Consider the following 288,358-nt stretch of genomic DNA (forward strand, 5'->3'; position numbering starts at 1 on the left):
TTACTGAGTCCTAGTGATGCCTACAACCGGTCTTCCTACAGTCCTGCAGTGGTAGAAACAAATGAACTAGAAATCATGGTGTTTACCTTGGAGCAACCTGCAATCTAGTTGCATAGGAAAGAACCCATTTGACACAACGAGAGTAACAAAAACAACGAATGCAATTGACATTGGAATGGGCTGGAGCTTTGGGAGAAGGAATCCTTAGGGGAAGATGAAAGCTAAGAAAGGCTTGGAGACCATCAATGGAGAGGAAGGGAAAGGGCAGTATCTGGATGGAGAGCTCTGGGCAATATTTAGGAAAACTCAAGAGCGCCTGCCCATGAACAGATGGACAGACAAGCGTGTGCTCCCTCCTGAACTCACAGGCTTACTGGCTCACCTCACAGCAGGGCTCCCCTTCCAGGCTTTGCAGGTGATATGGTTCCTTGTTCAGACAGCCGTGTTAGGTATGATGTCCCTGAGAGAGTACACATTAACATGACAAAATTTGAGGAATGAACATAAGATGGCTATGCAATATCAAAGTCATGGCTCACTTGGGTGCTTCTCTGACAGAAGAGATAGAGTGTGGCACCAGTAGTCCCTGTTGGGTTCTGTGTCTACAGAACAGAGCTTTGGGGCTACCCTCCCTCACGGAGCAGGCTTTCTGCAAATGCTCAGGTAGGGCTGGATATATTCGTAGAATCTTCCAGACCCATCCAACCCAGAAGGTGGTGGTCCCCGAAGAGTGGTGGTGTACATGAGAAGCTGGGGGAACGTGTTACAAGGCAGACCCCGGGGCCAGCCTCAGAGACTCTCATTCACCTGCTCTGGAAACACTGCTAAGGACTTGGCCTCTGCTGTGAGCCAAGAGGAGGAAAGAAACCCCTCTCACTCTAGAACTACCTTTTTCTGCCTCAACCACCTTTTTTCCTGTCTTTTAAAAATTTCCAAAATTCTCTGCATCTGTAGTTTTCATAAGTACTTTGTCATGCAACCCGGTTAGCTCAAGCCAGAGACAATCAGAAAAAGCTCTATCAGTGTCTGTCAACTCAGCCACTTCCCTCCGTACCGTGGCCCCTCATTCCTGCAGCTGGGTGGGAGCCAGCACAGCCCCAGGCACAGGCAGTGCCGGCATGTGTTCCCGGAGCTCCACACAGGAATGTCCCACTCTAGAGGGGAAGATAAAATTCAGTGCTCTGCATGCACTGGGTATGTGTGCCAGGAAAGCCCTGAAACTTTTGCTCACAGGGCTCAAAATGAAAGCAGCTGTTGATTCTGAGAGTGGCAGGTTTGACGACATTTGGAGTCCCCCTATGTGAGAACAGAGAGACCCCTGGCGCTTCCTCCCTGCTATCTGAGGAAGGGGGAGGAGGCTGGGGGTGGGGAGGCCCAGCCTCTCAGGGTTGCGTCTCTCCGGGGCTTCCCAAGGAGGCAGCGCCGGCCCTCCCAGTCTTGCCACTGTCGCCATGCGCGTGTGCCGGGCCAGCCGGAGCCAGGCCCGATCCTGGCCACTGTGCCCACCACCGAAGGCAGGCCCCAGGCCGGGTCTGTCTCCTTGCCTGTCGAGGGGACCCTGGTGTCCGGCTCCTTTGATATCTAAAAACCAGACCCTGCGCCGCCCGAGCCCGGCGCAGATCCACGCCCTGGCCTCTCAGCGCGGGGGCCTGGGGGCGGGTGCGGTTCGGGGACAAGGGACCGCAAGTGGGGGCGGGCGGCAGCGTGTGAGCAGCTCAGATGGGAGATCACGCGCGATAACCTGGGCCCTGGATGGCAGCGCTCGACAGGAAACCTCGAGCGAGGAGCCAGCTGGGGGCCGGCGGGGCGGGGCTGCTGCTCCCGTAACCGCATGAGATCCGCGGCTGGCGGCAACACGGGGCTGGGAGCCCACCTTGGCTGCACGGTGAGGAAGGGCCGGAGGTTCCTTTCCAGGCCCAGCCTCCTCTCTGTCTTGCGGAGGGCGTCCTTCACGGGTGCGGTTTGTGACTTTGGGACGGCGATCCCAGCCGCCTGGACTTCGGGCGTAGTGGGAGAGCTGCCCAGCCCGCAGTGCACCCGGCGTAGCTTTGACCCGGCAGGGACCCGACCCCGAGCTGGACGCGGGGAGGCCAGGGCGGAGAGGCGGCGTGAGCGCGTCTCAGCAGACTCAAGCTCGTCTCCTTAAAATCCCAGCGAAATGTTCATCTATAGCGTATCGGTGACGGTTTTAAAATCCAAGTGGCATTTCCTCTCCCAGCCTCCGAAAAACTCGGTGCAGTGGGCAGCGGCTTGGCGGGGCGTCCCCCTGTGCCTTGCGTCCAGGCGGGCGGCCCGCAGCGGGAGGAACCCAGGCGCGGGCACCGAGGGGCGGAGGCCTGGCCCCGGCTCGGGGAGCTCCGGGCGGAGGCGGCTTGGGCTAGCGGATGGATGCACGGGTTTCTTCTTCTGGGAAAGCTGCGGGGGCCACAGGGGCTCTGAGGAGGCGCCCTCAACAGCCTGGGGCCGGCAGGACGGCTCCCAGAGCGAGGGCGACCAGCAAGCAAGGCAGGTGCGGCCCTCCTGACTTCCCCCTCCGCCCCTGTCCTCCCTTGCGTTGCCCAGGCAGCCTGAGCTCCCGAGGCCCAGAGGGTCTCCAGCTTACAGTTGCAGTGGGAGTGATTCGGTGGATCGGAAAACCGCTTTCATCTCACTCGGCTGCTGGTGAAAGCATCTCGTCCTTACAGCACTGGATAATAGTAACAATAGTGATCATGCTATTTACCGGCAGTAGTTGGTTTTCTGTGTTCATATATAAATGTAACCATATTCACCAAATACCATTATCGTGAAAGTTCTGTATAGCTGAGGTCCTTCCAAACCCCGGCAAGTCATCACCAGAAATGTACTGAGCCAGGGCTGGGTGCACAGCGCTTCGCTAAATGGGCCAGCCCCTGTCCCTCCACTTTCTGCCCTGCCAGAATCTTGCCGCACACACCTCCTCTGATGTAAGGGTTCATGTTATTTGTTTTTGTTTTGGTTGTTTAGTATTATAAATATTATACACTATCATAGTTAGAGTTTCAAACACCACAAAAAGGTGTAAGGTGGAAAATAAGTGAAATTCACCCAGCCTCCCCCTCCCGTGGCTCCTCTGCAGAAGTAACCGCGGATGACATTTTTGTGTGTGCGGCCCTCCAGATATACATATATTTTTAACCTGTTTTTTCTTGTAAAATAATATAACATGAAATTTACCATTTTCATTTTTAAGTGTAATTCAGTGACATGAAGTGCATTAACATTATTGTACAATCATCAGCACTATCCATGTCCAGAACATTTTCACCATCCCAAAGAGAAACTCCATCTAGATATATTTTTATGTATATATACGTATATATGCAGCTTACATAGTGTTTTTTTCATACACAAATATCTAGAGCTTCCTTTTTTTTTTTTTTTTTTTTTGAGGCAGGGTCTAACTCTGTTGCCCAGGATGGACGGCAGTGCCATGATCACAGCTCACAGCAGCCTCCGCCTCTTGGGTTCGGGTGATCCTCCGACCTAAGCCTCCGGAGGAGCTGGGGCTACAGGTGTGTGCCACCACACCCAGCTAATTTTGTTATTGTTATTATTTGCAGAGATGGGTCTTGCTATGTCTAGAACTCCTGAGCTCAAGCTATCCTCCAGCTTCAGCCTCCCAAAGTGCTAGGATTACAGGCATGAGCCACTGCACCTGGCCACCTTTTTTAAAACCTAATTATCTTGAAGATATTTCATGGTAGCACATGTAGAATTATCTATTGTGTCTTTTTAATGGTTATATATGAATACACAAAATTTATCAGGTTCCTAGTTGAAGGACATTTACATTATTTTCTCTGTATACTGTGAGAATTTATCCTCAGAAAAAATTAAATTCTCAGAGAAATGGCAAAATACTGCCTGGAATTTTGACATAAGGGGTTTGCTCGAAAGTAGATTGTTTTGAAATGGTGCTAATTTTCAAGAGCTAAACTTGATGGCAGTGTGCTGTGTGAGAAAGAACAAAGGCCCAGCACGACCTGGCCTCTCGTCCAGGCTCTGACACATGAGATGTGTGACTGCGGGAGAGTCACTGCACCTCCCTGACCTTCAGTCTCTTTATCTGCGAAGTGGAGCAAATAAGATCTGCCCAGCTTACCTCACTCAATTGTTGTTAGGATCAAATGAAATAAAAAATATAAAAGGGTTTTTTGTAAACTGAAAGTGTGGAGCAAATGTTTGGTGTGACCATGATTGTTATAGCATCAGTCCCTGGAGTCAGCCAGAGAAAGCTACATGTCCAAGCTGGCAACAAGAGGTAAGAATACGTGTCTTTCTCTCTGTGTATCTATAATATATACACACACACACACACACACACACATATTGCTCTCTATGTATGTATGTACACATGCATACATATGTTTGTATTGTTCTATTTATGTATGTGTACATACACGTATGTACGCAAGTGTGTGTGTGTATCTTACACTCCATGTGCCTGGCATATAGCAAGTGTTGTCTGCTAACCTGAGAGATTTGTCCACTGGCCTTGGGGGGCTATTGGTGGAATGAGTGGAGGGAACTGAAACATGCAACCTGCTCACCAAAGGAGGTCACTTGCCTGACATTGTTTACTCCCAGAGCATGACTGCAGGCATCGACCCTCCTTCATGTTTCCTTAGCACCCTGTGCCCCTCTCTCGTGGGATGATTTGTTTCCTTGCCCATCTCTCTGCTTGGCTGGGAGGCTACATCTGTGTCTGTCACCTCCACCCTCACTGCCCAGCACAGTGCGTGACATTTTCTCCTAGTAAGGATGGCCACCACATGACCTCTCGTGAGGCGTCACTCCTTGGCTTGTAGGTGGCCGTCTCTCCCTGTGTCTTTACATCATCTTCATGGCATCTCCCCTCTGTACATGTCTGTGTCCTAATCTCATCTTTTTTTTTTTTTTTGATAGAGTCTTGCTCCCTCGCCCAGGCTGGAGTGCAGTGGCACAATCTTGGCTCACTGCAGCCTCCGCCTCCCAGGTTCACGGGATTCTCCTGCCTCAGCCTCCTGAGGCAGCCTCCTGAAGCCTCATGGTGTACCACCATGCCCAGCTAATTTTTGGTATTTTTAGTAGAGATGGTTTTTGTTTTGTTTTGTTTTGTTTCGTTTTGTTTTGTTTGAGATGGAGTTTTGCTCTTGTTGCCCAGGCTGGAGTGCAATGGTGTGATCTTGGCTCACTGCAACCTCTGCCTCCCAGGTTCAAGCAATTCTCCTGCCTCAGCCTTCCGAGTAGCTGGGTTTACAAGTGCCTACCACCACACCTGGCTAATTTTTTTGTATTTTCGGTAGAGACGGGGTTTTGCCATGTTGGCCAGGCTGATCTCAAACTCCTGGCCTCAGGTGATCCACCCGCCTCCACGTCCCAAAGTGCTGGGAATACAGGCGTGAGCCACCGCACCTGGCCGAGATGGGGTTTTACCATGTTGGTCAGGCTGGTCTCAAACTCCTGACCTCAGGTGATCCGCCCACCTCAGCCTCCCAAAGTGCTGGGATTACAGGCATGAGCTGCCTCACCCGAACTAATCTTGTCTTTTTTTTTTTTTTTTTTTTTTTTTTTTTTGAGAAGGAGTCTCACTCTGTCACCCAGGCTGGAATGCAGTGGCGCGATCTCGGCTCACTGCAGGCTCCGCCCCCCGGGGTTCACGCCATTCTCCTGCCTCAGCCTCCGGCGTAGCTGGGACTACAGGCGCCCGCCACCTCGCACGGCTAATTTTTTGTATTTTTAGTAGAGACGGGGTTTCACCGTGTTAGCCAGGATGGTCTCGATCTCCTGACCTCGTGATCTGCCTGCCTAGGCCTCCCAAAGTGCTGGGATTACAGGCGTGAGCCATCGCACCCAGCCTCTTGTCTTCTTATAAGGACACAAGTCATATTGGATCAGGGCCCCCCACTAATGACCTCATTTTAACTTAGTGACCTCTTTCAAGAACTTTTCTTCAAGTACAGTCACATTCTGTGGTGTTGGGAGTTAGGATTTCAACATAAGAATTTCAGGGGACAAAATTCAGCCCGTAACAGAAACTGAGGCTTAGTGATTATTAGTGTTAATGGATGAGGAAGGAGCAAAAGAGTGAATGGGTTTCACCCCTTCAGGACAAACAACCACTTTCTGGGTGGTTTATGGGGCAAGAGTAGGAAGAGCTTGGTTTTGGGGGCCAGGGGAAGAAGAGATGACGATGACTCCATTTGGCTGGATGCAGACAGGTAATGGAGGCTGGCAGTATAGCCTGGATTTTAGGGCTGATTTGAAGCCTGTCCTGGGGCTTGCCAAGGCATCTCCAGTTAGCCCAGGGGCCCAAGGCAACTGTGAACCTTGCCTTGTTCCAGTTGGCTTTAATTTTTTCTTTGAAATGTTATTACCATATTTTAAATAAAAAGATAATGTGTCCTTGTCAAAAGAGAAAACCCTGCAGCTGTTCCCCATCTCATTCAGAGTAAAAGCCACTGGCCAAGGAAGTTCCACCTAACACCCCCACCTGCCTGTCGCCCTCTTTCCTGGTCTCCTAGAACTTCCCCTCATTCATGCTACCCTGGCCACACCCCTGCTTGCAGTTCAGAGACACTGGGCACAGGTCCACCACACAGCCTTTCCACCTCTGCTCCTCTGCCCAGAGTGCCCTTCCCCTACAGATGTGCACAGCTGAAGCCGCCTCTGACCACCTGTGAAAAACGGGAGACATCTCTTTGTCACTTCATACTTGCATTTCCTTGGCTAGCACTGACACTGTCTTTTTTTTTTTTTTTTTTTTTTTTTTTTTTTTTGAGACAGATGCTCGCTCTGTCACCCAGGCAGGATTGCAGTGGCTCGATCTCAGCTCACTGCAACCTCTGCCTCCTGGGTTCAAGCGATTCTCCTCCCTCAGCCTCCCAAGTAGCTGGGACTACAGGCACATGCCACCAAACCTGACTAATTTTTGTATTTTTAGTAGAGATGGGGTTTTACCATATTGGCTAGACTGGTCTCGAGCTCCTGACCTAGTGATCTGCCTGCCTCGGCCTCCCAAAGTGCTGTGATTGGCATGAGCCACTGCACCCGGTGTGTCTTTTTATATGTTTGTAAGTAATCTGTTTTTCTCTCTCTGAGAATTGCCTATTTATATCTTTTGCTGATTTATCTCTTGGACTATTAGTCTTAGCTTTCATTTTTCAAAGTATTATTATTTATTCACTTTTTTTTTTTTTTTTTTGAGACAGGGTCTCACTCTGTCACCCAGGCTGGAGTGCAGTGACGCAGTCAGGGCTCACTGCGGTTTCGACCTCCTGGGCTCAAGTGATCCTCGCACCTCAGCCTCCTGAGTAGCTGGGACTAAGGCATGCATCATCATGCCCAGCTAATTTTTTTATTTTTTGTAGAGGCAGGGTCTTGCCATGTTGCCCAGGCTGGTCTCTAACTCCTGGGCTCAAGCAGTCCTGCTAGCTCGGCCTCTCCAAGTGTTGGGATTACAGGCCTGAGCCACTGCACCTGGCCCATTTTTCAAGCTATTATTGATGGAATTCCAAACCTGTAAAAAGCTTTAGGAATGAAGCTATTCATCTCAGAATTATTTACAATGGTGAAAAATTGGAAACAAATGACCACCAATGGGGAATGGTTATGTAGATAGTGGAAAGCTTATTAGGCAACCATTAAAAAGGATATTTATTAATGGTAAAATGACAAAGTAACATGAAATACGAATATATGAAATAACATGAAGTCTTAGATTATAACATAATACTAAATGAAAAAAACAATTTTTCAGGAAATTTTTTTTTTTTTTTTTTTTTGAGACAGAGTCTCGCTCTGTCACCCAGGCTGGCATGCAATGACGCAATCTTGGTTCACTGCAGCCTCTGCATCCCAAGTTCAAGTGATTCTCCTGCCTCAGCCTCCCAAGTAGCTGGGATTACAGGCACCTGCCACCATGCCCGGCTAATTTTCATACTTTTAGTAGAGATAGGGTTTCACCATGTTGGCCAGGCTGGTCTCAAACTCCTGACCTCAGGCGATCTGCCCACCTTGGCCTCCCAAAGTACTGGGATTACAGGAGTGAGCCACTGCACCTGCCCGTGAAAAGTTTTTATGTAAAATGATTACAGTTTATAAATAACAAAGACTTTGGATGGCCATCTGCCATCATATTAATAATGGCTCTGTTTGAAAGTGATATTATGGGCAATTTTGATTATTTCCTACTTTTCTGCACTTTTATGTTAAGTTGATTTACTTGAAAATAAAAAGAAAAATGATCACAAAGCCTGGGCTCGGTGGCTCACACCTGTAATCCCAGCACTTTGGGAAGCTGAGGCGGGTGGATCACCTGAGGTCAGGAGTTTGAGACCAGCCTGGCCAACATGGTGAAACCCCGTCTCTATTAAAAATACAAAAAATTAGCCAGGTGTGGTGGCAGGTGCCTGTAATCATAGCTGCCTCGGAGGCTGAGGCAGGAGAATCGCTTGAACCTGGGAGGTGGAGGTTGCAGTGAGCCCAGATCACGCCACTGCACTCCAGCCTGGGCAACAAAGTGAGACTCTGTCTCAAAAAAAAAAAAAAAAAAAAAAAGAAAAGAAAAGAAAAATGATCACAAAATATCACTGAAAACATAACAACTTTAATGGAAATAAAAATACAAGAAGGGAAACATTTGCTCATAAAGCTCTGCCCCTAAGAAACCACACAGCCCTGTTCTTCCCTCTTCCCTTGGAACCCTTATCTATGGGAATACATAATTTGTAGGTAGTTTTGAACAAATGATCCAATTTTACAATGAAACATGAATATTTGAAATCTGACACTGAGGAGAGAATTAGGGAGGTTGTGGTAATTTTTTTTAAAATTATTTATTTATTTATTTTTTTAGACAGAGTCTCACTCTATGGCCCAGGCTGGAGTGCAGTGGTGCAATCTCAACTCACTGCAACCTCCACCTCCCAGGTTCAAGCAATTCTTCTGCCTCAGCGTCTTGAGTAGCTGGTATTACAGGCACCCGCCACCATGCCTAGCTATTTTTTTTTGTATTTTTAGTAGAGACATGGTCTCACCATGTTGGCCAGGCTGGTAGCAAATTAAAGAGAGTAGTAAAACATTATATGGTGCCAGTAAATTAGCTGGAGCTGTTCCGCAGTTCAGGGTGATTGAGGTATCTCCAGTGGGTCACTGCTATGAGCACTGGGCAGTGTGAGTCCTGGCCTCACATTTGGTGTCAGGCCAGCTGTATCTGTCAACCCCCCAGGCCTCTCAGCCCTCAGTGAAAGAAAGCTAATTGTAGAGTCAAGAATACGACCTGCTATAATGGTTCGATCCTGGGAGAAGGGACTCCACAGCCTGGTGAGGACCCCTCTCACCATCTCTGAGGATCAGCAAGTCTTTGAAGGGCAGTACCAAGTGGTGGTTAAGACCTGGACTGTGGATCCAGCGTGCCTGGGTTCAACCCTGGCTCTAAACGTTAGGCATGTTATTAACCTCTCTAAGCCTCAGTTTCCCTAGCTGTGAAATCAGAGTCACTGTGAAGACTGAATGAGAAAACTCACACATGTGGTTCCTGGCCCAGAACAAATCTTCAACCAGTGGTTATAACTATTACTCTGTGTGTCTAGCCTATATCTTTTCTGCTGCAGTGGAAGTTAGTTATTCAATGAAAGGGAGCAACCCGCTGAGGGGGGTGGTCTGGGTGCCTCGATGCTGTGGTCAATGGGTTGGCATCACACCCAGCACCCTGCCCAACACAGACACCGCCCCCACCCCCCCCCCACCCATAGCTGCTACCACTGCCTTCCTAAGAACAGTGACTTCCTGTTTTCTAAGTTCTTACCCTGCAATGTCATCACCAGTTGTGCCTGAGCCTGGGGGTGGAGCTGGGCAGCAGCAGGACTCAGGGCTCAAAGTTGGGGACTCAAAGGAAGGAAGGTTGGGGAGTAGAAAGCTGGCCACTCCTACCTGGATCATGAGCTACTGTGATTCATATTGATTCCATCAGTGCCTACAAACTGAGCACTTACCAGGTACCAAGCCCTTCCCATCTGAGTGTCACACACCCTGGGAGGTCGCTGTGATTACTCAGTGATCACACAGTAGCAACACCAGGACTTGGATTGCAGTTGTCTCCTTCGTAGGATTTATTCTTACCTGCCATGCTTCCTATCCAAGTGGAAACAAGCTGGACAGGGGTGAGTTTTGAAAGGCTTCCCTATAGAAATTGGAGGATCTATGTGATTTGTGCTTCTGAAGGCAGAACCAGGTTCAAAGTTTTTTTTTAAACTCTGAAAATTAGAGCTCTCCACCAGTGATTGCTGGGTGCTGAGCTTCCTGTCACCGGAGATATTCAAGCAGAGGCCAGAAATGCCTACCAAAGAAGAAACTCCTGGAAGAGGTGGGAAGCTCTCTATATGAGAGGAACCCCAGAGGCACTGGGATAAGGTAGATTGAGAAGGGATTTTGCATCAGATGCACTCAGAAAATCTCTGGCCATGTGACCTATTGGAGCTGCAATGTCATTATCTGCAAAATAGAATTGGTAATAATTCTGCCTGTATTGTGCAAGGTTGTTCTGAGGATTAAGCCAGATCATGCAAGTGCAAAGAGCTCTCTAAACTGTATGCTTCATGCATATGTTACATCATTATCATTTTGTGAAGTGAGGCGTTCTCAGAAAGTCTACACACTGCTGAGCTCCTACTGTGTGCCAGGCACTTTGTACATACCCATTATCTCTTTTTTTTTTTTTTTTTTTTTGAGACAGAGTCCCACTCTGTTGCCCAGGCTGGAGTGCAGTGGCACGATCTCCGCTCACTGCAAGCTCCGCCTCCTGGGTTCACGCCATTCTCCTGCCTCAGCCTCCTGAGTAGCTGGGACTACAGGTGCCTGCCACCATGCCCGGCTAATTTTTTTTTTGTATTTTTTAGTAGAGACGGGGTTTCACCATGTTAGCCAGGATGGTCTCGATCTCCTGACCTCATGATCCGCCTGCCTCGGCCTCCCAAAGTGCTGGGATTATAGGCGTGAGCCACTGCGCCTGGCCCCCATTATCTGTTTTTATCTTCACACACCCCTGAAGAGTGGGTATCCCCATCCTGAGCTGGGAAACCTGGCCAGGTTCTGTCCCCAACCCTGGCATGATGGGGTGGGAGGTCGGAGGGCCGTCCCCTGCTGCCACTGCTTGTACCTGCAGAGCCTCTCAGCATGTGCCACTGTGCAGGGCACCCCACAAACTTTACCTCATTGCTCTGCACCCATGAAGTCGGTCTTGTCAAAGCCCTTCTGCACATAAGAGAATTGAAGCTCAGAGAGGTTAAGAAAGCTGTTCCAAAACAAGCCAATAATGGGGCAGATTCCACATTTGAGTCTTAGAGTCTTTCTGACTTGAAGACTTATGTTCTTTGCTCTTCTCTAAGCCTGTGATGTGCTGGTGAGGAGGGGAAAGGTGCAAATGAAACTATAAGGCACTATCTGTGCTTGCCAGAGCCAGCGGTTGGGGGAGGACTTGAAGTGAAATGTTTACAAGCCATTGTGACTAAGTGTCAAAAGTGGGCAAAATGGCAAGGGCTGTGAATTCAGAGGTAGGTGGAAACTCTGGATCCTGTGCCCACAGGTCAGGTGTGTCGAAGCCATAAAGCTAAGAGAAATACTCGGAGTCAGGAGACCCAGGAATTCCCTTCCAGCTTTGCCACTAACCTGCAGGTGTCCTTGGTGAAGTTGCTTCATTCCTCTGATCTCAGCTTATCCACCTGTGAATTGGCCCAAAAATAGCCCCCTGTTTGTCTCCTGGCACTCATAAGAATCAAACTCCATCAGACACAGGAAGTCACTTTAAAAGTAGAAATTAGGGTTCAAATGAGAGGAATCCTTATTAGTTGGATGTGAGGGAGTCCCGCAGATGCCCAGCTCCGAAACAGGATTTGCTGGAGAAGGAGGTTGGCCGGAGGGGAAGAGGGCACCAGCGTGTATTTGCAGCCTCAGGGTATGGCAGGACCAGGTTGATTAAGGCCTGATCCCTGTTAGCAGAAGTTCACAGTCTGGCTCAGAGACAGACAGACAAACAACGCAATTCAAGTAAATCTTACCCAGAGAAACCAGATTCTGTAAGGATAGGTGCGTCTCCCCCAGGTGCACTCTGGGGCTCCAGAATCTTCCTGTTAATGGTCAGTACCATGAGACTTCCTGAACTCAGGGCTTTTTTTTTAATGAAGATGACAAAAGGCTATAAAGGGATGGCGAGGCTCACTGTCACTAATTAGACTCACAACACTTAGATACAATGACCCATGAGCCTAGATACTCTGTGATCATCTTTGGCTGCCCCCAGCCTCCTCTGAGCATCTCACATGGCCTATTCCTGGGATCTTGCTACAGGGCAGGAAGGTTCCAGCTTATTGCTCATGGGCTTAAAGTAGAAATAATGGCAGTAACAATAGGTGGCATAATGGAACACATACTCTTATGGGGTCCTTCACCCCATAAGAATTATTTTATTTTATCCTCACCCCATAAGAAGTATCATATTTGGCCAGGCACGGTGGCTCATGCCTGTAATCCCAGCACTTTGGGAGGCCGAGGCGGGCAGATAACTTGAGGTCAGGAGTTTGAGATCAGCCTGGCCAACATGGCAAAACCCCATCTCTACTAAAATTACAAAAATTAGCAGGGCGTGGTGGTGTGTGTGCACCTGTAATCCCAGCCACTCGGGAGGCTGAGGCAGGAGAATCAGTTGAACCTGGGAGGCAGAGGTTGCAGTGAGCTGAGGTCATGCCATTGCACTCCAGCCTGGGCAACAGAGTGAGACTCCATTTAAAAAAAAAGAAGTATCGTATTTAACCCTCACCACCATCTAATGAGACAGGTAGTGTTGTTATCCCCATTTTACAGATGAGAAAACGAAGGCTTAGAGAAGTTCCATAATACACAGTTCAGAAGTACAGTGTATAAGAAGGACCAAAGCTTTAATTTTGTTGCATCTGTTTGACAGAAATTTACATTTGTTGTAGGGTATGGCTGCGTCTCTACAGAAGGCAGGGCTTCCCTCTCACATGCTGTGGCCCCTGTAATGATGCAGGTCTGAATCTCAATCCATTCATGGCCATGCAATGAAGTCCCCATGCCCAGGTTCCACTCCAGGCCACATAAGTCAGAGCCTCAGGGGAGAGGGCGGTGGATTGAGAGTCTGTGTGAGAATGCTCTATTAGTCTCTGGGGCTCCTTTCAAATGCTGAGGTTCTCCTGGGTGCTGTAAATCTTGGGTAGGGATCAGGAACATGAAATAAAACAGCTTCTCCACTTGTACAGAAAAGTAGCTACCATGTAATACCCTGAAACCTCCTAGGAAGCAGCTGCTGGTCCCTTTGGGATGGAATTGGTAGAAATATGAAGAAGCCACAGGAACGCACACAGGGAAGAAGCCAGGACCAAGAAGACAGCGGCAATGCAGTGCCTTTGAGCTGGCATCCTGCAAGACTGTCTGCTGTCCAGGGAAGCCCCCGCACCTTGTGTGTGGCCTCAAGAGCTAAGCCTTAAGCCCCATGAGGGTGGTGACTCAGAAGACTCGACCCAAATATCAGACATCATTGTTTTTTGATTCTCATCACAACCCTTAAGGTAGATATGATTACCCTCCATTTAATAGATGAGGTAACTGAGGCCCAGAGAGGGAAGTGACTTGGCCAAGACCACACAGTTAGTAAGTGGCAGAGGAAGTACTCGAACCCACCTACACGCAATCCAGAGTTCATTCCATTTCAATAGTTCTCGGCACAGAGCAGATGCCCAATGAATATTTAATTAATTGCGTAACTGAATCAGGTCCTGCATCCCTGCATGGAGCTTTCTGGGCCATGACTGTCTTCCTCAGGCCCATCTCTCCCAGCACAGGCATAGTGGGACCCAGGAGAGGAGGGTCCTACACGGGGAATTATGTTGGGGTTAATATCCTCTCCTCCCAACCACACTCAGCACACTTGTCATCAGTCATAAAACTATGCAGAAAGAAAGGAAGAAGGAAGGAAGGAAGGAAGGAAGGAAGGAAGGAAGGAAGGAAGGAAGGAAGGAAGAAAGGAAACTTGTTCATATTATTTATCTCAGGGAGGTGCCCAATCCCTCTGCCCCTTTGTGTTGTGCTGAGTCTGCACAACACAAAGAAATATTTCTTATTCGCGCTAAATTTACTGTCCAGTAATTTTTCTATTCTCATTTTTTGTGACAAGCAGCTGAGTGATTTTCTCCTGGCTTTTCTTCTGAGTCTCAACCAGTCCCATAAATCGCCATGGTTATCTCCTCTGCAGTCCTCACAGCAAAAAGTCGCCCCAGCTTTGGTGGCCTTCATGGGGGCTGGCTTGTCACCCAGAGGCCTTTAGATCCTCCCTAGGTCAGTGAGGACTTCCAGCAATACCTTGGGGCCAGAGGGCAGGCACACCTGGGGCTGGGCCCAGCATTTTCCTCATCGCTGAAGCTCAGCCCTGAAAAATTCCATGATATCGAGTGATTGTCTACCCTGTGCCCTGCACTCTGATGCCAGGGCTGGAGGAAGAGGCAATAATGAAGATGCGGCCATTGGTCTCAGGTGCTGACAGCCTAGATGGAGGGACAGCTGAGTCCTGAGGAGTTGGGTTTGTAGAGCGCTTTGGGGGATATGGGCTCTTGAACTGATATCCTCTCACTTTTTCCTCAGGGGCTCAGGTGGTGGGACAGTCTCATTTCAACAGATGTTGAGTGGAGGGGTAGAACACAGGCCTAGAAGAAGATCTAGCTCAACAGGCAAGGAAGTAGAAAAATATGGGTGTGTTCGAGGAAGAATGGGGTGTAAAAGACAAGAGCAGAGGGATAGGGTGGCACAAAGCTGTGGTCTTTTCAGGCCTGGACTGGTTATGGCAGAGCCCTAACATGGCTGGACAAAGAGCTTGGACTCTCGTCCGAGTGGCTGGATCATCAATGGTCTCTGGGCAGGGTCTGTGGGAAGTTTGCAGAGATCAGCTGCCTGGGGGTAAGAGGGGTCCTGAATCAGGGTTGGAGTCAAAAGCCTGGGGACAAGAGGGATTCAGGGTGGTGCGGGGGTGGGGACCCTGGCGGCTGCCTGTGAATCATCTGCTTCCATAGTTCGTCGGGGAGGCCAAAACTTTGCTGGTATGGAGGGGTAGGTAGGGCTGGCCCAGGGGCAGGAAGGGGGCGAGAACTGCTAGGGATCAGTCCTGGGCTGCCTGTCACCGTGTGCTCTGAACCCGAATGCCTCAGTGTCCGAGTGTGGGTGGCAGGAGGATCTGACGATGAGTACATTTAAGGCAGTGTCTGAAGAAATGTTAGTTTTCACCCTGTTCAACAGAAGAGGCAGCTGACAGAGCATACATAACCTGCCCCAAATCACACAGCCAGAAAGAATGACAGCACTGCCACATATGGCCTCCACTCCCTCTGTCCTCATCTGGGTCCAAAGGCCACCAGAGGGCGCCCAGGCCTTGGGAGACAGACACTAGCAGGGCTGGCCTGGGACCTCTGCTCTAGTTACCAGGCAGGGGTGGAGTGAGATGGATACCACACCCTGTTTTACAGATTGAGTTGCCGCACATTTACCTAGTAGGAAGTATGGTCAGACTAAAATCCGAGTCTCCTCGTTCACAGTGCAGTGATGTTCCAAATAAAAACACTGGCCGGGCGCGGTGGCTCACGCTTGTAATCCCAGCACTTTGGGAGGCCGAGGCGGGCGGATCACGAGGTCAGGAGATCGAGACCACGGTGAAACCCCGTCTCTACTAAAAAATACAAAAAATTAGCCGGGCGTGGTGGCGGGCGCCTGTAGTCCCAGCTACTCGGAGAGGCTGAGGCAGGAGAATGGCGTGAACCCGGGAGGCGGAGCTTGCAGTGAGCCGAGATTGAGCCACTGCACTCCAGCCTGGGCGACAGAGCGATACTCCGTCTCAAAAAAAAAAAAAAAAAAAAAAAAAAAACACTAATTTTTTTTTTTTTTTGAGACGGAGCCTCACTCTGTGTGCCAGGCTGAAGTGCAGTGGTGTGATCTCGGCTCACTACAACCTCTGCCTCCCAGGTTCCAGCGATTCTCCTGCCTCCGCCTCCAGAGTGGCTGTGATTACAAGTGCCTGCCACCACGCCCAGCTAATTTTCGTATTTTTAGTAGAGACGGGGTTTCACCGCGTTGGCCAGGCTGGACTTGAACTCCTGATCTCAAGTGATCCACCCATATCGGCCTTCCAAAGTGCTGGGATTACAGGCGTGAGCCACCGCCCCCAGCCCAAAAATGCAAACTTTTATTTAACCAGAGTATTTAGTGTATCTGCATTCTTCAGCCCATTGTACTCCAATGGCAGTGCCAACTAAACGTGCATTAACTACAGCTTGACAAAGGTTAATATGTCACTAGGAGTTAGGGGCCTCTGGGAAATTTGCAGTGGGAGAAGCTAACACAGAAGGGACCTTTGAGCTGCATTTTGTAGGATGCATCAAATGTTACCAAATAGTAGGGTTTCAGGGAGAGAAATGGAGGGAACATGAAGAGGGAACAGTGCATGCAAGGCACAGGGCAAATAGTCTGGAAGAGCAAGGCGTGTCCTGGGAATGGGGTGTGTGTAGTGGGAGGAGGCAAGACAGAAAAGGCTGAGGCCATGGAGCTGGGACTGGGGAACAGGAAGATGCTGGGCCTAGGTGGGGAGGGGCACCAAAGGTACCTCTGTCTGTTGCCCATGAAACCCTTCAGGGCACAGGGAAGGGAAGCCGAGCACCAGATCCCACTGTCCTGGGCGGGAGAGTGCTTGGCACTGAGGAGGCAGGGAGTAGGGGGACAGTTAACCCAGATTCTCCCTGTCCTGGTTAACTGTTAGATATTGAAATGATCTCATTTGACCATCATTTGACCTATTGTCTCCCTGTGGGTAGGCCTCAGAGCCACACACCTCAGGCCAGGAGTACCATTCACCCAGACGTGAACATCTTCCTGAGGCTTCCAGAGTTCTTGGTTCACACAGGGGCTAACATGGCTGGGCTTCTGCTGCAGTGGTAGGAGCTCTGTGCACAGAGAACAGCCTCATCTGCTCGCCTTGTTTCCACCTCCCCTCCCATTGCCCCAGGTTCTTTGGCCCCATAGCAGCCACATCTGCCATTGGTGCCAATAGGTTTTCCAGGAGCTGGTTGAGGTGGGAGGGAGGGAGAGGGTTGTGATCAGACTGAGGCATGGGGATTGGATATAGTCTCCATGTCATGATTTCTTTGGTCACAGTCAGTCCTAGTGCCACCCTGGGGTGATGGGGATGTGTTCTGGTCACCTTGGGCCTGGCTGACCAGCTTTATCTCTTGGCACAGAGGCACAGAGCTTCGGCCTGCTGGATCCCAAACTCTGCTACCTGCTGGATGGAATCCTCTTCATCTATGGTGTCATTCTCACTGCCCTGTTCCTGAGAGTGAAGGTGGGTACCACTGGGCTTTGGGAGGAGGGCACGGGGTCCCCCACTTGATGGATGTTCAGAGGGGCCTTGGTCTTGGAAAGTCTCAAGCTTGGGTGGTGCCTGGGGCTTGGTATCCAGGAGCAAAGCAGGGACCAGCCAAGTGTGTGCCTTGAGTGGGCTGAGGAGGAGGTGGCAGTGTCTGGCTGAGATGGACAGGGTGGGAGGGAGAGCCTGGTGCTAGGCGCCTCCATGACAAGCCGTACAAATGTGTGCACATCAGTGTCCCAGGGAAGGCGATGCTGCTGGTGACAAAGGGGCTTATATTCAGGGAGAGGTCCTTCTTTCCAAGGGTGAATGAATGCCATGTTAGCCTTTCTCTTGAAAAGGCCCTTTCCTCATCTGTAATTGGGAAAGCAGACCAGAGCATGGGTTTTTCACTTGGTGCCTTGCAGACCCTGGATATCTTCGTGGGGCTGGTCATGGTGTGGGCAGAGAGTGGAAGAATTTAGGAGTAAAGGGGAGGATCCAGTCCCAGTCATCACTTCGGTGCTCCTCAACCCATTTCTTGTTTGAATGTTGGACTTTGGCATAATATTTTATTTGAAAAACCAAATCTTACTGAGTTTCTTGTTTTAAGTTTGAAAATGCTGCCCTAGATGATTTCTAAGGTTGTTTCCAATGCTCTAGATCTGTAAGACATTGCAGTTTCTCCCGCCTGAAGCGGCATGAAGTGAAGCAAGAGTGAGGCTGTGTCAGCTTCCAACAGATGCTCAGGACACTAAGCGAACGCGAGGCTTCCTGGGCACCGGCGCAGCCGGGCGATGGCTGAGGGCCGAGCGAGTGATGCACCTACAGCACCCGGCTCAGGGGGTCAAGATAGGAGGCGGGATCTTGATCAGCCGCCATCCACCCTTTGGATTGTCCTCAGAGTCCCCGGAGGAAGGGATCCTAGAGAATACTCATGTCCCCGGGGGCGCAGACCAAGAACCTTACACCTCTGCGCACGCGCGAGGGCGCTAGCCTGGGAAGAATAAACTCCAGCGTGTCCTGGGCCAGCGTGATGGATGCACGTGTCACAGGCGGGAGGAAAAAGGACAGTTGAGCTCAGAAAAGGGGCTGCCACTCCCCGGCCCCTGCAAGGGCTCAGCCCCAGGAGGCAGGGCAGCATTGTTAGTAGCCAAGGAGCAGAGTAGGGCTGTCCCTCGGGTCGCCGCGCGCCCTGGCACCCCGGCACCGCTGCGCGCCCTCGCGGAGCAGTAACGCGCTTTGCTCTCTGTGTTGCAGTTCAGCAGGAGCGCAGACGCCCCCGCGTACCAGCAGGGCCAGAACCAGCTCTATAACGTAAGTCAGCCTCGTCGTAGACCCTCCGGAAAGGAAGGGCAGTCCCCTCCTCGGACCTAGGGAATACGCCCGCCAGAGTCTCGGGTTTAGGTTTGGTCCCTAGCTGTCACCTCTGCGACCCGGCTGCAACTCGTTTAACCTCAGTTTTCTAACCCGTAAAACAGGTGTAGTAATTGTACGTGTCTCAAAGGGCGTCATAAAGATTACATGCTTTAATGGCTTGATGCATGGAACGAGCTTAGTCTAGTGCCTGCCGCTAGTGAGCACCCAAGCCGTCAGCAATTTGCAAAGGCTAGATTGGGGTGGAGAAGGAATGTATTAGAATCTTCCCAGCGGAGGGGAAAGCGATTTCACACTGCCTGTGCAATGGAATTGACTACCACCTCTGAGCCCCCGCTTCTCTATTTGCTCATGAGAATGTTGTTCCTTATCCCGTTGGACTGATCAGCATATAGTACTTGGTGAACTTTGGGGATCCCATCCGCCGTCATGTTAATGTGTGTTCTCTGAGATGTCCTCTGGGATGGTGGTCTCCACATGGACCAGTTACCACCCCCTCCCCAGCCCCTGCCCCTCTTTTTGTGAGCCACCCCAGAGAGGGAAACCACACTCCCCAGTCCAGCTGGCTCCATCCTTCTGAGTTTCCTCTGTCCTGTGTCTGACACTTTCTTATCTGTTATAGGAGCTCAATCTAGGACGAAGAGAGGAGTATGATGTTTTGGACAAGAGACGTGGCCGGGACCCTGAGATGGGGGGAAAGCCGGTAGGTGTTCCTCTATCTTCCTGTGTGTTCCTGCATGTGTGGTGGGGCTCAGCCCAGGCTGTGGGGGAGGGCTCCTCAGCTCACTCTGCAACCAGACTCGACCCTCACATGTGTGGGCCCAGGACAAGAGAAGAGATGGAGACTCACTTGCTGCTGCACCCTCTTCCTTCCTCCTTGGCTCCATTCTGCATCTCAAGGGGCCTCATCCCCGGACGTGGCACCCCACTGCTCATGTCTGAGCTCTACCCACTTCCCCTCAAACTGCTCCTTGGCCATCCTGAGACGCACACACGGTGGCACCATCTGCCCCAAGAGGACAGACCTGGTGAAGAGGTCCATACAGGAAGGGCCCAAGACCCCTGGATAACCCACATATGGTCAGGGTATGGTCCCTGGGGGGCTTTGACCTCTTGGCTTTGTAGACACTATACCCTGTGGGTAGGGGAGCAGCTAGATGACACCACAGTAGGGTAGCGTCCTCTTTGTTTTTTCTGCTTCATTCTGATTTCCTTCTTTCCTTCCTTCCTTCCTATGTCTTCCTTTCTATTTATTTTATATTGACAAATTATAGTTCTACATATTTATGGGGTACGAAGTATTGTTATGATTTTTGAATATAATATGAAATGATTAAATTAAGCTAATTAACATTTATCACTTCAAATATTAACTTTTTTTGTGATGAGAACATTAGCAACTTGCTCTTAGATATATTAAAATATATAGTACTCACGTATTAGCTATATTCAGCATGTTGTGCTGTTGATCTAAAAATAAATTACTCTTCCTATCTAATTGAGGCTTTGTACCCTGTGACTATTATCTCCCCATTCCCCCCATTCCCCAGCCTCTGGTAAACATCATGCTACTTATCCATGCTTCAGTGAGTTAAACTGTTTTAGATTCCACATATAGGTGAGAACATGGAGTGTTTGTCTTTCTGTGCCTGGCTGATTTCACTTAGCATAATGGTCTCTAGTTCCATCCACGTTAGAGTGAGTAACAGAATTTCTTCCTTTTTAAAAGCTGAATAGTATTCTATTGTGTATATGTTCCACAGTGTCTTTATCTGTTCATTCTTTGATGGATGCTTAGGTTGATTCCATAATTGGTTATTGGTTTCTTTTTTTTTCTTTTCTTTTCTTTTTATTTTTTTGAGATGGCGTTTAGCTTTTGTTGCCCAGGCTGGTGTGCAATGGCACAGTCTCGGCTCACCACAACCTCTGCCTCTCGGGTTCAAGCAATTCTCCTGCCTCAGCCTCCCGAGTAGCTGGGATTACAGGCATGCGCCACCACGCTTGGCTAATTTTGTAGTTTTTTAGTAGAGACGGGGTTTCTCCATGTTGGTCAGGCTGGTCTCGAACTTTCGACCTCAAGTGATCTGCCCGCCTCAGCCAACCAAAATGCTGGGATTCCAGGCATGAGCCACCACACCCAGACTTGGTTATTGTTAATAGGGCTACAATCTGGAATCACAGGTGTGAGCCCCTGCGCCTGGCCGTGGTTATCGTTAATAGTGCTACAATCAACATGGGAGTATAGACATTTCTTCAACAAACAGACTTCAAATCTTTTGGGTAAATACCCAGAAGTAGGATTGCTGGGTCATAGGGTAGTTCTATTTTTAGTTTTTTTGTGGAGCCTCAATACTCTTTTCCATAATGGTTGTATTAATTTACATTCCCACCAAGAGTGTTCAAGGGTTTCCTTTTCTCTCCATCCTCGCCAACTATTGTTGTCTTTTGTCTTTTTGGTAATGCCCACCCTAACAAGTGTGAGGTGATCTCATTGTGGTTTTACTTTTTATCTCCCTAATGGTTAGTGATGTTAAGCATTTTTTCGTGTATCTCTTAGCCATTTATATGTCTTCTTTTGAGAAATGTCTATTCACCTATGATTTATTATGGCAGTTTTACAGTTTCAGGCCTTATGTTTAAGTCTTTAATCCATTTTGAGTTGATTTTTTTATATGGTGTGAGATGAGGTCCAATTTCATTATTTTGCATGTGGATATCCAGGTTTTCCAACACCATTTATTGAAGAGACCATTCATTTCCCATTGTATATTCTTGGCACCTTTTGCTAATTGCTCGGCTGGGACCTATGTTACTATATTGAATAGAAGTAGTGAGTGTGGGCATCTTTGTCTTGTTTCAGATCTTAGAAGAAAGGGAGGAAAGGCTTCAGCTTTTCCCTGCTGAGTGTGGTGTTAGCTGTGGATTGGTCGTATGTGGCCTTTATTGTGTGGAGGCACATTCCTTCTATACCTAATTTGTTGAGAGTTTTTAGCATGAAAGGATGTTAAATTTTGTCAATTGCTTTTCCTGCATCAATGAGATGATCAGGATTTTTGTTCTTCATTCTGTTAATGTGGTGTATCATGTTTATTGATTTCGTTTGTTGAACCATCCTTGCATCCCAGGGATTAATCCCACTTGATCACAGTGAATGATACTTTTAATGTGTTGTTAAATTTGGCTTGTTAGGGTCCTCTTAAGCGCAGGGCTCAGGACAAAGGCCAGGGCTGTCCTGGTGTAAGGGCAGTGCTGCCAGATGCTGCCAGTGGTCACGCCTGTCCATCCAGCCCCTGTCCAGGCTGATCCCTGTGCTGGTTGTGTTCTTGCTACAGTGAATGGGCAGTAGAGAGGCTGTTGATTTCATTGACCACTCCTCACCCCCACCATCCAAGTTTATCTTGCCTCCTCTCCTCTTGTCAGGACTAGGAGGGTGTGGTGAGGGCACCTTTCAGTAGGCACTCACTACCAGTGTCTGGCCCTGCTCCAAATGATGGTATGTGACACCTTTTGTCTTCAGCCAAAAGTCCCACTTGTCAGCTTGTGATGTGTGTGGGGGTCTGTCTGCAAAGGGACAATCTGCAGGCGTCCTGATGGCCTGCCCTGGGCAATGCTGGGGTTGGGTGGGCCCCTCTGGAAGAGCGAAGTGTGTATCCAACGGCAGGTAACCAAGTATGAGCCATGTAGTGCCGTGAAGGCCCCAACAGTGGCCTAGGCAAGGCCTAGGGTAGCACAGGGAGGAGAAAGGCAGAGGGCAGAGCCCCAGGGAACTGCAGTCAGGGGGCAGGATGGGGTTTGCTGTACTTTCATGGCTTGGGTTTGTGTTTCTCTCCTTCTAACGTCTTCCCTTTTTCTTTCCTAGCAGAGAAGGAAGAACCCTCAGGAAGGCCTGTACAATGTGAGTAGAGGAGACCTCACATTTGACCTTGGAAAGTTGGAGGAAGGGCTGGAGGAGGGCTCCGGAGGAAGGCAGTTGCTCCTCACTCTGTGGTCTTTGTCTGTCCAGAACTTCCCTTCTTGGATTGAGTAATGTCTCACCTGCTTGTGGCCTGCAGCAGCACCTGCTTCTAGAAAGTCTCCTTAGCTGAAAAGTGCCGAGTAATCTCCCTTCCCTCTCTCCCTGACCCCTGCTGCGGGAGTTCCCAGGTTGATCAGCCTGGGGTGTAGGGGTACACAGCAAGGTCAAGCTAGGCAAGGACAAGGTGGCTGGCCCCTTCGAGGGGCTCCTGTCCTGGGTGCTGAAGTCTTCTGAGTGTCCGCCCTTATAGGAAGGTCAACCTCACCCTCCTGGGTGTGACCCTGAACCCTGATTGTCTATCTGGGTTGCCGTGCAGGAGACCCTTGCAGGTGGCAGCCTCCTGTGAAGGAGATGCCTCCCCACCCCTCCTGCGGGGAGGGAGGGTTGATCTACAGCCCATTTGGCTGTGTAAAGAGACAACTTGCTCAGATAAATGATTCTGGGGCTCCAGGTGAGCCCTTGTTTTGCCCAGTCTCCGTGTCTTTGTCTAGAACTCCACCTCCTATCTTTTTGAGCCTAACTTGAGCTCCTCAGCTCAGTGCAAAGAGCTGGCAGCTCGGAGGAGACTCCAAAGGGCTGAGGATGAGGGGGGTGGGCTGGAGCTGGTTGTGGGCAGAGAAGTTTGTGTGCATAAGGTTTGGAGCCTTGATTGTGGGAGCCCTCCCTCCATGCCACTGCTGCCAATTTGGGGATCAAGAAGTTTCCTCTTGTAGGGGAGCCTGCTGCTTTCTGCATTGGTTGGTAAAAATCAGTGTTCCATGCCCTCTTCTGCAGGCACTGCAGAAAGATAAGATGGCGGAGGCCTACAGTGAGATTGGGATGAAAGGCGAGGTGAGTGTTGCTGTTTCTTAATTCCCGAGGGAGTTAGTTCCTCTTGGTCCTCCAGACACGCCTGCTGCAGGCCTCCTTTCCCATCCACTCCTCATCCCAGCTGCAAACGCCCATGTGCTGGCCATCAGAGGTGAAGGTGAACCTGGCTGTCACCCAGTTGGGCAGAACATAAGAAACTAAGGAAGGGCTGATGCTCTTTCAGTACTGAAAACCAAATCTAGATTCTGTGACAGCCTAAGCTTCGCAAAAGCAGGTCCGTTTTAATAACAGGAAGCATCGAGTGCTTAATATGTGCTGCCGTGTTCAGTGCTCAGGACCACAGGTCCCAGGGCAACATGAAAACGTGGGACCCCCTTGTTCATCAACAATTAAGAATTTCAAAATGGTGAGAGTGAAGCATTGACCCCTTCCAAGCAGGGGTTCTCTGTAGTTTTATTTAAATCCCACAACAACCCAACGAGAAACATGTGCCCTGTGAGGCACAAGGAGGTTAAGTGACTTACCCAAGGTCTTCTAGCTGGTAAACGGGCGCGTGATTGAACTGACTATGCCAGAGCTCGTAACTGCTCAAAACAGCTGGTTATCAGTGAGCAGAAATGACTAGCCAAGAACTTTAAGAGCTGAAGGGAAGCCTATTTATCCAAGCAGTGGGCAACATAGGTCCTGTGGGCCCTAGACCTTAGGAATCTGATGTCTATGAGGATCTGAGTGGGGTGGAGCAAACCCAAGCCCCATTATGGCCAGGCCTCACCTTACTCTGCAGAGATGAAGGTCTGACCAGGGGCCTGAGGATCCTTCTCTCCCAGGGGCAGGGGTGCTGCTGGGAGACAGTTACCTCTGACTTCCTGGGTACCTTGGGAGGGGCCCTTGAGCAGAAATGCCACTACTGACTGCCTGACTTTCTAATCCTTTTCTCATTTCACTCCCAAAGAACCAGCGCCGGAGGGGCAAGGGGCACGATGGCCTTTACCAGGTAGGAGCTGCCAGTGTCCCTTCTGCGGAAGGGGCACCACCTGACAAGGGGCAAGATGAAGGCCCCCACATTTCGCCTGCTGGTGGCACCAGCTCTTGCCAACAGCTGGGCAGGGCAAGCCCAGGGCACCCATTTAGGCCAGCGGCAACGCCACTGCCAGTAAGTCCCTAGAGCACAGCTGGGACTCGGCCATTCAAGCGAATTACTTGGCTCCAACCATGCCTTGCTTGGCCATGGCAGACAGAGCAGCAGCTGTCCGGAGGGTACACGGCCTCCCCGCAGATGCAGATGGAGGCAAAGGACCACACAAGTGATTATCCTGCCTCTTTGGGTTCTTGTAGAACCCTCACTCTGCGTCATTTCCTTAGGCCTAGTAAGATGAGAGGTTGGCTGGGAAGACTGAAGGAAAAAAAGCTAAGAAAAATGGCAGCTTCAAAAATAAAATGTTATGTAGTTAGGTGCCTGGTTTTTGCAAATCAGTGCAGGCAATTATGCAAACTAAGCATGGTCAACCTACTTCTCTAAAATATGATCCCCAGCAGGTTGTCATTTCTCTCCTTCTGGCTCCCATGGGCTGTTCATAGCTTGTTCTTCTGACTCTAGTGTCAGGATGCCCAGCTTGCCTGAGTTGAGTGATATCAAAAGGGCCCCAGAAACTTACCTGTGTGTGGCTGCTGTTGATCCGTCTCCTTCCTGGCCCCCGGACCGGGGGACAGGCATTCCAGCAGGTTTGGGGCCAGCCTTGTGGGCCTGTTCCTGACCAAGAAAATACTAGAATCACCGGGCCTGGGAAGGGAAGGAGGCTCAAAGAGGGCTGAGGCCAAGGAGCCCCTCTTCTCCCTGTGACAAGTCCAGGCTTCCTTTGGGCCCAGGTGTCAGGGACAGCAGATTCTCTGGAGCAGGCCTGGGCCCTCCCCCCGATTCCTGCCCAATATGGGAGGTGGGAGACTCCTTTCTCTTAGGTCCAACAGGAAGTTGGCGGGGCCCAAGCACTGTAAGGCACAGCATTTGAGGAGCTGAGAAGAGGGGTGAGAATTTAGCTGGAAAGGAGGTGCTGCAAGGCCATTCCCGGCAGGGCACAGAACCCATCTACTAACGAAGCTGTTGCAGCCAAGGCTCCCACCCGTGGGGTCAGGGGGATTTTTCCTGGGCCTCTGGAGGCGGGGTGGGTGGTCCCGGGGCTGTGCTGCAGAGACACCTGTTGGCCTCTGGGTTGGCTCCTGCCCACACAGGCTACTGACCCACTCTTGTTTTCTGATTTGCTTTCACCAGGGTCTCAGTACAGCCACCAAGGACACCTACGATGCCCTTCACATGCAGGCCCTGCCCCCTCGCTAACAGCCAGGGGATTTCACCACTCAAAGGCCAGACCTGCAGACACCCAGATTATGAGACACAGGATGAAGCATTTATAACCCGGTTCACTCATCTTGTCAGCCACTGAAATATTCCCCTTTATGTACAGGATGCTTTGGTCATATTTAGCTCCAAACCATCACACACAGACTGTTGTCCCTGCACTCTTTAAGGGAGTGTACCCCCAGGGCTTACGACCCTGGCCTTGGGCCCTCTGGTTTGCCGGTGGTGCAGGTAGACCTGTCTCCTGGTGGTTCCTCGTTCTCCCTGGGAGGTGGGCACGCTGCCTCTCACAGCTGAGTTGTTGACTCTGTTTTGTAAAGTCCCCAGAGAAAGCGCAGATGCTAGCACATGCCCTAATGTCTGTATCATTCTGTCAGTGTCTGAGTGGCTTCACTCCTGCTGTAAATTTGGCTTCTGTTGTCACCTTCACCTCCTTTCAAGGTAACTGTACTGGGCCATGTTGCGCCTCCCTGGTGAGAGGGCCGGGCAGAGGCGCAGACGGAAAGGAGCCTAGGCCGGGTGCACCCAGGGAGCTGCAGGGGCATGGGAAGGTGGGCGGGCAGGGGAGGGTCAGCCAGGGCCTGCGGGGGCAGCGGGAGCCTCCCTGCCTCAGGCCTCTGTGCTGCACCATTGAACTGTACCACGTGCTACGGGGTCCAGAAGATGAACAGACTGACCTTCATGAGCTGTGCACAAAGTGGCATAAAAAACAGTGTGGTTACACAGTGTGAATAAAGTGCCGGGGAGCAAGAGGAGGCCCTTGATTCACCTCATGCTTTCAGCGAATGACAAAATCATCTTTGTGAAGGTCTCGCAGGAAGACCCAACACATGGGACCTATAACTGCCCAGCGGACAGTGGCAGGACAGGAAAAACCCCAGTCAATGTACTAGGACACAGCTATGTCGTTACAGGGCACAAGCCATGGATGGAAAATGCTCTCTGCTCTGCTTTTTTTCTACTGTTTTAATTTATATCGGCATGCTAAAGCCTTCCTATTTTGCATAATAAATGCTTCAGTGAAAATGCAGCTTTACTCTAAGCTTTATTTCAGCAGTCAAGCTTGTAATGGCAATTTAGTCATCAGTAAATCAGCAGGTTGCCCTTGGGGGAGGAGGGGAGCAAAACTGCTGATTCTCAGGAGAGAACAGGACAGTTCCTGGGAAGGAGCACATGAGCGCAGGTGCATCCTGCGGCTCGGAATGCGGCCATATGGGTGGCGTCGCACAGGGCAAGTGGGCCAGGCATCCCGGCTGGGTGGCTGTGCCTTAGACAGAGAGAGTGGGGCTCAGTGCAATACAGTGTGTCAGGATGGGCCCAGTCTTATGCCAGAAACAGAGAGGGTTTTGGGAAAGGAGCCCTGCAGCACGGCACCAGCTTGTCGGGTGCAGGAAAACAAGCGCGAAAGGCTGGCCTGGCACTCAGGCATCGGAATAGGCAGCGTGTGAGCAGAAGGTGTCCGGAAGTTATGCACAGCAGCTGATGCCACAGTGCAAAATGTCTCAGTGCATAGGGTTTGAGGGAGGGATGGAGGACAAGTCTTTTAGATGTTTCCCTCACAAAAGGTGGCCCTGTCCCTAGTAGTATTTCCTCTAACTGCAGCGGCTGTATACAAGGCCCCAATTCAACAAGCCCACCAACTAATATTGTGTAAAGACTGAAATCTGTATCTTTTTCAAAAAAGAAATCCAAGACCACGACTGTTAAAAGCCCCTGAAAATTTGGGATTTCCAACAGGAGCCAAGCACATCATTGCTAGGCATATTTAACAATTCACAGGCAACTCATAAGGACAAGGCATTTGATTTGTAACTCAGCCTCAGGGGAATTCTGCTACTCACTGGCTTTTAAAACTGAAGTCTGGTTCATCTATTAGTGAAAGAGAGTGACTCTCACACCGAGGGCTTGTGCTAGACCAAGTTTCAAGGTCAGCTGACATATATACAGGCTGTGTGACCTGGATGGCTGGTTTGAAAAAAGTGAGTTGATCCAATTCTGTCAAGAATATGTCTTAGTCTGGGCATGGTGGCTCATGCCTGTAATCCCAGCACTTTGTGAGGCTAAGACAGGAGAATCCTTTGAGCCCAGGAGTTTGAGACCAGCCAGGGCAACACAGGAGGACCCCATCTCTACAAAAAAATACAGCTGGGCATGGTGGCATGTGCCTGTGTTCCTTGCTACTCGGGATGCTGAAGCTAGAGGATCGTTTGAGCACAGGAGGTTAAGGAAGGCTGCAGTGAGCCGAAATCCAGCCTGGGTAACAGAGGGAGCCCCTATCTCAATATATATATATATATATATAATTTTTTTTATAACATATGTCTAAAGAGGCAAAGAGAAAAGCTGGCAGTGGACAGTGAGCTATGGTGCTAGAGCTAACCTCGGGTGGGGGCCGTATCAGGCTACATGCAAGGTAACCACACAGACAGCAAGCTGGGGGAGAACTGAGATGTGCTCACAGAAGCAGGGCTGAGAAATCAGTTTCTGAGAGAGCAAAGCCCTGAATCCGAGGGGAGAGTGGCTAGCCCTGGAACTGCCAGGGTTCCTGCCTTTCCTGAGGTCTGGCAATGCCTTCTCCACAGCACAACTGCACTCCCTCCATCCTAAGACACTGTTGGTTATTGATGCATCAACTTATTTCAAGGGCAAAAACACTAAATATCCATTGTAAGATGTAGATCTGTTTTATGGGTTATAATGTGAAGATGTGCTTATAATCAAGGAAATACGGAATTTTACTTGTATTGAGGAAACACATTATATATATAAAGAGGGAAGCTTTCAATATTTTTCAAACGTTTTTTCAAATGTCACTAAACTCAGAGATAAGATATGAATATTTCTGATCGCTTTTCTTCTTAGAGTATAATTCGAGGTCATTCTTGGAATAAGATCCAAGGTTACTAGTTTAAAAGGTTCCTATAAACAGAGAAATACTCAAAACTGCAAAGTCTGGCTTGGCAGAGAAAAAATGGCAGATGACCTACTTAGGCTAAGAGGACAACTTGCGGGGTGATTTAAAGCCTTGTCATTTGGCCAACTGTTTAGCCACAGGCCTCAAACTGTCCATGAATAACTTGTGATGTGTTTTGGTTGCTTGGTGCTGGACATTTCAGTTGTTGATCAACAACTACTTTTGTGAACCCATGCCTGAGTCCTAACGCTGGATTCCCTGTTAACTTCAACCTGGGTCTTTGGAGAGATGTAAGTCCCTCCAAAAACAAAAGAGTAAGGGCAGATATTATTCACATCCTGCCATAGATAATTCAGCTTTGTATACAAACCTGGAAATGGGTTAGAATTTAACAACTTTTTCACAAAGGACTACAGGGTAACAGAATCTCATCAGTTGTTTATCCTCATTCCTTAGGATATGACAAACAAGTTTTGCTTGCTAAGTCTGTGAGCACGACACTATCTCAAAAACAGGATTTCTGTTAAAAACTGGACATTATTTTAAGAAATTAACTCTACAAACTGAAACATAAGCCATATATCTTTTTTTTTTTTTTTTTTTTTTGAGACGGAGTCTTGCTCTGTCGCCCAGGCTGGAGTGCAGTGGCACGATCTCGGCTCACTGCAAGCTCTGCCTCCCGGGTTCACGCCATTCTCCTGCCTCAGCCTCCCACATAGCTGGGACTACAGGCGCCCGCCACCACGCCCGGCTAATTTTTTTTGTATTTTTTTAGTAGAGACGGGGTTTCACCATGTTAGCCAGGATGGTCTCGATCTCCTGACCTTGTGATCCGCCCGCCTCGGCCTCCCAAAGTGCTGGGATTACAGGCTTGAGCCACCGCACCCGGCCAACATAAGCCATATATCTAAGGAATGGAATGGAAAAATATAAATTCTATGATAAAGGAGCAGGGAGAAAAGGACCCATTCTTTGTCTTCCCATTTTGATCCCTTTCCAGGGGAGCGAGCACATCTTGCGACAACGGCTTCTCCACATCATCTAATTCAAGAATGCCCGTCAGATGGCCAGCACGCGATAGACAACTTCCCCAGGTTCTTCACTAAGCTGAAGCCTTCTCTCTGTGGGGAATTCATTTTAAAATTCAAACTTTCTTTTTCATGAAATGAATGAATTGTAGTAAGACACTAAATGCTAAGTAGTATCTATAAGTCTGAAGAAGCTAAGTTGTGCAACCTCGAACAGGAGCAGGACCAGATGCCAAGTTCAGGGTTACCTTCCTTCGGAGGACCTCCCACCCGGCCCCCACCCAATAAATGTTCAGGACTTGGCAAGAAATGCTAGACGGGTAGTGCAGTTTAAACAATAAATTTGGAAAAAGTTGAGTTCGGTCCCAGTTCTGCAGTCAAATACACAGTGAGATGGAGCTTTGAAGAGCTCCTTTGCAGGATCAATCACGGGCCTGCATGTCTGATCACACAAAGTACTTGGGCCTGAAGGAGACTACTGCTACTCAGGGTCCCACGAAACCACACTGAGGGTCTGGGAGGGAGAAATGCAGTGGCCATAGCTCCCCATGGAGTGCAGGAGGAAGGGTGGAGTGGGGCAGGAACCAGGGTGCTTATGGTGGTTCTGGGGTTCCTGAGAGCACTTGGAAGAAGTAATTTGGAAGCTGAATTATGCAAAGAGTCTGAGAATGTGTATGTGAAGCATCCAGAATACCAACACAATAATTTCAAAGAAACTCCAACAATGTGAAAACACTTGGAAAATGGTTTAATGATGTTTTACAACAGAAATGAACTGTACAGTTACAGTAAGTTTAATATATATATAAAAAATTACAGCAGACAAATGCATCTACACAAAATCTACCATTTCATTCTGATTCACTGTCACCTACACAATCTTTCCCAAGCCTACAGCCCCTGCAGGCAGCCCTAGGAGGGGGAATCATCTAAAGGGCACTTTGAGAGAGACAGCACCGCTCATATTCCCCGCCACCTCCTCAGGCCTCAGGAGGCATCAGCTAATTCCCCAAAATGTAAAGTTGCCTGTGTTTCAGGTTTTCAAAACCAAGAAAACGTGTCTCCCAGGGGCACAGATAACAAGGTCCAGCACGCAAGTTATCAGCTGATTCTTAGAAAATATTCCTATCAGAGGGGAAATATTTGGCTAACAGGCACTCTGGGGCAGTAAGGCTACACAATAGCCACCCAGAGTGAAGAGTTATCTAAGAGAAATGTAGAAGGACTCCCAATAAACCACCTCAGAATTGTCACTGCCTCATTAAAGCTGCTGGACAATTTTGGAAAGAATCATTTACACCACATCTTAAGTTTCCACAAAGAAGAACTCAAACTCACATTTTAAAGTACATAAAACAAAAAGTTCTAGGAGGCCAAGGGGCCAATTCCCCTTGTGCCCCTCCTTTGACAACAGTGGACAAACACCCCTGAATTAATAATTAAGATAAAAAAGGAAGAAAAAAAGTGAGTTAAGATATTGAAAGAGAGAAAGAAAACATCTTTAGAAAAACACGATCACCGTCTCTTTAAAAGAAAACAAAATCCCATTTGGGAACAGTAATGAGGAATATGCAGTCTAAATTGACACCTGGTGGGAGATTATTATTGAATATTATGTACACTCAGAACTTTTTTCATTTTCTTTTTTATTATGAACACCTAGGCAGTGAAAACTGTTATGTTAATACATACATAGACACACCCAAAACATACAAAAATACTATTATTTCAAACTACTAAGAATAGGACAGTTCAATTATTTTCATGCTATGACTTTAAGAGCATTACACTGAAACAAGAAGTTAAACGACATTTTTTTTAATATCCCAGAAATATACCAAAATATACATCTAAGCTTTGGAATTACTGAGGTTAGACTAATGCAAGTGCTGGGTAATCGTACTTAATACACGAGTCTAAGGTTCTGCAGGAAAGAAATTATCTTTGGTATCTGCATCAGGCTAATATTATTAACATTTGGATTTTGCTTTGGGATAGAGCTTGTATGACCCAAGAACCAAGTACCCCCCTCCCCCAATCAACTGAGATTAAAAAGATCCATGTAAAAAGTTCCTTCATTTGCAATCCCCCCACCCCCCAAGTTAAAAAGTCACAGGCATCTACCTAGCACAAAAGGTTGTGAAGTACAATGCATAGTTGCACAGTGGTGCTGCAAAAAGGAAATGAAACTACAATAAAGAGAAATGAAAAGCTTGATAATCTTTCTGCATGTTTTCTCACAAACAGGACAGCCACTTCCAAGCAGTTCCAGCACAGGAAAAGAGAAAAAAGGCTCAGAAGGGCACTGTGGCGTGCATTCGCCCAGCCCCAGAGGTTAAAGCACCCAGCAGAGCAGCCAATCGTGCGCCAGTGTCTTCAACGTCCCCCACTCTGTGGAGTCCTCGGGCCAGTCCAGCAGCAGCTCCCATCCTCCCTAAGCCCTGTGCTAAGTCCCCATAGTGACCCTGGTTGCTGTAGGGTGGATGATGGTGGTGATGGGGTTTTTTGACTTTTGTTTTGGAAAATCTGAAATGCCAATTTGTTTCAGGGCATGCTCACAAGTTTGTGAGGGCCAAGGCTAGGGGCATGCACCTGTGCTGGACCCTGGAAGGTGGAAAACAGCTTGCCTGCCCTTTCTGATCCGGTCAGAGAGTCCCCCCACCCCACCTTCCCTGGCCTCACTCTTCTAAGTGCCAGGACACCACAGACTGGACTGATGCTGAAGACTTCCCTTTTCTTTGGTTCTTTTGTTTGTTTTGAGTTTATACAATCATTAAGAAATCTTTGGTTTTGGCTGGAAATTTAAAAAACAAAACAAAACAAAACAAAACAAAACAAAGAAACCACCCTCCCCTGGCTTATAGCAGCAGTATCATGACCTGGCTAAGCTTTTTGTCAGCATTAGGGGTGGGAATTGAAGGTTGGGAACTACATTCAAAGAAAAGGTGAAAGGGCTGGGGATGCAGCTTCTAGAGAGCCCATTGGATATAAGATTGTCAAATAATAATAATATTAATAATAATAATAAACTTAAATATTTGGATATTTTTGGTCATGTCAAAGGAAAAAAAGTGAAATGTGTATGCAGCAGTCAGCTTAAAGGAGCCTTTGGTGTCTTCCCTTCTACCCAAAGTCCTGAAAAGAAACAGAACCCTGAGGCCTCAGAGGAGAAGGGGTCAGCCTCCATCCCACCAAGGAAGAGGCAAGTACGGAAGTCATGTGTGGCCAGCTGTCAGAAACACAGGGTGGATTAGGGGTGTGGATAGCTGGCCAGCCCCTAAAGGCAGGGTGGCAGGGAAAGTAGATGTTAAGAGACCTGTGAAGACCCCTTGCAACAAAAAAGAATAGAAGATTGCAATTTGCCCTCAGTTTGCAGTAGCTTTTAAGCAGCGACATTCAGAGGCTTTAGGGGGTCCCACCCTAGGCTACAGGTCCCATGATGCTATATGCCAGAGTTTAACATGACTGAGGAGGGAGGGCAGACTTGGCAACTCTGTAGGGTTTTGAGAAAGTTAAAGCAAGTCACTCGGTCACGAGTTAGAAATGAGGTATACAACAGCTCCTGGTGTAGAACAGCCCACACTTACTCACCTAGCCTTCACTACTACCACAGATGAGGGGATGGAAGTACAGACTAATGCGGGAGGAGAGCGTTTCCTGCGGAGTGAGACCTCCTGTGGACTGAGCAATGCACACGTGCCCATGCACGCAGAGGTAAGAAGCTGGAAGTCTTTCTTTCCCCGACCTGACCTTAGGGAAGATACATTTATGTTGTCAAAAGCCAATGTTATAATATGATTGCAAAATCTTAGGCTCCCTGCACCAACCTGTTCCACGTTCTCCAACTGTTTGCAGTTTTAAAACTATTCAGGCTGGCACTAGTCCACTCTACTCTTACAAAGTGTGTGCCTTCTGCAGACTCACGCAGGAATGGAACCAAGGACATGGCATCCCCGACTGCCTACAACTATAGCCTTTTGTAGCAGACACTGTCATTTTAGCTTCTGAAAGTGCATTTCATTTCTTCCTATACTTTTAGACCATGAGACTCATTAAGGCTGGGTGGGAGCACAAAGTCTTTTCTCTACTTGGCTCTGTCCTTTTTCATTTGAAAGAGATCCCAATCTTAAGAAACTCAAGTGTTTGGATGTCTCATTTTATACACAGAGCTGTATCCAGCTGTCTGCCTGCAGACTTTGGGATATAATGTTTGAGAACTCAATGCCACTGCCAATTTATGAAAGAGGCCTTAAGCTGCTCTTGTGAGGCTGTGGCTAACTTATACAATGATGAACAAGTACACAAAGAAAACATGGGAAAACTTTGCAGCAGTCCTCAATGTTTTTTTACAGTAAATTAGTTTTGGGGTCTTAACTTTTTGACAGTGTCCTGGGTTTAAACCAGAAGGTGGCCCTGGGTGGTGGAGCCCTGTGCAGGGCAGGCAGATACAGGGACACAGAAACAATCATAAATCACATCTTCCTTACCAGGTCCAAGGGACCTTTGTTTCTGTGCTCAAAGTGGTGTTCCATTACACACACCTTGTTTTCCCAGAACTTCTGTTTCAAGTGCTCTAATCTTCAACATCCCTATTACCTACTTATAAACCTATCTAGCACTTTGAAAAGTCATACAATATTAATACCACCTTTACATAATATCAGAACAATAAGATTATTAGTAAAGCTTTCATGAAGTTCTGCAACCTGATCATTTTTGATGCAATATTCAGAGAGCAATATATTTCTTTACCCTCTCTCCCTTTCTGTGTCCTATCAATAGCACACCGAAACAATGAACTACTTGACTCCCTAGAGCCCATATATAAAAACATTTGGAACAAAACATTTATAGGAGAGTAAGGGAAGATCTTTTGGTTTTCCACGTAATCCTGTTCTTGAAAATTCTTATCTTTTACAGGAGACAGATGGAGATACCACATCTAAATACTGTCTGAACTCAAATAGGCTGTGTTGGTTCTATTTAAAAGTATTAGATGAAGGGAAATAACGAAAAAAATTCTACCCCTATCTTTTGCCCTCCCCAAATTTCTCAGCAATTCCAAGAACATCACTGCTACACTGAGCAACTATCCATCTTTAAAGAGCCAGCAGAGCAAAACAAAATAAATCTCTTTTCCAAAGCCAGGATAACCAAGAAGACTTCCTTCAAAAAGCAGGGGACTGGGAAAAGGGGAAAAGGGAAGGAAAGAGATAAAGTAAAGCTTTTCCAAATTTTGGCTTTTTGCTCCTATTCCCTCTGCCTGTTTTGAAAACTTAAGGATAAGCAATGACATTAGCAGTGTCTTTGGTATCTAAACCAAATCCCACTTAAGTTCTGTGAGATCATTTATTTAAAAAAATAGCCTTTCTGGAGATACAGTCTATATCCGAACTCAAGGAGCCAAGAAAGTTTGTCCCAGAGTATGGGCAGAAAGGGCTTGTAATTTTTCCTAAGCCAGCATCATTTCTCATTCATGTTCCCACCAAGAATAATTCTCTCCTCGATCCCACCAACCAATCCTTAAGGGTCACACTTTATATCACAGGGGTGAGGTGGGCAGGTTAGCTTGCAACTTCTTGGTTTGCTTTTTATCCTGTTTGTGTTTTTGGTCTAGAAAGAACTAGCCTTGGTATGAGAAAAGTAAGTAAGGTTTTAAAATGTTGTGTTATTAGCACAACATTCAGTAACTTGACAGAGGGCAACACAAAGAACCTGTTTCACTTTAAATTTCCTAGATTTAAGATACATCAATCACTCATCTCTTGGCTCCAAATTAATTGGTGCATGTCTATTTCTGCCTCTATTTCTCAACTGCACATCCAGGCATTCACACATTCATCCTTTGCCTATGCTTTTGCTATGTACAGAGGTAATGAATCATTAGGAGAGGTTGGCAGGGTCTGGGGGGCATGGGCAACCATAGGAAGGGATGTAAATGTACCCTCAGGGTCCCTGAACCTACTGGACACCCCATATGTTACCTGCATGCCACCACACACTGCTGCAGATCAGACCACAGAGAGGCCAAAGCCAATCACAGGGAAAATCAAGTTTCCTTTGGCAAGACAGACAGAAGAAAAAACAAACACACACACGAGCAACATTTTCCTTCTAACATAATCAACATCTCCTCTTCCCCCACCCAACCCTCCCTAACCCTATAAATTGTAACCTATAAACAGGATCCCAAATACATACAGCATCAATCTTGTTTATCGATCATAATAAACATTAGTTCAACTAAATGCTACAGCTAGAATTATTTCCACTATTTATAAAATTTTTTCTTTTATTTATTTGGTTTTTAGTTTAAAACCAGTTTTGCAACAACGCTAAGCTATTCTGAGGTATTTTATGAAGGTGCCAGAAGCTAGCTGTTACCCAAATTAAGGTACCACCATTCAACGAGAAAAAGAAGGGAAGGAAAGGAGATCCAGATGACATAATCAACATAAAATTCACTCACATTTACTGCTTTTAGCTAAAGCCAAGAGTAGAAGGGCCAAAACAAGGAACTACTTAATGAATAAGGTCAGAAGAAGAAAACTACAAAAAAAATTTTTTTTTAAAAGCTGCAGTTCACAAACCATATAGAAAACTGGGTAGAAACTGGACGCTCTGAGAAAAAGTATATTCCCTGCCCTCCCAGTGGAATCCTTTCAAATACCTTACTGGAAATCTCAGGGGTGTCCTATTTATATTTAATCTCTTTGGATTAAGAAATGGATGATTGGCCTTTATGATGAAAACAATTTATTTATCCTATTCCTGTCCAAGTTTACATTTGTATTGTGTACACCATCCATGCAAACCTATATAATAGCTGATCTCAGTTATTCTTCTTACAGAAATAGCAAAGAAGATTTTTCCCTTCTCAAAAGCCAAGTTTGTAAACGCTGAGAAAGATTTACCATTTTATAAAGTGTCATCCTCAAAATGTTGTAAAACTGAAAATGACATCAAATAGCCAGGACTATGAACAGCATCACACATTAAATGCTTTCCACACACGCATAAAAGCAAACTCATATCAGTTATGAGCAAATTAACCCATCAATTCTTGTCCATTTTGGAAAATTTTAAATTTTGGGTCTTTAGTATTTTTCTCCCATTAGTATCAGTCATCTTTTAATGTTTTCAACTCTAATAAACAAACTTTAAGTTCATCAAGTTTAGATGCTGATTTAATGAGAAAGTATTTGGCCAAGTTCTCCAAATGAATTGTTGGGGCCCTTCCTCATACTGCAGACTGGTCTTCGGAAGGCCCCCCAAGAGCCAGGCCAGAGCCACCTGTCAGCGTGAATTCCCTGCCTCCTCCTTGCTACCACACCCTACACTCAGTGATAGGGTGAGTCAGTGATACTACTGACTTCTCCCTGGCAGGGCTTCTCCTTTCTTGGGAAGAAACAACAGCAAGAGGCTTTTCAAAACTCTGTCTTCCTATCTCAATGACCTTATCTTTTTTCTTGGTCAAGAACGTTTCGTGAGGATGACCTGGTTTGGGAACAGCTTTAGACTAAGAACAGAGAGTTCTATAAGCCAAGCGTTTATTCTACACTAACTACAATGTATAATATCAGGATTTATCACTTTAAAAATTGACAGGAGGATGGGCGCAGTGGCTCACGCCTGTAATCCCAGCACTTTGGGAGGCTGAGGCGGGCGGATCTCCTGAGGTCAGGAGTTCAAAAAGCCTGGCCAACATGGAGAAACCCTGTCCCTACTAAAAATACAAAAATTAGCCAGGTGCAGTGGTGGGCGCCTGTAATCCCAGCTACTTGGGAGGCTGAGGCAGGAGAATTGCTTGAACCCGGGAGGCAGAGGTTGCAGTGAGCCGAGATCGTGCCACTGCACTCCAGCCTAGGCAACAGAGCAAGACCAGAAAAAAAAAAAAAAAAAAAAAGACATGAATTCCCTATATTTGCCAATGTATCTGACTTTTCCAGCAAGTTAAAAAGAAAATTTTTTAATGTTAAAGATTAGGCTGAATTTAAATATTGTGTCAAGCAAATATCTGTGCTTCTGGATAATACAGACAAGGTTTCCCTTATCTTTCCAAATAAATGAGGGATAATGGAAGAAAATAATATTAAAAAGGTATAGTTGTGCTTTTTTCCCCCAACAATGAATGAGAGATGTACAACAAATTGGCAAGATGATCTCACTAAAAATCTTTAATCTTCCCTTTTTTAAACAAAAAGATTTATTTCTTACAGTGCTAGCATTAAGTATAAATAGGTATGATTCTACACAAAATGAAAGTTGGATTCCTTTGGTTCCATTTCTTGGGTAACAAGTTGAATAAATTGGGATAGTATTCATCTTTCTGATAACAAATAAAAGGACATGTGAATTATATCAGTTAATGGATATACACAATTCTTAATTCTAAAATGCTGCCTATAGAACTTCAGAAACACTTAAACTAATACAACACTCAGCTTATTTTTTCTTAGAACAACATAGTAATATTGTTCCTGTGAGAAGCCCTTTTTTAGGTCTTTCTGCTCTGTTATTCAGATGTATACAGGGTATAAATAAAGTTTATGACCAAATTGCACCACTTGTGATAAGCAGGATTCACACAATTACATTCACCACTCCTTAGGGAGGACCCATTACCATGGGCATATATAGTATTCACTATAAATGCATTTAGAGTAGTCTTTGGCTTAGTATGTGCTAACCAAATTCAGAAATATAAAATAAAATTTGCATAAACATTAAGGGGAAAAAAGAATAATGCAATGAATTGTGATGACCTATCTGGCCTTTCTTCTTTGAAATGCAGAAACTCCACCAAACACCTCTTTTTGGTCAAATGGTCCCTGGCCCCCTTTAGTTTCTAGGCTCTCCCATATCAGGTGGCTAAAAGTTAAGTTTGAGTACCTTAGCTTAGAAGATAGTTCATTCAATTCAAAATGCATTTCTTGAGATGATAAAAAAATATATGTGTAAAGTAAAAAATGACTAAGGTGTTCATGAAGCAATGTGATAAGTAGAATATCTAAGGATGATGGATAGGGAGTTGATTTTAAACTAAACAACCACCAAAAAGCTATATTAGTGTTTTGTGTGTACATGTGTAAATGTACCTTTCATTTCACAACTTATTTTTAAATAAGTAAAAAAAGAGAAAAAATTTTATTTTTATCTAAAGATTTATCTTTTCCTAAAGATTATTTCTTCTTTTAAACAGATTTTCTATGCTGGTCTACCCTCATCAAGTGCTTCACATAAAATCCCCTTATCCCAAATTGAGTAGAAAATATAGACAGGGCAGGGAATAAAAGACCATTGTATTGACATTTAAAGCTTAGTATCTTTCCTAATATTAAAGTCTGTTGGTGAGTTTTGTTTGGGAAAGGGATCATTTTCTAAACCGTATGTGGGGGAAAAAAAAACACCCAAACAGCCTTTCCTTGCCCTTTGTCTTACCTCACTGAGCTTGAGTCCCTGGGGACTCCACACTTCCTTTGGTAGCAATTTTGAGAAATTAATGCTATAACTTCTAATCCAGTATAGTGGGTATCAGCATTTCCCTCCCTGAATCCTTCCTTCTAAGTTTCACCACTCCCAAGGGAGGGACTCATTATTATGGGCAGCTACAGCATTACTGATAGCCCTAAAATCATTTGCACAGACTAAAGGTAGAGATGTCAAGTCAGGATAGAAGATTAAATTTAACTACAACAGAGAAAAAGTGAATGGAGAGGAGAGAAATTAGTAATTGACATTGTCATTCTATTTACACACCAACCTAATAAACTAGTTAAACATCAAGTTAATGTCTGCCCAGAGGATATTACAATTTACCAACATAAAAGATTAAAAACAAGCAGCAACTTTTATATAAAATTAATAAAGACAAATGAAAAAGAAATTGTCAGTAGCATCTATCTCCTCGATGTGTCTGAACTGCACGTTATCAACTAGTCCATTAGTACAGCAGCTTGCTAAAAATTGACTTTGGTTCAAGCTTAGTTAAAAAACAAAACAAAACATAAAAAAACACACCACACAAAAAGGGTGAATGGACATTTGTTAGTTTCCCTGCTTGCAGTTCACTGATTTTGGAAGGATTTCAGGGAAGGTGAAGGGTAAGAGGAGGAAATTTAGGGGTGGTAATTAAATATCTATGAAATAAAACAAGATAGAAATTAACTAAAAGAAAAATTTAAAAGGGGACTAAAATGTTTCCGACCTTTTAACAGACTGTCTCCCACTTGAATCACACACAAATATACACATTGTGTCTGTATTTACTGCCTCTCCGGACAATGGTAAAGAGAGACAAGTACACAGAATCCAAGCTCCCTTGTGGACACAAACAAAAGCAATCAGAATACAAATCACCTGTAAGTTCTCTCTATATCCCCAGCTCGAAAGGGAGAAAAAGTGCAGTCTTGGGACCACCAGAGATTTAAGCAAGCACCCACAGCCACCAAATGGGAACCTTTAACTCCAATAAGAAGGGGAACTTAGATGAGCTGCACTGCAGTGATCCAGTCTTTTGGAAAACTTTTTGGTACAAATGGCATAATAACGGTACACTGACAAAAAGGGGAATTTAATCTCCAAGTTACCCTTATTCCTCTTCATCCACTTTCACAAGCTCTTCCTTTTCAATGGGCTCATTTATATAGTCTAGAAACACTCTGAAAATAATTACAGAGCTAATTACTTTCTACATTGAATAAAGAGATGTGTATTGCCATTTAGACCTACCTAGCAGGAGCATCACGAACAAACCAAGGAGACACTTAAGGTGTGTGCAAAGTTCCTGCTCAAAGTCCTTCTTCAAAGGTTCTACAGATCCCAGCCTGGCTAATAGGTGCCTCCTTTAGTCAGAAAACCAAGAAGAATCTCAGGGTTAGAGGAATTTATAAACCATCCAGTGGAAAGGAAGTTTGTGGCTCTCTAGAGGAAAAGGTGGTAACCTTATACTCTTCTCATCACACCTCTTTTGTATATATTATCAATGGAAAATAGTCTAGTAGAATTCCTTTAGAAAATAAAAGAAGGGAAAAGTTTCCCAATTTCAATAAGTCAGTTTTTTTCTTTGCCAAGTTAGTTTAAGTTTGGAAGAAAAACTTCCACAAAATGGAACAAACAAACACACCAACAGTAGGAGCATTTTTCAGGAGATAAGAAATCAGGAGAACCACCAAGTCAGGTGTCTGCAGTAGTCTTTGCTCTTGGGAACCAAATCCTGCCCTGCAACATGTACAGCTGTTCCCATTGAAAGTAGCAGAAAGCAGCACTGTTGCACCACGGGATCTGGGCCTCAGGGTCATTCAATGATTTGGGGGTGAGTGAGAGCTACAGTTCAGCAGGAATTCCTTCCTACACAAAAGTGCTCCAAAGGCACCACCTGATGTGGGGAGGGGAAGGGGCGTGTGTGGAATGGGAGTGTTTGCACACACTGCCTTCAGCTTCTGCACCAAGCCTCTTGCATAAGTGGCAAAAGAAAATAATTTTCTAGCACCTCTGTAAGAGTCATCAAGGATAAGGAAACCAGCACAACATTCCCCGCAGTTAAGAACAGAAGTCTCCCCTTACCCCAAAACCCTCCCTCCCCACAGTGTGGGAGCTCACTGAAATAGGATCCAGGAGCAAGAGATAATAAACATGTCCAAACTATATATATATATATGCATATATATATATATATAAACAATAACAACAACAACAATAATACAGTAATACAGGCCTGCCTAAATTGTACCAGTTAAGAAAGGAACCCCCAACACAATTGATACGATTATAAACACCTTGTTACGACTTAATGGCCTGTACAACAGACCCGTAAAAATGATTTTTTTTTTTTTAAGAAAAAAAGAAATTTAGACAAACAAGAAATCCCCTTCCTATATTGGAATTGGTAACCCACCTTAACTTGTCATCATGGCTGCTGGAAATGATAAGTAGTCCGTTCACTTATTTTTGTTTGTTTTTGATTTTTTTTGTTTGTTTTTTTTTTTTTTTTAATTTTTGGTTAGAAAGTTCTCCAATCCATGAAGCAATCCTGAAAAGACAGTGTTTTATTACAAAATTAGGCAAATGTCCCGTCTCCATCCTTTCTTTCTTTTTCTGGTGTGTGTGTGTGTGTGTGTGTGTTTTTCTCCCTTCTCTCCTTTGCCCTCACAACATGGCGAGAGGAAGCCAATCACATTTTTCAGTTTATTAACCTGGCTGGCAGTCCAATCACACTGCAGAGTGAAAAAGGCTTCTGGCAGCCCAGCTCCGCCCAGCTCATTGTGCCTTGGAGGCGGTGGTGGTGGTGGATGCAGCCCCGCTGGCAGAGGCCACTGTGAAGAGAGAGTTCTGGATGGACTCAGCAGAGGTGGAGGTGGCGTGAAGGCTGGCTACAGGTGCAGAGTTCCCTGCAGAGGCTGCGGCGGCAGAGACCAAGCTAACAGGGTTGCTGGTGAGCAGAGAGAGGTTCTGAGGGTTCAGGAACAGAGGGGCAGTCACGATGTTGGGCGCTCCTCCCGCATTGGCAAATACCAGGTTCCCAGTTGCATCAAGTGATGTTATTGGAAGAGAGCCACCAGAAGCAAGAGCTACAGACAAAAACCCCCCAAAACAGGCAGGAATGAGAACATTAACATCATCCTGGAGAAGCCAAATAACACATCAAAAGTCTATCATTTTCCTACAACTCACCAGGAAAAAGTATAACCCTTCACTGAATTTTTTTCCTCAAACACAGTGTTATATTGATATCAATTGTAGTTTATTTATAATTTTGAAGAGCCTAAAAGACTGAAATGTCTAATTTAATGAGCACGAGCAGGGGTAGAAGACCGTTAATAACTGTCTAATGAATTAGAGTCATGTTCCTGTCTTGAAATCACCAGTTTATTTCATTTACTTAGACATATTTGATAAATCCAATAATTTTGTCTTTAATGAAGACTGTTGATTTTAAACTACCTCTGTTCAAAGGACAGACTAGCTAAAGTGATTAAAAGTATTAACAATAGGAGGTGAGTGGTGGGCATTAGAGCCTGAGGCCTGCTTCCTGTTAGATCAGTGGTGGCATTAGATTCTCATAGAGCACGATCTGAGGTGGAAACAGTGTCATCCAGAAACCACCCCACTGCACTGTGGCTGTGGAAAAACTGTCTTCCAGAAAACCAGTCCCTGGTGCCACTGCTTTATATTATGATACACAAGATGAAAACCATCTTGCAAAACAGCTTTAGTTCTAAAATAAATTATGTATCACCAAATAAAGTAAAAGGTATAATTAATTTCTCACTTCCTGAGGCTAAACATTTGATGTCTATGACTTATGCAAAGGAGAATGATGAATCTATTGTAGCAGGAAATCAGACATAATGATGCAGGTGGGTGATCTAAGGCTAGGATGTGCTTTAATGGGTGAGAAATTTTCTATGATGCTGTTGCTTCCCCAAAGAAGGCATCATCAACATTTTATTTAAAATAATTGGGACTCTCATTTAGTATCTCAACCTGTTGTCTGGCAACATTCCTAAATCTCCCTAGCCATATAACCTCACTCCTACATGTAGATTTGAGGGATTTTCTAATGGCATTACACATTTGGTTGATTTCTTACATAAAATATAGCTGAAGGGAATGCCTCTGACTTTGGCCTTGCTCATACAAATAGTACAGAACAGTGAGACTTAGTGCAGCTTGAAGTTTTTCTGAGATTCCAAACTTAGTATCTTTTCAGAGTGTCAATCATGCCCTAGGGAAGACATTTTGCCTTTGTAGTATCACCACAGCACAGAAACATTCAATAAAGCAGAAGAAAAAGTGATTTATCACAAATTCTATTGCAAAAAAAAATTATTATATAACAAAAGCTTTAGAGCTAACCAATTCAGGCATGATTTAGTCAATCAGAAAGTCAATATAATGTAAGGTAATCTAGGCCATGGTTTGGTTTTGTCTGTAATTAACATTCTCTAGTACACTGTTAGAGACATTACCTGTGAAATATTAATCTTAATTTAGGTTGGCTAACAGCTATTTTTGGCCCTGAGAATTCTCATTTATGCACAAAACACTTTTTTTTTTTTTTTTTTTTTTTTTTTTTTTTTTTTTTTTTTTTTTTTAGAAACAGGGTCTCACTGTGTTGCCTACGCTGGGGTGCAATGGCTATTCACAGGCATGATCATAGCACATTGCAGTCTTGAACTCATGGCCTCAAGTGATCCTCCTGCCTCAGCCTTTTATCAAAACTATTTTAAGAAAAAAATTCTAATTAATTAGTGATGTCTCTCAAATTGTCTCCCTCAATCACATAACAGTAAACATTTTTAGACAGAAAGCTTAGGTACTAAATAAGTGGAACCCTTCATTATATGGAATGAATATTGCCCTGGGTAACATGCTAAAAGGCAAAAGGAACCCACCTGAGCTTGGAAAAGAGACATTATAATCCAAGAGAATATATGTTCTACACTAATGGCGATACAAAAAGAGCAGAACCTAATGAGAATTAAAAGCACTCCTCAGGTCCACCTGATGTGTTCCAATGTTTGTTCATTATAGGACTTTCCCATGCACAGCTTTCTCAGGAGTGGGGCTGGGGACTGGAGAGTCTTACTTGGTCAAGTTTGCCTTGAGATGGGTTTTAGATTAATACTTGGGATAAACTCACCAGGGGAAAAAAATCTGGCTTCAAGTCTATTCACATAAGATCAATATTAGCATAAAAGTTCTGGTTTCTTACCATATACCAAACTAAGTATATTTCCTGCTTTTACTCACATACTAACACCTATACTTTTCTTACACAGCTTTTTTACGAAGACATTTTCTTAGTTCTCAAGAACAAGTTAGTCAGCATTTGACTATCTTTCCTATCACTTTTACCTCTAGCAAAGCAGACTTCCTCTCTCTCTCTCTCTCTCAAGCACACACAGACACACACAGACACACACACACACACACACACACACACACACACACACACACACACGCATGCCACCAAAGTAAGAAAAAGGCTTCTACTGACCTTGAATAGTTGCCAGTGTACTGTTGCTCATTAGAGCTGGGCTGAGAGCACCGCTCAGGGTCCCTGGATTCAGACTGAGTAAGGCACCTCTGCAAGTCCAAAAGAGGAGTCACTTTATTACCATGCAGACGCAGGTCTCATTTTGACAACACACCAAAAGGAACTTACAAAACAAAAATCCAGCTGGGGAAATAGGTGGAAATATTTATTTTTCTTTATTCTTCTATGGTTTGTGCTTCTCAGTTACTGCTTTCCTGGATGCTTACTCATACAAACGAGGTTATGATCAGCACAAAATGTAAAACTTTTACAGTCATTTTGACCTTTCTTTGAAAGACTTTTTTCTTTTTTTCCAAAATGAAAGAAACATTCTAGAGAAAAAGATATATTTACAAGATAATTCTTATAATGTGTGACAATAACAGTATAAAATTGAGACTCCTATTACATCTCTCATCTATGCTTGAGAATTAGGAAGTAGGCAGTTGAGAGAGTTTAATGGGGAAAATAAGAGTCAAGAATTCTAGGCTTTCTTCCTGGCCCCGTCACTAAGGTAATTAGTGACCTGGTATTTTGGGTCTGCATCTGGAAACAAAGGTATGACTACTGCCCTTCCCAGGGTGTTAAGAAACTTAAACTCAAATATAATCAAAGTCCTTGTATGATCACAAAACAGTCCACTTCAAAGAGATTACTGCTTTAAAGACATTTTTTTTCCCCATCTAAGTCAGTGATGTAAAGTCTCCCCTATGAGTAATTCCAGGGATGACCTCCACCTCAGATGTGAATGAGATGAGAAAGCGCCTTACCCAGCCGCAAACTGTGAGGGTGCCATCAGGCTTGGGTTTAGTCCTGCAGCAGCTGCCATGGCAGCAAGACTGGCATTTGCTGGCAACTGTGCAGCTCCTTGAAGGGCAGCAGCTGCTGCTGTTTGCAAACCTGACGCTGTCACCATCACCTGGCTGGTCCCAAGAGGGGAGGACAAAGGAGTGGAGGTGGTCTGTGTTGTGCTGGTCTCACTGGCACTGGATGCCTCGGAGGTGGAGGCTGAGGCAGAAGGGGACGGACTCAGAGAGGGGGACGTGACTGCTGAGGAAGCTGGAGGCGCTGTGGAAATCACGGTTGCTGTGTTGTTGGAGGTGGTGTCTGAAGTGCCTGAAGAGAAACAGATTAGAAGATGACCTTTTGTAAATGGTTTTGGAAGAATGGTGGCTTTACTCAGCCAAACTCTATAATCAATGGAATAATTAACCTACCACGTAGTAAAGTTGTCCTTTAATAACCTAGTTTAGTGCTTTTATGGAAATTAACTACAAAACCAAACATTTTAGAATCACAGCTAGGAACCCTACTTTAAGAGACATGAGCAATGAAAGAAATGAGAAATTTTTCATTGCCTATTTTCTATTCAAGAAACAAAATAATCATAGAAGCTCTAATTATGGAATACAACTGCTTTGGGGAAGAAAAAGAAAGCAAAAGAAGAAAAACTTCTGTAAAGCTCTTTTCATTCAGAAATCTCCTTAGGGGTCTCCTCAGAAAAATCAACACAAGGAGAAGAAAAACAGAAAGTTATATACTTTTCTAAGAATTCAGTATCAACAACAACATGGTATAAAAATGACTACATGCCTTCTCTACATTCAAACAACTATTCTGTAATAAAAATTAGCTCTCAAAGTCCACTGTGGTAAAAAAAAAAAACAACATACAATGATACTATGAATCTCATAAAAGTTAGCATAAAAATTAAGATCTAAGAAATTATTATTTGTAGGCCGGGTGTGGTGGCTCACACCTGTAATCTCAGCACTTTGGGAGGCTGAGGTGGGCGGATCACGAGGTCAAGAGATTGAGACCATCCTGGCCAACATGGTGAAACCCCGTCTCTACTAAAAATACGAAAATTAGCTGGGCGTGGTGGCACACGCCTGTAGTTCCAGCTACTTGGGAGGCTAAGGCAGGAGAATCGCTTGAACCTGGGAGGCAGAGGTTGCAGTGAGCCGAGATTGCGCCACTGCACTCCAACCTGGAGATAGAGCAAGACTCCGTCTCAAGAAAAAAAACAAAAAAGAAATTATTTGTGAGGTCTTAGAAAAAAGTGCCTGAATATGCTTTTGGTTTAAGGAGAATGAACATTTGGATATAAACGACTAACTGACATGAAATATATCATTACTAAACACTAAAACACATTCACTGGGATTATTTAATGTTTGATATCAGCGTTGTCTAACAGAAATACAAGACATATGTAATTAAAAAATTTCTAGTAGCCCCACTGAAAATGGTAAGACAAGGCCAGGTGTGGTGGCTCATGCCTGTGATCCCAGCACTTTGGGAGGCCAAGGTGAGTGGATCATTTGAGGTCAGGAGTTCGAAACCAGCCTGGCCAATGTGGTGAAACCCCGTCTCTATTAAAAATAACAAAAACTAGCCAGGCATGGTGGTGGGCGCCTGTAATCCCAGCTACTCAGGAGGCTGAGGCAGGAGAACTGCTTGAGCCCAAGAGGTGCAGGTTGCAGTGAGCGGAGATCACGCCATTACACTCCAGCCTGGGTGACGAAGTAAGACTCCGTTAAAAAAAAGTAATAATAATAATAACATTTTTTGGTGATGAAATCTTTTACCAAGCTTCAGAACATGCTCTTCTTTCATAACAATCTTGTTACAAATTCAGGCAATTTTGTCCTTCCAAAATCTGTTTTAAAACCTTCTGGTCTGTACTAAGAACACCTAGAATTGAACTCTCTTCTCACTTCCACTCTTCAGTTTTTATCACATGTCACAGGGTTGGGAGAGACTCAGACATCATCTGTTTCAGCACTGACTACTTTCTCCACCTCCTATAAAGCTGTGTGAAAGTGGCCGCCAAATGAATGAGGTAAACATAATGTTCTTATTGTTAAATAAAAAGGAAGGCTTTCTTCCTCTGTCTACCCTTCTGAAAAATATAAATGATTTATTTTTATTGCCACTGCCCCTAAATATCATTACATCTTCATAGATACTATGAATTCTATTTTCGTTCATTACTTCTTTGGTTCTAAATCTCTCAGAACGATCAACCACTGAACACTGGATGCTGTGTAGGGTCCTGTGTTAGGCAGATTCATATACCCTTTTTCACTTTAATCTTCTCTTAAGACATGCCCCCTGTCGTATAGTAAGGTGAACATCTTTTATTTCTCTTCCATGCTAAGCAATTTCAATGTACTTTCAATCTTTTTTTGACCAATTTCTCACCTTATCTAACCCGATTTTACCTACGGGTACTACTTCCCTTTCAAAGTTCTGAAATTGAAATTGCCTATTCTTGTAAGTCCTAATATCTTGAGCTCAAAAGACTTAAAATAGTTATTTCTTTACTCTCCGGCCACCTTCAAAGCATTCACCAACTGTTTTCTTAAATCCCTTAAGTTTACAAAAAAAATCCCAGTCAAATTTTATCAGTGAATTTAACCTAGGCCAGGAGATGATGACTCCAGAAGCATTCAAAATTGTTCTAGGTGTCTCCAATATAAATGTTATATAAATATGCATTACGGTATAACAACTTAAAATTATCTTTAAATTAATTAACGCGGTCAGTGAGTCATGTTTTAATCAACATACGTTATTTCATGACTGTAAATTCTTGGCAACTTGGCAATTTAATTACTTGGATAACTTTCACTAGTGAACTTATTGTTGCTGAGCCTCAATGTCCTCAACAGCAAAATAAGATGCCACCACCCACCTCACAGGGGCAGTCGGAAGCTATAGTCAAGGTGTGTATATAGTACCTGGCACTTCCCTGTGCTTCCCGCCCTGTCTTGTTTTTTCTCAAACAGCTTTTATTGAGGTACAACTTATAAACTGGATATCCATATGCAGAAAGAGGAATTTAGATCTTTACCTTACACTGTGCATAAAAATTAACTAAAACAGATCAAAGGCCTAAATATAAGAGCTGAAACTATAAAGTTTCTAGTAAATAAAGTAGGACAAAATCTTTGTGACCTTGAGTTAAACAAAGAGTTCATAGACATAGCACCAAGAGAACAATCCATAAAAGAAAAAAAAAATCGGTGAATTCAACTTCATCAAAGGTAAAATCTTTTGCGCTTCAAAAGCCACAGACTGAGAGAAAACATTTGCAGATCACATATCCAATAAAGGAATTGGAATTGTGTCAGAATGTATAAACAACTCTTACAACTCAATAGTAAGAATATAAACAACTCAGATTTTTAAGTGGACAAATGTTAGTTTACATTTTACCAAGGAAGATATAGGAGTGACTAGTAAGCACATCAAAATTCATCCAGCTTTAAAATTTGATGACTTTTAATCAACTTAATTATACAACCATCATCACAATCCAGATTATGACATTTCCACTCCCAAAAAAGATCCCTTGTGCCTGTTTGTAATCATGTCACACTCCTACCTAGTTACCTGCTTTTTGTCTCCATAGATTTTTGTGGACATTTCACACAAATGGAATCATACAATATGTAGTCTCTTGCATCTGGCTTCTTTTACTTAGCATTCTGTTTTCAAGGTTCATCCACATTGTAGCACAAATCAATACCTCATTAATTTTTATAGCTGAATAATATTCCACTGTGTAGATATAACACATTTTGTTTATTCATTCACCAGTTAATGAGCACTGGTTTGTTTCCAGTTTTTGGATATTATAAATAAGGCTGCTATATGAACACTCATATTAAAGTTTTTGTGTAGAAATGTCTTCATTTCTCTTGGGGAAATTGCTGGGTAGGACGGTAAATTTATGTTTAAAAGAACTGCTAAGGTGTTTTCCGAAGTTGTATCATTCTACATTCCTACAAGCAATGCATGAAAGTTCCAGTTTCTCCACATCCTTCCCAACATTTATCATCTTGGGTCTTTTTGATTATAGCCATTCTAGTGAGTACAAACTAGTATCTCACTATAGTTTTAATCTGCATTTCCCTAATGAGTAATGCTAATGTCACACATCTCTCCATGTGCTTACTAGTCACTCCTATTATCTTCCTTGGTAAAATGTAAATTAACATTTGTCCACTTAAAAATCTGAGTTGTTTATATTCTTACTATTGAGTTGTAAGAATTGTTTATACATTCTAGACACAATTTCTTTATTGGATATGTGATCTGCAAATGTTTTCTCTCAGTCTGTGGCTTTTGAAGCGCAAAAGATTTTACTTTTGACAAAGCTGAATTTACTGATTTTTTTTCTTTTATGGATTATTCTCTTGGTGCTGTGTCTATGAACTCTTTGCTTAACCCAAGGTCACAAAGATTTTGTCCTACTTTATTTACTAGAAACTTTATAGTTTCAGCTCTTATATTTAGGCCTTTGATCCATTTCAGTTAATTTTTATGCACGGTGTAAGGTAAGGATCTAAATTCCTCTACTCCTCTTTCTGCATATGGATATCCAGTTGTCCTAGAACCATTTGTTGAAGGCTATCCTTTCCCTATTGAATTGCCTTGGCACCTCTGTCAAAAATCAATAAGCATAAATTTAAAGTTTTGCTTCTGGACTCTTAATTTTGTTCCATTTAATCTATTATATCTATATGTACACCAGTAATACACTGCTTTGATTATTGTTGCTTTACAGTAAACTTTGAAATCAGGACATGAAAATGCTCTGATTTCATTCTTTTTCAAAATTGTTTTGGCTATTCTTGGTCCCTTCCAAGAGTTTATCGATTTCTTTAAAACAAAACAAAGAAAAAACCTGTTGGAATTTTTACTATGATTTTGTTGAATCTATAGATCAAGCTGCAAGACTGAGCATGGTGGCTCATGCCTGTAATCCCAGCACTTTGGGAGGCCAAGGTGGGTGTATGGCTTGAGCCCGGGAGTTCGAGACCAGCCTGGGCAATATGGCAAAACCTCGTCTCTACAAAAAATACAAAAATAAGCTGGGCGGGTGGCATGTGGCTATAGTCCTAGCTACTGGGGAGGCTGAAGCGGGAGGATTGCTTGAGCCTGGGAAGTTGAGGCTGCGATGAACTGTGATTGCGCCACTGTGATAGGGCAATACCCTGTCTCGAGAACAAATAATAATAAAAAACATATATATATATAAAAATAAATAAAATAAAAAAATATATTTATGCTATAATGTGGATAAACCTTGAAATCAGAGAGAGATATGCACACATATCTCAAGCTGGAGAAAAACTGTCATGTTAAGAATGCTTAGTCTTCCAAAACATGAATATGGAATATGAAATCTCTTTATTTAGACTTCTTTTAACTTCTTTCAGCAAATTGTAGTTTTCATTGTTCAAGTCTTACACTTCTTTTGTTAAGTTTATTCCTAAGTATTTTATTCTTTTGATACCGTTACATACAAGTTATTTCCTAAATTTCATTTTTGAACTGTCCATTGATAGTATATACAAATGTAATTGATTTTTTTATATACCAATCTTGTATTCTGCAACAATACTGAATTTATTGATTAGTCCTAGATATCTTTCTTTTTTTGGTGAATTCCTTGGTATTTTTATACATATAGAATAATGCAAATAGAAGCAGTTTAACTTCTTCCGTTCCAAATTGTCTTTCGTTTTTTTTCTCCCCCTTACTAGAGGCTGTAACCTCCAGGACCATGTTAATCAGAAGTCCACAAGAGCAAACAAACACTCTTACCTAATTCTCAATCTTAGTGAGGAAAGTATTCAGTCTTTTGCCATTAAGTATTCTATTTGCTGGAGAGTTTTAGTAAGTGCTCTTTATCAGGTGAGACAGTTCCTTTGTATTTCAGCTTCCATCATGAATGGGTTTTGGATTTTTACAAATATCTTTTCTGTATCCACTGAGATGATTATGTGGTTTTTGTCCTTTCTTCTACTATTATAATGTGTTACATTAATTGATGTTCAGTTATTGTACTAACCATACATTCCTGGGAGATAAATCCTCCTTGGCCATGATGTATATAATTGTTTGATTTTTTTAGTATGTTGCTGGATTTGACTTGCTAAGATTCTTTTGAGAGTTTTGGTTTATATTTTCCTGAGGAATATCAGTTTGTAATTTTTTTTCTTGTGATATTTATCTAAGCTTGGGTATCTGGGTATAACTGGCCTGATAGGAAAACAGAAGAGGAATGTTATTTCTTCTCTGATGCATGTTTTAATTTTCAAATACATGGGGACTTCCCAAATTTCTTTCTATTGTTAATTTCTAGGTTATCTCAGTTGTCATCAGACAACACACTTTGTATGATTTTAATCCTTTTTAATTTACTGAAACTTGTTTTATGGCTAAAAGTATCCTGGGAGATGGATGTTCCATGTGTACATAAAAAGGATGTGTTTTCTGCTGTTGCTAGACGAAGTGTTCTGCAGATAGCAGTTAGAATAAGTTGGTTGATAGTGCTCAAATCTTGTATATCCTTCACGGCTTTTTTTTCTTCCCCCCAAACAGGGTCTTGCTCTGTTCTCAGGCTGGAGTGCAGTGGTACAATCTCAGCTTACTGCAGCCTCAACTTCCCAGGCTCAAGTGACCCTCCCACCTCAGCTTCCCGAGTAGCTAGGACTATAGGCATGTGCCACCACGCCTGGCTAATTTTGTTCATTTTTTTTTTTTTTGTAGAGACAAGGTCTTACTATGTTGCCCAGGCAGGTTTTGAACTCCTGGACTCAAGCGATCCTTCCACCTTGGCCTACCAAAGTGCTGGGATTATAGGCATAAGCCACTGCACATGGCCTGAATTTTTTTTTTTTTTTAACGTGGCTCAAATAAATGTCTGCAACTGTTATTGTTGAATTGTCTATTTCTTCTTTGAACTTTATTCCTTTTTGTTTCCTGTATCTTGGGCCTTTGTTGTTAGGTGGCTATATAATTATAGTTGCTATATCTTCCTGAGGAATCAACAATTTTGTCATTATGAAAAATGTTTTGGAAAATGAATTGGGGGCAGGGCATGTTTGGTTGAGATTATTAAGGGCTGTGGAATTTTTACAAGTTTTTGAGACACAATGGAACACTCGTCTTTCTGGAGGAGTACGGCAATGATCACTCTTGCATCTATTTTAGAATGTTTACCAAGGACCTATTATGTGTCAAACGTACCTATGGAAAAATAAGATGACCACATCAGTCAAACATGATTTTTCTTAGAAGATAGTATTGAGGATATGGTTTTTCCCTTCATTTCTAAAATCCTATTCCAAATAATAGTAAAGAGATACAAAAGGGAAAAAGAGCTCTGGTGACAGATATCAGAGGTTTTGAGATTTAGACAGATTTACAGAAATGAGAAAAAGGTTCGCTGGATGGTGGAGAAATCAACCATAATCCAGAAGGGCAGAGGAGAAGACTATGATAGAGGAGGAAATTATTCACTCTGATGGAGGCTTACAGAGAGTCCCAGCTCAGAGTTATTTGTCAGATACTGAGGTAGATGGAAATAGGGTCAGAGAACAGGGTGATTCAAGGACTATTCACATAATAGCTCTCACAGTGGGCCTTTCCCTCCTTCTACGAGACCTCTCAAATGAACAGAACCAAAATCACCTACTCTTCAAAGAAAATAAAATCTGACTATGGAACGTTAAGGATTCCAGTGTAGGCACTTGCATGCATGAGTAAAGATACCCCTCATTTTGGAAAAGTATGACAGAAAGCCTCGTTTGCCTGCCTGCTTCCTGTTCATAGGCTGAAATAAAGTTTGGCAGTTCTTTATTCACATTCACAGCTCACCGCGAGCCCTTCCATTCAGGGGAGGGGACTCTTGAGTAACAGAAGCTACACAATGTCAGGAAAAACCCTTACAGGCTACTGATAATAAGTAATGTAATCTTGCATTCATCACTATGAATAAATAATCAAAAATCACCAGACAATGAAAAAAGCCAACAGCACATTACAAATGACACAAAATGAATAAACAGAGTGAATGCCAAAAAATCCCAACTTAAAAAAAAAAAGATAAATTATCAGAGTCCAAGAAAGACATTAATTCACATTGAAAATGCTTGCTGAAGGCCAATGAGGGCAAGTTTTAAAAGGCCTCTTCTTTGAAACCTTGTAGTGAAATTTTAGAACAGTATAAGATTTTAAAAAACCCTTAAGGTTTACAGAGAGAAAAAACAAGGAAAAAGAGATTGAAATCAGACTTTTCACTAGCAACACTAGATGCTAAAACACAACAAAATTCAAAGGAAAAATACTTTTGTAACTGGACAAACTCCAAAAAAAACTGTGAAGGCAAAATAAATACTTCTCAGTTATACATGTATTTAGAAGTTCTACCTCCCATGTAACCTTTCTAAATAAAATTACTTGAGAACGTGCTCCAGACAAAAACGAATCAAAGAGGATGACAGGGGATCTGAGAAACATTGGATCTAACTCAGGAAAACAAGGAAAACAATTTAAAATAAGCAATCATAGAAATCCCAAGAAGAAAGTCTTCAGGAAGAAAGCAGATTGCATTAGATAAGTTGTATGATTAAGACATTGGCTGTCTTTAATAAATAACATGATAAAGAAACATGCTACTTTTCTCAACAGAGAAAAAAAGAAGGCAGTATAAAAATATCAGAGGAAAAGAGGCTGTACAAAAAAGTTACAGTCCAAAGAGGAAAAACAAATTAAAAGTGGGCATGGTTTTGAGCAACGGCTGATAAAAGAGTAAGAAAAGAAAATCCACTTGACACTGACTCTTCTTCTCTTTCAAGGAGCAACAACACAAATTTAGCAGCTTAAATCATCACAATTTATCATCTCATAGTTTTTGTGGGTCAGGTGTCCAGGCAGAGCCTGAGTACTCTGCTTAGAGTATCACAAGGCTGCAATCAAATACTGTACTGTACAAATACTACTGAAACTGTACATACATGTACATATAAAAAAGATTTAAAGAGAAAATAAAAATGGTACTTGTGATTGTTTTTCCTGTTTGAATTTCCTAATGATGTTTTTAATAATTAAAAAAAAATTCACTCCAGGAAAAATTATCAACATGTCAGAAAAAAATTACAATTAGATCCAAATAAATAGGCTGAGTAAGAGTTCAAGAAAATGTGACTGGTAAGAAGTATCAAAAACTGATGCAAATTTTTAGCTAGTTTTGAGTATTAAAATCTAAAATTACTTTGATTTTCCCCATATTTTAAGAAAACTGCAAAGCTATTTGTTCTTAATGTGTAAACTATTAAAAAAAATTTCTGTAAAAGACAGGTATTTTTAGACCTAAAGCAACATAATTTGTTGGGAAGGTAAGATTCAGTTCATAATTTACCAGGTGACTGGCAGTCAATTTGGACAACAAGGTCCTCAGAGATGGTTCTTCATGTTCTTGGTGCCCGACACAATGCCAATCAATCACTAACAGTTTGCTTATTAAGTGGAAGTGCTCAGTATTACATATATTCTTAACCAAGGTTCTTAAATATATTCTTGAACCAAGGTTATCAAAACTGGAACCTGTAGGTATCCACAAATAGCCTTGGGGTGGGAGGTTGATGAGAGTTGTCATTTATAAACCTCCTTAAATTTTACTAAAAATTGTGTATATGTCTATTTTGTGTGAGGAAAAGTCTGTAGCTTTCAAATTCTTAAAAATGTCCAACATCCAGAAGAGGTCAAGAAGTACTGTTTAACATAAGCAAAAATTAATGGATGATTGGATGCAGAAAAAAAATAAACAAAAATGTTCTAATAATGTAGAAATTTAATATAATATAAAGCCATTTATTCAATTTTTACATCATGGGTAGGTCATAGCGCCAAGGAGGCATTGTAAATTTAAAACATGAGTGAGAAAAATAAAAGTCCCCACCTCTAGGTTAAATCAAGTTTCATTATGAAATATCATTAATCTACCCAATGATTTACTAGCAAATAACCAACCTGGTGAATAATTACAGCATGTCTTATGCACTATGTATCACTAAAAAACATCTGATGACAGTGCTAAGTGATTTTAAATTTATCTGGAAAATTTGCTATTTAAAAGAGGCCAAAGGAAAAAAAAAAAAACCATTCATTTTACAGTGAGTATGTCACGCACTGAGCTAGGCATCAAGAGTTCAAAAAGAATAATCAGATCTTTTGAGAAGTGCAGTCTATTGGGAAAGACAGGTATGTAAAAATAAAATCATTTATAATACAGGTACGTGGAAATGAATAGTCTCCTGGGAAAGCTAAAGAATATTTCCAAGAAAATTGATATACAAGCTGGTATAGTTTTATCAGTAACAGATCAAGAACTGCAGGCTAAGATGGACATTTCCATTGTAGGGATGTTTACAAAGGTATGGATGGAGCCCTCCTGTGTGTTGAGGGTGGGGTAGGCAAAAGACTAGTGGGAGATCAGGTTCAGACAGGAAATAACCTTCATGAACTGACAAACTTGGATGTTTTTCTGAATGCAAAAAGCCACAGCTATTGAAGGCTTTTAAGGAAAGGAGTTACTTTAAAGAAAATTGATGTTTATGAGCAACAGCTATCTTTAGTTGGAGCCTTAATTCACAATTTAATGGCAGATTCTTATAATAACCTATCACGGGCCTCCCATGTGCTCAGCAGGTGCATGGCCTGGCAGCTGCTTACCTGTAACTGAAAGATTCGTCACAGCAGCACTGGTCAGAGGGAGGACAGGGCTGACTGTGAGGGTAGTTGCTGCACTGCTAGTCACAAGGCTTGGTGTGGTCGCCACCTTGAGGTCAGAAATGAAAACATGGACAAAGCACTTAAAATCAAAACTTAAAGAGGAAATGATTTTACAGTCATTCTTTGATCTTGGAATTGAGACACCTGACATCCTATGTGGGAAAGCTGCTATTGGAAGATGGTTGTTCACTGATATCACAGATAGCTTTGCCTGGGTTTTAAAAATAAATAATAAAAAGTTCCTAAATTTCAATAGCATTGAGACAGATATACTCTAAGTCGGTAAGAAACATTATACTAATTATCAACTTTACCTAAATAAGAAAACTATTTGACAGGATCAGGGAATCTGGGGTACATGTATTACTTTTACTTTTGACTCTGTGGGGGGGCAGTATTGCCTTAGGTTTGATTTTAATAAAATAAAATTATGAAAATAACGTGAAGCAAACTTTTAAAAAACTGATTAGTTTTGAAATAACAAAGAATTCTAGTTTTGCAAGAAACATTGTCTTTCTTCTAGTACAAATCTAAAACATAAACACCACCTTTACAAAACAAAACTGTTGTTTAATAATTATCTTTTTCATAACTATCTCATAACTTTATGACTACAGACCCACCATTTAACAACTACAACCTTCACATAAACTAACATGTGCTTTTAATGCTGACCTTAGTTTAAAAAGCCTGCCAATATGGAATGACATTCAAATAAAATAAAACCAAATTTAAAAAGAACAGAAATGCAAACTCAACAATATTCCCATCTTTTGAATCCTGACAACGTAGAAATCAAATTTATAATCATCCTAAAAACCAAGGGAGTCACACGACCACGGTATGTCTCTTCAGTCTAGGAATATGCAAACAGCCGAAGTTACTCAATGAGGCTTCACAGGAAAGAATCATATGTTGTTTCAAAGTAAAAGACCTGAGATGATTGTTTTAATACAAGTTCAGAACTGAAGGTTATCTGGTAATTTATTGTCACTTAATCATGTAAGTGTAAGTTTAATAAATTGGGCTTTAGGACTCAACATGGATAAAAAGTAACTAAAGATTTTCTGAGATAACTGGAATCAGCAGCAAATCTACTCCCATGGTTACAGAGTAATCTAATGAACTATACCAGAGAAGAGTATGATGGAAATGCAATGAAAGAATTAAAATTGTTCACTTTAAAAAATAAGATAGGTGGGCTGTGCATGGTGGCTCACACCTGTAATCCCAGCACTTTGGGAGGCTGAGGCAGGTGGATCACCTGAGGTCAGGAGTTCAAGACCAGCGTGGAGAACATGATGAAACCCTGGTCTCAACTAAAAATACAAAAAAATTAGCTGGGTCTGGTGGCAGGCGCCTGTAATCCCAGCTACTTCGGGAGGCTGAGGCAGGGGAATCGCTTGAACCCAGGAGGCAGAGGTTGCAGTGAGCTGAGATTGTGCCATTGCACTCCAGCCTGGGCAACAAGAGTGAAACTCTGTCTCAAAAAAAAAAAAAAAAAAAAAAGACTGGGAATGGTGGCTCACACCTGTAATCCCAGCACTTTGGGAGGCCAAGGCAGGTGGATCACTTGAGGTCAGGAGTTCAAGACCAGCCTGGCCAACATGGTGAAACCCTGCTTCTACCAAGAGTACAAAATATTAGCCAGGAATGGTGGTACGCGTCTGTAATCCCAGCTACTCGGAGGCCAAGGCACAAGAATCGCTTGAACCCAGGAGGCAGAGGTTGCAGTAAGCCGAGATCGCACCAATGCACTCCAGCCTGGGTGATGGAGTGAGACTGTCTCAAAAAAATAAAATAAACAGAAAGATAAATAAAAAATAAGAAAGACCAATAAGTTCTTGGGTTAATAACAACACAAGATTTCACCCTCCATGCAGGGGCACCTCAAGACTAGTGACCTCAGCAGAGAGAGAGAGCACAAGAGACAGGGAAAGAGAGAATGAGAATTTCATCACCTTGATAATGTCTAAAATACAAATTAACATGCATTTATTTGATGTATTTATTCATTAAATTACTATTATGAAATAAACTGATTTAACAGGTCATTTGTAAAACTGCAAAAATTAGCCCTTGAGCTTGCACCCCCTATTTTTTATTCTTACCAGTGAAGTTGGGCTTGGGAAAATTGCTTTGATAGGTGAGCTGCTGGTCCCACCACTGCTTGGTGGGTTGATTCTTTTTTCTTTCTGGCGGCGGTTACAAAACCAAACACGAATCACCTCTTTTTCCATATTGAGCTGATCAGCAATCATAGTGATCTCTTCCGAGGTAGGCTTTTGATTCTGCAGGGTGAAAAAAGGTAATTTCAAAAGCTATCCTTTGCAATAACTTTTTGAACTACTGGCATAATCACGTTAGGTTAGAAAATGAAGCTGGGATACATATGACCATCCACATTAGGCCACTTTCAACAAAGAGATTGTGTAGACAGAAGTTCTAATGAACATACACCTACTAAACTTACTCATATTAACTTAGAATAAGTTATCCTTGAATATCTATAGTTTTTCATTTTTAAGATCTATTAATTGTGAATGAAATTAACAAAATACCAGTACAATCACATGTATTAATAGGAATTTAACCTTTCTCCATGCTTCATGCTATCTAATTTGGACCTCACTGTAAGAAAGGCAGGTATTTCACAGACGAAGGACCTTCAGCTTAAAGAAATCACATGATTTGCCCAATCACACAGTAAGTGGCAGAGCTGACAAAAATTCCTAATTCAGAGTCCTCCCAATGTGCTCAAGTCTTTTCTGAATTAGAGATGTCAAAATTTTCTTAAAAGCTTTGTTATGATATTACCTGGTACAAAAAAATAATTGCCCAATATCTCTTGCATTAACTTAAGCTCCATAGCCTAACACTCAAGGTCTCTAGTGTTCCAGTCCCAAACTATTATTCTAGGAATACAGACACTACAATTTAACCAACCAATCTACTAGAGTGTCTCCTGATACACCCTATGGTTTCCCTCACTCCAGTGTTTCTCCCCCACTCTGAGGGGGAAACGCTCATGCGTTTCCTCTGCTTAAAGTACTTTCCCCCCACCTTTTCTAGTCTGTGGAATTAATTCCTATGTATCCGATGGTAGCTGCCACCTCTCATACTGAGTGCTCGCATGGATGTGATTCTGGTCTCTCCTGAACCCTGCAGAACTCTGGTTCTGTCTCCTATGTTAGTAACTTACTTACTTCACCTATTTATAATCATCCATAAGGGCAGAGGCTGACATGTCATCTTTTACCACCTACAGTTTCTACTAAGTACTAATGTTAAGTACTACACAGACAATCCCATGTACAGAAAAGTAAAATCCTCACTGACCTCCAAGAAACTCTTCTCTAAGGCCACACGGATGTTGGTCTCTATGCTGGTGCGTTTCTTCCTCCTACGGCTCAAGCCCTCAATTCCTGGAGAATTCAGGGCACTTGGGCTGGAGAGGGACGAATCAGATGAGAGGTTCTCTGTAAGAATGAAGAAAATACAGAAATAAAATTAGCTGAGCACAGTGATTCATGCACATAATATGCATATTAACAACAAAACTGACAAAATAAGCTACCTGCAAGTATGAAAAGGTTTTCACGTAACCTACATTACAATATTGCTTATTGGCCGGACATGGTGGTTCACACCTGTAATCCCAGCACTTTGGGAGGCTGAGGCGGGAGGATCACTTGAGGTCAGGAGTTCAAGACCAGCCTGGCTAACATGGTAAAACCCCATCTCTACCAAAAATACAAAAATTAGCTGGGCACAGTGGCGTGCACCTGTGGTCCCAGTTACTTGGGAGGCTGAGGCAGGAGAATCACTTGAACCCGGGAGGTGGAGGTTGCAGTGAGCTGAGACGGTGCCACTGCACTTCAGCCTGGGCAACAGAGTGAGACCATGTCTCCCCCTACTCGCCCCCCACCCCCACAACATATATATATATATATTTACTACCATGGATATTTCTGCTGCCCTTATTGGCATTCTTTGTGCTAGGATGGTTGACAATATTACCACTACTTTTGGATTTCTGTTTCTGAGAAAGAAGAGGTTTACTATTCCTATCCTTAAACTCAATTCTATGTCTCCAGTTCTGTTTGTTTATAAGTTCTGGGGATAAAAGGAAGAAAGTTTCTTAGAAATTACTGAACGTTTAATATTTATCTTGTAAATGGCCTCTCATTTTATTGGTATAATCTAGGGTAAAAAGAAAATAAACAAATGAAATATTTATAAATTCTCTGAAGTTAAATCACAGGGTTCTATAATTTCACAGTTTAATAACCTTGGGCACGTCATACACATCTGAGTTTGTTTCTGCTACACATAAAATAAGATGGAAAGAGTAAACCAGTGGTTCTTATCTGTGGACTCGGGAAACAGATGCCTAGGCCTCACCCGTAGCTACTGAATAAAACTGTCCAAGGATGCGAGTTTCAGGTTTGTCTTTTCCAAAGGCCTAACTTTTGTTCATATCTACAATAAGAACCATAGTTTAAGGGATCTACACGACTCCTACAGCTTTCATAGTCTATAAAGGAACTCTCAGCACAAAAAAACGTAAGACAAAGCTAGAAGTCCAACTTTTCTGAATGAAATGTGTGGTCATTTAAATAACAAAAGCAGAACTATTGCAAGAACAAGTTCTATGATAATTCATCAAGGAAGAAACAATAAGCTTCTACTTCAGGCTTAACTAAATACAAAAGCCTTACTTATCCTATTCCTTCAACTGTGTGTGTGTGTGTGTTCCTAATCCTGGCTCAAATACAAGAAGTATTTCAGACTAAAAATTACTGCTAATTATTTATACTGTAATTACTAGAATATTTAAATGAATCAGCTTTCTGATTTATATCACCCTAATTTATAATAATCCTCCCAGGATTAATAAGCTTCAAGGTTCTGTAACAACAAAAATAGAGTAAGAAATATAAACCCCAATTTATATAACAATCCCCCTGTAAAATTTCAATGAATGACAAAGAAATATCTTTTACAGTCACTTACCTGCATCATTTAGCCACTTCTCTAAAAGTGGCTTCAACTTGCACATGTTCTTAAAGCTGAGGTTCAAGGCTTCAAAGCGAGAGATGGTAGTTTGGCTGAAGTCATTTCCATATAGTTTCCCCATAGCGAGCCCAACATCACCCTACACACAATACAGGGCAGGAGGAGAGGAGAGGAAAGACAGAGTCATCTCACCAGTGCTTAAAGCCTTCACTCTGGGGTGTTGCTCCAATAACTGCTTTAGACAAAGAGTCAATAATTATTCCACTTACGGGGTCCCACATAAACTCCATCCCTAAGCCAGTCACAGTGTTACTGTGAGGACTCTTTTAGGCCTAATCGTTACAACGTTCAATACTGTCCCACATACTTTCCCATTTTGAATCTCTTCTTGCCACCTTATGTAATCATGGAGATACCAAAATTTCAACTAGGTATCAAAAATAGTGCTAATATTCTAACAAGCCCCTTAATTGATACAACCAAAGTGATTTAAGCAATCTTTAAAAATGTATTTATCTGGTCTGGGAACAGTGGCTCACACCTTTAATCCCAGCATTTTGGGAGGCCTAGGCCTACATGGGTGGATTGCTTGAGCCTAGGATTTCCAGACCAGCCTGGAGAACATGGCAAAACATCTACAAAAAATACAAATATTAGCCAGGCGTGGTGGCGTGTGCCTGTAGTCCTAGCCATTTGGGAGGTTGAGCTGGAAGGATCGCTTGAGCCCAGGAGGTCAAGGCTGTAGCAAGCCGTGATCATGGCACCGCACTCCAGTCTGGATGACAGAGCGAGACCCTGTCTCAAAAAAAGAAAAAAATTTAAAAAAGAAAAAGAAAAAGAAATTTATCTGTATCACCTACAGATATTATGTATAACTCTCTAGATAACCCAAGATATTTCTGAACTAATCAAACTTCCCAAAAATCACTTTAAAAATTAGAAATCATCTCTTCTTTTCCCTATCAAGTATTTCTGGACGCAGTGAAAAAAAAAATCTATTTTCATTCCTAGTTTGGATTTCAAAGTTAGTTACAAAAAACAGGTATTCTAAAAGACTACTTTTGTAACCATCATAGAAATAGAAATTCACAGTAGAGAGGTTTGACCCATTTAGTCAAACCTTCATGGGCACTGGAAACTTGGTAACCTTACAGCAATAGAACAATGATGCCCTGAATATATTACAAAAGATGTCTTTCTCTATAAGCCTATAACCTTTGAAATGTATACAGAGCTTTTCTTCTTGCTGAATCTCTCTTGATCAAGTGGGAAAAAAAGCGTAAGATAGTTGCTTTATATACAGGAAACAGAGGCTCACGGAGTTTAAATGATTCACCCACTCATTTCAATTAGTTTAGTAACAGGGCAGAAAGGCAACATCATTTCTGGTCCAAAGTACTATACAACTAATCCTACTATGAGACAGCCAACTCTCAACTATCCTGGCAACACTTATTTTGAACTGGGATTATCCCAGTCCTTTGATTCCCCCCCACCCCTAATCCATCTTTTGAATACTACATTTTTTATTAGCGCATTGAATACTACATTTTTTATTAGGTGGTAGTTGGGTTAAAAAAGTAACATATTTTTAAAACCCCATTTTCTTTTCGGTGAACAACTTCTGATAAAAAGTTTAACAGATGAGAAATATTGAAATGTAAGACAAAATGAGGCACACAGAATACCTGAACTTCAAGTGATTGATATCCTCTGCCTTCCCATATAGCCACCAGCCACATGTGGCTATTTAAATTAATTAAAACCCAATAAATTAAAAATTCAGTTCCCCAGCATCACTAGCCCTTCCAAGTGCTCAATAGCCATAAGTAGACAGTGGCTATTGTATTGGACACTCCATGTCCAATGTACAGAACACCCCATCATCACAGAAAGTTTTAGTGACAGTTCTGAATATACTGAAGTAGAGAGTTTATTAATTTCCTTCCAATTACCATAAAAGTGAAAGAACCAGAATTAGTGGTGAGCAGGGCATAAATGCTATCCATTATACTGTATACAAATATGTCTAAAGATATAGATGATTATGTTTGTCTATACCTGTATCTCTATATATTTATTAAAATGTTACTTCAGGCAGGGCACGTGGCTCACACCTGTAATCCCAGCACTTTGGGAGGCCGAGGCAGGTGGATCACCTGAGGTCAGGAGTTCAAGACCAGCCTGACAAACATGGCGAAACCCCATCTCCACTAAAAAATACAAAAATTAGCCAGGTGTGGTGGCAGGTGCCTGTAATCCCAGCTACTCAGAAGGCTGAGGCACGAGAACTGCTTGAAACCTGGGAGGCAGAGGTTGCAGTGAGCCGAGATCATGCCACTGCACTCCAGCCTGGGTGATAAAGTGAGACTCTGTCTCAAAAATAAAATAAAATAAAATAAAATAAAATAAAATAAAATGTTACTTCACTCAATCAAATATTCACTAAGTGCCTACTACATGTCAAGCATTGAACTTAACGCATTGTGTATCACATATATTCATGTCATGGTCACCTTGTTTAGATTACAGCTGGTGCCAACTAAACCTTGCAATTCTTTGAGTATAAGAACTTATGTAGCAGTTAGATGGCAATAAGTGTTTTCTGGCATAGTAACTGCACAATAAGCTACAAATTTTCACAAACTTCTATCTTATGATAAAAGTATATAAAAGTAACAATTTAACAAGTAAAAAATAAGTCAACAGCCTTGGAAACATAAGGCCCCATCTCTACCAAACACAAAAAAATTAGCTGTGTGTGGTGCATGTGCCTGTAGTCCCAGCTACTTGGAAGGCTGAGGTGGGAGGATCACTTGACCCCAGAAGTTTGAGGCTGCAGTGAGCTAAAATTGTGCCATTGCACTCCAGCCAGAGCCAAGAGAGTGAGACCCTCTCTCTAAAAAAAAAAAAAAAAAAGTAAATAAAATATATATTAAAAAATCATGACAGTAATTATAAGAAATGTGATACCTTAAGGTGGTGGCTGGAAATAAAGCTATGCCATTCACTGACTAGAACCATGATAATAAATAATAAACTCACTTTATCATTTATTAATATGTTTTATTTCACATTTAAATTGCTTAACTGAATAAAAAGCAACAGGCTCCTCAGTTAACATACTAACTTTCATTAATTTGGTACAGGCTTGGTTTAATGCTCTTTCGTGATAACCCAACTCACAACCATCTTGGGTTATCACTCACAAAAGTAAATGTTTTAAGTAGTCGATTCATATATAATCTTAACTATATTATATCCCTTTGATATTTTTAAAAAGAACATAACAAAAAAGGAACAAAACTGGGATTGGGAAATAATGAATGTACCACATGTGATAAATGTATTATGCTATGACATGCTTTCTAATTATGGAAAGACAGCCATGGTAATCCTTTAATAAGCAATTATGTAATTAGAAAATAACTTTAAAACATCTAATAATGTGTATATTTACACAGAGAATAGAGCTTTTTTTGTTTCAGCAAATAACTTTAATGGCTAAAACTTTCTCTTTGTGTGTGTATATAAATAAATTGGCCACAGAGCAACCTTTGAATAACTAAAATTGAAGTATCTGACTTAAAAACAGAGGTTGATAGACTGATTTTCCATTCTGCAGCAGTAGTATGTACTTTAACCCACATAGTCCAAGTTTGTGAACCATTGCCACTGCTGTCTCAAAGTCATTTCGAAAAATAAGGAATGGTCATGCCAAAAAATAGAATAAAACCACAAAACAAAATACCAGACCATAGGGAAGCTCCTTTACCTGGAGAGATGTGCGGAGGGAGAGAAAAACGTAACACTGGCAATATGTTGGGTCAAACGCAGAAAGGCAAACCACTATTTGAGTAAAAGTTAAAGATTTTTAAAAGCCTTAACATCTTTGGCATATCACTTAGGCAACAATCTCTCAGGGAATCCCAGAGTATGCTGTGCTAATAGTTTAAAACTTGAGGCACTGCTAAATATGCTAACCTTATACTTATTTCGGCTTTGTAACTTACTCATATCAATCTAGTTTTACGTTTAGCTTTCTTTCTTTTTTTTTTTTTTTTTTTGAGACAGAATCCTGCTCTGTCACCCCCCAAGCTGGAGTGCAGTGGTGTGATCTTGGCTCACTGCAACCTCCACCTCCCAGGTTGAAGCAACTGTCCCTGCCTCAGCCTCCCGATTAGCTGGGATTACAGGTGCCCGCCACCACATCGGCTAATTTTTGTATTTTTTAGTAGAGATGGCGTTTCGCCATGTTGGCCAGGCTGGTCTTGAACTCTTGACCTCAGGTGATCCATCTGCCTCGGCCTCCCAAAGTGCTGGGATTACAGGTGTGAGCCACTGTGCCCGGCCTAGCTTTCTTTTTAAAACAAGTCAGATCATTTAAGATGCTTTGGAAGTATTAAAATGTTTCTGGATAATTTGCTTCTTCATAAGTCAAACTCCTCACAAATGTAACTGTATTTCTGCTAAAATCATGCCTATTTAAAAAATCATTTTATATTCCCAAACACAATTGATTTCTTTGAGCAAAAATGAATTCCCAAAGAAATATAAGCCTGGGCTGGGCCTGGTTGCTCACACCTGTAATCTCAGCACTTTGGGAAGCTGACGTGGGTGGATTTGGTTGAGCCCAGGAGTTCGAGACCAGCCTGGGCAACATGACAAGACCTCGTCTCTACAAAAATTAGCCGGGTGTGGTGGTGTGCCTGAGTCCCAGCTACTCAGGAGACGGAAGCGGGAGAATCCCTTGACCCCTGGAGGTCAAGGCTGCAGTGAGCCATGATCACGCCACTGTACTCCAGCCTGGGTGACAGACCGAGGCCCTGTCTCAAAACAAACAAACAAACAAACAAACAAACAAACAAAAACAAAAACAAACAAAAAAAGAGATATATATAAAGATATATATAAATGTGTTCTTAAAAACACCTATGGTACATTCAGGGATGCTATCCTTGGATTTTGACCTACCAGGCCAGGTGGAGCATTACTGTACTTTCAACACAAAATAATTTGAGTAATATTTTAGTGGCTTAAAAACTTTAAATTATATTCCCTGGAAGAAAATATCAGATTTTTCCTGATTCCATAAAAGCACCCAATCTAATCCATACTTCAGGTTTTTTTTTTACCTAATGATCTTATACCATTTTACATAAATTTCATTCAGTTTAATTCCTTGCCTGCTTTAAAAGTATTATTTGCAGGCTGGGCGCAGTGGCTCACACCTGTAATCCCAGCACTTTGGAAGGCCAAGGTGGGAGGGTTGATTGAGGCCAAGAGTTCAAGACCAACCTGGCCAACACAGCGAGACTCTGTCTCTAAAAAAATATATTATTTACGACAGGTTAATCAAAGAGTAAGTCAGTGGTAGTGCTTAAAACAAACAAAAATGCTATGTATCCAGACAACTGTTTAAACCATTAAATATATTCACTCTTCTTTAAAAGTCCTCAGCTGACAAATTCCAGAAAATTAATTTGGATTTTGGTTAATTTGGGGTTTTCTTCTTCTATAGATTCTTGCTTGATTAACTGGTTTTAGCATAGGCTTAGAGAGTATGTGTGCCTGTGCCTGCATGCCTGTCTCCATCACCCTCTCTCTTCCAGAAAGTTATTTTTATTTTTCATTTTTATTAATTTTTATTTTTTAGAGACAGTGTCTTGCTCTGTCACCCAGGCTGGAGTGCAATGGAGCAATCATGGCTCACTGCAGCCTCGACCTCCCGGGCTCAAACAATCCTCCCACCTCAGCCTCCTGATAGCTTGGACTACAAGCATGTGCCACCACACCCAGTTAAATTTTTTATTTATTTACTTTTTGGAGAGACAGGGTCCCACCAGAGACCAGGCTGGTCTCCATCTCCTGGGCTCAAGCAATCCTCCCACCTCAGTCTCCCAAAGTGCTGGGATTACAGATGAGAGCTACTGCACCCACTACAAAAAACTGTTTTTAAATAAGCCTTCTAAACTTTTCCCCTTTTAGCTAATAGAATACACCCTGTAACCTTTACTCTCTCAATCTTACATATGAAGTACTAAGGTCTACCACCAGATATTCTTCAAATAACAAAATCCTCCGTACAGTCAAAATATCCTCCAACACAATCTTTTAAACTCTTCACAATTTACTGATATAATTATGATTTCAGAGGCCTGTGTTCTGAAAGAAATCATAAAGCTTCTAGACTAACATTAAACCATACATTAAAAATGCAGGAAAAGGCTAACAAAAAGGTGCAGTTTAAAACCAAAAAACAACATGGATGAGGAACATATTGTATCTTAGAAGCCTCTTTGGACATGTAAAGCAAATACAGTTGTCCCTCAGTATGCACAGGGGATTGGTTTTGGGACCTCCCTTGGATACCAAAATCCACTGATGCTCAAGTTCTCAAAATTATAAAATGCATATTTGTATATAACATATGTGTATCCTCCCATATACTTTAAATCATCTCTACGTTACTTACAATACTTAATATAATGTAAATGCTATGTAAATTGTTGTATTGTTTAAGAAATAATGGCAAGAAAAAAAGTCTATACATGTTCAGTACAGACATGACCATACTTTTTCGTCCCCCGTCCCAAATATTTTGGACTAGTTGAACCCACAGATGTGGAATCCATGAATACAGAGAGCCAACTGTATTTGGACGCAGCCAAGGAGGGCAATCAATGTAAGGCCAATTCACCCTACCTGAGTGAATCCAAGTTTGATTCGTCTTTGTTTGAAGGTCTTGGCAAACTGCTCAAGCTCCTCAAGGTCACTGGGCTCCTCCAAGCTGGGAGTATCAATTCGCTTTGGTGTTGACTGGCTCTGTGGAAGTGTCTGAATTGGGGTTGCTGCTATTGTGCGTGTTGGGGTTGCTGGCTGTTGGAGAAAGAGTAAAACAATGAGGAAAAACATGTGAAGAGATATTTAGGTTTACTCCAAGTAAACAACTGAAGGAAAGAGCCACATTTATGGATAACAATGAAGACCATGTAACACTACAGAAGGTACAACATAATGTTCAGTGAGCAAAGCAGACAGTGAAATTATGTATACTGTAATTACAATTAATTACGTAATCTATAAAAAAACATGAATACACAAAAATGAAATGAATACACAAAAATGAAATCTATTATAACTGGGTTTTCAAATGGTCTGAATACATATATCTTATGTCTTTTAATAAATTACTCTTTATTTCAAAAAATCTATTTCATAAGTCTAGCCCTTCAACTGTCAAAACAGTAGACAGCATATAGGTCTTGTTTATCACTATTATATCTCCAACCTGTGACACCGTATTATAAAAATAGTATTCAAGATCATAATTCAAAATCATTAAGGGGGAAAAGTAAATCTCCTGTAGTTTAAATAGCTTATAACAGGTTTCGCTTTTGTATATCTGTTCCAGTTTTTTCTCCAAGGATCTATATCTTAAACCTTCACTGTAATTATGGTAAACACAATTTTACCCTCTGCTTTTCTCATTTAATGTTGTTTTAACTTTTTTCTATGGTATTTCAGTCTTCATAATTATCCTTTTTAAAAACTAAGGCTGGCCGGGCGCGGTGGCTCACGCCTGTAATCCCAGCACTTTGGGAGGCCGAGGTGGGCGGATCACAAGGTCAGGAGATCGAGACCATCCTGGCTAACACGGTGAAACCCCATCTCTACTAAAGATACAAAAAATTAGCCGGGCGCGGTGGCAGGCGCCTGTAGTCCCAGCTACGCAGGAGGCTGAGGCAGGAGAATGGCGTGAACCCTGGGGGGCGGAGCCTGCAGTGAGCCGCGATCGCGCCACTGCACTCCAGCCTGGGTGAAAGAGCGAGACTCCGTCTCAAAAAAAAAAAATAAAAAAAATAAAAATAAAAATAAAAATAAAAAAAAATAAAAACTAAGGCAATATTCTCATAATTTACGCACCTATGTGCGTAACCAGTTCTTAATTGCTAGACAGTTTTTATGTTTTCACTAACATAGGTAACAACACAATGAAAAACTTTATGCATATTAGTTATTTTTTCCACCTATGTGCGTAATTAGTTCTTTTGAGATAAATTCTCAAGGGCTTTTCTGGTAACTAGATAAACAATTTCATGGCTTTTGATACATATCATAACTTTGGTTCCCTCTATGCAACACTCTTCCACGTGACTTATGTTAGCAGTTTTAAAAAATGTTTTGCTAATTCAAGAAGTAAATGGTAGTTCCCTGCTGCTTTAATTTGTATTTCTCTTACTACTCAATGTCAAAATTTTCCCATGTGTCAATTATTATCTGTATTTCTTTGGATGTGAATTGGATTTATGTCCTTAACCAATTTATATATTAATGATATTTATTCTCATCCTTATCCTTAGAGAGATCCTCAAATTTTATAGAGGAAGCTTTGTCGTATTGATGTAAATGCTTTTTCCAATTTGCTTTCTTCTTTTTATTTTTCAGTGTACATAAATCTTTAAATTGTCATTTGGGTGAGCTTTTACTTTTCCTTTCTAATATATCCTGTTACTTCAAATCTGAGAAAGCTTCACTTATTTCTAACATTGATAAAATTCCTTTTAATCTGCTAGCTTCTTCTTTGTTGAATATTTGATTATTTAAATCCATGTATAGTTTATTTTGGGACATGAGGGTATAGTCTCTTTTTAAAAATAAAATACTCAACTTTCTTATCACACAAACTTAAGGTTATTCTGTTCTATTCACAAGCCCTGAGTGGAACACACCTCACTAGTGGGAGGCACTGCCTGACTGCATCTTAGTTGCTCAGTTGACCCCTCCTGTGAACAGTAGCCCAGGTGAGCGATTATAAACCAGAATTACAGATAAAGTCTGCGGCTGTGAATTTTTCTTCTTCAAATTTAGATGAGTTATATAACCCTGACCTTTACCTTATGAGTCAAGGCTTCCTCCAAAGGAACTAACTGTCTCAGAAAACTACAGAATAAGCATTACACCGGCGACAACTGGAGTTAAGTTCCTCTCTTATTATCCTGTTTCAATGACAACAACAAAGTTCATTTCTATGTCATGCTGACACTGCGTAATTTTCAATCTGACCATTTTGGAGGATCCAAACGAGCAACAACCATAGCAGACCCCTGTGTGGCTGTACACTTCTCACAGCGAAACTGGTTGACAGTTAGAGGTGAGTCTTAACTATCACATTGTTACTTCATCTCCGGGCTTGAAGTAGCCCTATTCTCAAATAATAAAGGACTAAAAATCGCTTGGGTACCTTTAGATGGAGTGGTTACAGATAAGTTACCCCAACTCCAGAAACCTCAGGCTGGACTGGGCCAGATCTAGAAATGGCAGAGTAGAATTCAGTGAGCAGGAGTCAGGATGAAGCCACAACGGCCCTGCCACCATATGCAGGGAATGCAGGCCAGGAAGAAGTCTCTGGTACAGGCTTTTTTCAAAATCCCAACCTCACTCTTGCATTCAGCGTATTCACAAATTCACCATTTAAAAGGGCACATGTAACTGCTAATTGTAGTAGCAGTTACTACAGATAGTAGTAGATACAGAACATTCTCATCACTCCCAAAAGTTCCCTTGTTCCCTTTGCAGTTAATCCCCATCATTAGCCCCCTGTCCCTGGCAACCACTAATATGTTTTATGTACCTTAGTTTTGTCTTTTCTAAAATGCCATGTGCATTGAATCATACTGTATGCAGTCTTTTATGTCTTCTTTCATGTAGTATAATGCTTTTGAGATTCACAGGAGATGCATGTATCAGAAGCATGTTTCTTTTTATTGCAAAGTAGTATTCCATCATATGGATATGCTAAAGCTTATGGTACCTAGTCACCAGCTGATGTATATTTAGGTTGTTTCCAGTTTGAGGTGAATAACGCTGCTATAAACATTCACATACAAGTCTTTGTGTGGACGTATGCTTTCATTTCTAGGGATAGAACTGCTGGGTCACAAGGTACATGCACATTTAATTTTATAAGAAAACTGCCAGCCTGGTGCAGTGGCTCACGCCTGTCATCTCAACACTTCGGGAGGCCAAGACAGGCAGATTGCTTGGGCCCAGGGGTTCAAGACCAGCCTAGGCAACATGGCGAAACCCCATCTCTACAAAAAAATAGCTGGGCATGGTGGTGCACGCCTGTAGTCCCAGCTACTCAGGAGGCTGATGTGGGAGGATCACTTGAGCTTGGGAGGTCAGGCTGCTAGAGTGGGCTGTGATTGTGCCACTGCACTCCAGCCTGGGTGACAGAGCAAGACCTTGCCTCCCCCTCACCCCCGAAAAAAGAAACTGCCAAAACAATTTCCAAAGTGTGTAGACCATTTTGCAACACCACTAAGCAATGTATGAGAACTCTAGTTGCTTTACCTTCTTGCCAACGCCTTTTAAATTTTGCTTATTCTAGTGGCTGTGTAGTGATATTTCATTTAAATTTTCCTGATGACTAACGGTTTTTGAGCATCTTTTCATATGCCTGCTGGACATTTACATATCTTCTTTGGTGAAGTATCTCCCATTTTTTTGCTGCCCATTCCCTTAAATCAGATTGTCTTATTATCAACTTGAATGAGTTCTTTAGACATTCTGAACACAAATCTTTTATCAGATATGTTTCATAAAAATATTTTCTCCCCATCTGTGGTTTTCTTTTCATTCACTTGAGAGAAGCTTTTAATTTTTATGAAATTAAATTTATCTGTTATTTTATGGTGCTTTTTGTGTCCTATTTAAGAAATCCTTGCCTAACCCAAGGACACAAATATTTTTTTCCAAGCTTTTTTCTCTAAGTTTAGGTCTATGACCCATCAAACACATCTTTGTACATGGTGTGAAATAATAGTCAAGGTTTTTTTTTTCCCTATTGTTTCAGCAGCATTTTTTGAAATGACTTTTTTTTCCCCACTGAAATCCTTTGGCACCTTTGGCAAATCAGTTGGCCATATACATGTGGATCTACTGGACCTTCTATTCTGTTCCACTGATCTCCATTTCTATCCATATGCCAGTATTACACTGTCTTCATTAACTGGAGTTTTATAATTATTCTTGACATCAGGTAGTCCTTCAATTTTCTTCTCAAAATCGTTTGGTTATTCTGTGTCTTCTACAGTTCTATATAAATGTTAGAAACAGTATGCAAATTTCTACAAAAAAGCCTGCTAGGTATTGGTTGAGACTGTGTTGAACCTAGAGGTCAATTTGGGAAAAACTGACATTTTAACATTTAACTTAGGTCTTCTGATTCATGAACACATTACTTCTTTCTATTTTATAGGTCTTTAATTTTACGCAGCAATGTTCTATAGTTTTCAACTATAGAACTATTTGTATAGGCCTTAAAAATATTTTGTTGTTTATCCCTAAGTACTGTAAATTTCTTTTTCTTAATTTCAATTTCCAAATGCTCACTGCTAGTGTATAGAAATGTAAATGATTTTTATATATTGACTTTGTATCATACTTGCTAAGCTCACTTATTCCAGTAGCTTTTTTTGGTAGATTCCTTAAGATTTTCTACATAGACAATCATGTCATCTAGCAACTAAGATAGTTTTACTTCTTCCTTTCTAATCTATATGTCATTTATTAATATTTCATTTTATTGTCTTATTGCATTACTGGCACCTTCAGTATAATGTGGAATAAAAGTGGCAACTGGTCAGTCACTTTGCCTTGTTTCTGATCTTGGGAAAGTATTCAGTTTTTCATTAAGTATGATGTTGGTTTTTTCTTTTCTATTTTTTTTTAATACATGCTCTTTACTAGGTTAAGAAAGTTACCTTCTATATCTAGTTTGCAAGAGTTCTTATCATAAATGGATGCTGAATTCTGTGAAATCTGGTAATGTGTTAGTATTAAGTGATAACTTTCATACTGCAGACAAAGAAAGTCAGAGCTGGAAGGAGATTCAGGATCAGCCAGTTCAGTCACCTAATTTATAGATGAGAAGACTGAGGTCCAGAGAGATAAAATGACATGTTCAAAGCAACAGCTAGATAAGAAGTGGAATTAGGTCTATAATTTAAATCTCTATATGTCTAAGATTTTTTTATATAATTATAGTGTTTATATGGTCTAGTAGAAATGAGCTAAAGCACCATAAAAGCATTGAGAAAAAAGAAAATATAGAGATCAAAATTTCTTTGCAGTTTCTGAGAAAGGGTAAAGGGTAACAGTGGATTTTTAACTGAGGCTAACTAGGTTTCCAGTTTAAGTGGTAATATCTACTGCCAAGTATGGTGAGGGGAGATGTCACATAGCTAGAACTCATTACTCATTTACTGCTAACGCAGTTAATCTTTATGAACATATAAGAAACAGGAACTCTGAAGATTTTCAAAGACTATATTGATTTGGTAGCATTGCTTTATTGAGCTGATAAGCTTAGCTTTGATTTTCTGGTCAGTTTTTGAAGACCGAATTATTTTTATTAGATTTAAAAAAAAATTAAATAAAGTCCAAAAGTCTCCCCAAACAATATGATAAGAGAAAGCGGCCCCCATAGAAGAAAACTGACCTGGGAGGTGAGGGTGATGCTTGGCTGCGACTGTAGGAGGTTGGCTTGGCTTTGCTGAGGTAGTTGCGTTAGAAGATTTTGCGCTTGCAGGAGACCTGTAGGAGAAAAACATGTTATCCAGAAACATTAAAGATTTCTTCGAACACATGGCAAAAGAAAGAAAGAATTAGAAAATGAGCTGAAAATTTCCAGTTGATCTCTGGTAGTCTTACTGGTATCAAAACTCTTATTTCTCTTATTTGCCTTACATTCAATCTTGTTTTACAACTTGGAAGAGAAGATATAGAACATTAAATTAAAACTGATATGTCTTTGGCACAATCTGAATAAGCTCTGTGATAGGTCAATCCTTTATTTTAGGAAAGAGTGGGATGAAAGTTAAAAAACTATTCTAAATAGAAACAGCTGGAAATTCCCAAAAGAGCTCAACTTCTTAACCTAGAATCCATTAGAAACTGCCAGCATATGCTGGACCAGAGGAAAAGAAGCATTTTCAAGTTCTCTTTATCAAACATTTGCCTGTTGGTGATAATAAGGTTGAAATGTAAAATATTCTATTAATATCTGCATGAACACTGAACTGTCTTAGTTTCAAATAATTGATATTGTAATGCCACCAATGCTTCATGATGACAAACTGACATTCAAAGTAGAAATACAAACTCTTTGTTTGTAGAAGATGCTCAATTACTTGAATATATGGCTTTTTATTTTCAGAACCTGATAGACAGGACCAACCCAGAATGTCTGTATTTAAGGATTTAATCTATAGTAAAGAGTTTCAGATAAAATGCTGTTGCTAAAATACTAAATACAAGATTACGTTTGCTGTGATAAGAGCAATGGTAGAAAGTATTCAACAAAGCACACCAAACAAAAGGGATTTTACCATTTTCTTTCGAACATGTGATAAGATTATCTGAGGCAATAGCTTCCTAATTATGATTTCCTTAGGTTACTAAATTTGGATATATTAAATGTTGGAATATGTAGGACAACAGCCAGAACACTTAAGCCTGCCAGAGATTAGCCATAGAATTTATCATTTATTTATAAGTAACTAAGCACTGCTATCAAAAGATAGTAATATTTATTTCTAAGATACTATTCTAAGATAAATATTAGTATCAAAAGATACTAATATTTATTACTAAGATTTAAGCTATCAAAAGATACTAATATTTATTTCATAATGTAGGTCACAAATAAGATAAATATATTAAATATATTTGAATTTTTCTAAAGAACCCTGACTTGCTGATCTGGGGCAAGTGAAATACATATTGAAGCAAATATGATTAAATAAAATTCAGCACATATTACTACAAACATTTCTCAAAAGGCAGGTTTATGGAAGTTTAAATGACCATCCTGCTTCCCCAAGTGTCTCTCTATAGTTCAATCTCCATATAATAGTTAGGGTGATCTTTATAATCTTATTATTTCCCAATTAAAACGCTGTCATGGCCTTATATTAGAATTAGAACAAAGTCTATGCAGCCCTAGGTATCTGGCGCTGTCTAGCTCTCATATCTCAACTTCTACCACTTCCTTTGACTCACTGAACTCCAGTTACTTTGGCTTTTCTTTTCCTGGATCAGGTCAAGCTGTTCCCATCTCAGGTGTTTTACATTCCTTTGCCTACAAGACTCCTGTCTTCAGATTCTAGGTGTGGTAACCTCTCTCTTATCCTTCCTCACCAGTTCCCAATTCAAATATTGCTTCTCCAGAGAGACTTTTCCAGACCATAGGCCCATTCTTCTTTAGGTTAACCATTACCAGATTACTATGATCCGCTACCTGACTAGTACGTACTGGTATCTAAACCATTTGTTTACATGTTTCTCTTAATGAGGGCAGGGCCTGCATCTTGTTCAAAATACATCCCTAACTATTAGAGCACTATATGACACAGCAGGCACTCAACTAATTTTTGAGTGAATTAATTAAAATATCAAACTTTACTGGTTTGAAAAATACTGAAGGGTAGTCTAGAGGAAAAAAACTGTATTTTATGTTAACGATTAAAACTAATTAAATAAAATTGTTTTGCAAAGACTAAAGACTAAAGAATATTCAAAAACAATAATAAAAAATGAAAGAGAGGGCCAGGCACGGTGGCTCATGTGTGTAATCCCAGCACTTTGGGAGGCCGAGGCAGGCAGATCACTTGAGGTCAGGAGTTCAAGACCAGCCTGGCCAACATGGTAAAACCCCATCTCTACTAAAAATACAAAAAGTAACTGGGTGTGGTGGCACACAGCTATAATCCCACCTACTCGGGAGGCGAGGCAAGAGAATCGCTTGAACCCAGGAGGCAGAGGTTGTGGTGAGACAAGACTGCGCCACTGTACTCTAGGCTGGGTGAAAAAACAAGACTCCGTCTCAAAAAAAAAAAAAACAAAAGAGAAGAGAGCACAAAGGTCAGAAATGCGGTTCCGTTATTAAACATAGGCTATTTCAACCCAGGAGTTTCTTTAAAGTTTAACAATGAAAGTTAGTTTAATCTGTAAGAGACAAAAGCAGGTAAGTAAACAAATTCAAACCTTAGGTTTTACCCCCAAACAAGGTCAGCTGAAAAGGCTGAAAGGGCCCGTAGAGGTTTAGAACTTTTTAAAAAACCAATGCTTGGCCAGGTGCCATGGCTCACGCCTGTAATCCCAGCACTTTGGGAGGCCGAGGCATGTGGATCACGAGGTCAGGAAGTTGAGACCATCCTGGCTAACATGGTGAAAACCCGTCTCTAGTAAAAACACAAAAAAATTAGCCAGGCGTGGTGGCATGCGCCTGTAGTCCCAGCTACTCGGGAGGCTGAAGCAAGAGAATCCTTCTAACCTGGGAGACGGAGGTTGCAGTGAGCCGAGATCACGCCACTGCACTCCAGCCTGGGCGACAGAGCAAGACTCCATCTCAAAAACAACAACAAAAAAACGCTTGCCACCTTCCCTTACCTAAACAATGAAAACCCAAACAAAACTCAAATGAACAGTTTTCTAACCAAGAACATTTCTTTGATTATTTTTATAATTAGTGCTGAGAGTAAATAGGGCAGAATAAGATAACCAATAAATTATGACTCAAGTTCAGTAATCTGTCAGTAAGAATTTTCCCATGAAAAATAATTCTGAGGAAAAGGCTTAAATTTCCCTTGCTAGAAATTAAATTCTGGACAATTACAGTTATATAATCATAGCAATATTACCAAAAATATGAATTACATCTCAAAAGTTTTAGATTAACCAATGAAAAACAAGAGAAAACAGAATTCCAGAAATCAATATTGAAGGCTAATCTCATGCTGGAAACATTGTTAAAATTCCAAAAGATAAAATCTTTGTCCTCCATCATGAAGTTAAGAGATTAGCTCTTTGGATTTTCAGCTTCTCTGATGCTATTAATTACAATGAATTCAATTCCTAGAAATGTTTATAGATGTATTTCCACTATGCTGATCCTCTACATTGTTGAATAATCTTAGAAAATGGAATCTAGGTCACATATGACTAACGAATGATTGCAACTCAGCAGCAGCGGTACAAGGTGATTCTAGGGAAACTATATAAAGGAACAACCTTTTCATTCTCTGAGTTATCTATCGTTTGTTGACTGAGGATGATACTGATATCATGATAATGTCATAATGATAACAGCAGCAAAGATTTAGAGAGGTTACTACATATGAGGCACCTTTCTAAAAAGTGCCTTACATGTGTTTAACTTGTTGACTCCCTACAACTCTTAGAGGTGAACACTGAAAGTATCCTAATATCACAGTTGAGGAAACAGGTGCCCATAAAGTTAACTTTCCCAAGGACACACAGGTAAGTGGCAGAGCCAAGATTTACAAAGAGACAGTTTGGCTTTAGAGTCTATGCTCTTTGCTACTACATTATAATGACCTTCCTGATGTTAGGGTAGTAAAACTTTTTTTGCAATTCACCCATGTAAATGAAGGGGAAGATAAAAAGGGAAATACGTGAAACTCAGAAAGGTTAGGTGAGTTGTCCAGGGTCACTGGTTCCAAGGCCAATCAGTATTACATTATCTGTGCTATTTTCCCAATCTTATAAAAGTCTGGAAGTTGGAGTGTTTAAAAACATACACATACTTTTGCAAATACCAAAAAACCAGAATGAACAGTAATTCATTATTCCTACTATCTTGATTTGAGACAAATAAAATTGAAATAAAATGAGGTCCCAGATTTGAAAAGGGAAAGACAATGCCCTTGGCTTTGCTGAAAGTGAATGAAGGCAATCTCATTCTATCTTAAGGCTTTGGCAATTAACAAACCTAATAAACACACTTCGCATTGACCTTTCTAAGTCTTTCTGATCTAGGTCACCTTCTCCTTCCCTCTTGGAATTTTCTTCCACTGCGATTACCACTCTCCACTAGTTTTTGACTTCTGAAAATGCAGTATCTTTTGAATCTACTTAATCCTTTATACCTAAAAGGTTGGTTTCACCAAGGTTCTTCTAATACTACATGTATATTTTCTCTGACCCTATCAACCCTTGTAGTTTTCTAAAAACCCAGGCATTATACCTAGATACCTCTTTCCTATCATTAATCAAATATAACTGGCCACCAGGTCCTGTCCATCTACCTCCTTACTTACCAATCTTCCCTACCCAAGTTTCAACGTGAACTTTATTAAATAAAAACTTGGAAATGCCACTTTTCTGATTAAATCTGTGGTTTAGCAGAGTTGACAGAAGACTTTCTTATTGGAAGATACTGGGCCATTCACATTAGACTCCTCAAAGTGAGTCCGGATACAGTGGTTCATGCCTATAATCCCAGCACTTTGGGAGGCTGATGCAAGACGATCGCTTGAACCCAGGAGTTCAAGAACAGCCTGTGCTACCACAGCAAGACATGTCTCTACAAAAAACTTTTTTTTTTTTTTTTTTTTCAATTAGCCAGGTGAGGTAGTACACACTGTAGTCCCAGCTGCTTTAAAGGCTAAGGTGGGAGGATTGCTTGATCCCAAGAGGCTGGGACTGCAGTGAGCCATGATTGTGCCACTGCACTCCAGCCTGGGTGACAGAGCAAGACTCGGTCTCAAAAAAAAAAAAAAAGAATAGTCAAAATTAGCTGGGTGTGGTGGCGCGTGCCTGTAATCCCAGCTACTTGGGAGGCTGAGGCAGGAGAATCGCTTGAACCTGGGAGGCAGAGGTTGCGGTGAGCCAAGATCGTGCCATTTAACTCCATCTCAAAAACAAACAAACAAACAAACAAACAAAACAACAAAACAAATAGAGCAAGAACGAGGAGCCTGTGAATCCATTTCCTATTTATTCCATCTCAAAAAAAAAAAAAAAAAAAAAGGCCAGATGCGGTGGCTAACACCTGTAATCCCAGCACTCTGGGAGGCTGAGGTGGGCGGATCACCTGAGGTCAGGAGTTTCAGACCAGCCTGGCCAACATGGTGAAACCTCATCTCTACTAAAAACCAAAAATTAGCCCGGCATAGTGGCGGGCACCTATAATCCCAGCTACTGAGGAGGCCGAGACAGGAGAATCACTTGAACCTGGGAGGTGGAGGTTGCAGTGAGCTGAAATTGTGCTGCTGCACTCCAGCCTGGGCAACAAGAGTGAAACTATGTCTCAAAAATAAATAAATAAAATAAAATAAAATAAAATAAAATAAAATAAAATAAAATAAAAATAAATTAGCTGGGCATGGTGGCGCATGCCTGTAATCCCAGCTACTTGGGAGGCTGAGGCAGGAGAATTGCTTGAACCTGGGAGGCGAAGGTTGCGGTGGGCCGAGATCACGCCATAGCACTCCAGCCTGGGCAACAAGAGTGAAACTCCATCTCTTAAAATCCCAAAAAACAAAAAACAAAAAAACTCAAAAAATAACAGATGCTGGCGAGCTTGTGGAGAAAAGGGAACACTTACACACTGCTGGTGGGAATGTAAATTAGTTAAGCCATTGTGAAAAGCAGTTTGGCGATTTCTCAAAGAACTTAGAATTGCCATTTGATACAGCAATCCCATTATTGGGTATATACCCAAAGGAATATAAATTTTTCTGCCATAAAGACACATACCTGTGTGTATGTTAATTGCAGCACTATTCACAACAGCAAAGACATGGAATCAACCTAAATATCCATCAACACTAGACTGGATTAAAAAAAATGTGGTGCATATACACAACGGAATACTATACAGCCATAAAACTTTCAGTACATATGCACACAAAGAAGGGAACAACAGCCACCAGGGCCTACTTGAGGGTAGAGGGTGGGAGGAAGATGAGAATTGAAAAAACTACCTATCAGGTATTATGCCTATTACCTGGGTGATAAAATTATCTGTACACCAAATCCCTATGACATGTAGTTTATCTACATAACAAACCTGAGTGTAATCCTGAACCTAAAAGTTTAAAAATAATAATAAAAATAATTGGGAGGTTGGGGTTAGTTAGGGCTCAGGAAACTTTTCTAATTCCTCAAGTGATTTTTTTTTTTTTTTTTTTAATTTTTAGACAGAGTCTCGCTCTGTCGCCCAGGCCGGAGTGCAGTGGTTCGATCTTGGCTCACTACAAGCTCTGCCTCCCTAGTTCACACCATTCTCTTGCCTCAGCCTCCTGAGTAGCTGGGACTACAGGTGCCTGCCACCACGCCTGGCTATTTTTTTTCTATTTTTAGTAGAGACGGGGTTTCACTGTGTTAGCTAGGATGGTCTCGATCTCCTGACCTCGTGATCTGCCTGCCTCGGCCTCCTAAAGTGCTGGGATTACAGGCATGAGCCACCACGCCCGGCCACCAATGACTCTTAAATAAATCAAATCTTAGGAAGCACTAAGCTATAGGATTTAAGGTCAAACTCCTGGAAACTTAATCTAAGGTTCTTTAATGATCTGGTCTCTGCTAATCTTTCTGGGTTCAAATTTCACTATTACCTGCATATGCAAACTTATTCTACAGTTGTAAGGCACTACTTACAGTTCTCAAACACAGCTTATTGATTTTTCTTCCATGTTTCTAAGGTTTGCAAATGCTGTTCGTTTTCCAAGACTGACATCCTCTCTTTTGTAAGCCTATGAATGCATTTTCCCAAATTCACTGTGAAGACTTATCTGAGCACAAAGTTACAGGGCTCTCTTTGCTTGGTTCCCATAGCATTGTGTGCATATCAAATCTAACACAATTTAGGTCTGCTTCCCTGCCACTAAATTGTGAGCTCTCTGCAAGTAAACACTGAATTACTCATCTTTGAGTCTTGAACATATGCTAGAATAATTACTTCATGACAAAAGATTTTGGAATGAATGATCAAGAAGAAAAAAGGCAAAAAAACCCGCTCAGAAATAATAAAGAATTGTTAGTGATGCACTAATGTTCCTTGGGTTGAAGCCTTGATACTCTGACATTCTCCACCCTGATCACATTAACTGACCTTACAGACGAGTGGTTGTTTGATATATTAATTATATAACATTTACCACTCAAAGGACTCAAAGATGTTTTTTATAACTCACGAAATTTGTAGTTCCTATTATAACAGTCTTTCCTCCTTAAATTAAAAAAACAATGGTTAGAAGCACATACTTTCAACACTCAGTCTATATTCTTTGAATACACTGCCATGAAAAACAATCAAAACACTAGCAGCAACTTATCCAATTTATGTTTGGCATGTTGAATAATTTCATTTAGACTTTTGGCCAAACTCTTGGTTCTTCCTTAGTGATTAAGTAGATGAATGGCAGTTCAGGGCAACCTTCAATAATGTGGTATTTATGACAAAAAAACAAAACAAAACATTTTTTTAAACAAAAGTTTATAATCAAATAAAATTTAATAAAAACATTGTTCTAATAGTTTCAGGGCCAAAATGATAGTAGTTCATGCATGTGTAACATTCAGCGAACAGCCTTGGTATACCACTAATAAGCTCTAAGGAGGAGCTCACCCTGCTGGCCCTGGGGCGTCTGTGAGATGATAAACTGCGCTGGCTGCAAATTGGTGGTTGGATGCACCAACACAAACTGTTGCAGGTTGAGATTCTGCTGTTGAAGCTGTTGCAGTTGTTGAAGATCCTGAAAAATTGGAATTAAAACATGGATTGGAGATTCTCAAATAAAAGTTCGCTTAATTATAAGGCTTCCAGCTGATGACTTCTGTCACATCCAAATAAAGAAGAGTAAATACTTGGCATGCTTTAATATTCCAAACAGGGTATGCTCTGTGTGTGCTTGACAAAGCATGTGAAGCAACCTGGAGCCTCTGCAACTGACTATTTTTGTGGACTGACATATATTGCTATGATAAGCCTAATTTTCAATGGTTCTTTAAAATTCCCTCAGAACAAATATACTTCTGTTTTTTATCATGTAAAGATCAATATGGGTTTTAAAAATCAAGTGAGAAGAGTTCTTAAATATTTGATTGATTTTTCTCTTAAATAAAAATTGATCGTGTTACGTCTGAATTTCCATCAATAAAGGGCCTATAATGACTTATGACATTTGACAATAGCTTATCTAACTCAACTGAAAAATCAGTATTCAATTTTTTTGCCCTTTTCCACATGTTCTAAAGTATTCAATTTTTTAAAACCAAAAATAGCTATCCATATAAAAATTTGATCCCTAACAACAGCATCTTACATTGGCCTACTGTTTTATAATTTTCAAAGTGTTTTCATGTACGTTATCTTATTTAGACTAATGTTAATATAGGGTCTCACAGCTTAGGCACTAAAAACATCTATTTGGTGATGAGAAAGTGGCCAAAATCAAAACATTATCTTAAAAAGACTGTATAAAGACTAGTCTGATATCTATCTCTACTCTTATAGTTAATTACCTCTTTTTAAATGGTTAGTCAAACTCCTGCTACAAGTTAAGTCCATTTCTGAGTCTTTTCTGAGAGGGATAAAGACAGCCGTCTAACAATTAGATTCATAATAACTCTTCATATATTTTACTGATATAACTACTTATACCTTTTTCCTCTTCTTGAGATTAAAGATTTTATTTATTTTCCTCCTTGGTACTATTGTGTATGCTTCTTAGACAATTTTTTTCTGTTTGTTTTTTAGTGGCGCGATCTCGGCTCACTGCAAGCTCCGCCTCCTGGGTTCACGCCATTCTCCTGCCTCAGCCTCCCGAGTAGCTGGGACTACAGGCACCTGCCCGGTGCCTGTATTTTTAGTAGAGACGGGGTTTCACCGTGTTAGCCAGGATGGTCTCGATCTCCTGACCTAGTGATCCGCCCGCCTCGGCCTCCCAAAGTGCTGGGATTACAGGCGTGAGCCACCGTGCCTGGCGCTTCTTAAATAAATTTTTATTATCTCTAGATACTTTGCCCTAAAATGTGAAAATTGAAACCAAACAACATTCTAATGCAATAATGTTCTGCATAATATTAATCACTCCATAGCAGAGATGACTCACTGTCTGTCTCACACATGGGTGGCAACATTCACCGCAGAGCACATGAAAAAAAATCCATGTCTGCTGTAATTAGCTAATTAAAATAAATACAGTAATCCCCTGCTTCAAAAATATGCCAGCTAATTATTCAAGAATTGTCACTTAATATAAAGTCAGTTATTCAAATAATCAGCTATATGTTTATAATATCAACTACAATAAGCAAACAAACATTTCTAATTCAGTGGTAAGGAAGGGTACCGCTTACCTCACTGATCTAGAGCTCCTCAGGCAGTTAAGGCCCCACGCTAACAATCAAAAAGCTAATTTAACATTAAATAAAACCTGCCACTTTATTCCTCACTTGCTGCCCCAGCTATTGGAGTTCCTCACTCACCTGTGCGATCTGTATGGGCTGAGACAGGGGGATCTGCGTCATGGGTGTGGCAGCAGAGGCGGAGATGGTGGCCCCAGCAGCACTGTGCTGCTGGCTGGCGGAGTGCTGCTGCACTGCAGCAGCCAGCAGCTGTGCCTGTGCCTGTGCCTGCTGGAGTAGTAACTGTTGCTGGGCAGGCGTCAAAGTAAGCTAAACGAAACCAGAACACATAATGGGAAAGTGTTGAAGGAGAAAGTCTCCTAATGCAAGCCAACTGCTTTAAAATAGGTAACTCAAATGATATCAGTCCCTAGCTACCCAACTTCATTTGCTTAGCAGACAGCTAAAATGTTCATCAGTGATCAAACTACCATTACTAGCAGAACATTTAAATTAAAATGGTGGTCCCCGCTCTGGACTTAATCATTCAAGCTTGTCCAGGGCCCTAGGGTTTGGGCAAAAAAGTAATTAACTAGTAAGCAAGAAGAAAGGAAGAATCACCACTGACAAGATATGAGAAGAAATTTACACCCAACCAAACAGCAAGTGATTAGTCAGATGAATGAGGAACAAGGATGCTGGATATAACCAAGGAAAGAACTGATAAGGCCCAGCTGCTTCCCATTAGCATGAATCCCTGCCATATTCCATCATTTCCATTAAGTCCAAAGATATGACTAAAGAATATGAGCTCCATTTGTTTCTTTTCCAAGTCTCCCTACAGGCCCCTCCCTAACACAATCTTTTCTGTTATTGAAAGCATTGAGTCTCTGCAACTTTACATCTCCTTTCCAACACATTATCTCTATGAAACAGGTGGTGATAACCATTCTCTTTACATGCAAATGAACCCTAATGTCCAGGTTTAATAGAAGCTCCAGCCACAGGAACTTAGAATCCCAACTCCCTCTTACTATTGCAGACACTAGTCACCAAAAACAAGACCCAAATAGTAAAGTAGGAAATGTATTTAGAGCATATTTAAAGTTGTTTTCATAATGCAACTTATTTCAAACACACTTAAATCAAAGCAGTAAATGTGTTCTACTTTTCTTTTGGTGACAAGTTCTGATTGATCAAACAAGATGGAACCATAATTTTCTGAAGTATATGTACAGTCACTTAGTGCCACAACCTTCTCTAAAAGAATCAGACACAATTTGTGCATTAGAAACAGAAGGTTCAAAACCAAACCATTAAAAAACTCAATACCCTTCAAGGGATATGTGTGTATATAAAGTATATTTTTAATTTTTATATAATATATATACATACATATATCTCTACTGATGGGATTTTGTAAACAATTTTGCAACAGTTCTTAAAACAGTTGTCCACCGACAAAACACACTTAACTGGGAAAAAAAGAAAGAAAGAAAGAAAAAAAAACCTCAGGAAATTCTTGGGAGTTAATGTGATGTGAATTGAATAATAACTATTTCTTACCATTGCCCTAAACCAATCCCCACAAAGATAATTTAATACACAAATTTTCAACAATTGGAAAAATATTTCGAATGGTGCCTTAGAGAAAAGACAGCTGAAAACTTAAAAGCTTAATATAGCCACACAGTCCAATTTATTAACAATAAAAAATAAATGACAGACCTTCTCAGCCTTTTGGCTAAGATCAAGTATAAAAATAAACAATATTTGTTGAATGATACATGCCAAGCACTGTTCTATAAGCTTTACATGTATTATCTCCAATCTTTACAACAGTAATGTGAGATAAGTATTATTAGTATCTCCATTTAACAGAAGGAAAACAGGTAGAGGGAAATGAAGTAATTAGGCCATACGGTAAGCTGCAGAGCTAGGATATGAAGCCACATGCTTTATTTTAGACCATTACACAGTAACTTAAAGAAAAATGTTTTTCTTTTGCAGGTACTAATCCATTCTTTAACTTCTACACTGCAGTGATGTCTTAATGCCAAATGGACAACTGCCATTTTCAGTGTAATGATCTCAACTATACGATAAGTACTCCATTGCATGATGAAGCAACACCTGAAACGGGGTTTAATAAAGTTTTTAATTTATCCAGAGCATCTACAATTCTAATAAAAGATATCCTGAAAACTTACGACAAAGATAATTCCTTTTTCAGAGCAACTTACTACCTACAGTGTAGGAAGTTCCTTAAAGACACAATAGTGCCAGGCATAGCCATGTTACTGCCAGCTATGGTAAACAATTCTAATCAGCTATTGGCCAATGGCAGTTCTGACACAGAAAAAGTTTATTGTAATTCTCTCAGTGAACACTTACCCCAGTTATCTGTCCTCCAGCTAGCATAAGCTGGGTCTGGGGAATGGCTGCCTGCACTGAAGGCTGCTGGGAAGGCTGGCTTGGCTGCTGTGAATCCCCCGATTCTTCATTAGATTTAGACTGAGGTGGGGTGGGGTAGGAAATAAAAGATTGCAAATAGTTGATTAAAAGAAATGTACTTAAAACCCCATCTTTTAGGAATCATTTAAAACATGGGCTTATTCAGTCATGAGTTCTGGTTTACCTCCTTTCTTTTCTTTGTATTTTCCTAGTTTCACATACTAAGTTTTTAAACTTTTTAATTCCAATGCCAGCAAAGCTGCTATTATAATTTTTAAAAATAAATAGTCATCCCCCACAAATTTACAGATTTTTTTCATAGCCCCTAATTCCTCAACTCTAGAAATAGGGGGTAAAGGGAAGAATAGATTTTCAATTCACCTCTACATTAGACCTTCCAAACCAATATTTTAACATACACCTGGTGGTCAGTCTGAAACTTCTCCATATACCATCTCAGAGAATGATCACTGGATCCACAGAACTTTCCACCTAATATTTTACAGAACGGTAAATCTAGCAACTCCCATCAACTAACACACAAGCTCAGAGAGAAAATGCTGCAGTCAAGAGAGAGGGGCACGAAGAGAAAATTTTATGGTAATTAAAACTGGTTATGCAAAGCATTAAAATTCTGCATAGATTTGCATATTTCTCACCACCTGTTTTGGGGACTGCAGCAAGGCTAATTAACATAAATGCTCTGATTAATTCTGCCAGTCATTGAGAGATAATTATAGTGCAGGACTGTAAACATTCTGCACTGGAGATACAGCCTGTTTGCCAACATCTCTCTAAGGGATGAAAGTTTACCATGGCAACCAAGGCAATTTTCCGCCTCCTCTCCCTCAGAAAGTAAGGTCACATTATCTCTTTTTCTTTTCTCTCCTTGTTCCTACGTGTTACTAGGTCCATATTCAACTGGGTTTCATGAAATGCTCAACCCAAGGTCTTTAGTCATTAGCAACACTGAAATCAATCTTCCATAATACTGTCTTTCCCTCTTGACTGCTAGTTACCTAAACACTATAATGAAAGGAACCAGCAGGTTGACAGAAATATTAAGAGAGCAATGTCTAACACTTGAACTTTGCATGTTTTGCCATATGGTTCAAAGAAGGAAAGTGGCCAGATTTAAGTTTTAACATTTTGATTGTCTATCCACCAATATCTACGAACAGGTTTAATTACAATTATTAGAAGCCTAACATTTTAGGATGGAGAGGAACTCTGGCAATCTTATAAATGTCCCCACTTAAACACAGATGAGAAAAACTGAACTCAAGGAGCTTATGTGACTTGCCAAAGGTCACACAGCTAGTCAGTGGCAGAACGAGAATGCAAACCTAAGACCCTTGTGTCTCAGTCCAGTGCCCTTTCCTCTGCCCTATAAGGTCTCCCTAAGACATCAAAAATGATGAATAACAAGCCTTTTGGAAACAAACTGGCATTTAAGAGAATTTTCAGGCTGTGTGTTTAGGTATGTGTTATAGCAGTATAACTTAGAAACATTTTTACTGAACTTACACATAAAACTTTGAAAGTAGACTTTTCCTGTCCATCTTTGGTTCATGCACAGTAGCAGAATATAAAATTGATTTTCATTAATGGTAATAATTATCATTATTTGAATCTTCACGAGATTCACTAATTTTAAAAAGGTAATACTCCTAAGCATTTCCTATTATAAAACATATGTTCACTATAGAAAAATATAAGAAAAAATAACCAGAAGATTGACCCATAATCCCAGGTCCCAGCTTACCTGTACATTTAAAGACTGAGCAGCAGCCTGTAAACTTGTTCCAGCGAGTTGGACCTATAAGTAAGCAGGGGAAGTTCTAGCTTAATACTGTTGACATTCATCACAAGGGGTTGTCATCACTAAATAAAGTCTACTATGTGTCACCGAGCTAGAACTGAGAAGACAAAGAAGTTTGTCTTATGGAGTTAAAACTTTATGAACAAGCTCAGTCCCTTCTCAACCCACCCTATCCCATCCCTACTGGTCCCACAGAAAAATGCTGCTAATCTTTTTTTGAAGATGTTTTCCCACACTAAATGAACATTATCAGCCATGCCGCACTTGTACTGAATGCTCCTTATATAACATTCTGTTTGTATTCACAGAATGCTTAGATTCTAAAAATTTAATTAACCTTCCACATTGTGTTAAGGAACATACAAGCTATCTATATACATTATTTATTATTAGAAACAATCAGAACCATCTACTTATTTTAATTTCAAATGTTCCATGTATACACCAGAGTAGAAATATATTTACACACCCACACCGCCAAGTCCTTAAAACATTTATAATCATAACTTAAAACTCTTAGCTGAAATAAGAAATCTATCCTATAAACCACACATAAAAGTCTGTCAAAACATTTAATACATTTCATACATTCAGAAAGTTCAAATCATGGTTATGTGAAAATAAGGATACACATGGAATTAAGACCATCATTTGGCAACTATGATAATAACTATGATTTAGGCAGAGTCATCAATGGATAACTAATGGGTGAGAAATCTGAGGAGTAACAGGATATTTACATATTCTCAACTATGTCTCCAATGATACTTGATACTTACAAAGGGTAAAATAGTATCTTTTCAGTGGAGAAAGCTGGCAGACAAATAATCAAGTGAACACAAACAAGAGTCAGCAGGAAGGAGACACAGGCCTTCTGCTATGATGCGCTGAGAGGAATACAGCATTGCTTATGCTGCATCCCTAACAAAAGTGTAGAATCTGAATCTAATCATGATGAAAATCAGACAAACCCAAACAGAAACACTACAAAATAACTGGTGTACACTGTTCAAAACTGTCAATGTCCTGAAACAAAGAAAGACTGAGGAGGGAGAAAGAGAATATAAACTAGGCTAGAATAAATGGAAAACTAAACTAGAATGGCGGCAGTGGGAATAAAAAGTAGGAAACAGGAAAGTCTCTGCAATGCACTACATAAGGATCTTGACTGGATTTAGATTAAAAAAAGAGAGTCATGCATTATTCCTGGGTTCAAATCTGGGCAACTGGAAAATGGTAGTACCACTAACAGGGACAGAGAAGATAATGAGTTCCATTTGTATATACCACATAGCATCAGGATGTCCTGAGATTAAATATAAATGTTGGTATGGAGCTCAGTGAAGAGTTAAGAGCTAAAATGAATTGACTACTATGTCCTTTATTTGAAACTGCTGGTCCTGTTAGTAGATGAGAGCCCTCAAACACACAAAAAAAAACCAAAATCTGAAGACATATGTAGAACACATTTAAAATACAGTGTAATCACGAGAGGCCTATCTGAACAGATAATATGTTTAAGGCCTAAAGGCTAAGAAGTCAAAGAGCCCAAGGAAAGAGCTTTAGGTACAAAGATTTGAAGAAGATAAAAATTTTATGTGATTTTTACTTATTATGTTTCAGGGTAAAAGTCTGTTGAGTTTCAGGGTAAAAGTCTGTTGAGTTTCAGGGTAAAAGTCTGTCTGTTGAGGAACGGGATATTTATACAGTCTTGAAAGTACTGCCTCACAGAGTATTACCTACCAGGAGGCAAAAAGACATATTTACAGTGGACAAATCTTATAAACACTACCTTAATAAAATAATCAAACTTAATATCACAATAATGGGACAAAGCAATATGATATGGCTTCTGAATACACCGAGAGGGATTCAGCATCACTTCTGTTGTATTCCTTTCAAAAATGCATAACTTGAATTCAGCCATTGAGGGAACAATCATACTCAAGTTAAAGGGGCATTCTATAAAACAGCTGGCCTCTGTTCTTCAAAAATGCCAATATCATGAAAGACAAAGACATGCTGAGGAATTGTTCTGGATTGAAGAAGACTTAACAGACATGAGAGCTAAATGCAAAGTATGGACTGGATTGTGGGCAGGAAGTATATAAATATGGGCCAATATTGGAAAATGATATCATATCAATGTTAAATTTCTGGAATTTGAAATTTGCACTGTAGTTTTATAAGAGAATGCTGTTTTTAGGAAAAACATGCTGAAGTATTTAGAAGTAAATGGTTATAATGTCTGCAACTTTCAAAGGAATTAGCAAAAAACAATTTTTTTTGGCTCGGTGCCATGGTATACGCCTATAATCAGTTACATGGAAGGCACGAAGATCACTTGAGCTCAGGAGTTGAAGATCAACCTGGGAAACATAATAAGACCTCATCTCGAAAAAAAATTTGTATGTGTACATACATACACATACAAATGTATGGTATGTGTAAAATGTATTTTGTATGTGTACATACATACATATACACATACGGTATAAAGCAAATATGGTAAAAATAGTAACAACTGGTGATTCTAGGTGAAGGGCTTTCAGATGAACACTGTTCTATTGTTGTAACTCTTACAGATTTGAAAGTTTTTTTTAAACAGGAAGTTAAAAATAAAAAGAAGAGAGGATTCCTTTACCAACTCCATTTAGCTAGTTTCTAACACCCCTCAAGGCTCAGCTCAAAAATCACCCTGAGAGAAATGTCTTAGATTGTACAGGGTAAGCTAATCATTTCTTCCTCAGTAGTCTCATACTTGACAATTTACTCATCTATGACTTTATTCAGCAATTACTGAACACCTGTTGTATTATGGGGTTCTTTGGTAAATGCTGGGATACAGGTAAACAACAAAAGGTTTCCATTTTCATGGAACTTATAGTTAATGGGGCAACAGAGCTAAAGCCATCTATTTTGTGTATGTATATTATAATTATGGTAAGGAAAGGTTCAAGGTGCTAATTCTGTCAATAAGGGGGTTGGAAATAGAAGGCAAGTGTCACACTGTTAATTATGTAGCTAATCAGATGCAAGGACTTATGTCTTGATGGGAGATTCAATGGTGTCGCAATTTCAAATAAAATTCTTTGGTTTGCACTCCTTTGGTCTGGGTGGTATTGAAGGGTCTATGATTTTGGTAATCAGTGGCTAGATCTAGAGGTCTTGGAGCTGGTACAGGGAGACTTGCAATCATCTTGGAATTTGGACCCAGAGGGGAGAAAACTGCACATCATCTGTGCACCCTCAGGGATTTTTTAATACATTTGGACCATCACATATTTACGCCAGATAAAGATGCTTACTAGGTGCCAAATAATTGACTAAATTCTGTCAAAAATACTATTCCTCTTAGGAACCCAGAAAAATTACTGGAGGCTTGAGTATGTTCTTAGAAAAAAAATCAACATGAAAACATTTTTTTCTTCTAGGATATATTTAAAATATATTTTAAAATTCATTTTAGATGTTAATTCATCTTAATATTTTATCTGGAAGTTAATGTCAAAGTTTTTCCATTTCAAAGATATAAACGACGCTATGTGCCTGAGCAAAAGTGTTCCATTAGGCCTCACTGTAACAGATGATAACTGCTGCCTACATGATATCCATTTGAGTCTGTGAACAAATAAATGGGATTTAGAACAGCTTCCAGGATTTTACCTGTTTTCAAAAGAATTTCTTTTATTGCTTAGGTGGTCTGATGACATATTTTGATGAAAAGACTTTAGTAAGATGTATATAATCAGTGCTCAGTAACTCAATATATTAATATGTAATCTGGGAGGTCTTATGTCCATATGGGTTTTTCACTGAATCACTACCACCACCATCATTAGGCACCATCACTAGCACCATTACTATCAACACATATAGACCACCAAAATATTGCTCTAATATATAAATGTGAACATAAGAGGTTGAGACACTCCGATAATCTAGCTCCCAACTATTTTCACTGTTTTCCATTTTCAACCAGCTTCCATATCCCAAAACTATTGAGTAGCCAGTGTTTGTTTCTTTAATTCCCATTCCCTCTACATTATAGCTAAAACATGAATGAACAGAATTCATGGTCTGTTTTAGACCCAGGGAAAAAAATGTTGTGACATAGGGTAATAAAGTTGAGGCAGAGTCTTTTGAACCTCAAACTAGGGGGCGGGGATCACAGTCAAGCAAAAGCCTCTGAGTAGTTGCCCAAATCAACTGTCATGGTCTGGAACTGTTTTAGAGAAATGAGCGTGGAGCTCAGAGCCTTATATAGCAGGTCTCAGGCAATGGTAGCTACATCTTTTTGGATGATTTTGATACTTTGCTACCATCAGGTAGCCACCACAGATACCCACTTATAGAAACAATAACCCAGTTGTTACACACATTCCATTCACAACAAGGAATTCTTTTGTTTCCCACACACCTGTGGGGTCAATGACTATACATTCAACTAAACCATAGGATTTCATACTAACCAAATACAATGACACAATTACATATAATTAGCACTAGGCTTTAAATAAGTTAAAAGGTCCCACATTCTGAAATAACTCTCAGGCCCCAGTACTTTACGCCTCTATCTTTCACTCTCACTGATGGTTGAGCAGAACATTCCCACCTGATGGAGATGTCCAAGGAAAGCCTGCGCCTGGGCTGTTGAGATTGCTCCTCCTACAGGCACAGGCTGCTTCTGAAAGTCCAGACCATTGGTTTGTGTGCCTAGAAAGCAAGCAAAATAATTACAACTATTAAAAGAAGTAAATGAAATAAAGCACTAGATTTCAGTTACCAACATTCATCAGGCACCTATTTTGCATAAGTACTTTTCTAAGTACCTCCAAGGAGAAGGGATTCAAAAGAAAGGAAACAGTAAAATGGTTTATCTTCTAAAAGCAGGACTGCATGACAAGTACACAAACACTGATAAAGCTTAAGAAACAGAAACAAAAATATAAATAATAAATTACAATCATAAGATGGTATGTGAAAATTCAGATGTGAATGCAGCAACTGGAGCAGCTAGCATAGGAACAGAGTTCAAAGACACCCTGAGGCTCTCTTCTATTTTTCAGCTTACTTGATATGTGGTTTAGACAGAAGAAATTCACTGGTGACTTTGCCAAGAGCAAGAAAGACTTATTATTAACTCTGAACACTTTAATGAATAGCAATCTGATGGCAAAAAGCAACCTTTTCCATGATAAGCATAAAGAAAACAATAGCTGTACTAATTCCTTTAATCCTAAACAATAGATTGCTGCATGTATCTCATTAGCAAGGGCCCTGCTGTAATTATATTTTTCAAAATGTTACGCGAGGCTGGGTGTAATGGCTTATGCCTGTAAACCCAGCACTTTGGGAGGCCAAGGTGGGTAGATGGCTTGAGCTCATGAGTTCGAGATCAGCCTGGGCAGCATGGTGAAACCCCGTCTCTATAAATAATCAGCCAGGTGTGTGGTGGTGTGCGCCTGAAGTCCCGGCTACTCTGCAGGCTGAGGGAGAATGGCTTGAGCCCAGGAGGTGGAGGTTGCAGTGAGCCGAGATCATGCCACTGCACTCCAGCCTGGGTAATAGAGCTAAAACTTGTCTCCATAAAAAAAAAAAAAAAAGAAAAGAAAAATGTTATGCGAGTGCTTTTTAACCACTTCTGCTGTGAACTGATATTAGAATAGGGCTAATTTATGGAAAGACATGCCACCCTAACACCCAGAAATATTTTCTAAGGGATTATAATACATTGTTTCCAAATTACTATATCCAGTTATTATTTTAAAAAGCCAGAACATCATGTACTGAATAAAATATAACAGACCACAGGAATCTGTAAGAATTGTCTAGACCACAGATACGGTTCTACACTTCCATTTCCTACCACTCAAACACCCCATTCTTCCCATCCTTACACCTACGTGTGCACACATATCCAAAGCAGACCAGTCAGAAGAGCACAAAGTCAGAACCTTACAGCAGTGTTTGTAAGACAGTGCTAACGTCTGCCAATATACACATCCTAATTTCTGGCGGATGTATTACTTAAGTAAGAATGAATAATTAGGTATAGCACATGAACCAGAGCCCTATTTGTTTCCTTGAGATAATTATAAAAGATATGTATAAATATTTCACTTCCTAAAAATCATAAAATCGCTTCTTATATTTTTCCTAAAGTCTTCCACAAATAGAAAACTATAGAACTACTTAGACATATACAGTTAGTAAAATTAAGAGTGCATGCTTATGTCAAGTAATTGAAAACCTGCATGAAAATAAAATGTAATTAGAATCACCTCCTTTATTTTTTCTTACTTTTTTCCACAACGACATTCTAGTCAAGTAAGTAGAGTCACTTCCATAAGCCACATGTAGAAGTTTCACTATTTTAAAGTCGTGTATTTTGTCATTAGTTGTTATCTCTATCCCTATGCAGGATATCAGTCCCTTTGTGGAGATTTTAAGATAGTACAGCATATTATTTTGTCAATCATACCTCAATAAAACTGGAGGAAAAAGAGACTGTTCACCATCACAGAAACATGCTCAAGATATATTAAATAAATCAACAAGGCTAAAAGAATATGAGATTTTGAAAAACCGAGACAAGCACTTAAAAGATTAACACATTACTAATAGGAGGTCTTCCAGAACCAAATATTCCACTCTCATGGAGTTTGTGAAAATCTATATACTGGTTTCACTTTCAAGTTGCCATAAAAATGCTATCAAAGCTGCTTATAAGTCACAAAGCACTGAATAACACAGAGACATTGATGATGGTCTACTGGTAATAGTATTTAAGTGCCCTGGTTCTGCCTCTGGGGGGAGGAGGAGCTGAAGGCATGGTCTCTGTATTGTAAAATGTTCTTACATTTTTAATATATTATGATATTTTGACATCATAAAAACCTTTCCGGCTGGGGAGAGACTGCCCTTCCCAGGTTTAGTCAATTCTTGGAGACAGCAAAGGGCCCAGCCAGGAGCATGTCTTTGATACATAAACTAACCAATCTAGAGCCATACTTCCTCAATCAGACTCTACAGGCAATATTCTGCCTTCATCCTAGGGCCAGGTACTGGGCAACTAGAGATGACCCCTAGGTGGTCCCAAAGCCCTCTAAAATTATTCAAATTAGCCAATCCTAAACTGTTTACTCTGTCCTGACTTTCCCACAGAAACCCCAACAAAAGTAGTGGCCTAGAGCCAGTGGGTGGCTTTCCCCTCTAATTCCAGCTACTCAGAGGCTGAGGCAGGAAGGATCCTTTGAGCCCAGGAGTTCGAGGCTGCAACCAGCTACGATCATGCCACTGCAAAAAGGTGATAGCCTAACTATTCCCCTTTAGAAACCCCAGTAAAGGTAGTGGCCTAAACCTTCCACTCACTCCTATATTCTGCCTCCTCACCACTCTGGTGTCTTCCCCATGTGACCCTGCATGGTGTGCTGTGCCTCCTGTCTCTAGGACCTGCGAGTATAATAAACTTTGTTTTCCTGAGCTTTTCTTATGTCACCTATTGTGGCCACACTGGACTAACCACCTCATAACAGAATACAAAACAGTATTCAAAGGTAGTAAGGTAAAACAGAATACTCTTGGATAACTACTCAGATAAATAGAGGAATGTAAGGTGCTAAGGCAGGTTAACCTCTTTTACTGTGGCAACTGAGGCTCCACTGGGAGGTGAGAAGTAGAAGAAAGTAGTTATTACATGAAAATCATTCTTGTAAAACATAAAGACCTAAATTGGACTAAAAGGAAAGGAGAGAGAAACAGATATACACACATACCCCAACTGGAAGTTAAGTATGAGCTAGAAATGTGGAGGTAGGTACACTGGGGACCGAAACCAAATAGCACTTGGCCTTGTGTGCCTGGGAGAAAAGGAGCACCCTACATTAGGAGACATAATAGGAGCACCTACATTAGGAGACATGAAGACATAGAGAAACAGAAGGAGCAGTTAGAAAAGTAGAAAAAAAACCCTTCAAGATTAGTGTGTTTAGAGAAATCCTGAACAGATCAATAACGAGTAATTAAACAAAATCAGTAATAAAAAACTTAACCAAAAAATCCCTGGACCAGATAGATTCACAGCCAAATTTTACCAGCCGTACAAGGAAGAGCTCGTACCAATTCTACTGAAACTATCCCCCAAAAATCAAGCAGGAGAAGCTCCTCCCTAACTTCTTCTATGAAAGCAGCATCATCTTGATACCTAAATCTGGCAATGATACAACAAAAAAAGAAAACTACAGGCCAACATCCCTGATGAACATAGATGCGAAAATTCTCAACAAAATATTAGTTATCCAAATCCAGCAGCACATCAAAAAGTCAATTCCCCATGATCAAGTGGGCTTTATTTCTGGGATGCAAGGGTGGTTCAACATATACAAATCAGTACGTGATTAACTACACAAACAGAATTAAAACAAAAACCATATGATCATCACAACAGAACCAGAAAAAAGCATTCAATAAAATCTAACATCCCTTTATAATAAAAACTCCTAATAAACTAGGCATTGAAGGAACACACCTCAAAATAATAAGAGCCATCTATGATAAATTCATAGCCAATATCATACGGAACAGTCAAAAGTTGAAAGCATTTCCCCTAAGAACAAGGCAAAGATGTCCACTCTCACCACTGCTATTCAACATAGTACTGAAAGTCCTTGCCACAGCAATCAGGCAAGAGAAACAAACAGCATCTAAATAGGAAAAGTGCAAGTAAAATTATCTAAAGATTCTGCTCAAAGACTCCTAGACCTGATAAATCACTTCAGTGGACTCAGGATACGAAATCAATGTACAAAAATCAGTAGCATTCCAGGTCGGGCATGGTGGCTCATGCTTGTAATCCCAGCACTTTGGGAGGCCGAGGCGGGCGGATCACGAGGTCAGGAGATCGAGACCACGGTGAAACCCCGTCTCTACTAAAAATACAAAAAAAAAATTAGCCGGGCGTGGTGGCGGGTGCCTGTAGTCCCAGCTACTCAGAGAGGCTGAGGCAGGAGAATGGCGTGAACCTGGGAGGCGGAGCTTGCAGTGAGCCGAGATTGCACCACTGCACTCCAGCCTGGGCGACAGAACGAGACTCCGTCTCAAAAAAAAAAAAAAAATCAGTAGCATTCCTATACATCAATAACGTTCAAGTTGAAAACCAAATCAAGAATACAATCCCATTTACAGTAGCCACAAAATAAAATAAAATAAAATAAAAAACAGCTAGGAATACATCTAACCAAGGTGGTGAAAGATATCTATGAGAACTACAAAACACTGTTAAAAGAAATCACAGACGACACAAACAAATAGAAAATAATTCCATGCACAAGGGTTGGAAAAATCAATACCTTTAAAATGTCTATACTGCCTAAAGCAATCTACAGATTCAACACTAGTCTTATCAAATTGCCAACATCAGTTTTTTTTACATAATTAGAAAAAAACTATTCTAAAATTCATATAGAACCAAAAAGAGCCTGAATAGCCAAGGCAATCCTAAGCAAAAAAGAATAAAGCCAGAAGCATCACATAACCTGACTTCAAGCTATACCACAAGGCTACTGTAATGAAACAGCATGGTACTGGTACAAAAATAGATATACAGACCAATATAACAGAGTAGAGACCTCTAAAATAAAGCCCCACACCCACACCCAACTGATCTTTGACACAGTCAACAAAATAAACAATGGGGAATAGGCACCCTACAACGGTGCTGGGAAAACTGGCTGACCATATGCAGAAGAATGAAACTGGACCCCTATGTCTCACTATATACAAAAATTAACTCAAGATGGATTAAATACTTCCATGTAAGACCTCAAACTGTAAAAACCCTAGAAGAAAACCTAGGAGATACTCTTGTAAACATTGGCCTAAGCAAAGAATTTATGACTAAGTACTCAAAAGCAAATGCAACAAAAATAAAAACAGACAATTGGGATTTAATTAAACTAAAGAGACAGGACTGAGGAGATAGGTACACTGAGGGCCAAAACCAACTATCAAAAGAAACTATCAACAGAATAAACAACCTACAGAATAGGAGAAAATATTAGCAAACTGTGCATCCAAAAAAGGACTAATATCCAAAATCTATAAGGAACTTAAATCAACAAGAAAAAAAACTTCATTAAAAAGCAGGCAAAGACAGACACGTCTCGAAGACATACAAGCAGTCAACAAACATGAAAAAATGCTCAACATCACTAATCATCAGAAATGCAAATCAAAATAACAATGAGATACCATCTCACACTAGGCAGACTATTATTAAAAAGTAAAAAAAAAAAACCAAAAACCAAAAACCAAAAAACAAAAAAACCCCACAAATGTTGGCAAAGCTGAAAAAAAACCACGTACACACTGTTGGTAGGAATGCAAATTAGTTCAGTCCCTGTGGAAAGCAGTTTGGCAATTTCTCAATGAACTAAAAACAGAATTACCATTCGACCTAGCAATCCCATTACTGGATATATACCCAAAGAAAAATAAATTGTTCTACCCAAAAGACACCTGCATTTGCATGTTTATCACAGCACTATTCACAACAGCAGAGACATGGAATCAACCTAGGTGCCCAAAACAGTGGATTAGATAAGGAAAATATGGTACATATGCGCCGTGGAATACTATGCAGCCATAAACAGAACAAAATCCATGCAGTAATACGGATGCAGCTGGAGGCCATTTTCCTAAGTGAATTAACACAAGAACAGAAAATCAAATACCACATATTCTCTCATTTAAGTGGGAGTTAAACACATAAGACACAAAGATGGAAACAGACACTAGGGATTCCAAAAGGGGGACGGGAAGGAGAAGGCAAGGGCTGAAAAACTACCTACAGGTACTAGGTTTGCTACTTGAGTGACAGAATCATTAGAATCCCAAACCTCAGCATCAGGCGATATACCCATGTAACAAACCTGTGCGTTTACCCCCTGCATCTAAAACTATGCATTTACCCCCTACATCTAAAACAAACATAGTTTTTTTAAAAAAAGACTAGTGTGCTTCAGGAGCCAGGGACGAGAAAGCTACATGGATGGAGTGGTTTAATACCATTAAATGGTACAGAGAAGATAAGGATAAGAGCACTGAGAAATAAATAAATCCAAAGAAAATAGAGGGAAAGGTAAAAATAAAGGTAAGACCAATAATGAATACCATTAAAAAAAACTTCCACATAATAGAAACACCAACTTGGTTCTTTCAAAAGAATCTTGTCACTTTGTAGCTTATAAACCTCTGGTAAGATGGAACAAGAAAATAAGAGAGAAGGAGCAAACAAACAATTTAAGTGTAACAAAAAAGGCATATCAAAAACTGCTGCAGGTCAGGTGCAGTAGCTCAAGCCTGTATCCCAGCACTCTAGAGAGGCTGAAGCAGAAGAATTACTTGAGGCCAGGAGTTCAAGACCAGCCTGAGCAGCACAGTCAGAACCTGTCTCAAAAAAAAAAAAAAAAAAGCTGCAGATAATAAAAAGATTAAGAATATATTGTGAAGCACTGTCAATACAATTAAAACTTAAAAATGAATAACTCTATAGAAAATATAACTTATCAAGACTGACTCAAGAAGAAATAGAAAATCCGCAGAGTCCCACAGCATTTAAGGAAATTGGATTAGTAGGTAAGTAAAAATCTTCCCAAGACGAGAATAAAAAGCCTTGTTGATTTTACCCAAGTGCTTCCAAAAATTCAAGGAACAAATAATTCCAATCCTCCACAAACGTTTCCAGAGAACAACAAAACCAGAAACACTTCTAACTCATTTTATGAGACCAGCATAACCTTGATACCATAACCTGATAAAGTGTGAAAAATATAAATACAAGCCAGTTCCATTCATAAACATACATGAAAAAATACTAAACAATAATAGCAAACCTAATCTACTAATATAAAATATTATGGCTAAGGTAGATCTAGGGAGTCTGAGGCAGGAGAATCACTTGAACCTGGGAAGCAGAGGTTGCAGTGAGCCGAGATCGCACCATTGCACTCCTGCCTGGGCAACAAGAGCGAAACTCCTTCTCAAAAAAAAAAAAGAAAAGAAAAGAAAAAAAGATCAATTAGACCAGATGCAGTGGCTCATGCCTGTAATCCCAGCACTCTGGAAGGTCGAGACAGGAAGATCGCGAGGTCAAGAGATCAAGACCATCCTGGCCAACATGGTTGAAACCCCATCTCTACTAAAAATACAAAAATTAGCTGGGTGTAGTGATGCGCGCTTGTAGTCCCAGCTATTCAGGAGGCTGAGGCAGGGGGATTGCTTGAACCCAGGAAGCGGAGGTTGCAATGAGCCGAGATAGCACCATTGCACTCCAGCCTGAAGACAGAGTGAGACTCCATCTCAAAAAAAGAAAAAACAAAATCAATTAATAAGATTCACCAAGTTCAAGAAAGGGCAGGGGGGAATCACATAGAAATCTCAAAAGATGCATAAAACTCTTAGACAAATTCAGTATCCACTTATGGTAAAAATTCTTGGCATAAGGACTGGGTGTGCTGGCTCACGCCTGTAATCCTAGCATTTTGGGAGGCTGAGGCAGGTGGATTATTTGAGCTCTGGAGTTTGAGACGAGCCTGGGCAACATGATGAAACCCCAACTCTACCAAAAATACCAAAATCAGCCAGGCGTGGTGGTGCACACCTGTAGTCCCAGCAACTTGGACTGAGGGGGGAAGGACTGCTTGAACCCAGAAGGTTGAGGCCGCAGTGAGCCCACGTGACACCACTACACTCCTGCCTGGGGAACAAAGTGAGACCCTGTCTCAAAAAGAAGCGGGGGGTGGGGGGGGTGAGGCGTTGTGGGGGGAGGATCTTGGCATAGGAATACAAGTTTCTCTAACTTGATAAAGAATAAGCATTAAAATAAATAAATAAACATCATAGTTTATGGTGAAAAATTAAAAGCATTTCCTTTTAAGATTAAGAAGATAAGGGGGCCAGTTACTGTTACAGTAGGTAGACAGGCATGAGCAGGGCAGAGGGCTCTTCCCTTGCCCACTAGGACTGTCGGGTGATGGTCTGGCAGTTTTCATATTGCCTCTCTAAGTGATAAATTGGCAGCCGGCTTCAGGGAGAGGCCATTTCCTAATGGTCCACACCTGTTGCGCTGAAGTGTTAATTGAAGGCAGGCACCAGGGAGAAGTAATTTCTTGAGCATGTGCATTAAGAGACAAAATGGTGGAGTATGACCTTCTGGGGGCACACCACCAGAAAAGGGAAGAAAGCCTCAGATGGGCATGCCTAAAACTTCCTGAACACACTGCGCATGCTCACCTTCCAAGGGTAAGGTGGGCACTATACATGTGCGCAGCCCACCTCAGGGGAAGAATCATGGGAAAGGGGCCAGCCTATAAAGTCCCAGGATCAAGGTTAAACACTGCACTTGACCTTGATGCCTGCTTGGGACTCTTCTAAGTGTACTTTCCTTTCTTTCCTGTTCTAAAGCCTTTGTAAGTAAACTTCCACTCATGCTCTGAAACTTGCCTTGGTCTCTTCTGCTGCCTTATGCCCCTCAGTCGAATTCTTTCCTCTGAGGAGGCAAGAATTGAAGTTGCTGCAGACCCGTATATATTTGCCGCCAGTGACTCAAATATCTTCTACCGGTAACACATTTGATGCTGTGAAACTTGGATATTTGCCACTGGTAACACTACTACTACTTCTATCATACTCCAAGGCCTATCCAGCAAAACAAGACAAAAAAGAAAACATCTGAGTTGGAAAAAACAAAATAAAACCCTTTGCAGGTGATTTGTGTGTACAGAATATTCTAAGGAATCTAATAATTCATTATTAGAATAAGAGAGTTTAATGAGGATGCAGCACACAAAATCTACTTTAAAATTGCCTTTGTGGCCGGGCAGGGTGGCTCACGCCTGTAATCCCAGCAGGCGTGAGCCAGGGGGCAGATCCCTTGAGCCCAGGAGTTAGAGACCAGCCTGGGCAACATGGTGAAACCCTGCCTCTACAAGAAAAAAAAAAAAACTAAACAAAAATTAGCTAGGCGTGGTGGGACGTGCCTATAGTCCCAGCTACTTAGGAGGCTGAGGTGGGAGGATCACCGAAGCTGAGGGAAGTCGAGGCTGCAGTGAGCCGTGATCCTGCCACTGCACTCCAGTGTGGGCAACAAAGTGAGACCCTGTCTCAAAAAATAATAATAATAAAATTGTCTTTGCATATTCCAAATGAAAACAATTTTTAAAGATTTTATTTATAAACACTTAAGATATAAAGTCCTGAAAATAAATCTATCAAAATACAGCAAGTTCCATAGGCAGAAAATTATAAAACTTTATTTAAAAACAAAGACATGGCTGGGCATGGAGGCTCGCACTTATAATCCCAGAGATTTGAGAGATGGGAGGATCGCTTAAGGCCAGGAGTTTGACACCAGTTTGAGCAACATAGTGAAAAAAAATGGTAATTAAAAGTGTGCAGTTATTATAGTATGCCAGTTATATAGACAGATGCCAGCTCAATATTGTAAAAATGTCAGTTCTCCCCAAACTGACCTATGGATTCAAAGTAAATTCATATCAAAATCTCAATAAATTATTTTCTCTTTGTCTTTTTTTTTTGGAGCGGAGGGGTGGAACTTAACAAGTTGATTCTAAAATTTACACAGAATGGCATGGGGCCAAGATGTTCTTTAAAACATGGAGATGTGGATTATCAAGATATTAACATTTACAGAGCAATAATCATTGGGGCAGTGTGGTATTAGCATACGGATCAACACATATACCAGTGCAGAGTCTAGAGACAGAGGTACACACACCTATGAACACTTGAAACATGACAGAGGTGAGGAAGGGATGAAACATGACAGATCAATGAGGAAAGGGTGGAGTTTTTAATAAAGGGGTAGCTGGGTATCTATTTAAAAAAAAAAACAACAAAAAACTAGACACATTACACTATACTAAAAAAAAAAAAAAAGAAAAAAGAAAATTTCAGAAGGATTAAAAGCCAAAATGTGAAATGCAAAACTATAACATTCTTAGAAGATAACATAAAAGAGTATCATTCTAACCTTGGGAAAGTGAAGAATTTATCAAGAACCAAAAGATGAAAACACATAAATTTAACTACTTTAAAATTAAAAGCTCATCAAAGGGCTACATAAAGTGAATTGAAAAAAGAAAATATTTACAATCCATACAAACGACAAAGGATTAGTATTCAGAATACACAAAGAACTCCTGAGTCAATAAGAAAAAGTCAACCCAACAGAAAAAATAGGCAAGATAAATGAATAGGAATTTAACAAAGGAAGAAACACAGATGGCCCATAAACACAGGAAAAGATGTTCAATCTGCTTGGAAACTATGGAAATGCAAATTAAAACCCCAATGAGATACCATTTTACACCTGATAACTTGGCTAAAATTGCGAAGTTGGTTAATCCCAGTTGCTATTAGTAGCAGTATAAACCAGTAAAAGTGCTTTGGAAAACTGGCTGGCAGTACTAAGTAACATTAGAACAAGTTCAGCAATAACACTATTAAGAAAATACTCTGGGTACTCACGCCTGTAATCCCAGCACTTTGGGAGGCCGAGACGGGCAGATCACCTGAGGTCAGGAGTTCGAGACCAGCCTGGTCAACATGGTGAAACCCTGTCTATACTAAAAATATAAAAATCAGCCGAGCGTGGTGGAGGGTGCCTGTAATCCCAGCTACTAGGGAGGCTGAGGCAGGAGAATTGCTTGAACCCGGGAGGCCGAGGTTGCAGTGAGCTGAGATTGCGCCACTGCACTCTAGCCTGGGTGACAGAGTGAGACTCTGTCAAATAAATAAATAAATAAATAAAAATAAAGAAAATACTCTGGGGACTTTTTCACATATATGTATCAAGAGTTAAGTACAAAGTCATTTATAGCCATATTATTTCTAATAGCAAAAGCCTAGAAATAACCCAAATGTCCATCAATAATGGAATAAACAAACATTCTAATGTAGTCACACAATGGGATATTATATCCAGTGAAAATGAATTATAGGTATATGTACTAACATGGATGAATCTCAAACACATAATGTTGAGCAAAAGAAATCAGTAATAAAATATCCATGGTACAGTATAATTCAATTTCATTATGGAAACAGGCAAATCTAAGTAATATGTTATTTGAGGATAAATATGTAGATGGAAAAATATTTTGAGTGAAAAGCAATGTCACCATTAACGCTAACTTCGGGATAGTGGTTATTTTTGTGGTAGAAGAATGGAATATGTTCAGGGTGGGCCTACAGAAGCCTTCTGAGGAATGATAACATTCTACTTTATGGCCACAGTGGTAGATACGAGTACTTAAAACACTACATTCATGTTTACATACAAGTTTTTACAATTACTTTTGCATAAAATCGTAAAAGAATCAACAAAAAAAAAAATCCCAGCACTTTGGGAGGCCGAGGCGGGTGGATCACGAGGTCAGGAGATCGAGACCACAGTGAAACCCCGTCTCTACTAAAAATACAAAAAATTAGCCGGGCGTGGTGGCGGGCGCCTGTAGTCCCAGCTACTCGGAGAGGCTGAGGCAGGAGAATGGCGTGAACCCAGGAGGCGGAGCTTGCAGTGAGCCGAGATCGCGCCACTGCACTCCAGCCTGGGTGAGAGAGCGAGACTCCATCTCAAAAAAAAAAAAAAAAAAAAAAAAAAAAAAAAAAAAAAAAAGTGCAACAAAATTCTGGGTACACATCCATATTGCAAGGAATAAAGGCAAAAGCAGGTAATAATGAAGCCAAGGTGGTGAGTGAGGGTCGTTTCTTTCATAAGTCAGGTACTGGTGGGACGGTGTGAGGATGATAATTCAAAGGGGCAGATAGGGTGGAAGCAAAGACTTGAGGTTGATAAAACCTGGGCAAACTTAAAAGACTGAAAGAGTCTGTGAAGGGTTATGCTGAAAAGGTTAAGAACAATAGCGGGTTAAAAGATAGGGCAGAAACCTGAAGGGTACGAGAAGACAATTCAAATAATGGAGGCGGTGGGGGTAAAGAGAGATATTTCTTTGTTAGATGCAAAAAAAAGGAGAAGGTAGGTAAAAACAGAAAAATGTAAAGTATTGAAGAGGGAGGTGGTGAGGCTCAAATCAGACAGCTACAATTTTTTCAGTAATCAAACGGCAGATATTTTCAGAAAACGAAAGAGCAAAACAGAAATAGAGAAGATTGGAAATATGCAATGAAAAATGTGACAGGGAATAAATTAGAGGTGAATCCAAGGTTAGCACCAGTGACAGTGAAGACCCAGCTGAGAGATGGTTGGATTTATATTAAGTTCAAGCATTGGAGAGTCCTCATCTCCCAGAAAGTTCTGTTTCTCTCTTCATAGCCAGCAGTCAAGGATCAAATAGGCAAAGGTTTCTTCCCTTCATGAACAGTTGATATTACTCAGCTTTGCACAGGATTCAGGCATTTAAATATCTTTCAGCGCTCGGCTCAAATGCTATTTTCTTTCATGTTTCCCATCTCTCTAACCCAAAAGCAATAATCTATACCTTCTTACTATGAAAACACATTTGGTACTTCCTCAACATTTTGTGGGAGTGAGGGGAGAAATAAAATTGAGCTAAAGTACACATGACACAGATGAATATGAATCTCAAGCCCACTATACTAAGCAAAAGCAGCCAGATTCAAAGGGTACATCCACATGATTCTATTTATTTCATATTTTGGAAATGGTAGAGCTGAAAGGGACATTAAAAAGAACTAATCAAGCTCCTTGTTTTATAAGTAAGAAATTTTTTCTAATATACAGAAATACTTCCACTGAAATAACCAAGCTGGATAGTAATCGAGCTCAGACTGAAATTCCAAGCCTTCCACCGATCTGTCTAGCACCCCTGCCCCAACTCTCTCCCAACTGCCCTTTCTACTAAACCATCCAATGATGAAGGACTCCAATTCAATGCTCATTCACAAATATTAGCTAAGTGATAAATCAGTAATTGAGGCCATGATCAGGCTCATACGGGTTGACGTAAGATGACAAAGTAGTAGAATTCTGGGCCTTTGCTATCTATCTCACAGCTAGCTACTTCAACTATATTTCTTTTACATTAAAATAAACTTTTTAAAAAGGAATCAAATTTTATAGCCCACAAGAAATATTACATTTTATAAAGGATAACTTTGTCAAAAAATGTCTTCAAATAGGAAATGCATCAAAATGTTAATAATGAATACATTATTCTGTATTTTTCAAATTCTCTACCATGATGAGTATTACCATTAAATTGTGATAACAGCTTAAATTTTTATTGCTAAAATTTTGCTCAAATGGGCACCCTTTCAATTTATCTTTCAATGTCATCTCCAAAGCAATCAGTCTCCAGTCTCTTAAAAGAGATAAACTTCTGCTGTTTGAATTCTGCCCAGGTGTGCACCTATTTTTGCGGTGGGAGGACAGTCCTCTCCTTTATCCTATTCCTATTGTCATTTTTCCACAAATGAGAATGGAAATCTATATCCTATGAACATTAATTTTAAAATGTATAAATGACGGAGGAAACATTACACATTAGGGAAAGAAGGAGAAAAGAAGAGGGGGGAGGGAGGAGAGGAGAGTCAGGGAGAAAGCTAAGGTGAAACCCTCAAATAGGATGAAAATGCAGATATCCTTCACCCTCCTCTCTAGCTCTGAAAGTCCTAGTCATTATGAAATATCCAGCCTGGAATCTACTTCCTTCAAGAAGACTTTAAGGGCCAGCCTAACTATAAATAATGTTTCCAAAATCTTAACTCCTATAAAATCTAGTTTTTCTTAGGACGTTTAATCATTACTTAAGATACAACATTAATAGTTTCTTTTCTTTTTTTTTTTTTCTTTTTTTTTTGAGACAGTGCTTCGTTCTTGTTGACCAGGCTGGAGTGCAGTGGCGTGATCTTGGCTCACTGCAACCCTCCGCCTCCCAGGTTCAAGTGATTCTCCTGCCTCAGCCTCCCAGGTAGCTGGGATTACAGGCATGTGCCACCATACCCAGCTAATTTTGTTTGTTTTGTTTGTTTTGAGACAGAGTTTCACTCTTGTTGCCCAGGCTGGAATGCAGTGGCACAATTTCAGCTCACTGCAACTTCCACCTCCCTGGTTCAAGCGATTCTCCTGTCTCAGCCTCCTGAGGAGCTGAGATTACAGGCACGTGCCATCACGCCCGGCTAATTTTTTGTATTTTTAGTAGGGATGGGGTTTCACCATGTCGGCCAGGCTGGTCTAGAACTCCTGACCTTAGGTGGTCCACCCACCTCAGCCTCCCAAAGTGCTGGGATTACAGGTGTGGGCCACCATGCCTAGCCAACATTGATAGTTTCAAAACAGATCAACCTTTTGAGCCCAGAAATTAAAACATAGATAATACTTTTTTTTTGAGACGGAGTTTCGCTTTTGTTGCCCGGCCTGGAGTGCAATGGCATGATCTCGGCTGACTGCAACCTTGGCCTCCCGGGTTCAAGTGATTCTCCTGTCTCAGCCTCCCTAGTAGCTGAGATTACAGGCATGCGCCACCACGCCTGGCTAATTTTGTATTTTTAGTAGAGATGGGGTTTCTCCATGTTGGTCAGGCTGGTCTCGAACTCCTGACCTCAGGTGATCCGCCTGCCTCGGCCTCCCAAAGTGCTGGGATTACAGGCATGAGCCACCATGCCCAGCCGAACACAGATAATATATTTTCTTTTTCCTTTTTTCTTTTTTTTTTTTTGAGATGGCGTCTTGCTCTGTCACCCAGGCTGAAGTGCAGTGGCAAGATCTTGGCTCACTGCAACCTCCACCTCTCGGGTTCAAGCAATTCTCCTGCCTCATCTGTTCAGGACCTAGCTACATCTGAAGGAAATCATGACACTTTAAAAAGAAAAAAAAATCTGTATTTTGCAATGTCAGTTCCCCATGTTCTTTAGCTAAATGCATGGAAATACATTTGTTACTACAGGTCTCAGACCAAGTATCAGAATCACACAGATGACAAAATAGAATTAAATCAAAGTAAGAAAGCTGGTTGCAGAGAGCTGAGTTTTCTGGAACCCTGGAAAATATTTGTAAATAGCCCATTTCCAACAAAAGAACAAAAAAGATTCATTCTCAACGGAGACCAAAATCCTGAATATGTAAAAAGGCAAGGTACTCTTTTTATTCTCTCATCTGATATGATCCTACTTGCAGGGGGCAAGGGAAACTACATTAAGTATAGTACACCTGTTCTGAAATGACTTTGCCTCCCAATAATAATTAGTATCATTGGCTTATTGGGAACTTAATCTAACTTGATGTGTATGTAATCTTTTCTTGTGAATCAAAATTCACCTGAAACCCTATACAACCTTTATTTTTAATCTACTCCAAAGCAATGATTACTTTGAAATATGAATATAAAAATATTCAGCTGTTTTCTTAAATCTTAGCCAACTGATGTGTTCATGTTCAGTAGAAATTTCTCTTCCCTTGAATGAACAGTTTTACCTTTATAAGAAATGACTTTGGATAAAATTATTATGCCTATATACACAAGACTTATGACTGAATCATCTCCTATTTTGAATGAAACAATTATTTTTGCTTATGTGCATTTTCTACTTTTATATAATTATTTAGGAATAAACAACAACAACAACAAATGAGAACCAGGAATATCATATAGCAAAAGATCCTGCTGTAAAAATAAATGCTGTATTCAATAAATATTTATTGAGAATTGATAGTCCAGATGCTGAGGTTATAAAAATGAATACACCACAGTCATTGCTCTTCAGTAGTTCTCAGGCCTATTCATTAATTGATTAATTCATTCAAAAAATACATATTGAGCATATACTGTATAGCAAGCACTGTTCCAGGTGTCAGAGATACAGCAGTGGAGAGACAAAAATAATGTCCTTCATGGAGCTTACATTCTAGTTGGGAAATAAGATAATAAAAATGAAAAAATATCGAATATCAGACAGAAATAAACGCTATGGAAAAATAAAGAGGAAAAGGGATAGCGAGTCTGGCTGGGGTGCACAGGCAATACATTTATGAATTCCATATTCATAAAAATATATATACAATGTGGAAAGTATAAAACAGATACCACATAGGCTACTGACAAGAACATTAAAAGAAGACTTTAAGGGGAAAGGGAGAAGGCAATGTCAGGGAAGCTTCCTGGAGACAACATTTCAGATGAATCTTAAGAGGATGAGATGGAATTAATTGGAAAAGGTTGAGTGAGGGAAGAAAATACCAAGCATTTCTATACCAAAAGTAGAAGACACCATGGCCATGTTAAAAAATAAAATCTAAGAATTTTAACAATTTTAAATACCCTGTTAGGTCCTAGGGTTACAAAGTCATATTCCCATACTACAAGGAGCTCACAGTTGGGTTTGGGTGGCAGACAAGTAAATAAGTAATACAAAAGACAAGCACTATTAAAAAAAAAAAAAGATACCTATGAAAAGTGGTATCTAAAAAAAGTGGAAGGTAGAACACAAAAAAGAATAAGGTACTGTCACTGCCCTCAAGCCAAGCAAAGCAGAACACTTACTTGCTTTTAGAAAGGTACAAAGAGTTTTGAGAGGTTTAGTGTGGCTAAGATGTAGGAGAGATGAGGTGATTCAGGTAGTTCAGGGTAAGAGAGTAAGGCACAAACAACCAAGGTGAGAAAAGTCAAATATCTAACTGCTTAGATGTAAACACAATTTATTATTGCCCCTTCTCATCTCATTATTACAAGATATTTTGACCATAAGATAGAGGAAAATACACAAAAACACTGGAAAAAAGAAGGAGGTTTCAGTTATTATTATTTCCTGGGGGAAATGAATGAAGAGTTGCTACTTTTTGAAGTACATTATCTAATCCCATTAAAATGGCTGTAATTTTTTTAAAGAAGAAAATAAGTGTTGGCAGGGATGCAGAGAAATTGGAATCCTTATACATTGATTGTGGAAATATAAAATGGTTCAGCTGCTACGGAAAAAAGTTTACGGTAATTCTATGTTTAACTATTCGAAGGACCATCAAAAACTGGACACAGCAGCTTCACTGGTAGACATACAGTCACGTACCATATAAAGACATTTCCATCAGCAACAACAGAACCATATGATTATAATACCCTATTTTCACTGTACCTTTTCTATGTTTAGATACACGAATACCATTGTGTTACAATTGCATACAGTATTCAGTATACTAACTGTACAGATTTGTAGCCTAGGAGAAACAGGCTATATCATATAGCTTAGGTATGTCATAGGCTATACCATCTTGGTTTGTGAAACATACTCTATGATGTTCATACAATGGGGCATTTCTCAGAATGTATCCCTGACGTTATGCATGACTATATACCCAAAAGAAATGAAAACAAGTACTCAAACAAATCCATGTACATAAATATTCACAGCAGCATTATTCACAAAAGCCAAAGAGAGTGGAAACAACCCAAATGTCCATCAAGAGACAAAGGGACACCAACAAATCGTGGTATATCTCTATGATGGAATATCATTCAGCCATAAAAGGAATGAGTACTGATAATATGCTATTACATGAATGAACCTTGAAAACATTATGCTAAGTTAAAGAAGCCATACACAAAAGGTCACATACCATATGATTCCATTTATATGAAATACCTAGAATAGGTAAATTTATAGAGACAAACTATAGGTTGGTGGTTGTCAGGGGCTGGGGAGAGGGGAAAATGGAGAGCAACTACTTAAGGGGTATAGGGTTTCCTTTGGGGGTGATGAAAATGTTTTGGAACTGGATAGAGTGGTAGCTGCACAACACTGTGAATACACTAAATGCCACTGAATTGTTCATTTTAAAATAGTTAATTTTAAGTTACACATTTCACCTCAATCTAAAAAAGAAAATAAAAGACTCTGCAGTTCTGGTATAAATCTGACAGTTTCTGCTCTACTGGCTTACTTTCCTAGAGCAGCCAGCCTCATCTGTATAAATGGCTGCTTATGATCTGTTATGAAATGCACCCCTGTTAGAAGTGTACATGAAAATAAGATTAACAATTTCTTGAATAAGGGCCTGAGAAATTTTGGAACATGAGTTTGTGAAGGCTATTTTTCATCACCCAGAAGTTATATTTTAGATAGTACTATACTACATTTTAATGTGTAATGAAAATAATATACTATTTCAATTAAACCTACATAATAAAGAGGAAAAATACATTATTCACATATTTCTATTTATAAGTAAATTTAAGGCAGTCAAGGCAAAATTACCAATAGACTAAATTTCCAACACCCTATAGGAAATAATGACAGTATCTGTGCCCATCACTACATCACCTTGATAAGCAAGGACAAATTCCAAATGAAGTTCACAGAAAGGCAAGCAACCACAAGACATAAATAATAGCTAAAAGATCTTTTAGGAAAACTTAGCTACTGCTCATTTTTTAGCATGTTTGTGTGGACAGCGTTTCTTCCATCTGAGCTGCCATAAAATGGGAAGAATCTGGGATAATGGAAATCCTGAATCACTTATCACAGAAACAAAACCACAGAAAGATTCTAAGCCACTACAACAGTAAGAAGCATAATCAAAATTCATGACACAGAATATCTATAGCAGGGGTCCCCAACCCCTGGGTTGAAGACCAGTGCCAGTCTGTGGCCTGCTAGGAACAGGCTGCACAGCAGGAGGTGAGTGGTGGGCAAGACAGCGTTATTGCCTGAGCGCTGCCTCCTGTCAGATCAGCGGTGGCACTAGATTCTCATAGGCGTGTGAACCGTAGTGTGAACAGTGTACGCCAGGGATCTAGGTGGTGCATTCCTTATGAGAATCTAACTAATGACTGATGACGTGAGGTAAAAAACAGTTTCATCCCCTAAACCATCCCCTACTCGCTGTCTGTGGAAAAACTGTCTTCCATGAAACCAGTCACTGGGGCCAAAAAGGTTGGGGACTGCTGATTTATAGAACGAATGGGTATTACTTACCTGCTAAAAATCTCCACAGTGATTGTACTTGATTGTAATGATTGGATTGTATATCCTTTACTTCCTAAGTAATAATAGTATGTGTATTTTTAAAATTACTTTTATACATCACCTTAGAGATGAATGCATTATCAGAGATGCATGACAAGATTTCTATAGGTGGCTGTTTGCTAAATTGTTAAGTCTATCTGGATGAAAGACTCAGTTAAAACAGATTTTCATTAACATTATTCTTTTTTTTAAAAAAAATCCAGGGTCTCACTCTGTCACCCAGGCTGGAGTGCAGTGGCGCAATCATGGTTCACTGCAGCCTTGACCTCCTAGACTCAAGCAATCCTCCTCCCTTAGCCTCCCAAGTAGCTGGGACCACAGGCATGTGCCACCATGCCCAGTTAATTTTTTTAAGTTTTTTTTTTTTTTTTTTTTTGTAGACATGGGGGTCTCACTATGTTGCCCAGGCTAGTCTTGAACTCCTGGGCTCAAGGAATCCTCATGCCTTGGTGTCCCAAAGTGTTGGGATTACAGGTGGGAGCCACTGTTCCAGGCTCTTAACTTTATTCTTAATTGTAGAAAAATAAGTGTCTTATGACTTACCAGCTGTTGAGACTTTTTTTTCAAATAACTTAAATATTGAACTTAAGTGAAATATATTTGAAGATCAAGAAAACCAGAAAGACAGACCTTATTTTAATATCCTAAAATCTTATTAATATTTTTGTTGGTAGAGAAAATTACCAAACATTGACCTTGCTCCATCTCTGTTCTGCCTCTCGACCTAGTCAGAGGCTCCCTTGCTCATCTTTCCCTGTAAGATGTGAGCCAGTTAAACGGTAGCAGCTTCCAGCCTTCCTCAGAAACACAATGAATGCTCCTTACCTTCTGAGTTTATCTGATGTCAGTGTTCCTAGCTTGGATTATGACACTTTGCTACAAATCCTGCTGATACTGTTTATTTTAATCCTAGACTTCTTTATTGCATTCTATTCCCAGTTTCGTTTTCCCTGTATCACAAGGAAATCCCTAACTGACTGTTCCTAATCCTCTCTAGACTGCTTTCTTACATTCCCTTCTACCTAAAAACCTACTATCTGAATCTGTCTTTACCTCCTTCACTCTCCCATTTCTCACCTAAAAAACAACAAAAAAAGGAATCTTCTACTTTAGGCTACTTCAGCCACCAGGTGCTCTGAAACCCAACACCTCCCCTCTCCTCAAAAATGGATCCCTGACTCATCTGTTCTTTCTTATTTATTTATTTATTTATTTTACTTTAAGTTCTGGGATACATAGAACATGCAGGCTTGTTACATAAGTACATGTGTACCACTGGTGGTTTGCTGCACCTATCGACCCATCCTCTAAGTTCCCTCCCCTCACCCTCATCCCTGGTGTGTGATGTTCCCCTCCCTGTGTCCATGTGTTCCCACTGTTCAACTCCCACTTATGAGCGAGAAAATGTGGTGTTTCATTTTCTGTTCCTGTGTTAGTTTGCTGAGGATGATGGCTTCCAGCTTCATCAATGTCCCTGCAAAGGACATGATCTCATTCCTTTTTGTGGCTGCATCATCTGTTCTTTCTTTGCCACTCCCCTCCTACACTGGCTCTTTTCCCTTAGCATCTAAGCATATTCAAATTGCTTCACTAGGAGGCCCTTCTAACTTCCCCTCCCACTCTTTCCTTCTCTATCATCCTCCCCTTCCTCCTAATAGATAGCTAACACTGATGGTGAATGGACCGAGCCACATACCTACTTGCCTTCCGTGTATACAACAAGACTATGAGATGGATTATTATTTATCTCCATCTTACAGCTAAGAAAAACTCTAACATGAAAAAAGTAACTTGCCTAAGGTAATACAACTAGCAAGCGAAAGGGGCAAGATATGAATCCATGTGGTTTGATTTCAGGGTCTGAGCTTTTAACTACTATGAAACATAGCCCCATATAGAACTTCCATTAAAAGAGTTGCTTACATTTATCATTCCCTTTACACAACCATTCACTTTCTTAACCACAGCAATTTCTTTCCAAACCACTTAACTAAAATCTTTAAAAGGCCCACAGTAACTAATTGTCAAATTCAAGGGTCACATTTTAAGGCTCCTATGGCAGGACTTAACCAAACTGAATGCTAACTCCATGAGTTCACTGGTCTGATTCACATCTGATCTCCATAGTTTTTATTTCTTAGTCTATTTTAAGCACTGTCCAATAGACCCTTCTGTGATAATGGAAATGTTCTATTACATGTACTGACCAATATGGTAGCCACTAACTACACGTGGCTACTGAACACCAGAAATGTGGTTAGTATGATTGAGAAATTGAATTTTTAATTTAATTTAATTTAAATTTAAAGGGCCACATGCAGTCAGTGTCCATCCTATTGGACAACAAAGGCATGGGCTCCTCTTCCTCTGCCAGCCCTTTCAACACCGTAGAAGAGCTCCGTCCTTGGTCCTCTTGGCTGATTCCACTCTCCTCCCTGTAGCATCTCCCTGTTAAAGACTCTTACACCTCTCCTCAGGAACCTATCTCTATCTTCAATTGCCCACATCTTCACCTGCAAGCACCACAAGGCACCCCAAGTACAACATTTTCAGTACTGAAATGTTTCATCATCTCATTGTCAAGTCTACTCCCCAACAGTACAGTTCCTACTCAGAGAATGGTACCATATCTCTTCCAGCCCCAAGGCAAATACAAGTATTCATTTTAAATTACTCCCTTTCCTTCCTTCTTCAAAAAAAAAAAAAAAAAAAAAAAAAAAAAGAAAAAAGAAAATTTGACCCCTAGCTTCTATTGCCACTGCTCTAGGCCAGGATGCTATATAATGGGTCTAATTGAAAGAATAATGGAGTCTAGTTTTCGGCTTCAAGCAAGATGTAAAGTATAACATGGCTGGAAAATTCTTTTATACCAAAAATTCTTTAATATCTGTTAGAAAAAAAATGAAAAAAGTAACATGAAATAAAACTAAGCTGCTCTCTAAGGGAGAAGGGAGAAAATTACAGACAATCTCTAATAATCTGTGCCAAAAGCAGCATTTTAGAAACAAATCCTCTCTTTAATGTTCTGAATTTCTATTAGTAATGAACAAAAACAGATACTACCTATAAAATTCTAAATTTGTTACTGTGTTATCTCATGTCAAAAAGATCAATTGCTCATTCAGTCATTTAACAAAAGTATAATCTTAATTCAGATGTCACTTACTATTCGCACAGCTTCAGTAATTATGGCACCCTTCTTCCCCTTGACCCCCACCCGTGACCTAAAGTTTTAAAATCCCCATGTGCACCAGTAAGCAGAGCCAGGGCAAGTTTCTCAATATGTACTGATCAGAATCTTGTAGAAGCCATATCCTGTAACTGACATCAATCAAATCAAACACTAGAGGGAGGTCTATCTTTCCTACAGGTGTTTGATATTTGCTCCTAAACCACCAAGATCCTTCACTGAGCTCCTGAGGCGCTCTGGAAATGTTTCAGCCACTTTCAATGACTCACTAATTAAAAATTAGCTATAAAGGTACTCCAAAAAAAATTAGTATTTCAACTCTCAGGCTTATAAGAGCAGCTTGGCCAGTGCAGAATGTAATCTACACAATAAAATATGTAATAAATTTTAAAATAATAATAAAAGCAGTAAGAATATTAAAAATGGCCTCTGGATAAACGTAAGTTCAAAAGGAAAATAATCCTTAAGTGTCTGAAATTTGCAAATGCTCCATTCTGGTTTAACAAGAACTATATTGAGGCCTATTTTGAGACTTCTCTGGAAAACACTGGTATTTCATCTGGAAATTATTTCCAAAACTAGTGCTGGTTCAAGGCATCAAGTTGTTAAATTACGATGAAGAATAGCAAGTCTATTCACTGGTACCCTGGTCTTTCAGGATTCTTTCTCTTCACCATGGAGAAAATGATATCTGATCATGCTCTTCTATGAATATAATGTCCTAATACCAGCCATAGCACTAGTAAATCCCAAAGAATTAATAAGATCACTGGTTACTAGAAACTTTGGATGACAATATTTTTGGAATACTAGCCCATAAATAGTATTCCAAAAATACTATTGTATTTATGTATATTAGGCTATATTAACAAATTTCTTTTGACATATTCATTTGCCTGAAATATAGTGCTATTATCCTGGGGAAAAATCATTTTGATATGAACAGGAGACAGGGAAATACTGGGTAGAAGAGGGTGGTTCCCCAGCAAAGGCCCCACCCTCAAGCCTGGAAAACCGTGGTCCTAAATGGGAACAGGTATTTCTGTTTTCGCACCCAAAAGTTGCCTTTTGGCCTGCCATACCCCGCTATCCCCCAGACCCCAGGCTCCAGAAGACATGAACAGTAGAGCAGAAGAATGGCAGAATGGTGTGGCAGAAGAGAAGAGAAGGACTGTCTGAATGTTGAGAGGAATTTGACTGGGGGCGGTCAAAGAGGAGATCAGCTGCTGGATGGCCAAACTCCAGGGGAAGATCATCTTCCCATTCCATTCCCTTTCCAGCTCCCCATGCATCCCGCTAAGAGCCACCTCCACCACACAACAAAACCCCTGAATTCATTCTTCAAGTCCAAGTGTGACCTGATTCTTCCTGGACGCCACACAGGGACTTGGGTACCAAGAGGATCACTGAGCTAACACTTAAGCTGTCTGTGGATGGCAAGGCTAAAAGAGTGCACCGAAACATGTGCCCACTTGGGCTTCAGGAGTTGCAGACACCCACCCCTTAGACACTACCATGTGGCCAGAGCCCAGAAAGTGCTTACCCCAACTCCTGCACCTGCCAGTCTGTGTGCTTCCCTTCCTCTAAGAGGTTTGAGCGTGTGGCAGCCAAACATATGAGCCACTCCCTGTCGCATGTCCTGCAAGGGAGGTCAGGGAACTCTCCCCTTTCAATTCGAATGAAAAAAGCAAGTGAAAAAGGACAGCATAGGGAAGGCTTCGATCTATCTATCATAATTCAGATGAAAAAAGACAGTTAATTGACTGTAAATTCATTACAACAGATGAGTCAGCTGCTTTAAAACAATTTTTCACATTACAAAACAAATATCAGAAAATCTTATTAAATATATTAACATTTATATTAAAATATAATATTTAAATATTCTTTTTACCTTCATTATAAAAAATAATAATAATAAGCAAATGGTAAGTTTTCAAAGATAATAATAAAGCAAAAGGTAATGGTAAAGGCTGCAATGAAGTCTGAAGAACCGGAATACTGTCTAATTCTGTGAATGACTAAAAGATAAAAGATCTAGAAATCAGATGACATAATAGAAATCTTCTGAAAGAATTACAGACATTTAGGACAGATTTCTTCCCTCATCTCGGCTTTGACTGTTTCTTCATGCTGAACATATATTGCCTAGCATCATCATGATTTAAACCCTACCCAGCCTGTAAGATACAGTTTCAGTTCCACCTTCTCCAAAGCCTTCTCTGATCCTCCCAGCTAGAAACACTTTTCCCCTACACTGAATTCTCATGGGTTCACATACTTCTCAGGAATTGTCTCGATTTCTGTTATATTACATGTTCATATATATTTTCTCTGTAAGATAAATTTATTGAGAACAAAATCAGTCTTTTATTCAACTTCAGTGATGTTACTTAGTACTGTATTTTGTGCATTGGAGACAAAAAGAAACAACAGGGCAGGCATGGTGGCTCACACCTATAATCCCAGCAGGAGGCCGAGGCAGGTGGATCGCTTGATGCCAGGAGTTCAAGATCAGCCTGGGCAACACTGTGAAACCCAGTCTCTATTAGAAATACAAAAATTAGCTGGGCATGGGGGCGCACACCTGTAATCCTGGCTACTTGGGAGGCTGAGGCAGGAGAACTGCATGAATGCAGGAGGTGGAGGTTGCAGTGAGCCGAGATCGTGCCACTACACTCCAGCCTGGGTGACAGAGTGAGACTCTGTCTCCAAAAAAAAAAAAAAGAAAGAAAAAAGAAACAACATAGCTCAAAGGGTAAAAGAATGGTTCTGGGCTGGGTGCAGTTGCTCACACCTCTAATCCCAGCACTTTGGGAAGCCAAGGTGGGCGGATCACCTGAGGTCTGGAGTTGGAGACCAGCCTGACCAACATGAAGAAACCCTGTCTCTAATGAAAATACAAAATTAGTCAGGTGTGGTGGTGCATGCCTATAATCCCAGCTTCTTGGGAGGCTGAGGCAGGAGAATTGCTTGACCTCGGGAGGCAGAGGTTGCAGTGAGCCAGGATCGTGCCATTGCACTCCAGCCTGGGCAAAGACAGTGAAACTCCATCTCAAAAAAAGAATGGTTCTGCTCCCTTTTATAGCTATCTGTGTGACCTTCATCAGGTGACTAAACATCTCTGAGCCTCAACTTCCTTATTTATAAAAAGAGACCCTTATTTATAAAAAGAGAAAAATAATGTTTCATGAGGTTTTTATAAGGATTAAATGAGATACTATGTAAAATGTTTAAATCATCCAGTAAATACTTAATCAATGCTAGCCACTATCATCATATTCTAGTACAAATGATTATAACAATTGTTTTATAATAAATTACTACTTTATAGTAAATTAATTTGTAATAAATTGTCAAATGAATGGAAAAGAGTTAAAATGTGACAATGACTTCCAGAAGAGCTTTAATTTCTTAAAAGATGACAAACTCCTAAGGACAAAATTCAAAAGAATGTAGAAAAACAGAGTTGTAATACCAGAGAACAGGTAACATTAGAAAGTACTGTGTTCTGTGTCAGTGCATGAACCCAGGCACAGGGCAGATAACCATCTTTCAGGAGTACTGATGAAAGAGGTCTGCTCTTTGAGTTAAAAGTGAGCAAAACTTTAATGTTTGTCCAATATTCCTTTTTCCCTCAATATTTCTTTACATCAAAACAGTTGATTTAGTTTTTTCCTACCAAATCTTGTAAAACTTCAAACAACTTCTTTACTTTTCCAACTATCATCTAAAATAGAGTTGATCAGGTTTAATTTAGGAGACAATCTTGTGGGAAAGCAGAACAACAGCCCATCAAAGATGGGCCTAATAATCATCCTAATTCCTGGAAGCTGTGAATTTGTTACCTTACAGGGCAAAAGGTATTTTGCAAATCCAATGAAGTTCAGGATAGTAAGTGTCCTTTAAAGAAAAGATGGGGACAGGAGAGTTAGAGAAGGAAATATGATGATGGAAGCAGGGTTGAGGGGAGGAGGGGGACAGGAAAGGGAGGGAGGAAAACAGATTTGATGATGCTATACATCTGGCTTTGAAGATGGAGGAAGGGGCCATAAGCCAAGGAGTGCAGGTGGTCTCTAGAAGCTGGAAAAGAGAAGGAAATGGACTTTCCATAGTACTTCCAGAAGAAATAAAGCACTTACAACACTCTGATTTTAGGACTCTGACCCCCCAAACTGTAAGATAAGTTTGTGTTCTGTTTTACCCAGCAATTCTACTCCTAGGTATGTATCCCAAAGAATTGAAAAACGGAACTCAAACAGATGCTTGTACACCAAAGTTCATTGCAACATTATTCATAATAGCCAAATAGTAAAAACAATCCAGCTGTCCATTAACAGATGAATGCATAAACAAAATGTAGTATATACATACAATGGAATATCTTATAAAAAAATAAAGTTCTGATACATGCTACAACATGGAATAATAACCTTGAGAACACAGAATAGAGTTTACCAAAGGTGGAGGAGAGGGACGAATGGGGAAATATCATCTTTCCAAAGAGAAGCATCCTTGTGCAAACAACTATGTTATAAAAAAAATTACCATTCCCTTCTATCTCTTTCTTTTTTGGTGATAGGATATTATTTTGGCAAAATAATCCAATGTTCCATTTTCTTCATTCCTGAGTTTGGACTGCTGATCTAGGCTACAGAAAGGTCATACAGTTGAACCCTGAACAACAGAGTCAAGGGTGTCGACCCCACAAACAGTTGAAAATCTGCATGTAACATCTGACTCCCACAAAACTCAAATACTAATAGTCTACTGTTGGCCAGAAGCGTTGCTGATAACATAAACAGTTGTCTAAAACATATTTGTTTATGTATTATATACTGTATTCTTACAGTAAAGTAAGCTAAAGAAAATCCTAAGTGAGAGAAAATATATTTACTATTCATTAAGTGGAAGTGGATCATCACAAAGATCTTCATCCTTGTCTTCATGCTGAGTAGGCTGAGAAGGAGGAACAGGAGGGGTCTTGCTGACTCAGAAATGGCAGAAGACAAAAAGCTGGAAGGGGAGGCAGGAGAGGCAGGCACACTTGGTGTAACTTTATGGAAATACACTGTAATTTCTGACTTTTTTGCTTTTTCATTTGTCTAAAAATGTTTCTATATGCTACCAATCCTTCTTCCACCATGTGCTTTAGTTTCAGTGCCCATATCATAAAAGGGTCCATGCTGTAAAAGAAGGCAAAAAGCAGTCTTTAATAGGATATAGACAGGGCTGTCCTGATCATAAACCCGATTGCATCTGCACAAAACAGTACTGTTAGCCTATTCCTTCCTGCCTTAAATCTTGGTGCACTTTCATGTCTTTCCTTACTAATAAATGTCCTTTGTGGCATTTTTTCCCTCTCAGAATAGGGTGCTTTTGTCTGCATTAAAAACCTGTTCAGGCAGATATCCTTTCTCTTCAATGATTTTCCTTCTTTTGTCTTATCTTTTTTTTTTTTTTGCAGGGGGTGGGGTGGGGGTAGAGATGGGGTCCAGGCTATGGTGCGGTTACAGGTGTGAGCCACCACAGACAGCCTTCATTGATTTTCTCCATGGCATCTGAGAACTTGAGGTCTGCTGCCTCTTGGTTGGCAAAAGCTGGTTCTCCCGTCATCCTGACATTTTTAAAGCCAAACATTTTTCTAAAATTATCAAACCATCCTTTGCTGGCATTAAATTCTCCAGCTTTAGATCCTTCACCTGCCTTTTAAGTTGTTGTATAACAACTGTGCTTCCTCTCAAATCACATTAGAGTCCAAAGGTATGTCTTTCTTATAGCAATGTTGCACTCACATAAAAGCTGCATTTTCTTTTTTCTTTCTTTTTTTTGAGACAAGGTCTCACTATCACCCAGGCTGGAGTGCAGTGGCGTGATCTCAGCTCACTGTAGCCTCGACTGCCCAAGCTCAGGTGATTCTTCCACCTCTTCCCCCAAGCAGCTGGGAGTACAGGTGTGCACCACTACACCTCGTTTTTTTTTTTTTTTTTTTTTTTTTTTTTTGAGACGGGGTTTTGCTCTTGTTGCCCAGGCTGGAGTGCAATGGCCCAATCTCAGCTCACTATAACCTCCGCCTCCTGGGGTCAAGCAATTCTCCTGCCTCAGCCTCCAGAGTAGCTGGGATTACAGCTATACCATGCCCGGCTAATTTTTTTGTATTTTTAGTAGAGATGGGGTTTCACCATGTTGGTCAGGCTGGTCTCAAACTCCCGACCTCAGGTGATCCGCCCACCTTGGCCTCCCAAAGTGCTGGGATTACAAGCATGAGCCACGGCGCCTGGCTTAGTTTTTTATATTTTTAGTAGAGGCAAGGTTTCACCATGTTGCCCATGCTGGTCTCGAACTCCTGGGCTCAAGCAATCTGCCCACCTCAACCTCCCAAAGTGCTGGGATTACAGGCATGAGCCACTGCACCAGGCCTGTATTTTCAATGAAATAAAAAGGTATTTAGCAAAAAGTTCAAGCTTTTCATGTCTGCTGGTGTAGCTGCAGTGAAGGCTTCATGAATTTCCTTTCCTTTTTTTAAAAAAATGGTCCTTACACTTTATTTATCTTGAAATGGATGGCAACTATAACTGCAGACCTCAATCTACAGTACACATCAAGCAATTCAAATTTTTCCTGTATCGTCATGACTTGCCTCTGCTTTGGGGAACACTTCCAGCACCACCAGTGGTATTTTGTATAGGTCTTATGGCATTATTTAAGGTTTAGGTTATTGCACTAAACAGGATGCAAAATACTCAAGGACATAGAGAGATCACTTTTTACTGCAATACACAATTTACTGGATGAACTGTTCACTGTGACATCATTAGGGTCACATGGCATTTTAAATGGATACTCACAATACTTGAGATCACTGCAATAGCAACAAGAGGTGGCTACAAAATTATTACAGTAGTATAGTAGGTAATGCAGTTAATTTTATCCAATTACGATTTAATACTGTATTGCTTACATTTGTTTCTATTTATCTAGACTGTGAATGGTGCCATGTATATGATTGTTTGTGTGTGTAAATTTTGATACACTTTAAGGTTTTATAATTTTAATACACTTGTGATATTTCATGGTAATAAATGATAAAATAGTATCTACATATATTTTATGCATTCATTACATACCTTTTAATTTTTTTAATATTTCTAAATATTTCTCAATATTTCACAGTTCATTTGTGAGTTTTTCCAAATTGTTGCAAATCTCAAAAAAATTCCAACATATTTAATGAAAAATATTTGCATATAAGTGGAGCCACGCAGCTCAAATCCATGTTATTCAAGGATTAGCTGTATAACTAGGTTGGCTGGATATGCTAACACATTTATTTTCTTTGAGACTGACCATCAATAGGCTTATCAATCTTTTTTATAAATCTACTTAACCTTATAAGAGTATTTTAACAATTATGACATAAAGTATATATAATAAAGTGGCCAGCCACACACCTACAGTAAGAATTCAAAGAACAGTAGCTGCTGCCATTATTACTATTATCCCTGCCTTCCTCTCAGATGACCAGCTCAACTACTTTAATGAGAAAAATGAAGCAATCTGATGTGAATTATTGCTCAGTTTTGCTTCTCCCTTCCATTTCAATTTTCTCTGTTACTGGATAATATTTGCTTCTTGTCCCCAGTTTTAGAGACATGGGGTAGTCTTTTTTTCATGTTCAGAGTCAACCCTTCATTCTGCACTTCTGATCCTAGACCTTCACCCCTACCTTGGTTCAATTAATTGTATTTCTTTCTCCACTCTCCTGCTCCCTGATGGGTCCTTCCACCTGACCTATAAACATACACACATTTCTTCAAAGAAACACCTAATTAACACCACTATGGCACTTTTCTATACCTCCTCTTGAATTATTTACCATAATCTATCCAGAATCAGTTATTTATCTGTCTTACCTCTCAATGAACTGTTAACTCCTTAAAGACTGAGGGTTATTTCATCTATTTGCATTGTACATCCTAATAACACTGATTATATACTTTACACATAGAACGGGCACTTACGGAATACATTTTTTAAAAACCTAAACTATAAACTTTCTGCAAACATATAAGGACTATGACAAAAAGTGCATCATTTGATTTTGCTTCTCAAATCAATGACAGAAGAAAGGCATAGAATTAACGTATCAACACAATCTTAAAATAATTTTACAATATCATTCTCCTCAAAGCGTCACAAATCAAAATTATTACAACTGTAAACATTTCAGGAAAAAATGATCTACACAAACATACTCTGAATCCAGAAATTGTGAGGCTTCAGTTTTATTATACTGCTAAGGGTTCTTCCGCTTGAACATTTTACTCGCTTTCATAAACTACCAAAAAAAGAATAGTTAACTAACAACTCAAGAGTCTGAAGGCTCATTTGTTATATGCTTAAATAAAAGTCAATTTGTAAGCATACAATTATCTAAATAAACTGTAATTTTATATCTAATATATCAAACATGGTAAGTAAATATGCAAAGTCTATGATAGGAACGAGTCTGCCACACATTCTGTATTAAAACGAGGCAAGAAATTCACAAGATGGTTACAACAAGTGCTCCAGTCAGAACTTACCTTATACAGGTCTGGACATACACAATGTGTTGCTTAAATTTTCAGTTTTATTTTACTGCACTTCATGGGGAAACTTACATGTGGGCTGTGAATCCTAAACCTGCCTTTATTTCCTGGCTGGTTTTGTGCCTCAATTTCCTATAATTTGAAATAATGGTATCTAACTTGTCAAAATAATTTAACTTGAAATCAGGTAATACACACAGAGTTCAAGGCCAACATGGTGAAACCCCGTCTCTACTAAAAATACAAAAAATTAGCTGGGCATGGTAGCTGGCACCTGCAATCCCAGCTACTTGGGAGGCTGAGGCAGGAGAATCGCTTGAACCCAGGAGGTAGAGGTTGCAGTGAGCCGAGATCACACCATTGCACTCCAGCCTGGGAAACAAGAGCGAAATTCCATCTCAAAAAAAAAAAAAAAAAAGGGTTGTAATTGCTCAATAAATGGTAACTGCTGAAACTGCTATTACAGTAGTAGCATTAAAGTAGATACAGGGATTTCCATGTAGTCTGATGTAATGGCTATTTTCAGTGTTTTCCAATCATTTGCTTATCTTCTCTTGGGGAAAAAAAAAGTATGTTTCTTCTTTGAAGCTGTTCTTTAGGCACAGGTGTCCTGCCCACCGCCCTGCCCTCTAGTCCTCTTAAGGGGATCAGCTGCCCTATTTCTCTCTGTAAACATTTCCCACACCTAAGCTAAGTGGCTGAAGCACCGGCACTAGCACAGGAACCAGTGCTGAACAAGAAAGAAAGATGGAGTCCAAACAGGGGACAAAGAAATAATAAAAAGGAGACTGTGGCTGACAATTCAGACAGAATACAATGCTGCCCTTTCCCTTCTTAAGAGATACTACAGAAGTCTACTTGGCTAGCCTCAGTAAGAGTACTATGAAGTGTGTTAAATACAACAGGGTGAGCATGGAAGCCCCACAGCTCAGTTTCACATAGAGGTATGTACAGTTTAGAGATTAACATAAGCATCTCCAGGTATAGGACAGTTTACAGCAAAAGACATATAGGCAGGAAAACTGCTACATTAGTCCAACTCAGCCATTTACCACAAATTAAGAGTGCCTCTCATTCTTACCAGTGCCCATAGTTAAGCATTTTTAAAATGATAAGTCAAAAGGGATCCCTCTCTGCAAGCGAAAAACCTAGTTTTTAGAAGCAAGTACTTTCTGTTCAGCCTTGCCCATAACTGTCTTCTTATTTGGTTTCATATTTTGATTTATGCCTTTACCAGAAACCAGGGAAGTCCCTGTATCATCTCTGGCAGATGATAAAGACACACAGTCTTACATCCTCTAAGCAATATACTGACTCAAGTGTATGAGCCGTGGAGACAAACCATCCTTTACAGATTTACCTTTCTCTCATGGGACCCCAGTATTCTCATTTATATGATAATTTTCTCTTAATAAAAGGTTTAATGAAGTATAATTTTTTTAAAATTACCAAATAAAAGAATGTATTAGAAACGGGTATGTGTTTATAACTACTTACTATCATAACTTTTAATATAATTTATATCAAAGGTAGGACAGATAAAATTTACTATTTTGATTAACATCTGTAAGAAAAATAACATTTTACTGAATGGTTACTGTGTAGCTGGCATTTTGCTTAACATGCCACATATATTATCTCCTTTAATACTCATAATAAGCTGAAATATATTATCCTCATTTTGTAATTGAATAAATTAAGTCTTAAAAAGATTGGGGAAATTGCCTAAAGTCACATAGCTAGTAAGTGGTAAACCCATATTTCATACCCAAAACTATCTGACCCAAAGACAATTTTCCTAACTTCTGCACAGTTTGTCTGACAGACAGAAGCAAAACAAAGAAGCTGCCTGCAGAAGAAAGTTAAGTAATCTTAAACAAACATAATTCCTCCCAGTTCCTAAAGGACTGAATCATATTTGACAACTCAATACTCAAATTGGTCTGTATTTGCCAAATACAAGTCCTAGTTATATGGAAACTTTCTTCTTTGTGCTTTACTAGAGTTAATTAAAAAGCTAGATCAGAAAACTCTTACCTGTGTTGCCATCTCCACTCTCCATAGATGGTTTACTGGTTTCTGACGGATTGTTCATTCTTGAGTCTGCAATAAATCAGAGGTGAATAAGGTTTTTAAAAAACTGGGGATGGAGATGGGATTGAGGAGGCAAAACTGTGGCAGAAAAAAGGGTTAACTAATGTTATAGTCATATAGTTTAAGACCCAGTGTATACATGTCTGGCTAAAATACTAGAAATTGTAGTAAAAGGTTATCTGGAAGAAATTCAAAATTCCCCAGACCCTGAAGGGATTCACAAATAAACTGTCTTTTTAAAGAATTTTAAGATTCTTTAAAGAAAGACAGCAGAACTGTAACCTGAAAAAAATTAGAAAGTCTGATATGTAAAAGGAATAAATGCTTTTAACATGAAGTAAAATTGGAAAGGGGGGAAGCACCTCACAAAATAAAATGTTATTCCCAAATAAAGTATCTTTTTCTATATGCAATGATATTCATTCATTATAACCAAAACAACCCACTGGTAATCTTGATAATAGATGGGACAGTAACTCAACCTATGAACTAAAAGAAAACACATCTAAGATAAATTATCTCCAAATTTACTCCCCTCCCCAACCAAACTAGCCAAAGTGAGAACATATTAAATTCATACCTCAACTATAAACCAGCATAAGAAGTTATAACATAAGGCATAATAGATATATCTAATAATTTCAAAACTGCATTACAACCACACCCACTTAAAGTAATACCTCAATATCCTAAATGAAACTGCTAATTTGAGTTTATCATTTCTGGGTTATCTATTTAATGAAGGTTTATTTCCACAGTAAAATGTTTTCATCAAGCAATATTAGGTATCCCAGAAAACACATTAAGAGAAGAGACAAGAACTCTGCTTTTCTTCTAACTCTTTGAAAGGGTAAGAAACGGAATATACACAAATATATCTCTTATTCTACTACTGTAAACTGAAACTTAGAATATTTATAATCAAACAAGTTTACTGTCAAGTTCTGCTTTTACCCCCATTAACTTATTTAGTGGTTAAATAAGTTAAGAACCATTTAACTTTAGTTATTAACAGAGAATAAATGTTTAAACTATACTGTGTTTTTGACCAAAGACCACATTTTGTCATCTGCTTAAACATCTAACCAGAAAATCAAAACAATCACTGGAGAGAATTCTCAACCATGTTCTTTACAGTCGAATTATCCCCATGCATAACAGATGAGAAAAAAAATCAGGAGTCTTTCTTTTATAAGTTTCATTTCCAATAAGAAGATGTGGAATAGCTTTTCTAATACAGTAAGTTTCTGTAACTGATGCTTGTCTTATGGGCTTAGGCAGTTCTGTCATAACTTTGGTTTGGTCTTCTGATGTTCAAAGGGTTAAAATTCATATGTTTGTGGTCATAAATGAGGGCAGTTCTACAACTTCCTTCTTCTCACTGTCCAGAGAAATTTAAATATCATCTGAAAGCATACTAAGGTTTGAAAGGAACAGGTGTACAACTTAGTGAAAAATCAGCTTTCTGAATGACAACCAAAATCTCATGAAAGTCAACAGAGATCACAACAAATGTAATAGAATATACTATTAGCATACATACTGCTCAATGCTTCCTTTAAATGAATTTTAAAGGAAAGTGGGAAAAATGATCAACCAGTTAACATTCATAAAAAGAGTAACAGTTTTCTCACATATGTAAGCACCGCAGAAATAAGCATAATTCTTAACAAGTCATGAGCCTGACTTTGTACAATTCATATTCTAATTTTCCCATCTATAAAGACTATGTCACAGGTATTTTAAGTGAATCTTCTCAGATTCTTCTACTGAACTGTCAAGAGCTTCAAAAGCATTTAACAAAATTATCTCACATACACACAAAAATAAAACATTACTTCACATACACACAAAAATAAAATTGCACAATGGGAAGACTGTTTAAATAATATTTACTACTAACTGAAAGTAAGAGATGTAATTTCTAATTCTAAAATGATGTGTTAAAAATATTCCAAAAAGGTATTTTTCTTTCCTTTTTTTGAATTGCCAACTAAGTAAATATCCAAGAGTAAATACAAGATTGAATTCCTGACATAAATTTGTTGTTTCTGTCATTCACCCTTTACATAGTGGCTTTTACTGTGCTGGGCAGATACTGCTACCCTGGGTTTAGGCCATGCCTTCTGCACGAGAATTCAAACATTTTCAGAAGTATCATTTTACTTTATCTTTGGCAACTATGAAGGTGACCAGAGCAGCTTCAATTTTCAAGTGCAGAAAATGACAATATAGGAAAAAAGTCATTTGCAAAAGTTTTAAATGTAAGATATCCAAGTCCTGGAGTTCGTATCATTTAACTTTCCAGGTGACTAGAGTAACTAAAAAAAGTCTCAGTAATTCTGCATATAAACAGACAGAACTCCACACAAAATATGACCACCACTAGCCACCATATATCTAAAAATCAAAGTGCCTTGATTTATTTGAAATCTTCATCACCAAAGATGGTTTTAACAAATTTAAGCTAGACATCTTCCACTCCAAAAGGCTTGCTGTTCTATAGAGAAAACTCTAAAAAGGTTTTCCAACATTTAAAGTTGTAGTTATCTACAGTATATAGTTGATTTTAAAAAAATTAAAAAGAGGACTAATCCTAGCAAAAATTTGAAAAGTTAATAGTTTCTAAAATCTGGAAATCGATCAACAGATCTATTGCAGCAACCAGTACAATTACCCTCTTTATTAACATTTATAAAAACTATTCTGCATTGTGACTCAACCTTATTTTTCACTGAGCATTTTGGTTTTTGTATAAGATGTTCTCATTAGGTATGAAAAACATTTTTATTAATATGTATATATTATCTATGTACGGTTACGCCTTGTTTCAGATTTAAGATGTTTTTATAACTACATGAAATGTTCTCAATAGGAATTTCCAAAAAGCAAAAATATTCATTCAAGCTGAACTCTAAATTCACTGTATTTACTAACGATACCCTCTGAATCAGAAGAGCTAGTCACAGGGAGGGACCTACTGCAAATTCAAGTAAGCTTGTGCTTTGCAAATGCTTTCCTCCTTCCCTGCTCAGTCCAACTTTCCCCCTCCCCCACACAGGCTGCATATGCGATTAAGCATTTATGCATAGTCAACCGACACACTCTATTTCCATATTAAAGCTTCTAAGAAAAGAACTGTGCTGGTACCCACCTAGAACATAGTCACTGCAGTCCAGCATTGCTGTGAAATCTTCTAGAGGAGCAGAGAGTCCAAACAAGGAAGAAACAGGTAGCAGTTTAGGGTGGGGAAAGAAGGTATTACTATTTCTAACAAATCTACAGTATGTTCTTAAGAGAAAAGAGGGGGGTTGCGTAGGGTGGAAAGTGGATTAAGGGGAAAAGCAAAATACAACTTCTGTTACACCATAGCAATCTTCAACTGAATAAGGAAACTTCAGTTGCTCAGAGGAGTTTTAGTCTCTCCTACCAGCTAGGACTGACATTGTCAAGGCAACTGAAGCATGAAAAAGTTCCTCTTTTTGTAATAAAATAGAAACAAAGATTGCAGCTGGCAGTTTCCATAATGAAGCTTAATCAGTATGCGCGTGATTAGGGCCTTATGCAAATCTCTTCTCGTTAGCACAGCAGCCAGCACTTTGAAGTCCATGAACAATTCATTTACAGAATATACTGAAAGCACTCCCTGCATAATTTAAATCGTTGCATAAATATTTATCAGGCTATTTGCATATTAATTGGCAGTGCATGAAGGGAAAAATTATCTCCTGAGTGCCAGCATAATAATTAGGAGGATAAAATGAGACTTCTTCCAATGGCCTGGCTTCTTGGACCTAACTGGAAATAGTACCAAGGGAGAAGGGAGGTACAGGAGACAGAGTTCTGTTAAAATGCCACTGAAATGACACGTACAAATTAGAAGCAACCCTACAGACTTAAGCACCTTTAATCTTATTCCTGCTGGCAACAATGACTTCAGTAATAAGAGGATTTGCAAAAAGCTTTCTACACAATCCAAATAATCCCAAGGAAACAATTAGCAAGGTAGAAGCAGAACACAAGGCTGTCAAGATGGTGCTAGTCTACTGATAGGGAATTTTCCAATTCTTGACACACTTCTGTCAAGAGAAAGTCCCACTTTAAGACGAGGCAATAGTAAACCCAGAAGCAGTGCAAGGTGTATAAAGTATCTTAAAGAGTACAGAAATTCATTACCTACAAATATTTTTATACTACCAAGTTAACAGAATAGATTAGTTGAATGCTACATATTATGCAGTATCCTTCCCCCATGAAAATAAATCTCAAGTAGAAAGAAGACAGTTTGTTACTTAGAATCTCTATTGTCAAAGGGTAGGACATGTAAATTGTGGAATTACTTGGTATTCTCAAGTATATTTCACTTAATGAACATACATACATACATATATTTCACTTAATGAACATACATACATACATACATGAACATACTTACTAAACTATATGTTTATTCAATTTAAAGTACATTTACAAGGTAAGTCATCAACCCAAAATTTTTCAGGCATTACAATGACAACAGCCTAATCATCACAGACAATTCAGAAGATTTACAAAACCTCCATGGAATAATAAGCATTATTACCCCTTTCTTTCCTTAAATATTATTAAAGTAAGGAAACTGAGGCACAGAGAACTAAAACACTTTATCCAATGTCACCCTAGTCATTCGGAGTCAGGATTTAAAACTAGAATTTTCTGATATCAGAATCTGTGCTCTTGGCTATTCCTATGCATTATGGATGAGTTAAACACATAGGGAATTGCTGAGAGGTGGTAAAGCAGCAGACTGAATGGTTTGTTTTCAGTGTAGTGAAGAAACCAGTAAATGGCAGCAAAGACATTGTGTTTAAAAGTCAGGTGTGTACAGATACACAGAAGAGTGCACAAGATTTGAGGAGAGTTCTCAAAGGTGTCGTCCCATTAATAACTGTTTTTATTTATAACTAGTCTTCAAGAATATCAAATGCCTGATTTCTAAAATATGTATGTACCTTTTCCCAACATTAAGGTTGAAATTAAACTCAACATGCATATGAGGAAATGAAAGACAGACTTTAATAAGGGGCCTTTCAAAAGATTCCCTTGCAAGTCAGCAGAGGACCAAAAACCTTAAACTTTTGGATCAGCACACTCTGCATTACTAGTTTTTCTGTTTTACTGAATCACGAAATGCTTATGAGGAGAGACTTTGGGGGAGAAACTTAACACAGCCATTTAGTACCTGTAATACCTGTTTAAGTTCCTTCCCTCTTCGAGCCTTAATTTTATCATCTATAAAATGATGATATCCCTTTCATGAGGTTATTGTGAGATAAATGTTTTCATGCTTCTCAGACAAGAGCGTGGACTGGAGGAATGTGATGCAGTTGTGCCAGGGCAGACATCAAGTCACTGGATAAACATGTCTATCTTTTGAAAGCATCAATCTTATTTAATATTTCACACCAATTTGTATTAAAATAAGAATACATTATACAAGAGAACACAAATTTCAAATGAGTTTTTAAGGTAGAATATGTTGGATTATACAAATTCTCCTTGGTGAGAAAAGATGAAAAGCAATGGTGAATGTGACTAGATTACAGTAGATATCAATAAATGTTTATTTGCCTCCTCTTCCACCTTTACGAAATTTAAAATTTATTGTTTGCATTTATTATGGGATATTTCTGCAACTTACCATCTGCCCTTTTCTACTTTATGTAACAACACCTCTAAACTACCTTTCATACTGCCAGTGCGGTCTTTCATATATTAGCTAAGGACGACTTGGAGCCAGACAATCATTGCTGGCAAAGGAGTGTGTCTGTACCCAACAGAAGCAGCACCTTCCTAGTGAAACAGCCTCCCCCTCAGGCTAAGAGAGTCCCACAAGACCTGTAGCAGGGAGGCTATAGTTTACCAGCTCACACAGGCTACTATCTAGAGTGGGACCCCCTTCCCCTCTACTGCAAAGCTCACCCAGAAAAAAAAGCTCACTTTGCTACAGTGGGAAGGAAAGGCAAGAAAAGTTCCTTTCTGCCACCCTTGACCTAGGTACCCTACTAATTTTAGAGGGGAAGTTTAAACACCAGGAGTTTGTCCAAGCCTCTACAGATGGATTGGGAGAGGGATTGTCACCATCTCTCGCCTGTACTCCACAACCATGGCACATTTATGTCCAAAAGGAGAAAATAACAGCTTTTCCCACAAAGTTCAAATGTCCATTTCACTTGGTCATCTGTCTGAAATAATAGCAAAGAATCAATTAGACTAAAACTTAACCTAGAAAGAACACCCTTTGTACAAAGGAAAATCATTTTTGAGAGATTTGTGGGATTGTCAGTCATTCACATTTGAGCATGAATTAATCCAATCCCACTGCTTTCATTCAACACCTAGTTTAGGAGTTGATTAGTGAGGCAATGGTTGTTTCTACTAGAGAAGAGGCCAATAAGTAATAAAATAACTGATGTTTAGAGGATCTGGATTGGGGGTGGGGTAATGTGGGCAAAGGGTTCATAGAAGGTAGTAATAATAGGAAATAGTAACATATGGAAGTATAAAAAAGAGCTGGAAAGGGCAAATTCAAACTCATGTATTTCACAATTACACCTAAAATGTAGCCTTTTTTTTTTTTTCTAAAAGAGGGGACAAACGCTCTTTCAGGACCCAGAACTCATAGTTAACACTACTAGTTTTTTTTTTTTTTTTTTTGAGATGGAGTTTCACTCTTTTGCCCGTGCTGGAGTGCAGTGGCGCAATCTCAGCTTGCTGCAACCTCTGCCTTCTGGTTTCAAGCGATTCTCCTGCCTCAGCCTCCCGCGTAGCTGGGATTACAGGCGCCTGCCACCAAGTCAGGCTAATTTTTGTATTTTTAGTAGAGATGGGTTTCACCATGTTGGCCAGGCTGGTCTCGAACTCCTGACCTCGTGATTCGCCCACCTTGGCCTCCCAAAGTTCTAGGATTACAGGCGTGAGCCACCATGCCCAGCCAACACTACTAGTATTAAAATATTTTTATACTCATGATCTTATGGGCCAGTGTAGGTATCATTAGAAATGAAATTGAGGGCAATGACAACTAAATCACAAACTAGTGTTTTAAAACACACCTTTTATGTGAGAGTGAACTGAGATTGGCCTATATTCTACCTTACTAAATCATTAACATCCAGCCTGGTCATGTTCTATATGAATAGCCATTTGTACCCTTCATTCTGTACTGACCGTGTAACTAGTTGAACAAGCAGAAATGTCTGACTCAAAAATTATTGCCTGTTACCTCCTTTCTATATCATGGGAGGTGTCTGCATCTTTTAGCGCCATTGGTTTCAAACCAGGCAATCTCAACAGTACACCAATATCCTTTCCAACCTTCATCTCTTTTCCAATCTACCAATAATTTAGTGTCCTATTAACTTACAGGAAACACTTAATGATATTTCAATTCTCAGTAATAAAAATACTTAGTACCTCAAGCATTATCAATAATTATTTACAAAGTCCAAAAAACCCATCACACACAGCCTAAAATAATTTTACCAATGCCGACCAAATATGAAACAACATTCCAGGACTTGAAAATTTGAGACTCAGAATCAAGTAATAGGTATTGGCACTGCCACCATTCTTGTCAACTACATCACAGACTATGTAAATGATACCCTCTAAGGTTGCATTATGGGGCTCTCAGTGTCCCCTCCCCCCACAAAAAATCTTTTAGAATAACTTAATGGAATTTCTGTCATTTACTAAAAATCTAGATGGGCAGATACCACGAAAGAAATGTGCTTTATCAACGTGGCTATTAAGCACTGCCAAATAACAAGCAATCTGAAGGATAATCTTACTTCATAAAAAGTAAACTGAGGCCTAGTTAATGACCCTTAGGGTCACATAGCTACTAAACAGAGAGCTGAGGTATGGTGGGGGTTGGGGACTCAGGCACAATACGGAGGGCATGAGAGGAAGACAAGTAAAATAAAATATGTAAAAATTCTTATCCCATGAGACTGAGATCAGTAGTTGGTTGGCTGAACAAAATGGTCAACCTGAATATCATAAACACATGTACATAATGATTGTATTTTAACCCAAAGCATATAAATACGCATTCATTCACCAATTTTTTGGGGCCAAAGCCTTTTCTTTGAGTTTGGATAAAAAACTCAAAAGATTTTTAAGTTTTTCACTGAAAGTCACATTTTACATTGTACATATATGTATAGACTAAATATTAGAAACTCAAGAAAAGTTCCATAGAACAATGATTCTTTCCAGGTATAAATGTATTGTGATGTGTTCTAAAATATTTCTTAAAAAAAATTGTTGACTTCAACCTATTAAATTGACTTCATGTCTCATAGATTAAAAAACACTGCTTTAAAAGTGGGACAAGAATTATAAGACACATAAAGCAATCTGAGTCCATAATCCTTTTCTTTCTATTTTTTTAGAATAATTTATCCCTACTATTTTATAGCTCTCTCGCACACATCTAATTCAGTATTTTTTAGCAATTACCCTTTATCAAATCTTTCCAAAGCATTTAACTTAATTTTCACAGAAACATCATCTTTCTTTTTCTATTCTTTTCCTCGGTTTATATAGTTATTTAAATTGTGTAATTAGGCTGGGCGCAGTGACTAACGCCTGTAATCCCAACACTTTGGGAGGCCTAGGCAGGTGGATCACCTGAGCTCTGGAGTTCGAGACTAGCCTGGCCAACATAGTGAAACCCCATTTCTACTAAAAATACAAAAATTAGCTAGGCGTGATGGCATGCACCTATAGTCCCAACTACTCAGTAAGCTGAGGCGTGAGAAATGCTTGAACCCAGGAGGCGGAGGTTGCACTGAGCCGAGATCATGTGACTGCACTCCTGCCTGGGTGACAGAGAGAAACTCCATCTGTAAATAAATAAATAAATAAATAAATAAATAAATAGTGTGATTAAAATTAGTACAACTAGCATGAACAGTATTGGGAGCACAAACAAGTAAATGGTTCTTAATAACTTTACAACTCAACTGGTAGACATACCATGGCGTAATTCTTCAGCATGCTATAGGGAATCAGATAGTGCATCAAACAGGAATGGGCTGTTACTTAATCTCATCAAGTCATTTAAGTGGTGGCCCACTGAGAAAGCTACTACACCAGAAAGCAGTTTGAAATGAGATGTTTCTGGACTCTTTTAACCTGTGCTATATTATGTTTTTACAGCTATATACATAGCTCATCTACTGTTCACTCTAACAATCTGGCATTCTTTAAAACTAAATCTATTACAAAATCCAATCCTGAATTTCTTGGTTGTAAAAGCTTAAATCTTTGTGTAGCTCTATTAAAGTTTTATCATTTCACTAAACTTATCTGTCTAGCCTATCCTATATGATCCTATCTTACCATACTGTTTCTTTACTTCTATAACTGTCTTTCTTTCATTCTAGTTTAAAGTGTTTTGCCAAGTCATTGATTTCAATCATTAATGGATTCCACAAGTATTTACTAAGTGCTTTCAGGCACAGGCATAGGAATTGGGAAGACAAGAACGTGTTGAGGATAGGCCCCCAAATCTGGCCATAGACAGGCCCTCAAAATGGCCATAAACAAAATCTCTGAAGCACTGTGACATGCTCATGATGGCTATGACACCCATGCTGAAGGTTGTTGGTTTACCGGAATGAGGGCAAGGAACACTTGGCCCACCCAGTGCAGAAAACCACTTAAGGTGTTCCTGAACCACAAACAATAGTATGAGTGATCTGTGCCTTAAGGACATGTTCCTGCTGCAGATAACCAGCCAGAGCCCATCCCTTTGTCTCCTGTTTTAGTTAATCTAAATCTATAGAAACAATGCTTATCACTGGCTTACTGTCAATAAATATGTGGGTAAAGCTCTGTTTGTGGCTCTCAGCTCTGAAGGCTGTCAGCCCTGATTCCCACTCCACACTCAGTATTTCTGTGTGTCTTTAATTCCTCTAGCACCACTGGGTTAGGGTCTCCATGACCGACCTAGTCTCGGCAAGCAGCGCCCAAACCGGGGCATTTCCGGCTCAGGCCATTCCCTCACCCCTGTACAATGCCTGTCCCCCGCCACAGCTGGTAGTGCTGCAGTAGATTTATGCTGCCCAAAAGCTGTGAGCCTTCTGCCTGGGGAACCCCTGCAAAAAGTGCCAAAAGGAGTCTGTCAATCCTTGCCAGCGAGGATGGTAGGATTACTTCTAGGTATGTCTAGTTTAAATTTAAAAGGAGTGCAAGTACATACAGAAGTCATAGATTCAGATTACAATGGGGAAATTCAAATTGTTATATCTACTTCTGTTCCCTGGAAAGCAGAGCCAGGAGAGCATATAGCACAGCTCCTGATTGTGTCATATGTGGAAATGGGGAACAGTGAAACTCAACGAACAGGAGGATCTGGAAGCACAAATAAACAAGGCAAAGCAACTTATTGGGTGAATCAAATTACTGATAAACGTCCTACCTGTGAAATAACTATTCAGGGTAAAGAATTTAAAGGTTTGGTAGATACAGGAATGGACATTTCAATTATTTCTCTACAGCACTGGCCGTCCGTGTGGCCAGTTCAACCTGCTCAATTTAACACAGTTGGAGTTGGTAAAGCCTCTGAAGTATATCAAAGTAGTTATATTTTGCATTGTGAAGGGCCTGATGGACAACCTGTGACTATTCAACAAATTATAACTTCTGTACCTACAAATTTATTGGGGAGAGATTTATTACAGCAATGGGGAGCACAAGTTCTAATTCCAGAACAATTATATAGTCCTCAAAGTCAACATATGATGCAGGAAATGGGGTATGTCCCTGGTATGGTACTAGGAAAAAATCTGCAAGGTTTGAAGGAACCACTTCAAGCAGAAAGACAAAGTTCCTGCCAAGGTTTAGGGTATCATTTTTGATGGTGGCCATTGTTAAGCCTCCAGAACCTATACCTTTAAAATGGTTAACAGATAAGCCAATTTGGATAGAACAATGGCTGCTAAGTAAAGAGAAACTGGAGGCTTTAGAGGACTTAGTAACTGAACAATTAGAAAAAGGACACGTAGCTCCAACATTTTCCTCCTGGAATTCTCCAGTCTTTGTTATTAAGAAAAAATCAGGTAAATGGAGAATGTTGACAGATCTGAGGGCCATTAATTCAGTTATACAACCTATTGGGGCATTACAGCCAGGATTGCCTTCTCCTGCTATGATTCAGAAAAATTCACCTTTAATAGTCATAGATTTAAAAGACTGTTTCTTTACTATCCCCTCAGCTGAGCAGGACTGTGAACAGTTTGCATTTACAATTCCTGCGGTAAACAACCTGCAGCCTGCTAAGTGTTTTTATAGGAAAGTGTTGCCACAAGGCATGTTAAACAGTCCAACAATTTGCCAGACTTATGTAGGGTAAGCAATTGAACCTACTCATAAAAAATTTTCCCGGTGTTACATTATTCATTATATGGATGATATACTTCGTGCTGTCCCCACTCGAGAAATATTACTTCAATGTTATGATCACTTGCAAAATTCGATTTCTCATGCTGGTTTAATTATAGCTCCTGACCAAATTCAGACTATTACTCCTTACCCCTACTTGGGGACCTTAGTAAATGACACTACCATTGTGCCACAGAAAGTTACCATACGTAGGGATCAATTGAAAACATTAAATGACTTTCGAAAATTACTAGGGGACATTAATTGGATACGACCTGCTCTAGGCATTCCTACCTATGCCATGAGTAATCTATTTTCTATCCTTCGAGGAGATCCTAGTCTCACTAACCCTCAGCAATTAACAAAGGAGGCTGAGGCAGAGTTACAGCTAATTGAGAAGCAAGCGTATAAGGCTCAAATAAATAGAGTAGATCCAGAGAAGACTCTAGATTTGCTAATTTTTTCTTTTTTTTTTTTTTTGAGACGGGGTCTCACTCTTTCGCCCAGCTCGGAGTGCAGTGGCGCAATCTCGGCTCACTTTGCAAGCTCCGCCTCCTGGGTTCATGCCATTCTCCTGCCTCAGCCCCCCGAGTAGCTGGGACTACAGGTGCCCGCCACTGCGCCCGGCTAATTTTTTGTATTTTTAGTAGAGACGGGGTTTCACCGTGTTAACCAGGATGGTCTCGATCTCCTGACCTCGTGATCCGTCCGCCTCGGCCTCCCAAAGTGCTGGGATTACAGGCGTGAGCCACTGCGCCCGACCAAGATTTGCTAATTTTTTCAACTCAGCATTCACCTACTGGTGTTATTGTTCAAGAGCAAGATCTTGTAAAGTGGCTTTTTCTTCCACATACTAATTCACGGACTCTGACTCCTTATTTGGATCAAATTGCTACTATGCTAGGAAATGAATGGGAGAACTCAGATTGTTAAATTACATGGATATGATCCTGGAAAAATTACTGTCCCTCTTACAAAGGGAGAAATACAACAGGCTTTTACAAATAGTCTTACTTGGCAAACTCACTTAGCTGACTTTGTGGGTATTCTCTATAACCATTTTCCTAAAACGAAAACTGTTTCAATTTTTGAAAATAACTAATTGGATTCTCCCTAAAATAACTAAATTTAAACCAATTGAAGGTGCTGAAAATGTCTTCACAGATGGGTCTAGTAATGGTAAAGCTTCTTATTCTGGCTTGAAAGGTAAAGTTTTCCAGACGCCCTATATTTCAGCTCAAAAAGCAAAGCTTGTAGCTGTAATTGAGGTATTGACTACTTTTGATATGACTATTAATGTGATTTCTTATTCTTCATATGTGGTTCATTCTACACAGTTAGTTGAAAATGCTCAGCTACGATTCCAAACAGATGAGCAGCTGATGACTTTATTTACCCAATTGCAAACGGCAGTAGGAGGAGAATGCACCCTATTTACATCAACTCATATTAGGGCTCATACACCTCTTCCAGGACCTTTGACTGCCAGGAATCAAATGGCTGATCACCTAGTTGCTACTGCAATATCTAATGCCAGACACTTTTATAATTTAACCCATGTTAATGCCTCTGGTCTCAAATGCAGATACAGCATTACCTGGAAAGAAGCTAAAGCTATTATCAAGCGATGCCCAACTTGCCAAATGGTGCATTCCTCATCTTTTACAGGAGGAGTTAATGCTCGAGGATTGGAACCTAATTCTCTTTGGCAAATGGATGTCACCACCCATATTCCCTTGTTTGGGAGACTAGCTTATGTGCACGTATGTGTAGATACATTTTCTCTTTGTCTGGGCTACATGCCAATCAGGAGAGTCTTCTGCTTGTGTTAAATGTCACCTTTTGCAGTGTTTTGTAGTGATGGGCATTCCAGTTTCTATTAAAAGGGACAATGCCCCAGGCTATACTAGCCAAGCTCTAGATACATTTTTCTCTATATGGAATATTAAACACATTACTGGTATCCCATATAATTCTCAAGGACAAGCCATAGTGGAAAGAATGAATCTCTCCCTGAAACAGCAGTTGCAAAAGCAAAAGGGGGAAAACAGGAACTACGGGACACCACATATGCAACTGAATCTAGCATTATTGACTTTAAATTTTTGAGCCTACCTATAAAGCCCAGATGTTATCAGCAGCTAAACAGCATCTACAGAAACCAGCTGCAAGGACAGAAGCAAAACAACTGGTTTGGTGGAGAGATCCGATAACAAAAAGTTGGGAAATAGGTAAAATAATAACTTGGGGTAGAGGTTATGCTTGTGTTTCTCCAGGCCAAAACCAGCAGCCGATTTGGATACCATCAAGAGACCCGAAACCTTACTATGAGCCAGATACCCAGGAAGAGATTCTGGGAGGATCCCAAAAACCCCCAGGTTGCAGCCATGTCGAGACTGACACTGAGGAGGACCTCAACTGTCATGAGCAACACCCATCAAACACAGCCACCTACCTGGGGACAGATCATGAAGCTGTCACAGATGACGGAAGAAAACCTGAGGAAAGTGGGACAACCAGTCACAATGAGTAATTTAATGATAGTTATGATAGTGGTGATCACCAATACCATGAGTATTCCTTTAGCAAAGGCTGACACAGAGAACAATTATACTTATTGGGCATATTTACCTTTTCCACCACTTCTACGGCCTGTAACTTGGCTGGACCCCCCCAGTGGAGGCATACACTAATGATAGCTCTTGGATGCTCAGTCCTACAGATGTTAGAGGCCCATCTCACTCACATGAGAAAAGAACTGTTATGAATATTTGTTTAGGATTTGAACGTCTGCCTATCTGTTTGAGAAAGGCCACTAGTTGCCTACCCCCTCGCTATCAATCTTGGCTGGCAAATAATGCCTGGACGTAATCACTTTATGACACAGTTACACATGCTTTTTGGTCTCAGTATTTACCATAATAAATCTGCTCTTATAATTGAGGCATACCACCCTCAAAAACAAATCTGTAAACAGGATTGGACCTGGTCAGAAAAAATGAACGTACTTGTTTGGGAAGATTGCATTGCAGAACAGGCAGAGGTGCTGAGCAACGAATTCCTATGGAATCATTATTGACTGGTCTCCTAAGAGGATGTTTAGCTTGAACTGCACCTCTCAGTCTGCGTGCCACGGCCATACTATGTTCAGCTGGTCTAAACCAAATGGTCAAATGGTAAGAAGAATGGTAAGAAATGGTAAGAAGTACGGCAAGAGTTCCTATTATCTGAAAACATGGTGGTCTAGTGGCACCTCAACCTCAAATGATATGGCCCACTGTAGGAGCTAAACATAAGGATTTGTGGAAACTATTAATGGCTCTTAATAAGATCAAAATTTGGGAAAGAATAAAAAAGCAACTAGAAGGACACTCTACAAACTTGTCTTTGGATATTGCAAAATTAAAAGAACAAATATTTAAAGCATCCCAGGCACACCTGACCTTAATGCCAGGAACTGGAGTGCTTGAAGGAGCTGCAAATGATTAGCAGCTATTAACCCGTTAAAATGGATAAAAACTCTTGGAGACTCTGTGATTTCAATGATGATCATGCTTTTAATCTGTGTTGTCTGTGTATAGTCTGCAGATGCAGATCCCGACTCCTGCGAGAAGTAGCTCACTGTGATAAAGCCACCTTTGCTTTTATCGTTTTGCAAAAACAAAAAGGGGCGACATGTTGGGAACAGGTCCCCAAACCTGGCCATAGACAGGCCCCCAAAATGGCCATAAACAAAATCTCTTCAGCACTGTGACATGCTCTTGATGGCTATGATGCCAATGCTGAAGGTTGTTGGTTTACCGGAATGAAGGCAAGGAACACTTGGCCCACCAAGGATGGAAAACTTCTTAAGGTGTTCCTGAACCACAAACAATAGCATGAGCGATCTGTGCCTTAGGGACATGTGCCTGCTGCAGATAACTAGCCAGAGCCCATCCCTTTGTTTCCTGTTTTAGTTAATCTATAATCTATAGAAACAATGCTTATCACTGGCTTGCTATCAATAAATATGTGGGTAACGCTCTGTTCACGGCTCTCAGCTCTGAAGGCTGTCAGCTCCCTAATTCCCACTCCGCACTCTGTATTTCTGTGTGTGTGTGTCTTTAATTCCTCTAGCACCACTGGGTTAGGGTCTCCACGACTGAGCTGGTCTTGGCAAGGACAAGCTTCAGAAGGCTTGTAATTGAATAACAGAAATATTAAGCAATCACCAAAAGGTGTAATGACAAACTGTGAACATTCCAGGGAGAAAAAGAATAGGTCACTACAGAGTTTTAACACAGGACCACATAGTAATTTTTCTTGACATTGTTGTCTAATATTAGAGTTCTAACCAGGCATGGTGGCTCATGCCTCTAATCCCAGCACTTTGAGAGGCAAAGGCAGGGGGATCACCTGAGGTCAGTAGTTCAAGACCAGCCTGGCCAACATGGTGAAACCCCATCTCTACTAAAAATACAAGAATTTAATCAGGTGTGGTGGTGCACGCCTGTAGTCCCCGCTACTGAGGAGGCTGAGGCACGGGAAGCAGAAGTTGCAGTGAGCCTAGCACTCCAGCCTGGGTGACAGAGTGAGACTTCATCTCAAAAAAATAAAAATAATATTAGAGTTATCCTATTTCAACAAATAAAATGTGAGTTCTTCTCTGATTCAATTTCTTAAATCCAAGAAAAAATAAGCCTTGTTTTGTTTAAAACCCAAGCAGTTTTGATTATTCCTACCCATTTTTTGAACTGTTCCGTTTCATTTCTGATACTGGTAATTTATGTTTTCTCTCTTTATCTGTTACACTCAGGCTTCCAGAATCTGTGACACCACAAGGGTAACAAATATTTCAGAGTTCTATATCAGATATAAAATCTAAAGATACATTCCTCCTCATTAAATTGATTAAAGTGTTCTTCAGACTAATCAGATGTTACTAACATTTCTTAATAATAATAATACAGTGGCAGTCATTCCATAAACATTAACCTCGATCTGTCTAAACTACCCTTCTTTTCCCCGTATTGTTTCGTGAAAAGTCTACCTATCCTATAAAAACTATTAAAAAGCTATGGGCTCAGGTCTTCCCTCATTCTCCTAGTTATAAGGAACTATTTCTTCCTCTGAAATCCTATAGCAACTATGATATCCCTCTCTTTTGTTTTTGACTTTTTATTTGGAAATTACTAGAAATGCAAAGGAATCTTCAAAGATGGGTCCCATGTACCATTCATTAATTTCTCCACTGGTTACGTCTTATGTAACTACACTATTATATTAAATCCAAACGATTGATCTTGATATAAAGTATGCTTCTACGTCATTTTAATGTCACATGTGCAGGTTTATGTAACTATCATTGCAATCAAGATACAGAACTATTTCATCACAAAGAATTCCGTCCTGCTACCCCATGACAGTCACACCAACTCCTATCCCTCTGGCTATTTCTAATCCCTAACAACCACTAATCTGCTATCCACTTTTATAACTGGTCATTTTGGTAATGTTATACAAATGGAAACATATAGTAACGTGACCATTTGAGATTGGCATTTTTTACTCGGCATTATGTATGCCTTTGAGATCCAACAAAGCTTTGGTGTGTATCAATAGTTATTCCTTTTTCTTGTTGAATATTAAGTATTTCATGGTATGGATGTCCCACAGTTTGCTTGCTTTTTAATTTCAGGGTTTGTTTTTTTTTTTTTTAAGAGATGGGGTATCTCTCTGTTGCCCAGACTCGAGTGCTGTGGTATAATCATAGCTCACTGCAGCCTCAAACTCCTGGGCTCGATCGATCATCCCGCCTCAGCCTCCCAAGTAGCTGGGACTACCAGCAGGTCACCACACCTGGCTGATTAAAAATCAAACAAACAAACAAAAAACAATTTTTTTTAGAGACAAGTTCTCACTATGTTGCTCAGGCTGGTCTTGAACTCCTGGTCAAGAGCCATCATCCCACTTCTGTCTCCCAAGTAGCCAGGATTACAGGCGTGAGCCACCATGCTCAGCAACGTCTCACTGTCTGTTAGGCATTTACTTATTGAGGGACTTTTTGGCTGTTTCTAAGTTTTAGGTTATTAAAATAAACCTGCTGTAAACATTCATACGTAGGAGGTACAGAGGATGACAAGTCCACACTGGGCGAAAATATCTGCAAAGCACATTTCTGATACAGGACTCATATATAATATGTAAAGCACATCTGTATACATATTTTTATGTGAACATAATTTTTTATTTCTCTGGGATAAATGCACAGAAGTGAGACTGCTAGCTCATAGGGTATATGTATGTATTAGGCCATTCTTACATTGCTATAAAGAAATGCCTGAGGCTGGCTAATGCGTAAGAAAAGAGGTTTAATTGGCTCAGGTTCCATGGGCTGTATAGGAAACACAGCAGCATCTGCTTTTGAGGAGATCTCAGGAGGCTTACAATCATGGTAGAAGGTGAAGGCAGGAGCAGGCATGCCATATGGCAAAAGCAGGAGCAAGAGACAGAGACAGAGACTGGGGAGTGGGGTTGCCACACACTTTAAAATAACCAGATCCAGTGAGAACTCACTATCAACAAGACTGCACCAAGCTATGAGGGATCCACCCTCATAATCTAAACACTTCCCACCAGGCCCCACCTCTGACACTGGGGATTACAATTTGACATGAGATCTGGGTGGGGACAAATATCCAAACTCCATGTGTATTAGGTTTAGGGATTTTGCTGTGGTTTTTTGGAGATAGGGTCTCACTTTTGTCACCCAGGATGGAGTTCAGTGGTGTGATCACAGGTCACTACAGCCTCAACCTCCTGAGCTCAAGTAATCCTCCCACCTCAGCCTGCCAGGTAGCTGGGACCACAGGTGCACACCACAATGCCCGGCTTATTTTTATTTTTGTAGAGACAGGGCATCCTTGTGTTGCCCAGGATGGTATGGATCTCCTGGGCTCAAGCCATCCTCCCACCTCAGCCGTCCTAAGTACTGGGATTATAGGCGAGAACCACCATGCCTGAACTGTTTCATTTTTAAGAAATTGTCAGATATTTTTCAGAATACCTATAACACTTTACATTCCCACAAACAATGTAAGAAAGATCTGCTTCTCCAAATCTACTAGCATTTGGTATTGTCATTATTTTTTATTTTAGCTATTCTAGTAGGTGTGCAGTGATAGCTCATGGTGACCTTAATTTGCATTTCCCTAGTGGCTAGTAATATTGAACACCCTTTTATGTGCTTATTTGCCATCCATACAGCATCTTCAGTGACATGTCTATTTCTTTCTTTTGAAGTTTTCTTTTTTTTTTTTTTCTGAGACAGAGTCTTGCTCTGTCGCCCAGGCTGGAGTGCAGTGGCGCAATCTCGGCTCACTGCAATCTCCGCCTCCTGGGTTCAAGCAATTCTCTGCCTCAGTCTCCCAAGTAGCTGAGATTACAGGTGCGTGCCACCATGCCCAGCTAATATTTTTGTATTTTCAGTAGAGATGAGGTTTCACCATCTTGGCCAGGTTGGTCTTGAACTCCTGACCTTGTGATCCGCCTGCCTCAGCCTCCTAAAGTTCTGGGATTACAGGTGTTCTAAAAAAATCCAAAAATTTCATTTTCTAATGAATTGTTTCCTTAGGGTTGAATTTTGAAAGTTCTTTATACATTGTAGACAGGAGTCCTTTATCAGATATGTTCTTTGCAAATATTTTCTCCCACTGTGGACTATGTCTTTTCATCCTCTTAACAGAGGTTTGCACATAGCAAAATATTTTAATTTTGATAAGCCAGTTCATCAATTTTTTATGGATTGTATGTTTGGTGTCACGTTTAAAAACTGTTCATCAAATCCTGCATCCTGAAGATGTTCTTCTGTTTTGTTTTTTTATGTGAGGTTTAGGTTGAGTTCCTGTTTTGCTTTTTTCTTCAGTCATTTGTCAAAAAGACTATCCTTACTCCATTGAATTGTTTTTGTACCTTAGTCACAAATAAGTTGGCTATATATCTCTGGGTCAATTTCTGGGTTCAATATTCCGTTCCATTGATCTGTGTTAATCCCTCCACCAACACTCTCAGGCTTGATTCCTGTGGCTATATAATAAGTCTTGAAATTGGGGTAACTGACTCTTCTTATTTTATTTTTCTTCAAATTTTTTTCAGCTATTTCAATTCCTTTGCATTTCCTATCAATTTGAGAATAATCTTGTTCATGTCTAGAAAAAAAGTCTGTGAGAATTTTGATAGAAATTGCATTAAACCTGTATATCAATTTGGGGAGAACTGATCTTTCCTATGTTAAGCCTTCTAATCCCTGAATATAGTATATATCTCTCCCTTACTCTGTATATTCCTTGATTTCTCTCATCAGCATTTTGTGGTTCTCAGCATGCAAATCCTGTACATGTTTTGTTGGATTTACAACCAAGTATACAGTCATACTTTGTTTAACAATGGGGCTATGTTCTAAGAAATGTGTCATTTGGTGGTTTCATCACTGTGTGAACATACTTACAAAAAACTAGATGGTATAGCCTACTACACACCTAGGCTATATGGCATAGCCTATTGCTCCTAGGCTACAAATCTATACAGCATGTTAGTGTGAATACTGTAGGCAATTGTAACACAATGGTATTCGTATTTCCAACAAGTATTTCTAAAACGGTATTTGAATATCTAAACATACATAAATATAGAAAAGATACTGTAAAAATAAAGTATAAAAGATTAAAAATAGTACACCTGTATAGGGCACTTACCATGAATGGGACTTGCAGGACTAGAAATTGCTATGGGTGAGCCAGTGAGGGAGTTGTGAGTGAATGTGAATGAAGGCCTAAGACATCAGTGTACACTAGTGTCAACTAGAGAAAGCCTGTACACTTAGGCTACACTCAATTTATAAAAATATATTTTTCTTTCTTGAATAATAAGTTAACCTTAGCTCACTATAACTTATTTAATTTATAAACTTTCCATTAAAAAAAAAATTTGACTTTTAGCCAGGTGTGGTGGCTCATGCCTGTAATCCAAGCACTTTGGGAAGCTGAGGCGGGTAGATCACTTCAGGTCAGGAGTTCGAGACCTGCCTGGCCAACAACGAACAAGATGAAACCTCGTTTCTACTAAAAATACAAAAATTAGCTGGGCGTGGTGGCACATGCTTGTAATTCCACTGCTTGGGATGCTGAGGCAGGAGACTGGGAGGTGGGAGTTGCAGTGAGCTGAGATTGTGCCACTGTACTCCAGCCTAGGCGACAGAGCAAGATTCTATCTCACAAAAAAAAAAAAAAAAAAATTGGCTGGGCACGGTGGCTCACGCCTATAATCCCAGCATTTTGGGAGGCCAACTCCGGCAGATCATAAGGTGAGGAGTTCAAGACCAGCCTGACCAAAATGGTGAAACCCCATCTCTATTTAAAAGAATACAAAAATTAGTCGAGCATGGTGGCACATGCCTGTAATTCCAGTTACTCAGGAGGCTGAGGCAGGAGAATCGCTTGAACCCAGGAGGCGGAGGTTGCAGTGAGCCAAGATTACGCCAGCCTGGGCAACACAGTAAGACTCCATCTCCAAAAAAAAAAAAAAAAAAAAAAAGACACACAAATAAAAAAAAAATTAGCCACACTTGGTGTGCAGTGGAATTGCTTGAACCAAGGAGGTGGAGGCTGCAGTGAGCCAACATTGCGCCACTGCACTCCAGCCTAGGCAACAGAGCAAGACTCTGTCTCCAAAAAATAAAAATAAAATAAATAAATGAATGATTTTTGTAATAACCCATAGTAGCTTAAAATACAAAGACATTGTATAGCTGCACAAAAAATATTTTCTTTCTTTACATCCTTTCTATGAGCTTTTTCTATCTAAAAATTTTTTTTGTTAAAAACTAAGACTCAAACTAGACTAGGCCTACACAGGGCCAGAATCATCAAGACATCACTAAGCAATAGGAATTTTTCAGTTCCATTATAACCTATGGGATCTCGGTTATATACACTGTCCATCATTGACTGAAACATTGTTATATGGAACATGATTACATTTCTCTTTTGTTTTTTAGTCATTCTTTTAGGGTAGGTCTGCTGGAGGTAAATTTTCTTTCTTTTCCTTCACCTAACAATGTCTTAATTTTCCCTTCATTCCTGAAGGATATTTTTTGCTAGATACAGATTTAGGGGAGTTTGAGCTCTCTACCTGAAAAATATGCCTTGGCCTCCTGGCCGCCATGGTTTCTGCTAAGAAATCCACTATCCCTGGAATTGTTTTTCCCATAGGTAAGGTGTCATTTCTCTCTGTTTTCAAGATTTTTCCTTTGTCTCCAGTTTCTATAAGTTTTATTATAATGTATCTTGGAGGTTTTTTTTTATATTTTGAAATTTTTCTGTTTGAAATTTGCTCAGTTTCTTAAATCTATATAGGTATATGTCTTCTACTAAATTTGGAGAGTTTTCAGTCAGTGTTCTGAAAGTACTTTTCAGCCCCACCCTCTTTCTCCTCTCCTCCCGGCAATCAGATGAATTTTTGTTGTAGTCCTAAAGGTCCCTAAGGGTCCATTGATTATTTGTTCTCTTTTCTCTTTCTTGTTCGGATTGGGTAATTTCTATTGTTCCATCTTCCAGTTCACTCTGTCTCCTCTATTCTGTTGTAAACCTACACAGTGAGTTTTAATCCAGATATTGTAACTGTCTGTTCTAAAATTCCTATTTAGTTTTTCTTTATATTTTCTATTTACTGAGGCCTATTTCTTTGCTCAGACTTCATATTTTTTTCATGTTTCAAGTGTGTCCATAATTACTCATTGAAGCATTTTTATGACAGCTGCTTTAAAATCCTTGTCAGATAAACCTAACATCTCTGTCATCATGGTAATTATGTCTATTGATTAGGCATTTTATATTAAACATTTTTACGTACGTGGACATTTCTGCTTGGTAAACTGTTCCTTTATCACTTTAAATTATTCTCCTTTATCTACCTCCCTCCGTTTTTTGGCCTCAGAATTTACTGTTATAACAGCTCTTTTGTTTTTATACTATTTGACTGGCATAGCTCCATAGATTCATTAAGTATCTTTTCTGTGTCATTTGGTTTTAGGTATGTCACTTATGAAAAGAAATAGATAGGATTTTCATTTTTTAAAAATCCAATCTGAGTAGAGGTTTGTTTAATCCATTTACTACTTCCTTTGTGATTACTGATATATTTGGCCTCTTCCCATCATGTCATTTTATAGTTTTTATTTACTTTAGTTGTTCTTAGTTGTGGAGCTCCCTTCCCCCTCTTTCCTGGTTTTTAATATTAAATGTAATTTCTTTATTCCCCTTTCTTCCCCTCTGTAACAGTTCAGGAGTTAAAAATTATTTTTATATTTACTATTTATATTTTGCTAACAACTTCTAAAGTTAATCAATATCCCTAGAAGATTCTAATAAGAAAAAATCTGTACATAAATCATCTTCACACATATAGTAACTCCTTGAGTTTTTTGGAATTCATCTTATTTTCTGGCATTATTTGTTCATAAATAATGTTCTATGAAAAGAATTTAGGGCTGAGGTAAATGAGACCAGAAATTGTTCTTCATAAATGATGGAATGTTTTCATATAATGAAAGCAATTCATTTTAAACTGATTATATGTGTTGAAATTAAAAATAATCAATGTTCAGAGCATCTCTAGTTAGCCAGCTAATTATCTTTAACACCTTAAATGTAATAGCTCCTAAGAGTAGGATTAAGATAATATAAAATGCCTAATTAAGCTTAATTAAAAAAATCTCAAAGAATTTACATCAACATGGAACTAATAGGGTTCCAAATTAAAAATAAATAAGAATAGAGGAAGCAAATTAACCAAAGGTGGTGTAGTAGAAGCAAATTTGTCCAATTTACTTTAATATTTGTCATTTAAAAATGAACTTTTTTTCATAATTCAGTCCAAAAGTCATTAGATAGGGCTGAGCAAGGCAGGCATCCAAGCTTAGGAAAGTGAGTGGGGAGAAGCAACGAGGAGACTGGTTATATGGAGAGAGAAACTGTAGTAAGTAATTATTTTAAGAATAATGAGAGTTAAGTGTACCACTGTTGGGGAAAGGAACTAAAACCTTAGAGAAAAAAACTAGAATCAACTCTTTAATATTAAATTGGAATCAGAAGTTTTGGTATAAAGTCAATGGTTTTCCAAATATATAAATGCAGAAATAAACACAGCTTTAAGTAAAATACACACACATATACATATATTCTATTCTCTAGTTCTGTCCATGGAGTGCCTCGGGGCAATAGTACCCCTACAGCAATAACCATACTTGGCACCCACATCTTGACTTCTAAATGCTACTTTCTACTATTAATAAAACAGGGATTCTCAAAAAAAAAAAAAAAAAAAACTATTAGTGGAAGCACTTTAAAAAATTATGGGAATATGTGAAAAAGATACAAGACCAGTTTGAAGGGATTCCCATTAGCCAAATTTTAGACAACCTGGATAAGAAAAAAAAAATGAATTATAACTATTGCTTAAAGGAATTCATGAGTCCATACAGATATAAATAAATATAGAGAAGAGAAAGTTTTTCCTTATAGTAGGATTCCAAATAATGTAGAATAATATAATTAGGAAATCGATATTTGAAAACCATCACAGCAGTAAGTTCAGTCAAGAAATAACAAAACGCCAGGAATGGTGGCTCATGCCTATAATCCCAGCACTTTAGGAGGCCTAGACAGATGGATCACTTGAGTCCAGGAGTTTGAGATCAGCCTGAACAACACAGTGAGATCCTGTCTCTACAAAAAATTGAAAAGTCAGCCAGGTGTGGTGGCATGCACCTGTAGTCCTAGCTGCTCAGGAAGCTGAGGTGGGAGGATCTCTTAAGCCCAGGAGTTTGAAGCTTCAGTGAGCTACGATTATGCCACTGTACTCTAGCTTGGGTGACAGAGTGAGACCAGGGAAGGAGGAAGGGAGGGAGAGAGGACCACTATTAAATCTAGTAAATGAAAACTTGGTGATGAAAATTTACAGTTTCCCCATAAAATAATTATTAATTACAAAGAGAAGCACAACTTCACAGAAGAGAAGACTGACAAACAACACCTTAAGCGATCAAAGGTAACATAATCAGCCAAGAAACAGGCCGGGCGCGGTGGCTCAGGCCTGTAATCCCAGCACTTTGGAAGGCCGAGGCAGGCGGATCACCTGAGGTTGGGAGTTCTAGACCAGAATCACCAATATCGTGAAACCCCGTCTCTATTAAAAATAGAAAAATTTGCTGAGAATGATGGTGAAACCATCATTCTCAGCAAACTATCGCAAGGACAAAAAACCAAACACCGCATGTTCTCACTCATAGGTGGGAATTGAACAATGAGAATACATGGACACAGGAAGGGGAACATCACACTCCGGGGACTGTTGTGGGGCGGGGGAGAGGGGGGAGGGACAGCATTAGGAGATATACCTAATGCTAAATGACGAGTTAATGGGTGCAGCACACCAACATGGCACATGGATACATATGTAACAAACCTGCACATTGTGCACATGTACCCTAAAACTTAAAGTATAATAATAATAAAATTAAAAAAAAAAAGAAAAATTAGCCAGGCATGGTGGTGTGCGCCTGTAGTTCCTGCTACTCAGAAGGCTGAGACGGGAGAATTGCTTGAACCTGGGCGGCAGAGGCTGCAGTGAGTCGAGATCGTGTCACTGCACTCCAGCCTGGGCGACAGAGCAAGACTCCGTCTAAAAAAAAAAAAAAAAAAAAAAAGAAACAAATAAAAATTTTGCACCACCTGAAAGGATGCAATAAGAATACAGCATCACTCTGTGACACTCCTGTCAAAGATGCATGGCATGACTTGAATCTAATCATGCGGAACCATCAGGTAAACCCAAATTCAAAAGCATTCCACAAAATGTATTCTTCCAAAGTGCCATGACCCTAGAAATCAAAAAGACTTATGGAACTATTCCAGATTGAACAACAGTAAAGAGATATAACTAAATCCAATGCGCAGTCTTGGATTGGATTATTTTGGTGTAAGAGGCATTTTGGGGACAAGTGGCAAAATTTGAATAGGGTCTACAGATTAGTCGATAGTAATCTATATCAATGTTTATTTTCTGAGTTTTATGTTTGTATTGTGGCTATGAAGAAGAATGTCCTTCTTTGTAGGAACACTAAAGTAGTTGGGGGTGACAGAGCATCATGTCAGTAACTTACTCTCAAAAGGTTCCAGGATGAGTTGTTTGCACTATTCTTTCATTTTTTCTGTAATTCTCAAATTATTTTGAAATTTAAAAAAAACAGCAAAGAAAGAAAAAGGAAACAGATGAACAAACCACTATACAGTTTTTTTTTGGTTATCCTAGTGTAGCTTTGACCTCTCCAACACTCAGAAATCCCTAGTCACAAGATGTGTATTAACACTGGTAAAACCACAATTTTTACATAAATATGAAATGTACAGATATTCCACTGTCAGACTGCTCTTGCAACAATTTAAACAGTATTCTGATGGACATTTCAAGATCTTACAGAGGAGTCCACATTTTAAAAGTCTACATTTTATTAATGGAAGTTCAGACTTAAAGCCAGATCTAAGCACTGGGTTTTGAATAACTTTACATAGTTGGTGTCATCACTTACTTACTATTTGAAGAAAAAGTTTGAAACCATTACAACCCAAAATTCTATTAATATTTTAGAAACTTAGTTAATTTAAAATAAAATCTCCCCAGACATAAGACAATATTAGAAAATGAATTTTAAACGTGGTATTATATTGTCATGTTCTTTTAAAACTACCATTTTAGTGGCATTACAATGTGCTATGTCGAACTTTCCTACTTACGAGACACTATTTAAGAGAGGAAAGGACTTAACATCTGTTATGGATTGAACTGTGCCTTCCCCCAAAAGATGTTAAAGTCTACACCCTTTATACCTGTAAATACAACCTTAGTGAGAAATAGGGCCTCTGCAAATGTTAAGATCTGGTCATTAGGATTGGCCCTAATCCAGTATGATTGCTGTCCTTATATAAAGGGGAAATTTGAACAGAGAGAGACATAGAACAGATGAAGACAAGAAGAGAGGGATGGAACAGATTCTGCTTCACAGCCCTCAGAAAGAAGCAAACCTACTAATACCTTATTCTGGACTTCTAGCCTCCAGAACTGAGAGACAATAAATTTCTGTTGTTTGTAGTACCCTGTTACGACATTACTAAAAAACTAATCTAACATCTGAACCTTAATTTTCTCATTTGAAAAATGAGAATTATGTCATCTCCCAAGGTTATCCTTAAAATATGTTATTTTGAAAGTAATCAGGAATTATAAAAATAATGGTATTATATCTTGATAAATATTTAATAAATACAACTGTCAAACATTTTCTCCTAGTACAAGAAAAAATTTTAAGTGATGCTCTTGAGTATTTCCATGCTTTTTAATCCACAGGCCAGAAAATCATCTTTACTGTACACAGTAATAGAGTCTCAATAGTGTTAGGACTATCTGAACATGTCTGAAGTACTAGTGGTTTTCTTTTTCTTCTTTTGTCTTCATGTTTTAATCCTCAAATAACATTTTTTAAGAAGTATAAATGTTGCCTTCTGAAAACTTAAAAAAGCACCTCTGGCCAGGTGAACACTATACAGCAATCCCAGGTAGTTATGATTCAGAGACTGGAAACAATCAACTCTATTTGCTGCTGCCAAAAGCAGATGAAGAAAGAATGTGGAGGGTTAACGAGTTGACCATTCAAACAAAAAGGAAGGAATAATTCCATGCACAACGCTTTTCTTCTTTTTCCCCTACTTCCTATACTTCTACACTTCTATGTATACTAAAAATAAAATAATACATGTGAACATGTCTAGCATATGCCCAGCAGAGTAGGAATTCCAGGAAATGTTAGTTGCTCCAGCCCTGCCCCACCCTCCTGCCCTTCTACTCAGAGGATGAGTGGTGGAAGTGTACTTAGGGTAATCAACTTTGTAATCTTTCCATAATGACAGATAATCTCAATAAATTTCACATCATCTTTATAAACTTTAGGTGAAAGAGTTTTACTAAAAAGTAAAATCAAAGTACTATCTGTTAATGCTTCTCACCTTGTATAAAGTCCTAAATATGACTGCCCAAAATAGAAAGGCACTAGGCAATCGAATGTACCTTATTTCTCGTTTTGAATAGCATAGGCTAAAATGCATGTTAAGTAAAAATTATTTGCTATAAGATCTCCACACCTTACCAGGAATAAACAGTTACATGATATGAGCTATTAAAAGCGGTATTTTAAATATCACATTCAGCTGGGTGCAGTGGCTCATGCCTGTAATCCCCGCAATTTGGGAGGCCGAGGCAGGCAGATTGCCTGAGCTCAGGAGTTCAAGACCAGCCTGGGCAACGTGGCAAAAACCCGTATCTACAAAAAAAAACCAAAAATTAGCTGGGTGTAGTGGTGTATGCCTGTAATACCAGCTACTCAGGAGGCTGAAGTGGGAGGATCACGTGAGTCTGGGAGGTGGAGGCTGCAGTGAGTGGAGATCTCACCACTGCACTCCAGCCTGGGCAACAGAGAGAGATCCCGCTTAAAAAAAAAAAAATTGCCTACATTCTCCATGTCCCCACCCTCTTTTGGCCAGCCAGGTGGTGGTAGTAATTTAATGAAAGATTCCTGAGGAAAGGTGAACTTCAGGGAATGCAACAGGTTTTAAAGCAAAGATTCTCCTGGTTTTGGCAAACTCAGACATTCCGGCTATTTTACTAAGAAGAAATTTTCTACACTTTCATCATTACAGTTTCATTCATGATAATAAGCCTTTATTTACCCCCAGGCCAGTCAGATGTGAAATGTTATATTAATTTCTGAATAGTACTCTTTCTATAACATCATTTTTTTTATTAAAGGTGTCAGCTAATTTTGAAAAGCGTTTTTAAAATGTCTTGTGAAAATAAATTATTGCTTATCAACTATAAAAAGCAAAAACATGAGATAAATGTTCAGTCACACAAAATATCCCTTTGGACTTGCCCAAATTAGTTTACTTGAACTTCAACATAGTTTACGATATACAAATATTTCATAAACATTTTTAAAGGGGGATAAGATTCATATCTTTGAATTACATTATAAAAATACTATGATTCCCTTAGTTAAAATCATTACGGAGGAATATATGGTTTCTCAACACTACCTCACCTCTCTCTAAAATGCTGAGATTTTTGGATAGGTGAATTAAGAGAGGAAATGATTCCACAATCAGTGTTAGTTAACATGAGATGGGTTGAATTTGTGATCACATAAATTTTCATTTAAAAAATAAGCAGGCTAAACAGTTTAGGAACGTGCTTTGAAATAACACAGAACTAGGTTTAAACTCCAGTTCTAGCATATTGAACTATATGATTGCCTTTCTGAGCCTCAGTTTTTTCATCTGTAAAATGGACAGTAATACTTTCAAGAGTTCTTCGTAGGTTTAAATAAAATAATACGTACAAAAGTTTCAAAGGCACATATCAGTTAATTAATGGTTAATACTGTTAACAGTAACACTGTAACTATAAGCTATATCAAAAGAAAAATCCATGTGAAACATCACTATGGTTTGTTTATTCTCTTAGACATGTACATTTATACTTAAAGTACTTAAAAATAAAAATATAAAAAAGGCACTAGACTAGGAGTCAGATGTAGATTCTGAACTGGAGTCTGATCTCGGTTCTACACTAGCTAGCTGAACTTCTTTCGCAAGTTACTTCTTTAATCTTCATGTAGGTAATTTGTAAAATGGTAAAATGTAATACTCTCATTACTACATTAATTTTATAAAATCATTATTTACAAAGTGCTTCTATTAAACTATCATACAGGGATTAATGCTAATGATATATCATCACAGAATAAAGATAATATAAAAATATATTTATATACCCTATTTCCACTGATTTCACAACTTTTTCAGAAGAGACCAGAGTCTAATCTAAGAACTAGGACCAATCCTAAACTATTTTCCATTGCTGGCTGGGTCGCAGGCATCCCAAGCATCACTCCATCATATCAATAAATATCAAACAAATTTCAGAGTTAAAAATTAAAAAAAAAATTTGATAAGTCATTTTAATAGTCATTCCACAAAATTAAAGGCAATCATCATAACACCTGGATTTATCAGATGCTACTAAATTAATAGCTTTATTTAGCAGAAAATATTTACCAGGTATAGAAAGACTGCATTCTTTCTTTGAACTGATTCATTGAAAACTGAGAGTAGTTTGGTAATTAAAAAGGCAGGAAAGCTCTTCTTACTTTTCCAGTCTATGAACACAAAAAGAGAAAAAGGCAAAACTGAGTAAGCTGTATAAAATAACCTAACACTTAAAGAGAGAACAATTACACACAGCGGGGGGACACCAGACTATCCATCAGGACACATTTAGATTAGCTGCCTTAGGCAGGCACCTCTCGTACCTATTTCCTCACCTACAAAACAGAAATAACTAGTACCTGCCCTTACTAAAGGACCATGGAGATAAATCAGAAAGTTCTTTGAACATGTGTCATATGGCGCTATTCTTTCATGAAGCTGAATAAAACAGCCTACTCAGGTTTTTTTTAAAGGGTGCATTTCACTAACATAAAAAAAAAACCTGATCTCCAAATTTGACATTAGCCTCCCCCTAATATACAATACAAGTATCTATTGGCTTTATATATATACATAGATAGACGATATAGATAGCAATAGATCCATACAGGTTGCTACAGATGTATTCTGAAAAAAGATATGAGATTATATTTTGTATTTAGAAAATGAGAAAGGCCAATACTTGGTACACACAGGTGTGAAAATTCACTATCACTGGTTGACCATCCCCCTCTGTCATGAGGCCTCAGAATCCTGATCGCTAGAATTCAAACAATATAAACCAATAAAGAAGAAATGGCACAAGCTATGACTCTTATTTAACATATACTTGTACTATTATAGCTATTTTTGATTTAGCATAATTAGTATAACTGGTATAAGTCAGTGTAACTGATTGAGTAGTATAATTAATTAATGAAAACGATGTAAATTTTATATATCCATACTCAGTGCTCATATAACTGGCCCACATAACTTTTTTCTATACATTCAGTGATGCTCCTATTTCATGAATCTGAACAGCTGAGATGCAATGGTACAAACAAAATCAAATGCAGTTCGAAGTGTCTTCTTAAAAAGGAGTTGTTGGCCAGGTGCAGTGGCTCACGCCTATAATCCTAGCACTTTGGGAGGCCAAGGCAGGTGAATCACGAGGTCAGGAGAAGGAGACCATCCTAGCCAACATGGTGAAACCCCATCTCTAAAAAATACAAAAATTAGCCAGGCGTGGTGATGCATGCCTGTAATCCCAGCTACTCAGGAGGCTAAGGCAGGAGAATCGCCTGAAACAGGGAGTCAGAGCTTGCAGTGAGCAGAGATCACACCACTGCACTCCAACCTGGTGACAGAGTGAGATGCTGTCTCAAAAAAAAAAGAAAAAGAAAAAGAAAAAAAAATTAGCCGAGTGTGGTGGCGTGTGCCTGTAATCCCACCTAGTCAGGAGGCTGAGGCAGGGGAATCGCTTGAACCCAGGAGGCGGAGGTTGCAGTGAGCCGAGATCGCGCCAGTGCCCTCCAGCCTGCCTGGGTGACAGAGCAAGGTCCGTCTGGGGGGTGGGGGGGGGGGGGGCGGGGGGAAGGAGTTGTTTTTGTGAGTGAAGGGGAGCATAGTGGTTCATACTACTTAAAATCAGAGATCAACATAAAATTCTACCATAGCTAACAGTGATCAAAACCTTAAGACATTTTATTACATAATACAACTGAAAAGAAATTAAATTCTTTCCTCTTAAAAAATTTTGATCTGCCCATACTTTAAGTTCTTTAAGAGAATGAAAAAAATACTTAAATTACAAGAAGAAATACCTAAAACAAAAAGCACACAGAACCAAAAAAACACCGTAAGGAATAGCGAAAAATTGAGAGAAATGAATACACAAAACAAATTTTTAACACATGCACCAAACCCTCCCAACCAGGAACTGTAAGGAGTAAGAAAAACCTACCCACCCTTCCAATATGATGGTTACAAACTAACAAGCTCTTTCTTGCTGTCCACTGGCACATCTTGAGACCTTTTATTCTTTTGAAATGTTCCCCCAACTTAAACGGGATGCAAATAAACCAGGTGTGGTCCTCACAACAGTAATCCTGCTAGTCCTTACTGAGTTTCCATAGCAACATGCACAGCTGGCAATGGCAAAGAGGCTGTACTGGCTTCAGATTGGTTTTACAAGTTTCAATATTCATTTAGTGAAATACTAATTATGTTATCTCAGTTAAGAACAATTTTTAAAAAAATTTATCTTTGCTTGAAATGTTAAACAAAATAACGCAAGGTATTTTCTGCTAGTCCAAAAGTGGCTTTCAGCCCAACAGCAGTAACTAACGTGCCTGTGAAAAGTTACAAAATGCCCATCACCAAGTGATAACCATTCTTTGACTAAAGAAACATAAAATTTTAAGTGAATATTCCCTGTGGGTCACCTAATGTAATAAGTAACATTCAGAGAGAGACAGAGAGAGAGAGAGAGAGAGAGAGAGAGAGAGAGAACCAATATAAAGTCTAATCTAAACAGTAGTAAATACTATGCATCTTTTCCTTAAATAAATTTAATATGACAGTTCCTTGGTTTAATTAAAATTGTTAAAGAGTTTTTACAGCTGGGCACGGTGGGTCACACCTATAATCTCAGTACTTTGGGAGGCCAAAGCAGGCGGATCACCTGAGGTTAGGAGTTCGAGACCAGCCTGGCCAACATGGTGAAACCTCACCTCTACTAAAATACAAAAATTAGCTGGGCGTGGTGGCATGCGCCTGTAATCCCAGCTACTCAGGAGGCTGAGGTAGGAGAATTGCCTGAACCAGGGGGTTGGAAGTTGCAGTGAGCCAAGATCACGCCACTACACTCCAGCCTGGGCAACAGAGCTAGATTCCATCTCCAAAAAAATAAAAAAATAAAAATAAGAGGCCAGGTGCAGTGGCTCATGCCTGTAATCCCAGCACTGTGGGAGGCCGAGGTGGGCGGATCACGAGGTCAAGAGATCAAGACCATCCTGGTCAACATGGTGAAACCCCGTCTCCACTAAAAATACAAAAATTAGGTGGGCATGGTGGCGTGCACCTGTAGTCCCAGTTACTCGGGAGGCTGAGGCAGGAGAATCGCTTGAACCCGGGAGGTGGAGGTTGCAGTGAGCTGAGATCGCGCCACTACACTCTGGCCTGGCAACAGAGCAAGACTCCGTCTCAAAAAAATAAATAAAAAGAGTTTTCACAATGGTAATTCTTTTGGTAAATTTTTAATTTTTATTTTAGATTCAGAGGGTACATATGCAGGTTTGCTATCTGGATATATTGCATGATACTGAGGTTTTGGCTTCTATTGAACCCATAACCCAAACAGTGAATACAGTACCTGATCTCTAATTTTTTAACCCTTGCTCTCCTTCCTCCTGACCGTTTTGGAGTCCCCAGTGTCTGTTGTTCCCATCTTTATATCCATGTGGTACCCACCCCATGTTTAGCTCCCACTTACAAGTGAGAAAATGTGGTATTTTGGTTTCTGTTTCTGCAGTAACTCGCTTAGGGTAATAGCCTCCAGCTGTATCCATGTTGCTGCAAAGGACATGGTTTTGTTCTTTTTATGGTTGTGTAGTATTCCATGGCATCTGTGTACCACACTTTCTTTATTCATCATTAATGGGCACCGTGGTTGATACCATGGCTTTGCTATTGTGAACAGTGCACAGTAGCTATTCGTAAAGGGCAGTACCCGGATCAGTATCATAGCATCACCTGGAAACTTATTAGAAATGCACTTTTTTGGCCCCTACCTCACACCTACTGTATCAGAACCTCTGGAGGTGGGGGCCCAACAATCTGGGTTTTAACAAACCCCTAGAAGACCCTGAACCACTGATTTACAGTGTCAAACTTCAGAGGAGACAAATATGAAATAGAAAATGCAATACTTTATCCCACTCTTTGGAACTAGGTGAGGAACAGCAGCAAAATAAAATGCAAAAAAACTCTGGTCTCCTGAATTGAGTCTGTTGGCTAATATCTCACTGTCTAAAAGATACGCAGAGATAAACAATAGTTCAGTGTGTCTGTCATTCCTACACATGTAAAGCACCAAGGGAAAATCAAGTGTTTGTTTATAATCACTCAAGGACAGGAGGGTCCTTGCACATAGAACATTCAATTCACTACCATTCATAATGTATTACTAATCACAATCAATCTCCAATCACTGATGTCTTCCCACACAGGGCAGCAAACCTAACCATTTATTCCTTTTAAGAGAATAATTTTTTCAACATATTAAATATGTACGTAAAGATGAGTATGAAGTTTGAGTCATACGTTTTAACAACACTTACTACTTGTAAGATTTTTTTAAAAAACACGCAAGGATGCAGTTCTTCCTTAGTAACTAACCACACTGCCTTCATACACTACAAGATACACTTTTCATTTTATCCTTTAACCTCAGTATATCCAATCACAACTCCTTCCATATTTCTTTTCTTTCCATAATTCTTTTTTTTTTTTTTTTTTTGAGATGGCGTTTCACTCTTGTTGTCCAGGCTGGAGTGCAATGGTGTGATCTCAGCTCACCATAACCTCCACCTCCCGGGTTCAAGTGATTCTCCTGCCTCAGCTTCCCGAGAAACTGGGATTACAGGCACCTGCCATCATGCCCAGCTAATTTTGTATTTTTAGTAGAGACGGAGTTTGTTCATGTTGGTCAGGCTGGTCTCAAACTCCCGACCTCAGGTGATCCGCCCGCCTTGGCCTCCCAAAGTGCTGAGATTACAGGCATGAGCCACCGCACCCAGCCTTCCTTCCATAATTCTAATGGGCAGTACTTCAAAGAAACTGCTAAGCTAGTGACATTAAAGTGACCAGAGACACACAGATTTAATGAAGAAAAGCCACTGGGTAAATCGAACATGCCATATGCTGTTAAAATTAATGAATTCAAGCAAATTGAATAGTTTTTTGAAGCTCATAATTAAAAATAAATTGCTAAATGCCATCAGTATTACACTACCAAAAAATGGACTTTTAAAATTATATTTTGAATGAATCTGAAGACCAGCCACAATTTAAAAAAACAAAATACAAACCACCCCAGGAAATTCAAAGGAAAGTGTTTGTTTACTTATTCCCAGGATTTATTTTGTAATCTATTTTACAATAAGAAATATGATGAAATTTACTCAAAGGTCAGATTCTTGACTTTACATACAGGGCAGGAAACAGAAAAAAAATTTACATTTAACTTGTTTTCTTCTGCTTGCTATTATCTTAAATTAGAAAATGCTTGTATCATAGATACATTTTTACTTAAATGTTCAAGGAACATTTTTTTGTTAAAGAATAAATTCAAGTCTCTATTTCTAACTTTAATATGTTTCCAGCATTTACTCTAGTCTTGGAAAAAGAAATGCAAAAGAAAAAAATCTTGGAGTCATCATTATTGTCTTATTCCATATCAAAGAAGCAATATGGAATAAAATAGGAAATGGATTCACAGGCTCCTCGTTCTTGCTCTATTTGTTTGTTTTTGTTGTTGTTGGTTTTTTTTTTTTTTGGAGATGGTGTTTCACTCTTGTTGCCCAGGCTGGAGTGTGATAGTGTGATCTCGGCTCACTGCAACCTCTGCCTCCCAGGTTCAAGCAATTCTCCTGCCTCAGCCTCCCAAGTAGTTGGGATTACAGGCTTGCACCACCACACCCAGCTAATTTTGTATTTTTTTTAGTAGAGACGCGGTTTCACCACATTGGTAAGGCTGGTCTCGAACTCCTGACCTCAAGTGATCCACCCACCTTGGCCTCTTGCTCTGTTGGTTAAACGTTAGTGTTCCTTAGGGTCCATCCTCAGCCCACTTCTCATTACACCAGTGACTGCCAAAGTATTTTCTTCCTGCCACTAGTGGGATAGAGCTGATTCAAAATTGTTGCTTCTGTTGGCTGTGATATTTGACTGAGAGCTTACATACTAGTAGTACATGCTGGTTGCCATTCCAACTCTCTGTAGCTGAATAAGAGCAAGGACAAGGAAAGGGCCTGAATGATTAATCCCATCCCCCTAGCTAATGGCTTGCTCAGAAGTGAATTGCATTTCAAATTTTTACTCAATTCTGGGCAGTGAAATCAAGGACAGAGCTCCTGAACCTTTCTGATATACTCTTACTTTTAATAGAGAATACTGAGACTACTCTCTTTTCTCTGGACATTATTAACAAGGAAGCATATTTCCCCGGCTGCTGCTGGCAGTTATTTGCAACCATGAGGGTAAAGCAAAACACAGAAGTGCAGAGTCCAAACACAGCCCTGTCCTATTGTCCTTGAAGCTTCTGGTTTCTCAATCACATTAGCCACGCAAACTCCTTTGTATTTCAGCCAGTTCCAATTGTCTGAAGCTGAAAGCAAACTACCAATAACAAATACGTTAAACTATTAAGAGTTATTAATTTGGTGTTCATAAGTTAAAATTAGAGTTACCAGAGTTTACTAAGGATTATTTCAGTGTTCTGCGAAGACATGTGGCTGCCACATACTTTGCCAAAACTCTGCAAAACTCCTGTTGTATATGCACATTATGAATAAGTTGGAATTTCCAAAATTGGGTCTGATTATTAGTGCAAAATCAATATTAAATTATGTTTTTTAATTTCAACCATTCTTTCCTGTCTTGCACATCAACTTAGTTATCTTAGTTATATAAGCATATTTGCACCACCATTTCTAGCCTATAATTTAAAAAAAATCAGTCTTCACATACAGCATATAAACATATATAGCATATTTGCACCATTTCCGGCCTATACTTTTTAAAAATCAGCCTTCATGATACAAGTTTTTAAAGTGCAAACGGTCCCCGTATTTCACACTACAGTGCTTTGCATATAATTGGAAATATGCTGGATAGTTACAGATATGATCCCACTTTTACATACACCTCTGGACATATATATGAACACAGGAAGAAGGACTTGTAGTTTCACACTAAATGATTAACATTTACCATATACATTTCTATTTTTTGCTTCAATCTTTTTAATGGACACCGAGTTTTTGTAAATTTATTTTTATTAAAAGAATTTTAGCTGAATTCTTTACTTTCCTAATATATTTGGTTAGGTCCCCAGAATCTGACCAAACACTTTTCCTTTATTACCCAAATCTGTGTAAATAATGGAGTGCAATGCTGTGTAAAATCAGTTTTTATTATTTTATTACAAAGAACCTCTCAAAAGAAGTTTTTCTCGTTCAGACAATGAAGAGCTAAGATGAACCAGAGTCCTAAAAATAGGTCCAACAGAGAAAATGATAAAGATTAAAAACAAGTTAAGAACCACTTTGGCAGGAATTACAATATTGATATTAAATATAAAGATGTGTTACAACATGAGAAAGTTCTAAGTTCTGTGATGAAGATGAAATAGACAAATATGAATATTTTTCAAATACAAAGCTCAGGTTGCTTAGAAGTAACATAAAACTGGATTCTTTCTGACCATCTCTCCATTTGGCCTGAGTTTAGCTCTCATTTTACCTGAATGCAAAAAGGCTCAATGGATGAACTCCAAAATGCTGCCGTTACTACTTTGAGTCTCCACCAATAATCTATTTCCTTCAGTAAAAATTCTTTGTCCAACTCACGACTTAACTGTACAGAAACTAAAAAAAAAAGTTTTCTACTTGTAATGCTTTTTAGACCAAATAAAAATTTTGAAGATTTTTAAATATTATAGCAGTTACTATACACCCTCCCTTTCTGAATTAAAAACAGCAGCTCCATAACACATCTATTCATAGACCCTTACTTTTTTTCATGTTCAAAGTCACTCATCCTACAATTACAACAAAAAATTTACAACGACCCTTAAGAGGTTCCCTATTCTCCCTGGTATAGAAGGCCTTCTATGGCCCATTTGCTTTACACTGGTTATGATAACACCAAGCAACCAACTTAGTAGGACATTAAGAGAAATCTTTTATTACAATTTAGCCTCTGAATCATGTTTATGGCTCCACAAAAATAATGGCTAAAATTTCTTTTAAAATTTCAATAGCTTTGGGGGTACAAGTGGTTTTTGGTTACATGGATGAATTATATAGCGGTGAATTCTGAGATTTTAATGCACCTGTCATCTGAATAGTGTATGTTGTAACCATTATGTAGTTTTTAATCCAGCACTCTCTTCCCACTTCTGTGTCTCCTATGTCTATTATATCACTGTATGCACTTGCATATTCATAGCTTAGCTCCCACTTATAAGTGAGAACATATGGTATTTGGTTTTCCATTCCTGAGTTACTTCACTTAGAATAATGGCCTCCAGCTCCAACCAAGTTACTGCAAAAGACATTATTTTGTTCCTTTTTATGGCTGAGTAGTATTCCACAGTGTATACATATCACATTTTCTTTATCCACTCATTAGTCAATGGGCACTCGGGTTGGTTCCGTATCTTTGCAACTGTGAATTGGGCTGCAATAAACATGCATGTGTAGGTGTCTTTTTCATATAATGATTTCTCTTCCTTTGGGTAGATACCCTGTAGTGGGAGTGCTGGATAAAATGGTATTTCTACTGTTAGGTTTTTTTTTTTTTTTTTTTTTTTTGAGATGGAGTCTTGCTCTATCATCCAGGCTGGAGAGCAGTGGCGTGATCTCGGCTCACTGCAACCTCCGCCTCCCAGGTTCAAGGTCTCAGCCTCCTGAGTAGCTGGGATTAGGCACCCTCCACCACACCCGGCTAATTTTTGTATTTTTAGTAGAGATGGGGTTTCACCATGTTGGCAAGGCTGGTCTCAAACTCCTGACCTCAAGTGATCTGCCCACCTCAGCCTTCCAAAGTGCTGGGATTACAGGTGTGAGCCACCGTGCCCAGCCTTCTACTGTTAGTTCTTTAAGGAATCTCCACACTACTTTTCACAGAGCTTGTACTAATTTACATTACCACCAGCAGTGTATAAGCATTCCCCTTTCACCAGATCTGGCCATTCTTGCAGTAATAAAGTGGTATCTCATTGTGGTTTTAATTTGCATTTCCCTGATGACTAATGATTCCGAGCACTTCTTCATGTTTGTCGACCACTTGTGTATCTTATTTTGAGAAATGTCTACTCCTGTCATCTGCTCACTTTTTGATAGAATTATTTGTGTTTTTCTCCTGCTAATTTGTTTGAGTTACTTGTAGATTCTGGATACTAGTCCTTTGTCAGATGTATAGTTTGCAAATATTTTCTCCCACTTGGTGGGTTGTGTGTGTACTCAGATGATTATTTCTTTTGCTGTGCAGAAGTTTTTTGATTCCATTAGGTCCTATTTATTTATGTTTTTGTTGCATTTGCTTCTGGGGTTTTAGTCATGATTTTTTATTATTATTATTTTTTAGACGGAGTCTCACTCTGTCGCCCAGGCTGGAGTGCAGTGGCGTGATGTCGGCTCACTGCAAGCTCTGCCTCCCGGGTTCACGCCATTCTCCTGCCTCAGCCTCCCAAGTAGCTGGGACTACAGGCGCCCGCCACCACACCTGGCTGTTTTTTTGTGTGTGTATTTTAGTAGAGATGGGATTTCACTGTGTTAGCCAGGATGGTCTTGATCTCCTGACCTCGTGATCCGCCCGCCTCGGCCTCCCAAAGTGCTGGGATTACAGGCGTGAGCCACCATAGTCATGAATTCTTTGCCTAGGCCAATGTCAGAAGGGGTTTTCCAAGGTCATCTTCTATTTCCAGTTTTGAGTCTTAGATTTAAGTCTTTGATCCATCTTGAATTGACTTTTTGTATAAGCTGAAAGATAGGAATCCAGTTTCATTCTTCTTCATGTGGCTAACCAGTTCTCTCAGCACCATTTATTAAATAGGTGTCCTTTCCTAATTTACTTTTTTGTAAGCTTTATTGAAGATCAGGTTGGTTGTAAATATTTGGCTTTATTTCTGAGTTCTCTGTCCTGTTCCATTGGTCTACATGCTGACTTTTATACCAGTACCATGTTGCTTTGCTAACTACAGCCTTGTAGTATAACTGGAAATCCCGTAATGGGTGATACCTCCAGATTTGTTCTTTTTGTTTACAATTACCTTTGGCTACCTGAGCTCTTTTTTGGTTCCTTATGAAGTTTAGGATATTTTTCTAATTCCGTGAAAAATGATGTTGGTATTTTGATAGAGACTGTATTGAATCTGTCGACTGGCACAATATTGATTCTTCCAATCCATGAGCATGAGTTGTGTTTCTATTTGTCTGTGTCATCTATGACTTCTTTCAGCAGTGTTTTGTAGTTCTCCTTATAGAGATCTTTCACTTCCTTGGTTAAGTATATTCCTAGGTATTTTATATTTTATTGCAGCTGTTGTAAAGGGGATTGGGTTCTTGATTTGATTCTTGGCTTGGTCATTGGTGTACAGCAGTGCTACTGATTTGTAAACATTGATTTTGTAACCTCAGACTTTACTGAATTTGTTTCTCGAATCTAAGAGTCTTTAGGGTTTTCTAGGCATACAATCATGATAGTCTGACTTCCTCTTTTCCAATTTGGATGCTGTTTATTTCCTTCTCTTGCCTGACTGCTCTGGCTAGGACTTTTAGGACTATGTTAAATAGAAGAGGTAAAAGTGGGCATTGTTGTCTTATTCTAGTTCTCGGGGGGAATGTTTTCAACTTTTTCCCATACAGTATGATGTCTGCTGTGGGTTTGTCAGATATGGCTTTACTAATTTAAGGTAAAAGTCCCTTCCATGCCTAGTTTGTTGAGGGTTTTTATCATAAAGGAATATTGGATTTTATCAAATGCTTTTTCTTTGTCTATTCAGATGGTCATATGGTTTTTGTTTGTAATTCTGTTTATGTGATGTATCACATTTATTGACTTGTGTATGTTAAATCATCCCTGGATCCCTGGGATGAGACCTACTTGATCATGGTGGATTGTCATTTTTATGTCCTGCTGGATTCAGTTAGCTAGTGTTTCCTTGAGGTTTTCTGAATCTATGTTCATCAGGGATATTGGCCTGTAGTTTTCTTTTTAATTTTTATTTATTTATTATTTATTGTAGTTTTTTTTTTTTAATGTTCTTTCCTGGTTTTGGTATCAGAGTGATACTGGCTTCACAGAACGATTTAGGGAGGATTCCCTCTTTCTCAATCTTTTGGAATTGGTACCAATTCTTCTTTAATGTTTGGTAGAATTCAGCTGTGAATCCATCTGGTCCTGGACTTTTTTTGTTGACAATTTTTTTTTTTTTTTTAAACTGATTCAATTTTGCTGCTTATCAGTCTGTTCAGGGTTTAATGATGGCAGAAATTTCTAAAGCTTTGCTTGGTGCCCTGCAGAGTAAACCTGGTGTTCAACAACTAACAATAATATTCAAAATGGAAGGTGCAAATAAAAATTCCAAGCAATGAGGAATGGTTTTCTATTATTAAAAATTGCATCAATAAGTAGGGTAAATTTTAGTTAAATCAAACCAAGATCCTATCTTGAATTGGTATACTGGCATTTGTGTCATTTCTCCTTCTTACTTATATAATAGATATCATAATAGAGACAAAAAAGATGGTAACAGAAAATCAAGTCAAAAAAGCATTGTCAACTTTATCTATAAGAAGCCTCAACAGCTCTTCCCCCTGCCTCACCCAGTCTCAAAGCACTGAGACAAGGTAATATAAATATTTGTGTACACACACACACACACGCGCGCGTGCGCACACATAGTTTTCTAACATGAATTTGAAAGAAAATAAGTCAGCATAACAGCCATGCCAGATCTCAGGAGCCTCAAGCCAGCAGCACTCCTACAGTACATGGTAGTCAGAATTCATTTTGCTATTAGAGACAAAAGAGAGCACCTACAGTGTTGTTACTCAAATAATATTTCCCTGCCTCTGACTGTTAAGGAGGCTAAATGAGGCTATTAAAATTCTCTTTGCTAAGCTTTAATATGCTAGTAAATAGATATTATTTTCATATTGGAAAACTTCAACAATATGCTGACATACTGTAAAAGGAAATGTTATACTTAATGTGAGAAAAGCACCTAGCACCTCCCTGCACTCTGAAAAATTAAAACCTTAAAAAAAATGTGTTTTTCCTTTATTATAGACTATCCCCTAGAATCTCCTTTAACTTAGAGAACATCAGCATCCAGACATTTTACCATACTATCTGGATCCCTTCTTACAAATATATCACTTGTTTGTACTAAAATAATCCCAATACTAAGTGAAAAATTAGGTTACAGGCCACAAAAGAAAATAAAAGTGGAACAATCAATCATAACAAATAATCAGCTGGGCAAACCACCACTGAACCTTTCCCAGGGTTTTTCCTTATCACTTCACAAAAATAGCTTAAGTACCGCTGTCCTATATCATTAGATTTAGAATCAAATCTAACATAAAAGGCAACCTTTATCGCTTCTGGTTCTTGCAAATAGCAAAGGATAAAAATCACAGAGTTTTAGAGCAGAGAGAAATGTTAGCAATGATCAATCCAATGCTTTCATTGTATAAATAAGGAAATGATGTGCAAGGTTGCAAGATTTATTTAAGGACACTGAATGAATAGCAAAGCTGAAATTCAGATCCATTTTCTGATTCTTAGTTCAGATGAGTGTTCTTCACACTGACCCCTCTCCTTCAGAAATGCGTATTTTCCAACAATTTAATAAAATGACTTTTTTTTTTTTTTTTTCTGACAGGGTCTCACTCTTTCATCCAGGCCAGGTGCAGTGGTGCAACTGTAACTCACTGCAGCCTTGCACTCCTGGGCTCAAGCAATCCTCCTGCCTTAGCCTCCCCAGTAGCTGGGATTACAGGCACATGCCAACCACATCCAGCTGGTTTTAAAATTTTTCTTTTGTAGCGATGTGGTCTGGCTATGTTCACTAGCCTAGTTTTGAACTCTTGGCCTCAAGTGATCCTCCCGCCTTCGCTTCCCAGTGTTGGGATGACAGGTGCGAGCCCCTGCTCCTGGCCAAAATGACTTTTTAAAAAGTCATCAATGTTTTGCCAATCTTTTAAAGTATACTGATCATGAGTAACTACTCTCAAAGATAATTTCAAAAAATGTTCACGCATTCATTCACTCAACAAATAATTTTGAGAGATTACTATGCATAGGCACTGTACTCTGCTCCATGGGGCCAGAAAGATGAAACAGACATGATTCTGACCTTGAGACACTTCAGTTGGATGGATGACAAGTTAGGACAGACAAACAGAATCTGTAATTTCAGAAAAAGCTAAGAAATGCTTTTACTAAATTTTGATAAAAGGTTATAATCATATGCATATCTCAACACAAAAGAGAACATGTGGTTTTCGTGCTACATTTTTTTTTGAGACAGGGCCTTGCTCTGTTGCCCAGGCTGAAGTGCAATGGCACGATCACTGCTCACTGCAGGCTCAAACTCCTGGGTTCAATCTATCCTCCCACCTCAGCCTCCCAAGTACATGGGACTATAGGCGCACACCACCACCACCACTCTGGGCTACTTTTTGTATTTTTTGTAGAGACAGGGTTTTGCCATGTTGCCCTGACTGGTCTCAAACTCCAGAGCTCAAGTGATCCACCCGCCTCCACCTGCCAAAGTGCTGGGATTACAGGCATGAACCACTGCACCCAGCCTTCATGCAATCTTAGTAGTTTCTCATTGATGTAGGAATCCTGTAAAGAATTACATATTTGTGGAATAAGGTTTATTACAAAGAAAATGAGCTAAGTGCTTAAACTGTATAACATAATTTGAAGTTTTGGATACTGCCTTTGAAGTCTCTTCCAAGTAACTATAATTATTTTTCATTATATTTTGTCTCCCTATGTAAAAATGTAGATTTATAATTCAACTAATTTGGCAAATATTTTTACATTACAATGGGGTCACAAAAAACTGTCTAAAAGAGAACAGAACACAAGCCAGCAAATAAATGAACATCTCAGACCAAATGTTTTCAAATGGGTTTGAGTTCCACTGGCCAAATATAGAACAGAGTAAAAATTAGTGTAACTCCTAAGACCTGAGATAGAAATTTTAAGTTATGACAATCTGGTGTGATTGATCATAAAATCAAAATTAATTTCCACAAAACATGTTAGTCACATTAAACCATCACATTAATATACCCTCTCGGCACTTACAGCACCATGTAAATGTACACCAAGCTCACTCACAAGCACCTTACAGCCTTTGGAATTTCTGTTCCTTCCACTGAAGATGCTTCTGCCCAGGTCTTTGTCTTTGTCTGAATGTCACCTCCTCGGAGAGACCCTTCCAAGTCACTATCACATCACCTGATTTTATTTTCTGTATGTACTTCTCCTAAATTTAAGCCCTGTTCACTTGTCTGGTTTCTGTTTAATCCTCACTAGAAGGTAAGCCTGCTGAGCACAGGCACCTTATAAGTCATGTTCAGTACAGCAACCTTAGTGGTAGAATCTGACAGGCACTCAGAAACATTTGTTGAATGAATGAATGATGCCTAGAAAGTCAATAAATACTACGTCAGGGATATTAGATTTAAGTCCACAATAAAACTTTAAAGAAACTATTTCAAAAAAAGAAATACGTGCTCAGACCACACATTTATTGATTTGGAATAAAGGCAGCTCATCTAGCAAAATGCTACTACAAGTATACTCCCCTCATAGACTACCTGAAATTCAATAGTTTAAAAAAATAAAAATAAAAACATGGTTAGCAAATACTTCTCTTTGCAAGTCAGGACCATAAGTGACCAAGAATAGCTTCCGGTTTGTGATGTTCTTGGCCATTTAAAGAGCACTGAGTTCTATTTTACTTATTGTTATAATGCTTCCCCCAAGATTAGCACAGGTTCTCAAATAATAAATTTAGAACTGTCTTCTATTTAATGACTGTGAAATCTGAGAATATTTTGAATGGAAATTCTAGATCCAAACTATAAATCAAACACAAAAAATTAGGATCTTGGTAAGGAGGGGGCAAGGTCAGTTAATATCTAAATTAAAATTTGCTCAGCAGCCTATAAGTAGACATAAATCTTTGGTTTTTTTTGTTGTTGCTGTTGTTTAGACAGGGTCTCGTTCTGTCACCCAGGCTGGAGTGCAGTGGCCTGATAACAATTTACTGTAACCTCAAACTCCTGGGCACAAGCACTCCTGCCTCAGCCTCCTGAGTAGCTGGAAATACAGGCACAGGCCACAGCGACTGGCTAATTTTTAATTGTTTTTGTAGAGATGGGGCCTTATTATGTTGCCTGGGCTAGACTCGAACTCCTGAGCTCACACACCTGGCCAACATAAATTTTTAAGAAACCTAGCCACTCCAAATCACCTCCTAAAGACACTGAATCTATTAACTTTGAAAAATAAGACTAACCATGTTAGGAATCCTGTTGAGATTCCAGCTTCTCTTAATTTCTGAACATGAAGTCAATTCCACTGTCTGTCACAATGGAATAAGAAAACACATTATTTCAGGAAAACTGGTGAATAATATATGTTAGCCAAGCATTTACTATGTACCAAGGTCATAAAACAAGTGTAGTTTACTTAGATTTACCTACAGGATACCAATATATCTGCTCATTATTCCCTCTTGCATTTCAGTCTTTCCTTCTGAGTTCAATTTCCTTCTCTCTTAAGTACATCTTTTGAAAGAATGTATGATGGTAGCCAACTCAGTTTTTATTTGTCCAAAAAGTCATTTCATCTTTACTCTTAAAGTTCACCTGGGTAAAAATTAAAGGTTGGCAGTTATCTTTTCTCAGTATTTTATAATTTGATCATCTTTAGGTTTCCATCATCACTACTGAGTAGATAAATGTGGCTCTTTTATGATCAGTCATCCATTTTTTCTACTCTCTATTAAGATATTCTCTTTATATTTGATTTTCTGCAATTTCACGATAATGTGTCTAGGTGCAGAATTTTTACCTATCCCGCTTGGAGTTTCACTGTGCTTCCTAAAGCTGAGAATTCATGCCTTGTATCAAATCTCAGCCAGTATATATTTAAACTGATAGCAGCTGAGAACTATCCCTATTCTTTCTGTGTAACTCCAATTAGATTCATTTTGAACCTCATTCTATTTTCCATAACTTTGAACTTCTCTTTTGCATTTTTCATCTCAGAGAAAAGAGACTCAGAGAAAACAAAGCAGTACTACATATGTTGATTTCCTAAACCAGTCTTCAAAACATATCTATTGCTGAACTTGTCCATTAAGTTTCTAAATTTCAATGACTTTTTTTTTTCCTTTGTTGGTTGTTTTGCTGCAACTTTCTGATGTTGCCTTTTTTCCTAGGTTCTGTCATTTTGAGTTACAGGCTAATATTGGAAAACTCTAATCTGGAGGAATATGAGAAGCTTGTGTTGAAAGCACATTCCCTCAGAAAAGCCACGTATTTGCCTCTGCTCCACTTGAGGCACTTCTAGCTCAGGATCATTTTAATTTCTTATCTCTGGGTTTCCCAGACCACACAGGTGAACAAATTCAAATAGCAAACCTGTATTTTAAAAGGGTTATGGTTTAAATTTTCAGGGAAGACTTCTATTTGGATCTAAGGCTAAGAAAGACAAGGCTTCATCACTCTACTTTGCTGGTGGGTGGATTTTTCCCCCAGCCTACCCTTTTACTAAGAGTATAAAGTCTTTAAGAGTTACAGCTCTATACAGGGATCCTCAGCTCCATTTCCCCGCCCTGAAAAATCCAGCCTTTTCTTGAGAAGATCCAATACAACACAAAGCTCTGGAGTGTGGTTTGAACAAAGGCCCTTACTTAGGGCAGCTCCTGCGTTAGCTTGATAACCATTAATTTTTCTCTTCAGTTGCCCTGGGGAAATCCTTCACATCCTTGAGCTTGCAGGGAAAACATGTAAAGGAATGTTATGGACATTTGTAGACATTTCACAGAATTTTTCAGGTTATCTAATCCATTATATTGCCAGAAGTCTCTGAGAATAAGCTTTAAAACAATTTCCACCTTCAAAAGCAAGCTTTAAACCAGTATTGTTTGCCCCTTCTGTGTTTCCATAGCACTACACAAAATAAGTATGTACTTATTTTACTCCACCTTGTCACTGTGGTTTACTTGTCTATTTCTCTGCCCTGATTTTAACAGACATCTCTAGTGCTCAACAATACAAGGTAATGCATAAACAATAACTTATCACCTCAGTGATTCCTGCTTTGGCTACAACAGGAAAATAAGAATTAGCAGACTGCTTAGCTTCGTTATAATTTTGAAGATAAGAATCAAGGGCAGTGACATGGTTTTTACTATGCTCTCTATATTTTTAAGAGAATAAGGGCTACCAGAGGTTTTGATGAATGCTCTAAACAGGAGAGTAGGAATGGAAACTTACTGGTTGATCCTGTGCCACATGAGACAGTAACTCAGGAGCAATGAGGATAGACTTTCTATGTGTTTTAGGGGCAAAACTGACAGGTATCTGATTTGACATGAAGGATGAAAGAGGGACTGACTCTAAGGCTAAAGAGAATGAACTACAGGAAAGAGATCAAAGTTACAAGAAGTTAATATTAATAAAGAACTATTTAAAACTTGGCACATATATTAAAAAGCTGAATGAAACTGACTATATCACCCCCAGTTAAAAATTTTTCATTTTACGGCCGGGTGCGGTGGCTCACGCTTGTAATCCCAGCACTTTGGGAGGCCAAGGCAGGCGGATCACGAGGTCAGGAGATCGAGACCACGGTGAAACCCCGTCTCTACTAAACACATACACACACACACACACAAAATTAGCCGGGTGTGGTGGCGGGCGCCTGTAGTCCCAGCTACTCGCAGAGGCTGAGGCAGGAGAATGGCGTGAACCCGGGAGGCAGAGCTTGCAGTGAGCCGAGATTGCGCCACTGCACTCTGGCCTGGGTGACAGAGCGAGACTCCATCTCAAAAAAAAAAAAAAATTTCATTTTACTTCATCTGATGAATACCAGTAAGTCCAATTGTTGCAATATATCCAGGATCTCTACTATTTGGCCATAATCTTCCTTTCCAGCCATACCTTTCATTATTTCTTCACCTTCCCTAATCCAGTCAAATAAAATTACTCATTTATTAATGATTTCCTGCAACTGCCCAAACTCTTCTCTCCTTTGTTCCTTGTGTTCTTGCAGTTGGCAACCCATATAAAGATTCAGAGTCTACCCTATCGTTCAAGTTCTAGCTCAACTGCCACCTCTTCCATGAAGCTTACTCGGAACAACCTTCTTGAGAAGAGTATGTATCCTAAATCAACTCTGCAGCTTCCCAAAAACCTACCACAGCACCTTGCACAAAGAAATTAAATAGTAACTGATAAATGAGCACTAGCCCAGGATACAGCACAGAAGATATTTAATTCTTATAAGGGAAACTGGGCTTGAACTCTGATATCCCTTTAAAATCTAAGGTTTTGTGATTCTATAAAACCTTTATTAAAAATAGTCTTTTTTTTTTTTTGAGACGGAGTCTCTCTCTCTGTAACCCAAGCTGGAGTGCAGTGGCGCAATCTCAGCTCACCGCAAGCTTCACCTCCCGGGTTCACGCCATTCTCCTGCTTCAGCCTCCTGAGTAGCTGGGACTACAGGCGCCCACCACTGCGCCCGGCTAATTTTTTGTATTTTCAGCAGAGACCGGGTTTCACCGTGGTCTTGATCTCCTGACCTCGTGATCCACCCGCCTTGGCCTCCCAAAATGCTGGGATTACAGGCGTGAGCCACCGCACCCGGCCAAAAATAGTCTTAAGATACATCTAAAGTACATATCACCATTTTTTACCGGGTAAACATTTACTGAACACCCTCCATGTACCAGATACCATGCTAGGTAAGCTTAAATGTGATTCCCTTTTAATCCTAACAAAACTCTATAAAGCAGTCATTCTTTATTTTACAGATGAGGAAAGGAGATTCAGGCTGATTGTCCTAATACAAATGCTATACAAGTGGCAGAATGAAGGCATAAACTTCATCTTTTAACTTAGTAAGCCTATTGCTCTTGTATATCACAGCTGCCAAGTGATTTAGAATATAATTTAATTTCCACATTTAAGTAAACAAAGAAAAGTATGTTGAAAATACTATGAACACAAATGAATCGAGTATAGATAGCAAATAACGACAAGTTATTCTGTTATACTTGCAATAAAACATTTTTCAGCAAAGCAAAACAGTTCTCCTCACAAGGTTCAATTCAATTCAACAAACATTTATTGTGAAAGGCACTAACAGAATTCTAAACGAAAACAGCTAAGGATAATATGAAAGCAGAAAGTCTACCACTGTATGTATGAGAGTTCATGGTGCCATGAAGGAAGATTTTACAAGACTAGAATCAAGTTATTCCCCGTTTTTCATTAAAAAGCCCCTTTGAAGAGGAAAAATATAATCTAATATTGACATAAAATTCACAAAATGTTGACACTGCCTATATTAAAATGTATCAAATCATAGTTATACCAGTATCTATATTTTTTAAAGTTTCTTGGACCATTCACAATAGGAAAGGCAAAGTGAATACGGTAGAATATTTTCAAATATGTAAAAAATAAACTAGAAATAGATTTTAAGTCTTGATCAATATTATTCTGCCAGGTAGCAATGGAAAGAGTGCAATACACAGCTTAAGTTCAGCAAAACAATGTAACTGAAGATGGTATGCTCTCATTATATAAAAAACCAGGACAGTAGGAGATGTAGCACAGTCTATCAGAGCACCGGCTTTTCACTGTCATTCTACTATCAAGAACCTTTGTGATTTTTAAATAACTGACCTATCTGTAAAACTAAAGACTTGGTGTAAATACTCTCTATGGTCCTTTTCAGAATAGCAACATCCAAACAATTATCAATTAATAACAAAAAAATTATTACCATTTGGACATTCGCTTTAACACATATACTATTTAGAGCAGATAGAAAGTTGAATCATTAAGGAAATAAAAATGAAGGAAAAAAATTGTTCTGATACCACAAATACAAAATAGGACAGCTAGAGGGTAAATTGCTTTGGTCAAAATCCCTAAGAGCAGTCAAAAATAAATATTAAAGAATCTGGCTTGTATTTACTCAGCCTTATCTATCTCCACAATTCTACACAAACAGAATATTAAGCTAGTTAAATTCAAAGTATTTACTATTTGTTTACTGTAGGGATAAGGAACAAAATTAACCACTTAGGCTGTTATTATTATTTATTAAATGACAGTGAGGATCCTCTCCTTTATGACATTCCTAGCAATAACAGCAAGGAATGCCTAATGGAAAACACAGAAGACTGCTTGACACTTTCCATCTGTACAAACTACAGAAAACAGCAAATTCTTGTCTTCTTCACATGATAATACCAGGAATTTGAACACCATTCTTGTGTCCAACTTCTCAAACACAACAGAAAGACACAGGACCCTAAAACATCCCTACCCACAAAGTGCAGATAGTCTAGTCTCATGTCACCAAATGAGAAAGCAACTATTTCAGACTCTTCACTGACTTTCACATTGCTGTCACGTCTTAAGAAATAATCATCAATACACACAATTCTGATGTTCTTATCCTAGTCATTTATCTATCTATCCAACCATCCATTCATTCCAAAATTTACTGGATTCTAATCATGTTATGTGTAACATCAACATCAAGAGATCTAGATCAGAGATCAGCAAATGTTTTCTCTTAAGAAAATTACAGATAGTAAATATTTTAGGTTTGTTGGCCCATGTTCTCTGCCCATACTCTTCTTCCTCTTTTTTTTTTTCCCTCTTCTTTTTTTTGGTAATGGCTTTTTACATTTTACAAAAATGTAAAAAGGGGTCTTACAAAACAGGCCATAATTTGGACTTAGCCAAGTATCAATGACTTAATGGGTGCTCAAATATTTTTAAATAAACTTTAAGTTGATAAGATTTAGTTCCTGCCCTCAAAAAAGGGTCACAATGTATTAGAGGAAGAAACAAGTAAAACAGAAGTTCAATATCAAATAATGTGTCCTATGAATGAGGTATACGCAAGATAGTAATAGGTTAATGTTCAGTAAGTGTAAACACATGCCAAGCACAATTATTCTAAGTGTTTAACATACATTAATTTACTCCCACAAGAACAACCCCATGAAGTTCTTTTATAACTCCCATTTTACATGTGAGAAAACAGAGACAGAGATATTTAGTAAATTGCCCAAGAAGACGTAATCAGCAGAGTGAAGCTAAAGTTTTAACCTGGACAGTAGGCCTCTGGAGCAAGCTCTGCATTTAACCCCATTTGCTAGGAAGCTAACGGGGCAGAGAAGAGGTGCAATATTTAAACCCTATAGGGAAGTCAGAGCAGGCTTCCCTGAGAAGTAGAAACACAGGAAAGCAGTATTATGAGGGTGGAAAAGTACAGAAAAAGTAGAACACGGGAAGAAAATGAGGTGTGACAGGGATGATAAATGCAGGAAACACCAGTAAGACAGAGTGAAAAGAAGAGGCAAAAAAGTGACAGGAGAAGAGGCTGGAAAGATAGACAAGGACCACATTATGAAGGTCCTCATATTTAAGTTTCAACTTCCTAAAGTTAGTCCTTAAAGCTGTGTGGTTTTAGGAGTTTTAAGCAAGAGGGATATAATAGAAATTTAAAAATTTTTGGCCAGGCGCGGTAGGTCACACCTGTAATCCCAGCACTTTGGGAGGCCGAGGCGGGTGGATTACGAGGTCAGGAAATCAAGACCATCCTGGCTAACACGGTGAAACCCCGACTCTACTAAAAAATACAAAAAATTAGCTGGGCGTGGTGGTGGGCGCCTGTAGTCCCAGCTATTCGGGAGGCTGAGGCAGGAGAATGGTGTGAACCTGGGGAGGCAGAGCTTGCAGTGAGCCAGGATCACGCCACTGCAGTTCAGCCTGGGCGACAGAGCGAGACTCGTCTCAGAAAAAAAAAAAAAGAAAAAAATTCTTTTGTTTACTTAAGTAACAGTATGAATATAGATTTGAGGGAGTAAGTATGAAAATAGTGAGGGGGCCACTCCACGAACCCCAGGCAAGAGTAGGAGCTAGAATTAAAGTAGTAGCCATGAGAATGGAAAAGAATTAGGTATGAACAATATAAAGAAGGAAGCCTTGGTACTAAGTAACATGTGCAACTGAGTGAAGGAGATGAGCAGGAAAATATGAGTACAGGAGAAAGTGTGGCCTGAAAGGGAGAAGAATGAGTTTGGATATGTTTAATGTGATGCACCGATGGGAAAAGTTCAACAGACAGCAGAATTTACAAGTCTGGAACAAAAAGGAAAGGTCTCTATTGTTAAATCAAGTTTAGCCTAAAGCTGCCTCATTATGTATTTTAAGTTTGGCTAAAGGTTTTTCTGTACATGGTGAACTATAACAAGTGGAGGTGTAACCAGACCATGGCCTACACCTATGCCAATCACCGAGTTTTGGCCAATCAAATGTAGCCAACTGTTTGACCCATGTTCAAATGAAGCAAATGCCAAGCTGTAACCAATCCAGCTGTTTCTGTACCTCACTCCCATTTTCTATACGTCACTTTCCTTTTTTTGTCCATAAATCTTCCATCATGTGGCTGCTCTGGAGTCTCTGAGCCTACTATGGCTGGGAGGCCTGCCCGGTTGGCAAATCGTCCATTGCTCAATTAAATTCCTTTAAATTTAATTCAGCTGAGGTTTTTCTTTTATCACTACCTTCTTCCTGATCAAATATTCCTTAACAGACTGTCTCACTCCAGAATGATTCTCAGATGTCAGGCAACCCTCATTTCACTTTTCAATTGTCACCCAGTTAACTCTATCACACCTGGAGCTGTATCACAGGCTTTGGTTACTCATATTTGGCTCAGAATAAGACTCTTTAAATATTTTACAGTTTGGCTCTTTCGTCAATACCCAAATATATTATGTACATTTTAAGTTAAGACCGGTCTATAAATGGACCTTTGGAGAACTGTTTCTGTTCATTTAAACCAGTCACAAATGAAAACTAAACGCTCCACCCTCTTCCTATGGGGATGTAATCTTGTAAGATACTTAGCATTTAAGATACTTAGCTTTGGTGGAGAGGGGGCAGGCAGGACTTGACACTATTTATATGAATGATATTGAAAATATGATTTACATTAGTGTTACCAGGCACTTTAAAAGCACTTAATAGATGTGACTCCTGTGTGTTCCTTCTTTATTGCTACAATACAGCATAGTAACAAACATATGAACACTTTTTAAACGCCTTTGCCATGAGGACTGCTTGAAATCTAAGCTGATAATTTAGCACAATTATTATAATTTCATAGAAAGGGCTGGAAAGAAGGAAAATCTTACTTTTTATGCTTAGTTAGGACTTTTTAAAAAATGAGACTATTCAAAGACCATGCAAAGGAAGTTACCTCAGTGAAAAGGGAAGAAAAGTCAAAGGTTCATGAAAGCCTAAATCAAAATCATTTCAAAACAAAGGAAAGCAAAACTGATTTGTAACACATCTTGACACAAGGGGCCATGTAAAAGCCCAATGTTGCCTATCGTTAAAAAGGTAACTGTCATAATTCTGTTCATACCTTTAAGTAATTATGGCTGATACTGATACAGAATGACTGACTATAGAAATTATTTTATTGAGAGCCTAACATGTTCACTAGTGGGAAGTGTTCAGAGTTATTTTTCCACATTCTCCAAATGAATAGACTAGCTATAAAAACTAAAAGTCTGAAAAAAAAAAAAAACCCTACATAACAGTAACAGCAATAAAATCTCTCTTTAAAAAAAAATCAAGCTCAAACACCAAGCATATTGGCTACATATCACGTACACTTTTATTTTCATAAGATCTGGAGAGGAAAGCTTTATTATTTCTGGTATCACACATTTACAATATGTTTTTTTTTTTTTCCAAGACAGAGTCTCGCTCTGTCGCCCAGGCTGGAGTGTGCAATTTCAGCTCACTGCAACCTCCATCTCCTGGGTTCAAGTGATTCTCCTGCCTCAACCTCCAGACTAGCTAGGATTACAGGCACCTGGCTAATTTTTGTATTTTTAGTAAAAACGGGGTTTCGCCATGTTGGTCAGGCTGGTCTCGAACTCCCGACCTCAGGTGATCTGCCCACCTCGGCCTCCCAAAGTGCTGAGATTACAGGCGTAAGCCACTGTGCCCGGCCAACAATATGGTTTTAAATATAAATCATTTTGTCAAGTCGGAGTTCCTATCCTATGTTTCCAAACATAGTTTCCATGAATCACTTTTTTCTCAATCTAGACAAGTAAACCTGCTTGTTAACCCTTCCACTTAGTTCCATCCATCATCTGTCCCCACCCAACTCCCATCAATATGTATTCCCTCTGGAACATTTGGTTTTTTTTTGAGATGGAGTCTTGCTCTGAGGCCCAGGCTGGAGTGCAGTGGTGCAATCTCGGCTCACTGCAATCTCCGCCTCCAGGGTTCAAGCAATTCTCCTACCTCAGCCTCCCAAGTAGTTGGGATTACAGGTGTGAGCCACCGTGCACGGCCCCCTCTGGAACATTTAAGCTGCAGTTCCCTCTACCAAGAATCACATTTTTCCTCTGTTCTAAGTCATAACTCTTCTCACCTTTAAAATATTACTCAAGCTCATATAACTAAATTATCAAGAATTTCTATATCTACCTGGATTGCAAGGGTAGGTCACACATTATTCTCTTAACTCTGTTACATATTCTGTCATGGGGGGACACAACATCAATAAGAAAAATGATCTTTTTCATAAACTTATGTTTGATAACTTGTAACAGCTCTTGTCTGCATCATAGGGCAGAGGTCAGTTGCATTACATTATAAAACAAAGGACTGAATTTCTTTATGCATGTTAAACCTTTTTTATTCATGTTTGCTATATCTCATCAGTTAACAACATTTGTTACATACCACTACCCATGATTCTGCATATTCTACACATAATGTGTGTTCATTTAACATTGTCAGGCTTATGCTATAAGCACTGCGTACCATTATAATCGGGGGGAATAGAAGGAAACAGAAGAACATGGAGACACCTATCCTGTTCCAATAGCATTTGGATATCTTTAAGCTGTGTAATTATGTATTCCCCCTTAATTTACCTAACTAATTACAATCAAATGAAAATATATCTTTCAGATGATCATTTTATTTGCAAAGTGTTTTACTTAAAGAATAACACTCAAAGACACAAATATGTACCCATGTGAAATAGAGGTCTTGAAGACCAAATTTAAAATATATTCTATTAAAATAGAATTTTATTAAACTTAATAGAATTTTATTAAATTCTATTAAAATAGAAAGACAAATGAAGGGGGATAGCCAATTAAAGTTTGCAAAATGTCTGGCGTATTGTAAGCACTGAAATGTTCGCTGAAAAGTGAGCTAAGTCAACGTATCTTTTTTTAGAAGACTTGTCAGGACAGGTAAAAATAAAGATCCCAGACAATCTGAACAGATTCAATTCCACAGCTCAGCAATTAGCTGATTTTACCGGCCTTTAGTTCCTAAACTGTGTCCAATGATAAATGTAACATTATCTTCATCGTTGAAGCCTCATCAGATTATGATGAGCCCTAAAATTTCCTGAAGCAAAATTTACGGACAAGTGACAAATACCCTAGATCTAGAGAAAGGACAAACTCAAGTCATTTAACCACTATCTATGAAATCCCTACCACGTGCCAGATGCTGGAGATACAGCAGTGAGTAAAGCAGACAAGGTCCCATCCCTCTTGGGAGTTTTCAGTCTCAAGAGATACACAATAACAAATTATGATAAATGCTATAAGCAAAAGAACAGAATCTTACAAGACCATATATCAACAATCACTTTTTCTATAGAAACAGTCTTTGTGTTGAGACGTGAAGAATGAAATGGAAATTTACTAAGCAGAGAAGTGTAAGGTCAGAGCATGGTACCTGTGAGACTTTGAACAAAAGTCTCGGTGGCTCAAGTGCAGAGGGTTTGAAAAATAAGAGGGGAGGTGGAGAAGCAGGCCTGGGGAATGTTAGTCTTTATCCTAAGAGTAGTAGGAAATAATGCTACGGAGAAGAATGACATGACTGGATTTGTGTTTTCATAAGATACGGTACCCTAGCTTCAGTGTACAGAACAAATTTAACAAGGATATGGAAGGCTATTATTGTGCTGCAAGGGGGAGATAATCCTACTCAGACTAAGACAGCAGAGAATATGGATTTGAAAATTATTAAAGGATGTCAAATAGGCCTTAGTACAGTAAGAATTTGGGAAGTGAGGGAGAGGGGGTATTGGGAATTACTCCTAAGTCTTTAACTTGGAAAACTGGAATAAAAAAGGTGATGCTATTCACTGACATGTGGGACACTAGAGGATGGCATGCGGCATCAGCGAGTAGTAACTGAGGCCATTGGGATAGATACAATTGTTAGGTTGTAGAATGAAAAGAAATGGAAGCCTAGGATTGAGCTTTCACAAACTCTGACATCTTTGGACAACAAAAGTGGCCGGGGTGAGGTGGCTCATGCCTGTAATCCGAGGCTTTGGAAGGCTGGGGTAGGATCGTTTGAGGTCAGGAGTTCAAGACTGGCCTAGGCAATTTTTTTTTTTTTTTTTTTTTTAATTAGCCAGGTATGGTTGACACGTAAAAATGGAGTTCCCAGACATTCTGAATAGATTCAATTCCAGCTCAGGAATTGGCTGGTTTTACCTGACCTTTAGTTCCTAAACTGTGTCAAATGAACAGTTACTTAGGAGGCCAAAGCAGGTAGATCACTTAAGCCCAGGAGTTTGAGGTTGCAGTGAGCTATGATTGCGCCACTGCACTCCAGAGCAAGATCCCAACTCTTAAAAAACAAAAAACAAAACAAAACAAGAAACCCAAAGTAGACAAAGCAGGAGTTACCAGAGACATGAGAGGAGAACCGAGAAAGCACGACCTCACAGCTTCCAGGGAGAAAAACGTTTCAGAAAGAGTTGGTGGTTAAGAGTGTCAAACATCACTGAGAGGTCAAATAAGAACAGGTCTGAAAGAATGCCCATTAGATTTCATGACCTGAAGGTCACTGATGATCTTAAGAATACTTCCCGGAATAGTAGTGAATTATTCCATGGCTTACATTGGCAGTGGAATACAACAAGAGCACATTCTACTCGCTCATTAAACTCCTTTCTTGTTTTCTTTTTCTTTTTTCTGCCCATCCTCTCTTGCTCTGCACTCTCTCCTGACTTCAATATGGCTTCCTTTCTCATCTTTTTTGTTCTATCTACTCATTTCTTTCTTCTCCATACTTACTGATTTTCTCCTTTGCCTTTCCCACCCTTACTTGATGGCAATATGGAACTGAAAATACTTCATTTTTTATTGAATACTTCCATTCTTCCTGTTCTTAATTTTAACACTTTATAATTCAGAATGGTTGAGGACGGTGGTGGTAGCAAAATTTAATTGCTTTTACTTATATGAAAGCTTCAGAATAACTTATCTCAAAGAGTGGGTCAACGGTTTGAACAGGAAATAACATCCTAAAAAATCAAACTCTTCTTCTATAAGAATATAGTCCCCTCTTCTCTGTGGGGGACACATTCCAAGACCCCCAACTGAAACGGGCTAGTACTGAACCCTATATAACACTATGTTTTTCCTATATATACATATCTATGATTGTTTAATTTATAAATTAGGCATAGTAAGATTAACGATAAGAATAATAAAATAGAAGTTATAATAATATGTCAGCATCACTACTCTTGCACCTTCGGACCACTATAAGTAAAATAACGGTTACCTGAACATAGCACTGCAATACAATGATCAGCCAATCTTATAACCTAGGCGGCTACTGAATGACTGACAGGCGGGTAATGTATACGGCATAGGATATACTGAACAAAGGAATGATTCATGTCCTCGGCAGAACAGAGTGGGATGCCGTGAGATTTCATCTCACTACTCAGAACAGCATGCAACTTAAAACTTATAAATTATTTCTGGGATTTTCCATTTAACATTTTTGGACAGCAGTTGACTGTGGGAAGCTGAAACCACAGAAAGAGAAACAGCAGATAAAGGGGGACTACTGTTGTCTTCTAGTATAAGCTAAATATTTTGCTCTTAGATCGCTAACTGCTGGATATAATGTGGCACAAACCACCATCTCTGTTATAAAATCTTCAGTTATTAAATAAGATTCATCTAAAGTACTTTTTCTTAAATATTTCCAAGGCACAAGATATTCTTATACAGAAACTCAGAATAGAAAATAGCTAAGACATAAGTGGTGTTTCACGGAACCATCCATCAGTCTTTTTTAGGATGTAGCAGTCTTCCATGTATCACTTAACCAATCATTATTCTTACCCCATCTTTTTGGGCAGGGAGTGGTAGAATTTAAAACTTACCATTACTAAGACAGGGTGATAATAAGCATAGTATTTTGGGATGTCTTTTTTTTCCTTGCCCTAAACCTTCAGAGTTCTGCCAGGTGATTCAAATGTAAAGATCCCATAATCTTGCCTGTATGCTCAAGCAAACACTAACACTTTAAAAAGTGGGAGTAAAAAATCTGAACTGTTGAATTAGAAACAGTATTTAGCCCCATCTTCAATTTCAGAAAGAATAAGTAGATATCAGGGCCATTGTGGCCTTCTGTAGTCATACTGAAGAATGATGTACATTTAAAATTTTAATACAGTTTTTAAATAAGCCAAAAAATAAATGTCTTCTGTAAGAAAACACTATTGTTCTCATCATAGTTCTATTATCAATAATTATTACAGCTGGGCACAGTGGCTCATACCTGTAATCCCAACACTTTGGGAGGGCAAGGTGGGGGGATCACTTGACCCAGGAGTTCAAGATCACTCTGGGCAACATACTGGGACTCCATCACTACAAAGAAAACAAAAATCAAATCCAGGCATGATGGTGCAAGCCTGTAGTCTCAGCTACTAGGGGAAAGCTGAGGTGGGAGGACTGCTTGAGCCTGGGAGGTCAAGGGTGCAGTGAGCTGTGATTGTGCACTCCAGCCTGGAGTGAGAGACTGTCTCAAAAAAAAAAAAAAAAAAAAAAAAAAAATTACATTTATTTGACTAAGTAAGATTAGCAGCCCCAGAGTTCATCAGTTGCAATTCACTCACTGCAAATCTCAGGACTAAAAGTAGTACGTTTCAGAAGAGTATCTTTCTAAAAGACAACAAAAAAGGTGGAAAACAAGAAAGAGCTGTAAAGGAAAATGAGAGGGTTGTCAATATTTTTAGATGGAAATGCTGTCATTAATGAAAGGCAACAACAATTTTCGCAAGAACTGGATTTATAAGAAAGCATAACTTTACTATAATTCATGGTTTGTCCAGAAAACTGAATATATGAACAAATGACAACCAAACTATTTTAACTCCCAACACTTTCGGAAACAGTGAGTCTACAAACAAGTAAGTCTACTAATCAGCAAAGACATTAACTGTGCTAAAATTCAGAGTAATTTTGGTCTATACTTACTAGGGCAAAATATAGACCAAATACATAGCAAAATTCATCTAAAAACAAGGACAATAAAATAACAGAAATAGGTAACTACCTATTTAAAATGAAACCTGCCTCATAGACCCACATGTTCTATAGAAATTTGTCAGAAATAGTAAATTCCAGGCAATACTCAAAAGACTTAGAAGGAAAGAAGAGGAAAGGAAGATATTAGATAAAGGAATTATCTGAAATAACCAAGTGAATTTCTGTTACTAGTTTTATAGTCAGATTCTTCATAGTTTCATTCTCTACTCAGGCCTATTAAAATAAAACTCCTTAAACTTTACCTAAAGCAACAGGGTGAGAAGCAACAGATTAACAGCAAAATATTACATGCTAGAGATTAGAGCTTTAATAATTAAGGGAAAGGATGGGTACGTAACTAATAAAAAGTAGTCAAGAAGTTCTGCATAGAGTAACCTTCTTAATGTGAGCAAAGAAACACACAAAAAGAAAATCTTAACCTTATTACTCTTCAACTATTATAAGGAATAAGAAAACCTAGTTGGGGAAAATCATATTTTCAGTTAGTAACTGGTGGTCATTCAGGATAAATCAAGAGTTTGCTCTACAATTACTACCCTTGTTTTTTCACACAGAGATTAATCATGAACAATATGCTCCTGGTTCAGGCTCAATTATTCAGGAAGAAAATAAAACACATTTATTTTAAACTATGGCTTTTATATCTTTGTCAAACTCTAATTTCTTTCACTCTTACATTTTGAAATCCCTTATTTTTCTATCTTAAGCAATATGAAGCTGATAGGAGAGGGGAAAGACCACAAGCTCAAGTTCTTGTCCATACACTACTCATAACATGGTTATCCTAGCTTTTCATACAGAAGCCTATGAGAGCTCCCCCTTACTTTCCCAACAACTGCCACACTTCTGCCAGAGATAATAGGGATGGCATAAAAGGTACTGGCCTGAGGCCAAGAGAAAGAAAATCCTTTGTGGCTAAAAGGGCCCCAGATACGTCTCAGGCTGCTGCTCCAGATGGGGCAAGTTGTAAGCCTTGGCAGCTTCCACATGGTGGTAAGCCTGCGGGTGCACAGAGGGCAAGAGTTGAGGCTTGGGAGATCCTGCCTAGATTTCAGAGGATCTATGGAAACTCCAGGCAGGAGTCTGCTGCAGGAGCAGAGGCATCATGCAAAACCTCTATGAGGGCAGTGTGGAGGGGAAATGTGGGGTTGGAGCCCCCACAGGGGCAGTGCCTACTGGAGCTGTGACAAGAGGGCCACTGTCCTCCAGACCCCAGAATGATAGATCTACTGTTGGCTTGCTCTGTGTACCTGGAAAAGCCACATGCACTCAACAACAGCCTGTAAAAAGAGCTGAGGGGCTGTACCCTGTAGAGCCACAGGGGCAGAGATGCCCCAGGACCTGGGAGCCCACCCCTTGCATCAGTGCTGCCTGGATGTGAGACATAGAGTCAAAGATTATTTTGGAGCTTTAAGATTTAATGACTGCCCTGCTGGGTTTTGGACTTGCACAGGGCCTGTAGCCCCTGTCTTTTGGTTGATTTCTCCCTTTCGGAATGGGTGTATTTACCCAATGCCTGTACCCGCCTTGTTATCTTGGAAGTTAACTAACTTGTTTTTGATTTCACAGGCTCATAAGCGGAAGAGACTTGCCTTGTCTCAGATAAGACTTTGGATTGTGGACTTTTGAGTTAATGCTGAAATAAGATTCTGGGGGACTACTGAGAAGGGATGACTGTATTTTGCAATGTGAGAAGGACATGAGAGATTGGGGAGGGGCCAGGGCAGAATGATACGGTTTGGATTTGTGGCCCCACCCAAATCTCATGACAAATTGTAATCCTCCATGTTGGATGAGGGGCCTGGAGGGAGGTGACTAGATCATGGGGGTAGTCTTCCCCCTTGCTATTCTTGTAATAGTGAGTTCCCACAAGATCTGGTTGTTTAAAAGTGTGTAGCCCCTCCCACTTCTCTCTCTTCCTCTTGCTCTGGTCGTATAAGACCTGCTTGCTTCCCCTTCACTTTCTGCCATGATTCTAAGTTTCTTGAGGCCTCCCCCACCATGCTTGTACAGCCTGTGGAATTGTGAGCCAATTAAACCTCTTTGCTTTATAAATTACCTAGTCTCAGGAAGTTCTTTAAAGCAATGCAAGAACTGACTAATACAGTTCTGAATATGGTTTTTTTTTTTTTTGAAATCCTAATGTGTGGGAACATACTTACAAAACCAGAGTAAGAACATTCCCAGCCAAAAAAGGGGGCATTGTCAAAAAAAAAAAGGTAACATTTACTATTTTGACATTTTGCAAAATGAAAACCATTCACTAAAAAAAGCATTTATTCCTGATAAGCAAATATAAGAACACAGAAAATAAATTTATTAATGGCAAGTATTCCTAGTCTTACAAAAAACTGTATACTGTTCATTCTAACATACTGCGGACATTCTTTTATTTCTATGGACAGCAAACCTGTCCTGTAAAAAGTCAGAAGGTAAACATTTTAGAGTTTATGGGACACATGGTCTCTGCCACAACTATTCAACTCTGCTGTTGCAGCATAAGAGCAGCTATAGATATTACAGAGACAATTCATAAACAAATGGGTATGGTTATATCCCAATAAAAGTTTATGAATATTGATGTTTCAATTTCATATAATTATAGTAAGCCATGAAGTATTACGCTTTTTATTTTCCCCCACAAAAAAATGTAATCATTCTTAGCTCAAGGGCCATACAAAAACAGAAAACACAAATTTGACCTGAGGCCCATTGTTTGCCTATTCCTACATTATTTCCAATGTTTGTGGAAATAAAAATTTATAAATGTCTATAAAAATATTTTCTTTCTTGATGGTTCACCAATTCACCACTTCCAGTTCTAAGCCTTCCACAGAAACTCTCTGAGGTCCTCATTTCATCAGATTCCTTCCCTCCTTACACATCCCTCTCCCCAGGGCACAGCTTGAATGTTTTAAATCAAAATCTACTCGTGTCAGAAAATAAGCCACCCATCTCAACTTTTTACACATCCTACTTCCTTGAAATACTGTAAAGCTCCAAATCTTTTCATGCTCAATCTTTGAATAAATATAGAAGTTTGACCAATCTTATTATGCCTTTTCTCTTTCAACCATCATTGAATTTTAATTCTATACAATGAGACCCCTGTGAAGTCTTGGCAGTTCGGGTGTCTTGTTGAAAAGGCAAGTTTTAGTCACAAATACATTTAATGTTTAAAATCTCTCCAGTAATTGTCCAAATGGCTTCTAAGGAAACTCAGGAAAAGAGTGTTAGTTTATCGTTTTAAATGGCTTCTCTCCCACTTTCCCAGTTAGGTGTTCTTTTTTATTTTTATTCTTTTTAAAATTTACTATTTGTCTAATGACTATTATTGTATTATTATTAGGATAATAACTGAAAATGTTTTAAGGACTTGATACCTCTTTAAATCTAAAGCCACAAGGTTCTAAAATGTTAAAATATTGAAATAATTAAAACAATGTTAGCATAAATTCAACTTTTCACAATATTTGAAATGTATTAACACTGGTTTGGAAAGGTACAATCACAAACCTGAAAAGTGTCAAGAAATAATTCATTTCATAAAGTGACCCTGTATGTGGGGAACTGTATAAATGTGTAGTCTCTGGTGTAGAGCTTTCAGATTAGCATAGAGAAACATTCAGGAGTTAGTGAAAAACCATGTGGTAGGGGCAGAAATGTGCTGGGCAGGAGACGGAGCATTCAACAGAAAATGAAATTTCACTCTCCATCTCTCCCTATCCACAAACAAGTGTTTAAATGCACCCATATTAAAACTGTTCCCAGTAAATTCAGGATAACAGTAACAGCAAAAATGCCACAGTTCAGCAATCTGTGTTTGACTGTGGAGTGATTTCTCCTCAAGACAGATGCCATCCCAAGGAACAAAAGCAGAAAAAGAATCCAATGTATATGACCAGAGGCAGAGGCAAAAGCAAGAAAATATTAGAACTACAAGTCTGACTCTCTCTGTCTCTCTCTCTCTCTCTGTCTCTTCTCTCTCTCCTCTGAGATTCCTGGCTACATCTTTAGAACATCCTACACAGACAACAGGAATGGTAATTTCCTACATAATACACAGCAACAAGCTCTTTGCCTTTTATTTTGCTGCCAAGTACATAAACCAAAGGCTTCTTGCAGACTGCTGTACCCAAAAAACAAAACAAGGAATAGTTCCTGAAAAGCAACATTCAGGGTCCATAAAGAGTCAAAACATTTCCTCAAGTAGTTAACAGGCCTTTTTTTTTTTTTTTTTTTAAACTTCAGCTATGCTAGTCAGATTTTAATGTAAGAAATTCTTAGGACCAAAAATGTTGAATGTGCTACGTATATTTATTTGAAGAACATACAGGGAAAAAAATAGGAATACTAAAAATTTCCTCATGAAATTTTCAAACTAAAATGTTACTACTGTTCCTACAAAGGAATTACTTCTTTAATTCTTTTAATGTTGTTTTTAACACCACTGAATCACCTCTATAATCCTAAAAGGGCAGACCCACAAACTCAGGGAGAGTTCAAGGTGGTCACTAAATGTTAAGTCACAAATTGCCCACCATCAGCTCAACGTCAGAAAAAAAAGAAAACATAGGTTGTCCTAAGTTCAACTCTTGCTTTTTTTTTTGAAACAGAGACTCGCACTGTTGTCCAGGCTGGAGTGCAGTGGCGGGATCTCGGCTCACTGCAACCTCTGTCACCCAGGTTCAAGTGATTCTCCTGTCTCAGCCTCCCAAATAGCTGGGATTTATAGGCATGTGCCACCACACCTGGCTAATTTTTGTATTTTTAGTAGAGACAAGGTTTCGCCATGTTGGCCAGGCTGGTCTCAAACTCCTAATCTCAGGTGATCTGCCCACCTCGGCCTCCCAAAGTGCTGGGATTATAGGCGTGAGCCACTGTGCCCAACCCAACTCTTACTCTTTACCATATTAAAATAACAGAGTTTTAATTTCAAAACAATACTAAAAAAGAAATACTATTCCTTCTCCTCCTTTGTTACTCTCTTTCCATCTCTGCCATCCTTCAACTCTACCACAAACCATTTATTAACTGTCCGATTTCTTTCAAACAATATAAATAAATAAAACCTTAGTCCCAATCTCCAGTCATCAGCTATTTATTCTTCGCTGTAAACTAAGGAGGTCTCTATTTCAATAGACTTGCTAACCTGACAATGTTTTTCTCAATGGTTAACAGTAGGCAAATGTCTAGAACCATACACTCCTTTGCAAACTTAATTGACATTTGTCAGCATTATTAAAACAACTCTACAATTAGCAAGCTAATTTCAAGTTTGTAGAAAATGAAATTTCAATAATTTCTCTCTCACATTTTAAGTTTGGTTCTACATAGGTTACTTCTTTTTAATTTCCCACTTAAAGCTTGTTTGTTATTTCTCAGTTCAATCCCAATGAAAAGTAATGCAAGACAACAAATCTACAGTAAAGCCATCTCCATGACACTAAAGAGCCAACATCCAATAAGTAGGAGCAGATTAGCAAGAATTTCTGATCATTACATGAACTGCTCTCAGCAATTAAATTTACTCCCACCTGCCTGTCTTGTTACACGGACAAAGGGAGGAAAAACTATAGTGAACGTAAATCAAAGTTATCACTTTAAAAATACAGGATTTTTAAGATATAGGATTAAAAGAGAATAGAGAACAACAACAGTAAAATCTCTGGATCTTTCCACTTGCCCTGGATTCCTGGGTTGCAGCTTCTCTAACAGCTCATTTTCCCTTCTTGTGAGGTTTTACTACTTGGTGTGCATTGCTCTCCACTTCCACTTCTACCCCTGTAGGTTTTTAAAAGGAGATAAAGCAACTGTATAAGAACGCCTAAAGACATCAAAGACCCAAAGCTTCACTGGTTGTGTGTGGCATAGGAGGAAGAGGAGGAAAACGTGAGGTAATGAGGATCTACTGTATTTACCTTATGTGCAGGGCATGTGGACAACAATAGAAACCATGTAGGGTGCACTTTTGGTCAAAAAAGAACATGGCAGCCTAATGGGAGGCCTTTGTTCTTCAAAAGGGTCTCCTTTCCCCCTTTTGTGCTTCACTTAATTCATGGCATCTGAGCTACTCTTGAACTTGACAGACTGAGAGAAAGAAAGGGGGAATCAGACACACAGAGAGAAAGGAAAAGGAAAGACTTCAAAGAGAATTAATTTGAAAAAATTAGTTCTACTGCCAGTTTTTTTATGAAGTTTTGGAATTTTAAGGGAGTTGGAAAGTAATGAACTGTTGTAATAAATTTAATTTTCCCAGAAATTGTAATGAATAAAGTAGATAAATAAGGTATAAAATAATTTGTTAATATTTTTCCTGCTACATGTATTTTTTGAAATAATAGTAAGAAAATGTATGATATTCAACAGATTACATGAAAGATAACATTCTACAAGCAGAACCAATAACTAAGTGATTTCCCAGCTTAAGGGAAGTTTACTTGAGTCACACTGAAGAACACCACAAAACCACCAGCGCCACCTGCAGGGTAAACACAAATTAGCAGTTTACCACACTGGTATTTCAAAGCCTAAGATTTTAAAAAAGACACAGTAGGCCGGGCACAGTGGCTCACGCCTGTAATCCCAGCACTTTGGGAGGCTGAGGCAGGCAGATCACGAGGTCAAAAGATCGAGACCATCCTGGCTAACACGGTAAAACCCATCTCTACTAAAAATACCAAAAATTAGCCAGGCCTGGTGGCAGGCGCCTGTAGTCCCAGCTACCAGGGAGGCTGAAGCAGGAGAATGGCATGAACCTGGGAGGCGGAGCTTGCAGTGAGCCAAGATCGCACCACTGCACTCCAGCCTGGGCAACAGAGCAACAAACACTCCATCTCAAAAAAAAAAAAAAAAAAAAAAGACACAGTAACTGTGATACTTTCACAATGAAGAATTTAAAAATGTTTTAAAGCAGTAAAAATAACTTCAGATGGAGAACAAAGCCCTAGGAATCTCTGGCCAATTTTAGGTATTTATGAATATAAAAACAGAACTGCAGAAAGATTGGTAGCTACGTACTAATACAAAGGACTGCTTCAAAATCTTAAAAGAGCTAGTTATAAGTAAGATCACTGTCTCATGGTTTTTATTTTTTTTTTCCTGATTGTAAAACATTACAATACAATCAAACAAGTCTGAAAAATACGAAACTATCCTATTCCCATTAGATTTAGTATTTATTCCTCCAGGTCTCTCTTCTATGCATGTCTTGCATATATAGTTTGGTATCACATGCCGTACCTACTAGCTTTTGTGGTTTTTTTTTTTTCCTTTTTACAGCTTCCTTCCCCCCACCCCACTTAATATATTTGATAGCTCTTTTTATATCAGTACACATTACACCTTGATTTTTTGGTGGTGTATAGTATTTTACTTCAAGGATATACTAATGATTTGTGATCAATAATACTGATCACAATATTAATACTATTAATACAGGTATTGGGTTGTTTCTAATTTTTCCACTTTACAAACAAAGCTTCAAGAAACAGCACTTTTCATATCTTTCCTTACTGGTGTAAAAATGTCTGTAAACAAACAGCTAGAGACAGAATTCCTAAGTGAAATAATACGAACATTTTGCAGTGTCTCATGCCTGTAATCCCAGCACTTTGGGAGACCGAGACAGGCAGATCATGAGGTCAGGAGATCAAGACCATCCTGGCCAACACAATATAACCCCATCTCTACTAAAAATACAAACATTAGCTGGGTGTGGTGGCGTGTGCCTGTAATCCCAGCTACGTGGGAGGCTAAGGCAGAAGAACCGCTTGAACCCAGGAGGCAGAGACGGCAGTGAGCCGAGATCATGCTACTGCACTCCAGCCTGGCAACAGAGCGAGACTCCGTCTCAAAAAAAAAAAAAAATTAATAGTATTACCAAATTGTGCCAAAGTACCTTCCCAATATTATGTGACAGTGGCTGTTTCCCTTGATCCCAGACAACAATCTTTTAAATATTTGACATTCTGATACTGATTTTGTTTTAATAATTTTAGAACATCTGCACATACCTCTTCAAATTGAGACTATGACGCATTTAATTACCGATGAAAAGATTTTGTAAAAGCACTACTTTTAAACCACCAATTATTATTTTATAGCCATATCTCAATTTCACCTTACAACAGAATTACTACCCAACCTGATTACACCCATCACAATGCATTCAGAAAGCACTGGATATTTCCAAATCCACCTTCGGAAGATAATTTGGTACCATTAAGGAGATTTAAAGGGTATGCTCCAGGTCTCAAAGGCAACTATAAAAAAGGCAGAACCTATGGCACGTGTTTATCTATGTAACAAACCTGCATGTCTTGCACATGTATCCTGAAACTTAAATAAAAAAAAAACGGCAGAATCATATAAACGCAAACTCTTCCCAAGAGAACTATTGTGAAGGTAGAGCTTTCAACTGGATTTATGTGCATGAGCATGCAAGTGTGTCAGTTATATTTGTTTAAAAGTAAGTGCAACCATTCTAATCACACTTTGTATACACAACAAGTTGTAGAGGTATACAGGTCTGTGGATTTAACAGTGTAGTGGTAGGCTTAGCATTGACATCAATTGAAGCTTGAGTTTTAATCCCTAAGGTAGGGTTTCTCAACCTCAGTACTACTGACATTTTGGACCAGATAATTCTTTGCAGAGAGGAGAGGAGACCGACTTTGTGCACTGCAGGATGTTTAGCAGCATAACTGGCCTCTAATCACTAGATACCATGAGCACCATTCTTCAGGTTGTGACAATCAAAAATGTCTCCAGTCATTGCCAAATGTTGGGGGGTGGGGGAAGGTACGGCAAGAGACTGTCCCTGTTTGAGAACCACAACCCTAAGGGTACTCCTCAAATGAGCTATATATACATTTCACTACTGCATGCACTGTCTCACAAGTTTGATTTTTAAAAATATACAAACATTTTAAATACTTAAAAGATTTATCACATCTTCTTTAACCTTCACCACATGCTGCTGCCATTGGTGAATTTGGCAGCATCTACATTGTTTGGTTTTAGACACAGGCTAAATCAATGACTCTAAATAACCTAATTACTAACTTAAATTACTAGCTAACAATGACATTTCATAATGGTTTAATAGAAGAAACGCTAAACTTGTGAGGCAAAAACTTAAGTTATTTTATCATTGCGAACTGTCCTGTTAATTCTATCTCTAAAATGTATCTTGAATCCCCTGCTTCTCTGCATCTTCCACAATCTTTGTCTCAGCCACCATCTCTCATCTAGACTCAGATCCTTTAAACTTCTACTCTAGACTCCACCAAGCTACTCAATCAACTAATACTTACTGAATGCCTGTTATATACAGCATTCCCCATCCTGAGAATAGATCAGTACATGACTCTCTTACAAAATTCTTTATCTGTGAAATCATTCTAGTATGAAAGTCAAAGAAAAATAAAGTAGGGAAGGACTGGCAGGGATGGGGTCTGGTATGGATTCACCAGTTGTATAAATACCTGAAGGAGGTTAGGAAGTGAACCACATGGGTATCTGTGAGAAAAGCATCCTAGGCAAACAAGACAGCAAGTGTAAAGGCCCTGAGGTGGGAGCATGTCTCTGAGATTTACTCCGAGTAAAATGGGAAACCATGGGAAGATGTGGAGCAGGAGAGACATGCTTTAACATTTTAAAGGAAAAAAACTGGTAACTGTCTAGAACAGGCTGTTGGTGTGAGTGCCTGGGCCATGATAAATTTTTTTTTTTTTAATTTCTTAAGAAAAAAAGATAAAAAAAGAATAGCTGTAGGGCTGGAAGGGTGGAAGCTGAGACTAGCTAATTCATATGAGATTTATACCAGGGTGGAGACTGTGGAGATAAGAAGTGGCTGAATTTTGGATGTATTATTAATCACAGTGATATTTTAAAAACACAAACTGGACTGTGTCACTCTTCAAAAGCCCTTCAATTGCCATTTTCTTTTCAATGTACTTTATATAAAATACAAAATCCAATATGGTCTAAAAGGCTCTATATGATCTGGTTCCTCCTTAACTCTCCAGGTTCATGTTACTCCTCAATAATCAAAATACATTCTGGCCACACTGACCTTTGAGGTCATCTAATACCCCAAATTCCTTTCCACTTGGGGGCCTTGGTGCATACTGCTCACTCTGCTTAGAATGCCCTTCTCCACTCTTTGCCTTACCTACATGCTCTCATATGTCAGTTCTCAGCTTAAAATTCACTTCCTCTTAATCACATAGGGTAGCATGAAAAAAGAAAAAAAAAAAACCCACTTCCTCAAAGAGACCTTTCCTGACATACCACTATAAATTAGCTTTACTCCCTTTCCCCATTATCTTCTCTTAAAGTACCTCAAAGTACTTTTCCTTGATAGGACCCATCCAAGTTTGTAATTGCAACATTGGTTTACTATATGTAGTCGTTAATATTTGTCTCTATAGACCATAAGGTATAAAGAGCAGAGATCACTTTTGTTTCACTTACCATCATAACCCAGGATTGGCCACAATACCTGGCACATAGCAATTACAAAAAATAACAAGTAATAGAGCGTTCATCCCAGCTCTGCCACATATGACCTAGTCACAGGTGTTCTCAAGATTTCAACATATCTTCCCTCCCTTTTATTCTTAAGACTCTATGAAGGTCACAAGAACTAGAGTAAATGAGACAAAGAAGTAGGAAATCACAAGGAGTCTTAAGAATAGTTTGCCTGAAACAGTCAGAGAGTAGCAGGAGAGATGAATGAGGGAGGGCCTTGACTGTTGGGGTATGAAATCTGGACTTTATTCAGCAGCCAAACGGAGCGGTACTGAAGGCTTTGAGCAGTAAAATATACCAATCAGAATTGTGTTTTTGGAAGTTTATGTCTATCTGTGGTACAGAACTCACTGAAGAGGCTAAATGCAAAATTTGAATTAGAAGCCAACAGGTGAATAGGGCCTTTTTTTTTTTTTTTGAGTCGGAGTTTCGCTCTTGTTGCCCAGGCTGGAGTGCAATGGCCCGATCTCGGCGCACTGCAACCTCTGCCTCCCGGGTTCAAGCAATTCTGTCTCAACCCCCGAGTAGCTGGGATTACAGGCACATGCCACTACGCCCGGCTAATTTTTGCATTTTTAGTAGAAACGGGGTTTCACCATATTGGTCAGGCTGGTCTCAAACTCCTGACCTCAGGTGATCCGCTCGCCTTGGCCTCCCAAAGTGCTGGGATTACAGGCGTGAGCCACCGCGCTCGGCCAACACGTTTTTTAAAATAGCTGGATATACAAAAATATATTTTTTCTTACATTTTCATTAATAAAGGTTTTTAGTGTTATTTGATAGCTACACTAAGCTTACATTTGTTTTAGTTACGTTTATAAAGAAAACAAAAAAGTGTTCCAACAATGGAAAATACTTTCATTTTCTCATTCATTACTGACAATGCAACCAGATTAATCTTCCAAAAGTATGGCTCAGATCATATTACTCAAAACATTTCAGTGGCTCCCCACTGTCTACTGAATTAAGTCCAAACACCTTAGCCTGATATTTAAGACTCTACACAAACTGGCCCCAATTTATGTACTTTTCTCTCCTATATTCTAGCCAAATTGAACTACTTTTGCTCCAAACATGGCCAGCTTTTTCTGCCTCTACCAGACCTTGCTTCACACTGTTTTTTTCTTTCTTAAATGCAATCCCACCCTCCATCCTTAACCCACCTGTCAAAATCCTACCTTTTTTATTGAGGGCCCAGCTCCCCCGTTACTGCCACTCTAAGCATCTTTCTTCAACCCACCTCAAGTACAAAATCCATCCCCAGGGGCTTTGTAACTCACCACATTCTACATTGAATGATTTTTCGTCATATGTTTGATCTCCTCAATTAAATTATAAACAACTTCTAGCTCCCTCTGTGAAACTAAGATTGTACGTATGTACACAGAAGCAAGCAACTATATTTATAACTTAAACTGTTTAAGAACTTATTCCCTTTGAGGGCAGATACGGTTTGATTCATCTTGTGTTTCCAGCAATTCCTTGAACAAAGTACATTGAATAAATTAGTGTTGAATAAAACACTCAACAATTTTAAATCAAATATAAAATTTGCCCTTATCTCTGGGGTCTGATTAGTTGAGTCACACTAAAAGAAAGAAGCACCAGACATTGTGGTGGGCACCTCTAGTCAAGCTACTTGGGAGGCTGAGGTGGGAGGATCACTTAAGCCCAGGAGCCTGAGGTTGCAGTATGCCATGACTGCACCTGTGAGGAGCCATGGCACCCCAGCCTGGACAACATAGTGAGACCCCATCTAAAAAAAAAAGCAACATTTATTGAACACCTGCACTGTAATTAGCTGCTGTGCTAAGACTGTAGAGATGATTAAAAATAAGTATAAAACACCATCCCTGTCCCAAGAAGGTTCCATCCAATATTCTTAGGTACACGAAACATATTTTCAAAGCAATCAGAAAAATACAAAAGTGTTATCAAACATAACCAAGGCTGGACAAAGTGGCTCATACCTGTAATCCCAGCACTTTGGGAGGCTGAAGCAGGCGGATCACTTGAAGTCAGGAGTTCCAGACCAGCCTGGGCAACATGGCGAAACCTCATCTCTACTGAAAATACAAAAATTAGCCAGGCATGATGGCGCATGCCTGTAATCCCAGCTACTCAAGAGGCTGAGGTATGAGAATCGTTTGAACCTGGGAAGCGAAGGTTACAGTGAGCCAAGCCAAGATTGTGCCACTGCACTCCAGCCTGGGCAACAGAGCAAGACTCTGTCATAAAAAACAAAAAACAAAATCAAATCCTAAATTGAATATGAATTTCCAAAGAGCTGGTACAGATAACAAGATTGTGCCAACAGCTGTATCTATCCCTACATCTTGCTTTTAAAAAGAAAAATAACCCATGCAGAGGATCACATCTCCAACCTATAAATGTTCATGCTCACTGGCCCCATTATCTTATGCAAGAATCCTCTGCTAGTGCACACATGAAAAATCCAGAAATCTAAAAGCACAAAAATAGTTTTCCAAAATAAAGAATCATTTTCTACATCTTTCCTTTCATGAGTGGCAGGGGAGAGGGGCAGATCTCAAAGGTGACCATTTAAAAAAACCTAATAAAATTCTAAAAATAAACTGTAACTAGTCCTTATAGCGCCTGCTTGACTCATTTTAACAATTACCTCTTTAAACATCAGTAATCAGACAAATTTTAGATATGTTATGGTTGACTGGGAACCACTCTCCTATTCAAATGTTTCAAATCAGACAAGACATTTATAAATCAAATGAGAAATACTATAAAATAGTGGTTTAAAGTTGAGACCCTGAAGCCAGCTGGCATGGGTTCATAATCCTAGCTAAGTATTAAGTTTCCTCTGGGCTTCAGTTTACTAATTTCTAAAAGGAGTAAAAAAAATAGTTAATTCATAGTATTTTCATGAAGAGCTAATGCATTAAAATTTTAGTGCATTAAATGCACTAAAATTTTAAGTATACTAATCTAGCATATAGTGAGCAACCCAAAAACTGCTACCTACTCTTATCCAAAGTAATTAAGGGCACAGTTCAGTCAAGACGACTCAGGCAATAACATAGTAGTAGTAAACAAAAAGTGCCAGCTTCAAAAGTGAAAACTGAACAACTTTCCTATACAGGAAATTAGCATCAAAAGAAATGTAGAACACGTGTATATGTGGAAACTCTGTATGACAGAGCTTTGGCAATGCAGGAAAGCTGAGGAAAGAGGGAAAAATTCAACAAATCATGTTGAGAGAATTAGAAATCCATACACTTAAACAATTAGATCTTCATCTCATACCACACACAAAAATCAATTCCAGGTAGACTAAGGATCAAAAGGTAAAAAAGCAAACGTTAAGAAAACATATGAGAATCTAAAGATCCGGAAGAGAAAGCGCTCTTTAATAACACATAAAAAGTACAAACCATAAAGGAAAAGGCTGATAAATCCAATAGTATTAAAATCAAAAACTTGTTTTCATTAGGAGTCCATTTAAAAATACAAAGATGAATCACAGACTGGGAAAAGATATTAGAACATACATAACCAACCAAAAAAGAATTAGAATTTAAAAATTCCTAAAAATCAATGAAAGATGTAACAATTTTTTTAACAAGCAAAATATATTAACTGGCAATTCATAGAAGAAACACAATTAGCCGGGTGCGGTGGCTCACGCCTGTAATCCCAGCACTTTGGGAGGCTGAGGCGGGCAGATCACGAGGTCAGGAGATAGAGACCGTCCTGGCTAACACAGTGAAATCCCGTCTCTACTAAAAATACAAAAAAATTAGCTGGGTGTGGTGGCGGGTGCCTATACTCTCAGCTACTCGGGAGGCTGAGGCAGGAGAATCGCGTGAACCCATAAGGCAGAGCTTGCAGTGAGCTGAGATCCCACCACTGCACTCCAGCCTGGGTGACAGAGCGAGACTCTGCCTCAAAAAAAAAAAAAAAAGAAACACAATGATCAATAAGCATATGAAAAGATACTTAATATCATTAATAATAAAGAAAACACAAATTATACCCTTTATGAGATGCCATTTCACATCCAATGAGACTGGCAAAATTACACTATCTTGGCAAAGATGTAGTGCAATAAGAACTACACTAGTAGTAAGAATATAAATTGATATAGTCACTCTCGCAGTATCTAATAAAGCTAAAGATGTGCACAACCTACATACAATTCCACTTCTAGGCTTACATATGTACTGTACATTTTGTCCATGCACTCTATCTTAGACACACAAATACACCCCCCCTTAATAAAACTCTTAACATGTATGCACAAGGAGATATATACTGGATTATTCTGAGCAGCATTGCTTATAAGTGCCAAGAACTGGAAACAGTCTAAATGTCCATCAAAAGAAAAACGACTACATCAACCGTGGCATATTTATTCAACAAAATACCAGACGGTCATGAAACTGAATTGCGGTAGATGGTTTACTAAACTGGTTGCAGTTACTCCCTTCCCTGTATCCATGCCATTTTGCAGTGTGCCTTTTCTGCTTCTCCCATCAAGAGCTGCATCCCTCAAATCTGGGATGGTCTCCCAATAGAATGCAACAAAAATGATGTTACTAGCCTAAGTCTCAAAAGGCCTTATATACTTCCATTCCCTCGTTTATAACACTGCTCAGCTGCCAGGTGAACAAGATCAGGCCAGCCTCCTTCGGGATAAAACCATGTGAAGCAGAAACAAGCTGTCTCTGCTGAAGCATCTTAGCCTACACAAACTTCAGCCAACACAGCAGCTGGTCATAGATACATGAGCAAGCCTGGTTAAGATCAGCAGAATCACCTAGATGACCCAACAGTCATATAAACAATAAAAACAGGGGTTAGCAAACTACAGCCTGTGCGCAAAATCTGGTATGATGCCTATTTTTGTATGGTCCACAAGCCAAGAATAGTTTTTGCAGAAGAACATTTGCAAAAGTTTTGATAAAAAACACTAAACTTGGACCCCAATTAGGCAAAATGTTGTCCTCCCCAAATAATTCTATTCTTCTCATTAGTAGACCTGTATTGCAAGAGTTTTTACTCAATTACTATTCTATTCGTTTATATTTTGAATTTTCTGAATTTAAAATATACGGTAATTTGCTCTCTCTCGTTATATAAGTATCTACATAGTATCCATGATTTTGCCTCTTGGCCTACAAAGCCTGAAATATGTACTATCTGACCCTTCAAAGAAAAGATTTGCCAACCTCTGATTAACAGCTTACACAGGTCCTCCTGTGTACACATGTGTATACAGACACACACATATATCTATATAATCTCACTGACTGATAGACAAACAGAGCTGGCCATTAGGTATGTGCTGGATATTATTAGTAAAGAAGAAAGCAAAACAAATTAATGCAATTATAATTTTTTTGCAATTTATAAGTGCCATGAAGGAAATAAAGGATCAAGTTTGATAATAACTGGTTGTCAAACAATTTTTAAGGATCGCATACAGTGTGGCACATTCAGAAGGGGAAGAAATATGAAGTTGCTAATTCTTGTGTCTTTCAGTCACTCCCTCCAAAATATGGAGATGCTCACAAGCTATAAGAAACAGCAGAAAATGAAGCAAAATGTTACCCATAGTCACTTCTGGAGTCACAATATAACTAGAAGTAAGGGTATATTCATTCATCTGGAGCTATAACATATTGTTTAAAGTGGGGGCATGAGAATCAGCTTGCCTATGTTTACATCTCAGTGGTGACACACAGAACAATCACAGCTTAGCTCTGGAACCTTGGGCAAGTTATTTTACCTAAATCTCAAGACTCCTCTTTTGTAAAATGGAAGTTAAAAACATCTACCTCTAGCCTGGGCAACATAGTGAGATCCTGTCTCTACAGAAAAAAAAAAAAAAAAAAAATTATCCAGGCATGATGGCACGCACCTGTAGTCCCAGTTACTCAGGAGGCTGAGGAGGAAGAATCACTTGAGCTCAGGAGGTTGAGGGTGAAGTGAGCCATAATTACACCACTGCACTCCAGGCTGGGAGACAGAGCAAGACCTTGTCTTTAAAAAAAAAAAAAAAAAAAAAAAAAAAAACCTGCTTCCAAGACTTGAGTATTAAATAAGATAACACAGTTTAGCAGTGTCAGGCACATCATCAGTGTTCATTAAATGTTGGCCATTATTATTACCTCTAGTTGCCAAAGTCTGGTCTAAATAGATCCCTTAATATTTCCTACAATGCAATCACTTATAGTTTACATTTCCCATTTTCTTCAATACCCTTTTGCCTCAAATAGTTTTAATAAAAGTTTATTTCACTTCTCAGCAAATTTCTTTAGATTTGAAGCTACTATGTATGTTCAGCCCTATTCAGTTCCAACATTTTCAACTGAAAATCGATGTCAGGGCTCAAAAGAAAGACATTTCTGGGGAAAGAATTATAGTAACTGACATTAGGCCAAAATGCCATCCACCTCTCATCATTTGGACATAGGTGTATGTGTTACTGTGGTGCTCTTCCTTGTTTTTACTTTTCATAGAGCAAATAAAATAGAGCCAATGCCTTAAAAAAAAAAATGGTTGTTTTTAAGTTATCCTCATGCTCACATGAACATCTGCTGGTCTTTCTGTTTAAATCAAAGAAAAAGTAGTGCCAATGTCAGATTTTAAAGTGAGAGACCATTTGATGCCCAAAATGAGACCTGATTCCTCAGCACTACCTATTCTTGTACAAAACAATAAATGGTTCCCTGCAGGACACAGTCTACAGCTCACCTACCCAACTTAATAACAATCTTATCACCAACAGTACCTTGAGCAATAGATAGCATCAAGAAGTGGCACTGTTGTAAATTTAGGAACAAAATTAAAGGTCCTAGGGAGACATTTTCCACAAGCACATCCAGACAGTGAAAAGGGACAGTCACATTCGGACCGGATTTTACTGCTTTATAAGTATCTCTCTCCCTGAAGCAACTCAAAATTATGACTGCCTCGAAATAAAGATTTGTGTAGCTATAACCAGTGCACCCAGACTCTAATACATCAATAGGCATTCACTCAGGCTCTTCGGAGCAGGAAAGTCATTGTACTGCTATATCCCAAAGAGTTTTCCAAATACAATAACCGAGGGGGAAAAAAAAAATTACTCTCCCTTATTCAAAGGCAACACATCCAAAGACTATCATTTCGTAACTTTTCAGGTGGCATAAGTGAGATGATATGGTATAAACTCACTAAGCTGAAGATTCTGAGATCTGAATTCTACTCTCAGCTGCATGACTTCCGGTTAGTCACTTAACCTCAGTTATTTTCCAAGTTGAAATTCAAAGTTATTTGGTGTGAATATCCTCACCAATTCTTCATCTGAAAAGTTATGTTATCTCCACCATCTAGTCTCCTGCTTCAACAACAATTATTATCATTTCTATATCAGTTAGGGCCCTATCAATCTCAAAGAACAGAAAACCCAACACAAACTCAGCAAAAGAAAAAAAAAGAAGAAGAAATTTATTGTCTCAAGTAACTGGAATAGCCAGAAGTAGAGTTCATTTCAGACACTCAGGCAATGCCTTCACAACCTGATACTTCTCCCTTTTCCCTCTCTCTTCTCTTCTACCCCCAACACACTCAGCTTGCCTCTCTTCGTATTTTCTTATTCTCAGGCTTCCTGTGATGGCCAGATAAGTTGATAACTAGAACCACTCTCATCCTTCATCAGCCCCTACGTCTAAGCACAAAGAATCTTTCTCCTACAGCTCAAACAAAAGCAAAAGCTGGGACTGGCTTCACTAGAGTAATGTGCCCACCTTGAACCAACCGTGTAACTAGGGGAACACAATCCTGAATCCTGAAGCAAAGTAAACACCACCCCGTAAGCATGGACTAAAAGTGGGAAAGAAGTGAGTCCCTCCAAGCAAAAACACAGATGTTCTCTACACCTTCTCTTATCCAAGGTAAATGCCTCCCTATTCCCATTTCCTCCTCCCATGCGCATTATCTTCTTTTAAAACCTAATCATCCCCTTAATCCTCACCTTGATGTTTGGCACATCATCCATATTCTTCATATAGGTGAGAAATTACTTTCTCTTTCTCATGTCCTAAATCCAGTCAGTCACCGATTCTCAAAGATTCCACCTCCTTATGGTTCTTTTTTCCAATCCTCTTCCTCTCCAACTGTGACTCCTTTAGTTCAGGCCTCTGAATCACTCTTGCATGGATTCTTGTGGCTATGTCAACCCATTTCCCTGCCTCCAGTCTCATACCACTCCAATCTATGCTTCATACCATCACTGTCATCTTTTTAAAGTTCAAGTCTACTCTTATTCTCCTTTCTTCATATTCTTTAATGTATGCTTGTTTTCAGCACCATAAAAACTATCTTATTTTTAACCATCCTCATCTAGTAATTCAATCATGCCAACTACTTGCAATTTCCAAAATGCTGTAAGCTGTTTCACACCTCTCTCCTTTTGTTCACATTGCCCTGCATACTGGAATTTACTTAGGCTAATCTATAGATTCATGGGTTCCACCTACTTTAAAACACTTAGGAAAACAAGATTCAGCTAGGTGTTTCTATTCTTAGGAAGCCTTTCCTGAGGTACCTAGTAAGACTTCTTGCTTTGTGCCCACACTATGCCAACAGAGTTTCTCTTACAGCATCTATGAAACTTTATTGCATTTACCTATTTGAGTACCTATTGAATGAGACTTGTTTCATTCCTATGGTACTCAAAAGCAAACATGCATTAGAGTCATTCGAAAAGCTCTGTAAAAATACAGATGCCTGAACTTACACCACACCAAATATACCAAACAAGAACCTCCTAGATTTGGGGCCAGGCACGTACACTGTGAAAAAGCTTCACAAACAGATGATAGTCTGCCTAAGAAAACCAATTCCCACTAAATATATCTGGCACTTCAAATTGTTCCTGGCAGTAGGAAAACAATAAATGTTGTAGAATGAATAAATAGGCAAATGAATAGTAAGTCTTACATATTGCTATTAATGACAGTCAACAAAAATCACCTAATGGAAGAAAATGAATGCTAACATACCATTTTTGAGCATTCTAGCTAAACTTTTTTTCAAGACATTGGGGTAGAGGGATAGAGAAATGAACAAATGAAGAAATTACCTGAATCACTTTTTTCTCTAATAATGAGAACTAAACATTATCCTGTAAGTTCAACTGCTAAAGCCAGGGATAATAAATGTTTCTGATTATAGCATCAAGATACTCTATGGTTATGAGTCAGACTCTGAATAGTACTTGCTGATTGTTAACAATGAGTAAAATTAATACTGCCTTTTGCATGAACATTTTATGCAGTAAGAATTAAGATACATGTGAAACATGACTATGACATGAATTAAACTTAGGCAATACACAAAGAAACAGAATTATCCCTACATCAAAATTCAATTTAATGAATATTTTCTGCCCACCTTCAGGGCCAGACACTAGTTTAGTTGTACTAGTAAGGTGAACAAGAGGCAAGTGGCTGGCCTCAGGATGCTAAGAAACAAATATTAATATATTGCAGCTAAAGCATATTAGTAACATTGATTGAACCTACATTAAATAGAATTGAGACTCCCAAATGTTTTATCTGTATTCCATCATAACCTTTAAGTCAGACTAATATTATTTTACAAAGATTTTTTAAAAGAAACCGAGGCATTTGCCTGGTTTGAAAGAGCACTATCCAAAGTTTTCCTCTTCAAAAACTGTATAAAGTGTGAACAGGCTTTAAAAAACAAAAAGTGCCAGTGAAGCAATTTAATTCACCATATAATACAGGAGTCTGAAATATTTTGCCCAAGGACCCAACCCAGCCAAAAGAGCTTCCATTCTACACTCTAGTCAAAAAACAAACCAATAAAAATTCCCAGATGGAGCTAAAGTCTGGGTATTCCTGAAGTTGCCTCTTTTTCCTACCTATATTAGAAAAGCAAGGAGCAAATAGAAAAAAATGAAATACGTATTAGAGGAGACATAAAAACTGCTGTCCCTCAGCCAACATTTCTATTCTTTTCTCCACAGAGACAGGCAAACCTGGCACCAAATTAAAATGAGGTATGGGGGAAGGAGGACCTAAGATAAACTTTCTTTCTTAAAAAATAAAAAATTCTGGCTGGACGTGGTGGCTCAGACTTATAATCCCAGCACTTTGGGAGGTCAAGGCCGGCAGATCACTTGAGCTCAAGAGTTCGAGACCAGCCTGGGCAACATGATGAAACCCTGTCTCTACCAAAAATACAAAAAATTAACCAGGTGTGGTGGCAGGCACCTGTGGTCCCAGCTATTCAGGAGGCTGAGGTGGGAGGATTGCTTGAGCCTGAGAGGCACAGGTTGCAATGAGCAGAGATAGCACTACTGCACTCCAGCCTGGGCAACAGAGTAAGACCAAAAAAAACCCAAAAAACCCATTAACCAATTATAATCCCAAGTTCCACTCTCGTGTGTGTGTGTGTGTGTGTGTGTGTGTGTGTGTGTGTGGCGGGGGGGGGGGTGCTAGAAAAATAAAGAATGAAACAGAATAGTAGGAAAAAATGACACCTTGTTCTACAAGAGAGTTAGTAAATGATTACAGGATTCACAGAGGCTCCAAGTTTTGTTTCTGACCCTGAAGTACAAACTCTTGGGCTGATGAAAGATAAAAACATAATTCAAACCATTAAAAGCAAGAGCAGTAGGCTTTTCTTTGAAGTGAAACTTTTGCCCTCTTAAGTGAAACTGTCCCTTGACAATTAGGTTTATCCAAGTTTCACAAGTATTTCAACAGTAAATTCATCATAGCATGCTCTTTGGGCCATCTCATTTTAAAATATGCATTGTAATGAACACATATGGTGATAAAAGAAGGCAATGTTTTAAGAACCCAAGGGTCCAATTAGATTATGTAAATCTGAATTAGATGTACACATCAATCAGTCAACAGTGTTCAAAGCTTTTGGCAAAATGGCGGTCAGCACAGTCTTTGGGCATAGAAATATCGAAATGCTACATTACAGGGATACTTGTTTTCGATCGAAAGTTATAAACTAGTCATCCATGTTAACCTGTTATAAACAAGAAGTTATCAAAGTCAGTTATGTATTCTTAAAATAATTTAAAGATTTTCTAATGACCAGAATTACTTTAATTCATTTCACCGCTATAGGACAGTTATGAACATTCTTTGGTTTGGAGTTTGCAACAAAGTAAAAAGCCAGATATAATAAAAGCTGTACCTTACCTATATAATTATTCAGAATATAGATAATAATTGGTTTGTGTTCTCAAATTATCAACAATGGAGTTTAATAGGGCGCTGGTTCCCCTTCAGTGAGAAAAAAAATTAACATTAAAAACAGATTCAGGCCGGGCGCGGTGGCTCACGCATGTAATCTCAGCACTTTAAAATATTTCAAGTAAGTATTTTAGTGGTGACTGCGGTTTTGTAGGCACAAACTACAAAGGACTACAAACATCTGTGCTTCTTCTTCACATGAAACCTGGACTGTTGGTCAAATATATTCTCTGTTGGTCTGTTGGTCAAATATACTCTCTGTTGGTCTGTTCAGATAATCCTAATAGCAAATAGCATGGCCTTCATTTGTAAAAGCTTCTTAAAGGGATTCTGTTATGAGTTAAAAGGTAAGGAAACACATTTTAAAACATGGGGAAAACTCCAAGACCTCAGAAAAGAAATACATTTGATTTAAATAATCAGGATATGAAGAAGAGACTGGCGGCGGTGGCTCACACCTGTAATCCCAGCACTTTGGGAAGCCGAGGCAGGTAGATTACTTGAGGTCAGGCGTTCCAGACCAGCCTGGCCAAAATGGTAAAACCCGGTCTCTACTAAAAATATATATATATATACACACATATATACAAAATTAGCCAAGCATGGTGGCATGCACCTGTAATCCCAGCTACTCAGGAGGCTGAGGCAAGAGAATCGCTTGAACCTGAGAGGCAGAGGTTGCAGTGAGCCAAGATAGAGCCACTGCACTCCAGCCTGGGTGACACAGTGAGGCTCCGTTTAAAAAAAATAAAAATAAAAATAAAAAGATATAAAGAAGAAACAAAAAATACAGTGAGCTGAATTATTTTATGTTATCCATTATGAAACCTGTAATATCATATGTTCAGTGATGACAAAAATGATATGGTGTTTTCATCTTCTTTGTACGTAAAGAAACCTAAACATAGCCTATGTAGTCACATAAACAAGATCAGCCTGTCAGACCAGAAGTTCCAAGAAGTATGAGCCCTTTAATGGAAAAATGCTGTTTTCCTAGTACTCGATACACAGAGACCATGAGGGAAAGTCAAAAGTAAAAATTCCCCAATAACATACTAAAACTACCTCTCCAAACTAACACTTAAGTATATTTCCCTCCATACCCTACAAAATAATATACGAATTTGACAAATACTAGGCCTAATTAGTTAAGTTACAAATGAATTCAAGATTAGCTTAATTTTATTTATTTATTTATTTATTTATTTATGACAAGGTCTCCCCCTGTCACCCAGGCTGGAGTGCAGCGGCATGATCTCAGCTCACTGCAGCCTTGACTTCCTGGGCTCAATCAATCCTCCCACCTCAGCCTCCTGAGTAGCTGGTACCACAGGTGCGTGCTACCACACCGGCTAATTTCTGGATTTTTTTGTAGAGATGGGGTTTCACATGTTGGGCAGGCTGGTCTCACACTCCTGGGCTCAAGTGATCCACCTGCCTCTGCCTCCCAAAATGCTGGGATTACAGGCATGAGCCACCACACTTGGCCCAAGATTAGCTTTAAAGCTAAAAAAAAAATCTCATGTTCTACTCATATGAGATGTTCTTATAATACACCTCGCAAAAAGAAAATTTCACTGTTATTAACCAAAACTGTTGTTACTTAAATCTTTACTGTTCTCTTGAGGAACATAATTCTGAAACTACTAAAATAATGTCTTAATTTGCTTTTAGAATTCCAGCAAAATAAAGTCTGTATATGTGTTCACTTATGCTCCTAAACTGAGCATAATTAGGGAAGGTAACAAAATTTGAAGAAATAAAATCACTTATAATTAAGAAGACAATGTTAATAAAATCCATTTTTAAAAACAGTGCTCTAGTACATCAGAAAATTGAAATGTTTAGGATATGCTGGGCCCTTATATGTTTCTTCTGTTTACCAGATTACTAGAAACCACTTTTAGAGTCAGTTTGATCCACTTTGTTGATAAGAAAATGCCTCCAGGGTCCACTAAAGGTTGAGCTATGCCAAAGTTTAAAGAAAACCAACAAACCATATTGCTACCTTTGTTATTTGTACATATCAAAGTAGTATCCTCTGAGGGGAATGTCAACAATAAATGAATTCTCTCAAAACACAAGATTACTTTTTTTCTCTAATGTTCCTGTGGCGACATTCTCAAGAATAAAAATGTTATCAGGCATCATTTTCCATTCTTACCTAAAATTTAAACACTGTAACTTAAATTGAGAAATATTTGTAACATTCTAAGTATATAAAACTAAAGCAAAAAGCAAAGTAATCATAAGTGAAAAACACTGTTTTCTTTTCTATCTGATCCATGACGGATGTTCCCCAAACATCTACAACAATTGTAACAACCAGAATTGTAACAACCTAAACAATTCTGACAATCAAAATTAAAGATGAGTGCCCATCCATTTGTTCTTCATCTCATATTTTTTTCTCTTCTCTATTTTCTGGAAGGAAAATGCCAGAACAGATTGTCCAGAATGACAGAAAAGGTCAAAATACTGCTAATGTAAGTGTTATGTTAGAAAATATACTGAAAAAAAAAAATGACACACAAAAGACTTTGATACTACAGATACTGCTCCTTTTCACTGAAGATTTTGCATTATTCTATGCAAACAAGAATAAAATGTCAATGACAAAAATAAACATAACTCCTGTTAGTGAAATAAGTATCTACCATCTGACAGCAAGAAGTGGGCAAAGGTAACACCATCTTGCAAATGATGCTTTCATTATTTTATTGCTTATCACAGTGCTTCACTGCACACACAAGGCCCATCCTCACTGTAGGTGAGTCAGCATGAACTCTCATGACTGTCACTTCAGTCATTCACACCAATGGCCACCAGATCTTGAAATGTATCACCCAGGACAGTTCCTCCTCTAAAACTTTAAACTCTCCCAATGCTACCTCAATACTCCCAGACCTCTGGCTCTTTTACTCCCATTAAAGAGCTGTTCTGCAATTCATCTAGACTTCCTGCTCTTCCATTTTCCCCTGGACCATCAATTCACTCCTGTCTTCACTTCCTTCTAAATTCTACTGAGACCACAGAGTCCATGAATGACATTCCTGTCAAGACTTTCCACTCCCTTGCTTCCCTGTCCTTCTGTTCCACATCCTAACAAAGACCCCAATCCTGGAGGGCTGCCATCTCCATTCCTACTTCTACATCTTGACCTGTCAAGCACTATTAGAAAAACAAAAAGAAGGTATAACCCTGCACTGCCTAGCAAGTTTCCTCATAAATCTCTCTTTAGAACCCAGATTTCAATGGGATGAGGAGGGAAGGAAAGTTTCATAGCAGAGGCAGGGAGTTTAGAGGAGTTTACAAAGAAGTCTGGAGATAAGGGGAAGCATAAGGCTGGTATCTAGAGGAAACAGAAGGGAGAAGTTTGAGAATGCTGAAGTTTAAGAGGGTTGGTTACTAAGGAAAGCTTGGAGATGAGAAAATAAAGGATGCCAAACATTCCTATAAAGGCAGAAAAAAATGGATAGGATCCATTGCTTCAGATTTTAAGAAAATAATATATGTGTTTCAGTAAGAATTAATTGGAAAGGTTTTTTCACCCCAGGTACTTATCTCCAGTGTAAGCCAGAGTTTAACTTTTCTCATAATAAAAGCCAAAACTCTGAAATGAGACAACGTGGGTTTAAATCCTAGTTCTTCTACTTTCTCATCATGTGATCCCGGACAAGTTATTTTCTCTTTCTGTACCTCAGTTTCCTCATCTGTAAAATGGGGATAATGATAATACCTACATAATAAAGTTGTTATGAAAATTAAAGGAGTTAATACATGGAAAATACAAAGCACTTGGAATAGCAACTGGCACATAATAAGCACTGTATATTAAATGTTACCTATTATTGTAGTTAAAAGACTGAAATGCTCTTAGATGCTCTTGTGTTTGTTCAGTACTACAAGGAATATACTCCCCTCAATCCCCTTATCCCAACCTAATTCCTATTATCCCTCAGCTCTGGGGATCTTCTTTGAGAAGTCTTCCCTGACTCTTCCTCTCCCTCCTCCCCACAAACTACTGGGTTAAGTGAACCTATTCTATTACTTCCATAGCATACAGGATTTATATCCTTCACAGCATTTATCACAGGATATTATAATTTTCAGTTGACTCATCTGTTCCTGCTCCTTGCCTCCCTTTCCCTACTGAACTGTGAGTTCTTCCAGGATAGGAGCTACCTTTTCTATTTAAAGTTCAGGGGGCTGTTAAAAATAAGTCAAGCAATGGATGTAAATCAGTGTAACACAGTACCTGATGGAAATCAGACGATAAAGCCTTAGATGACTGTTTTGTGCTTTCTTGCAAGGTATAACAAAGCAAAACAAATTCATCCACTAAGTTCATCTACTAACTTGCTGTCTTGTCTATCATGAATAAATGTGATGCAGTTAAACAAGTAAACATAACTATCCACTGAGTTCTTAAAGCGCACTGTACTCAAAAGAATAATCACACATCGATTTCCTGCAATGTTTTTTTTAAATTCAGAACATTACTCACAGAACTCTTTCCAAAATAAATCTGATAACAGGTTAAAAGGAGTAAACTGCTGTATACTCTGTAAAGAAAAACATATTAACTTCCAACTACACACCTCTTTTCACAAACCAAAGATCATTCTATTATTAGAAAAAGATACTTCTCCCTCATTGGTTATGAGAATCTGACTAGTGTCCATTGTTGTTTTATCTCTCTGCATGCAACCTTAAAAAAGTTAAACATGGCAAAATTTAAACATTCAAAATCTGCACAGTTTGATTGCATGGTACAAATATTCTACTTGTACTTTTTGTTTAATATTTAAGCATACGTTTTCAAAGGTACATATGTAAAACACATAGAAAAGCCAAGCTAGGTTTGTCTTTTCCAATAAGTCATAAAGACATATTCCACTTACCTTACTGACCAACAACAGAATTCCTACACCAAAGTTAACAGTATGGAATAGTATGTACACTGGATCATTGTATTATAGACAGAATTAAAAAAAAAAAACTCTAAACAGGTCAATGTTACAATTGATAGAAGCCTAATAAGTACTATATAGCTCAAAACTGAAACTCAAGTGGGGATGGATATTTTCAGAAGATTTGAAACAACAAAAAGAAGCTTCGGATGAGGAAAATGTTAGATAAAGAGGAAACTTAGGTAAAGACGAGAATATATGCCATTTTATAAGAATCCTTTACAAATCCAAACATTTTAAAATTTGGAGATATAAAAATTGTATCACAGGCTGGGTGTGGCAGGTCACAATTGTAATCCCACAGCACTTTGGGAGGTCGAGGCAGAAGGATCACTCGAGGCCAGGAGTTTGATCCTAGCCTGGGCAATCGTCTCTACAAAAAACAAAACAAAATAAAACAAAATTATCCAGGCATGGTGGCACATGCCTATGGTCTCAGTTACTTGAGAAGCTGAGGCAGTTAGATCACTTAAGCCCAGAAGGTTGAGAGTGCAGTGAGCCCTGATCTCACCTCTGCACTTCATTCTGGGCAACAGAGTGAGACCCTGTTTCTTTAAGGAAAAAAAAAAAAAATTCAATCACACACACATATATATATATAACCTGATTTACTTATAAAATTACATTTAGCATTAAACCTATAGCACGTGGTTCATAGTTACCAATTTATTTATATCCTAAAGCAACTAAAAGTATAAACTAATCAATTAACTGTCTATGGGATTACTGGGTCAGTTTCATTTTGACCATTTTTTAAAATACAGTATTACTCGAAGGAGTATTGTACTTATATACCTATGTACATACCCATAAAGTACATAGGTATATAATAGCTCACTTAACAGTTCCATTTAGGTAATTTCCAAATTTCACCTTTTTAAAATGAAGGACAGATGAGCACCTTTGTTCATAGCTTTTTCCAAACTTAAGGAATTTCCTTAAGGTGTATGTTTTAACTCACTACAAAAAGACTGCACAGGTTTACACTTCCATTAACAGATACGAGTGCCCAATTCACTGCATTTGTCAGTCAGCACTGAAAATCATCATTATTTTCATTTCTTACAATTTGATTTTAAATGTTTCTCAGTGTTAATTTATACTTCCTAGATTATGTGTGAAGTTAACAATTTTCTAAGTTCACTAAAAAATTTTATAATAATTTCATTCAATATTTTTTAAGCAAAGACCTAAAGAGAAAAGTAAAACACATAGAAATCAGAAACAAAGAACAATATAGAAGATTAAATGAGCATAAATTTCAAATGTAAATATGTAAAGTTATTCAACTGAGGCATAAACTTGGCACTAAGACTCCTGGTGGCTAAGGCAAAGAAGAAAATGTTCTAAACTTTGCTTTAGGAGGAAAGGGGGAACAGCAGCATTTGATTCCTCGAGAAAAGCAAAACTTTTTTTCAGGTGTTTAGGATTTGAAAGAAATCTCCTAGGTGAGTCTTCATGAAAAAAAATTCAAAGTGACTTAAGGACAACCTTCTCAAAAAGAATAAATCTGATAGAAGGGCTCATTTGTTGTTTAATGTTCTATCATTATTATCATTACTTCTATTTTTGTACATGAATCTTAGATATTACAATACGGTTTAACTGACATCAAATTCTACTCAATAACCTTGCTTATTTTTAGATTTGTAAGCAGAAATAAACTTAGATTTCCAGAAAGTATTTTTTTGTCTGTCCATTTAGTAAGGACTGAGTATGAAAAACATAGCTTCTTGTTCAGACTGAGTGACTAACATAAACAATAAAATCCTATTACAATTTTTAGAAATTATTTGAGTCGAGCCAGGCACAATGGCTCACGCCTGTAATTCCAACACTTTGGGAGGCCAAAGCAAGAGGACTGCTTAAGCCCAGGAGTTTGGGACTAGCCTGGGCAATACAGTGAAACCATCTCTACAAAAAAAGTTTTTTTTTTTAATTAGCTGGGCCAGGTGTGGTGGCTCATGCCTGTAATCCCAGCACTTTGGGAGGCCGAGGTGGGCGGATCACCTGAGGTCAGGAGTTCGAGACTAGCCTGACCAACGTGGAGAAAACCCGTCTCTACTAAAAATACAAAATTAATTGGGTGTGGTGGCGCATGCCTGTAATCCCAGCTACTCGGGAGCCTGAGGCAGGAGAATGGCTTGAACCGGGTAGGTGGAGGTTGCAGTGAGCTGAGATCACACCATTGCACTCCAGCCTGGGGAACAAGAGCAAAACTCCGTCTCAAAGAAAAAAAAAAAAAAAACATTAGCCAGGCATGGTGGTGTGCACCTGTGGTCCCAGCTACTCAGGAGGTTGAGGTGGGAGGATCACTTGAGCCCAAGGAGGTAAAGGCCGCAGTGAGCCATGATCATGCCACTTGCACTCCAGCTGGGTGACAGAGTGAGACCCTGTCTCAAACAAACAAACAAAGAAATTTGAGTCACATAATAGCTTTTAGCCATTTTAACAACCATTCTAAAAACTGTTACTCAAAATTTCATTTTCAGAGTTGATTTCTAGAGTTTCCCATAAGGTAACATACAAAGATCCTTTTAAAAAAAGTTTCACTGAAGAGCACAGATTTTTTTAAAAAGTTTTATTTCTGCTTTGCAAGAATATGCTCCTACTCTCCTCTCTCAGACTTCTTATTTTTTCTAACATTCACTACTGTTCCTGTCACAGCTGTGTTACTTCCTAAAAGATGTTGCTAGAAGACAGCTATGTAGTATTAAGATCCCTCTCTCCAGAAATTGATGTTGACAAAAAGGGGAGGCTTTCCTGATTTTACCTGCACTCCCCATATATAGGCTTCCAAGGCCCAAGATCTTATCCAACAGAAGAACTTTTTAAGGAAGGTATTATATCTCCCATACATGTTCCACCAATGTAACATACATTTAGATGAGCAGTTCTCTAATTTTTGGGTGTCAGGGCTCCTGTATGCTTTTAAAGCTTACTGAAGGCTTTTCAGTAGGTAGGTCATAGGTGGATTTCTAAGATGGCCATCCAATGATTCATGAACTCCTGCTATTTGTACCCTTGTGTAGCCCCTTCCCCTTGAGTGTGGGTGGACCAATTGACTTGCTTCTAATAAACAGAATCCTGAAAAAGGGATGAGATGTCACTTCTGCGATTAGGTTACAAAAGCTGTGACTCTGTCTTGCTAATACTCCTTTCCAGCTGGAACACTATCTGGCTCTTCTCATGTGCTTGCTCTGAAGCAAGCCAGAGAAGTCCACATGGCAAGGAATGGAGAGTAGCCTCTGGCCAACTGCCAGGAAGAAACCAGGGTCCCCGGTTCAACCGCCAATAAGGAACTGAGTCCAGTCAACAACTATGTGAGTGAGCTTGGGAGCATATGCCTCCCCCGTTGAACCTTCAGATGAGGCTGTATCTCTGACCAATATCTTAAATGCAGCCTTGTGAGGACCCAACTGAGCCATGCCCAGATGCCTGACCCACAAAAACTCTCTCCTTCCTTTACATGCTATCTTCTAATCTAAAATGTACTCCCAATTCCAAAGTTCCTGAGTCCATATTCTCACACCGCTCCAGCCATTTGACTCTGTAAGCCTTTTACTACAGGAAGGACCTTTTGCTATCTCAGGTGTCCTGTGCTCAGGATTCTCAGAGGCAGGATGAGTAGGAGATTGGCGACATGATTTAGAGTATGGGCAGACATGGCGCAGTCTACTCTCGGTCCATTATCCATATTTGTGGAGGGCAGGTACAGATAAGAGGGGAAAAAAACAAATGGCTCTATGGAACAGCTGCTGAAATCTGGGTCCTGTACTATATTTATCAGTATGTTTATCATATATTTATCAGTATGTTTGTGATAGTGGTCATGATGCTAATTACATGGGACATGTTATAATGAAGGCTGTCAATCCTGAAACTTAATTCAAGAAAACAGTTTAGGCCGAGCGTGATGGCTCAAGCCTGTAATCCCAGCACTTTGGGAGGCCGAGGTGGGTGGATCATCTGAGGTTAGGAGTTCGAGACCAGCCTGGCCAACATGGCAAAACCCCGTCTCTAATAAAAATACAAAAATTAGCTGGGCATGGTGGCGCAAGCCTGTAATCCCAGCTACTCGGGAGGCTGAGGCAGAAGAATCGCTTGAACCTGGGAGGCGGAGGTTGCAGGAAGCCAAGATCACGCCACCGCACTCCAGACTGGGCGACAAGAGCGAGACTCTGTCTCAAAAAAAAAATAATAAATTAAAAAAATAAATTTATACCTGTTCATACTTACTTTTTCACTTTGAGAGTTCCAAGTCATTAAAAGGTTTGAAGATAATAAGAAATAGCTTACATAAATCGACAGATTCCAATGTGCTCAGCAATTTATATACATTATCTCACTTAATCCTAAACACAGCTACATGAGGAAGGACTTTTACAGTTAACTTCTCAGAGCCTAGATTTTCTTAAGTGCCTAAAACAATGCCTAATACAATAAGCACTGAAATATTTGTTGAAGGAATAAAGCTACTGGTCAGTTATTGAAACATTAACCTGTCAGATTCCTAGGCTAGTATTCTTAATTACCATGCAATAACGTCCCAAGTAAAAATATAAAACAGAGATATGAGTAGAAAGAGATGAGCATACAGTTATGTAGTGGCACTAAAGAACAGTAGATTCTGTCTCAATTAGTAGACACTTGCTGAAAATTCAACTGAGTTAATAAAGGTAGAATTCATTTTGGGAAACGAAGGAAATAAGAAAGCGGGGGAGAGAGGCAGGTGGAAGGAGGGAGAGGGAGAGAGGGAGAGAGGGAGAATGAGAATACACGTATGTCTGTATACATTGTGTATGATTAATAGTTTTCTGAATTTTGCCCATACATATACAGATACAGCATTTATCCTATGCAAATGGAGACATTATAAACACATCACTGTATCTGAAGTATCATTTTCATAGCAAGGCAGTAAGTTACAAACTCTGGAAGGTTCTTCATTTCTTGTTACTTTGTTGGTAAAAACAACATCTCACAATACGGAAAGTTTCACCCATTTAAACAGGTTAAGCTGTGACTCCTGATTCGGGCTAATTTTACATAAAAGGTAAATAGGTAAAATTATGCCATGGAAGAAAGCATACATTTGCTTCTCTCAACTATCTCAGGGCAAAATCTTGTCAATTCTATAGCTGGATCATCCTGTGAGATGTGCTCAAACACTTAGTGCTTCAATGCGTCACCATGGTGAGAAAGCTGTTCTTAGAGTCTTTCTGTGATTTGGGTTTCTTACACCATGTTTTTCAAGTACCAGCTTTATAGCTTTGCAGAATCATCAAAGGCAACAGGTCCTTCTATGTGTCTGTAACAGGAAACACACAGACTTTCCAAAGGTATCCACTTCCTCTTGATTCTCTTCTATCACTGTTCATAGTGCTGAAATTTTCATGCATAGCATTTATTTTTTGACTGTCACTAAACGGGCCGAACAACTCAAAATTGCCTGCGGCCTTGCAAACTCTGAAAACCAAAAGTATTAATATTGGTGCTTCTTAGTTAAACCATAATTAATGTTCACAATTACTTAATAAAAGTGTAAATGAACAAGCAGCACTTGGATGCTTCATCATCTTTAAAAATATTTTAGCACCCAACAGGTAACTTAGGTCCAAAATCCTGATAAAAGCAATTTGCAATAACAAAGCATTTCTACCATAAATATCTTCCTTAACCAAAGCATTGTTTTAGGCACTTAAGAAAACTTAGGCTCTGAGAACTCTAAAAATCCTTCCTCACATAGCTGTGTTTGTGATTAAATTAAATAATGTGTCCTTCCTTTACTCAACTAAAGTTAGCATGAAAACTGGAATCAAAACCCTGAAATTATTTTTAACACCACCACTTTCCAGTTGTTAACTTTTTGAAATTACCTAACTTCGTTGTACCTCAGTTTTCTACACCTATAAAACACGTAACAATGATGCCTACATCGTAAGTGTTGATGTGAAGATTAAATGAGACAATTCATGTAAAACATTAGAATAGTGCTTAGCATACCAAATGGGCTTAATAGGTGTTAATTAATATGCCTAATATTATAAACAAGCAAGTACAGTAATAAAAATAAACTGGAAAATTTGTTATTTTATATTGCCGAGAACCATCCCATCTTAAGCTAATACAAGTGAAGGTGTATGCTGATTAATCCTTCATCACATGCAACAAATCGTGCTGTCAATTTCTTTATCCACTGAAAAATTGCTTTCAAATTCTTGAAACAGCATCACTTCATCAGCTGAAGTAACATTTTGCTGGCATCACTGTTTACAGCCCAATAGCAGCTAGAATCAAGGTTCCTGATTAATTCCTTCCTTTTAAAACAAAATATTTAGTTATTTCACCTGGCACTAAAAAACAGATTCTATAGACCTCTTTGAGTCATGTCCTTAAGAAGACAAATAGGTTATAACAGAAGACATCATTCTGCTAAGGTTATTGCTTTACACTGGCAAATGAGAGGAAGATGTGTAAAGTAGGAGAGGAGAGTTATCTCCTGGGTAAGAACTTTTTCAGTTTCTTTATTTTTATTTATTTATTTATTTTGAGATGGAGTTTCGCTCTTGTTGCCCAGGCTGGAGTGCAATGGCGTGATCTCGGCTCAGGGCAACCTCCGCCTCCCGGGTTCAAGCGATTCTCCCGCCTCAGCCTCCCGAGTAGCTGGGATTACAGGTATGCTGGGATTACAGGCATGCGCCACCACATCAGGCTAATTTTGTAATTTTGTATTTTTAGCAGAGACGGGGTTTCTCCATGTTGGTCAGGCTAGTCTCGAACTCCCAACCTCAGGTAATCCGCCCGCCTCAGCCTCCCAAAGTGCTGGGAGCCACTGCGCCCGGCCTTTTCAGATAATTTCATTACAGAACAAGGTGTCCCCAAAGCAAAGGTTTCAGAAGCTGGGTTCTGAATGGATTTCCACATAGAAATAATGTTGGCAAACCTCTAGGGAAGGGCTTCAAACCAACTGTAAAAGGTGAACTTCACTGGGACACCAAAGGCATATATTAAATATGTTTGTGCAGAAGCACAAGAAAAAGTGAACTAAAACAATAGTAGATTTTCAGTTATCTAGGGAACACTTATCTTGGAAGAAACTAACAGTTTCCACACAAACTTAGGCTAAGTATAAGCTCATCATCATTTATCTGTTGTCCTGTGTGTTAAATCAGGAACAGCAGGAATCCCTTCTCTATTTATTTCATTATTTTACATATTTTTTCCACCTTTAAAGTAGTAAAATTACCCACAAGCATATAAAAAACGCTTCCTCAATTACCTCTAAAACAATGGCCAGTATTCAACTCTATTCTTTTTTCTAATATTTTAATTTCTTCATTGCCATACCAAAGCATACATTTTGTAATTCTTCATCCTTTAGTTTTATATCGGACTTAAAGAAGGTTCTGTCTTTACAGCAGAGGCTTTTAGTCAGGGTTCATATCTTCACAGCCCTTATTCTACATGAATTGACTATTCACACACTTCGACTACTGGGATATTTGTTATGTACTACTAATGTCTAAGAGAACTTGATATAGTAAGAAAAATTATCCCTCTATGTTCCATACAGGCTAATACTTTTCTACCATATACTATGTTAATTTTATTTGTAGAGTCTTTCAGAAGGCAGAACCGTAAGTATTTTATATAGTTAAATCTATCAATCTTTTCCTTTTATGACATTTGAGTTATGTGTCATGTCAAAAAAGCCTTTCCATAAAGTCCTATTCATAGCTTAAAGAAAAAAAAGCCTTTCCATCCCTAAAACTAAATAAAAATTATTTGTATTTTTGTCTTCGTATTTTTCTGAGTTTTTCTTTGAACAGTCTAATCTTTAATCTCTCCAGCATTCTTTTTTGTGTACGGTGTAAAGTATAACCCTGACATACATTTTTTCTGTTTTTCAAATGGATGGCCGGCCGACTGTCCCAACACCACCTGGCCCTTCTACCTAAAATGTCAATTTCAACCATTCCGAGCACCTAAACTCTAGCTTAATGCTGAGAGGAAACCTTCATGTCTGTATTAAAGTGATCACTTTTCAAGTATATTGTTGTTCAAGAGGCTATGTATTCTGCTTTTAGCATTCCCAGCACTTGCTAGAATGAGCATAAAAGTGAGGGTTGGGGTGGGAGTATCAAATTTGACTACAATGTCAAAATACAACCATTAAGCCACTAAAGCAGTTTACAATGTGTATGTATACCTGTGGTACGAATTAAAATTACCCCTTGAACTGCTGCCCATGGACAGCACTTTTATGTATGTTCTTTTACTCTTGTAAAGCGGTGGCATCTATACCAGATAAGCACTGTATTTATTATAACCAGGAGTTAATTATGTCTTGATAGCACGGCAAAAAATGATATGAGGAGTGAAGATTCACAGATATTCCAAATTTAAATTGTATCTCCTTATTTAAAAATACTTTTAAAGTAGACTATTTAATCTAGTGTTCTTTTTCTGTCAGTTGACAAACGGTATGTCAGAAAAAGAACACTAGGTTAAATGACTGAATGACTGAAACTGACATTTTTGGTAGAAGGGACAGGTAGTGTTAGGACAGTTGGCTGTCCATCTGGGGGGAAAAGAAGTTTGCCAGGGTTACACCTTACACCATACACAAAAAAGAATGGTGGAGAAAAGATTAAAGGTTGAAGATTTTTAGAGTGTGTGCCTGGATTCAGAATAGGAAAGGGGAGCCTAGAGAACAAAACTTTTCAGGATGTGCCCTGCACTGTTTAGGGCAAAGTACACTCTAGCCAGCCATCTGAGTAGCCAACTAGTCTCCCTGAACAACATGAAAATCTTATCGCTCTACCTTCAATGATGTGCACCAACAAATGTAATTTCAAACACAATGCAACCCAGTATTTACTGTGAAAACATTTCTTGATAACCTACCCTATGCCAGTAACCTTGTACTAACTGTGAACAAAACAGGTATTTATGGAAGATTGCCTAAAGAATATGCAGTATCTCCATTGTTCTAATTATTCCAAAATCTTTTCCCTTTTTAGGTCAGACCATTTTGAACAGTCCTCACCCAATATCCTCATCTCCCACCATTTAACTGCCTTAATGAAGGTGCTCTGGTATGATGCATTTGGCCTATAGAAGGGCATTCTGAAATTTGTTGGTGTGTCCACAGTAGGAAGACTGTTGAGGGCACTGTTTATTACATTACATACGGTCCTGTTTATAAGGCCTCTGAAGAGAAGTTTCTTTCTGATCTTAGTACCAGGAATTGTTGTGCTTTTCTTAAAAGTTTGTTTGTTTTCAAATTTTATGGGCATAAATTGACCAAGTTGTCCTTGTTTGCATCATCTACTAAGAAGTTTATAGAAGTATTTGGGCCCTATTGGAAGTAAATATTAGATTTTTATATTAGGTCTTTTATATTTTTATTTTGCATTTCTTGCCATATAGTTTATAAATCTCTATAAACCAACTTGGGAGACAAAATGAAACAAATGAATAAATGGATAAAATTTACATTAATGCATCTCAAAAAAAATTTTTTCAATTTAAAGGATCAGAAAAAAGGTCACATGAGAAATCAAGGGAGAAGAAGGATTTTAAGAATATATGGGCTGGGCGTGGTGGCTCACACCTGTAATCCCAGCACTTTGGGAGACCAAGGTGGGCAGATCACTTCAGGTCAGGAGTTCGAGACCAGCCTGGCCAACATAGTGAAACCCCATCTGTACTCAGAATACAAAAAAATTAGCCGGGTGTGGTGGCACGCACTTATAATCCCAGCTACTCAGGAGGCTGAAGCAGGAGAATCGCTTGAACCCTGGAGGCGGAGGTTAAAGTAAGCCGAGATCACACCACTGCACTCCTGCCTAGGCGACAGAGCAACACTCTGCCAAAAAAAAAAAAAAAAAAAAAAAAATATATATATATATATATATGGATTTATATATATATGGATTTTTATATATATATATATGGATTTATATATATATATGGATTTAAAAAATAAAACCAGTAACTCAATTAACTGGCGGAACAGGGGAAGAGGAATTAAGGACAAAAGGGGAAAGAAAAATTAAAGAATACCCCCAAATAATGTATTTGTAGAAATCAGACAAACGGTAATACAAAATGACTTTGTGTAAACCTAGTCAAGCTTACCATGTAAGTCACAAAATATTTACAAACATTTCTTATTCCACAGACATCACTCAAAATGGTAAAAATAACATACTGACAGTTGAAAAAGAAAACACAAAAATTACTTGATAAAAATGGCCAAAGGGTACCGGAAAAACAACAAAGAAGACCAACAGGGCTGTTACTGTAACCTGTTTCTTTTCTGAGCTCTTTCCTCGTCCATCCCAAATAGTAGGAAAAAAACTTATGCATGCAACAATCTGAATCAATTAACTTCTCAACGTTCTAAATAACCCAGCAGAAAGTCTAGGTAGGCGTTTACACTCCCCAACACGCATAAGTATGTTCTCGTTAGACAGCCTCTCTCCTTCAAGGTCACTGTCATCTTTTCTCACCACTGACAGACTTTACAAGGCTGTCACTGCTGTATGTTAACCCTAGTTCACAAGTATCATCACCATTGAGCCATCTCTACTCAGAAGTTAGATACCTTCCTCCTTATTGTCAGCTTCCTTAAATTTCTTGCTCCCCAAGTCCCAGAGAATTCCAAGCTTGCTAGGAGGTTAGGCGAAATCCAGCACTGAAAATATTTCAGGATTAGTCTTATCATTTCCAAGCCCTTGTGTAGGAAACAGACCCCTAGACTGCTAAAACTGTATTATCTTTCCATTTCTCCTTTATTCCTACCTCCCATATATTTGACTTAAAAATTTAAAATGCCTTTAGAGAAAGCAGAGTAAAAAAAAGTATGTTCACTCCAGTTCTCTGCTAAGAGAAACACTTTTGTGCAAGAGTAGGGTATGACTCTCCAGGACCACAGTGCCACAGCTGACCCATCCCTGCCCAGACTCTGCAACCATCCCCTCTCTATAAATGAATAGCTAATAGTGGGATGCAAGTAAAGCATGTGACTGACAGGTAGACAGGTCCAAGCTCCACTTGCATCCCTAAGCTACTTCTCCAAAGAGGAATAGGAATTAGCTGCGGGGAAGGAGGTGGGGCAGGCACACGTGGAAGGAGAATATTTAAGAAGTCATAAATTTTCAGGAAAACTACAAGAATTCTGAAACGGCCAAACAGGAAAAATAAATCATTGTTGTACATTTGAAAACTAATGATAAAAGATTTTATACTTAATAAAATTTAATAAGATTTAATTTAATAAAAATTTAATAATAAGATGTCGGCCGGGCGCGGTGGCTCATGTCTGTAATCCCAGCACTTTGGGAGGCCGAGGCGGGTGGATCATGAGGTCAGGAGTTCAACACCTGCCTGGCCAAGATGGTGAAACTCCATCTCTACTAAAAATACAAAAATTGGCCGGGCATGGTGGCAGGCGCCTGTAATCCCAGCTCCTCAGGAGGCTGAGGCAGAGAATTGCTTGAACCTGGGAGGTGGAGGCTGCAGGGAACCGAGATCACACCACTGCACTCCAGCCTGGGCGACAGAGTGAAAGTCTGTCTAAAAAAAAAAAAAAAAGATGTCCAAATTAGAGTAAAAACATTAAAATTAAAGCAATGAGGTGTTTTTCATCAACCTAGGAAAAATTTAAAAGACTAACAGTTAACAGTACAGGAGAAACTGACACTATTAAATACTGTAGATAAAAAATATAGAGGTACTAAAAGCAACCTGACAACATGTACAAAATTTTTAAATGTGTATATTCTGTTAAAGAAAGTTTATGGGAGACTACTATTTTGGACTAGCCTCCTCCTCTAGGTCTCAGCAGAACAGACCAAACCAGTATTTGGTTTTCTGTTCCTGCATTAATTCACTTAGGATTACGGCTTCCGGCTCCATCCATGTTACTGCAAAGAACATGATTTCATTAAAATGTTCATCTTATTTAAATGAGTGAACTAAAGAATAGAGAGCCATGGGGGAAAAGTGGCAAGTATATAATAGGATATGCACTATGACTCCTTTTTTAAAAATTATGTGTACATGCATGACAGGAGCATGCACACCTAAGAGTGGACATCTGTCTGCAATACATAGGAACAAATCCCAGGAAATGGGCTGAATCACCAAACCAGTCTCGTACTGGTCCTGATAGCATTATGTAACTACTAAGATGTGATTCTAACAGCATAAGCTGGCAATGGCTTTGCCACTATAGTCTAATCTCCTGAAATCATACTTTCCAGCAACACTCATAAATTGTTAATTCTTTCTCAGACTATAGTGATGTTGAAGATGTCTCTCATAACATAAGAGCATTTTCACCAATTCCTTTCTAACTAATGATGATTGGCATATAAGTGTATATGTATAAAACAGTCTGCCAAAACAGCATTCTCCTTGGCCAGAGCATGAAGAAGCAAGTACTCAGAGGGGAGGGAAAGCACTATGAAGAGGAAGGTGGGGGGACTTAGCAATGTAGTGTAAAAGAAAAATTCAGAAACAAACAGCATTAACAACTCAACAAGGTGATGCAGGGCATGATTAAATGAGGTGTGAATGACTGGAAACCAATGCCATGAAATAGCATTCTTCTCATTAGAAACAATAATCAACCGTCATGTTTCCTCAACTGAAAGCTACAGCCCTAGTTTAGTAACAGCTTGGTAGGGGGGAAAGGAAGTGGTTGGTAAAAAGTGGTAAACAAATCCACCTTTTTGCATAATTTGCTTGCATATTAATTTTAAGTCACAACTCATCTGAGAACATTGAAATAGTTTAAACTATGTTTTTATCAAAATAACATGTAAACAGAGTAAATCCTAATTTTCTATTTCACCAACTGGGTCACAAAAAAAATATAAATGCTGCTCCAGATGAAAATTATCCCAAGGTTAACATGTGCAATTAGCTTCAGTTTCATATATATTTGTTTTAACAGACAGGGTATTGCTCTGTCATCCTGGCTGGAGTACAGTGGCACAATCACAGTTCATCACAGCCTGGAACTGCTGGGCTCAAGAGGTCCTCCTGCTTCAGCATTCAGAGTAGTTAGGACTATAGGCAAGTACCACCATGCTTGGCTAGTATTTTAAATTTTTTTACAGAGAGAGGGTCTCGCTATGTTGCCCAGGCCAGTCTCAAACTCATGGTCTCAGGCAATCCTCCCACCTCAGCCTCCCAAAGTGCTGGGATTACAGGCATGAGCCACCAAGCCTACCCTAAAATACAATTCTTAACAAAAACCCAAAATGTTCAGAATTTATGGGTTACTAGGATCAGCAGTTCGCATACAACCAACTTCAAAAACATTTACAGTCAGCATCTAGAAATCCTGAAAGCTAAGCTAACATTAGATCTGATAATCAATTGTCCGTGTCTCCAAAATGCAATACAGAGATAAGAATGCACAATTGATTCTACAGCACACAATCTGGACCTGGGAACTTTACAAAACACTGAGGTTAAACTCAGAATAACAGATGTTAAATCTATAGATCCCAACAGTGGAAATTCTGCAATCCCCCAATTCCACTTGATATATTCTTCATCATTCCACTGGCTTGAAGCAGAAATTAATGGGTAAGAGCCTGATAATGATCTTAACTGCCTACTGCCATAATCAAAACAGAGACCTAGGTGTGCCACTTAGCCTCTTTAAGCCTCGGTTTCCTAACCTGAAAGATAGGATAACAATACACACCACATGGGAGTCACTGTAATTAACATAAATGCATGTAAAGCATTTAGTACAATAACTGGCACAAAGACTTGATAAATGTTATTGCTGTTGTTACTAGGAATCAATATATTTATTGAAAAGTATGGAACCTTGTCCACAATTTCCAACTGTGGACTTGTCACTAAAAAGTACAAAGATCATGCAAATAGCCTCATAATATGAAAATCATCTTTGGCTCTTCAGCTAAATCTCATTCTTCCTGAACCAGCTATGCTGAACTTTGGTTCCTTGAAAGTGCTGTGTTTTCATTAGTTTCAAGAATTGTATGTGTAGTCATGCATCACTTAACGATGCTATGTCATTAGACGATTTTGTCATTGTGTGATCACAGAGCATATTTACACAAACCCAAATGGTATAGCCTACTATATACCTAAGCTGTATGGTATAGCCTGTTGCTCCTAGACTACACACCTGTACAGCATGTTACTCTACTGTTGTACTGCAGGCATCCTAACACAATGTTAAGTATTTGTGTATTTAAAAATCTCTAGGCCAGGCACAGGGGCTCATATCTGTAATCCCAGCACTTTGGGAGGCCAAGCCAAGAGGACTGCTTGAGTCCAGGAGTTGAAGACCAGCCTGGGCAACAAGGCGAAACCCCGTCTCTACAAAAAAAAAAAAAAAAAAAAAAATCAGCTGGGTATGGGTGCATGCGCCTGTGGTACCAGCTCTTCAGGAGGCTAAGGTAAGAGGATCATCTGAGCCCTGGAAAGTAGAAGCTGCAGTCAGCTGTGACTGCACCACTGCACTCCAGCCTGGGTGACAGGGCTAGACCCTATTTAAAAAAAAAAAATTAATTAAAAAATAAAAATATTTAAACATAGAAAAAGTACAGTTAAAAACATGGTATAAAAGATTTAAAAATGGTATACCTGTAGAGGGCACTTACCTGAATGGGCTTGCAAGACTGGAAGTTGCTTTGGGTGAGTCAGTGAATGACGAGCGAGCGAATGTGACGGCCTACAGCATTACTGTACACTACTATACACTTTAAAAACACCATATACTTAGGCTACACTAAATTTATAAGAAAAAAAGTCTGTGTTCAATAATAAATTAACTAGCTTACTGTAACTTTTTTTTTTTTTTGAGATGGAGTCTCACACTCTGTCGCCCAGGCTGGAGTGCAGTGGCGCGATCTCAGCTCACTGCAACCTCCACTTCACGGGTTCAAGCGATTCTCCTGCCTCTCCTGAGTAGCTGGGATTATGGGTGTGTGCCACCACACCCAGCTAATTTTTGTATCTTTAGTAGAGATGGGGTTTCACCATGTTGGCCAGGCTGGTCTCGAACTCCTGACCTCAGGTGATCCGCCCATCTCGGCCTCCCAAAGCGCTGGGATTACAGGCGTGAGCCACCGCGCTCGGCCTACTGTAACTTTACTTTATAAGCTTTAAAATGTTAAAAACTTTTTGACTCTTGTAATAACAGTTTCAAACATTGTACAGCTGTACAAAAAATTTTTCTTTATATCCTTATTCTATAAGCTTTAATCTATTTAAATTTTTAAAATTTTTACCTTTTAAATGTTTTTGTTAACAACTAAGACACAAACACAGACATCAGCCTAGGCTCACACAGGGTCAGGATCATTACAATGTCACTAGGAGATATGAATGTTTCAGTTCTGTTATAATCTTATGGGACTGCCATTGTATACTGGTCCATAGACTGAGAAGTCAGTATGCGGTAGATGATTGTACAGCTGACCCTCGAACAAAATGGGTATGAACTGTGTGGGTCCACTTAAATCAGGTTTTTTCAATCACACACAAATTAAAAATACAGAATTCACGGGATGCAAACAGCTCATATTCACAGGGGCTCTGAGGCCCAGGGGCCAGGCACACTTTTCACATACTCGGGTTCCACAGGGCCTGCTGCAGGAGTTAGGCATGTGCAGATTTTGATATTGGTGTGTGTGTGTTGGCGGAGGAGGAGGCACGGGTGGGGAATCCTGGAACCAATCCCCTTGTGGTATGCCCCTATGTATAATGAGGGATGTCTGAGATGTCTGCATAGTGTTCCCTTTGCTCAGAACATTTTCAATCCCACTTCTCACTCCCAGGCCTTGAACTGATTAATTCCTATTCATCTTTCACATCTCATTGTAAACATGATATCCTCAGAGCGCCCCTTCCCAAATCCTCTTGTCCAGATTAACAGTCCCCACCTTATCCTCCTGGGGTACTTCAAACCTCCCATATTCTACTCATTAAACTACAACCAGTGTTACTTAATATATGATTTCCCCAACAGACCAATATACACTTTGAGAAGGCAGAAATGGCATCTTATTCATTACTCTACCACCAGTGCTCAGTACATTACAAGGAGCAGAAGCTCTATAAATATTTGTTGAATTAAATGAATGCAGAAAGACTGGCCATATTGGTTCATCATAATCTAGTTTTTATTCACACTGAGTACCACAATTATTGATAAGCTTACTACCTTTGTTCATTCGAATTCTTATAGGATGTTTCAAGTTTAAAGTGTAAATCCCATCTTCAGTACTACCTACTGCATAAAATTTAGCTCTCCTACTAGGACAGGACCAAGCTTATCATGTTCTGTATTTTTAATAAATCTTCAGGTACTCAGATGAAAGCCGAACTGATAAAAATATACGTTATATTTACTGGTCTTCACCCAAAAGATGTTTCTGAATAATTCCAGTTTAAAAAGGAAAAAAAAAAGTATGAAAACTATTTATCTAGCCCAGCCCATAATTTTATCAATAAGAATCCTATGGGTTGGAAAAGTTTAGTGATTTATTCAGGATCAGAAAGCTATTATAGTTAATGCTAAAAGCAGAATAAGGATCCAAGTCTCCTAATTCTCAGTCTGTCTTTCCAGTATAGGGCCTTTCTGGTGCATGAACTGAAAACCATTATTCAAGGTATGTTAAGCAATAAATAATCTTGAAGTGCAACAAGTAATCATTTAATGTTATCAAATCACCTGTAGAGCTTTTTTAAAGTATGGATTTTCAGATCTTTACTGTATTAGAAGTTGGGCCTTCTTATGTTGAAAAAGTTCCATGGGTGATTCTTGTCACCCATGGTGACAAAGATTGAGAACCACTAATTCCATCAACCAAGCATTCATTATTTGTTAAATGTCTAGGCCTACTCTGCCCCTACCAATATGTTTCTGCACTCAAGGCTCTTAGACAAGATTTACTTACATAATCAATTAGAGAAGAAAATAGGACTGTCTATAATGAAGTGCTGAATTGGGTAACTGAACACAAATTAAGTGCTAACCTCAGAGAAAGTACGACAGGAGCTCAGATTTAACAGATGGCTATTTGTGGAGACAAAGAAATGGACAGACAGGTCCCTTAAGATAAATAAGAACAAAAGTTTTCAAGTCATGACCAGCAGAAGTCCTAAGGATCCTGTGAAAGTGCCTCAAAAGCTACTGTGGAAAGGAGGAGGAAAATGCTTTTCTTGCTCCAATATCCAATTTTAATCAGAACAGCTCCACTTTTGCCTTTAAAAAAGAACACCAAAGGCTTTTAAAAGTTTGAGATCCCTTATTTTACAAGTGTAATTAAAAAAAAAAATCCATGGTGAAGTAACTTGTCCTAAAGTTACAAAGCTAATTAGTGACAGAGAAGCCAGGTCTCTGAACCCCCGGGTACCTTTTTTCACTCTACCATACCATACACCATGGCCTTCCAATGGAGGAAAAAGTGTGAGTAAAGGTTCTCACACAATGTCCCAAACACACTGGCCTGACCAAAACACTGGGTGCACTTTCAGGTCATGTGTCTCAAATTGGGATTGGGGTTGCAAGGATGGTAATGGGAGAAAGGCTCAGGCAAGTCTCAGGATAAATTATAGCCATCCTCCCAAGATAGATCTTCAAATTTTAGGGACATTTCATTAAAAATTAAAATCTGATAATATGCTGTATTTGTGGTAGAAATGGACAATAAGGGAACTTCCTTGATGGAATTGTTGAGTCATGCTATTTAAGGAAGTAGTAAAGATAAGAATGCATAGGCAAGGGTAGGGGCTAGATAACAGAATGCCCTGAAATCAAGGTAAGTTGTATTTGCTTCAATGCAACACCTCCATTGTATAAAGTTTTCAGAAGAGTACTAGGAGTGTCCATTCCTCCTAAGATGCTGGCTGCACCAAAAAATGAACAACCTACAGTCAGGTGCCCCACAGAATCCATCAGCTGCTAAAGCTTCTGCTTCTCTACAGCAGCATAAGTAATAAAATTCCTGATTTTACTCCTGTGCTCATGTAAGAAAAACTATTACAGAGTTACTTTAAAAATGCTTCTGCTATCAATTTGATACTCCCCACAGCATCCCTCTAACACTGGTATTATCACCATCGTATTGTTGAAGGAAATAACCTTAGAAGACAGTGCCCAAAGCCAAAATGAGATATCTAGGATTTACAATGTTCAGATTCAGTACTCAGTCCACAAGCACAGTGGCATGAGCATAAATCTCAACCCTAGTATTAATGTTTATCAACCATTTAATTCACTAAAAAATTTTCAATTTTCACAAGGAATCTACAACCTAATAAGACCCACCCAAACATGTCTCAAATGACATGTCAAAGTGAATTCACTGACTTACTCCCCAAATGGCTCCTTCTCCCAACATCCCTACATCTGCTTATGGTAATGCTCTTTTCTGGATAACCTAAACTCAAAACCTTGATAATCTCTTTGCATCTAATTAGCTGCTAAACACTTTAAGGGCTCTGATCATGGCACTGTCCACAACAAAAATAAAATAAAATAAAAAAAATTCAGTGACTTCCTACTACCTAGCAAATAAAATCCAAACTCTTACACCAACACAAAGGATTCAGAGCTCTCCACAATAGAGCCCCAAAGTGCCTTAATACACAGCCTAAATAATAGCTAACCTGGAAGTCTTGTTATTACTCACACTTAATGCTTATAAAAACACATGACCTGGAGAAAGTCACTTAATCTGAGTTTTATTTTACTCAACTATAAAATGGGTATAGTAACACTTGCCTGAAAGGACTGAGGTTATGAAAATGAGAATGTGGCTATAAATTTTAAAGTACTATAAAAATACAGACATTATCATTATGTCATGGTTATGGTAATATTATTTATACCTGCCTTGCTCCAGAAAGGATGTAAGGTGGCCCACATAAAACAAGATAAAAAGAGTTTAAAGATGGAATCAATAAAAGAAATACAAAACAAATGTATGGACAAAAAATTGATCTACTAATCAGGCTAAAAGAAATGTAAACCTAATTGCCTATGCATGTGCTTCTCAGGTTAATAATTTGACCTAAACACTGTAGTTTGATTTGAAAAGGAAACTAAGTCAATTAGACAATTCAGTGTCCATAAGACTAAAAACAAATAGTTTCTACTGTAAAGGCCAGGCAAGAATTTCTCCCAAAGGTCCTTATTCCATGTAATGTAATTGGACAATATCCTCAACACCTTTATCACGGCTTATCTATTTCATAAATCATTAGACTGAAAGTCTCCTGAGGTCAAGTAGTTTTTAAATTATGTTTGTATCTCTAGTAGCACCTACAGTAATTAGTTAATAAACCAAATACCTCTATACACTGGTTTCTATGGATCTAATCTCTCCCTTCCTATTTCAAACCATCCTGCACACCACATTACTCCTAACATACCATTTTTATCACATCAGTCCCTATTTCAAAATCCTCCAACAGCTTTCCTGCACATAGAACAAATGCTTCCTCATTCTTTACCTATACATCACAATGTTGAACACAACCTCCCCTTCAATGGCCTTCTCTGTATTCCCATTCCTCTCAATTCTTTTGGCCCTTTAAAGCTCGGTTTAAAAGTCTCACCTTCTACATAAAGCCTTCTCTGACTGACAGCAATGGGGCAGGAGGAGAGACTGGGAGGTGGCAGAAAGTTATAAGTCTTGTGTTCTTATCTGTTACTGAACAGTTAAGTGACCGTGGGCAAGTTACTAAACCATTGTGAGAATATTTCCTCATCTGTGAAGCAAAAGCTTTAGGAAAGATTATATCTAAATTACCTTCCAGCTATAATATATTCTAGGATGCTCTGGCTCTTTCAAACTTGGACACACTCTGATCTATTCTCCGATCTTCATTATCTGTTACATATTTTAATATGTAATTATATACATTGTTTTTCAATTTTTCCTGCTTAAGTAAACATACAAACTCCTCCACAGCAGTCATATTTCCTTGTTATCCCCAAAGACTATAGGCATAGGACCGGGTACATAGCAGATACCTTTTATAAACTAGGATGGTAACTATTTTAAAACATTAATTATAATATTGCTTGCTGCAGTATGAATCAGCCAAAAAAGGCTGTATTTTTCATTAAGCAGACCACTAAAATAAGTGTACTAGAACAAGAAAACACCTAAGTCACTTTTCCATATAAAAATACATTCCCTTTAAGGCATGAGTGCAACTCCATTAAGGTAATCATATGTTTAGGTACAAATGAGTCTTTTAACACACAGCATATTGTTCATTTTCCAGCCATTCCTGCTTGTATCTTCTATTGCAAAGAGAAAGTTCAACCGGGGGGGAAAACCTGCCATAATAATTATTATTATTGATTTAATTTCATATACCATTTCTATATTCCAACATAAAAAGCATAAAGTTACAAAGAATTATGAAATAAATAATGTGATAAATTGCACTTGCTATGATTTTCAATATTGAAGACTTAGTAAAGCTACTACAAACACTTAGCTTTGTGCAATGTGAACACTGGCTGTTAAAAAAAAAGTTAGTATAATGTATCCTCTCCGGATAAATGTCCAGGAGTTCCAGTACTTTAAAAGAAATCTGGGCCAGATGTGGTAGCTCATTCCTGTAGTCGCAGCACTTGGGGAGGCCACAGTAGGACTGCTTAAGCCCAGGAGTTTGAGACTAGCCTAGGCAACATAGCAAGACCCCATCTCTTAAAAAAAATTAAAAATAAGAGAAAATAATAAAAGATAATCTGATAAATCTAGAGGTTTGCTGATTCTTCTTTTGCTCAATTACTAGTCCTGTCAGCAAATGTAGGCAACACTGAAATCTTGAGTGCTTGCTTAACTGGAAATAAATAAATAAATAAAACCCAAAAACAAAAGAGCTCTATTAGTCACTGAGTATACAAAGATATCAATGCTCAAAAAATTCACACCCCATAGTAAAAACACACAGAACCCCATAACCACATGCACTGTATGCAAGGAGCATCTTCAAATCAGAAGTTCTGAAACTCAAGACAATTCTCACATTCCAAATTCTAAACATACTGTAAATGGATCAAGTAAGTCAGGCAATAGCTCTACTCACGCTATTTTTGTTTCCACTGTTATTACTGCTTAAACAGTTTATAAGAGCTCATCACCTGTTTATAACACAGAAATATTTCGGTACAAAACAAACCAATTTATTCCTAAGAAGAATTAAAATCTACAGTTATTCAATTATCTTTACTTATGAAATGTCAATAATGCACAAAAATGTCCAGCAAAAGATGCATAAGGAAACTGCTATTCTCTGTGAACCTTATTATCCCTTTCAACCACTCGAAAGGATATTTACATCCTTTAAGCAACACAGTTAAGAATTAAGCAAAATGGTGAACCAAAGTTACCCCAAAAAAAGGAAAAGGAAAAAATTCATGCAGAAAGGGTATAGAAATTCAAAGCAGATACGTCACTGAATCAAATCAACAGCTTTCAACTCTAACGCCCAGGAAATAGTACATTTGCTCAGGCATTTAGCATTTAAGGAGGGATCAGAAACAAGAACATGGATGACCAAAAAGGGGCATGTTTTGTTTGTGACTTGGTCTGTTCCCTAAACACAAATTATCTGAATAGTTCTAAATTCAAATGCAATCACTTTCATTAGGAAAAACACATTCCTGCTTAAAATCAGGCTTCATAGCAAGTCTTTACTAATCACAAAAACTGTGTAATTAACACAATTATATAAAGGCAAATTAATGAGTCACACAACATTATTATTATTTTTTTTTTTTGGGACGGAGTCTCGCTCTGTCGCCCAGGCTGGAGTGCAGTGGCGCAATCTCGGCTCACTGCAAGCTCCGCCTCCCGGGTTCACGCCATTCTCCTGCCTCAGCCCGCCACCACGCCCAGCTAATTTTTTGTATTTTTAGTAGAGAGGGGGTTTCACCGTGGTCTCGATCTCCTGACCTTGTGATCCGCCCGCCTCGGCCTCCCAAAGTGCTGGGATTACAAGCGTGGGCCACCGCGCCCAGCCACAACATTATTTTTAATGGTGCTTGAAAGACTAATATGCAAAGATTACAACTATGGGGTTTCAACATTAAAAAACAAAACAAAAATAACAACAAGACAATCACTACTACATAATATTACAGTCTTCCAAGTACAAAGGAAACATTCATGAAAATGAGTGACCAGCTGGGCGCGGTGGCTCACGCCTGTAATCCCAGCACTTTGGGAGGCCGAGGTGGGTGGATCACCTGAGGTCGGGAGTTCGAGACCAGCCTGACCAATATGGAGAAACCCTGTCTCTACTAAAAATACAAAATCAGCTGGGCATGGTGGCACATGCCTGTAATCCCAGCTACTCGGGAGGCTGAGGCAGGAGAAGCGCTTGAACCTGGGAGGCAGATGTTGCGGTGAGCCGAGATCGTGCCATTGCACTCCAGCCTGGGCAATAAGAGTGAACTCCATCTCAAAAAAAAAAAAAAAAAAAAGAAAATGAGTGACCAACTTAAAAAACACAAATAAATTCAAGATGAAGCAATACAGATTCAAGAAACAGGTCAAATATTTCAATTTTTAATAGAAAATACTTAAAGATAACATACAAATTTCCACTTCTGTTATTTTAGAACCACCTGCCTAAGATATTCGAGGCTCTATTAAACATCTTTGGTGGCTCGAGAAGAGCAATGTAATATTTTGAGCCCTGAACTTATTCCAAAATCCACTAACCAGATGAATGGCAGATTGACAATTACTTCAAACTAGGCAGCAATGAAACACATTTACACTGCTTTATACTACCTATTGATGTAGAGAATAGTAAATTTAAAATAGGGCAGAACACTACACACCTGAATTCATTTGAACCTGAATAATAGCCACAGTTTGTTTTTTCCTTGTCTACTGGGATTTTTGACAATGACAAAATGAAAGGAATTACAAACTAATTTGAGGGAAGAGGTTAAAAACTGCTTTTACAGTAATGGTTTGGAAGCAGAACAGTCCTTTAGAAATCAAAAACAGTTGGTAAACTGTCACATGAATTTTCAAGACCTTGATTCAAAAGTATCATTGTAATTAATAGGTGGGAGAGTTAAGAAAGTGACAATGGGCTGGGCATGGTGGCTCACGCCTGTAATCCAGCACTTTGATCACTTGAGGTCAGGAGTTCAAGACCAGCCTGGCCAACATGGTGAAACCCTGCCTCTACAAAAAATACAAAAGTTAGCCGGGTGTCATGGCGCGTGCCTGTAGTCCCAGCTACTCAGGAGGCTGAGGCAGGAGAATCGCTGGAACCCAGGAGGCAGAGGTTGCAGTGAGCCGAGATCGCACCACTGCACTCCAGCCTGGGAGACAGAGCAAGACTCTGTCTGGGAAAAAAAAAAAAAAAAAAAAAAAGAAGACAGTGACAATGGATTTCCTAGAAATACGCGGGAAACTACTTGACAGATGCAAAAGGAGACAGGCAGGTTATAAACTCATGTGGGTTCAAAAGTAACCTAAAATACTCTAACAAAATTGGATCACAAATTCAGGTTAGAAATAAAGCAATTTTATCACATTCTCAGGGAATTTTAATCATCACCTTAAAATAAACTAATAATTAAAAATATGAGAAATGGAAAATTTCTCATAAAAATATGAGAATGAAAAATATGAGAAATACAAGAAAATCTATTGTCAAAAATTCTAAGTGCAATCACTATGTTGCAATAGAACAATTTTAAAAATCACTAATCAATCAAAACAAGATGAACAAACTTGTCCAGACTAAGATAAATCCAAAAGGAATTCTCAATTTTTTTAAAAAAATCTGTTTTAAAAGCACATGCTTTCCTGTAAGTATTCTACCTTATTTTCAACATTATCATTTCCACCTAAAAGAATACACAGCCCTCATTCTCAACTCTGCTTTATTCACTGAAATGGATTCTAAGGCAAATAGTCTCTCCATTAGCCTAAGCCATGCTCTGATTAAGAAACACAGTTTCTTATAAAAGTTTGGGGCATCACAACAAACATATCTAAAATAAGCATTTATATGGGTCACTCCTATGATTGTATCTATCTAAAACCCAAATACTCCATTTGAGAATTTTGAGGAAATGAATTTTTACAATAGCATTAAAAGTGAACCAAAATATAAGGCCAGTTAACAACATCCATCCTTTTCTGTATTACAAAAACTGCAACAGTGAAATTTTGCTTGTAAAATTCAATGTACATTTTATCATTTTGTATAAAATACCTACGGCCTCAGTAGTGGTTAAATTGCAGCTATAAAGGAAATTGTCCTGAGATAAATGGTTTCCCTATGAGAAGGCTTCACTGCTACACTTCACCTCAGGACAATAAATCAAATTAACTGCACCTTGTCCTCTGTCCAATGACATCATCAGTTTGACCACATCTTGGGAATCGGGTGCAAAAACATATGCTATTTAAGGCATGAAATTATATTGCTGCTTTTTGTCCATCTGACCTCATACTTCAGGTCTCTGAAGCAGTCATTCACCTGAAGGTTCTCTTAAAACCTACAGATTTTTTTTTTCCTGCTGCATTCAGGGCCTGCCTACCGTGAGTGAAAGAAGAAAAATGGTGAGAACTGGTTATTTGAAATTAGCTTGCGTTTAGTCCATCAAACCTAGAATTTTGTTACAAATTAAACTGAAGACCAGTGTCCCACAAAATACATAGCTAGCCACTCACCAAAATATCTTAACATAATTTGAAAGGTTTAACACATTAGTGTTAAACCCCACTCCTCTAATACTTCGCTCAACTACGCAGTGGTAAACATCCACCAATGAGAGGCAACACCAGTCGCACTCACACTCACATACACTCCTACACAAAATAAAAATGTTAAAGAAAATTTTACCACAAGAGAGACCAAAAATCAAAATTACTGTTTCCTCTAAACAGTAAAAGTTAATCTGCCTCTCACAAGCCAACTGTCCTAAGTCTAGATAAAACACAAAATCAATTCTGACAACTTAAACAGGAGGGGCGGGTGTGCTGGGAGGAGAATAAGTTCCAAGATCAGGGTAAACGCAATGCCTATGTTTATTCTTCTCTTTTCACTCATTTAACCATGACACAAATACTCAAAGAAAACATAACCCCATTTTTTGTTTTCAGTAGTGCTACAATTAAAATAAACAAGTCTATGACAATGATAGCACAAAATTAACGTCAGCTCCATTTTAAATTAGAATGAAGATGTTAGAAAGGGAGCACCACACCAAGAAATTATGAAAGTGTTGTTAATTGTAATTTCTAATATTTAGCTACTCCACAACTCCTAGAGGAAAAAAAAAAAGTCAGTTTTAAAAATACTGCAGATCTTTACAAAGCCTTAAAGTATTTAACATGGGGGTGGGGAGCAACCGGGGTACCTATCCCCAAAACAAAGTGATTTGGATTAAACCAAAATAGATTTCATAGGCTCTGAAAATGAAATACACGACAGATTTTTCCCTCTAGGCCCAATACTACTGCAAACTATAAGAAAGTCTTTTTAAGAGAAAACAAACCATTACAGAGTTGATACTTAGCTAAGGAGCTGTTTTAATGCTAGTAAAGCCCCAAGAGAGTTTGTTTTGCCCGCGGAGGAGGGGAAAGTGTGTGGATGTTGGTGGAGGTAGTCATTTTGGTTATTAGTAAATAAATCAAGCAGCAGAGAACATGAGGCCTAGGCAACTGCTAGAGAAGCCAAGGCCTAGCTTCCCCCGTCTCTTCCCAGCACGGCCTGGGTTTGATCTCAGAGCCCTGTGGATTGCCAAGGAAAAAAAAAAGAATCATATCGAACCACAAAAGCACATGGGGCGAATGTAAAATATAAACACGGCGTTGGGCTGTGAGTGGCTGTTATTAAAGGTCTGAATTACTAAACATGAGAGGCGGGGAAAGCCGGGCGGCCATTTCAATAATATAAACCTCCCCGAATTAGACATTATTCAAATGAGAAGAGGTTCGGCTAAGCAGAGAGTAAAGACGACCCAGTACCCAGCGAGAAAACACCGCCACAGAAGAAGGGAGGGGGATCCCCGTCCCTCCCCACCGACTCCCAACAGGAGAGAGGAAATTGAGAATACGATCAACTTGTCAGGCCAGCCCATTCTGGGGCAGGAGGGCAGCCCTTTACATCCAAGTTCTCGGGAGGCCTCTGGGTGCTTCTGGGGCCTCGGAGCTAAAGGCCCCGGAGGGCCACCCGCCCCGTGCGTCCCGGTCAGGCGCAGGGGGTGGGGGGAACGGGGGGGGGGCAGCGGGGAGGGGCAAAGGGAGACGGAGGTCCGACCACGCCAGGCACCTCCAGCCTAACTCGCCCGCGAAGCCCCGGCCGACAACGCAAAGGGGCTGCCGACCGCCGGCCTGGGGCGCGCGGGCCGCCCCAGAGGACATCCCCTCGGAAGGAACTTGCCCCAAGGACTCCTTCCAATCCAGTCCACCCTCCAGGGGGGCGACGCAGACCCCTGCGCGGGTTCTCCACCCCCGCCGCCCCTGGCCACCTCGCAGCGCCCACGACCGCTCACCCCAACCCACCTAGAGAGCAGGCCTGGCTTGGGTCAGGCCACCACGCCGGGGACCAGTGGGGCGCGGCCGAGGTGCCCGGGGCCGTGACCCCCGGGCTCAGCCCCGCTTGAACCCCCGTGCGGTGGCGGGGCGCGGACAGGGAGCTCTCCCCGCGCGCACCCCCGGTTGCCCTGAGGGCCGCCCCGCAAGGCGAGCAGCGCCCCCCCGCCCGGGACCGCTCCCGGGGGAAGACGCGTGCGGGTGTCCGGCCGCCGGGGTCCGCTCCGGCCCCGCCACCTCCCCGGCATTGTGCTCGCCGCCGCCTCCATCCCCCTCCACGCCCCCCACCCCGCTCCCGCCCGGCCCCGGGCGCCCGCCCGCCCGCCCGCGCCCTACTGCGCCCCGCCGGCCCAGCAGCTATGAATATGTAAAATGTCTTTATTGTCCTCTCTCTCTGCCCCGGCCCCGCCGCGGACCCGCTTGGGTTCGGGCACCGCGGCTAGGAGGCGGCAGCGGCGGCGGCCGGCGGAGGAGGAGGAGGGCCGGTGCCGACGGGCGGGCGGCGAGCGGCGGCGGGGTGGGCCGGGGGCAGGAGGAGGGCAGTGGATCGCAGCCCCCTTTGCCCCTTGTCTTCCCCCCTCCGCCCGGCCGCTCCGAGCCTCTATCCCCCTCCGCTCGGCGCCCGGCGGGGGCTCCGTGCTCCCCGAACCCCCATCTCCCCGCCGTTAATTATAATAATCCTGAGTACTAATAAATTATGCTAAGTCGCGGGGGGGGCAGCAGGAGCCGGGGTTGAGTATGAATATGAATATGTAAAATGCTGTAATGATTACCTGCTGCTGCTGCCGCCGCGGCTGAACTCTCATCTTGACTCGCTGCTCCTCCGTCCGCCATTTTGAATATTTTAACCAAAATCGCCCGGTCGATAAACCCTCCCTCGCTCTGGCTCCCCTCCCCCCTCCCGCCCTGCCTGCCTCCTCCCTCCTCTCCGCCCCCTCCCGCTCCTTCCTCTCCCCGGGCGCGCGCCAGGGGGCGCGCGAGGCCGGCTCTGTTCGCCCCGGCCCCTTCAGAAGAGCTCCACCCCCCTCCCGCGCTCTGCGCACGCGCCTTAGGGCCGCTGTGGCCCTTCGGTAGCTAAAGCAGCGCCCTCAATCTGCCAGGCACCCTGTCGCTTCATTTTTCGTCTCGGCTCTGCGCATGCGCGCCTTTCTCCTGCCGCCAGAAGTGTGGCCGGCGCATGCGCTCCCTCTAGCTCAGAACCAGATTATATAGTGCCTTGGGCGCTTGTGTCTTCTTACACTTCTCCCTTTTCCTCCCGCCTTGCTTCCCTCCTGGCTTCGCTTCGGTCTCCCCCAGTGGCCTGTGGCATTGTAAAAGCAGGGCAAGGAGCACAGCGGCCAGAAACGTGGGGGCGCGTGGAAGGGCAGTGAGCGGTCCGCGTGCCCTGTGCTCCGCACTTTCTTCAGGCTTTCCGCGCAGTTGAAACATTGGCAACAATGAAGAAACCGCTCCTCGCTAGGTAATTTCCGGCCCTCTGGGCAGGTAGGGGGCGGAAGCGACCGCCGCGGGGTGCCGGGCATGAGGCACCTGCTGAGCCACACGCGGGCCTCCCGCTTTAAATTTGAATCCGAGCTAATCCCCGCCCCCGGCTCTGGCAATGCGGGAGACCCGGCCCCGGCAAACGCGAGGGGGAGTGTCGTGTGATTGTTTTAATTAGCCCTAAATCTCTTCTGCTCTACTTGCTTCTAACGCCAGGCTGGCTTCCTCGGGAGCTAGGCGTCTTATTAAGTCGCTAATTTCCGCCCTACCCTTCCTTTCTGCCTTCACGCCTCTCTAACGCCGCTCCCCCCGATCGAAACAGACCCCATCTTCTGAGGCTTCCCCCCACTTCTTCCCGCCTTGGAACACCTTTTAAAACCTAGCAGTAAGCTGATGACTAATAAAAATGTCGAAATCGACCGTAACTTCATTGTGAATTTTATTTTGCTGTGTTTCTCAGAGTAAATATGGTATTGGGGAAAGGTTTCGCGTTGCACATATCTTTCTTGGTAACTAGGCATAATGTTGCTGAGTTTTCTTTATCTTAAATGGCGAAATTCCCTGGACAAAGTCCCAGGTCTAATTATTTTAACGAATTTTTAAAGCCCTAAGGTTTTTCTAGGCTTGTTTGTTTGTTTTTTAAGAACAGAAAGGTGTATTTCATGGTAAGCAAAGTTTAAAAAAAAATCAGCTCTAGTTAATCTGTCTTGAAAGATATGACTGAAGTTTAAATTGGGTAGAACTGCTGGTTCTACACTTAAAAACAAAACTGATTTCCAAGTGAGAGCAATTATTTTAATGGCTAAAGTTTTAATCATCAGTCCTAGCATGGTCGTTGAACTCCTTTAACTGTGCAAGTACAGTTAAAGCTATTGTCAGTGACAGGCAACGATTTGGGGGTGGGATTGATTTCTTCGTGGTAATTAAGCCTTAGGGTGTGTGCATGACTGTTTGAACCAAATAATTAGACCGCCCTGTAATCTAATTATTTAGAGCCACGCCAACCGGCACACTTAAGGAAATGAAATATTTAACTAGTTAATCTGGAAATTTGGCCTAAGTTATTTTCACCAGCATTACTGTAAGGGAAGTCTCAGAATTGTCAACCTTATTGGAAATAGTTAAGTACATGCCCCTGCTCTGGGGACCACAAATTTGAAATCATCTCCACTAAGAAAAAGAGCTCAAATACCCTTATTTAATTTCCTATCTTCTATTTAATCCTAGTTTTGCTCTTTGGTTCAAAAAGTAAATTAATAGGACCTTCGGAAAGTCATTGAAGCTAGTGTATGTGTTATGCATTCTTTACTGTTTCACTTCTATAAAAGGAAATTTTCATGGAAAGGATTTTTATTTAAGGAAGGATAGTTCTCTGAGAACAAAAATAACTTAAAATAGACTGTATCAAAGTTTCATTTTCCTCCTAATGAGATATTTATGTTTCCAGCTGTCCCCAGTGCCTAGCACAATGCCTGGGCATAGTAGGTGTTCATATTTGTTGAAGAAAAATAGTGAATATACAGTTATGTATGTTAGGATTATTTGTAAAATTAGTCATTTATTCAATAAAAAATTGTAAACATCTGCATTCTGCCATGAACTTACTAGGTGCTAAAGATAGGAAAATGTGTAAGACACTACTTTAGCCTCAGCAAAAAAAAAAAACAAAAAACCTTACAATACCCTGGGAGGTAGAAACTCTTTATCCCAGTTATCTAGGATGGGAAGATTGAGGCATAGAGATGTCAAGTAACTTGCCCAGTGTCACACCACTATTAAGTGTTAGAGCTAAAATTCAAACACAGGCAAGGGACCGTCCTCTTAACCACTACAGTAAGTTATTTGCTTTGGATCAGGCAAAATCTTGGAGGTACATGTATTAGACTGTTTGTGCATTGCTATAAAGAAATACCTGACACTTGGTAACTTCCAAGAAAGAGGTTTAATTGACTCATGGGTCTGTAGGCTGTACAGGAAGCATAGCACTGGGAAGGACTATGTTTCTGGGGAAGACTCTGGAAACTCACAGTCATAGTGAAGGCCAAGCAGGAGCTTGTACATCACAGGAGCAAGAGAAAGAGTAGGGGGACAGGTGCCACACACTTTTAAAGGACCATGTCTTACAAGAACACCCTGTCATGAGGACAGCACCAAGGGGATGGTGCTAAACCATTCATGAGAAATCTACCCCAATGATCCAATAACCTCTGTATTAGTCTGTTCTTGCACTGCTATAAAGAAATACCTGAGATGGGGTAATTTACAAAGAGGTGTAATTAGCTCACAGCTCCACAGGCTGTGAGATACACACTTAAACAACCAGATCTCATGAGAACTGACTGTCACCAGAACAGCAAGGGGGAAATCCACCCCCACGATCCAATCACCTCCCTCCAGGCCCCACCACCAAAACTGGGGATTACAATTTGACATGAGATTTGGTGGGGACACAGATTAAACCATGTCAGTACATATAGTTCAGTATAGGAAGGGAACACATTAACAAACAATGTCCTTGTATATAATGTCATAATAAAAATGTAGGCCAGGTGCAGTAGTCGCGTCTAAAATCCTACCACTTGGGAAGACTGAGGCAGGAGGATTGCTTGACACCAGGAGTTCAAGACCAGCCTAGGCAACACAGTCCCTGTCTCTACAAAAAGCAAAAAGTTAAGGTGGGTGTGGTAGCACACACCTATAGTCCCAGCTTCTTAGCTCCTTGGGAGGCTGAGGTGAGGGAATGAGGACTGCTTGAGGGCAAGAGTTCAAGGTTGCAGTGAGCTATGGTGGTGCCACTGCACTCCTGCCTGGGTGACAGAGTGAGACTGTGTCTCAAAACAATGATTTTAATCAATAAATACAAATGAAACGGTATATGTGGATGAGAACTTCACATAGAAACAAATAGCAGCTCTATTATAATTGCCAAAAAGTAGAAACAATTCAAATGTTTTTCATATGAATGAATAAAACATTCATACCATGGAATACTACTCAGCAATTGAAAAGAATGAACTACTATCATATACAACAACTTCAATAAATCTCAAAGGCATTATGCTGACTGAAAGAAGCCAGTCTCAGAAGGTTATATACCATGTACTATATGGTTCCATCTGTATGACATTAATGAGATAACAAAACTATAGTGATAGAAAACAGATCGGTGGTTGCCAGGAGATAGTTACAGGGGAAGATGTAATTATAAGGGATAGGCACAAGGGAAGTTTGGAGGAGGGAGCCGGTTAATGGAGTTGTTCTGTATCCTGAGTGTGATAGTGGTAACACAAATCTGTACATATAGTAAAATACACACATGGCACAGTAGTGCAGGGGAGTGGTGGTTACTTTTGCCTAGCTGTTACCATTACTGGATGGATGTTCCTTAGTAACAGCCCTAAAGTGTCAACAGGAATGTGTTCCATCTGTCTTGCTAAAGTGCAACACACAGGCTCCCTTGCAGCTAGGTGTGGCCATGTATGACAAAATTTTGACTATTGAATTATAAAGAGTTAATTTGGTGGGATTTCTGGGAACGCTTTTTCAAGAAGCAAGTTTTGGGAGGCTGAGGCAGGAGAATTTCTTGAGGCCAGGAGTTCAGGGCCAGCCCTGGCAACATATGAGACCGTGTCTCTACAGAAAATATAAAAATTAGCTGGGTGTGGTGGCACATGCCTGTAGTCCTAGCTACTTGGGAGGCTTAGGTGGGAGGATCACTTGAGCCTGGAAAGTTAAAACTGCAGTGAACCTTAATCTCACCACTGCAGTCCAACCTGGGTGACAGAGCAAGACTGTCTCAAAAAAAAAAAAAAAAAGCAAGTTTGTTCTTCCTCCTTTTTTTTCTCTTACTGCTGCCCAGAATGCAGATGTGAAGACTGAAATACCTGCAGTGTTCTTGGGCCTTGAAGTGCCATTTTTCTCAAAAGACCACACCCTGTTAGGAGCAATTAGCAGATCAGACCTTCTCCACAGGCAGAGGGAAGCACAGGACTGGGACTGGCACAGCCTTCCTTGTACTGGAGTTAACTCTTGGTGCTACCACATAGTTTTGTTAAAGACTGGGGAATCCAGACACTGGGAAATGTATTTTAATGATTACAATTGCCTTAAGTGACTAAATAAAAAATTATTACTTTTTATAAACATCCCCAACATTTCACCTGTTCATAAAGATGAATATTCTAATCTAGCAAATTAATTTGTTTTGTGGCCTAGGGATGCATTTCATAGCTAATCTTACAGCAGAGGCTTTCAAACTATGTTCCATGAAGACCTCAGTGTCAGCCTTGATGAAAAACAAGCCCTCTATGTCCCCTTCAGCCAGAATGGTTCTGCTTTGCCTGTATTGGAGTTCAAGATGAGATTTTGTTTAAAAACATGGTATCACTGCATATATATGTGTGTGTGTGTGTGTGTGTGTACATATATACATATCTAGAAGTATATAAAATCAAGAAAAAAAAAAAGGATGCCATTAGTCTTTAGCATTCTATTGACACTTTGGCAAGGGTAAAAAGTAAATGAAATTAAATAATTGGTACAAATATTGGGAAGTCATAGAAATTATCATTTTTATGTGTGTAAGTTATTGTCTGTAGAAAATACAAGAAAATCAATTGAATCATTGTTAGTATAGATAAAATAGTTTACACACACAAATAATTTCATATATATATATAATGAAATACACTGTCTTGGAAGATTCAACCAAAGGGCATAGACTATAAGTACATCAAGCTTAAAGGTGCATATACTATAAATACTATTAAGCAAGCTTGGCAAAAGAAACTTTTAAAAGTTTTCAAGCCAGGCATGGTGGGACATGCCTGGAGTCCCAGTTACTTGGGAGGCTGAGGAGGGAGCTTTGCTTGAGTCCAGGAGTTTGAGACTAACTTAGGCAACATAGAAAGAGACTGTCTCTTAAAAAAAAAAAAAAACAAAAAAAGTTTTCAAGATAAAATGGTGATGATCATTGGATATGATGCACTGGGACCCTCATCTCCTTTTTGTCCATGTCTTACAGTGTATCCAGTTTTTCCAAGGAAGATTTTGATCCTGCCTCAGATATTTCCATGGTCTTTCCCCCTTGAGCAGGTGGAGAGACCTTCTGCTAAATTAATGAATGTAAACTGGTCACATGCCTTAACATTCACAAAAGGATGTCACACTTTCTGATTGTAGCTGACTACTGTAATTTATGTTCCTACCCTTAATGTACAGCATAGAATATTTCTACTTCTCGGAAATCTTTACAATTCATTACTTATCAAAAAGCTCAATATCACTTATGGAGAACTATCTGATGGATACATAGCCATTTTCTCTTCTAATTCAGTGTCAGCAAATACTGTATATGACATTGCTCTTGCTACTTACTATCCTTTCCACGCCCCTGGGCAACATCTTTAATCCATAACCCTTTCTTATGCTGAGCCTAGACCCTTGCTCAAACATGATTCTACCCAACCAGTGCTTCGAGCAGCCATTGGCATCTCCTCAGCATTGGCATGCAATATAAAATCCATTTGCTATTTCACCTCTAGATACTCTTAAAAGCCAAACTGTCAGAAAGCCATGCACTTGAAATACATCATTTTGTCCCCTGTAAGATTCTTTCCTAGAATCGTACTTTGGACTTATGTCATCAGCCTACATTAAAATCATAAGAAGAAAAAACTCTTAGAAGTTATCATATTTACTGTAGGAGTGTTGTTGGAGTATCTGTCCTTTTTCTGAGGATTATTTTTTAGCATCTGAAGGGCAGAGATTAAGTAACTTGCCCAAGTTTACACAGTAAGGGACAGGAATTGAACCAAAGATTGCCTGATTCCATATCCTCTGTTCCTTTCTTCTCTGAGCCCCCAGATTTGTTCGCCGCCTTAGCTGCCAGCTTCTGCCCCAACCTGCCTTCCCCTCGCATCTAGACATTCAATCCTTCACTTCGTTTCCATGCAATGAGGTGCCTATTTTTCCCCCTGCATTTATTGACTACATTTCTGCCCTTCCTGTTTTTTCCTGCCTCTTTTTATTCTTCCTCATAAGCATTCTCTAGATAAACCCTCCCTGCATTTACTCAACAACCCATTACAGTCTGACATCTGCTCCAGTGATTTTCCTGAAATTACTTTATTGGAAACCACTGATGACCTCCTAACTGCCAAATCTGATGACATCTTCACTCCTCATCTTGCCCCATCTCTCAGCAATTTGACAATGTTGATCGTTTCTTCCTTCTTAAAGCCATCTCTGCTTCTGGTCTTAATGACAAATTGCCCTTCAATTTCTCCTCTGATCTCTCTAACTCTGTCTTAATTTTCCTCACTGGGTCCTCTTTTTCTTCCCATTAAATAGAGGTACTCTCCGAGATTCTGCTTGTGTCCCTCTCATGTTGCAAGCCTGTTTGGTGTCATTATCTATCCCAATTTCAACTATTAATATCCCTCTGAAGACGACCTACTCCTTCAGTCCCCATCTCTACTCTGATTGTCAGACTGTGTTACATTTGTCTCCTTCACTAGAGTATAAACTATCAAGGACTAGACTATATCTTCTTTTTTTTTTTATCTTCTTATTCTTAATGTTACAGTACAGGCCTAGATATAGTCGATGCTTAACATTTTTTCTTTCTTTTTTTTTTTTTTTTTTGTTTTTGGGATGGAGTCTCACTCTGTCGCCCAGACTGGAGTGCAGTGGCATGATCTTGGCTCACTGCAACCTCCACCTCCCAGGTTCAAGCAATTCTCTGCCTCAGCCTCCCAAGTAGCTGGGACTACAGGCACCCACCACCACACCCAGCTAATTTTTTTGTAGTTTTAGTAGAGACGGAGTTTCATCATGTTGGCCTGACTGGTCTTGAACTCCTGACCTCGTGATCTACCCGCCTTGGCTTCCCAAAGTGCTGGGATTACAGGCATGAGCCACTGCGCCTGGCCAACATTTTTAAAACAAATTTTCTTGCCTACTTCTCGCTGTGTTTTAATGACCATCCAATGTCATGTAAAAAGCCTTTATTTATTCATAAACATTCATCGAGTACCTACCATAGACTTGGCATTACTCTAGGCAAAACATTTCCTTTGGATTTCTGGAACATCCTAGGATCAGTCACATTTAGTTCAACCTTTTTATCTTCCAAGACTACAACTATAATTCTTTATTTTATCCATTCAGATGCTCAATTCTTCACATTTTAGTATCTTTGACATCAACATGCACCTTACAAAGGTTTGATAAGAAAGCACTGTGTCATAGTTTAATTGGCAACATTTTTTTGTTTTTGAGACAGGGTCTCATTCTGTCCCCTAGGCCGAGTGCAGTGGTGTGATCATGGCTCACTGCAGCCTTGACCTACCGAGTTCAAGTGATCCATCTCAGCCACCCAAATAGCTGGGACTTCAGGGATGTGCACTACCACACCCAGTTAATATTTTATTTTTTGTAGAGACAGGGTCTTGCTATGTTGCCTAGGCTGCTCTCAGTGTCTTAGACTCAAGCAATCCTCCTGCCTCGGCTTCCCAAAGTGTTGGGGTTTCAGGTGTGAGCCACCACGCTGGGCCTTGGCAGCATTTTCTAATGGTACATAAAATAATGGCATTTTACAATGACATTTTAAACTCTATGAAATGTAACGATTTTATACTGATAATTAAGGGTTATAAACTTCATTCTATTATATCTTGTCATCTGAGAAATGTTTAGTAATTCTGAGTGTGCTGGACTTTGTAAGGTAAGAAAAATATATTTTTAAAGAATTTTCAATAATAAGGGTTAAAACTAAAGGACAAGGACTTACAATGGCACAATAGTTTCAAAAATCTAAAAATTTCCTCTGCTCCAAATATTCGGCAATGACAGATGAAATAGAAAAAGAGAAAACCAAAAAGAAACAGACTAAAAGCAATAATCATTTCCACAAACGAGGAAGAGCACATAAATGCAGACCATGAGTAGGTTAGCTGCCTTGAGGCAGGCAGTGGTACTTGGAATTTTAGCACCACAAAGAGGTGCTAAAATGGGCTTGGAACTAGGCTTTGGGCTTGGAAGCATCCTGCCCTCTACACACAGGTACACACACTCTTTTTTTTTGTATTTTGGTAATTGGTAGATATTTTAATATCTACATATTACATAAATCAAAATTCAAAACTCAAACTATAGCATTTTATGATACAGAGAAATCTCATGTTTACTCCAGTCTCACTTTCCCTCTTCTTTAGGAAATCATTTTTATTGGTTTGTTGTGTATTCTTCCAAACACTCTTCTCGCAAATATATATATTCTTATTTCTCTTCCTTTTTTTTTTTTTTTTTTTTTTTTTAGACAGGATCTCTCTATGATGTTGCCCAAGCTGGAGTGCAGTGGCTATTCACATTCACAGTCACAATCATAGCTCACTGCAGCCCAAACTCCTGGGCTCAAGTGATCCTCCTACCTCAGCCTCCCAAGTAGCTGGGACTACAGGCATGTGGTGTCTCTCGCTTTCTTAAAAGGATAGCATACCCTTTTACACAAAAGATAGCACACCATATGCACTGTTCTGTACCTTGCTTTTGTTGCTTAACTGTATGTACAGAAGATTATTCCATATCAGGACATGGAGATTTTACTTTCTTTTTTATAGCTCTGTGTAGTTCATTGTGTTCGTGAACCGTGGTTTACTTGAGTCCTCTCTTGCTGGACACATGCTATTTACAGATAAATGTTCTCTGTTACTCTCAATATCACAATGAACAGCCTTGTACCTATGTCATTTCACACTCCCACAGTTTTGTGAATGGAGGCTGAGTAAAATTGTGGCCTAACTTCTGCCTAGGGCTACAGCTTTATAGGATGTTGAAGATTTAGCCAAGTAGGAAGACAAAGACACAGTCTTACAACCAGGAAGTCAGTAAAACCACCCGCTGGATCATTCTCCTAAGATCTAGTTATAGATTAGAAGCTTGAGAAGTAGGGTGGAGGTAAATGTAGAACTAGTAAACAGACTGGGTGCAGTGGCTCACACCTGAAATTCCAGCACTTTGGGAGGCTGAGGCGGGTGGATCACCTGAGGTCAGGAGTGGCCAGGAGTGGTCAGGAGACCAGCGTGGCTGACATGGCGAAACCCCATTTCTACTAAAAATACAAAAAGTAGCTGGGCATGGTGGTGTGCACCTGTAATTCCAGCTACTTGGGAGGCTGAGGCAGGAAAATTGCTTGAACCCAGGAGGCAGAGGTTGCACTGAGCTGAGATTGCACCACTGCACTCCAGCCTGGGCAACAGAGCTAGATTCCATCTCAAAAAACAAAACAAAACTAGTAAACAACAAATAAGAGAGAGAAAGAGGCTTCAAAACAAATATATATATTGGATGGATATAAATAGGTATTTCAAAACCGAAATACATGTGTTTATATATTAATGTTATATTTAATTTAAATATTAAATAAATGGGGAATTAAATTTGTATTTAATTTATGTTTAAATTATGTTTAATTTATATTAAGACAATTTATCCTTTATGGAGACACATGCCACCATACCCAGACAATTACTTTATTTTATTTTGTAGAGATGAAGTCTCACTATGTTGCTCAGGCTGGTCTCAAACTTCTGGGCTCCAGCAGTCCTCCTGCCTCAGCCTCTCAAAGTGCTGGGAGTACAAGCATGAGCCACCATACCCAGTAATTTATCCAATTTGGCACCTAACCCATCAGGGCATCTGCCAGCTGTGCCCAAGGCCAAAGCATATCTGCTGAATTTCTGCCCATCTCATGAAATTTTCTAGGGGACATAGGGACATAAGGAGCTTTAATAATCCTCTGACAAAGTTGAATGAACAAAAGAACAAGAGAGAACAATCTGCCCCATTCTGGCAAATTGAGGACTGCAGTGCTTTGTGAGAGGGATTGGAAGCACCAATCAAAAGCACTAGCAGTGCTTGGAGAGGGAAGCTTAAGTAGACGAAGGGGTGTAAAATGAGGATGCCATGGGTAACTGATCACACCTATTGAGGAGGGAATAGAGTTATGATAATGGTTTTGTGTGGGTTCCACACCCAGGATTGATCCCAGGCTTGCCTCTCACTGACTGTTTAACCTCACACAAAGATCTTGAAAGCCCCTGTACACTAGGGTCCTCTCCTGTAAAATGGAGATTGCAGTGCTTTCTTAGTGCTCCCTGTATTGTGAGTACTGATAGGATTTTGTGAGATACTTCTGAGATCTCACCAGAAATACCCACAGAAACCAGTTCTACATGTAGGCAGGGCAAGAGCCAGACACAAAAGCCACACAAGTCAGCATCTTGAGCTAAATAAATAATAGGGAGAATGCAAACTGAGGTTTATTGAGCTATTATTCTTTTATTTCACTTTAGTTCCACAAATATCATTATTCAGAGGTAAAAACCCTAAGTCCTTCCTGCAAAACAATCTGAGTCTACTGAGCATTCACCAGTGTGGGTAAAGTGCACATTGTGAAGTACATGTAGATCAGGGGAGCTCAGAGCAGATGCATCTAACTCCAAACTCAGACAGGAATCAGTGGCCAGGAGTTGTTCAGAGCTGGGGGGATGAAGGTGAAGGAGGAGCCCTGGACAGCCACTAGCTTTTTGGGTGGGTGACTGGGGATCCCTTAGGAAGACAAGACATACAAGAGGGAGGTCATGGTAGGAGGTGAGGACCTGAAGATTGTTTGAGTGTAGGACCACTGCTTTCAAATAGAGGGGATGTAGGGTACAGGAAAGGGCTAAATGTGCATGACTGAAGCCAGCACAATTGTCCCTAGAACTCATGTTTATGGTTTCTTTTGAATAAACATAGAAATTCATCCTCCCAGTCTTGAAACTTGGGAAAGTTACATATATATAAACTTACATTGAAGCACTAAACATTTATTTTATCTGAGTTCCTTTCTCAGAAAACCAAACATCCGCCCTCCCAGATAGTATCAAGGAAGTGAAACTTACCAGGTCACTGCATCTGGACAGTGAAACACCAGACCCCTCACCTGTCATGAGTGCCTAGCCAGCCACCTGCTTCCTATTGACCAACTTCTCTTCCTTACCCCTCACTAATTCTTGTTTTCCCATACATGGTTATAGTTCTTCCCTGCTATATAAACTTCTAATTTTAGTTGGTCAGGGAGATAGATTTGAGACCAATCACCCATTGCCTTGGCTGCAGAACCTAATTAAAGACTTCTTCCCTGGTCATACTCATTGTCTCAGTGATTGGCTTTCTGCGTGGCAAGCAGCAGGACCTAGACTGAACCCCTGGCATTTCAGTAACATTACCTCAGTTAAATCTTATGCCATTCTTGGGAAGTGCTATGGTTTGGATATGGTTTGTTTGTCTTCACCAAATCTCATGTTGAAATTTGATTCCCCCGTGTGTCTGTGTTGAGAAGTAGGGTGTGGTGGGAGGTGTTTGGGTCATGGGGCAGGTCCCTCCTGAGTATCTTGGTGCTGTCCTTGTGGTAGTGAGTGATTTCTTGCTCTGGTGAGACTGGTTTAGTTCTCGCAGGAATGGATTAGTTCCCCCAAGAGTGGGTTTCTATAAATCCAGGATGCCCCTCTGGTCTGATCCCTCTTCATGCTTGCTTCCCCTTTGACCTTCTCCTCCATGTTTCAGTTCAGCACAAAAGCTCCACCAGAGGACAATCTGGAGCTAAAAAAAAAAAACAAAAAACCACGAGCTAAATAAACCTTTTTCCTTTATAAGCTACCCAGCCCCAGGTATTCTGTTATAGCAATGCAAAACAGATTAAGACAGGAAGGAAGCATTATTTCCAATGCATAATGGTCAGAAGGGCTGAGGTTCAGAGAAATTTAGTAACTTACCCAAAGTTACTCAGGCACTGAAATTTGAATGCAGAACCACCTTACATCAGCTTTTCTCACTAAGGAAGGCTGCTCTGACTCAAGAGAAAGAAAACCTAGTGTTTCTCATTGCCAGATAGTTCTGATTGCTACTTACTTTCTCATCTATTTCATATTATGATAATGTTTTCCTGGAATTGGATGATATAATACTAGAAATTGGAGATGTTTATTCGCTACAAAGATTATATATGCAGGCTTCCTGTCATAATCAAGGGAAGTTGCTCACATCATTTATGATTTCCAGTCTTCTCTGTATATGATAATGCTTATTTTAGGAAATCTGTTTTTACTAAGCCTGCTGATCTTCAAAAGGAAAACAGGCAGAGGCGAGGACTGTGATATACTCTTTTGATATTTATCGAGTCTAGAGTCTACCTTAAATTAGTTTGCTGGGAAGCATTACATGTGATGAATGGTACAGTATTTAAATGATGCTGTGGATGTTTTTCCCTAATAATAAAGAAAATTAACACAATTATTTTGTTTCATTTCTTCATACAAAATTCATGTTTGAATTCCATCTTGGCCCTAAAATTTTAAATTTCCATAACAAGTTTTATACATTATTAAATTTTATACACCACTGCATTATGCTTTTGAAACTGATTGTACAATCTAATTAATTCAGAATATTAACTACAATTTCCATAAAACGAATAAGATAATGTTGATCTGGGTGAGATAGAGGGCTACAATAATCTTTTCCCCTCTCCCCAGCATCCCAATTGTGTACATATATTAAAAACCACTTCTCTGAAAGTCCCAATCCGGTAACTGCAATGTGGAGGAACACAGCCAAGACCAAAAGTTAATTTAAAATACCTCCAAATAGACAAAATAACTGGTTTAAAAACTCGCGCTTCATTCCTAGGCAAACCCTTCCAACCCTTTGTCAAAAGTTAGAACCCCATCTTTTTTAAGCCAGGATTTTCGCAAGAGTCGTGCAATTTCTATATCCAAAGCAGATTAAAGATGAAATTAAAAGGTTAATGAGGGTAAAGTAGATGCCTAGAAACTGTCTCCCTGAGAAAAGCAAGTGTCTATTGACAATGGAGAGAGCAAACCTACCAAAAGTGGATACAAGAGTTCAGGGAGCATGGCAGGATAGGGACTATTTATCTTAGGAGAAAATAGCCCTAGGTATGTCATCAGATCCTGAGGGCCTTGCCATACTAGAATACAAAAAGTCATCAGTGCTCACAATGACCTGGAATCATTAAATTCATTTTCCCCTCTGTTTGAGAAGCTAGCAAAGTGTACAGTGTATTTTGGCAGACTTTCCATTAAAAACATTAAAATGTTTTAAATCTTAAAGAGCTGTTTCAATTATCTGGAAAATTGACTTACTGGAATATCACATTTCCTCATAATGTGAAATAAGTGAGGTGTCATTATGTATTATAATTTAATCCTCTTTCTTCTGTTAAAAAAATAATCCATATAAACCACATTGTATCAGATATTCCAGATGTCTCAAAACCTCACTAGCCTCTGAATACAAATCAGGTCAAATTTTCTTCAATAGTGCAAAAGTTCCTATTCCCAGTACCTATCCTCATCATTGCAGGACATAAGCATACCTCATTCAAAGCTGTCCTTTTATGTTTCACTCTGCACAGAGTCACCTGCCATTCCTCTCAGCCAGAAGAAGGCTACCTCCTAGGGCTGTCACAGCCACAAACCCCTGGGCATACCAAACAGTTTCTGGGCCCCTGGTGATCTTGTTGTACTGAGTATTCAGCTGAGCTGGGGAGAGAGTATTTCACTCTGTCACTGTGTTGAAATCTGTCTCCTGGCCCAGAGACATTATTGCTTGTGCCTAAAGTCCCACCAACGACCTTAAGGAAACTACTCTTTCAACTTTGAATTGTCCCTTCCTTCCCTTGAGGTCAGTTGGAGAATGGACACCATTCTTAACTCTTTGCTCTCTCTTTTCCAGGTACCCACCTCACACCTTCTCAGGTGCCCCTCCCCAACATGCATGACAATGAACAGATTCCTGGAGCTGCTAGCTGGTCAACAGACACACTCAACTAGAACCTGGGTCTGGCATTCGGCTAGAGCATCAAGACTCATAATATGTATTTTGACATACTTAAGTTTTTTTTTGTTTTTTGTTTTTTGTTTTTGAGACAGGTTCTCACTCTGTCACTCAGGCTGGAGTGCAGTGGCACAATCTCGGCTCACTGCAACCTCTGCCTTCGGGTTCAAGCAATTCTCCCGCCTCAGCCACCTGAGTAGCTGGGATTACAGGTGGACACCACCATGCCCGGCTAATTTTTGTATTTTTTGGTAGAGATGGGGTTTCACCGTGTTGGCCAGGCTGGTCTTGAACTCCTGAATCAAGTGATCTGCCCACCTCGGCCTCCCAAAGGGCTGGGATTACATGTGTGAGACACCGCGCCTAGCCTTAAGTTTGTTTGTTTGTTTGTTTGTTTTTTAAATCCCAGCATTATATGGAGTAGTGATTTACACACACACACACACACACAGAGTAGCTTAAAACATAGTGTTATGTTCTCTAAAAGTGCGTGCCTTTGGGCTCTGGCCTCTCCCACTCCCTGTGGCAGTCCTCATTTATCTCCAGCTGACAGGATTCAGTGCCAGTTCAGGAGTGGATGCAACACAGAAACAGGGATTACTTGGGCATCCTTCCGTAGGGGGAGCTGCACCTTTCACATGCCCACTGCAGGCATGAGAATCTTCACTCCGTATATTCGGGGAACCCACCCTATGCAGAATCTCTTTCTAAAATCCTCTGTATTGAGTTTCATTTCTTGACTTCACCAAGACAGACAAATGGATTAATTGAGAATAATATAACTAACATCATGGCATAAATTGTCTACAGTTTTCTAAACAACTTAGGCACAATTGAATGTACCAATTAAAGATAACATTCAATAACTACTGTGAAATGATTCCCTTGTTACTTCTCTGGGAATGCCTCTTGATGTGACTGAAAGGAGGATCTGTACCTGTCCTTGTCATCCAGCAGACCCACTTTATATATATATATATATTCCCCAATTTAAAACTTTTAATTTAAAAGTAAACTTTAATGTCAAAAATGCAAACTGGGGAGGGCAGAAAGATCACACACAAGGCTGCCACTTCACACTTGGAGAGTTGCACAGTGGCTGGGCAGAGGCACTCCTCACTTCCCAAAGGGTTCCGCAGACCCACATTTAAACTTCCTGGAGAGTGTGTAGAAGTTTCTTACTGTGGTTCTAATGTGCATCCCTCTCATGACTTAGTACATTAACTTTCAGTATGTTTGGTGACTATTTTGTGAAATGCCTTTTTTTTTTCTCTCACTCTGTCACCTAGTGGCTCGATCGTGGCTCACTGCAACCTCTGCCTTCCTGGTTCAAGCAATGCTCCTGCCTCAGCCTCCTGAGTAGCTGGGATTACAGGCGTGCACCACCACGCCCAGCTAATTTTGTATTTTTAGTAGAGACGGAGTTTTATCATGTTAGCCAGGCTGATCTGGAACTCCCAACCTCTGGTGATCTGCCCACTTTGGCCTCCCAAAGTGTTGGGATTACAGGCGTAAGCCACCGTGCCTGGTCTGTGAAATGCCTTTTTAAGACTTTTGCTAATTTTACCATTGTATTTTCTTATTGATTTGTGGGAGCTCATTACATATGAATACTTTGTTGGCTAGTCATATTGTTTAGATATTTGTTCCCTCCAAATCTCATGTTGAAATGTGATTCCCCAATGTTGGAAGTGGGGCCTAGTGGGGGGTGTTTTGGTCCTTGGGGTAATGAATTCATGCAACATCCAGTTGTTAAAAAGAGTCTGCACCTCCCTCTCAATTCTCTCTCTCTCTCAATTCTGTCACACATCTGCTCCCCTTTTGCCTTCTGCCATGAGTAAAAGCTTCCTGAGCCCTCACCAGAAGCAGAGTGGATTCTGGTGCCATGTAGAATCCTGAGCCAGATAAACTTTTCTTTATAGATTACCCAGTCTCATGTATTCCTTTAATAACAACACAAAATGGACTAATACAGCTAATGTATTCTAAATATCTTCTCCCATCTGCGGTTTGCCTTTTCACTCTCTCAGCCATGTCTTTTAATGAAAAGAAGTTCTTTGCTTTACGTAGTCCACTTTTTTTTTTTTTTTTTTTAGAGACAGAGTCTCACTCTGTCGCCCAGGCTGGAGTGCAGTGGTGCCATCTTGGCTCACTGCAAGCTCTGCCTCCCAGGTTCACGCCATTCTCCTGCCTCAGCCTCCCAAATAGCTGGGACTACAGGCACCCGCCACCACAGCCAGCTAATTTTTTTTTTTTTTTGTAGTTTTAGTAGAGATAGCATTTCACCATGTTGCCAGGATGGTCTCGATCTCTTGACCTCGTGATCCGCCCGTCTCGGCCTCCCAAAGTGCTGGGATTACAAGCATGAACCACTGTGCCTGGCCCGTATTCCACTTTCCAATCTTTTCCTTTATGGTATAGGTAGAGTCACCAGCCACTCCAGTTTGCCAGGAATTAAGGGGTTTCCCAGGACATGCAATGTCAATGCTGAAACAAGGATAGTCCCAGGTAAATTGAAATTGTTGGCTACCCTAGGCTTAGCAGTTCTTGTTGTTTTGGAGGAGGATTCCTGTCATGTTACAAATATATTTCCCAATGTTATCTTCTAGAAGCTTTATTGTTTTAACCTTCACATTTGCATCAAACGTCCATGGAATTGACTTTTTGTGTGTGGTGTAGGTAGAGGTCAACAGTCATTTTCTCCCCATATGGAGGGATATCAACTGACCCAGCACTACCTATCGAAAAGACCACCCTTTCTCTCCTGCTTTTCAGTGACACCTTTGTCATAAATCAAGTGTCATAAGCCAGTTGTGGGGCTTTGTTTCTGTACTCTTTATGTTGTTCCATTCATCCATTTGTCTCTTTCTATGCTATCTAGAACAGTATTTGTTGTTGTTGTTTAGCTTTATAATAAGTTTGGATGTCTGATAGCGTAAAAGTCCTCTGACTTCTTTCTCTTTAAGGCTGCCTTGGCTGTCTTGACCCTTTGCATTTTCATACAAATTTTAAAACTAGATTATCAATTTCTGGAAAAAATTTGGTTGGCCTTTTGACTGAGGTGGCATTATACCTATAGGTTAGTTTGGGGATATTTGACATCTTTAGAAAACTCAGTCTTCCAGTTCGTGAGCATGTTATATCTCTGTATCTATTTATGTCTTTTATTTCTCTCAGCAATGGTGGATAGTGCTTCTGAATAAATTTTTTAATGAACTTGCTCAGAGGCCCCATTACAAATCTAGTGAGTTAGAATCTCAAGGAATGAGTCATAGTTATCACCGGGAATAGTTTGGTGCACACTTTCCAGACTTGATTCAATGCTTAAACAACTGTAAATGGGTATATTTGTCAGCAGAAGTTACTTGGTCCTTTGAGACTTAAATATAATTGCTTCAAGTCTCCAAATCCACATCATTTTGTGCTAACTCTAATACCTATCCTACTTCCCTCATATAATGCTGCAAATGTTTAGAAGCTCATGATCTCATGGTCACTTCTGGTGCTGAGCCCTACTCTGTCTGCATTCTGGATCTCACTTTTATTTCACTCCAGGGCTGCTTCTCTTCTTCTTTTCTTTTTTTTCTTTTTCTTTTTTTTTCTTTTCTTTTCTTTTCTTTCTTTCTTTCTTTCTTTCTTTCTTTCTTTCTTTCTTTCTTTCTTTCTTTTTCTTTTTTTTGAGACAGAGTCTTGCTCTGTTGCCTAGGCTAGAGTGCAGTGGTGCAATCTCAGCAACCTCCGCCTCCTGGGTTCAAGTGATTCTCCTGCCTCAGCCTCCCAAGTAGCTGGGACACAGGCGTGCACCACCACGCCCAGCTAATTTTTGTATTTTTAATAGTGACAGGTTTTTGCCATGTTGGCCAGGCTGGTCTCGAACTCTCAACCTCAGGTGATCTGCCTGCCTCAGTCTCCCAAAGTGCTGGAATTACAGGCATGAGCCACCACATCTGGCCTCTTCTTCTTTTCTTCACAACAACCTAAACAACCCACAGGCCACATAAGTGGAAGTAAGCCTCTTTTCCTATTTCCTCTCTTTATTATACATTTAGAGTAATTTCACTCTACACTTTCCAGACTCAACTCTGGTCCACCTTTCCATATCCAAAAATGCATTCGGGTGCCCTGGTAAAGTAAAAGCCATTCATGCTGAGTTCTACATTTTAGCAACAAAGACTAATGAGGATTTAAATTTTCCGTTTTTCTTTTCTTCCTTCTCATTTTTCCTATTCCCTACTAGTCCCTATAAGTAGAAGATACTAATTAGAGATATATATTTCCCCATTTATAAAAATTATTGTAGAATTATTCCTACTTTAGAGTAGAAGCCTTTATACATACACACACACACACATACACACACACCCAAACACATATACATGCAGGGTCTTTTAAAAGTTCACGAAATGTATGTATTATGAAAAAGCTATGCATGGATTTCAAAAAATGTTTGTACCAAAATAAACTCATACTAACTTGTTATAACATGTCTAAATGGGATAAGTTTGAGGCACTAGAAAGATAAGACATCAGTATGAAATTAGCCCCTAACAGAGCAACATATTCTGCTAAAATTGAAGCAAGAACAAACATCAAATTTATGATGAAGCTTGGGTGGAAGAATGGTGAAATCACTGATGCTTTATGAAAAGTTTAGAGGGGACATGCCTATTGGGAAACCAGTAGTTTACAAATGGGTAACTCATTTTAGTAAGGGGTGAGAGCATGTTGAAAATGAATGCAGTGGCAGATCATCCACATCAGTTTGTCAGGAAAATATTCATTTTGTTTGTTCTCTAACTGAACAGGACCAATGACTCACAGCACAAACAATATCCAACACCACAGACATCTCAACTGGTTCAGCTTACACAATTCTGACCGAAAAATTAAAAATTAATTGGGAGGCCAAGGCAGGCAGATCACCTGAGGTTGGGAGTTTCAGACCAGCCTGACCAATATGGTGAAATCCCATCTTTACTAAAAATACAAAATTAGCCAGGCATGGTGGTGCATGCCTATAATCCCAGCTAGTCAGAAGGCTGAGGCAGGAGAATCGCTTGAACCTGAGAGACAGATGTTGCGGTCAGCTGAGATCATGCCATTGCACTCTAGCCTGGGCAACAAGAGCGAAAATCTGTCTCAATTAAAAAAAAAAAAAATTAAAGTCGAACAAACTTTCTACTGAATGGGTGCCAGAACCATTGCACCCAATTTGGCTGCAGACAAAAGCAGAGCTTTCAATGGAAAGTTTATTATTTTATTTTATTTCTTTTCAGGTCTAGGCCTACAAATCGATGGAATTTTAAACAAGCGGGATTAAGATCCTGAAGTATTTCTTTGAAGAATTATAACAGGAAATGAAACGTGGCTTTACCAGTACTATCCTGAAGACAAAGCACAATCAAAGCAATGGCTACCAAGAGGTTGAAGTGGTTCACTCAAAGCAAAAGCAGAGGCCAGGCATGGTGGCTCACACCTGTAATCCCAGCACTTTGGGAGGCCGAGGTGGGGGGATCACTTGATGTCAGGAGTTTGAGACCATCCTGGCCAATATGGTGAAACCCCATCTCTACTAAAAATACAAAAATTAGCTGGGCATGGTGGCCCAAGCCTGTAGTCCCAGCTAGTCAGTAGGGTGAGGCAGGAGAATCGCTTGAGCCTGGGAGGCAGAGGTTGCAGTGAGCTGAGATTGTGCCACTGCACTCCAACCTGGGCAACAGAGCAAGACTCCATCTTGAAAAAAAAAAAAAAAAAAGCAAAGGCAGATCAGTCAAGAGCAAAGGTCATGGCCATAGCTTTTTGGGATGCTCAAGGTATTTTGCTTTTTGACTTCCTGGATGACCACAGAACAATAACATCTGCTTATTATGACAGTGTTTGGAGAAAGTTATCCAAAGCTTTAGCAGAAAAACACCCAGGAAAGCTTCTCCAGGGAGTCCTTCTCCACCACAACAAATGCTCCTGCTCATTTCTCTCATCAAACAAGGGCAATTTTACAAGAGTTTCAATGGGAAATCATTAGGCATCCACCATACCATCCTGATGTGGCTGCTTCTGACTTATTTTTGTTTCTTAATCTTAAAAAAATCTTCAGGCTGGGCATGGTGGCTCACGCCTGTAATCCCAGCACTTTGGGAGGCCAAAGTGGGCAGATCACCTGAGGTTAGGAGTTTGAGACCAGCGTGACCAATATGATGAAACCCTATCTCTACTAAAGATACAAAAATTAGGCGGGCATAGTGTCATGCGCCTGTAATCCCAGCTACTCGGGAGGGTGAGGCAGAAGAATCCCTTGAACCTGGGAGGCAGAGTTTGCAGTGAGCCAAGATCACACCATTGCATTCCAGCCTGGGCAACAAGAGTGAAACTCCATCTCAAAAAAAAAAAAGTCTTTAAAGGGCATCCATTTTTCTTCATTAAATTATATTTAAAAAGACTAGTTTGATGGTTAAATTCCCAGGACCTGCAGTTCTTTATGGATTGACTAAATGGCAGGTATCATCATTTAAAAAAAGTGTCTTGAATTTGATGGAGCTTATGTTGAGAAGTAAAGCTTATATTTATATTTTAATCTTTTTCTTTTAATTCTATTATTCCATGAACTTTTTGAAGTCCTCTTGTGTGTGTGTGTGTATATATGTGGGTGTGTATGTATGTATATGCATATATACGTATAAGTGTGTGTGTGTGTGTGTGTGAGAGAGAGAGACACACTTTTACATTTATTTTTAGGCTGGGCGCTGTGGATCATGCCTGTAATCCCAGCACTTTGGGAGGCTGAGGCAGGTGGATCACCTGAGGTCAGGAGTTCAACACCAGCCTGGCCAACATGATAAAACCCTATCTTTACTAAAAATACAAAAATTGGCTCGGCATGATGATGTGCGCCTGTAATCCCAGCTACTCGGGAGGCTAAGACAGGAGAATCACTTGAACCCAGGAGGAGGAGTTTGCAGTGACAGTGAGCTGAGATCGCACCACTGCATTCAAGCCTGGGTGACAGAGCAAGACTCTGTCTCAAAAATAAAAAATTTATTTATTTATTTATTTATTTTTAAACTAGTTCCCATACTGAATTCAGTTAGGGTCATTTTAAATGTGATTCTCTTATGATTTTCAGGTATATAATCATGTTATTTTCCTACAACAGTAATTTAGAAGAGACAACATTTAAAGGAAAAACTATATTCTTTCTCAAAGGTGATGAAAACTTTGTGGCTCTGAGGGCTGCATGCTCCCCATCTTGCATTTTGATCTATGTTCATAAAAAGATTAGAAAAAAAACTCCACTGTGCTACTTCCATAATGGGTCTAGATATTCATATTTATTGGCTACAAAGCAGTGTCAATTTTCTCTGAATTTATACCATTTTTACGATGAGAGAAAATATGAAGACATTTTTATTTAGAAAAAAATGAGAGCGTGGGAGGCTATAAACTTTTTATTTTATGTTTTTATATTGGCTTTTATACAAAAAGATTGCTCACCACTGGTAGAATTCAAAGATTAACTATATCCATTTACATTTTTAAAAACACATCTGCTCAAGAAAATGCTTAAGAATGTCTTCCCTTAACGTTTAAGAACCCCCACATATTGAAAAGATGCTTCTGGGCCTTAGGATTTCCTGTCAGTTGCTAGAGTCACAACAGACCATTGCTCTTGGAGAAGGTAAAAAATTTTGCTACAAAAATGGCTACCCCAAAAGCAAGATTTCTCAATCTAGCTGCCCCCTAGCAGATTTTTAACTAAGTAATATTAGCGATTTTTACCTACTTTATATAGTTGTGCCCTCAAATTTTTCTTAATTAAATGGCTTTGCATTCTGAAGATTTTAAAAAGTATATACTGATAATAAACTTGACAGAGGGGAGGTGGATGGATGAGGAATAGTGATGGGGGCAGATGAAAGCTGCCAAGGTTATAGTTTCAAAAGAAGTTCTAATCTTTGAGGTGGAAACAGCAGAAGTATCCAGACTGAGCACTGGAAGTCTTCTAATTGAGATACTCAGAACCCTGACACAGAACACTCTGAAAAGCGACATGTATACATTCCCAGAGGGATTTGCATAAATCTCATCTACATGATCAAGCACTGTGCATGCATAATATGACAATGTCTGATCTTAGCGCAAAGATTGGAATATGTTATTTTAAGTCATAGCATTGTTCCCTTACTGAATGTCATCCACACAGCATTAGCAGCTTTTGAGTTATTGCTCCCTTGAAATTTTCTAATTGTTTTAGATAAAAGTCGCAACATCTCATTTGGTAAAGGAGGCAAATCTCTTTTTTTTTTTTTTGAGACGGAGTTTCACTCTTGTTACCCAGGCTGGAGTGTAATGGTGTGATCTTGGCTCATTGTAACCTCTGCCTCCCAGGTTCAAGCGATTCTTCTGTCTCAGCCTCCTGAGTAGCTGGGATTACAGGCGACTACCACTACTCCTGGCTGATTTTTGGTATTTTTCGTAGAGACAGGGTTTCACCATGTTGGTCTGGCTGGTCTCAAACTCCTGACCTCAGGTGATCTGCTCACCTCGGCCTCCCAAAGTGCTGGGATTACAGGCGTGAGCCACCACTGTGCCCAGCCCTTTTTTTTTTTTTTAGATGGAGTTTTACTCTTGTTGCCTAGGCTGGAGTGCAATGGCCTAGTCTCAGCTCAGGGAAACCTCCACCTCCAGAGTTCAAGCGATTCTCTTGTCCCAGCCTCCCAACTCGCTGAGATTACAGGCGCCCGCCACCACGCCCAGCTAATTTTTGCATTTTTAGTAAAGGCAGGGTTTCACCATGTTGGTCAGCCTGATCTCGAACTCCTGACCTCAGGCAATCCGCCCGCCTCAGCCTCCCAAAGTGCTGGGATTACAGGCGTGAGCCACCGCTCCTGGGCCGAGACAGGGTCTCACTCTGTAACCCAGTCTGGAGTACAGTGGAGGGATCACGACTCACCGCAACTTCCTCTGCCTTCCCAGCTCAATGGATCCTCCCACTTCAGTCTCCTGAGTATCTGGGACTACATGCTCATGCGACCACGTCAGGCTAATTTTTAGAATCTTTTTGTAGAGACAGGGTCTCACCATGTTGCCCAGGCTGGTTTCAAACTCCTGGACTTAAGTGATCCACCCTCCCGTCTCCCAAAGTGCTGGAACTATAGGCATGAGCAACAGCACCCAGCCCTGGAGGCAAATCTCGCAGAGGGAGGACTTGGGCTCCAGCTCTTACCTTTGTTTTGAAAGAAGATAGTGATTTAAGTTAAGTGCAGGTCCTTATTTCTTGCACTAAAGAAATATTGTTTCTGACTGAATGTGTTTTCTGTCTCTTAAGGTTAAATAGAAAGTGAGTCAAAATTCCTAGAGAACTCACCATAAACCAGTTTTTCAGTATCAGGAACTCACATTTACAGAGTACAGCTTATGAATCATGGTTTTTGCTTCTTATTTTATACATTTCATTTTTTTCTTTTTTTTTGAGACAGAGTCTTGCTCTGTCGCCCAGGCTGGAGTGCAGTAGTGCAACCTTGGCTCACTGCAACCTCGGCTCACTGCAACCTCTGCCTCCCAGGTTCAAGCAATTCTCTGCCTCAGCCTCCCGAGTAGCTGGGATTACAGGCACCCACCACCACACCTGGCTAATTTTTTTTTTTTTGTATTTTCAGTAGAGATGGGGTTTCACCATCTTGGCCAGGCTGGTCTTGAACTCCTGACTTTGCGATCCACTCGCCTCGGCCTCCCAAAGTGCTGGAATTACAGGCAAGAGCCACTGCGCCCAGCCTACATTTCAATTTTTTAACAACCCTAAGAGGAGGTTGGTTATACTGTCCACTTCGTGTATGACGAAACAGGCTCAGAGAGGTTGAGTGACAGGCCGACATTCACAGGTTAAAAGGTGAAGCCAGGCTTCAAATTCAAGGCAGTATGTCTCCCTGACAGTTTCCTAGGCAGTCCAATATAGTCCTTTTTCAGTATTGTGAAATTGCTTTCATAGTGCATGCTCACCTAAGAAAAGGCTGGGAGCCAAATCTCTTCATACATGCTGTTAGAATAACAGTTATAGGTGGTATAATAGCAAGATACAAGTCACCATCAGCACTTCATATAGTCTAAACATAATATAATCCCAGCTGCTCGGGAGGCTGAGACAGGAGAATCACCTGAACCTGGGAGGGGAGTGCAGCCTGGTAGACAGAGCAAGACTCCGTCTCAAAAATAAATAAATAAATAAATAAATAAACAAACATAATCTGCACAAATTTTCTGTAACAACAGCTAATGTAATAGTAGGAACAATAACATCTTAAATTTGTATGACATAGAACAATTTGCAAAGTGCTTTCACATGTTATCTCCATGTATTGTAGATTACTTTGACCTGGACTCATATGTGAACTTCAGCTTGAGTGCCAACTCCAGTGACTGGTAGTGGCTCCCTGGAATTCTGTACTGAAGAGGATTTTGAAGACCATTCTAAGATCAGTAAGAATCAGGGCCATGAATGACTAGTCATGTCTGCCATGTCAAAGGAGTTAGGACTGATGGTACATCTGTCAAATGTTTGCTGTCTCTTATCTATTCTAGTCCATTCTTTATACAAATGAGTAAATGACTTGTGTATGGTCACATAATAAATGGCTAACCTGAGCCCCAAACTCAGATTTCCTTTAATCTATTGCCATTCCTATTAAACCATGTTATATATGGAGACATGCTAATACTCTGAAGTTTAGTATTCAAATGGATTGGAATTGACTATAAAGTTTTGAGCTCAATAATGTTTAATCTGAAACAAAATGAGATGTTTTCTATAGTAAAATGCAAATAAAGTTTGCATTTTATTTGAATAGTCATGTAGGAATGGCTCAGCCATGCAGGCATTATGGAATGTATATGTTACACAGATAGGGCTAAAGATATGCTGGGCTATCTTCACCTGTGTGCTAACTGATAATAATATCTGGAAGGTCTAAGAAGCTCAAAACTCTATTTCAAAGGCCAATAACTTTTTGAATAGTGCCAATGTGGCATCAATATGACATGAGGTATTACACCAAGGCTTCAGGCCGATACAGCAATAAATGTGACTAATCTTGTAGTTAATTTAGAGTCTAAAGCCTAAGACAGAAGCACATCCAGCTTCTTGAAGAATTTTACTAGTGCAGAGTCTATGCAACTTAGTACAAAATGGTAAGAGAAAATTAGTAACTATGCAAATGCAAGCAGTGGCACATAGATGGCTTTTGGGAATGATAGTAAAATCCACCATTGTTAAGGCTTATTCAGAGTAAAAACCATTGCAAAGAATTTTACAAACTATAAAATCTTTGCAATGAGACTTATAAAGAATAGCTATGCAGCGGAGAGACTGTACTGTCCCCAGTGTAGGTCATGGGTCCAGATACTGTGGTCACACTCTCCTTGGTCAGCAGTGTTATCTTTGAATACAAAAGACAAGAAGGTACATATTATGTAGTCAGCTGTGGCCATCAAAGGCCAAACAGCTTTTTCTTCCAGCTGGAGCCATCTGCCTGACTACACAATACCCAGGACCCAGGGCAGTCTGGTGGCAGGATATCCCACCCCACTACTTAGCCCGAGTCACCTCTGAGAGAGCAGACAGGGATTTCTTACAGCTTTACACACTGGCTTTGTTGGTTGTTTCCAAGGTGACAAAGTGTTCTATCCTTTGCTGTAAATAAAGACAGGAGCAGAGGGATCTAACCCTTTCCTCCTCCTCTATCAGCCTCTGTCACGTTCAGTTGCCTGCTTCTTGTAAGGCTGTATGTGAAAGCCCCGTTTCCCAGATTCACGCCTGCCTTGGGTTTTTTTGTTTGTTTTATGTGCGTGTGGAACTTTGCTGTCAGTCACAGAGCCTTGTAGCTGGCATTCAAGGTCCTCTGGTTTTTACTCCTACCTCACTCCAAAATGTTTTCTCATCAGGAGAGGAATAAATTCAAATACTGTTGAAGATTGTATTATATATTTCCAATTAGTCACTGAATCTCTCTGTGATTATGTTTTCCCAGGCCACTGACATCAGGTTTCGCATGTAACATGCTTTGACCAGATGTGCTCTCAGTGGAAGTAACATGTGCCATGTCTGACAAGGGTTTTAAGAGCCATTCTCACAGTTCTGCCATTATTCTTTCCCCTTTGGTCTTGAGAATGGTCCATCCTAGGCAGGGGCTGCCCCTGCAGCCTGGATCCCAGAGTGGAGAAGACATACAGAGCATAGGCATAGCCAACTGTAGCTGATACATAGGAAGTAGAAATAGAACTTTGTAGTGAGTAGGAAACATCTGAAATTTTAGGAATGTTTGTCACCACAGCATAACCTAGCAAAAGCTGACTGACAAATACTTGTAAGCATGGGACAGGGGAGGTACATGAGTGAACGGGCCAGCTGGGGACGGCGTCAGCGTGGAACACTCACTGTCATCTAAAGGGTATAGTAGTGACTCAGCTTCAAGTGATTATTGCCTCCTCCTGGGCATGTAGGCCCATTGCTACCAACATCCTTGTTTTTAAGATATTATCAGGGATCCAGATTTTCATGTGAATGCTACCAGTGTTTTAATGTTCACACTAAGTTCAGGCCAAATAATACATGTTCTACAGCCCAAAAGTGGGCATCAGGCTCTAGTTTGTAACCTCTGTTCTATGCTAACCTACCACTCTCACAAAACCAGTGTATTCATTGTTCTCAAACACTACTTATATTTCCTCATTCCTGCTGTTACCCATACTGTACCCTCTCATCCTCCCACTCTTCTCCATAAGTCTCCTAAATTCAAGGCCTTTGTCAAGTTCTCCTTCCCGTCTTTCTCCAGCCAGGATCCCCATCCATGAACTTACAGTCTGTATTGTATTTTGCATCTTGCCTGCACCTCTGATGTCATTTATTTTCTTATGCACATACTTCACTCTTTGAGAGTCTACATGCCCAGTGAAATAGAAACCATAACTTATACATTTTGGCATCCTATTGCCTCATAGACATAAAAGACACAAAATTAATGTTGTTTTAATACTGATAGCTTGTTGGTTCAGATGAACACCCACTGTCAATTATCTGCTGCTGAGGTTTTTGAAAACAAAGGATGAAATCCAGAAGGAGCCAGATTCTAAACATTTACATGCCATTTTTGTCATACTAAAGAGTACAGCGGTTAAAAAATAACACAAAGCAAAACAAAACAAAACAAAACTTAGGTTTGAACACTGCACACACAAATCTTGAGAATATCTGGGCTTCTTGTTGAGTTCTGTCTGCTCTGATATACTCAGTTAGGGAAATAATGTCAAGGTTAATCCAATTCACCTGGGATTAAATTTTGTATTAGCCAAACTTGTAAGACCCCTGGTATAAGTTGTTTTATGCCTCAGCCACCAAAAGGAGTGACAGCATTCAGCTGAGTTCTTAAAGAAGGACATTTAATTTTCCAAGCTGTTGAGACATCCTTTCAAGCCCTTTTTAGAGGGCTCTGTGGTGCACCATAACATTGCAGTATTTTTGGTGAGCCTCAGTATACGTTTGTGGAATGAACAAATAAATTAATGAAATGCTCTGATGCTGCAGTTGTTATTTCTCCAGCTTAGAAAGATTAAATTCTCACCACCATCCCCTGTCCGCTCATCATCCACATTGGTTTAACTCCTATAATATTCTATCTCTTATGAAGTAATTCTCTTCTAATAGTTCTCCTAATTTTCCTAAAAACCTAATGTAAACACTAGGAGAATCTAGTTCTTTAATTAGCAAGTGCTTATAAGCGTTTTGTTATCTTTTAAAAGTGAGTTGTTCAGTGCAAAATGTGAAAAAGGGCCAAATAACACCCAAAGGTATTAAACCAATTACTAGAAGATATAAGATGAGATCTGTGCTAGGAGAATAATATCAGAGTCAAAACAAATCACTTGGAAGTGAATCACTTCCCTTTGGCAACTGAAATTAATTTAAGCAACTCCCCTCCAACCCCCTGTGGTTTTGTTTGACATTTCTTTCAAATGCCAATGAGTACCTCACTTTGTCAAATTAGATAAATCCAAGCTGCTGGTATTATGCTGCTTGGAAGCCATATGGCCATATGTCTAAGATGTTCCAGGGCACCCTGATTTCATGTAATTTTAATGTTTTTAATAAAGGCAATTTGTTAAATGTATAACTAAATGGGAAGTCATTTTATGTATTTGCAAGACTTCATAGAATTAAATTCACAAGTAAGAAAATGCTCTTTATTACCATTCAATCCAATCCAACCAACATTTACTAGCTATGACACGTCAGTCCCTAAATTAGGCCAAAGGGACCTGGAGATGAATATGTCGTAATCCCTGGCCTCAAGGATCTTACAAATTAAATAATAATTACAGTTTAGTGATTCATGTGTAACAATCAAAATATGTTCCAACCACAGTGGATCATAAGGGCCAGAGATTAACTTCATTTAGTCTGGAGGTGGGACAGTGGCCAGGAAGGCTTCCCGGAAGGAGTGACACCTGGGCTGGGTTTTAAAGGATGAGCAGGAGTTCATTATGTGCACCAGAAATAGATCTTGGCATTCCAGGCAAAGGAAGAGCCTGAATGTGTCCTGACTTCCTGCTTAGCAAAATTGGATCACCCTGTAGCAACAATAGAACCAAGAGCCTAAAACAAAGCTATTGGTCTAATGATACATATATATTTTTTTAAGTAGAAATGGGGTTTCACCATGTTGGCCAGGCTGGTCTTGAACTCCTGACATCAGGAGATCCACCCACCTCAGCCTCCCAGAGTGCCCGGCTTGAGTGCCGTTTTGTTTGTTTAAAACCTATGTAAATACCACTTTGGTGATTTTATTTTGTTGACAGTGGAGAAGAAGGATAATTATTTTCTTATTTTTAAAGGAAAAATATATATCCTGGACAGTAATATTAAACATTGAAAGAAAACATTTCTCTAGGAATCTTCATTTATTCATCTACCATGCATACACTGGGTGTCTGCCATGGACAAGGCATTCTGTCATATGCCAAGTTGTATGTGACCTTTTACTGTCCTTGAAGAGCTTCTCATCCAGGAGGGAGGGAGGATCCCCTTAGGGAGATGAACTGAATCTGTGCACTTTGGGTGGAGCTCTTTCCAAGTTTCTCAAGTTGATTAGAGAAACATTTCTAGACAGCTCTTTGGAGATCTTGGGTGATCATGAAAGCCTTTCAGGTCTGTTCTCTCTGACAAGATTGAGAGGGGAAGGCAGGCCCAGCTTCGGCAAGTGCTCATTCACACTGCTAGGAGGACTAGGACTGTGAATGTTTCCCTGCCTCACTGTAAAGGCTTCCTAAAAAGCTTTCCTGATGCATCTCTGACTGTGAAAGGACTCAAGAAAGACCAAATTACTTGCCATATTTCCCTCTCCTCCTTTTGTTATCTCTGGCAGCCCCAAGCCCTTCTCAGCCCATTGCCCTCCCGGATGCTCATCTCTGAGCTGCCCCTCTTAACTGGGATATTTTTAGAGCCTGAGCTCAAGCCAAGCTTAGTTGACTTCCATGCCATACAGTGCATGCATCAAGGGGTCTCTGAACTGAGAGGAAAACTACATGCTGGCGGGAACAAGATAAACAGGAAGGGGGAGCTTGGTTTGCTGGAAACCCCTAGTTTGTGCCTTTCTCTTTCCAGAATCTTGTCAAGCTTGTCATTTGCTCTTACACTTTTTTAAAGGAAAGAATGGCCTATCCACAGTGTTGATGGTGAGAGTGTCAGGAGCAGGAGGAGAAGGAATCTTTTCAACATGATCTGGAGCTGACAATAGCCCAATAGGCCATTAGCTGCAGGGGCATGATCTCAGATATGGAGGAGAATCTGAAAGTTTGGGAAAACTTCCAGCCTGGAAATACACAATATGCCTTCTTGAATAAAAGGAGAGTCTTTTGCTGTACAAACCCAAAGTAACTAATAATTACAGGGGACTTTGTGCAGTAAAAATGCATCAGAATGGTGCCTTAATGGAATGAGTCTTTGAAAAGTGGTAAAGGAAAAATGAGGTGTCTGTCATTGAAAAGGAAAATTAGGATGATCTTGGCTATAGACAAGCTACCTAGACTGTAACAGATACTATCCCTCATCCCCACATAACACATTCTTAAAAATATGCCTGCAAAGTAGATGTGTAACAGATAATAAATAGACCTATGTCTATATGAGGGTTTCATTTTCAGATTGCTAAGAACATTGTAAAGATCATAATTTTACCCTGCCTTTTAGATAAGATCGTTAATTATCTATTTCAAGCATTTTACTTTGGTAAGTGTTTTCTTAGCCTTTATAATTTAACACATCATTGACTACATTGAGCCCAGTGGACACTTGACTTAGGCTAAATACTGACCACTTCAGCACACCAGTGATTTTCTTCTTAATTAAAGCCGATTAAATTATTGAGAACTTTGCCTCCTATCACGAATAAAAGCACTTTCATTCTCTATTCTCCAGTCATTAAAAAACTTTTTATGTATATCAAAGTAAAACATATCTGCATATATACTCGATAGTACTGTAACTTTTATAATTTTAAAATATATCAATATACTTCATATCTCCCCATTGTAATGCCTGCTCCCTGAGGCAACCATATAAAAATCTTTTAGCTATTCTTCTGTTTTTTACTCCTGTATCTCTAAATATGCTCATACTGCTAATGTGTTTATGTCTCTATTTTGGACATTGCTTATTCACTTCCAGTTATAGATGGGGATTTAGTTCTCTTACATCACCTTCCTACCGCTATACACACACTTCCTTGCTCTCTATCAGTAGAGCTATGTTGCTATTATTTGTATTAAATCAACATTCAAAATTATACTAAACAATACAAAATCAGAATTTACATTTTTATTGCTAGGTAAACATAAATCACAACTGAGCCACTTAGTCTACTTTGATCAAATTTTACTGTCAGGTACCATTTCTTACCATTTCTTTGTTTTTCTTAAAGTAAATAATTGTCTTTATTTATTTGCTTAGTTTTTCATGTAACTATTACTAATATATCTTCAATTTTTTTTTTTTGAGACACGGTCTCACTCTGTCACCCAGGCTGGAGTGCAGTGGTGTGATCACAGCTCACTGCAGCCTGCAACCTTGACCTTCCCTTGACTCAAGCCATCCTCCCACTTCAACCTCTCAAGGAGATGGGACTACAGGTGTGCACCACCATGCCCAGCTAATTTGTGTAGTTTTTTTGTAGAGATGGGGTTTTGCCATGTTGCCCAGGCCAGTCTTGAACCCCTGAGCTCAAGCAATCTGCTAACATCAGCCTCCCAAAGTGCTGGGATTACAGGCGTGAGCCACCATACCTGTCTAATATCTTCAAATTTTCTGAGAAAAATATGATACTCTTTCTTTTCAGTCTGATTAATATCAGTACAAATGTCAATTCTATTTTTTGTTTTTTTTGGAAGCTGTTCTTCCCAGAGCCCTGCCCTGCCGTCTGGCCTGCAATGATTGCTGTTGAGGTCAGGGGCTCCTAGCCGTTCTCCTTACCAGCAGCCTGAGAATCACCTTCACTCTTCTGTATTGGAGCCCCTCCTTTTATCCCACATTTTCCTCTTTCTTGGCTTATCTCCTCATTCTGTTGGACTAAATCAACAAGAAACTTCTAAAGAAAGAGTACACAAGAAATAGTATCGTTTTGAAATCTTAACCAGTCTCAATCCTACTTCTCAATTAATATTTAGCTAGGAATAGAAATCCAGGTGGAAAATGATGTTCCTGCAAAATTGCTCTAATAACTTTGGGCTTCCAGCACTGCATTTAAGAAATCTCGTTCCTGATCCCTTGAATTTGACTTTTTTTCCTACCTAGAAACTTTTCAAACCTCTTTCTCCTTATAGTTTTGGAAGTTCTCTTTTATTATTTTGTTGATAATTTCCTCTCTTTGTTCTTTCTTTCTCTTTCTGGATTTTTTTTGTACCTCACGAATTAATCTAATTTTCTTCTATTTTTCTTCTATTTTCTATTTGTATTTTTATTTCATTGTTTGGGATATTTTCTCAACTTGATTTTCCAACTCTTCAACTGAACTTAAAATTTTTGATATCATGTGTCAGTTGTTTTACTATTAAGAGCTCTTTCTCATCTTCTAAATGCTCTTTTTCATAGCATTGCATTCTTAATAGGTTTAATATCTTTTTATCTCTTTTAAAATATTACTCAGAGCTTTTTTTTTTTTTTTTTTTTTTTTGAGATGGAGTCTTGCTGTGTCACCCAGGCTGGAGTGCAGTGGCATGATCTCAGCTCACTTCAAGTTCTGCCTCCTAGGTTCAGGCGATTCTCTTGCCTCAGCCTACCCTGTAGCTGGGATTACAGGCACGTGCCAACATGCCCGGCTAATTTTTGTATTTTTAGTAGAGACTGGGTTTCACCATGTTGGCCAGGCTGGTCCCGAACTCCTGACCTCAAGCGATCCACCCACCTCGGCCTCCCAAGGTGCTGGGATTCAGGCATGAGCCACTGTGCCCAGCCAGCTTTTTGAAATTTACTTCTTTTTCCTGCAATGTCATTCTTTCTTCTAAAACTCTTTTCTTGGTTATTTTGTTTTTGGCCTTTAATGTTAGAGGATTTCCTCAAATGTCTGGCAGTTAACTCATATTTAAGAATGAGGCATTAAAAATTTGATTGAAAGTTTATATGCATGAGCAGGGATTATTAATGAGCTAACCATAGGAAACTACTATTCTTCAAGAGACACCACCCCCCCTCAGTTTCTGTAGGGTTATTTTCGGGGAGAGGATGGTTAATTTCTCTAGAGGAGAATCTTCTCAGTTTCTTCTGGGAGCAGTGGGTAGACCCAAGATACATGTCTAGCTGATAGCATTCTGGAATTCAAGCCAGAAATATAGGGGTTCTTACCTTTCAGTAAGATGAGCTTCGATTAATTTTTCTGTTTTCAATATGCCACTTCCTCCCACCTTTAGCAGGGCCAGGTGCCCCTAAACTCAGAGATTCTCTGCTTCCACTTCTAGGCAGTAAACCACCTCTCTGCTACTGGGGTGAGAGAAATTCACAGCTACATAGACTGAGCAGAGATATCTAGGGATCTGACTGCTTCTTATACAGAATTTGAACCAATGCTCTAGTTGAGTTCCATCCCACATTTAAACCTTTAGAAATACCTGCAGTCTTGAATTGCTTAATTCTGTCACTAGAATAAGCATGCTCATTTAATGGATTTGCTCTTGCTAAGTCAGAAACCACTTATTCTTTCATTGTCCCTCTTTCAAAGGTTTGTTGACTCTCTAACTTGTTGTCATCTTTTCTTACATTTTCTTTCTGTTTGTTTATACCTTTTTATTTCTGCACTGCCATTTTAGTTGGATTTTAGGAGGAAACAGAGATGAAACGGTGTTTTCAAATAACCATGTCTAAGTAGAAGTCTCTAATGTTCTATTTTTTAAAAAAATTAACAAAAACAAAAAATTCAAAAAATTGCATGACCCAAACAATCGCAGAGCTAAAAATGCTGCTGCTAAAACTGAATGAATTGGCTGGCCGGCACTACCACCACGTGAGTTGTCAAAATGCACTACTATTGCAAAGTTCAAAAGTCTGAATTCCACACATGAAGAGCTAGATGTATGAGTATGTCAGCTGTATGAAAGTCACCATGATGTGAGGATATAAGGAAGAGAAGGCTATGCCAAAGTAATATGAATTATTTCCATAACGGAGTGATGGATCATATAAAGGACAAGGAATGAATATACAATGAAGACTGGAATTTTATTAAGTTTTTCTTATAGCCAAACTAGGAAGATGTGGTCTGTACAAACTATACTCAACATTTTTGTTACTTTAAAAAAATCCACAAGAATGAAAGAAGAAAGTAAAACAAAAACCAAAATGTCACCACCCTCATCATTTAGGCATTTTTCATATAAATAAATATAATTGTTTTTAATAGTTGCAGGGTATATCATTGTATTATATACTGTAATTTGTTTCACTAAACTTTAGTCAGGTTATCTCCAAGATCTTGGATATTGTAAATAGAATTGTTGGCCAGGCACAGTGGCTCATGCCTGTAATCCCAGCACTTTGGGAGGCCGAAGCAGGTGGATCACCTGAGGTCAGGAGTTTGAGACTAGCCTGGCCAACATGGCGAAACTCCATCTCTACCAAAAATACAAAAGTTAGCAGGCTGTATTGGCATGTGCTTGTAATCCTAGCTACTCGGGAAGCTGAGATAGGAAAATCGCTTGAACCCAGGAGGTGGAGGTTGCAGTGAGCTGAGATTGTGCCACTGCACTCCAGCCTGGGGTGACAGAGCAAGACTCTGTCTCAAAAAAAAATAATAATAATAATAAAGAAAAATTGTTATGAACAACTTTGGGCATATACACTATTGCTTAAGGATTTCTATAAAATAGCAAATATACTTCAGGATATCTATTGATGGAGAAAATACATAATAACCAGAATCTAACAAGAATTAATCATTTTAAATGGATTTATGATTTATGCTCATAGCATATATTTATGCTCATAGCAGCCTTAAGACACATTTTAAATATGGAAATGCACATATGAATGACATATTATTTACCAAAATCTACAAACAGAGATACACAAAAACCTAGGAATAACTCCATGCTCCTTCCTCCAAAGATCCATGGCTTACTGATTTGGAATTATTGGGTAGACTAGCTTAGATGGTACCTGACAGGTTTGAAATCACTGCAAAAGGGTATAATGTTGAGGCCTGTCCCATAGAACTTAGTTCTGGGGATCTAATATCATCATCAACAATTTAGATGATGAACTTTTAGAATGTTCATGTTTTCAAAGGGAAAGCTGGGTAGGGTTGTTTGCGAAACTTTGAATAGAAAGCAATATGTTCTAAAAATGGGGAGGGGAAGTCTATCGAACAAAGTAATCTCCCGCTCATAAGAAGGCAGACATGCACAGAAGAAAGGCCTGATGCCTTTTGTGGGCCATAGGCTGAAGACAGGCATTTTTTTTTTTTTTTTTTTTGAGATAATTGTGGTAATAGGATAGGGTAACAAGAGTAAAACATTAAGACCAAGGTGTAACCCATCCAGCATATTTCCAGTGACCCAACAGGGGCTAGTGGGCATGAATTTTTACATCTATACCTGACTCTTTCCCCCAAAAATACATGGTCAAAATAAATTAACACTAATGATTTTATATATTTCCATATGTATAGTTCTTTCAGTTATGGGTCTTATTGTAGTGGGTTAAAGTAATTGGCTCTTATTCCACCCTTCTAATCATACAAATCAATATTTTAAGCTAAACATTCTCTTTCTCTTTGTGTTTCTGTTTTGTTTTTCCCCTTCAGACTGATGATAGTAACTGGCTCTGAATTGCTGCTTCCGCTCAACTTCCTGGATGCTAGCAGTACCCAGGGATGTAAAGACCTTTCAACTAGAGCTCATAGGTAAGTGACACAATATGTAAATGAAGAAACTAATTCTAGTGTCTGTTCTGCAGTTAGCTTCCTTTGGGAACTTGGTTAGGCCACTCCACCACTCTGAGACACAGTTTTGTTTTGTTTTTGAGACAGAGTCTTGCCTTGTCACCAGGCTGGAGTGCAGTGCTTGCCGTCTTGGCTCACTGCAGCCTCCACCTCCTGGGTTCAGGTGATTCTCCTGCCTCAGCCTCCCGAGTAGCTGGGACTACAGGCACAGGCCACCATGCCCAGCTAATTTTTGTATTTTCAGTAGAGACGGGGTTTCGCTATGTTGGCCAGGATGGTCTTGATCTCTTGACCTCATGACCCACCCGCCTCAGCCTCCCAAAGTGCTGGGATTACAGGCGTTGAGTCACTGTGCCCTGCCAACACAGTTTTACTTTTTGTCAGTGTGGATGATAATCTCTTCTTTGAGGTAAACATTTTTGAGAGAAAAAATGAAATAATAATGATAGCTAATATTTACCGAGCACTTACAACATGTTTCCATGTCCCTTTCTGCTAGTTTTAACATCTGTGTCTGTTCTGAGTTGGGAAAGTCAACTTTAATTGATTAATTATTCTCTTCAATCTGAGTCAATGATTTCTTGCCTCTTTGCCTGCGTAGTTATCTTTGATTGGATGCCAGACATTGTGAATTACATATTGTTGGGTGATATTTTTGTATTACAGTAAATCTTCTTGAGCTTTGTTACTCAAGAAGGGATGCAGGCCAGGCGTGGTGGCTCCCCCCTGTAATCCTAGTACTTTGGGAGGCTGAGGTAGGTGGATCACTTAAGCCCAAGAGTTTGAGACCAGTCTGGGCAATATGGTGAAACCCCATCTCTCCCCTACCAAAAAAATTTATATATATATGCCAGGTGTGGTAGTGCGCACCTGTGGTCCCAGCTACTCAAGAGGCTGAGGTGGGAGGATAGCTTGAGCCTGGGAGGCAGAGGTTGCAGTGAGCTGTGATTGCGCTACTGCCCTCAGCCTGGGAGACCAGAGTGACACCCTGTCTCAAAAAAAAAAAAAAAAAAAAAAAAAAAAAAAAAAAAAAAAGAAAGAAAGAAAAAGAAAAGACAAAGAAGAAGCAGAAGGAATGGAAGGAATGCAGTTACTTGGAAATAGTTTCATCCTTTTGGTCTTGCTTTTATGGTTTGTTAGGTGGAAACAGGGCAGTGCTCAGCCTAGGGCTAAATACTCCCCACTACTAAGGCAAGACCTTCTTCCTAAGTACTCTACCCAATGTCAAATGAATTAAGTTTTTAAAATCTGACTGAAAAAACACAATTCAGGCACAATTTCTGGCCCTGTGTTAAACCAGGCACTATGCCCTCTAAAACCTGCTCTTAAAGGTGGTTCCTTCCCCATATTCAGCATTTGGATCAGTATTTTCTCTGCAGAGCTCTGAGATTCTCTTTCTGTGCACCTCTCTCCTCTCTCATATTCTGTCCTCCCCTCTCTCATATTCTGTCCTCTCAACTTAGACTGCATTGGTCTCCCCAGAGTCTTAGTTTTGTGTCCTCAACTCAGTGAGATCACTAGTCTCTGCCTCAGTTTCCCCTCCCTGAGCCATAGCTTGGAAAATGTCTCAAGGCAGTAAACTAGGGTAATTGTAGGGCTCGTTAATTTTATTTTCTGTCTCTGCAGAATCATATCCTTTGTTACCTGATACCCAGTGTCCTGAAACTACTGTTTCATGTATCTCGACCCTCTTTTTGCTATTGTTTTAGGCAGAAGGATAAAATCTGCTTCCTGTTATTCAATTATAGCCAGAAGCAGAAGTCAGAACTTTGTGTTCGATGTCACCTCAATTTGGATTAAATTGCTAACTTCGTTCCTTAAAGCTTGTGTGATCTCATCAAGTTATAGAAACTGCTTGAGTCTTAGTTTGTTTTCTGTTAAATGGGACAAACAAACTCTTTTTCAATATGGTACCACAAGAGAAGAATGAGAAAACGTGTGAATCACAGTATGTGCTGATGAAAGAGAGGATGAGCAGCCAGGAAATATGGAAAGAAAAAAATCTCGATGAAAGATTGAGAAGGGAAGACAGTAAGAGACATGGAGTAGAGATAGCCTGGGAGGGGCCACTTGGGTAAAGGGGACGGGGAAGAGATGTGGGGGAGTAAATGACCAGTGGAGGAGGAGATGGAGATGACATAACAGAAGTGAGGTAAAGGGAAGGAATTCTGTAGCTGCTCAAGGTTGTGTGGTTGGGGTTCTGCATGGAGATGCCCAGCCTAGGGGTGAATGAGGCTGGAAATCTATGCAGCAATCCAGGCCATCTTCCCAGAGAAAGGCACTTTTACCTCCTCTCAGAGGCTCCTTCTGCCACCAAGCTATGGCTTATGGGTACATCTGCCTGGAGGCATGTGCTTTTCTAATTTGCACAAAGGTGCTGTGAAGGCTGAGAGGCCCTGTCAACAAACACTGGATACGCTGGATATAGGGAGACTTATCACCTTAGAGCAAAACATCTCTTTTGGCTGGGAACTTTGGACAGTAAAGAGCTTAATGCCATTTATTCATTCATTTATTCACTTGTTGGGGCATTCATTCATCCAACAATCATTACAGTCAGTACCACAATGGGCCAGGCACTATGCTGGGGGCTAGGGATAAAGTGAACAGGGCACAGTTTCTGCTTTCTGGAATAGAGGTGTCACAGGTTATGTGCTGTAGTACCTGTGGTCTGACAGTGAGAGGCGAGAAGTCAAAGTGGGGACCAAGAGACCACCTGGACTGTAGAGCTGACCAGGTTACCATCACCACTGGGACAGGATGACTTCTGGTTTGCACTCCCAGTGCATCCAACTCTCTCTACTGCCTATCAGCCTTGGGGAGAAGGATGTTGGCATTAGGTTTGGGGATAGCAGAGCCAGTCTGGTGAGCCTGAGAGAAGTGTTGGGAGCTTTTGTTGGAATGTGGAGTGCTCAGCACCTGGCATTCTCTCTGAGTACCAGTCAACATCTCTTACATTCTCCCTGTGGGGGTGTGTTCAGCTATCACAAAAAACTATTATCCGCACAGGCAAGAAAGACTCTGTCCAGATTTTTAAACCTAACACCCACAGGTTGCTCCTGACTCCTTTGTGGGCTCGCTATCATAATTCCATTTTTGTCTTTAGTGTTCAAATCCAGGAATATGTTTAAAATGCTGTACCCGGACTTAGAAAAATAAAATCTGAAGGGACTTGCAGAGGGTGATTTTTTAAATTTTAAATTTGCTGAATAGATAAAATAGTCATATGATACAACATGCAAAAGCTACAAAATGATATTTTGAAAGTAAGTTTCCCAACTACCCAGTTACCTTCTCCAGAAGCAACTGTTATTACCTGTCTTGTATTTCTTTCCAGAGACTCTTTATACAAAAGGAGGCAAATATGTACATACATAGGGGCATAGGCTTTTTTATTAATACACAAATGCTGACTCCATATATAAATATAGATGTGCATATAGTTCTGCAGTTTGCTTTTGCACTTAAATATATAGGAAATCTCTCACCAATTTTAACTTGTTTATTGAGTAATATTAACCCTATGAACATGAAGTGGTTTATTTTTCTCTAACCATTGCTTTCATATGTATCCCATCAAATATCCCTTTCTGATCTGGCTGTACACATAGTAGACTTTCCATGCTAACTTTCTGACTTGAATCCATCTTTCTTTCTCTAGTACAAGGTATCAGTCCTATGCTAGCAATGTCCCAAATGAATTGCTTTCAGAAAGTGTAAGACTTAAGGAGAATTTTTGTTTTAAATTAGGAAATACAAAACCCCTTCTTGGGTCAGATTCATTTTAATTCTCCAAAGTTACTTGGGCTGCCAAATCACATACCTTCCTTTCTTTTTGATTGAAGCTTTGGAGCCTGTATTAGTCCATTTTCACACTGCTGATAAAGACATATCCGAGACTAGGCAATTTACAAAAGAAGGAGGTTTATTGGACTTACAGTTCCACGTGGCTAGGGAGGCCTCACAATCATGGCGGAAGATAAAAGGCAGGGAGGGGCAAGTCATGTCTTACATGGATGGTGGCAGGCAAAAAGAGAGATCTTGTGCTGGCAAACTTCCATTTTCTTAAACCATCAGCTCTCGTGAGATTCGTTCACTCTCATGAGAACAGTTCAGGAAAGACCCACCCGCATAACTAAATCATCTCTCACTGGGTTCCTTCCATGACATGTGGGAATTGTGGGAGTTGCAATTCAAGATGAGACTTGGGTGGGGACACAGCCAAAACATATCAGAGCCAGGATCCCATTTACTGGGGCTAGGTCCCCACAAAGCTAAGGAAAGGAAAGTTTAGAGGACTCCCAGCCTCAGAGCTTCAGCGGCTTCAGAGAGTTCAGGTAGGCAGCGAGAGCAAAGGAGCCAGAGGTGAGAAGCAAAAATTGGGCATTGGGAAAAGGAAGGAGGGGGGAAAGGCAGGAGTCACAGGGTCCCAGAGGAGTGACTGCCTGGCCCAAGTGGGGCTGCTCACTAAATGTTTGTCATTGTAACCTAGATCCTGCCAAGCTGCTGTCCCATGTTGGGAGAAATGATGCAAAAGAAGGCCAGGGGGATTTTCTGGGAGTTTAGCAGTAAGAGGTGCTCTGGGGAGTCTCAAAGGTGGCCCATGGACCACTGGCACTAGAATTTCTTGCAGCACTTATGACATGCACAGATTGTTGATCTTTCTTCCAAACCACATCTCTGGGGAGAGGATTTTACGACTTCCCAAGCTTACAGTGTTCCTCCTAGTAATCTAGAAGCACGCTTATATGTTGTCCAAGCTCCATATCTGACCTGACCTGGGAGAGTACAGCTAGAGAAAAACCCAGGACTAAGGAAAGGGAAGCAAAGAATTCAACTAGAAAATAAAGAATGCAAAAAAGCAGACCCCACCCTCACCCCATGGAATCCCCTAGAAAGAAGGAGTCCCCTAGAAAGAAGGAATTCCCTAGAAAGAAGCATGGTAGGATGGGGGTGGCTAAGGCAGAAAGCCCACTGAGCAGCCCATAGAGCCGGAGAAGCTTCAAGAGACCTTCCTGGCCGGGCGTGGTGGATCACACCTGTAATCCCAGCACTTTGGGAGGCCAAGGTGGGCAGATCATGAGGTCAGGAGTTCAAGACCAGCCTGGCCAACATGCTGAAACCCTGTCTCTACTAAAAATACAAAAATTAGCTGGGTGTGGTGGCGTGCACCTGTAATCCCAGGTACTTGGGAGGCTGAGCAGGAGAATCACTTGAACTCGGGAGGTGGAGGTTGCAGTGAGCCAGAGGTTGCAGCCAGCTGGAGGTTGCAGCGAGCCGGAGGTTGCAGTGAGTCAAGAGCGCATCACTGCACTCCAGCCTGGGTGACAGAGCAAGACTGTGTCTCAAACAAACAAACAAACAAAAACTTTCTTGGCTTCCTTTTGGGGTATGTTTCCGGGTATAGGGTTCTAGCTGGCTGACACAAAGAATATGAGAAAAGGGGCAGATAGTAAGGTAATTCCTGAGGTGCTGGGTCATTGCTTTTGACCCTTAGAAAGTCCTGTAACCACTGCCATCTCTCCAGCTTGTTGCTGCTATCAGTTGCCTGCTCGCCACCTTTGGATTTCATTTTGGGGTCTTGTGGTACAGACTCCAGTTCTCAGCATCTTATTAGCTTTCTGTTCTGTCTAAGCACTAGTTCACCCACCCTTGTGGATGTGGGGTAAAGTTTACTGAAAGTGAGGTAAAACACTCCCAACTTCCAGCACTGGTTGTCCTTACATATTTATTTTAATGAAATTGAAACCTAACCATTGACTGTGCTCAGAATAAACTGCATAGTGTATTGTATAACTTGATTTTGATCACTGCCTGAGAATGCCAGTGACCCTTGAGAGGCCATGCTCTGAGGCTCATGTGATCAGCACGTACTACATTGTGGATTCACCAGCATCATTTGAAAATGTGCTGTGCCATGATGACATCCATGCAGGAGCAGGCGGTTTTTTGCCTTTGTGCAAACAGCAGGAGACTAACTTAGGGCAGATTAATTTTTTTAGCCTGAATATCTATTCATACTTATTTAAAGTTTAATACCCCCTGTACAAATGTTCAAGAGAAAAGTCAATACATAATCTTGGTAGCCATTCTTAGACAATTATTATAACAAGATGACTACCTGAAAATGAAATTTTTCCAAATTATAAAGGGGCTGCTTGATTTTTCACAATGAAAATTGTACAAATTGTTTTCAAAGGAATTTTAAATCCAATTTGTGCTAATTCAGCTTGTGCTAAGTAAATAACATTAGCGAGAAATGCTTTTAACATATTTGAAAAGCTTCAAAATGTTTTCCTCTATTTCCTTTGTTTTCGATTTTTCTGTTTATCCATTTTTCCTCTGCCTCTCTCCCTTCCCCTGGTTCTTTAATTATTTCAGATAATTTTGTTAAAGAATCTGAGACCACACAAAGATCTTAGTATTTTTGTTGTTTGTTTATTTGTTTTTAAAAACAATCCCTGTTCATCAAAATCTCCTAGTATGCTTTTCCAAAAATGTAGACTCCTTGGCCCTACCTATGGAAATGAGTCTGTACTTCTTTTTTTTTTTTTTTTTTTTTTTTTTTGAGACAGAGTCTCACTCTGTTCCCCAGGCTAGAGTGCAGTGGCATGATCTTGGCTCTCAACAACCTTTGCCTCCCAGGTTCAAGCAATTCTTGCGGCTCAGCTTCCTGGGTAACTGGGACTACAGGTGCATGCCACCACACCCAGTTAATTTTTTGTATGTCAGTATAGACGGAGTTTCACCATGTTGCCCAGGCTGGTCTCTAGCTCCTAAACTCAGGCAATCCACCCACTTCGGCCTCCCAAAGTCCCCAAGTGCTAGGATTACAGGTGTGAGCCACTGTACCCAGCAAGTCTATACTTTTAAAAACTTTCAACTGGGCACGGTGGCTCACACCTGCAATCACGGCACTTTGGGAGGCCGAGGTTGGTGGATCACCTGAGGTCGGGAGTTCGAGACCAACCTGACCAACATGGAGAAACCCTGTCTCTACTAAAAATACAAAATTAGCCAGGCGTGGTGGCACGTGCCTGTAATCCCAGCTACTTGGGAGGCTGAGGCAGGAGAATCGCTTGAACCCAGGAGGTGGAGGTTTTGGTGAGCTGAGATCTCACCATTGCACTCTAGCCTGGGCAACAAGAGCAAAACTCCGTCTCAAAAAAACAAAACAAATCATTCCAAGTAATTCAAAGAGGCACTCCAAGCTGAAAAACATGGCTCTTCAGCATATGACAGAGACTCAGTCCATTGATTCACTTGCTCACTCCATGTGTATAGGGCAAATCTGTGGATTAGATACTATTTGGTGCTTGAGATCAATCAGAAAACCAAGCTTACAAAAATTCTTGCCTTTGCAGAGCTTACGCCATAGCATCTCTTAAAACAAAACAAAACAAAATAAAAAACCCATTCAGACCTCTGCACTGTCCACCAACTCAGATTACACCCATAAACTCTGTTGCCTATCTTGCACAAGATGTTTGTGGCTTGGTCATAGAAGACTTATCTATGCCCAGATAAAATATGGAAAGATAAGAGCATGAATCCTAAAAGTGAAACCAATGGCAGGTATACAAGAGCCATCATCAATGATTTCCTCCCTCCCCATACTGTCTTCTTGGAGAACTTGCCCTCACTCCCATCTCAGAATTTCTGCTCCCATAGTTTCTACTGAGTGGGTCCTGAGCTACATGCATCCTATCATGGCTGAACTGCTTGGACCAGGGGCAGATACATGATCAAGCTGGGTCAATCTAATTTTCTTCTGGGAAGTTTAGAATATATACTCAGAAAATTCAGTGGGGTTGCTAATTAAAATGCTTGCAAGGGTCTAGCGGTAACACAATGAGTGATACAGGTATAAGGAAACCAATAGCACAACTGCTATGGTAGACAGCATCTGATCCATGACCTTGGGGTCTGGGATCCTGCTATGAATTGGATGTTTGTGTTCCCCTGGCTTAGTTCATTTTGTGCTGCTATTACAGAATACCACAGACTGGGTGATTTATAAAAAATAGAAGCTTATTTGGCTCATGGTTCTGGAGGCTGGGAAGTCCAGATGGTGCCAGCATCTGGTGAGGGCCTTTGTGCTGCATTATCCCGTGGTGAAGGGCAGAAGGCAGAAGGGCAAACAAGCATGCAAGACAAAGAGAGGATGGGGGCCAGAATGTATACTTTTATCAGGAACCCATTCCCACAATAACTAACTGCTCCTGTGATAATGACATTAATCCATTCCTAATCACTTCTTAATACTGTTACTCTGGCAATTAAATTTTCACATGAGTTTTTGAGACCATAGCACTCCCCAAAATTCATATGTTGAAATCCTAATCCATAATGTGATGGTTTTTGGAGATGGGACCTTTAGGTGGTAATTAGCTCGTGAGGGTAGAGACCTCATGATAGAATTAATGCCCTTGTAAGAAAAGACATGAAAGAAATTCCTTCCTCTCTCTATTCTTTGCCATGTGAGAGAACCAGAAAGACAGCCCTCACCAGAAACCAACCATGCTGGCACCCTGGTCTCAGACATCCCAGCTTCCAGAACTGTGAGAAATAAATGTTTCTTGTTTGCACCACCCAGTCTGCAGTATTCTTGTTAGAGCAGCCTGAGCTAAGATAGATACAATAGAGATAGTGGCAAACTGGAGAGCACAGGCTCTGTGCCAAGGAGGTGGCCATCATTCAACTCCAGCCAATTGTTGTCACATGTAATCCTAGTTTGCCAGGTTTTCTGATATTTACAGAAGTCCAGAATTTATGTTTTCATATGAAATCTCAAAATAATTATTTTATATTTGAAAAAAATTTGTGTCGTCCAAAGCAAACACAGTTGCAGAGTTGCAGGCCATGTCTGCTGTAGCACACCAGTTTGCATTCTCTGGCTGCTCTAGCCAGTCTCTAGACTGTCCTTGTTGGAAACAAGGACAAGAAAATATGGCAAACCAGGGGCTGAGGATGCTGTGTTTGGTACACGTGTCCAGGGAAGCGGAGAGAGCCACATTGCAGATATAAAATAAAAGAGTGGTAATGACAAAAGCAGAGATTAAAAAACAACCAACCAACAAAAAAAAAACTAAAAAGTGGTAGAAAGAGAGACCTGGGTCCTGACAGCATAGTTTTTATTCCAGTTTTTTCTTCTAGTATGTAGCTCTGGACCTTGGTTTCTGTAAGATATCCTTGTTTTCTTATTATTTATTTATTTATTTATTTGTTTTTTGAGACGGAGTCTCGCTCTGTCGCCAGGCTGGAGTGCAGTGGCGCGGCCTCGGCTCACTGCAACCTCCACCTCCTAAGTTCAAGCAATTCTCCTGCCTCAGCCTCCCGGGTAGCTGGGACTACAGGTGCCTGCCACCATGCCTGGCTAATTTTTCTTTTTTCCCTCGAGATGGAGACTTGCTCTTGTCGCCCAGGCTGGAGTGTGGTGGTGCGATCTCAGTTCACTGCAACCTCCACCTCACAGGTTCAAGCAATTCTCCTGCCTCTGCCTCCCAAGTAGCTGGGATTACACATGCCCGCCACCACACCCAGCTAATTTTGATAATTTTAGTAGAGACGGGGTTTCACCATGTTGGCCTCAAACTCGTGACCTCATGATCCGCCCACCTTGGCTTCCCAAAGTACCGGGATTATAGCCATGAGCCACTGCGCCCGGCCTCTTGTTTCCTTATAATAAATCACCTTTTTTTTTTTGCTTAAACTTCTGTTACATACACACAGTCACTAATAAAAGTTGTGGGTGTTTGTTATCTTCTTCCTAGTCAAAGGGTAGCATTGTTACTAAGCATTAGCATAACTACTATTGACTCTTCTGTGTGTCAGTGGGTTTGGTATATATCAGTAGCAACATATGGTCTTGGCATGTGGTTTTGATTTATTGAAATGAACCAATGTTCACCTAAACCAGTGGTTTCCAGACCTGGCTGTGCATCAGAATCATCTGGGGAGCCTTGGGGGAAAATATACATCCTCTGGATGACCCCAGACCTGGACAATCAGAGACTTCTCAGGTGCAGCCTGGAGACCACATTACAAGCTCCCCAGGGGATTCTGATACAGCCAGCCCAGCACTTGTCTGAGAATCAGAGTTTGGGAACCACCATGAAAGACCACCATCAGGGATGGACCATGCCTGAGTTGGGGTTGGCAGTGTCAGGAAGAATCAGTTGCTTGGCTGTTGAAAAAGTATCTCTTCTTTACCAAGAAGTTGAAAAAGAAAACGGGAAGAAAAAAATGATCTCAAAGAGATACCAACTTCCAAATTAGATTATCCTATGTTATAGTCCAAAAGTTTCCCACCATGCCCCCATATCCTCTCTTGAATTGAGGTAGTAGGTTGGAAGTAAGAGACTCTGGAGCCTCTTGGTTAAATTCCATGTGGGAATTACAGTTGTTTAATTTCCTTTTATTACATGGTGGTGAAGGAACATTACTGCTGAAAGAGCTGTCTATGAAGCTTCTTTGTAATGTGACAGAAGGGCCCAGATGAGTGAGTGGACCCTCAGATCTTGGGGCTAATAACAATAAAGACACTTGTAACCACAGCCCTCTTACTTAAAACACTCCAAATACCTCATAAAGGCAGGAGCTTTAGATGCTAACATGATTTCCAATACTTAAATAAGCATTATATCTTCTAATATGCACTTCTGGAGTGTGTGAGCTGTTGCTCAGCCAGAGCAGGGGTCACTTAGTTGTAGATCTGGTTACTTTTTTGAAGCTATTATTGTATATGCAGGCAAGACCCGAATTGGCCGAGAATCAGTTCCACCATGCTCTGTTGATCAAAACAGCCAGGCTTTCCCTGATTTAAGGAGAAGAGAAATAAACTCCATCTCTTAACAGAAGGAATGTCAAAAAATTATTAGCCATCTTTAACCTGCCTCTTCAAGCTTCCTTTCATTAATGAGGTCATCTGTTTTGGTTACCGAGGGAAACTCAAAACTCTCAGGACCCAGATACCTGATAATGCCGAACAGCTACATTTTCCCATATATTTTATTATATGAGAATAGATGGCAATAGTTAACTATCAATAAACATTTATTGAGCACTCATGGTAGACAGAACTTTGTATTGTGATAACAATTATAGAAATCAATTTTGTAGTAACAATTGTAGAAATCACAATCTTGGTTTTGGTAAATATACTTGGGCTATACTGAATGTGAATGGGACACATCTAGAAGATAAGGTCAAGGGCAATATGGTTCTAAGAGCTGAGGTGGGAATTCGTCTCACAACCAAGGTCTCTGTGGTGCTGTGAATCTCTGGTTCTTGGCCTCCTTGACTCTTGACTTCCTGATGTGACACAAGAACATTGGACTTGGCTTGGCCTTCAAGGCTTATGTCCTCCTGGTTCCACCTTTTTGTTCTCCTGGTGTTTGATTCACTGCTTTTTCCTACTCTGCACCCTGTGATCCCTGCCTCACTGCTCTTGACCAGCTTCTGACCAACACATTGCCTGAAGTCTGACTTGGGTCTATTTCTAGCTCCCAAGGCTCTACCTTGAGGCTCTGCTAAAAGTGTGCAACTGTTCTACACAGACATAGCTGATCTTAGCGCACTTTCTCAAAACCTTGACTTACTGGAAGAGACTTAAGAGTCATCATACCAGTGATCTTTAATCTCCTTCATTTCATTGAAGACTTTTCAATTTTACATTTCCATGGCATTCCCGAAAGTGGTCCCTAAGCCCATTGAAGAAAATTGAGCAGAATTAGGCTGTGCTATTGGTGGAGGCAAGAACTTTGAGAAGAAGTAACAGGAAAAAGAAAGCTCTTTGGGCTAGTGATGTGTTAAAGAGTCTTCATCTATGAGCCATTATGATAGATGGTATTTCAGCTGGCTAAATACTTCAGTTTCCTTTCCATAGGAGGGTTGTGCATTGCCATTTCACTGCAGTCAGGTTTGGTCACAGGACTTACTTTGGCCAAAGAAATGTGAGTGAGGTCACCAAATGGCCCCTAGGGATCCTCTTCTTCAGACATTCACACCCTAGTGTAAACCCCTTCTACACTGAGTCAGGGATGGCCCTGTGGTCAATAGAATATGGCAGGAGTGACAATATGTGATTTCAAAGACAAAGCTATACAAAGCTTCTGACTTCTGATTTAGGATCATTGGTCTGGGAAAGTCATGAACTATAGTATGAAGACACTAAAACAACTCCGTGAAGAGACAAACATGGAGAGCAACTGAAGCCCCAGCCAGTAACCAGCAACAACTTGCCAGCCTTGTGAAGGAGCTACTTTGAAAGTAGATATTCCAGCCCTAGACAAGCCTTCAGATGAGGCAGCCTCAGCTACAATCTCATGAGAGATCTTGAACCAGAGCCATGCAGCCTGAATTCCTGACCCACAGAAACTGTGAGATAATAAATGACTACATTTTGAAGTGATTTGTTATACAGCAATATGTAGCTAATACCATGAGTATAAGTAATATGGGTTGCTTCCCACAATGTGAAAACATTGAGCCAACTTGTGTTTTCCCAAGTTCTCTTTCCCTTCTAAAATGAAACCTGTTATGCTCCAGGCAAAGATTGCTTTATCAATTTGGGTCCTAGAATAAAGGCAACATGGAGTGCAACCATAGCTGATCTTAGATGAATGTGGTGCATTAGCAAGAAATAAGTTTTGTGGTTGTGAGTCCTTGAGATTTTGGGGTGGTCTATTACCACAGCATAACCCAGCCTATTTTGGCCAATATAGCTACAGATCATCCATATTCTAAGTTAAATTCAAATTGTATCTGTTTTTTTTTAGATATACATTAATGGGGGATTACTGGAGGCAGAAGAGATATCTGATATATATGTGGACAGTAACTGCAGGGAAGAGGGAACTAGAGATTCGACAGTCCTGTCCTGAGCATCGTGCCCTGTCCTCTCTTTCAGCAGGCCCTTGTGTCTGAGAATGACTGCTTCTGTGATCTGATGAGCACACGTGGTGTGCATCCAGTGGCTCTGCTCTTAAACTAGGCCCATGACTACCAACAGTCATTCTTCCTGGGCTGCTGAGACCAGAAAATAAAAGTGCCTTCCAAATGGTGAGTGGGCATTGCTCAATGACTGTTAATAGCTATTCTACATGCTGGGTAACAGTTTTTGGATGAGTTAGAAAAAATCCAGATTTTATTGACTTTATCACTAATTATATCATCTTTGGAAAGGAACCACCTGGAGGAAGGGAGGAGAAAAGAGTT

At 39.8% G+C, this 288,358-nt stretch overlaps 2 protein-coding genes across 6 annotated transcripts; one reads left to right on the forward strand and one right to left on the reverse strand.

Annotated features, from left to right (window-relative positions):
- Positions 1–1,999: 1,999 nt before the first annotated feature.
- On the forward strand, positions 2,000–26,980 carry CD247 (CD247 molecule). The gene is made up of 9 exons (XM_030823633.1): positions 2,000–2,509; positions 4,228–4,306; positions 17,271–17,392; positions 18,656–18,712; positions 19,395–19,475; positions 22,635–22,667; positions 23,562–23,618; positions 24,550–24,591; positions 25,864–26,980. Exons 1-9 carry the CDS (start codon positions 2,159–2,161, stop codon positions 25,927–25,929), a joined length of 888 nt encoding a protein of 295 aa, XP_030679493.1. The 5' UTR covers positions 2,000–2,158; the 3' UTR covers positions 25,930–26,980.
- A 3,639-nt stretch (positions 26,981–30,619) lies between these two features.
- On the reverse strand, positions 30,620–239,189 carry POU2F1 (POU class 2 homeobox 1). Of its 5 annotated transcripts, none has more exons than XM_030824031.1 (17): positions 239,066–239,140; positions 155,513–155,613; positions 125,823–125,888; positions 92,599–92,699; positions 87,927–87,980; positions 86,102–86,221; positions 83,849–84,037; positions 81,987–82,113; positions 74,052–74,146; positions 68,252–68,425; positions 61,544–61,685; positions 59,867–60,006; positions 58,639–58,818; positions 56,468–56,573; positions 45,703–46,048; positions 44,894–44,982; positions 30,620–42,461 (listed from the first exon to the last, which is right to left on the reverse strand). In XM_030824031.1, exons 3-17 carry the CDS (start codon positions 125,878–125,880, stop codon positions 42,151–42,153), a joined length of 2,232 nt encoding a protein of 743 aa, XP_030679891.1. In that variant the 5' UTR covers positions 125,881–125,888; positions 155,513–155,613; positions 239,066–239,140; the 3' UTR covers positions 30,620–42,150. The 5 variants fall into 5 exon arrangements, 4 of the variants coding, with proteins under 4 accessions (XP_030679891.1, XP_030679890.1, XP_003258861.1 ...); XR_004032613.1 differs by lacking the exon at positions 155,513–155,613 and having other exon boundaries at positions 40,957–41,923; positions 42,087–42,461; positions 239,066–239,189; XM_030824030.1 differs by lacking the exon at positions 155,513–155,613 and having other exon boundaries at positions 239,066–239,189.
- Between the last annotated feature and the right edge of the window lie 49,169 nt (positions 239,190–288,358).

The sequence above is a fragment of the Nomascus leucogenys genome, chromosome 12 (assembly GCF_006542625.1).
Source record: "Nomascus leucogenys isolate Asia chromosome 12, Asia_NLE_v1, whole genome shotgun sequence".
NCBI classification, from domain to species: Eukaryota; Metazoa; Chordata; class Mammalia; order Primates; family Hylobatidae; genus Nomascus; species Nomascus leucogenys.

Bases quoted from the DNA above. Each gene is read 5' to 3' on its own strand.
- CD247 (XM_030823633.1), top strand. From the start codon at position 2,159: ATGTTCATCTATAGCGTATCGGTGACGGTTTTAAAATCCAAGTGGCAT. The intron at 17,393-18,655 runs GTGGGTACCACT...TCTGTGTTGCAG, and splicing joins CCCTGTTCCTGAGAGTGAAG to TTCAGCAGGAGCGCAGACGC. The intron at 22,668-23,561 runs GTGAGTAGAGGA...CCTCTTCTGCAG, and splicing joins CTCAGGAAGGCCTGTACAAT to GCACTGCAGAAAGATAAGAT.
- POU2F1 (XM_030824030.1), bottom strand. From the start codon at position 239,126: ATGGCGGACGGAGGAGCAGCGAGTCAAGATGAGAGTTCAGCCGCGGCG. The intron at 74,147-81,986 runs GTGAGCTCCTCC...TTTCTCCTACAG, and splicing joins GACGCCCCAGGGCCAGCAGG to GTCTCCTGCAAGCGCAAAAT. The intron at 61,686-68,251 runs GTAGGGTGAATT...TATTGTGTGTAG, and splicing joins TCAAACTTGGATTCACTCAG to GGTGATGTTGGGCTCGCTAT.